The sequence below is a fragment of the Agelaius tricolor genome, unplaced genomic scaffold (assembly GCF_023055355.1).
Source record: "Agelaius tricolor isolate 1412-34295 unplaced genomic scaffold, bAgeTri1.0.p SCAF_10, whole genome shotgun sequence".
Classification (NCBI taxonomy): Eukaryota; Metazoa; Chordata; class Aves; order Passeriformes; family Icteridae; genus Agelaius; species Agelaius tricolor.
This window is the reverse complement of record NW_027269270.1, coordinates 12809201-13070501: the sequence shown is the minus strand read 5'-3', so window position 1 is coordinate 13070501 and position 261301 is coordinate 12809201. Positions and strand designations below refer to the sequence as shown.

At 38.5% G+C, this 261301-nt stretch overlaps 2 protein-coding genes across 9 annotated transcripts; both read right to left on the bottom strand.

Annotated features, from left to right (window-relative positions):
* Positions 1–20047: 20047 nt before the first annotated feature.
* Positions 20048–169508, bottom strand: ZNF385B (zinc finger protein 385B). Of its 7 annotated transcripts, none has more exons than XM_071434817.1 (9): positions 169375–169508; positions 138794–139096; positions 72825–72955; positions 55306–55416; positions 43298–43460; positions 25610–25846; positions 24387–24565; positions 23202–23303; positions 20048–21538 (listed from the first exon to the last, which is right to left on the bottom strand). In XM_071434817.1, the coding sequence occupies exons 2-9, from the start codon at positions 139092–139094 to the stop codon at positions 21320–21322; spliced, it is 1443 nt and encodes a 480-aa protein (XP_071290918.1). In that variant the 5' UTR covers positions 139095–139096; positions 169375–169508; the 3' UTR covers positions 20048–21319. The 7 variants fall into 7 exon arrangements, with proteins under 7 accessions (XP_071290918.1, XP_071290917.1, XP_071290916.1 ...); XM_071434816.1 differs by lacking the exon at positions 169375–169508 and adding an exon at positions 168851–169308; XM_071434815.1 differs by lacking the exon at positions 169375–169508 and adding an exon at positions 168857–169308.
* Positions 169509–184404: 14896 nt separating this feature from the next.
* Positions 184405–216096, bottom strand: CWC22 (CWC22 spliceosome associated protein homolog). Of its 2 annotated transcripts, none has more exons than XM_071434812.1 (20): positions 216009–216096; positions 215486–215597; positions 212753–212820; positions 211987–212109; positions 211621–211878; positions 211009–211137; positions 209669–209837; positions 209236–209289; positions 208203–208338; positions 207915–208121; positions 207732–207794; positions 207322–207417; positions 206035–206116; positions 204813–204873; positions 196996–197073; positions 195717–195869; positions 194784–194911; positions 193705–193806; positions 193406–193602; positions 184405–190861 (listed from the first exon to the last, which is right to left on the bottom strand). In XM_071434812.1, exons 2-20 carry the CDS (start codon positions 215510–215512, stop codon positions 189171–189173), a joined length of 3822 nt encoding a protein of 1273 aa, XP_071290913.1. In that variant the 5' UTR covers positions 215513–215597; positions 216009–216096; the 3' UTR covers positions 184405–189170. The 2 variants fall into 2 exon arrangements, with proteins under 2 accessions (XP_071290913.1, XP_071290914.1); XM_071434813.1 differs by lacking the exon at positions 216009–216096 and adding an exon at positions 215687–215976.
* Between the last annotated feature and the right edge of the window lie 45205 nt (positions 216097–261301).

Genomic DNA, 261301 nt, shown 5'->3' with positions numbered 1-261301 from the left:
ATTTACAAAAGCTGACAAAGTGAGCAAAATCAAAAAGACAAAAATCTTGCAGCTTCTGGCCTACCCTGTTTTAGCATGTGTGTGCTATGAAAAAAGTCCCACCACAGGTGCAGCCTGACAAGACTGCCTGATGTCATATTCAATGCAGTATAAATCTCTAGGAGAAGTAGTCCTCTGGTGATTGATCCATTTGATTATAATGCATTCTTCCCAAGACTTTCTACCATTGGCTGACACAATGCATGAATAGCTGAAAAATTTGGGATAAGAAAAAACTTTTATCTTTTATCAGGCCATCATTACTTTCATAATTGTTCTTATTTTACTGAAAGACTTTTTTTCCCCTAAAAAGAAAGACCACCACAGTAATCAGATATGCCTATTGCACATCTGCAGCAATACTGCTACAGTTACTTAGCAACCAGTGAGGATTAAAAAAAGAAATTATGTAAAGGAAGAGAAAAATTAGAAGCAAATTGAGCTGAATAAAAAGAAGGCAAATACCATATTGACATTCAATGTGCATAGATACATAGGGCTGTCTTTGCTGCATGCACCACCAACTGTTGAACATTGTTAAATCAGCTTTTACTATTTAAAATCAAAGCTCAGTCTAACTTAGATTTGAAGATGAGTTATCTAAAATCTGATGACTATATCCTCTTCTCTGTTTCATATTTGGGCTAGAAAGACACAACAAAATGAAGAATGGTATGTTGGCCAAAAGCTTTTGGAGGTGAGTACCATCCCTGTCACTGAGAAAGCAACCTCAACAGGACTAATTTACAAGGAGTGAAATTCTGCTCCCTCTGTTGGGAAAGAACAACCACAAACATTCATGGGCTTTCTGGAGGATTGGAAACTTGGCTGCTGCAGAAGGAAGCACAGACACCTCTGCTGGCCAATGAGTTTTATGCACACTGTTAAAATCTGCTCATATGGACAGACAGATCATCCCCTTCTCACTTGACTGGATCCCTTTTCTTCTTCACAGCTCCCTTCCAGCTCAGGCAGGATTTAAAGTTTTCTTTGATTTACTTTAAAAGGTGAGGGTTTCATGTACATTCGGGCATGAGCAAACATAATAAAATTTCTATATGTTTGCCAATCTAACATAAATTTTTGGCTTGACTTTTATCATTTAGGAAGGAATTAATCACATTTTGAAAGAAATTGCAGTCTTTACTGAAAGTAATGATGCTATGAATTATCACTCAGATTCTCAGCAGGAGGTAATTATGTTTATGGTAATTTGAAAAATGTAGCACTGCAGTTTTCTTTATAAGTGAGCAGTGTTTCATCAAGAGGCCATATTATATATATATATATATATCACTTTCCACTGCCAGAAAAAGAGTCTTAAGCATGAAATATCAGAAAACAAAATTGGCTTCTGTACTTAATTATTAAGTTATTTCCTATGTTACATTTTAGCAAAAGTGCTGGCATTTACAACTCATTAATAGTTTTCTGTGCAATCAAATGCATCAAAATGAAAAAAATTGTATTTCATTTAATCTTTGCCACAGAAATACTCTTTTTCCAATAAACTCCTCATACTTCCTGGCTTTACTTTCAAATTTGTTTGCATGTAAAACCAGTTCAGGGGAAAACATCCTCTCAAAACTCTCCATTAACTTAATTCTTTTCAAAACTTTGAGACAAAAATCCACAGCGTTTAATGCAGTGCAGGTCTGCCACTATCATATTCTACATTTCCATAAAACAAGTTTTTTCTTGTCAAGTACAGGAGAGAAATTAAGGGGTCTTTCTCAAGTATCAAAGAGAGAGAAAAATAAGGTCAAAAAAGGATTGTGAGCTGGGTTTCTCTTGGTCTTAAATTTCAGTTAGGCATCAAGCATTTTAAAGGGAACATGTGTTCATTTGCACTTGGCAGGATAAGAATGGGCACCTCTCCTAGGCTGCTGGAGCTAACAAGCACCCAGCATGGATTTCTGCCTGCTGCTCTTAGCCCAGCTTGTTGCTGCCAAAAGAAGCCCTCGTTACCTTTGCACTTTACAAGTGGCAGTTTCCTCCCATGTTTGTCCTGGAGAGCATGGAATGCCATAGAAAGTTTCAACGAGGTGGAAACCTGTGGTTTACAGGAAGCAGAGGAGTGGAACAGGACTGCAAAATCTTAGATGGAAATATGAGCATTTTAAGAGGTTCATATGAGGAATATCAATGCATAACCATCTTTTCATTCAGTCTTTGAACACTGCAAGAATTGTCACTGAGGCAGTGTAGGTGTGAAAGGCTGCCTTGAGTATTCTCTACAGCAATGGCAAACATGAGAGTTTTGCTGTCAGACTGAACAGGGCAGGTTGAGTCCTTCACAAGAGGCACCAGCAGCTAACAGATAGACTTTCAGTGATCATGTCAGTGCCACAAACCTCTAGCCACTTGAGAGAGAGAACTTTCTTATGATTGCATCTTTGTTTAAATCATGCATTTGCTACCTTTCCAACATAATCATGTGAAGTTTTTCCTCAGAATTTTTAATTTCCCTTTTGTTACTTGCAGCTGGATTAAGCCTGAAAGACCTGAAATTCAGCTGTATTTAATTCCAAGAAAACAGAAATAGACCTCCATATAAGCAGGTAAATAAAGTATGAGTATCCTAGTGGGAAACTGGTACTTTCCCTGGACTACTGAAACACAGAGAATGGTTTGAGTTCTGGGCTGGTTTTCTGCCAGTTATGTTTAAAACCAGGACTACCTGCTGCTGGTTTTTCTCCTGCTCTTTAAAAAGAGGACATTATCTCTTCTTCACATCTCATGCCTCATTTCAAATCTTTACTTTAGAGAAGGATACAATAGTGTTAAACTTTCCTAGTTTAGGATGATAATCCCAAAAGCTGGATAGGCAAAACCAGGCAGGTCTTTCTGGAAGAAAGGTGAGATTGTGATAGAGTTGTTCTATGGAGTGCCATTTCTATTATTACCTATTATCCCCTATTCTTCTGTCCAGTTCATTTCCCTCCAGAGGCCCCAAAGTATAGTTCCTTATATCCATTTATTTGTCATATGCCTAAACTGTAGGTTTTCTGGGACAAGATCATCCTTTCTGTGTGCAAGCAGTAATAAGGACAGACAAGCCTGATTTCTGAGTCAGACCACTTGAAATAAAAGTACTGGTAAGAAATGCTATGGGGGACATTGAGGAGTAATTCAGTCTATCACAGAAAAGCTGATGCTTCAGCCTCACACAGAAGTTTTGCTTTCCCAACACTGTACATTAAAAGAGAGAAAGCACAATAGGTTGTCTATTTACTATAATTTTCTTATGTTCTTTGTATTTAATGTAAGACAAATTTCTTGTCTATTAAGGTTGGTTCCTGTCAGTAGATTTGAAGTAGTATCTTTTGACCTTGGAGGAGAGGCTGAAATGCTTTGCTACAGGCACACAGAGTCATCTTCCTACCTGAAGGTATTCTACCTGCAATCATTTCCCATTCAGAGGAGAGGTGCAGAGCTAGAGATTAATAACATTAGATCCTGGTGGCCAGATATGACTATTTCTCTTAAAAGTTAAACTGCATGAAAAATATGCACCTGGGGTTTCAAAAAAGTAAAGTGTCAGGCAGAAGATATTTTTCGATCAACTCCTCATGCTCAGCACAACAATTTTCACAGTATGTGAGACAGACACTGCTTTTTGCAAAGAGCTTGTGACTTTTGGAAACCCTTTGGCATACAGCTGGGTAGAAATCACTGCTGAAACCCAAGGTTCACTGAGAAACATGTCAACTGCAGTAGCTACTCTTCCAGTGTCAGGTATTCTAAGCTTTGCTGTTGGTATTTGAAGGATAGTTAGTGAGTCCTGTGTTCAAGACAGCATTTTTGCTCAATGCAAAAACTGTAACAAACTTCTTTTCTTTGAACAACTGACATTTAAAAAGACCTCATGATTTAGTTCAGAGCCATTCCATTTAATGGGCTGATGATTTAAGTCTTCCATAGTGAATGAATCATAAATGCTGAAACCTAGCACAGTTTTGGTTTTACTGTTTAATGGGCATCTGTACTGAGCAATGTATAAATAAAAAATTCCAAGTGACTATGCATCATAAATATTTATTTCCCAAATTATGTTTCCCTATCCATCAGACAGACCTGGGACTGCTAAAAAATGTATTTGTGATAAACCCTTCCAGCAGCTGCAAAATGAGCAATGGAGACATCTTGGGGTCTTTATTAATTTAGAGGTAGCAGGAAAGTGAGACCGAATTTCTCAAAATTGTGCCCCAGCAGCTTTCCTGACACATTTCACAACATGAGCCAGACAACTGTTTTCATCTTTCCTGTAGACAAAATAAAGATGACTTTTCATATCAGTGCAACTTCAGTTTTATATAAATTTTCAGTTAACAAGCTGTCCCTCTAAGTCAAGAGCTGTCCTAGCTGGTCACTGTCTGTAGATATCATTTTGGCACTACAAGGTATCTGGCAGGGAAAGGAGCAGAAAGGCTGTAAGAAGTTGGTGGTCCTGCCAGACTACTAGTCTGGGAAAGCTCTTCACAGTTACTATTAACTCTTAAATTACTGATATTTTCCAGAAAAAACATAGTGAATTCTTGATGGAAGTGCATTTATTTAGTAGGAAGGTCAGAAGCCCCCATTGCTATTTGAGCTGTTGATAGCATATAATCTTTCACACTGGGGGCTTCTGGGAAAAAAACAGCAAATATGCCACTCATCATTCTTAGTTTCTACTTTTTGCTGTAATGTATTTTTAACAGCTCTAATTATTGCTTGGCTCTTGTACTTGAAGTGTTCTCTATGAGTCAGGCTAAAACTTCATACACATTAAATAATAAGAGAGAAGCAGCCAATTAGTAAAAATGCATCCAAGTACTGTGCAATGCAGCCGTGGAGCAGCTGATACAGGATGTTTGATGTAATTACTGGGGCTTAGATGTCAAATGATTGAACAAAGCAGCAAATCAATGAACTGTGTTTATACAGATTATTAAAATTGAGAGTGGTGAGGGATCTCAAGGTATCAGTCAACACATTCCGCTGCAGTGAGTCATTTTTTGGCAAGTTTGCTGAGGGATTCTGACATCTCCTCTGTTGTAGGGTTTAAGAACAAAGCATTGACAATCTATGCCAATGCTTAGTCACCCAAACCATGAGAATTTTTCCTAACATCTTATTTAAATCTTCCTGGAATTTAAGCTCATTGCCTCTTGGGCTAACCTCAGATAGCACAAAGAACAGGTTGTTTAATAATTTTCTGCTGTAGCCTTTCTGCTGGAGCCTTGGCATAGAGCAGATGTTGCATGGGGGCAGATGAGTGCTGCACCCTTCCCTTACCCATGCTGTGCACATCACTGCTCTTGCAGCTCCTGTCCCAGCAGCAGCAGCAGCAGGGTTGAATGGGGGGCTGCAGCACCTCTGGGGGTGTAAAGATGCAGGTCAGCCCTAAGGGCAAACAGATCTCTGCATATCCATCTCTGCTATCTAAGCCAAGACAAGGGCTCTCATTTACCTCTCCTTACTTGTTAGCAAAAATAACTAAAATAAGCTCTTTCTTATAGCTAGAGCTTGGACACAGACTTCACTTGCATATTGTAAAGATATTAATATTTTATTTCTTTGCCTTTTTTTTTTGTTTGACCTATTTAAATAGTATAACTATAAAAAACTCCACATAAGCAGGACTGATATGTTATTCAACCCTGAGAAAATATTAAAATGAGATAAAAAGTCCAAAACCAAGATTTTAAATTTTAGGATATTGTCCCAACAGTAAAGAAATTACTGAGAGTTTGTGGGAGGAAGAAAGCTTTTGGAAGTTCCCTGCTTGCTTTCTTTTCTAGCTTATAGTCCTGATACTGAAATAGTTGCTGACCTTTAACTGTGATATTAGAGAGTTAAAATGAGGACATTCTGATAGGAGAATGAAGCTATGTGTGTCATCATGTACAAATCATTAAGACTGGTGCCCTCAGATAATTGACTAGCCAGGAAATTTTCAGAGAATTAAAAAAAAGAGAAACCCAACCATTTAATTTCACTGCTTCTCTGTGAAGTGTAAGTTACTACATTTTTTAAATGAGTGTTCAATTGACTGAGCAATCCCAACCTGGTAATTTGGTTGTGCCCTTAGCAGTGACTGTGGCAGGCTGAATGCAGCCCCAGCGCTTACACAGAAGGAGAGGAGCAGGAGAAGATGAACAGCAGGGTTGTCACAGCCTCCTGTGCTATGCACACATCTCCCAGTCCACACCATACATCAGCAGACATCACATGGCAACTAGAAGCTAAACTGAAGCTCCTCTGGTGATTTCAGGCCTGTTTCCTTAAAGCCAAGGGAAGAAAGCACATAAATACACAACATGGAAGAGCTAAAAGCCACGTAAAGGAAACCTATCTTTAGGGTAAATGGAATAGTTGTGTCAGACAGGGTAGACATCTGGAGTATTTTGAAGAACTGTGACATCAATGACAGTCTGCTCTCAGTAAATCATCAGCAAGGTGCAGAAGGAGCACGTTTGAGAAATTAAACAAAAGTAAAAGCACTAAATCCTTTCATCAGTGAAAGGGCTTTCTCGAGGCTTGTACCTGCTGTTTCACTTTAATAGCCTCACAGATCCAGCTTGGCAATAAAAGACATAAATGTAACATCCTCAAACAGCCTGCCCACAGCTCATGGAAGGTGCCTGTGGCTTCTTTCCTGGCCACTTTGGCAGGTTCCAGACAATGCTGAGGAAGGCTGCCCTGTGCAGGCCCCTTATTTACCCCATTCTCCCTGCCTGCTACAAGGTGTTTAGAGGCAAACCCAAAATGAAAAGAGATTATTCCACATCAAATTCACATGAAAAATGCTTATCTGGACCACAGGTATTTACTACCCTGATGCTCATGTTCCTGGTTACTTCACATAAACAATGGTGGAAGTCACTTGAATGGTATCCAAGGAGACAACTTCACTGAACTAAACGAATTAATCCTCTCTTGCTGCTGTTTACAGTTCTTTTTAAGCAGGCAGTAATGATCCCACAGAGCTGGTTATGGCTCCTCCTTAAGGACTGCTCTATACAGATATGTCATACATTTATCAGAGCTGGGTTTTCCTCTTAAAGTAATGTTATTAAGCTTCTCCATTTCATTCCTAGCATGTTATTTCCCACTTTTAACTACCAGCCTCTAGTTCACATTAGTTCCCCATGGATTTAATTTCCCTTTAGTTTCAGTAACATGGCTATCACCCATATAGGATTCCATTTCTGGTGTGTTATTCCAATTTTGCCACCAGGTGTCATCAGAAGGCTCACCAGCGCCGTGGCTCGCGCTTCCTCAAGGGTTTGGGAACTCGAGGGTGTGCGTGGGGAGGTGTATGGGGGGTGTCATTAGCTACAGATAAACTAACGCCCTAGAAAGGGGGCCACACTTCTGATTTCCCCATGGCTTTCTTTGTTTAGCTAGACTTTGCATTGCAGCAACAGAATGCAAACCACACGCTCCAGATGTTTGCGCCGTGGTGGGTGACACCAGCCTACCTTTGGTTTCACTAGGAGTTATCCCAAAGTCTGCCTGGATTTACAGTCCTCATTAGCAAGCCTGGAAGAAGTCATTCTTCTTGTGTCTGGCCTAAAAGGCTTTTCAACCAGCCATTGGAACTCCCACGAGATCTACAGCATAAAAAACAAATTGGAAAGGCATCAGACAGGACACACTCATTCATTCCAGGGTTTATAAGTGCTTACTTCCTTCCTCTCTTCCTGGTAGATTGTGAAGTAATTTTTTTTCCCAAGCAAATGTAGCTCTTCATCTTTCTTCTCCATCTCCTCCTCTCCAAATTTTCGTTTATTTTCAACAAAAAATAGTCAACACTGTTTCTACCTGTCACAGTCGAACTGCCCATTTCTGTAGGCCATCACTTGGCCATTTCTACATTAATTTACTCCATAGGGCATTTCCTACTTTTCATCTGAACCAGAAGCTTGGATGAATTATATTCCCCAGGGCTGTTAATTAGACACCTGATACAAAGAATAAGCTTACCCTCACTTCTCCCAGGCAGCCAGGCACTGTGGGATCTTGCTGTCCCCCTTGCTACCTGCACGGGGCCAAGCTAGCCCAGCCAGCAGGGTGCCAAGGTGGCATGGCCACTGCTTTCTTAGATATCATCTACCAGCAATCTACAGAAAGAACATTGCAGTAAGGAAAGACCAGCACCACTAAAGTCTTTAGTACCTTTCAGACAAGCTCCAATGCACAAATAAATTACATATTTCCAAATTTTTGTTACTTTGTTTCAGCTCATACAACATTCTAATTGATTTTTCATTCCTGATAGGTCTAGATTTTGGATTTTTCCCTTTTGAGATGCTTTAGCTGGACTGGATGTTGTCCAACACCTTTTAACTCAGCTGGCTTCTGGGCTGGGCCAGCACACGATCCTGCTTCCCTCTGGGATTTGAGGGGAGCAACCCTATGTCTTCATTTGCAGTTATTCTTATGCAAGGCAAATAGCAATGTCTTCTTCAGTCAATCTCTACGAGGACAGAAAGAGAACTGATTAAACAAGGCAAAGAGGAGTCTCTATCTAGAAACCCTCTACTTCCCACACCTTTGATGCCCAGTATTGGTAGAGAGGAAGGAAGCACACCAGGCATGAAGGAGTCCCAGGTCAGTACTGAAAAGTCTGGGAAACTCTGACCTGTGCCTTTGTCTTGCATGAGATGGCTGCTTACATAAAATTCAATCTTCAGAGAATTCCATAAACTGAATTTACTGCTAAGTATAACCCCTAGATTTCACACAGGATGGGTTATTATTAATATCCCATCTATTTGACCTAGATTTTGTCGACTGTAAAGTGCCACATTTAAATTTAACTTCTGAAGGAAAAATAATTGAATTGAAAAATCAATCACTAGGCAATTTTACATTCAGTTCATTTAAGGTCAAGTTATTGCTGTCTCAGAGAATAAAAGTTTCCTTAATGGATCAAGTTCAGGAGTGATGTGAAATCAGGCATAATTACATACTGGCTAATGAGCCTAAACTGGCACACAGCATACATATTGAGGGGTATAAATCCATTTACACCCTCTTTGACTCACTTATTAGTTGGACAAGAAGACAAGGAGCAGGAATTGCCACCGGGGGTTTTGGATGCTCCAAAATGCCACGGTTGAGGCAGACAAGTGCAGACCTGCTTTCTGCATGAGCAGGCCAGGACTTGGCAGGGGGATCACAGGTGGCTTCCCAAGGGTATTTCTGCTGATAAGCAGGAACTGCTGTGCCAGATGTGATCTGCTGTGGGTGACTGTCCTTTGCAACCCATGTGGTACCATTCCCACCATTCTTCACCTTTCTAGGGCTCTAGGGAAGTCCTAGTCCCAGACCAGGGTGAAATCTAACGTGTTCAACTTGCTTTAGATTTTAGTCTTTGTCAACTCCGAGTTATGTTTGGAATTTCTGTAGAAAATCAATCACAATCCAGTTTGAGAGGTTCTTGGATCTTACATCTAATTTGTTCTCCAGCTCAAGGTGCTTTGGGTTTCCACCTGTTTTTTCACATAATTTCATTCAGCAGAACATTTTCAACAGAATATATTCATCTCCATTGTTCACAGATCTTAGCCCAGTGTAACTTGGTTCCAGATTAAATTAAATAAGTCCAGATTTAAGGCTTTGCATTTGGCTTTTGGGTTTTTTCTTTCCAATTTAGCTTATGGGCTCTAATTAAGTATAAAAGTATCTGCCTATATAAAAGAATCACTAGGGTTTTTGTTATGTCACAATAAATATCAGGTCAGGTTAAGTTTTTAATATGTCTTTTCACAAGTAAGACTTTATCATCTACTATATTTTAAAATATCTCATTAGGTTCTGTGGAAAACAATTTTATTGACTTATAACAGTAAACTCTGAAGTAATTAATTACTTTAGGACAGTAATCAGCAAAGTGCTTTAGAAAAGTATCTTTTTCTTCTAATGACATATTTCTTATTAGTCTGTTTTTAGGGAAGCAATGTTGGGTCTCCTAATTAAATAATTCTTGCACGTGCAGTATATTTAAAACATAGCCTTAGTGGACTCAGTTTTACAGACATGCAGAACTTCTACAACTTAAAGCTGTAGTGCTAAAGGGAAAAAAGTTATACACAAGTGTAAGTGCACTCATCTTAAACTAACATCAGCTGGCCACAAGAACATCCATCTCTCTGCATTACTTCCTTTACTCTGAGATGCAGAATAAATCAAATATCCCTAGTGCAACTCGACAGAGTTACACTTTTATTCCTATTTTTGCATTTCAAGGTAGCAGGGAACTTTAGAAGGAATCACAGATTTTTAGTCTTTATCTGCACATCAAGTCAGAATTTCTAATATACAGATTCTTGATTTTCTTTTCAACAGGCATGTCTATAGGAGGAGCACAGCTGGTGAGACAGCTGCAGTGAGGTTGCAAGGATTCTGCTCAGCAGAGACCTAGAGATTTTAGGGGTGCAATTCTTTCCAATCCCCCTCTTTCCTGTTTCCTTCATTCTTGGGTTAATGAAGGAAAGGAAATTGCTTAGATGAAATTCCTTTATGCAGAAGTTCTATGACATTTTTGTCCACTGTATGTTTCCTTCATCAGGAGATGAAGCAAAGGCCATGTCAGAATATGGGGCTGAGCTGTGTACTTCAGTCTCAAGGCTTCTTGTTGCAGCCAAGACTGGATCTCCAGGAGAAGGCATTGGGCAGATCAATGACAGTATGGGAGGACTCTTTGAAAATATAGTTAACTACAAAATCAGATTCTACCTAATTAAAAAGCTCAAAGAGTTCTTCTAACTTAGCCATATCTTGAGAATATTAAAAATTATTTTCAGTACATAAGAATATACCTAAGAAGGGCGCTCAGTGCAAAGTTTGCATGCAACAGTAAACCATACTTTATCTTCCTTTTGTTTATTTTTTTTAAATCAATCTGAAAATTTCTTAGCAGACTGAATATTTCTATTATAAACTTACATCCAGCTGTTCCAGGTATGACAAGCTCTACTGAGCTTTTCTTTGGTCTGTTGTTGTCCTCCTGGTATGAAGTCTCTGTGGGAACTGCAGAAATGCTTGGCAGCAGCTCTCAATTCCTTACAATGCCTACAGAGAGATTTCTTTGGAGCTTCACCCTCTATACTTTCAATCAGTGCCAAGAAGAAATTCATTTCTCCTGGGAAGTGGTGGTGTTAATTTTTTGGCTTCTTTATTCTCTAAAGGGACTCTAGTCAGTCTTGTTATTCCAAGGTTTAACTCTGAAAATTGAGTTTCAACACAGCAGAAACATTTTGTTTGTTTACTTGTTTCGATGCTGCTAGAAGTAAAAAATCCATCCCAGGAAATAGGGGAAAAATCCCTCCATCAGCAGTATATGCAGACCAAGCATCATGCCTTCTTAACAGCACACAGAAATAAGAAAATTAGTCAAACTGCTCTACTGTTACTATTTGATTTTTTTCTCTTTATAATCCCTGTCCATACTTCATAGAGATCAGCTAGTGTATGGCTCCAGGTTGTGTACCACACCAAGGCAGCCCTGCCTGTGGGCTGACTGCACCACAGCCATGAGCTGCAGGATAAGTGCCAAAGATCAGAGCAGCCAAGTGCTCAAGATTTCCAAAAGCTGTGGCCAGAACACTCAGCTGTTTGAGGAGAATGGCATCACTGTTCATCTTTGCTGTTATAAGACAAAGAAGAGAACTGTGATGTGATCCCAATTTACTTTCTCAGCCATTCCCTTTAATAACAGACAATGGACAAGAGGCTGACTTCCCATCAGCACAGGGCCCTGGCAGTCTGTTTCACAGACTGCTTTGGTTCAGTCCTGCTAGAACTGCCTGTGTCTTCCTTTTTTCCAAAAGTCACTAGCTGGTTTTAAGGTCCTGGTTTTCTTTTAATGAGCAAACAATATAAAAAACTCCCTTTGTCTCTACTGCATGTGAAAGAGACACTCACAGAATCAAAATTTTCTTATTTTAAATCAAACTAGAAAGCAAGTAGCTGATGTGTTGGAACGCATCATTGTGTGAACTGCTTGTTGAAAGCATGCAGCCAAGAGCTGAGAGAAGGTGGGAACAATCACCACTATCAACCTTCCAAATACCAACCAAAAAAAGTTTGATGATTTTTATGTTCTCTATCTGTCATGGTAAGATAATTCCTTTGACAATGTGGTGAAATATATTCCTAGAGTGAAAGAGGACAATGGTAATTTTTTTGTTCCTACCTTCTTAAAATAAACTTTATTTGCTATCTGGAGTCCATTTCCATTGACCTTACTCTCTGGAAACATCCAAGTATATTTTGGAAGAATCAGATAATTTAAGATGTGGTCAAACTAGGAATAAATTTTCCACGTGGCATGTTTTAAGGGATGTCTTGCCATCTCCATACAAAGACCAAGTTCTATTAAGGTTCTGTCTTCAATATCAATGTTCTATGTTACAGAGGTAGAGAGTTGAATGTCTGCTTTAGGATAAACACATGCACGTGAATAGAAAGAAATAACCATCACTATCCCAGTTCCGTCATTGCTTTCTGGTAATTCCTTGACTTGGAAGATTTGCCATCTCTGGAGATGTTGAGAGTAAAAGTGAATGTGCCTTGTGGAAAATGAATAGGGTTTCTGAGCTTGCTGCACATCAGAGCTTTTTCAAGTCACAGGATAAGTTTGACAGTTAAAATTGTAGCCCTAGCAAAAGAAAAAGAGGTAAGAAATGGAGTATTTTAGCATGCAAATATATTTTGTAAGACACAGAAAAAGAAATGCCAGTAGAATGGGTAGGAGTGGTGAAGTTCCTGGTACTGAGGAATGGTCCCCTTCATAAAATCAAGCATCTGTAAAACTGCTCTTTAGTTTAAATCTTCACTTAAAAGTTGCTTTAAGCTACAACTTGTGCATTTCAAATCACAACTAAATTTTTGCTCACTCACAATGTAAACAAAACCTGACAGTTGTGCTTGTAGGTGTGTTCTCTTCCTTAAATGCCTGTGAATAATGCATTCTACCTCTCACACATGACTGCAGTGCATGGAGAGCTTCCTCTTCTCTTGCAGCCTACCTTGCCCACTCTCATCTTGCTGCCTCCTCCCTGAACTGCTGGAGCATCATCCTAGCACAGAGCAAGCAGTTGCAATGCAGATTTAAAGTGTCTCAAATTTCCCTTGAATTCCTTTGAAAAATAGGTAAGAGCAATGGCAGGCGATACATATAAGGAGGTGAGTATTTTCAGAAGGAGGCTAAAACTATTTAATGTTTTTTTTCCCATGACAGAAGACTGCAGAGCAGGCCAGCTCTAATGATTTAGAAAGCACCAGAGCATTCCCAGCATTCAGTCTCAGGGAGGGAACAGCAAGTCATTATTTTAAAATTAACTTTTTCATTTGAAAATGTGGATGCGATTCTTACCACCCTCTACATTTGGACAATTCTGGTGCCTTTGCTACCACTAATCAGGATCTCCCACACTAAACAATTTACAGAAAGCAGTCCCTGAAGCTGATTTATGAGCCAGGTGCCTTGACTGGCACCACAAAGGGCACACATGGTAGAAAGTATCTGTGTTTGCATGGTCTCCTGCCCTCATGTATTTGTCAAAGGTGGGTAGGGGAAAAGGGGGAGAGCAAAACTGAAGTCTATTTAGCAAGGAACTGGAGTCTGGGATTTATGTTTTTTTCCATCACAGGTTAAAAGTATTTGCTAATGAATTTCAGCCTGGTGTCAGACATTGTGTTCCTGTTCCCATCTCCCTTTCCTTGGGGAATGAATAATTCAGCAGCAAACATGCACTGGGGAAATTCAGAGGTAAACCTCATCCTGGATGGGGTTTTCTACATGAACTCTGAGTGCTTCTGCAGTCAGAGGCAGGAAGGCAAGATGCAGGAAAAACCTCTGGAAAGAAGGGAGGCATAAACTTGAGACCCTCTGGAGAATTAACTTTTCCATAGCATGGCTATGCTGCAAACAGTGCTGTTCTCCAGGGTGGCTGGACTGTGTCCCAAACAGGAGCAGATCTTCCATTGGAGTTATACCAGCAAGAAAGAGCAGGGGTGAGCCACTGCATTTGTTCTCACATACAACAAACCCCCACTATTTCCTTTGCCCTGCTGGACAAGGGGTAGACTCACACTATTCAACTGTGAGAGCCCCTGAGCAGCTCTGGGGAAGTCAAGCAATGAAGATCCATTTTTCATTCAGCCTTTGCAGAAAACGTTCAAGAATGTTTTAAAATTCAAATTGCATACGAAAACCTGATTTGGCACAGTTCAACGTGAAAATTAGTTTTGAATCAAGCTACCACCTCCCTTCCTGAGGAGATAATATATCCTGAAAAGCAAGAGTTTGCGGGCATCACTGACCCTCTAAGGAAAGCATCATATCTGCCAGGAAATGTGCTTAGTGTAGTCAAGGTTGACAGTTTAGACAGATAAAATAAGAAGAGTCGCTGTTATGCTGTCCCCTATTCTTAGGCTTTCTTACTTGCTAAAATCTAACATCACAAAATCTCATGACAGTTTTACTCTCCCTGCAGTGGTGGTGGTTCATTTTAGGGGAGGGGTAGGAGGTGGCTTTGGATTTTTGCTGCAATAACTGAGCTTTAGGAAATAAATTGAAGGCAGACTTTTGGTGACTTGATAGTTTAGGGAGTCGAACTTTTAAATTCAAGGGCAGAATGGAAAAATCTTACCAGCACCTACTGGAAAATGAAAACAGAGTTCACTCAAGGGATGGAGAAGGGAGATGACATCTTGACAAGCTATGAGAACTCATACCTAGGAGCCTGATAGAGGGCTGAAAAAACAAAGGCATACTTTGATGTGGTCAAGGAAGAAGCTCGAGAGAGTCAGCTGATATAATCAGAGGGTGAGGCAGGACAATATAGCAATAGGTTCAGACATGGGATGACAAGAGATTGGATGGCAGAAATCAATCCTTGAACAGTGGGAATATGTTCCCCCTCTCACAGCTGGAGGAGAGAAAAGTGTGTTAATGGAGAAGTAATTGGGTGGATGGCTCTGGGGAGAAACCTTAACCAAAAATGACATCTTTTATGAGCAAGATACCTCCTGAAGAAAATAGAAAATCCTGGGGAAACAAAATGGAAATGTGCCTTGCTGGACAAGAGCTGTGTCTGGATCTGGAGCCCTAGAGAGGGTGCTCATTGCCTGAAGTATCCTGAAAGCTGTAGCTCAGATTTAGTACTCTGACAGCACCAACTGGCCACTGAACATATTGGGCATTTAAATCTGCTAAAATTACATATTATATCTAAAGTACAAACTGCAGTTTTTGAAAAAGCCTTTGTGCTGTGGCTGCTTCTAGCCTAACAAAATAGTTCACAGTAGCTAACATCTTCTAACAAATATGTTTTTCAGCACTACTACAGTCAAATACCTTCATGTAAAATGGATGTATTTGTTTTACCAAAACTGACAAGGGCCTGAAACACATCACATTGCAATTACTGCAAGGTCCTTTTCCTGGTCTGAAAAATACAACCTCAGCCCTTCCAAAATCCAGTAACAATATTGCAGTACAAATAATTTCCCCTGGCTGCCACTTTGACTCACCTTTCCAGGTACATCCTCCTTCCAGTTCTCCTTCTTCAGCCTGTTGCAGGCAAGATGTTTGTCTTCATTTTTTCAGGCACAGCAGGTGCCCACCGTGTTGTGAATCATCAGTCAGTATTTACTGCTGTAAAGTTTCCATTAGCTGTTAATTGCTCTGTAATACAATGATTACTTTTGCTTTTTCAGCAGACCTTATCATTTTTTAGAATTATTGATTCATTTAAGATGGCAGGTCTTCTGGAGGTCACCTACTCCAGCCTACAACTCAAGGTCCCAGGATATTGCAATAACCTTCCTGTGCAACCTGCTCCAGGCACTACCCACTATTACTTCAAAACCTTTTTTCATAGGTACAGTCAGAATATTCTTTCCTGAAGCTTCTGGCTGCCTTCTCTCATCCTCTCATGGTGCTTCTCTGAGAAACATCAATCTCTCTTCCCTGCAACTCCAGGTTAGGCACTTGAGGACAGTGGCCAGAATTGCTGCAGCCTTCTCTGGGCTCAACACTCCCACCTCACTTTCTTGAGCAAGATGTGCTAATTTTTGACCACCTTTTGACCTTCTCCCAGACTTGCTCCCATTTCTTGGTCTCTCTCTAGCCAGAAGCCCCAAGCTGGACACGTTCCTCTAAGTGCAGCCTTGCAGAGGGGCTCTGCACACCCCTTAAGCTGCTGCCTGTGGTTCTGGTACCACAGCACTTTACTCAGCCTGGTTCTGCTGCCTCCAGGGTGCACTGCAGACTTGAGCTCCCTCTCCTACCACAGACCTGGGTGTCCCCTGCCTGCCCAGGCCCTTTCCCACAGGGCTCCTGCTGCTGCTGGCCAGTCAGCCATACTGCACAGCAGGCTCCTTCCCCAGCTCCTTTCCCTGACACCCAAGTTCCCATCAAGCCGGGTCTCCAGCTTGCCTAGGTCCCTCTGGAGGGCAGCCTCACTCTCCAGCACACCACTGCAAAAGCAGGTTCCTGCTCTGGCACTCACGTACGTGTCCTTCCCAAGGACTCCCCAACACTGCACAGTTCCCAGGGGCTCTGTCCTGCCCAGGTCACTGCAGAGTGTGTTTGCTGTTCCTGGCCCGAGGGACAGAGCTGAGAGGCTGTCACAGGCTGCCAGCAGCTGTCCAGCACCAGGATCTTGCTGGCCCAGGCTGTTCCACAGCTCATTGTATGCCTTTGTTGCCCACATTTGCCTGCTGGGATTCTGGAGAGCCGTTGCTGGACCCTCACCAAAGCCTCAGAGCACCCAGCTCCCCTTGGCTGCACAGATGGATCCCCCATGGCAGCCAGGCAGCACTCAGCATTTTGGATGTTGTTTTGGTTTTTGTCAACCCACGCTGGCAAATCCCAACCACCTACTTGCTTTCATGTGCCCAGATCCTCACTCTTGACATTTTTGAAGACAGGCATAAAGCTGTCCTTTTCACAGTCCCAGGAGACCTCCCTCAGCTGCAGCCTCTCAAAGGCAGCAGCCTTGGACTGGCCTCCTCCACCCACTTCAGGTGCTCAGCAGGACCTGGCTCTTGGCTTCCAGCACAGCACCCTGTCTATACAAATAAATATGAATATGACACGAAACCAAATATAAACATTTCTAAAACTGTGTTAGTTTAATAATAAAACATTGTAACACAGAAGAATTCTAGACACACACACAAAAAAAAAAAAATTAGTTTTACCTGAAATTCTGGTCATTCCAAGAAATACTTGAGGATGTTTCAGCTGTCACTTGAAACAAGAGCATTAAACAAAAAGTAGTTTAAAAAATATAGAAGCCACAGGAAGAAAATTATTGTGACCACTGTGAGCTTTACTGTATATCTTTTGAACATGTGAGATGTATATCTTTACTGTATATCTTTTGAACACGATGGCTGTGGAGATTTAATGTCCAACCAGGCATGAATAAATAGTGAAGTACCTCACTTATTCAAGGTGACATGTTCAAAAGATATACAGTAAAGCTCACTGGGTTATTGCCAGGTCCATAAAGAGAGTGGAACACTTCCTGCAGAGTTTAAAACCACCATGCTCTTTTTTTCCCCCAGAAAATGTGACAAAATCATTTTCAAAACCTTCTCACCATAAAATTCATAGCTCAAGATCAGATTGCAAGGTAGTAAAACAAAGCAATTTATTTTAAATGAAAAAGTCTCTTTCTTAAAGGACCCGCCTTTTAGTTTATCAGTAGATGGGCCCAGTGTAACATTATCATCAGAGTCCAAGAGGTGATATTGACTGGGCAATGTCCACGCTAGCTCCTGTCTTCTCTTGCTGTCTGACCAGAACTGGAAGGAAAGATTTTATTCTTATTTTGACCTGAAGAAATGAGAGACACACAACTAGTGACCTGCAGTCGCTGTAGAAGATCCTATCACCATTATTTTTCCTTTTTAAAAAAGCAGTCTGTATAAATCTTCAATCTGTACAGACTAGTGGACCACATCTCTGTTTGATAACCCTTTGTGAAAATCTTTTATGATACAGAGACCATGATCCAGTCACACTTACCTTTAGCAGAAAGTTCCTCCTGATGTGTCTGTATCTGGTCTGGATCCTTCTTTTTCTGCTACAGAAAGATGGCAGTGCCAGGTGATAATCCCTGACCCACAGAGTGCCCTTCTAACTTTTGACTTTTCATACAGGAACAGCTTGCAGCTCAGAGTGCAGTCACCAAATCTAGAATAATAGATGTACCAGAGGATATGATCCCATTACTGTAACCTGATTACCTTAGTGGTTTCCACATACGATACCTTACTCAAAAAGCTAACTGCACCGCCAATATTATATTTCCATACTTGTTATCTGTTAAAACAAATGCATGAATTTCATAGCCAGCCAAATGTCATGATGTAACACTTCAGGAGAAGGTATCCTAACATTACAAAAAAGCTGGTGATTGTGTTTGTCTGACTATGATACTTTCTCTTGTAAAACTCATTTTAAAAGGAGAATCCCAGCAGGCATAATGGGAGGATTTACCATTTTTCCTGTAATTATCATATCAAATGCTTGGTCCTGCATGTTATTTATATACAAAACGTTGGTGGCAAGCAGAGTTTTAACACACAAAATATAAGTTAACACAGAGTTTTGATCAAGAATCTTCCTTGGTTCACAATCACATTTTTTAGCTCCTTACATTTCACAGATTAATTCCTTTCATCACTGAATGACATAACACATTCCTTCACCCTTCGTGACCCAAATATTTCTCCATTTTAAGATGCTCTTTGAAATAATCAGCTGTCCAAGAAATCTTCACATGCTTAAGCCAGTCACCTCCTGCTTTGTATTTCATATAGGAACATTTTCAATTGCAGAAACCTGTAATTTCTTTAAATTTCTTATCATCAACAGTAGAATATAAAATGAAAAAAATAGTGGTTTAATACACAGACAACTCTTGTTTCCTGAGGAACCATTTAAAATGCAGAGTTCTGTAAACCTAGCTCATGATGGACAGCAACAGGCTCCTGATAGGATTAACTCCTCTGAAGGGAGCTGAGCAGTTAAATATGACTCCCTACAAAACCAGGAACAGACAGATGCACATGGCAGAGTGTCTACCTGTAACCCTGTGAGTTTCAGAGTCCACAAGATTAAAACAAAGTCAGCTGCTCTCCCAGAGGATGCTAAAAGCTTGGATTCCCTTACCTACCCCTTTGGTAGGTGATTCGCCAGTGAATTATCCTCTCACAACACAGCTGACAGCTCCACAGAACAGGGTAATTGTTTTTTACTCTTGCAGAAATGGTCTTTAATAATGTTGTTACTATGAGGTATATCTTGGTCTGTAAAATCTCCACTACAAAGTTTCGGAAGATTTTTTTTTTCCCTTGGCCTTTATGGATTTGAATGGCCCTATTGGCTATGTATTAACCTTAACAGCCTTACAGTTGAATCTTTTTACTCTTGTACTCTTTACTTTCCACTTTTTATTAACAAAGAGCAGGCTTTTAAAAAATAGATTAAGCTTTTCAGCAGTAAAAAAAGATAAGTTCAAGGATTCCCCACATACCTCCCTTGAAAAGCCTGCTGCTGGGTCAAGCAACTGCATGCTTTGCCCATAATTCAGAGCAAGTCCTGGCTCTCAAGTGACCTGCTTCCAGTCTCAAGTCTGCCCAGGCTGGTTTTAAAGTTAATCCTTAATCTCCATTAGATATGGCACAACCGTGGTGTAGCATTTTGGTGGAACACTAAAACACTCACATAATCGCACACCTGTTTCCGCTGCATCTTCCTCCGAAACTCTGATGTAGTGAATGTTTACAGTCTTGCTGCAAAAAAACTCCAGGAAAGGCTGTTACAGGCTGCAGTGAGGAAAAGACATTAAAACGCAAGGGAAACAAACACAGGTTCTGTAATTATACTTTATTGCAACTCTGATGCTTTATCTGCTCCTGGAAGACTCCTTTAGCTAAATTTGTTTCAGGCGTTATTCTCCTGTTCCAATTAAAACACAATAAGCACGTATAATTTTCTTATTATTTTATTGAAAAGGTACATTTAAAAAAATACACAGACATCTTACTATTGTGGATTGCTGATAAAGATGCTCTAAAACTTAATTCTCTTTTTTTTTTTCCCTTTCTTCCACCTGTAGTCCCCATTATCATATAACAACTCCAGTCTGAGCACTGCATATTGATTCACCTTTATAAAAGGGTTGGGGAGGTAAGAAGATAGGTGGGACATTACTGCAATATATTCAGTAAACAGAGAATATGGTCAATTATAAATATTTCATGTTCTGTACATTATTGCATTAGGGAGCCACAATGTTATGCAGCATCATTACAAAGGAAACTAGTTAGAAATTAAGAAAACCAGATATTTACGTACAAACACATGGATCCATTGTCTTCTTGAACAACACGTGAGCTGTGGCAATGTGCAATTGAAAAGCTTTTTTTCTCTTTAAACATTGCTTAGCAGCACCAGTGAAGGAACAACAAAAATAAGTTAAATGAAAGTAGCAAACAAGCAGTAATCTTAACTCTATGTTATATGGCTTTCTATTCTTGATTTCTCTAAATAAAGTATGACACAAAAGAAATAATTAAAAGCTTCAGCATTGCATTGCTTTCAAACATTTGCACAGAAACTAAAAATATTAAAATCAGACATAGTACATCTGTAGTACTACACAAGATACACCAGTACTGGGGTCTAGGACAGCACACAATCCCTGTCAACAAGAGCACATGAAAATAATGGATGCAATTCTTTCTTGAGATGTTATCTGCAATCAAGCATTTGGTTCATCTGCCTTTTCCTTTTTTCCACATTAGATTATACCCCATTGCTTTTCAGAGAAGTATTTAGATAGGTGTGAGTGAGGAAGACCCTAGTTTTCAAGTCTGTCAGGAAAATATTTTATGTTCCTTGATTCCAAGGTACATCGTACAAATTGAAAAACAAAAAACAAAAACAAAACAAACAAAAAAAAAAAAAGGAAAAGAAAAAATGAATAGATGCGTGAAACTTTAATAGTACAAATTTTATGAGCAATTTAATTTTTAAGCAAATTATGCTATTTTGATTAAAAAAATAGAGACAGAGAGAAGACAGAGTTGTCTAGACTCCAAAACGCAGTGCTGCCAACGATGGATTTTATGATGCAGTTGGATGAGGTGTCATGCTGGATGGCATTGCAAAAGAGAAACATTTGAAAACCTCAACCCCTTTCCTGCTTTCCTTTGCCCTTTGTACTGGCCATAGTTATCTCTGTCTCACATCAGTGAATTAGTACGGTGCAAAGAGAATGGAGGCAGGCGTTGCCCGGATGGGCCCGTGGGCCGGCCGCAGGAGGGCTGGCGGTATTGCTGGTGCCTGGAACAGGGATGCCGAGGGCCGGGGAGGGAGGGACAGAGCTGATGATACAGCTGCAGCTGCAGCAAGAGGAGAGGAGAGGAAAGCAGGTGCCAGAGGCTTAATCATGTCCTTCTGGAATGCAAGTTTTGCCTGGAATAAAACACACACACAAAAGCAGTGTAAATACAGTTCTCCCAACGCCTACTTTTGCACAAGGGAAAAAGTGAACCCTAGCACAGGGAACACTGTGGCTACCCAAAGAAATCTCCTGCCAGCAGCTTAGAAATGTTACTTGCACTGTCCTCTTTGTCCTAGGGCAATTAAAGCAACCAAATCCTATATTTAAATATAAATAAATCTCTTGAGTCTAGAGACCATCTCACTGATGTTTAGAAGGAAGAATAATTTGCAAGTGAGTAACTTTATATAAATTATAACTCTGTGCATGAAATATTAAAAACACCCTTATGATTAAGACTTCAATATAAAAAGTCAAATTTTTCACTTCCAAAAATGAATTGTAGAAAAGTATGTAGTAAGGACAAGATGGGAAGGTGGTATCAGACCAGTCAGCTGTGCACCTTCCAATGCAGACCAGCTCTTTTCAAAGTAGAAATATTATTTAAGATTGATGCCAAAAATAATTTTTTTCTGAAATATATGTATATATATGACTCTACATAGACTCTACAAGCATTGCTGGTGCTTCTGGTGAAACAGCTAATCAGAAATATATACACTTATATCTAGATCTCTCACTAAAAATGGTTTGCACTACAATCATTCAATTGTGGAGGCAAAAATACTTGTGTCCTTCCTCTATAATTGGTGGTTTCTCCTTATGCAATAGATGATAAAATGATGTATTATACAAGTGAAGAATATTAGCATGGCCAGTACCTATCAAGTGGGGAGACTTAGAGGAAGCCTACAGCATTTTCATTTACCTCTAAGCAATTACAAAGACATATCAATATTTTACAGGCTTTCCACATGCTTTCTCTTACCTACACACATTAGCATCTGTTTCTTTTCAACCTGTAAACTGTTTTTTTGTGCCATAGGTGGCAAGCAGTTTTCTCTAATGAACGCTGACTGTGTCATGAGCAAACAAACATACAAACTGTGCTGTGCTAAAGCCAGCCTGAACTCTGGCTGCAGCTGATCAGCAGGACCAGCTTGGGGGATTCCTGGAAATGCAGGTGCATGTGACAGGGATTGACCAGTGGCACAGAGACAGGAGAGGTGTTTGATATCCAGTGACAGACATGGCCTGAACATACAGGCAGTCAATTCTCCTAAACACCTGATGGCTCTTTTGCATCAACTCATACATCCACACAGCATCCTGCTTTGCTGTATGCAGAGAATGAGCACTAGTATTTTTATATCTTAAAAATATCTTTATATCTTAATTTTACGTCCTTTTGCCTGACTGCATCCATCATAACTTAGAGTTATCTCAGGTGTGCAAAAAGACAGAGTATACCCATTGATGCCTTCAAAGAAAAGAGCCCTTGCCCAGCAGAGCCGATACCTTTCCATGGGGAATGGACAATGGGTCCATTCCCCATTCCACTGACTATTCCCTTCTTTCTAGCAGTAAATAACACTTGCAGTGCTGTCTGCATGCCTTGGACTGGGCAGACAGAACACATAACTATCTTCACATCTGATTCCTGTGCAGACTCAGCCTGCAGGGGAAGAGAGGCTGCAGAAGCGTCAGGTCTGTCATGTTCCTGTCTCTGTGCAGTGGGAGTCCCCAAGGTCACAAATTCACACAGACAGTGATGAGAAAAAAAAAAATACTTACTGCTAAAATACTTGGGTTGCGCTGCAGTTTGTTGTAAGGACTATATTTAGGTTTCATAGGCTTTCCTGCAACTCTGTCCTTATGCCTTCGGCTGGAAATGTGCTGAAATAAATATCCTCACATTTAATTAGCTCTTTAAACATTTCTCCGTTTTGAGTTTGAAATTGATTTATCAGCAAGATATGCCTAAGACCCTGCTTGTAAGATAAAGTAGGTTCTTTATAGAGAGCAAGGATGAGTTTTGGTAAATTTGGAGCATATCAAATAGAGAATCATAAACTAATCAAATACAGCATATTCTGTGATTCAAGACAGGGTCTGCAAATTATTGATATTTTGGTTGGTATTTCCTTTTTCCACTTGAGGAGCCTTAAACCAGGCAGAGCTGTAGTCGCTAGGCCATAGGGATATTCAGAAGTAAGAGGTAAATTTCCATCTTGCTGGTACTGTTCAGTTGTGTAAACAATTCAATATTAGCTGAAGGAAGAACCAGTACCTAGGGATATGCTTACACATGCATTTAAAATTATCTTAGAGCTAACTGAAGAACAGGAATGAGAGGGCACATTCACGGAGCACAGCACCATCCAGTCAGAGATTCCCATTTGGGTACCAGAATCACTGCATTTGTATGGGCACAGCTCTGAACCCAGGGCTAATTGGCTCAGAGAACAGCTCCATGAGCACACAACAGCCACACTGTTAATGATAATGTTGTTCTACATAATTCAGACATATCTACATTTTACCCTACTGGTGATTCTCCCAAACCAATAGATTTGAGTCATGTTTTCCTTCTCACATAGCATTAAACATTATTACAGCAGACTGAAAACAACACCAAAAGATGCATTCAGGGAACCTCAACACAGAATTTATTATAGTTAGGAAAACAAGATTCAAATCCCTATCTTAAACCATAGAAAACTTTTAAATAGATCCGCTATACCATTCATTGATACTGACACCTCTGCTTTTACATCTACCAAGCCCATTTTTCCCAGCTAAAACAATAAGGTGAACTTGACCTATGATGAAATATTCAGAAATAGTTGTGGGATGACAGATAAGAAATACTAAGTTCATTCAATATTCACCAACACATCTTCACACAGCCCTACACTGCACCTACAACATTGCAATGTAACTTCAACCAACAAAGAGCTCTAGATACATGGAAGTTACCTGTTTAAGCTGAATTTCTGAATTAACATGGACATCACAGATTTCACAATGGAACGTCTTGTTCTGCAGTCCTGAGCCTTTGCTGCCATTCTGCACCTTCATTCGGGATCCAGGCCTAGGGTAGGACTTGATGGGACCAGCACCATTCCGAGCTTCAACCATGGTCTTGTGCTTGGAGCCTAATGGGCAAGGAGATGCAGGTGAGCTCATGATCAGCAGCACAAAACATTCCCTCAGCCTTGGGACTTTGTAACATTTATCTTCAAGACAGAATGGTTAAAGACACCACAGACTGGGACTAATGATCACTCTTGTTTCAGTCAGTGTAGCTCCTGTGTCCTTGATCTAAAGGCAAGCCAGAAGGCTTTGTGCAAATAAGGGAACAGCAGGCATGCTGGACCACACTGTTTAGGGCAGTGTGTGACTGGATGGCCAAAGTGTTTGCTGCTTATTCTTTTGCCAAATTCCATAGAGCCAGTGAATAGCAGAAAATGGTATTAGCCAACACTGGGACAGGAACCACAGCAATCCCTCAAAACCTGCCTACGAACTGTAATACTTCAATAAATATCCTCTGATTCAGAAGAAACAGCTGCTTTACCCATTTCAAGAATGGATTACAGCTGTAAAACCAGCTTCAATGGCTTGTTAACAAGCTTTATATCACCAGCACACCATACACAGACAGAGCACACTAGGGATTGCTGCTGGTGGCCCAAAAAAAGGCACGTAACTAATCTTCAATAATCAGAAGATTCTATGACATCTAGGAAACCTAATGAGCCCACCCTAAAATTATTTAAAAAAAATCAAATAACAAATAAATTATTGTAAGCTTTACCAGCAAAATAACAGTTACTAATGATAATGAGATAAAATATGAAGAGAGAACACTGCATTTTGTAAACCTTAACTGTTGTAGAAACCACTATGATTTTACTGTGATGCTCAGTGTGAAGGGATCTGATTAGTTAACATGAACTGTAGGGATTTTGTCAACTAAAAATTTAGAGAGTACATGAAGAACAGTTAAAAAAAATTAGAGATTGCTTCAATAGAATATCAAAAACCACACAGGAAACTGCCATTAACAGGACCAGTGTTTTAACTTGCTATTGTGAGTTTTAACTAAAAGACGCTTCAGTGAAGAGTGGCTACCACCTTGAAACATTGAATTTTAAAAATGTTAACACACAGCTGACTTGTACCATATGGATACTCACCTGTATTGTGGGCTTCTAGTTGTGAAAGGGAATTCACAGCCACTTTGCATAATGAACAGTAAAGTAGTTTTTTGGCTTTTTCCTCTTCTGACTCAGTAACTGTGTTAGCAGCTCCGTTGGTGCTCTTGGAAGATGAGGCAGGTGCTGCAGGCGCCACTCCAGGTTTGGGAAGAAAAGGATCCACTTCTGTATTGGACTGCTGACTCACACTGTTGGGTTTTTCATTCCCTTTATCTTCTAAAAGAAACGAAATCCATCTGTTGTAGTTTTATGCCACACATACAAAAAGCATACAGTAATAGTCCTGTGGGTTTAGTAAACATAACACAACAGGGGGCTAATTTATCTCATTTTATAAAAGAGAGCAGCATCCTTGAAATCTTGTTAAAAGTCCTGCCATGAAATGCGTGTAATTTGACAAAAAGGGGTGATTTTCCTGTTTTTAAAGTTACCAGTGAATACCAACGAGTTCACCAAACTCATGCCAGCTGCAGTTGCACTGCAGGCACAGCCAGTTGAAAGGAGCCCAAGCAATACCAAAGAAAGCCAGGCTTAAGGACTGGACAGCACTCAGAAACAAGCAAGGCTTTGCATTGGGGATTAAAAAATATTTCTCAAAAGGTTTACATTTGCCTATGGAAGGGCTCGAGTTTCTCAGAGTCACTGGGAGGACACTGAAAGGCTCCACCACCATCTTGACATCCATCCCTTGTTTCAATTCCAGGAGTTATCACTACACATGAACATGGTTGCTAATAATTTTAGGTTTTTCCATGAATGAATCCTCATATATTTGTGGATCACAGGTGGCTTCCGTGTGCATTCAGTGCATTCCTTTGTCACTTCACAAGCATGAGTCAATCATCTGTGCTCCTATGAGGCAGGTAGGCAGGTATTACTTCATTTTGCAGATGGCGATAAAAAATGAGAGATAAAATATCCCAGCTATGCCTACAGAGAAACTTTGTGCCAGAGCCAGTATTTAAAAGCTCCCTGCTTACATGCTGCCCCTCAAGGGCTCATTGCATTTGAAGCTGTTCAGCTGCAGGCCTTGTGACCACAAGCCATATTAGCTGCCAGCAGTAAAACAAGCTCTGTCCCAAACAAACACTGGGTGGGAGGGGGACAGTGCAGGGGTGCTGGTATGAACAACCCCAACAAAAAAGACATGAGAAATGACTGAATATGTGTCACTTTGAACAACTGGAATCAAATTTTATCATCTAAGCAAGTACAACATCTACATAAGAGCAGCCTCCCCATTTGAAACCCTTGGCTTAATTTGAAATAGAATTGAACCGACTTGAAAAACTAGACTCTATTTGAACATTTATTTTTTAAAATGGACCCTTGAACTTTATGTTTACAGCTACCAGACTCTGTCTTAACATGCCTTTGTGTATCCGGCCAAGACTGCTACCAAGAACTCTGAAAAACAGGATTGTACCCACTCAAGCAAGCACTTGAAAGTGTATATGAGCTATGAATAGCCATCCTGAAACTAACCCCCACAGCTGTTGGCATATTTCCCAGAAGTGCATTGCAATACATCAATTTTAGATTGTTATAAACTAGGAGAAAGAAAATTCTAATAAAAGAACTATTAGTTTTTAAAATAACAATAAAAATACTTTGAAATTACACAATATGAACTATAGTAAACATCAAAAATAGTCAAGTATAAAGACTAATATTATGACCAAATTAATGTTAAAACCAGATTCTGAAGGTATTTTGATTGACAAAGTATGACAAAAGAAACTAATGTTAAATTGTACTTCATAGGCTACACAACTTTAAAGTCTCCATAGTAATAAGTCACATCTGCAAAAATCTGGAATACTTTATATGACTTATGAGTCTTCATAAAATACAGTTTCAATAAATAGCATTTTCTAACATTCTAAATTAAAGAGTTTTCAATATGGAAAATTCTCAGAGGTGCTAACATCTACAAATGAAACACGATGACCAGCTGTCATTTGCAAATTTACATTACTGAAAAATAGAATTGTTGTTGTTTTTGTTCTTTGCAATATTATGCCAAACTGCAAAAGGCATATCCACCAGGATATATGTGAACCAAAATGGAATTAAGGAAGGTTCCAAAGTATTTTGCATTTCAGGCCTTAAAGGAAAAATACACCTACATAACTGCCGGCTGTAGGTTAACATACACCAACTACACTTCTAGTTTGGCTTTGGGGTTTTTTTATGTTGTTCCCCACGTATTTTTTTAAATGTAAGGATAAAAATTTTGTGCTTTTGAAACACCTCCTAGAGATAGAAATCATCACCCCTGTGCAACAAGCACAGTGCTTACCCTCCTGCCCACAGCCCCTGCCTGTACTGATCTCAACACTGACCACAAGAGGGACGAGACTTTATTGGTTTTGCCATCAAGTGTCTGTAGAGTAAGATCCCAAGATGTGAAAGATCCATTTTACATGGGCCACCAATTACCATCACAGAGTGATGGTTTTCCAGCACTGAATTTAACAGATGATTGAAAAAATAACAGATTTCATTTCTCACTTCTCCTCACTTAGCTAGCCAACAGCTGATGTAGTATGTTGATTTTTATAATACTCCCCAGATTTACAGTGTTTTCACTATTCATATTCCAACAATTCTAGAGTATACACACTAACAAGAAAACTTCTACAAAACCAGAGGGAAGTTACCAGCATGCAGCTGGGCTCAATTCTGCCAGTATTGCAGCTTTTGGAAAGAACCTCAGTTCACATAATAATTCCACCATTTGGAAAGCTTCCTGACACAAATAAGCTCTTCATCGATGGGGGTGTATAAGGAGAGACATACTCCCCTCTATGAATTAACGTTTCCTTCCACCATTCTAAATGTTTAATGTAGAACATCTTCAAAGATCATCATTATAAAGGTTATTATACAGTTGAACTCCCACAGAAAGTACAGGGAGCTAAGTGTGCATTTGTCACTGCAGTGGGCCCAGAGCTGCATTTTCCTGGCTTCTAAAATCAGAAAATTGCACTTCTCCAAATGGGCTTTTGATAACAGCTTACTGTTTCAATCCACATAATTCAAAACACCATTACTTACAGTTTTATGTTTGAGACAGAAATGCCAACTATTCAACAGTGCAAAGCACAGGAAATGCAAATTGCATGTCTATACAAAGCACAAAGACGATTACTCTTTTATTTGCACTTATAGCACAGAGCTAACAATATCTGCATGCAGAAATCAAAAAATGGAACTGTTAATGCTGCCTGCGTATCCATACTTCCCAACTATCACCACCTTATAAAACAGATGTGACTTGTGAGATGCAGTTGTAGGATTAGAGTCCTTTTGCTATTTCTGAAGGTATTATTGAGATAGGCTCAGATTTGCTCTAAACTCCACCTGGCTCAAGACCAATAAAGCCAGGCAGAGCCCAAATGTGTGCAGGAGTGAGTCCATCCTGCCTGGACCGTGGGCCCACCAGTTTCTGCTGCACAGCTTAGCAGAGCACAGCTGGAAGCATGAGACCAGGGCAGTGCCTGAAGGCAGTACCTGTGACTCAACCTGCATCAGGCTGAAACACACCAAAACTCAAGTGCAAGAAGTTAATTTAAAAATCTAATTAGTACTATTTACCTATGTTCCTTTTCCATGCAGAAAAGCCATATTTCATGTGTCTTAAATTCCTCTCTTAAATTCCAGAAAAGTAAATTGATGATTCAGGTTCTTACTGAAGCCTGGATTTATTTTGAAATAGAGCCCAGGGAAAATAACTAAAGCAAGCTAATTAAGTATTGCTTTGGGCTCGGTAATATTAATGCTTTTCTTACCCATTACATTGTTTTAATTCTGCTTTGAAGTTGTTTTCACATATTTCTGCTTGTTTGACTCATGCTTGTGTCAGCACCCTGTTAAAATTCAAGACTCATTTATCTGATCAGTATTGCCTCATTTTGAGTACCAAAGTCAGGACACTGTAGGGCAACACTTCACAGGTTCAAACCTACAGGTTCTACTGCTTCACTTCTACAGCTGAAGTGACTCACTGACCTTGGCAGGTCAGGCCACTCTCACTGCAGTTGCTGTGATGTAGAGAATAGGTCCTACCCATTATTGGCTTTGTTTTTTTAGTCAGTGATGCTTTGGTGCACATTAGAAAAAAGTTTCATTTGGGCTTCATAAACAAATCATAAATGCCATTTTCAACAACAACAACAAAAAAGTAATTTAATATTCAGATCCTTAATTCAGAATTTACACTCTTGATAAAACTAAAACAAATGTGAATTTAAAACTTCTGTATAGATTTAGAAATATGATAAGGTTTTACAGTATCAAAATATTCAATACTACTTACACCCCTCAACATGCCTATCTTCCCAGTTTTTATCACTGATGATACATAAAACATCTCTACAATCAAATTCTGTTCCACAACAGATTGTTCAAATAGCAGTTAGAATTAAAATATCCAAGGTACTGATGGTATGTGATACACTTGCTAGAACCCTTCCCAATACATATGCTAAAAACTCTCAGATATGAAATTCTGCTATGATCCCAACAACCCTTACAAAACTGTCACGTTTTCAAACTGTAAAATTTTCTGCTGTATGTAATAAATAAACAAATTTGCTCTTGCTGTAACAGTAAACAGAACAATATTCCAATTACTGAAAATACATATTTTGTGTGTGCCTGCATGTAATAAAAAAGTATAACTTTGCACTTGCCTGCTTCTCCTCTCCACCAGAAACTGGGACTATTGCACACGGCCTGCGCTGACGGCTGGGCACAGAGAGAGGGAAGGATCCTGGAACTAAGAACAGTGCCCAGCACTGGCTGTGATGCAGCTGGCTCTCCACTGGGAAGAGATCACACTGTGCTTACAGCCACCCACTGCCCAGCTTCAGCTTCACACCTTCCCTTTGCCACGTCCCTCACTGCTTCCCCCAGCTCCAGGTACTGAACAGCAGCTGTGCACAAAGTGCTGACAGCAAAAGGGCAGCACAGCCACTGCAAAGTGGCCACTGCTGCTCTACAACCCTGCACTCAAGCTCTTTTGTGAGGTTCACTCATTTGCTATCCTAGGCATAGAAATCTCATTTTATATTTCTTTTACCTGCTTGCACAATACTGCACATTACCAAGTTAGAAGAGATCATAATGGAAAAATTACTTTTGGCAGTAAAATGTTAGTTATTCTCCATTGTAAAGGTAAAAAAATAGTAAAAACATATGTGTCTTTTCTTCTTGAAAAACATGAAGGAAAGAGCCACACAGTATCCAGTGCAATTTCCAGTCTAAACCAGCCACATATATTTTTTCCTGTGTAACTCAGTCACTGCATGGTTATCAGGGCCATACAACCAGTGAGCACAATTGATGCACAGTTAGGGGCAAAGCCTTTGGGTCAATCAGCCTTGTTTATGGTGGAACCTTATGATAATAAGATAAGGCCTTATAAGGTGCCTTATAATGATAAGATAATAATATAATAATAACAACAATACCACATCACTGCTGAAAGAACAACCTTTTAAAAAAGGGACTGCTTGGTGATCCTGTACATTTTCAACTGATTTCTAACTAGGTCACTTCCTATGGAAACTAAAATCCAAAGTGATTTCTGAAAGTAAATGTTAATATTTTATTTTTGGGATAAAGATTGTCTTGTGATGATCTTGAGTCCACATCAGTTGTGCTACAGGGAGCTGCTATTAGTTTGAAGTGTTGATTTTGGAGTCTAAGAGTGAGTCTGAGGAAAAGCAAACATATCTCCCATACTGGTAAAGCTGAACTGAGCAAAACAGATTATCAGGTTCTCCCTGTAATTTCAACAGCTCCATATATACCTGTGAATATTGGGCTGCATTAAACAACTTTTGTAGCATAAAGTGATTACAGAACGGAAAAAGGAACTCCATGAGATTGTCAGAGTATTAAATATTCTTAAATAACAACTGCATAGTAAAGGTAAAATCAGTTGCATTGATTTCACTAGTAGACAGTCCAAGAAAGTTTGCTGAAAAGTTTATCAGTGAAACTCTATTAGCATCCATAAACAAAATGTAAAAATTTGTTGAAAAACAAAATTGTTAGTTTAAATTTGACATGCTAAATGCTTGGCACATGTGAAATAAATCTAAAAAGTGACAAATTTAATTGCATTTTTTCCCACACTTTACAAAATATGCCCATTGACAATGCTAAAGATAGGCGAGTTACTTGAAAAGTTACTTAACAGTTACCAGTTGACCTCTCTGTTCTAAGTTAACTGCACAGAGAAGAAGTTGTTCCCCAGACAAAATGCTCAGTTTAAGGGCAGAGATGACCCCTGCAGACAGGTATGAAACCACAGAGAGACACGACAACCAGTCACTGACACAGGCACCATTGTGGCAGTCAAACTGCTCACAAGCGTTTTCCTGTTTTTCAGTCCATCACAGCAAAAGAGAAATTTTTAAAGGGGAGAATGAAAGAAGTAAGTTTAGCAGCTGATCGCAGGGAACTCTTCACAAATAGGTCCAGGCAAAGCAGGAAACTGTATCAGAAGCTGGTTTCAAATGGTTTTGTGTGGTAGGTGCAAGACAACATTTGAAAGTGCATTGCAAAAGACATACAAAGGTATGGAGAGCTTTGAAAGCGAAGGACATAAATCTGGAGAGAGAAAAATCAATACCTCAGAAATATTGTAATAAAATTTGCAGCATTTAAACCAAAAACCATTTGAGAGATCACAGTCAAAGAGATAACAAGCCCGGCTAAATGTAATTAAGGGAGATGTTAAGAAACTACAACAAAATAAAATCAAGGTGGGGAAAACTGATTTAGTCACACTGTACTTGTAGGACTGCCTAACCAAACATTAGGATCTACCCTGGAACACAGTCCTGGGGATAGAACAAGAACACCCACAAATATTTATATTAGAAACAAGAGCTGCTGTACATCTCCTTGGCCTGAAATAAGATTTGAAGGGAGGAGATCATAAGTGACTGAATTACCAGTATGAAAAGAAGGGCCTCTTTCAGTGTATTAGCAGAAAAGTTATTGAATGGAAAGACAATAGCTCCAATAAGAAAAGCAGGTTTCAAAACACTGCTCTTCACAGAAAGCATTTTCTTCTGGTTCACAGTGCTATAGAGGAATAAAGTACACACACAAAAACACAATTAATTGTTGTTCTTATGGTGAAAAAGATGAACACTTAGAGTAATATATGCTGTAAACACAATAGCAGGATAGCAATTAAGTTACTGGAGGTCACGACCTTTACAGATTTGTAAGTACTCTGTTCCTGCATCTCAGCACCACTCACAAAACCCCCCAACAAAACAAACAACAAAGAGCATTAGATTATTTCTTCACACTCATTAAGATGGAGTTAGCAAACTTGGATAAGGTATTTCAAAATAAGTTTTGTTCCATCTGCGCATTTGCTGAATAATGAGACTCTAATGGCTGTCAGACAAAATACCTACTTTCTCACCAGTTGTGCAGTCTGCTGAGAAATGAGGCTGAAAAACCCGTAGGGCTCTGTTCTAGAAAAATTCCACTGCAAACCTACATGCAAATCAGACAGCACAGTGTATCTATTAACCCTTTGGTTGCTTTTCATTTTTGTAAAATGTGTTTTCTTGTACTTCAGGCAGGTATGAAAAAGTGTTGTATTTTACATAATGAAATAAATCACTCTGACACATGCTGAAGAGAACAAATTTTGTCTCTATACAAAGATGAGAAAAAAATGGAAGTTGTAAATATAAAGCTTTTCCTCTCAAACACAAATGTGCCCTCAAATAAGCTGCAACATATTTTCTCAAGATACTGAAGCTACATCAGGAAATGTCTGGATGGATGTGCAATATTAGGCGAACTTGGTAGCTAGAATGATTATTTGATTAACTGCATCACTACTCTCCAACAGGCTGAACCCAAATATCTTTTTTTACTTCAGAAGTAGCACTTGCATGGCTACGTTACAGCAGTGATGCTGACAATTTTTTAGATACTTTATTTCTGATTTGGCATACCAAAGGATGCTTCTTACAAGGGAACCTGCATTTTCTTCAGGGTATGAAAATATTTGTGCTGATCTGAATAAAGATGTAAAGTTAAAAAAGGTTTGCTCTTGCGATTTTGGCTGGGTTTAATTTTTATGAAAGTGGACTGATGAGAATTAGAAAATATTCAGAAGTACATGTAGCTCTGGAAGTGTAAAATCTTGCCCTGCAAAATCTATTCCTGTACCTATCTGTACACCTTCCTGAACTGTAAGTTCCTGCTGCTTTAATTACTGGGTTGTCAGAGGTGATCCTTCTGTATTGCCTATGATTTTTAATCAATTATTTACACATTTGGAGATTCTTAGGGAATTGGTTTATGTTGGCTGGCTAGTGCCTGTTTTACAAGACAAGATCAAGAAAAATCTGTGTGCACTCACCAGCAGGGAAAGGAAAAAAATGATACATTGGCACATACATATAAAACATAGAATAAAATAACTGAAAAATTGCTATGTATCAACAAAGGACATTTGAAAAGCCTCTTATTTCATGCTTCAACACAATGCAATTTCTCACTGCAAAAGGTACAGGAATAAGAAGGGTTGATTTTGTACTGTTAGTCAAAATGCAGGTCTGTATGTAATACTTCTGGAGAAAACAAACTTTGAACACTCACTTCAGGCCATTTGCATTGTGCCTCTATGTCACCTGCTGATCTTAATGATATTTTACAGAATGCACGTTGTATCAGATTCTCTTCTCTTAATTTGGAAAAAGATTATTCCAATTCCCAGTTTCCTCCTCCTCTAGTTTTTAGACCTGTTACCTCTGGAGAAAATCAACTTGTCTACAAGCACCAATATAGAGCAATTTCCTAGTGTACAATGCCAATATCTATGTATTTCTCAGTGACAAGTTGAGAAAACTATCACTAGAAGTTTGTTCATAAAACTCAGAAATATCAATAGCACTACAGTGCTGGCAACTGAAAACAAGGAGGATCTAAAACACAGATAGCAAGTGTGAATGTTAATTTAAAGAGTATACATAAACTGAGATCATCCAAAAGCTCAATCTTCCTGGGTCTTGTTGCTTTATAGCCAGGCTTTTATTTACTTTTCATCTTTTTTTTTTTTTTTTCATATTTACTTTCATCTTTTCTGAGCTATGCCAGTCTGTTTGGGCTGGAATAGGAAAATTTGTGAGTTGGAAAATTTTAATGCAGCATGAGTAAAGCTTGAAACACAGTATAAGATTTGCTATTACAAAATATATGAGTGAAAGCAAATGTTTTTGCGAGTTTATCTTTTTCTGGCACCAGACATCTATTAGTTTGAAAATATTTTACACTCCCACTCCAAATTCTGCTACATCTATTTCTGACATCCTGGAATGCAAACTTATAGTATTGCACTGTCTATTAAACTTTTTAATAATGCAGGAATGCTTAGAAAAATAAATTTCAAAGATTATATAAAACATAGAATATTTTACTCAGAGATCCTTCACTTCCACTTAGTCTCAGTTCATCATCTCAGCTGTAAAAATAACATTGGCTCCACCTTTTATGAATCTGAAATATATTACTAGAAACATATTTCACTTGCTGCTTGTGCAAAACAAAAATCTTAAAACTCTATGCTCAGATGCTGAAGTGCTTTAGAACTTAATGTGAAATTTATGGGCATCTAAATAAAAGAATCAAGGAGAACTGAAACACTCTGCAAGTACATTCTTGTGGGCCTGTGTCTGAACTGCTCACTCGGTACTTGCCCAGGCAGAACTGCAGTTAAAGCCAGTTATGAAACACTCGTCTTCATTTCAGTTAAATGACATCTGTAATTGTGCATTCTCACCCACTTCTGTAGCAGGTTTGCCTGAGGACTGTGAGCATTCAGTCATGCCCTCAAGATTTGACAAATAAATTGCATTTCAGATATAACTTGTCTAACCACTACTAAAATATTTTCACTCTCCTTGAAAGCAAGTAATAAGGAAATAATGAGTAGCCTAATGTTTGCATAAATAATTTTTCTACAACAAGGAAAGAAGTAGATTTCCCCCTTCACCACTGAAGCAGCATTTTTCCTGACCCATTCTTTTATATTTGGACACTAAATTCATTAAAGGGCTTAGAGAAAAGGAGAAAACTTAAATTTTGCAGCTTCAACACAGCCTTTAACTTCACACAACTGAACACAGAGAAAACTTTATTCAACTACCAATTGTATGAATAATCACCAGAATCCTGTTATTTATTCTCTGGTACCAGTGAAAAATACACATCTGGTATCAGAAGAACTGCCTTATTTCCTTAGGAATATGTTGCTTCAATAAGTACTGGGAAAGTATTAAATACAATTGAAATTATTTCTCCCAGGGTTGTTAAAAAACCCAACAGAACCAGCAGGTGTCTTTTTAGCAAGTTATATTGTTATTTCATACTCACCTTACTATCATTCCCTTATGACCATCATCCTACTAAAAACATCCTCTCAAGATATTCAATAGGAAATTCTATATTTGATCATTAACAGAACAAACAAGAAAAACAGATGCCTGATTTCAGAGTATAAAAGAGGTGCTGAAAGATTCTATTCTTTAAATGACAACATACATCTAGCTAAAAAACAATCCCAGTAGCTGAAGCATCCCTGGCCCTGTTCCCATTGTCCAGCAACACCAGTAGAGCCAATTTTGCTGGGCCAAATGCCTATCTCTACTTCTCAAAGAAAGAAAAGCTTTGTATCATTTTAAGAATGCTGGTAAAAAATGCTTTGAAATTCATGTTTTTAGAACATGTCAAATTACTAGAGGTATTTAGTTTTAATGATACAGGACATGAGTGCTCAGGCACAGAGCAGAACATCCAAAAGAGTCTTATTTCATCTTACAATATATTTTTGATCCAAAGCTTATGCTTATTTTACTGCAGGAAAAGCAAAACCTTATCATTCCTTCCAAGGAAAATCCTGGTTGCATATATTTCTGATTGCTACAATAACTGAAGAGAGAAGAGAATTTTAGCCTTTTCCAGTTTGAGCAAAAATTGCAACAGCTCATCAATGTACATGTGTCAGCTGCAGAGCTTGTTTCTCAGTTAATGGCACCTATAATCAGTTTTCAGTTGAGGTGCAGAATTTGAAATGTGCTAGCATTATAGACAGACCAAAGACTTCCCAGGAGCTTATCAACAGCAGAATACACAGTGTGACTGGTTTTCCATTCAGATTTAGACACACATAGAAAGATGAGGTTTGAATATCCACTTTTGAAAAGTATGAACAGTAAGGCTGGCAGGGAAGAAAGTGTTTAAAGATCCCAACATATTATAATGATTTCCTGTTCACAGACTTTGACTTGCTAATTTTTCTTTTGGCTCACCTTTCATCCTCAGAGCATAAACCAAACCCAAACTGCAACTTCCTGAAAGAGCTGCTGAAACCACCTGCCAGAAAAGGCCCAGAAGCTATTTACTATTAAATGAAATACAGGCATTGCATGTGTCATGGATGTAAGTACACATATGGTACTTGCAACAGTGTAACTGTGATGAATTTATGACGATTTATTAATAATATTTTATATTATCAATTGTAAAAACACTGTGGTCAAGCAGAAAATTCTATACCGTACTATTACCTCTGTTTTGGGGGTAGAGTTCCAACAGATGGCAATATAGAAGGATCTTCATATGGCTGAATCAAAGCACTGAATCAAAAAGGAACAAAGCTTACCTCAGAGGATGTAATGGAAAATGCCCTTGAAATGACTCTCCTTGGTGGTGGAATCAGATTGAATTTACTACTTAGTTGACCGTAAACGAATACCTTTATCTAACAGGAATATGCCTGTGCTTAGCAGGCACTATCTGAATCCACATAAACACAGATGCATGGTTATTTTATGGAGTATAGCTTCAGCAGAACTCTATGTCAGCATAAATGTGAAGAACTGATGAGGCTCATCAGTAGCTTTTGAAGGAGGCCAGACATAAGCACCAGCATCATTCAAGGGCATAAGGCAGAACCTCTAAATACACTCTGGAATACTCCAAGCCACACACACCCTTGTCCTGTTCCTCTCTTAGAGCCTCTCCCTATCCCTGCCCCACCCCCAAAATTCAACTTTGTCACAACCTGTTTTGAGGTCTGGAGGACTTTGGTGCCTTAAATGAAATATAAAAATAATTAGAAGCATTGTGCCTTTGAGGTCCTTATAATGGTATCTGAGTGACAAATAACCTCGAATTTCCCAGGACAGATACATCACAGTTCAGCTAGGGAGGTTTCATGTCTCTGGCTCCTAGCTACTTCTAAGGGATCATCTAAGAAACAGTTTATTTGAGCTATGTAAAACAAGCTATTTCTTTAAAATGTGTGCAAAACAAGGGGATAAATGGAAACAAATGTTAAGGTGAAAAGGGATTTTGCTACGAGATCTGGTATGATTTTTTGCATTAGTCCAAGTAAAGAGTTGCATATGTAAAGGTTTAGAATTTGAGCACTGGCAGAAAGATTTTTAACGTAAGCAATGAGAGCAAGATGAGTAAGGGAGTGTCCTGATGGTGGACTCGTGAGATACAAACTGAGCCCTCCATTGGGACATTTCACCTCATTGGTAGTTGATGAATACACAGCACTGGCAATGGGGACTGGAGAAATCCAACCCATCATAAGCTTCCTGAGTAAATGTGATTCAACGTGTCGCACACTACTTTAGGAATAAAAGCAGTCAGTTTTGTTGTGAAAGCATTACACAGAAAGCCCTCGATGAACTAAAATCCACAGACAAGACCACAAGGTCAACTTTTCTAAGTCTGATATAGCTTGGAGTTGCCAATCCTGTCTAATGGGACAACTAATTACCATATTCCTGCCAGCTGAACAAAATGGGGTTTCACAGAGTATCCAAAGGGTTTATCTCTACCTACTAATTCCCAAGTAAAAGAGTCTTCTGCTCTTCGGCAACAAAGACTGAACCTGAAATACCCATACCTATCATTTCACAAACAGGCACGAGGCCAATAGAGCATACAGTGAATGATCAAAGGCCAAAAATTATTATCTTCTATAATCTGGAATATGATTTTGACTCTTGAGTAGTTTAAAACAGTTGCATTTTCTTTCCAAATTTCATATCAAAGCAAAATGCAAAGAAGTTGATACCACATCATTTTTATGCTTCATTTTGAACTATTTATTTTGATTTAGAAATAGGATCAAAGAATTCCTCTTTGCTTGATAAGTAAACAGTGAAATTTCAATCCAGTAATTATCATATGCATTCCTGAAGGATTCATCACTGTAAGCATCTAGACTGTGCTGACCTGGGGTCACAGACACTATCTTCTATTGCATTCTTAGAGCTATATTTAAACCACACTTCAAATATTCCAAACTATCATGTGTACTGGTTATTACCCTTGCCCTTTCCTAAAGCAAAGTCATACATACATGTATCACTCTGTGTAGCCATCTTGAAAACCCTGGGCTTCCACTGGGAGGGAAGGGAATCTTTGCCACTATGCTGAGTTTGCATGGCCTTGGTAGTGGGAGGGCTACAGAGGTGGCTTCTGTGAGAAGCTGTCAGAAGTTTCCCTTATGTTTGACAAACATTGTCTCATGATCTTTTTGCTATATTTTCTCTCCCCTGCTCAGCTGAAGGTGGGAGTGGTAGGGTGGTTTTGGTGGGCACCTGGCCTTCAGCCAGGATCAACCCACCCCAGCAAGAGCAGACCCCAGTACTATTAACACAGCTGGTCTGTAACCACATCTCCAAGCAGCTATGAAAAAGCTTTCAGGGTCACAGTAGTGATTTTCTAGCATATAAAACTGTTATATAGCCATTACTGGACTTTTCCTGTGTGGTTTGAGATACTGTGTGGGAGACAGTTTATGGATGCATCCCCTATGGCCACCTCCACTCTGCAAATACCAGTCAGGACAAGCAGAGATGGCCCAGCTACAATAGGAGAGCAACAACTGAGTTACACAATCTGTGGTGATTTTTTCCTGTCTGCAGAGTGAATGGGGGAGGGTGGTGGTATTTACAAGTACCAATAAATAAGAGTTTCCTGAACAGCAAGGAGTTGTGACCTTAGACAATGAGATCACATAACAAACAAAGTTAGGGTGCAAACTTGTTGAGTTAAACCCATTGATATCCACTTAAGGTGCAGCCACCTGTACCATTCCTGCACTATGGCTTTATCATTAAATGTTTGCTGATGATCAATTTACAAATGCCATTCCCACGTCCCACTGTACTATTAACAATAGCAGGGAAGAACTCTCTCTCACAATGTCATGCTCAGATCACAGTCACACTTTTCCATTTGGTTGAGGCCACTTTTGCCTACAGGAGCCCACATTCTTCTGGAAATATCCCAAAAAGCCTTAAAGAATATTTTATCCTCTTTAGCTTTACCAGCAGCCACATTTCTCAAGCTGAAAGGAGCAGCTGTAGAGAGGCCACTGCATCATACATTTTGAAAAATAAGGACTGGATGAATTTGTGTTTTGCCTTTCCTAGATTCATCACTAGCTGAGCTAACAGTGAAATTATTATTCCTATTAGTACTATAGTGGTGACATCTTACAAGTAAGTGTTTTGGACTTCATGCTATGTCTGATTCAAAGAACCCATGGCTCTGTAGTAAACTTAACCTGACATTTTAGTTCAATATTTAACAACTGCTCTGTCTGGAGAGCTCCAAATCATTCATCATTATCTCATTCAAAGTGACAGCACATCAGAAGGGGTGCTGCTCATGCCTGTTGTGCCCCTTTATTAGCAGACCTACATAAGAGAATAATTGCAGATTATCATTTTACTGCAATGCTCCCTTACCCTTTCTGCACTAATACCCGTGGAACTACAGTAGATAAAAAAAGATCACAAGAACTTATAACTGTCTTCTCTGTTTAGCTTCTCTTTCTACTCTTCCATACACTAGAAAAGGACACCAGAATTATTTACTACTTGATGAACATTTCTCAGGAACTCTACAAAGTGCAATGGCTAAACAACAGCTTCCCAAGCATTGGAATTTAATTCTCGTCCTTGATAACCTCCAAGTAGTTTATGTACTTCTAAAGCAATTTTTTTCAGATCTACAGCACCCATACACACTTTCAACTGTCCCATACTGAACACTGATTCCCTGGTCATTCAGATCAAGCAAAACATGTAGTAGCATCTTTCAGGATAGAGCATAAATCAGGACTTCTCTTCCACCTAGGTGCCAATTTTCATCAAACTTATAGGATTTATAGGACTTATTTATAGGATTAAAATCTCTACATCTTTTCTTCTGTTAGTTTTTGCACTCTAGGCAATATAGTCAAAATTGTGAAGATGCAGTAAGAAAAAAACAAATATAGGAATAGATGATATGACCATAAGTCTCATTTCCTCTGAAAATCAGGATAAAAAAAGAACACAAATACATGCATGAACTGAAATTCTTAGTATTAGAGATACTAAGGAAAGTTTTGTAAGGAAAATAAAAATATTCCTAGAAAGTTAATATCTAGTACTAGTGGATTTCTCAGAGAATTAAAGCTGCATTAAAAGATTCAGAAAAAATGGCATAAGTAAATTTTTTGCTCCAAAGCAAAAAAACCAACCAAACAAAAAACCCCAAAAAACAAAACAACACAAAACAAACTCCACCAACCCAAAAAAACCCAACCCCCCCGCCAAAATAAAAATGCTCAAATCATTACCCAATGGCAACTTAGCAACTGCTTTAGTTTAGTTCTTTAAGCATTACGTTAATGAGATAAAGACGTGCCAAAAAATAGATGGGCAATAATATCTGTAAGGGAAACTGCAGCTGAACAAAACTATGGTTTCTTCCAAGTCTGATAAAACCCCTATCTTCAAGTTGTTGCCCATCTCTGTGATGAGTTTTCCATACAAATAATGAAAATTTGCTTCAAGTTCAGGTTTTTTCCTCCCAAACATCCCATCCTCAGTCTCCTGTACAGCAGTAAGAGGCTCTGAGGAGCCTACTCTCCACAGAGAATCCCACTGTTCTCCTGATGGGAAGAAAGTGTTCAACTAAATTGCCAGTGGGATTTATTTTTAATCTAGAACCAGTTGCAGTGGTGTAATCCAAAAGACACAGATGGTAATCTGTCTAATTTGTACAGAGTAATTAATAGCATAACAACACGCTGTCAAAACAGGGCAATAAAAAAAATATCAAGAGCAGGTTTCCCTTTTGACTGGTTGTATTATTTTATCAAAAACTGAGTGTAGATTTTAGATACACTGCAGAGGAAAGAAAAGAATAAATTCAATTCAGACCTCATAGTCTGGCAAAGTAAACATGAAACAGCTCCAGAAGGTTTCTGGAAGAAGAAGAAGGAGTTTGAAAAAGATGACAAAACTTTTGCTATCTCGACCTCAACATTTGGCATTGGAAAGGGAGGGCATTATAAAATTATGTTACCTCAGATGAATTAACATGTTAAGTTCTCTAAAGTGTTAATTGATATTTTTCTTTGGCTATAGTCTGAGTTCTCACCATGTGCACCTGGAGCAGTAACCTATCTTAAACAAAGGTATTTTCAATATTTCAGATAGCAAAAAAAATACTAAATATTTTAAATCTCTTTCTGTTCAATAGCCTACCTTATATTTAGATCAATAGGAAATTGCTACTTTTTTATAGTAGCATGTCTTCTTTACCTGAAGATGCTACTTGAACTCAGCTCATCTCTCAAAACTAAAATGTGATTTGCTAGGAAAATCAACCCAAAATTTGGCACCCACTGTCATTGTTAAGAACCCATAGATAGTTTTGAAATGGCTGTAAAAACAGCAGGATGACAAATAGTCACTGGTACTTTTTTTGAGTTGGATTTTTTTTGGTCATTTTTTATGCACATGTCAAAAAACTGTTATTCGCCTCATGGCACCCGAGTCAAGACCAGCTCTGATGAAGAGGATAATAAATGACTCCCTAGGTAAAAGCAAATTTATCAGCAGTAGTCTACAGGACTGACAGTTGGGTTATGCACAGTTGGGGCCTTCTCTTGAGTAACACTGTCAGCAAGTTCATGAAAGTCTCCTGTTTCATTCGGTAATACAACACTGACAGAGCAGAAACTCAAGCAATTCTACTGCTATTAGTGTTGCTGACCCGCCTCAGATTACTCATCTGGAGGGTAAAAAAATAAAAACAAAGAAAAAAAACAAAGAAAAAAAAAAGTGATGTTGAAGCACTAAAGAGCTGTGAGGAAAAAAGAGCTAAAGAGCTATAGGAAATACCCAGGCCACAAGGCTTCACATTTCTGTAGGTGTGTTTTCCTATTAGAGCAAGATTGTCTTATTCAGAAAGGAAAAATTTCTTACGAAGGTTTCTTGTGCTTCAGCTAAATATATAACCTCAGAATTCACACTCCACCCACATCCATCCACTATTGCCATAAGAACATCCATATTTTTTAATAGTAAATTTCATTGGTTTTAAAAAAATACACTGTAGCATTTAGGGACACCGGTTGTTTCACAGACTTGAAATAGCAATTAGAGTATCAAAACAAATCTATTCTGTACAAGCATAGTAAATAGTTTAGAAAAGACAAGTTATGGATCACTATCATGCAACCAAACTCTCTCATACAAACACAAAAAAAAAGGAGAAAGTAAAGGATGTATAGAACAAAAAGTTTCCATTGACCTGATTTGTCAGAGATGCTGGCTGTGACTGGCGTGGTGGAGCAGCCCGTGTTAACCTTTGCGCTGTCCTTGGAAGAACCAGCTTTGGGCTTGTTTTTCGTTGCCTCTAGTGCTTTCACCTTCTTGGCATGTTTACTTCCTTTGTAGTGGGCCTCGGCCTGGCTCTACAAAGGAGAACAAATCAGGCTCACTTTTTTTTGCACTTGTATATAATACAATGGATGAGAAGGCAGAAAAGTGACACTTTCAATAGTAGGCACCATATTATTCCACCTAAAAATTTTTAATAGCTTTATACTAACACTTTTCATGGATGTAAGTTCTTCTATATTAAAATGACAGGATTTTAATGAATATTGGATATTTTCAGTAACTTGGAAAAAGAGGTTTCGAGATTACATAAAGCTCTGTCACTCCTAATATAATTCTTTACTTCTATGGTTCTTAAAGATTTAACGGACTATACAAATGTAAACACATCCAATTCAGAAAGATGCTACTCAATTTTCATGTGGTGTTCCCTAATCTTTATTACTTGCAGTTAGAAAGATGTACTGTGCTGAAACATGATTAAATAATCCATTTTTCCTTCTGTTAGATCTAGTACAGATGTCATAAAATACTTTACCTTCATACTAACAGCAACTGAGACAATTGAAAAAATATTACTTCACTATTAGATAAAAAAATAAGGGTTAAAATGAGGAAACACCATACCTGTAAACTTCAGTAGACCCAAATACAACATAGAAAACTAAATACGTGCCAGTCTTGATTGCTTTATAAATTGCCTTGAATATTTTTTTTAATACTAAGAAAATCAGAACCTGTAGGACTGGGAGAAGAGGAGCTTTTAAAAATTATTATTATTTATTTTGTCTTAATCTGCCCAAACCAAACAGTATAAATATGTACTGAAATGTTTACTTCGCCTTTGCCTTAAAACTATCTTCAGGAACTAGGTCAATGTTTTTGAAGTTGCACAGCTAAAGCTAGACACATAAATATCTGCCCATTTTTTTCAGTGATATTGAGTCCTCTTCATTGTTCCTGATTCTATATAATCGGATGCCTTGACAAATCAGGCCACTTTGTTATAAGCAAAACTAAGGAACTACATACTTAATACAAACTCCAAAGCTTGGAAATTTCAGCTAATGAATTTAAGTGTTTTTCTTGACTTCTTAACAAATTAATTTACCAAATAATGGGCAAGAAAAAAAGTCCTATCCAAACAAGTCTGTTTTCATTACATTGTACTATTCAGCAATAACTTTGCATTATTTATCTTTCCAAACACAGTTTTAAAACATTATTTCAGGCATACCACTAGGTGCCTCTATTGAAGGTTACATATTAACCAAAGAAGTTAATATTGTTGTTTACTTCAAATTAAAACACTCAGAGAAAGCATGCTTCTTCTAAGCACATCTCGGCACCTGGCATATAAAAACAACAGTGCAAGTAAACTTTCACTGTGTTCATGCAAAATCACATTCATTCTCTCTTTTCAATCAATTATCTACTTCTTTATTTAGTTTGCTGTGTTAAATGAAGCGAGCCACAAAACGAGTCACATGCTTTTTATAAAGAGCAACTATAATATCTAGGGTGCTTGAACTCCATAAAGAGTGCTGCCATAATGAGGAAAATTGTTTTAAGACCAGCAGAAATGGGCATTACAATACAGTTACCTTGGGACAGCATGTAATAACAGCTTTATTATGTGGTAGAGTAGAAGTGAAGAGTAGAAACAGCTGGAGTGGGCAAGAGAACAGACAGCACATTGGAGTCCTCACACAAGTAATTGGCACCATTAAACTGATGGAGAGTTGTTGCTAAAATAGAGGAGTGAAGTTCTTACACACCAGAACTTCTTAAGTGATTTTACAGCCCATGAAACAGTGCTTTTCATCTCAGAAGGAGAGTGTATGTTGTTGTGGGTGCATCTTTCCTTTCACAGGAGATTTTAGTAAGCAAGCATTCAAGAAAGGCTGCTAGATTAGTTTTATTTTGAATTCCTCTTTTAAAAACTTTATTATAAAAACAGCAAAGAGTTTACTCACCAATTGCTACTAAAATATTTATTGATTTTAAAACCTTTGAAATATTAACACGCATACAAACACAATTTAAGGATTATAAAGAAACAACTAACCAGCTATACCACTAGTACTATGTGCACTACTTAAAGGGACACTTGTCAACTTCTGGTCGGATCTGTCCAGTTCTGAATGCGGGCAGAGGAGCACAGTCCTGTTTTTGCCCTGCTGTGCCAATGTGCCTTATGAGGCACAGGAGTCCCATCCTGTCTCTCTCCACCTTTACTGGGTTTTATCCATTTCTCTTAAGCTTTGTAGTTGTGACATGATGCACCTGAATGGTGTTTTCCACCAACAGAATTCAATAAACTATTCACACATTGCAGTGTACAAAAAATGGAGCTAAGAATTGGGGTGAATAGATACCCTTTCCTTCCCAATACTTTTAAATTTAATAATAGCAAGTACAAGATTGTCTACTCAAGTATCCTCAAGTTGATGATGTCCCTTTAAATATTTGAACTCTATGCTCCGCGCATATGTGTGCTGTTGATAGGATCATATGCTGCCTGAGGCCAAAGCTATGACATAAGAGACATAAATGCAGTCAAGAGAAAGACTTAGTAAGTCAATTGCTTGATAATAAGCCTTTCTGCTGATATTTGCAATAGTAATGCCTGCAATATCAGTAATAACCTACTACAGTTTTTGATTCCCTTCATTCAATCCTCATATAGTGTACATGAGACCTGTTGAGAACAAACAAGCCCAGGCAGAATTAAAATTAAGATTTCCATAACAACAAGCAAAGCTTCATGGAAACATGGTGAATGGACTAATTTTTAAGCTTTCCAATTATCATAAAATATCAAATTCACAGCTGTATGTTAGAAGGCCAAAAAGTATTGCTGTGACCAATCTAAGCAGTGGTTTGGAAATGCCATCCTGCTTCAACACTGCTCAAACTAGGCCGTTCTCCTTTGGGGGCAGGTGGGATTCTCCAGGCTGGATTTTAAAGTAGTTAGGGGATGCAAAATCTGCCTTTAAAAAATTGTTTCAGTGCCCTCACTTTTTCAGTTAAGTAGATAGTATTTGTTTCTACATTGACTTTGTCAAGTTTCAGTTGAATATCCAGGGGCTGGATATTGTTAAATCTTTGGTTTTTAGACTTTCTCAACTCATCTCTGTTCTGTGAATAGAAACACAGATACTCTTTCCAAGCATGAAGTTAGAGGAGCATTCCTTAAAGTATGGAAGCAATCTTTCCTAACCACATAAGCACTATTTTCTAGTCCTTTCAGATACACTTGAAGTTCAGAGTTTTCTTTTTTGCACTGTGGGATAAATAATTTGATTCAGCTGCCTTTTGGTAACTGAAATGCTGTATTACCGTGTTACGTAAACCTTTGGAGTTTTCTGGAGACACAGAAAGCAAAAGGAAAAAGGGCAGCTGAAGCAATCTGAAATTGGAACTCAAGCTCTGATTATTACTGATACCAATTATTGTGATTATTAATCTCCTGATCATTAATAATTCTAATTTTATAAAATATTTGTAAAAGTAACATATTCAGGGCAAATGTATTTGTTCCAAGTCTCACTTAAAACTTGCTTATGACATAAATACAGCATTTGAGCAGAAGCTATAAGCTTTGTATATCCTTGAAATAAGCCATGATGTATACAATTTGCATTTTTAGTTAAGGCAAGAAGCTGAAAATTTGTTTTCATTTGCTCTGGTAATCCATAGGAAGTTGTGTACACATAGGGTTCAAAATTCATGTGCATAAAAGAAAGATACTTTACCAATTTTAATAAAAACAGCCATTAAAATACAAAGTTAACTTAAGAGTAAATATCTTTGGGATACAACATTTTAAATGGATACTGAAGGTACTTTTTGATCATCATTAAGTACAACTAATTCATGCAAATTGTTTGTCAGCAAAACAATATTTAAGAAAATAAAAAAATATCAGGAAAAACCAAAATGAAAATCTGTTAACTCAAAATATCTTTTTATACTCCTGTATTATAATGATTTTAATTGCAAAATACTTTATTCCAGTGTAAACAGCTGCATTTACTGTAGGGATTAATTCATTCAACAGTAAAATAATTTATCTGTGCCACAATTCAACATTATTTAAATATTTATTTTTCATTTCAAGAATATTATGTTACATCTATTGCTTACATAGCTGGTATTAAACGTCACCATTGAATTATCATTATTAAAATTTTGAAATTAAATGCATAATAGGTTAGAAGGACACTTTTTGAGAAAGTGGAATAAGAAAATATTTCTATGAAAGAACTCTTTAACTCAATGGAAAGTTTAATTTTTAATTGAATCTAAAACTGACTGTGACCTAGTAGCTTGATATATATACATTGTAACATTTTAAAAAAGAGCCTGCCTACTTATTAGACAGCAAGGAAGGTCATCAAGTATTGGCTAGTAAGGTTTAATGAACCAGAAAAGCTTCAAGCTGCCATAAATACGACATTATGAATCAGAATGTAAAAAATACCTTTGTACTGACAGGCCAAATTCCAAAACAGTGTTTATGCATTTGTCTGGCATTATTTTTTGATCAATGGGATGCATATTTTATAACACTAAAAAAAATATGTCTACATATTTTTAAGACCATGGCTTAGTGAATAGCTGCACTTTAAATTGTTGCAAATAATTAAGAATATAATTGACAGACTAATAACCATGTAAGTTTTCCCCATAATTTTTCTAGTTTATACACGTTAAAGTTTATACACCTTAGTTCTATCCACAGTCTTTTAGTACCAATTAAATACCTCTAACCAATCAAACTTTATGAATGTTTTAATTTTTTAAGAAAACCCCTATGTCATAAGGATTAATAACTTGGCTGTAAGAAAGGATAGTTTTTTCTGCTCTTAAAAATGATACAAATGCAATATTTTATTTAAAATTGCTACTTGTAATTACAAATTATTAAATTTGAAATCCAAGCAGGATGTTAAACTGTATGACTACATACAATACAAATACAATAGCCTTATATACTAGACTGCATTTAATAAAAATCAACAATTTAAATTATCTTCAACATGTAAACATGCTTTTGAAATTCAATGTCAATGACATTAGCCTATTTTAGGGCTTAAAACAACTTCAGTAGCTTTACTTGGTAGAAAGCTAAAAATGTTTATAGATCTGCATATATTGAAAAGATCTAGATAACCAGGAAACAGGTAGATCATATGGATTCATTGATAGTTTTTCAAAAAACTCTGAACTACAGGTAGGACTGTAGCACAAAAGCTAACAGAATATTCCCCATCAGAGCAATGACTGACAGTGTATTTGAAATCCACAGGATTCATTTTGACAGCTCTCAAGTGACTGAGTTTCAGAATCTACTTGCAATGTGAATGACTAATTAACTGAATTTATTGCTACACAAAGAAACATGAACCTGATGAAAGGCTTGAGTAAGTCTAAAGGTTCAGTGCATATGTGTGTGAGATCAAGATTTTTTATAGGCTTATTCAAGAGCAGCTGAAATAGCCCTTCATTAGGTCTTCATGGAAATAGGACAATTGTACCATCAACTCTATCTGAATGCTTTAATCTGCTACCACATCGTCCAGTCTGGCTATTAACACACACAACTAAATATATGTAGATCTGCATGGACAGAAAGAAGGAGAAATGCAGAAATAAAGGGAGGCTCTGAAGCATCCATGTGGGAAATGGGGGTTCATGCCTTGAGCAGGCAATATTAGGTGAGTGTTACAACTAAATGGAACTGAAAATGGTGGCTCACAGCTCCTATTTCCTCTCCCTTGCTACTGCACCTTAGAGCAGGAATTCCACCCTGGATGGGAAATGCTCTCAACAGCAATTCTAACTATGATGAGCTGCCCAGTGAAGTGGTGCAGTCACTCTCCCTGAAACTGTGTAAAAACCATCTGGGTGTGGCACTTGGGGACAGGGTTTAGTGATGAACACGGTGGTGGCTGGACTGGATTATCTGAGAGGTCTTTTCCACCCTTGATGATTCTGTCTCAAATCCTGTGTTCATTTGGTGTTGATATAATTGGTAATTTCTAGTGAAAAATATTTTGTTGAAAATACCACAAAAGCCTCTGCCACTAACAGTTCAACCATGGAAAACGAAACAACTGAAAGACTAAACAGATATATAATAATCCTGAAAACTTCCATTCTGTTATGGAGAACTTATAAAGACGAGTTTTTTCCTGCATATCACAAAAAAAATTTTACATAAATTCAAGCTAAAAAAAATAAATATCCTAAATATTGTCATAACTTATATTGAAGAAAATACCTCTCAACACCTGTGCTCCTGCCCACTTTCATACATCAAGTTGATTACAATGGCAGTGGTCCTGGTAGAGAAGGAAACTAACTGTGCAAGACAGGAGCAGAGAGGTATTCATGTTTGTAAAATATTGTTATTTTAATTCACAGCAGATCCTAAACCAGAAAGCTCTCCTAATGGTAAGATGTCTACAAAATATTTGATCACTTAGTTTATCTGTTAGAACCATTCTGTAAGAGTATGCACTTTTATTTGAGTATATAAATTATGAAGAATTTAGACTAGAATCATAACTCCAATAAAAATTACATAATAAATTAGGAAGTAGTGTTGAAAAATATAGCTTTATCTCATTTGTTATTAATAATAGATGTAATTGAAGAAATCAGCAAACCTGGAATGTTCATGCATTTTTTATACCAAAGCTATGCATTATTTTATCAATTCCATCCTTACAGATTTCTAAAACCTAATTTCTCAAAATAGTAAGGTAGATTATTATTGAAAAGAACATAGAAAAACCAAGGACCTGTGAAAATATCAGCCATGTCGTAAAAAAGTCAACTCATATTTAAAATACCTTACCAAACTTAGTTAAAAGCTCCATTAAATAGCTGTTATTTGAACAGAACTTCCATCATGTTATAACCCTGTACCCTATAATCATGCGGTATTTCTGTCATGTTGGAGCTAACAACTTCCATCATTTTGTCAGTTCTGTCTACAAAACAGAAAATTACCTTCACAAGTTCCTGAGATTTATGCTTTTAATTACCTCCTATCTGCTTCACTACCCTCCATGCCCAAAGAATCAATATAGTCTTATAAATAAGAAAAATGTAAAATGTTTGACAGAAAATAATGACAGTTCTGTACATTTTTATGTGATGTTATTGATTATTTTGTTTTTTATCCTTTTGACAGCATGAATGATTTATTTAAATCTGTAACGTCAACTTCTGCTAATACTTGCCTAAACTTAAAAAATTTGCCTTCTGGCTTTTTAGAAAGATGAACTCTATCATCACATCATCTTTATTAGCTTTAAACACATTCAACAATAAGATGACCTTCATTGTCTCTTAATGCCAAATTATTACATCTACTTTTCTGATTTGCCTCAAGGCATTTCCTCCTGATTCTTGAGTCATCTCTTAGTTTTTGAGATGACACCAAAAATCAGGGCTGACTTGCAGTCATTACCCACACAACAACACGCTGTGCAAACTCAAGTTTATTTTCAATCCAATTATACCCTATGAACAAGACAGTGCCCACCAGGCTGTACCACAGCCAAAGATATTTCTATAAGAAACAAAGTGTACAGAGGGAAGCAGACATTTTTGCTTATTTTAGGCATTATCAACAGATGACAAAATCTGTTTACAAAAAGGACACCTCCTAACAAAAATCAGAACAATAAAATGTGGACTGCCCGGCATCATGTGTTTGCAAGTTTGGATATAGAGAAGCCTGGTTGCTGGAAAAAGGGATTAGATTAGAACTGGCATTACTGTATAGTACCTAAAAGCTCCTAAAAGTCTGTGGACTATCACAGAATCCTTTGGGTTGGAAAGGGCCTTTGAGAGCAAGTTCAAATGTGAAGTCAGCACTGCCATGTTCACCACTAAAACATGTCCCTACACATCCTTTAAATACCTCCATGGGATGGTGACTGCACCACTTCCCTGGACAGTCTGTTCCAATGTTTGACAACTTCCTTTTGGTGAAGAAATTTCTCCTAATATCCAATCTAAGCCTTCACTGGACCAACTCGAAGCAGTTTTTTCTCATCCTATCACTTGTTTCCTGGAAAAGAGACTGACTACCTTTCAGGTAAGCATAGAAAGTGATAAGGTAACCCCTGAGCCTCCTTTTCTCCAGGCTAAACAATCCTAACAACCTCAAGACTAAACAATAAAATAAAATAATGAGGGAGAAGAGCAGAGAAACTACTTGAACACAAGGCAATAATTCAGATAAGGAGAAAAGGGCAATTCTGCAGAAACCAAAGAAATATCCTTCCAGCTGCAACTCACTTTTCCCTTATGGCTGCAAGCTACAGTGTCAGATGCCATAATAGAATAGACATCTTGGGGCCAAAGCTCCACAGCTGCTGGAGACTTATTGCCACATACCAGTTGAGGAAAAAGACAAATTTGACCAAAATACAGCTAAAAATATTAAAAAAAGGACAGTCAGAGTATGATGGTGAATGTCTCTAAGTATGAGTCAAATACTATAATTTCTTTTTTTGGAAGAGTACAGACATATCAAGTTAAGACTAGATAAAATTAAGATTTTGTACACAGACGTTTCCTTCATGTTGTACTTTTAAAAATTGAAGACTGGGAGATCCTGAAGAGCTCAGTTGGAAAATACTATTCAAATTATATGGCAGAAGAAAAATCATTCTACAAACTTTATTTTTGAAAAGAAAGAAGCCATCAGTTCAACATGCACAGTCCCACATTCAAGACAATGTATTTTTAAATATTTAAATTTTAAAATTTCCTCTCATCTCTGATCTTTCTTTTCCTGCAGGTAGCTGCAATCCCTGCCTCTGAATCTGACGCCAGAACACTCTCACCAAAGCTAAATGTGCAGACACATAAGCAAAAGAAACCTCAAACCTTTGCAATTCACTGTATTAATTTAGGGGGAGGTTTGACAACTACAAATTGACTAGTCTGATTTTTTTTGATTTTGGTCTATTGATTCAGACCAGTGAGTGTCCACAGCACAAGGAAAAGATTGCAGGCAGGGAAACCAATTTTCTTCTCACAGATGAATAACCACTGTCTGTGTTTCTTGTGCAATTGATAAAACACCACCAGAATGAAGTCAGCATCCTCAAACGCCATGCAAATGAAATTCACTAAGGAGAATTAAAAAAAAAAAATTTAAAAAAACCCAAAATAGACTCTTTATAATTTAGTTCTGCCATTTTAACTTCATTAAATTGCATAATTTAGGTCAGAGAAAGTTCAAAGGAATGGGATGCCTATCAACAACAAGAACTATGTCAGCCTTGTAGAGCCAGAAGAAACTGCAAGTGTGGAGTGACTGCACTACAAATCTCATTCTGCAATGTGCTACACTGAAGTTTTAATGCAGATTAGCAGAGTTTGATGGTACTCAAAAGCATGTCACATGGTGGAACTGATTTCCTGAAAGATTCAGCAGTTCAGACCTATATGACTCCCTTCTTCCCCAGTCAGCAAACAAAGGATGGATTGTAAAGATTATTCCATGCCCTGAGCACAATTTCACATTACTTTTGGTCCAAAGGGACCAAAAGGAAAAACACATGCAAAGTCCAGATTTTTATTTCTGTGCAGGAGTTTCAACAGGCTAAGAAAGAGCTGTGAGCCTGCAGAGCTTGGTTGAAGCCCCACTACCAGTGAAATGATACAATACAGTGAAATTTACCTCAGTAAAACATAACAAGGCCAATTATGGGAGGGGAAGAGGTGTCTATTTGGATAGGTGAGAATAACATCCAAATAAGATAGGATCTCACTCTCAGGAAAAAAAAATGCTCATACAAATAATTCTTTAGATTAAATGACTGAACCTGAAGAAAAATTTAGAATCTTATTTCTCAGGAGAAGCTAAATAATGCAATGAAAGGCTAGAAAGCTTTTGAAATAGAAGTACTACACTATGAAGACTCATTCTCCAAATATTCCTGGATGCTGAGGTTATGAAACAGTTGTGAAATTAGATTTATATTTAAGTATCTTCTGGTATTCATAACACTGTTATAACCTTAGCACTTTCCAAAATCAAATTTCTATGTTGTTTGTGGCCCTGGTAAACTAAACTGCTGTAGAAAGTAAGGTGCTGCATTTCAGCATGTAAAGTACCACAGACACAGTGCTTCATCCTTTCTTACAACCATTCATTTCCAAAGGATGATGATAATTTCTAGGAACTACAACTGAATATATTTATCAAATTTAGGAAGAAAGATCACACCACCCTATTGAATACACCTGGCACAGAAGAAGAAGGGTAGTTTGAAATACTTTTGTGATGCCACTATTTAAAGCAGAATATGAAATGCACTTTTTGTTTCACTTTCTAAGTCTAGACAGGAGAAATTGCTTGGTTGACAGAAGTACAAAATGATGTAACAGATCTTTTTTTGTTCGTTTGTTTCAAGCGCTCAGTTGTGATTCAATTTATCTGCCTGAAGTGCTGTTTGTCCTCCTGAACGTCAGCACAGACAAAGTGAGTGACCCCTCTGGGGACAGGTCCCATCATCAGGGGATCCTGACCTCAGGAGGGGAGGGAAGAGTGAGGGCAGCCTGAGCCATCTCACTGGTGATGCATCCACCTCAGAAGCAAGATCCATGAAGCCAAAGAAAATTTTAAAAAATATTATTGATTCCTTGATTTAATCAGTAAAAGGACATACCTGGAACAAGTACCAGAGCAGAAAAGATTTTTTTCCCCTTAAATATTAACCTTAAAGTAGAAAGACAAGCAAACTAAATATAAAATAATGACTTCTGAGATCAGTTAACTAAGCAGATATGGGCACTTCAAAGGAAGTTTAAAAAGCTTGTCAAATGATGACAGATTTAGAAATCAATCTGAAGCTGAGATAGCACTGCTTCAAAATCCTTACCAGCCTAGACAAGAAAGGCAAACTGGGGAAAATACTTCACAAGACACTTTTCAAAGTGCAATGTTAGAGGCAGAGAAAACCAGGGTAATGGGTATGGGTGCTTTACTGCAAACCTCTAGGAGCACAAAATACTCAAAGGCTTTGGAGGAGGTGCCTGCAAACTGTTTCTGAGACAAAAATTATGAGAGAAAAATATATAATATTAACACATCACTTCAGGATTTATTCTTACCCTTGAGATTAAAAAAAAAATCTGGGAATTTGAGTTTATTTTTATTAATTCAATGACATTAGTAATAGTTTCCAAGAACAAACACATACTCCTTAACTGTCAAAAGTTATAATCTTCTTAGATGTAGTTTCCTTGAATTTCTTTAATTTTCAAGCTACTTAGGAAGAAACATTAAATGGTTATATATTTTAAAAAACACCAGTGTACTCTTTTGTAATGATTTTTTTTTTTAAATTAACCTCCAGGAAACAGTTTCTTTGAATTTCTCATACTCAAAATGACAGATAGAGCGAAGTATTTATATTTATTATAAATGAAAGTTTTTGGAAGAGTGACTTCATTCAGAAATGGAAAGACTATCAGCAAGGACATACAAACAACAAGAAAAAGCTATTTCTTCTGGAAGAAAATCAAATATGACCTGGAGAACTCACCGGGCAGCTTTTCTGCTTCACCTCCTTTTTTTTTAAGAAAAAAATTCCTCAGGCAAACATTTCTTTTTGCAATACCTGTTGAAGGTTTTTGTACCATCAAGTGAGATATCACCTATGGACATGGCATTGCATAACATGCCAGAGCTATCCAAGAAAATTAAGAGTTCATGCTTTATGGACTTCTGCCTCTGAGTGGACAAAAAACCCACCAGGCTGAGCAGAATGCAGGTAGAACTCGAATGAGTTATTTGGGAAAAAGAGATTTAGATTAATTATACCTAATGCACCAAATTAAAAAAAAAAAAAAAAAAGGAGGAAAATTGGCAATACTCACATCAGAGTTAAAACGAAGCTGGCAGACATTACAGGAAATGACTTGCTTCTTCTTTGGGGGAATGGACACTCCAAATGTATGGTTTATGACTGCTTTTTGCACAGGATCCATCTGGAGAACAAACAATAACCAATTTACAACTTTTCTGGGCAATAAACAGTACAGGAGAAAAATTTAAAAAACAAAAAAACACTTTGAGCAGAAAGCTCTTCTCTTTTTTTCAGATAAACAGGAGAAATAAGATTCCAGCCCTCACAATAATAAGATTTAACAAAGGTTAGGGAATTGGTAGCATGCCAAAGCTGATGAGGAAAATGCAGCTTCATTTTTGCTGTCATCCCAGGTTACTAAATAGTTCTTTCCTCAACCCTGCACATCTTCTGGGCTGCAGGGCCTCCCCTACCACACCTGAATTTCAAATAAAAGCCCTCCCCTATCACCCACTGCTCCAACAGACATATTACAGAGGCCACTTCTGCACCCTGACAAGTTACTGTCATTCATTTCTACATGCTTTCCTTTGAGTGATAAATATTAGCACTTATTTGAAAAATATTCTCCCCTGGAGATATCTTTGTGAAAGGAGGTCCTTTGCAGGCTCTGCTACAAATAACACTTGCTGGGAAAAGAGGTTGCAATCCCCAAGCATTTCCATGCAGAACTGATGCGTGACAGAGCCCATGGGAAGGCTGAAGTCTGGAGGAACCTGAAGGGAGTGTTTGTACCAGGAAAGTTAGCACACTTCAGAAAACATTTAAACACTGTAAGAAACATGAGATAAGGGAAAAATCTGAATATATTACTCCCAAATTTGACTGAACCTTTTAAGAACTCAAAACTTATTACATCTTTGCTCAATATCAGGACTGCTGTTGGTCACGAATATTCTCAGGATCACAGAACGCTCTGGGCAATGACACAGGGTGTTCAGAAAACAGAGTTTAGAACTGCTACAGTGTCGAGGTCTCAGTCAAAACATGCCATTCTTCCTAATGTGACATGAATACAGATTACAATTCATTTCCTGATGCAAAACTACTCAAACTAAATTTTCTAATTAAAGAAACGCAGAATATTTGGTCTGGTCTCATAACTGAATTTACTCTCAGCATGATGTTGAACCAGATGACATCTGAGACCCCTTTCAACCGAAATGATCCTGTGAGCATCTGTGTATGTGTGGTCCCTCATCCTTATCTGAGATAAACAATAGATTCTGAAGAGGAGAGGGGAAAAAATGGAAGTTTACAACAACAGATAAGTGCTCATTTCCCCATTTTGTTTCTAAACCAGTTCAGAAGAAAAGAATTTTATTTTTTATAAAGTCAGATTTTTCTGAAGCTTGCTTTGCAACCACAGTGATATTTTTTCCTTTACGGTACTATTGGAAGAAACAACACCTGGCTGTTTAATCCCAGGTGATACACAAGACACACTTGGTATTAAGCCAACTTGCAAAAGGGCAAGAGAACAGCTGAAATAACTGATCCACTGAAGAATTAGAACAGGAAATTACCTGCTTCTAGACTTTCTAAACATGAAGACATTGATTTTCCCTTAGTACAAATTTTAAGCTTCCAGAGAAGCCTGCACTTTGAGAATTTTCTGCACATATATATGCACACACAAAAAAACAAATTCAAGAAAAGCATACTGCATTGTATCTGCCTAAGATATTCCCCAAATATATTACCTAACATTAAATACTTTTTTTTTCCTTTGGACAGTGGCTACATATGTTTCTTGCTGCATTCATTTTAAACCAAATGAATGATTTTGTAAATGGCATTAGTGATAAATTTTCCAGAGAGGTAATTTAATACTTATCTTCTGCCACTAAATACTGTTGTTCATTGCCACAGGGGTACCTGGTGACAATACAAAAGTAAAACCACTTCATCTGGAATGATCTACTAAATTATTTAATGATGCATTGTTGTTACAATGGATTGTGACAAAATCGAAAAAAACCCCTGAAATAAATGCCCTTGTTGCCTGTTTCTTCTATTTCTAGGACATAGTGAGAGTTCAAAGTCTAAAAGCTTAAAACACAACAAAAAAACCCCTTTTTCTGACTTGTACCATTTATGGCATTGCCCTACATAGTATATCAAAATTATACATGCAGATTAAAACTTTTTGAGCATCCACTTTATAATAGATATGACAATCAATATATATTATTACATTTATCACACATGTTAAAATATTGATGTATTATTAGGGAAGACTTGGCTGGATTTTTTCTTAAATGGAAGATTTTTTTTACATTTCAACTTAAATACTAAGTGTTAATCAGTTAATCTAGAAGAAAAGAGTACCTCAACCATTTGGAGTGTCTGAAATCGGTGAGAAGAAATAGCAAAAATACCCACAAGTGTCTGCAGTCCCGTTTCAAACAAGGTACAAAGGGAAGAAGCAGTGATCAATGATTCCTCTGTGCACTCCAAATAACAATCCACAGCGCTAGCGCGAGGCAAGGCACTTCACAACCACACCATGCAGCCTGTGCACAACCTCCCAGCTTCAAACAGAGGCAGCAGCACAAGAACAAAAATCCATGAAAATAATACAGCTCATGCTGCCTCCAGAAAGTACCACTTGTGATCCCCAGGGGAGTGGGTAATGATCCCTCCCAAACCGGAGCCCTGCATGCAAGCTGGTCATGATTAGAATTCAAGAAGTGCAACATTAACAATTAATACACTTTAAATATGTCAGAAACTGGGGTGGATTACAGCACACTGGAAAAATAAAATAGTATCTCTCTGTTAGAAGATTAATGCTGCAGGGTAAACTGATCTTCGATCCCTACACAAAATTATCCTCTTCACTGCAGGGAGGGAGGGAGGGAGTAGAAAAAGAGGGAGAGAATTATTTGTTGAGGTATTTATTAGGAAATGACGCAGCATAGTTTGCCCAGTGGGGAGCACCAGTATTTAAGAACCAGACCTATAAAACAAAATAATAACAGAAGCTAACAGCTACCACAAATGCAAATAAAAATTTGCACTATGCTGTTTATGCTACAGGGGGATTTAACAAAGCAATTAATGGTGCTCTGGTAGACATAACTAGGTTTAACAACCTGTTAGTATTGTTCTCCTGTTTTAATTGCTTTAATAAAAAGTTAAATTTAAAAATGTCATTCCAAGAAAGTTGAAGACACCATCTTTTTTGCAATGAGTCTCGTTAAAACCACTCAAACTATTGAAGCGAGCAAGGATTAAGAGAATTCCGACAGAAATACTCTATACCTACTGAGATTGCAACAAGAACTTTAAAGGCATCTAGAAAATACAAGTGTAGCAACAGGACAGAACAGGGGCAGCACAGACATTGTATTTCCTACTGCTTTTTTCATATTTTCCCATCAAAAAACTTCCCCACTCAGGTGTTTTCTGTGTATTTGATAAATTCCAGTGACTTTGTCTTGCATAGTTACCCCTGAAACTGATGCAAACCAGTTTTCACTCTTTGCATCTACTTCGAATGCCTACAGTCCTTAGTGCCAAGAAATGATTTTTGTTTAAATATACTTTCATAAAATTCAGTTTTATAAGATCTATACCACATCCTGAGTTATCTTTGTGCCACTCAGTCATTCTGTGTACGGAAATCATTCCATTCTTCTCTACATTCTTGTTGCCCATCTCAATTCTACCAAAAAATCAACTAATTCAATTAAATATACTGAGGATATGGACAGGAACCATATAAAAGACCCTGGATAGATCAGTATTGAACTCTGAGCTGATGTTTTCAAGGAACCACTATTATAAACCCGAGCTCTCACTCCCAAGTCTTGATAGCCAATTCCTAGTACACTACTTTGTATGTCAAGTTTTGTGAATTTTTACTTCCATGTCCCTCACTTTAGTAATATCTAGATGTAACTTCACCAACACCACTATTTTCTGGCTTGTTGGTCTCATCAAGGTCTTTCACAAATTTTGTTGTCCTTCTTAGTCCTCACTACTTTGGAGAATTTTGCCAATAGCAAATTTCCTCAGCTCACTTACCTCCCCAGCAACTTTTTGTCATCCAAGAGTCTTCTTATGGCAATTTAGTTTTCTCAAAAAAATCTTTGCCAAGGGGTTTTGTAAAAAACCTTGTCAGTAATTCAGACTATGTAGATTTAAACATCCTTATTCACATGTTTGTTGACCCCTATAAACAGGCTTGTAAAGAAGGATTTATCTTTAGAAAGGAATTATGCTGGCAATTTACTAGCAGTTTACAGGATGAGGTATCCTATGATACTGTTTTTATTGAAGTTTGCCTCAATATTGAGGTATTCATTTACCTGGTAAAAAACCCCATTCTTCACAGAACGGATTTTAAAAACTTGCATCATATTTGCCACTTTTTAGTCCTCAGGTACAAAGCCAGTTTTAGATGAGCTGTTACACCTTATCATCAGCAACTCAAGAATTTCATCCTTGAATTCTCTTACCATTCTTAGTACCAGAAGCTCTCCCTGCTCTGCTGTGTATCATGGTACCACAGATTCTTCTGGTGCCTCCTGGGAAAGGAACCAGACTACAAAGAGACATGAAAGTAGGCACAGGAAGAAGTGGGAAAAAAAAGTGTTGGGAGTAGTTGCTTGGTGAAACCAAAGTTCTGGTGATTTTGAAAGATCTCTTTATATACAGCAGACTGTACAAACACTAGTTTATGAGTCTCAGAAATAAACTGCCATGATCCTGAGGGGAGGCGAGTAACAGGAGCATAACCTTAAACCTGAGTAAGGTTTAAAATTGTGATTGGCAATGAATGTCCTGTTACCTCTTATCATGATGTAACTCTTGTGTCAAATATAGAGTTAACTGTTAGACAAGCTTTTGTAAACATAATATTGACAGGGGGGATAAGAGATGTAACTCATATCACTTAACCAGCAGGTATAATAAGCTTCTGAAAAACACAGAGAGCGGCCTTCAGCTGGTTTACTCTGATAAATAAAAGTTTTAAACCATACGTGGAACAAATGGATAATATAATCCAGTATTTCCCTCCAGAAAAAAAACACTGGCATATACAAATTACCAGTGTAACATCTAAATTAAGTTCTGCAACTCCCTGTGTGTTTGAGCTCCAGTTGTTATGAAAGCCAAGTACACTGCCACTGTGGAGACTGATCATACACAGAACCTTATCATAAATTCTGCCAGATATACACAGCCCCCTACCATAACTGTACATATTACAATGATTGACAGAGTGACAGAAGTGAATACACATACTCAGCAAAGCACATACTTAAAATGCCCAGCATTAAAATCAGAAACATTAACATTGTGATGTAATGCTTGGCATGCTTGGCCAACACAAACCAGCAAAAATCTGTTCTCTCCACATTTGTGCTGCTTTTGTTCCAACAGGGAACATATTTCTCATTTGACTAATTCTAGGCATAATTTAGTGTTCAAGTCACTGCAATTCTGTCACACATTTCATTGTTTATTTTGCATCAGGAACACTCGTGCCAATTTTTCTGATGGAGCTGTACCCAGAAGGAGGTTGTAGCAAGGGAGTGTCACTATCTTTTCCCAGGTAACAAATGACAGGACAAGAGGAAATATCCTCAAGTTGTACAAAGGGAGGCTTAGACTGGATATTAGGAGAAAAGTATTACTGAAAGGGTTATCAAGCATTGCAACATTGCCCAGGGAAATGGTGGAGTCTCTATCCCTGGAGATATTAAGGAGACATGTACATGTGGCACTGAGGGATATGGCTCACTTGTGAATTTGGCAGTGCTGCCTTAATGGCTGAACACAATGATCTTCAGGGTCTTTTCCAACATAAATCACTCTGTGATGTGAACAACTTTCTTTTCTTGCAGGAAAGCCATCAATATTCCCTGTGCATCAGATCTCCTTGAGTAGCACACAGTGTCTCCAGAGATGTATTTCTGTAGTGTGGGCCTGCAGCTCTCTAAACACTACCTCCCTACACCTCTGCCCCTATGCTCTCTATGCTCTTCACAACATTTTGTGCTTCTTAAAAAACAGGCAGATGTAAATAGCCAGTAACCAAACCAGGGGTGACTCAGATTCTCAGCAGCTGATTTGGAGACTTGTGCAAACACTTCATTGAACAAAAAGAACAATTAACTTACAACATTATTGGGGTTTGTTTTTCTTTTTACTGCAGTCCTGTGGTCTAGCTGGGGGTTGCTTGAATCACGTTTTTTTTTTAAGGAGGCTCTCAATGTACTTACACATAGCACATTTGCACAGAGCATGAAATCTGGATCTCAGGGAAATCAAACCCAGCCATACTCAGGTTAGAGAAAGTCCATGATTTTACTTTTTCTTTTTAAACTGCTGAGTAGATGTCTCCCCAAGTGCAGTAAAACAAGCATCCACTAAGATAGACTACAGACCACAGGGACTAGCATCTCCCTTCCCTTACACATGATTCCTAGAATACAACAACAGCATTGTACTCTGAAGCAAACCTCTCTGAATGCGACCTCTCACTGTGTTTATCTGTCCCCTCAACTTGGCAGCAAGCTCCAACCTCCCTGAGGAAAACAGTGGCTGTGATAGCTGGGACATCCACACACTACCACGAGTCAGTGTAATCAGCAGGAAGCATCTTTAAAAAACCCAAAAGTCTTGCTGTAATTCACTTGTTAACATCAGATACTACAGCAATCCACAAAACGTTGCTGAAATAAGAGTACTGAAAATAAAAAAGGAAAGAGACACCTCTGGTGTTTACACTTCTAGTTCAATTCTAGTACGAGACAACTAAAAGGACACACAGAGCTGGAAACAACTTTTATATCTTAAAAGAAGTATTAGAAATACTAATAAATTCAGCTCCCTCATTCTCCTTTTAGATTAAGGCTCAGTTAATTTTGCTTTTGCAAATTCCACATTATTTCTGTTAACAGAGTTGCAGGGCTATATCCCTGGACTTCAGAGACCAGTTTTCCATCTCCACCTCATAAGCAGCTAAATTTCTTTCCCTGCATTTTTATATTCAGTCCTATGGTATAATGCAGAACCTCTGGGTGTGTTATCCTCTTGCATGTTCCCCCTTTAAAGTAAAGTTTGCATGGAAAAATGAAAAAGAGGCTGATTCCCTTTGTGTGCCTGTATTAACAATCACACAGAACACTGAAAGGGACTTCTGAAGTGATTTACAGATTTGGGTTAGCAAGAGGGAACCATTACAGCTGATTTTTTGAAAAATTTATGACATCATTTCATTCACTGAGAAGGTTCAGCCCTTTCTATTACAAAGTCCAATAATTTGTGGTCAATCAGAGCCTAAATTTTAGGAAAAAACCCAATCTCAACAGCTTGATTTAAAAATTTCTAAACAAGTTAATTTACATGACTGTGGAAGCAATACTTGCTTCCATAGTTATTATAAGCCCCTCAATCTAGTTGTGCTTCTCTGTTAAAGGTCACTCAAATACCTTCTGAATAGTGCAGGCACTCATGCACTGCAGTCATGCCAGCTCTTAACCTTCCCTTTGATAAACCAACCTCCTTAAGCTGCTCACAGTAAAAAGCTTGACCATTTGCTAGCCTTTCTCCAACACCTTTGCAGATTTTCAGTACTCCATTGAAGCCCAGTGAAAGTCAGAATCCATGCTCAAATACACTTTCTCTTTAGCCACCTAATTACATCCTTTCTGTTTTAACAAGAAATGCATTCATCATCTTTCCTCAGCATTGACTTGGGAAGCAAAGCCCTAAATCTTTACTGACATGCACATTTATCCTCCTGTGCTCACACATCCTTCTCTCTCTTAGGATGTTTTCTGACCCACTTGTAGAGGGCTAAAACAGCAGCACACTGGGAACCTTATGTTGAAGCTGTGACTGCTTTCAGTAAGGTTTGCACATAGGAATCTGCAAACCATTGTCAGACCAAGATCAGGAGGCTACTGATGAATCCCAGTCTTCTTTCTCCTAACCTAGTTCTGAAATCATGGGTTAGAGCAACATAAGCAAAAGGAAAAATTGAAACAAACCCAAAGATTTTCTAACCTTCTGCTTTTTGGACTCCTCTGTCTTTGTACTACTGTAGCCTAAATCAAGTAACTGATATAAAAAATCAAAATCAAAGATAAATAAACTCTCAACTCTTCCTACCTCTCTCCTTTCCATGTAATGTGATATGATTAAGCCCAGAGGTCAAAAGGTAACTGAGAAAACACTTTTGAACTATTTTTTACTATTATTTTTTTCAGTGCTGTGAATATTTCCTCTGCCCTTCCTTTCCTTCATGCTTGTATATTTATTGCATGTTAAAAAAATTCTGAGTTAGAAAATCATAATAAGGATAGTTTTAGTCTTAAATTTTCAGAATTTTCTCAAAATTAAATAACACTGCTATTGCTGTTTTACTAATCTTTGTGTAAAACATTACGAAAATGTAATATTTGATTCCTATAGAAGTGCTTGACCCAAAGAAAAAAAATTGATGAGCCACCACAAAAAAAATTTCTAAATCTCTGCTTCTTCTCAAGCAAGGATATAAATACAAGGCTTATTCTCAAGCAAGGATATAAATACATTAAAGGATTGAGTTTATTATGAGAACACCAAAAATAGATTTAACCTTTATGGTAAAAATTGTTGAATTTTCTGCTCCAGACAAGACATTTTTATGGGTGAAATAAAGAAACAGAAAGCTGTTGAGAATGTTTTAGGATAAAAGAGATTTCCCCACCAAACAAATGGAGAGTAAGTAAAAAAGGCAAGTATCTGTGGGTCAGTGCTTTTTGTTACATGAGACTGAACTAGCTTTATGTATTGGGCAGCTTCTTTTTTAATCCATCCAGATTACTGCTCCATCATTGTGCAATACTTTCTTTGTATCTGTAAAATGAACTGCTGGGACCATGGCTGACCAAACTTGAGAAAAAGAGTGAAGTCCAAATCCAATAGTTAAGCTCAAGGACTAAGACAGTTTTCTTTCCCTCTGTGGCTATGCTGCTCATAGGTTTAACTGTACATGAGTGATTTCATCTGAGTCTTATATCACTCATTTGTAAAATGGGGATAAAAATATTTGCAACCCTATAAAAAAAGCTGAAATGGCTAAATAACATGTTAAAATCCTCTGATAGGTGTTATATAACTGCTATTTATTATTAAAGCTGCTGTTTTTCAGAGCACTCAGCTGTGTTCAGCTAAACAAAAAAAGTTACTGTCTTGCCTTCAGATCCAGGAAAAAATAAAAATATATTGTAGTTTGAGACTTGCTGAAAAGCAAAACAATAACATACTCTGAGAGGAAAAGTATTCTTGTTATAATACCTGTTACTAACTGGCAGTAAAATAATATAAATAGGCAAATAACATGAAAAAGTACCTGCCAGCAAAATCCTTCCAAAAGATTCAAGCCTAAGAATTGAATCTGTACAAGAATTTTCTGTACTCAAAAAAGGAACTTAGATAGCACATGGGGCAAACAAGATTCCTGATTTTTCCTTTCATCTTTGAGATGGTCCTTAGCTGTGACCCTTTTCTACTTAAAAGTCTACTCTAAGTTTTGATGAGTTTTCCTGCTCCCAGGCTGCTCCAGAACACCAAAACACAAAAAATGAATAATATTGCATTAGGTACACTTGAATTTCCACTACAGTTCTGAACTATGTTGAGAGGTTAAGGACAAAGTCAAAGCTTTTGATTAATTCTGTGAACAGGAGAGAATAAAGACATAAGAAATCTAGTCTTCTGAAATGAATTAATATAATTACATTTCACACACTGAAAAAAAACTAATAAGAGATAATTTTGTATATATAGAGACTTGAATATGAATGTATAAAATGGTTAAATATACATGAGAAGCAAATCAGAACCAAGAATTGCCTAACTCTTTTCACAGCTGTCTTCTGCTTTTCACCATATATATGAAATAAGGCCTTTTTCCCTTAAAAATTAATAATGGAATTTCTGTTTTGGGTTTTTTATCAACAACATACACAACATAAACAAACTTTAAAATGCTTTTGATTAAAAAAGCACTGTATTTAGATATGAATCTTTAAAGGATTCCTCTAATTAAGCCTGCTCCGAAACTTAACGCAGTATCAAAATCTGTTGGTTTGGGTTTTTTCTTGAAGTTTGGTGGGGAGTTTTTTTCTTTAAATTTAAGTAAATGAGAAAAAAAGCAGGTAGAAACCTGTCTTGTCTAACAAATACACAGGCAAGAAATGAGATGCTCTTTCCCTAGTGGAAACCTGGGGAAGAGCAGCTGAAGCTCATGGTGAAAATGGACAGACTGAATATAGAGAAGACTGGTCTGACAGGCACAGCTACTGAAATCAGCCTTATTCTGTTACTTGAAATGAGCTGGTCAGTGCTCCAAGCCTGGGTGTTGCTAGTTTCCAGGCATGCAAAGGAAAGCAAAGTTTCACAGTGCAGCTTTAAACTGCCATTACCTTCAGATTGTCGTGAAATTGACTCTATTTAGATTAAAAGACTACAAGTACACCCACATTCTGAAGGAATGAGTATGACAAGAATTACATTTCAGCTGCATTTTTATAATATATTAACTAATAATTATTGCAGCAATTCTCAGTTTTGCACGGAACAATGTGACAAAGGTCCCAGGTACAGCAGGAAAACTCACCATGTTCAGCCAGGATACTGCAAAAGCAGCCACTTCATCAGACATATGGAGAATTACTTTTCTATAAAGCTGCTCTAGAATTTTGCTTAGAACTTGTAGAACTCAAGTTTGTAATTAGGAACTAGCAAAATCTTTGTAAGCAGAGTGGTAAAACACATATAATAATAATAACAATAATTCTGTGACTGCTGGCTTTGAAGGGAGATGTTTTAATAACAGTCTATTTGCAAAACATCCTTCAGTTACCTAATGCCTAAAATATCTATGATTAACAACACTCTCCCTTTAAAAAACTTTCTTGCATCAGGAACATACAACTAACTTGAGAAGAAAGCAATTCAATGCAGATAAAGGCTTCTGAGCTTCCTGTGTTGACTAGTAAAAGAAATAAATATTGCAGAAATGTAACAAAGTAACTCCAAGCTTTCTGTTAAGAAAGACATAAAACACATAGCCAAGGACCAGATTTTATGGAGAACTCAGCAAATTATAGGATTTGTACACAGAAACTGTACTTCTTTAAAGAATTAGGATGACCTAATTACTTTTACATGCACTAATGGATGCAATGCATCAATTTAGAAACCATTTTTCAAAATCCACCTGGTGGATGCCAGACTCCTGCAAAGGGGTAGGGAAAGGCTGCACCTGGTGACTTCTGTTCTTCACCAGTGCCTGTCAGTGCACTTCCTCCTTGGAGACAGGGTTCCCTATCTGGCTGCTGATCTGGAAACTGAGAGAAGGAAGCTCATCCATCCAATTCCTCTTTGAAAAAATGCAAAAGCAATAGGAAAATCTATAAAATAAATAATTTTTGAAGAGATTCTCCCTTAAAGCCTGACTGTATTCCTTTAATAAACACTTTGCCCCCCCTTGTAATTATATGTATGATATTCTAGAAGAAGAGACAGAAAAGTGCTTATTTAGGCTTACCAATTTTACAGAGCTGCTCTTTGCAAGATTCCTGACAGGAACTAGGGAACCTGTACCTTTCTGTTAAAATACCAGAAACTGAAAAATCTGTCAAATTCAACTGACAACTGATGGTGAAATTCAATTCTGACAACCTCCCTGGTTTTGGCAGCTTTTCCCCCCCATATCTAACTCAGTGTATCTTACCAGGTGTTTTCTTCAAGCTCACAGGTTTTTTAAAGTTTCAAGAAAAGACTCAGGTATTTTGTGGGAAAGATATACCACCTTCAATAAACATTTTTCAGGGCTTTCACAGGCTGAGAAGATTTTTTCCAAAAACTCCTACCACAGCTGAAAGAGTTCTCTGCTGCTTTGCCTCAAAGCTCTAGAAAGACAAAGAGGGATTCCTGGCTTGGTAAAAAATGCCGAAGAACACAAAGAAAAGGGACTACAAAACATTGAGAAAATGATCACATGGAGAGTAAAGGGCCTCTGTAGCTAGGTACTTGGGCAAGAGATAGCAAAAACTAGTCACAGAACAGAGGTCTGTGCTGACAGAATCTGGGCTTGATTATGTGGTCCCTGAACTTCAGCTTTCCTCACCTGTATCTCAGAAAATACCTATTACTTTTTTTATTTCCTTAATAAATGGCAATAGGACAACTCTTCATGTTGTGAATTGGATGATTCTGGCTATGAATTGAAAAATGTAAACTTTTATATCCGTAACAACTAGAAGTGAAATAGGAACATTTTTAAGTTTTCAAAAGAGGAATAGAAGTAAGACCTGAAGTCCTTGTCTGCCTGCATTATTATAAAGGATATAAGAGGTTTGTAAGAAAAACATTGTCGTGTCTTAATTAAAAAAACCCTAACCAACAAAAATCCTCAAGAAAAATATCCAGCTACCCTGCAAAACACTACTCCTAAATCAATTGCTTAAATTTCCTTTCTGTGTGGGTAATGAACGTCAAGTATGGCTCTTAAAAAATTTTACCTCCTCTCTGGAGTCAGATAGAGAGGATCAGAAAAGGTCACTTCCCTTCAGCACTCCAAAAAAATAGAAAAGGGGAATTCAGAGCACAGGGACAGAGTGCTTGGATAAAAAGGATGGTAGATAACGGGTTGGCAACATCCAGTTGGCTGCATTTGTAATCTGCTCCTGCCATATACAATCCTGTGCTGCAAAGCGTACTTTGGCACTGCAGCAGGGTGTTAAGTGGCTGAATTCAGACCCTGCTAAGGAAAGAGAAAGCTCCCAAGCCACAGTGTCCTGCCAGAAAGGCAGAAGAGGCACTTGGCACAGAGGGGCGAGTGAAGCTGGTGATACGGGTGCCCTGTGCTCTTATCTGCTGAACTCAGCTTCTGCCTTGGTGATTACTGTGCCCTTCAAATGAGAAAAGATAGGCAGCAAATAAAAATGTGAGTAATAATTGAAAATGCAGAAGAGGAAAGAGAAAATTAGTTCCTCCCTGTAGTTGTCTTGGGGGTAGGCCAGGGATACTTAGTCCAGGCAGGGCTAATGTTGGAGAAGAGTCAGAAATTTCTGACTGAGTTACTAGTCAGCTCCTCTTCCCTTCCTGTAGCACATTCCAGCTGGCTCACCTTCACTGGCAGATGTAAAATATCTCTGGTCCACTTTGCAAGGGGACTGAGAGAACTCTAATATAAAGAATCAGCATAAAGCTACTTGAAGAGAAATAAGACACTGAAGCAATAACTAGGCCACATTAACCCATGTGTCCTCTAAAACATGAAGGGTATGAACTAGCATTTAGAAACCAATCATGGGCTAGTTAGATGCAAAATGTTTCACTAATGTGAAAGCTACAAGAGATGCTCTAATCTTTGATTACCCCTGAGGCCATAACAAACTCAGAAAGAAGCATATGAATTGCTGATTATTTTCTATGATGATAGAATCTGAGAAGCTGCTGATAATGTATTTGTGCAGATTGACAGGTCCCTGGCTGTACTACTTCAACTAAATGTGAACCATGTAGTACTGCTCTCATTTCAGGACAAGGCAGAATATACTGGAGTTTTGTGATTTCTCTTTTGGGGAGTACACAACCTTTATATCAGGGAGATGGAGACAGTGATCATGAAGTGATCAGTGATCTTGACATTGCAAGATAAATCCTGGCTTTCAGCCACTTGTACCATGATGTGATCACAAAGTATCCTTTCATCATTCAGTACACCTGGATGACAGGAGATAAAGATGGAAGATGGATGACAGGAGATAAAGAATCAGGGGGTTTAGAGAAAGAATGCATGGTAGAAACCAGCAAGTGTAAAATTAAAGATCATCTTATAATAAACACGCAACAGGGAATTAAAATTAACTTTGATTTCCATTGACTATATACTTGACATACATATTTTGAATGTAATCAATATGCAAGTTTTTAACCTCTTAAGGCATCTTTAGAGTCATTTTAGTATGCTGAAAAAGAACTCTGCTTAAACAATACCTTCTGGTCCACATCCATCTCAAACTAGAAGTTTGAGAAGTTTTGGAAGTTCCTATAATGATGGTTCTTAATTTCTTATAAACAAGAACATGTTCAGTAATAATATCTGATAATTTGATTCAAGCTCTGCATTTCAGATGAGGTATTGAAATGGGGTATTCCATTTGGAACCTGATGCCAGGACAAATGTGATGTCACCTTGGGATCCACTGCTGCAGCATTTCTGACAGAGGGTTTGTCCTTCCATGCAGCAACTCAGGCTCAGACTCTGACAGTCTGATCATGCCTCTGCTGTTCTGACAAAACTACTTGCTGCTGATATGAAAAGAGCAGGTAAGACAGCACCTATTCTGCAATCCTCTTTGCTTGGAATCCTTCATCCTGCCCTTACAAGATCCCCTTCTGGCTGATCTGTTGAAACAGAAAAGTTTTATACAGAGGAATAAAGATAGGTATCCAGTGAGTTAGTGCAATCATTCCCCAAATAATTTTTCCTATGTAATAAGTCCTAATGAACAAAGACAAATTTAATTGGGGCATGAATTGGCAATTTCTATATATACATCTGCAGCATATTTAGAACTATTGATTTAAAGAGAAGCAAAGGGGAGACAGCTTAAGCTAAATCACACAGTTCCATCAAGAAAATAAGATATGACTGGAGTAGGCTTTTCTTTTACAAAATCAGGGTCTGCTCACTGCTTCAGCTGAAAGTACCCCTTGTGGAGAGAAGCTAGGGATCAAAACACTTCCATAAACAAAATGGGAACACTAACGTTTTATCTAGAGAATCACAGATGTTTTCAGAACTGAAAACTGTCAAAGTTAACTAAATAAGAAAGGGTTTACCCCAGATTTTAAATATGTTTCCATAAATAAGAGAAGTTCTTTTGGGAAAAAAACTGTAGGGACTGTTTCTTTGAAGATGTTTATAGTTAATACATTTTACCTTGTTTTTCTGCCTTGGTAGTTACTGTATTAAGTTCCCATGCAAAAACTTCCCTTTTTTAAGGCCACTGATTTTAAGTTAGAAACCACCTCCTGGCAAGGTTTAGAAAAGTGTTTCTGTCTCTGACAGCCATTGAAAATGCAGGTGGATCCAAAGAAGTTTTGTCTCAGACCAATTCTTTCTGCCACCTTCAATGAACTAGTGCAAGCACAATTAGCACCCCAGAAGGGTCCCCTCAGCCCCTTGGAAGGCAAAGAGATGAAGGGAAGCACACTGGAGGTTTCCCTGTCTGCTGTCCTTGACAAGTCCTCCTATGAATGAAGCGCATAGATTTCCTAATTGATCCATAAAGGAAATGATGGCTTTTTTGGCTCTTCTAAAATTCACTTCCTGCATAAGATAAAAGATTGTGGCTCTTTGAGTGATGCATATGTTATGGATCAACTGGATTTTGCTTCTTGAACTCAAAATCATCTTCTGGAAAAATTGTTTTAAACACTTTTATATACTATTGCCACCACTTTGGAATGAAAACGGAAAAAAAAAAGACTACATATACAAAAACCTAGAAATCTACATTTGCAAAGGTTGTGCTAAGTTAGAAATAAAGGAAGTACATGACAGCTGGCATTCAATGAGCCTGTCAGTAGATAACCATGAATGATTTAGTTTTCCAATGAGTTTTGAAGGCCATTGTGAAAGACTCTTAAGGGAAATCAGTTCTTGCAAGATAAATGGCAAAGTCTACATTTTAGAAATAGAGAAGTACTGAACCACTGTTACTTAAAATATAGAGTTTAAATATGCAATGTCTGTGGTGTATAGCAGCATAATTTTATATAATTATCAAAACTCCAAGGGAGGAAGTAGACACCAAGTTGGCAATGTTTACCAATCACCCCAGGTCTAATTTCTAATCAAACCTACAGAAGTTTGGAAAGAAATGACAGTTGGGAATGATAAACCTGTCAGGAATTAGGCAAATGAAAGGTAATCCAGATAAATATAAACTAGGCAAAACCAGTGTAAATATAAAAATTAATCTGTCTCTAGAGGCTACTGCAACTCTGATATTCAGTAATACCACCAGAAAGCAAATAATGGTTGTTTAACTCTAAAACTACATCTCTGAAGAAAAGTTTCTCTGAGTCATAATGAACTGTTCTGTGAAAAAGCTCACCTAGAAAACCTGTGCATGTGGAAAGCAAACAAATCAGTAACAAACAAAATTCCTGAGAGTATTAGGAAGTGGCTGGAAAATTAATATCAATTGCATCATGTCTAGATAGGGTAGTGACACACTGCTTCTTTAGTAATATGGTATTGAGTTTTGAGCCTGCTCTTTTAACATACCTAGTTTTTTTCTAATCTTTTAAATCTTTGTGCAAATGCACATCCCCACATCACCCTGATAAAGGCACACTTTTCACATACATGTTCTGCAATGAATTAGCAATGTTTGCTGCTGTTCATATGCTGGGCTGCTGGCACGTGGGAGAAGCTGGTTCACCTGTCACCCCACACCTGCCCCACATCCCCATGGGCTGCAGCACCAGGCCTGGCAGCAGGGTGGATTTGCACAGCACGAGGAGAAATAATGCTGCTGCTATTCCAATTTCAGACAGACAGTTAGTTTGTGGAAGGAAACACTTGGCAGTGGTTCAGCTGGTGACTGTGTGGTGGTGGTGGTGACACTGCTCCCCTTTCTGCCCCCAGCAGCCACGGTGACAAGCGCAGTGTGCAGCAGTGCAGGTGACGGTCACCTACAGACACACCGTACCTGCTGACTGGGCAGGAATGACTCAACAGTTTCCCTCCTCTTGTCATTAGCTTAAACATTTAAGCTAAAATGTGATGGCAAACAAGCATTTTGATAACACTCATTGCCTTTTTATGAGCTGATAAAGAAGTGACAAGTAAAGAAGGAAGTATTTTTTAATTGCTTCTCTGATGAACTTGAAGAACCACAGAAGTATTATTTTGGCAATATTTTTTGTTTGTTTGTTTAAAAAAAAACCAAGATGTTTTACCATAAAGTTAAAATAACAAGTTCACATTTTTCATATTGGCTGGCTGTGCAGTTTTAAACTTTAATGTTGAAATTATGCAGAATTAACAATATCCTCCAGCTGCTTTCCTGGTTGTATTAGACTTAGCTTGATTCACAGCAGTGTAGGATTTAGGTCTTACCTGTCACACCTATCCGTCCATTAGCTTTTATTTTTTCCTTTTTTACAGCATATAGAAATACACATGTCCAGAGAAACGCTCCAAATAATTTTATCATTTCTCAAATGTTTAGCATAGCATAGGGTTGTTTTTTTCCATATGCAAACACCACCTCAAGAGACCAAGTTAAAAATCAATCAGCCCCATTCACAGTGAGAAGGCTGAACACCACTCCAAGCCTTTCATACAGTGGGAAAAGCCACCACTGTGGCACAGAATAAAAGGGCTCCCTAGAACTGTGTAAGCAATGCACTGCTTTAAGGCAGCTTCAGGACTGGATATTAGAACCAGAGTGGAAAGCATACACTGAAACTAAATGTGGAAACACCTTTACTTACTGTGTTAAAATTTGGGAAGAATCCAACAGCAGAACTGCTGTCCACAGGGAAGGACATAAAGGGTTTGATATCCAGGGAAGGCTGCATCATCAAGGTAGGTGTGCGCACAAGGGTGGGAAGTGTAGTAGTGCCTGCCAAGAGCAAACAAAACCAGGAATTCATGGTATTCTCCTTTCTGCAACACACACAGTATAGCTGACACAACTGCCAAGAAAAAAATTACACAGGGGCTGATGAAAAGGCTCTGTAGGAGTTAATATCATTAAAAGGAACCTATTTACACACAGTACAGACGAGGCAGAGCACTTCCCTATGGCCATGGATACTCAGAAGCTGAAGAGAAGACATATGGTATATAAATCACACTGGCAGGTAGAATAAATCCTTTCTGCAGCTACAAAATTCTACTTGTGCCAAAAAGGCCAGGATGGGTGCCCATGAAAATCAGCTGCTTTTGCAATTCATGGTTGCCTACTAGATCAGCCAGCACAGACAATACATATATGCTGAAATCCAGAGGTTTGTTTCCAAATAGTGATCTGCATGTTATTTTTTCCCCTCTTCTGACTAACTATCAGGTGCTACACAAACAACATTTCATTGAACATGTAAAAATTTGCCTTTTTTACAGTGCAAGGCAAATATTAGAAAACAGCCAACAATTAAATAATCAGCTAGCATACAGATGAACACAATTCTTTACAATGCATTGCTAACTATTTCATAAATTGGAGCTCTCCAAACTAAAGTTTTCTAGAAATCTACATGCTGAATTTTTTTTCTGTATACACTTAAGAATCATTGCCCAACAAAATCCCAAAGGAATGGTCAGGCACAGATGTCCAAATATTCATTTTAAACTAGCTATCCACCCTATTCACACAAGAAGTGTGCCTAGCACAGAGCTCCCAGCTATGCCTGTGGGAGTATATTTTTCCCCTGAAACCATACAAAATAGATTTCAAATAAAATTTCCCTCATTGAAATACAAAATGGAAAAAAAAAAAACAAACAAAAAAAAAAAAACAGAACCAAAACCACAAACCAGAAAAACCCTCAGTGTCTCCTTCCTGGATTGAATAAATAATTCAACAGCGACAGGAGCAGGCAGTGGAACATAAGTGTCCCACACCTCTAAAGGAGGGTGAGTCACTCTGTCTCTCCTACCTCTGTCACAATTTCTCCATAATTACCTCCTCCTCCCACTCATCAGTGGCCAGCAGCTGGGAGCATAACAGGCCTCCAAGGAGCTTCCCTTGTCTCAAGCACAGCTTACACAATACCTGAGCTTTTTCTCAGAGAAGGCATCTGAGCTTTTCTAGCCCAGCCACGAAGGGGATGGGCAGGAGGTAAGGGGAGGGGGACTGAGAGTGAGCTAGAAGGAGGGGGTTAGAGAAGTAAACAAGCAATTTTCCTTCTCTCCTCCCATAAAACCAAATCATTTGTGTCCACTTGCAAAATGCCAGGCAATCCGTATGTGCTGCGTGAGCACCAGTCTTCCATTAAGGGATCTCCCTTTCTGCCTGTTAAGGACACACAAAACTGAAGGCAAAGGAGAGATTTTCCTCCTTTTCACTGTCCTCTCTCCACAGTCACAATTTCAAGTCCATCTTATAGTATCCAAGAGGAAAGCTAAGTTCAGAAGCCAGATGGGGCTTCATGGATTTTTTGGATGAACAAACACTTATAATTAGCCCTGAGCTCCATTTCTGTTGATGCTGGAGAGACAGTCATTTTGATCTCAGCTGCAGCATAGTAAACATTATATTATGGTCTAGCACATGAATAGCAGGCTGTAATCTATTCTCTGTTTCTTCTATAGGAAAAGAATCATGATTGCACAAAGATGGGTCAACGACAGCCATGCAAAGAGAATGTTTCATACCCAACAGAGCTGCACTACTTGAAAGGAAAAATATGCTTGAGAAACTGTCCCAGAATATTTTCTCCCTTCTTCTATCCCAATACTTTCATAAATGTCAAGTTTGTTCCTGCATAAGCCCGTGAGACTAATTGACAGTTGTGCCTAATTAACTGTACGTCAAAGCTTATTCAAGTGGAGTCACAAACGTCAAAAAGCTAAAGGCTAACATGCCTATAGTTTCTTATTCATATCCATAATGGAAAAGATGAATCAATAGGAAAGCAGTGTGTCAGAGAATTTATCCAAAGAAACTATCTTCAACTGCAAAAATTATGATTATTTCTACTAGCTGGTTCTGAAACAGTAGATTTACATAATTTGGATTTCAGAGTTGCATTCAGACAGGAACTATGTTGTATTCAATTACCTAAAGGGCCATCATCAATCTAACTTCTGCAAGTTTCTCTTTGAAGTTCATAAGCAATTAAAGATCTGTGAAGTTAAAGAAGACCTATCCTCTTTTTACATAAATGTACTTCAATGAAGCTATGGTTACATATTCTAACCCAATTTTACAGAAAAAAACCCCAACAGAATAGACTTAGATTGTGACTGACATTTGAAATCAAAGTTAATTTTCTGATACTGTCCTTATTCAATGTATAGAAAGCATGTGGCATAAAATCTTTAAGGCATCCTACTGAAAAAAATGCAACCGTCTTTGTACTCCTTGGTTGAGCACAGAATCTTTCATGTGAAAAAGACATCTGAAATCTCTCTCTAGTTTTGCAGTCCATGTTTTTTCTGCTGCCTGAGTAATTTATAACCAGGAGACTAAATTACGTCTGGAGCACACACAGAAAATAAAATATATACACCTACCAGACTAATTAGTGAAGGCATTATTCATAAAAAATGTGTTTGTTTTGTTTGCCAATTTACTACTTCAACAATTGCGAGTCAAATATCAATAACCCTGCTGGACTGAAGTTTGGCTTTTAGACTCACCTCTGAAAGCCTCTGAAGGAATTATCTTGTCAAGGTGGCCTAAATTACAAGTAGAAGCACTTCATGGAAAAATCATCAAATCAAATGCAATGGGCAGTTTTGCCCTGGCATTTCTCCCAATGGTCAAATAGATTCTCACCACCACTCCACCAAATCTTTATCCAGACCTGAACTAAGCAGGAATATTGGCACAAAAAATGTGTTGCTGACAAGCTTCATTATCATTATCTTTCATTAACTTAACAGATGTTTATAATTTCAGTAGCATTTTAATGGTAAAGAGAACTTACCATGTCAAGAACAGATTGTTTTAAACTACCTGTAAATCTTTACAAGAAAGAGCAGTTATATTTATTCCAAAGGCATTTGCTTATTTCAGCTTCATACTTGTTAAACAGTGTTTTATAAATTCAATTTTGACTCCCACAGCAGGAGTTATCTAAGTACTGGGAACGCACGCTGTGGACAGACTTTGCAACAGGCACTGATCCTCACTGGTCCCTTTTACTCTTGTCAAAGAGGAGGAAAAGAGGTTTTCAGATGACCCAAAATGTCTCATTTTTTAAAAAGTTTTTCTTCTTCCTACACACATTTATCTGACCAAACAAGTCCCTGTGTAACAGGTGCTGCTCCTCTTTGGCCATGTACACATGGCTTTGCATACACTGCAATGCAGTGTGTACATGGCCAAAGCTTGCTTCATTAGCCCTGGGGACACTGATGTTTCTACAGAAGTTAGGAAAGGCTGTAATCTTTACCCAAATTTAATCTGCCTCTAACAAGGTGCAATGGATTAAGCAGTGCAAGTGATATTTTTGGGGGGCAATTAGAAGGTCATGTGTCTGTCACTCCTGTGGCAAGACTTGTCCCCAGAGCCAATGAAGCAAGCTTTAGCCTGTTCAAGGGGACAGGCAACACAGGGGCTTGAAGAATCTCTACCAACATCCCCACTTTTCCAGCTTCACAGTAAAAAACCAGAATTCCAGACTAGCAAGACTGCAGTTTTGGCAGAGGGAATCACAGTTAACCTTGGCCACGGTAAACAGTCACTGGTCCTCTTCTTTAAGTAAAAGTGGCACCAAGAAAATCACCAATTCTGTGATTTTCTCACCAAATGCTTTTCTTTGTCACTGAAAAACACAAAAAAGTGTAATGCCTGCTCATTAATTCCTCAGATTTGGGTCATTATTAGACCCCTATACAAAAACCCTCCAATTCAATCACAGAACATGCTCATAATAAAACACATTCATGAATCATTTCAGCTTACTTAAATAAATGAATCATGTTTCAGACTTGAAAGCATTCTCTTCCAACATCTTCATTAAAGGCAGCTATAGAGAAATCTAAAGCCATACTCAAGTCTCTCCTGTTTTCCTTTTACCTAAAGATGGTACTATAATATTTTAATCCTCCTATCAAAGGAAGCAATCCACACTCAGAGCAAGAGAATAGAAGCATAAACACTCTCAGGACTGAATAAAAGTATTTGAGTGACAAATTTCTATGCATTGGGCAATCTACATCCACCTTAACCTCTACATTTAGTATATCAAAATCATATATATCGACAAATAATGATGTCTACTGGGGAGAGGGGGGGTTCAGAGGGACAAGATTGAGGCAAAACAATAGGAAACTGGAATTTCAGTATTTTAGAGACAAATATGTTAGAAAATTAATTTTAAAAAATCTTATTCTTCTTGCAGTTGAAAGTTGAAAAATCTTATTCTTCTTGCAGCCTTTCTAATAGTTTTCAATAACAATTGGAATCCCCAAAGGTTTTTTATGGAAGATACCAGAACAGATGGAGTAGGAAGTGAAGTCCAATCATTAGAAGTGGAACAGATTATCTTGCATTTTCCCTAAATAACTGCATCACAATTCCCTGCCCGTAACACCAGGAAGAGCTCTGTCCTTCCTGTACTTGCAGGACGTGTGACTCACGCTGCTGCACCCTCCCTCATGCAGTTTTCCCTCCTGTGGCTCAGGACCTGCACACCTGCACGGGAAGCAGCAGAGCTTACAGCAGTTTTGCTTCACTGTTTATTTCACACATTTCTTCTCAGCATTTTCATTCCCAAGCCAAAGAACGCCACAAGCACTGCACTGCTATCAAAGCAAGTTTGTTAGCACTGGCTCCTTGTCAAGTCTAAGCAATTAAATAAATTACAAAACATCCTTTACTATATTTAGAAGAAACATGCTGGCTGGAGCACAATTGCAATTTGTTATTATCTGTAGATACTATGGAAATATTTGCCATTAGTTTCTTAAAAGAGATCATTCTCTAGACTTCTAAAGCAACCCAGACTGTTTGTTTGACTGAAAAATAGAGTGCCATGTCAAGGCTTAACATGATCAAGCTCAGAAAGCTGGGTTTTTTCTAATAAACCAGTATCAACTATTAATAAATGCAATGCTCTGGCCTACATTAAGATCAGCTGAATTTTTGCAGTCTAACCCTATTTCTTTTTCTCAGAATCCTCTGGATGGGTCAAGCTTCTCCCCCTGGTCTCCACAGACTGAGTGAGCAGCATTACCCCCTCCTCTGTTCTTATCTGCTTCTAGAAGACATTTCTATGGACTTGTTTTCACTTTGAAGTTTTCCAAGTATAAAAGAAAAAACAGCTGCATCTTTTTCAGCTCTCTGTTCTCCTGCCATCTGGACTAATGGAGATCTTTCTGAAATCGTTAGCATCCTTTTACTTGTTTTGTTTAAACCAGCACCCACCCTTGCCTTTTGTACTGTCCCAGCCCAAATGCAATGAAAGAAGGTGTTTGCTGTGCTGCTGTCACCCTTGATTGAAAACACATCAGGTAACAACTATTGAAGGCACACTATTGTCCAGAGCATGGTGCAACTCCTGTAACAGTCTCCACTGTTTTCCTCAGTGCATGTGCTTTGGTGCTGAGCACCAAGCCTGTGATGGTCCCAGGAATAAGCACTGCACTCTCTTCCCTTCTGGTTCAGGGAACAGAAGTTTTCTTACAAACTGAAGCTTCCCTGATAAAGAACAGGAGCAAAAGAGCCCAACACATATTACCTTGAAAGTTTCATAATTTGGAGAAAAGGCCTTAATTTCAGTTAGTTTTTTAGCATCTGTTATCCCTTCAACTCTCATATAACCCAATTGTTCTCAAAATCCAACTCCTGCCCATGAGCAGAAGCACAGGCTTTCTTTCAGGAGGTACTGTGCCCATGAGCAGGAGCACAGGCTTTCTTTCAGGAGGTACTGAGCTGCTACCCACAAAAACCAAACCTGTCTGTCACCAGGAATGCTGCTGAGGGAATCCTTTGTTGTTTGTTGGACAAACAGTTCTATGTTTGCAGCTGGCTTCTTGCTCCTTATTCCCCTTCAATATGCCAACCCCCCAGCTCAGTAGTGCTGTGCACAAAGGTAAGAGGGGTCTAGATCGATACATCCTCACCGATGTGTCTCATCCCTTAACCACCCACATTAGACAACTTCCAATGCTCTTGAACGTCATCACAGCTCCGAGAATTTCATGCCTCATTTGCTTTTCCTGCTTAATACACAATCTCCTATACAAAATACAGTTATCCAAGTTGCTTCTTGTTTTCTAAGTTTTTCTATTGATATTGCCCTGTAAATATCCTTCATATAAAAGATTGCTGCAAGAACTAATTTACGTTATTCGAAGAGGCATCTTGAAAATATTGGCAACAGAAACCCAGGTCTCCATGAAATGAAATCTATTTTCCTTCCAATTACAATTCTCAAATAACCAGAAATTTCAAAAGAAGTTCACTCCACCCCTTTTCTACCCAAACCATCACAACACCAGTCACAATCTTCCCCTTGCCATCATTTCCATAGCTAGGCATATGCTTTTAAAACCACCATCTTTCTACTTAGAAATAAAAAAAAAAATTATACAGGGAAGAAAGGAAGATTTAGAAACCTTTATGATATTGTCCATATAGTCTACACATGTTCCACATTGAACTGAATTGCTCTGCCACATATAGGCCATGCAGCACACAAGCACCTGTCCAAAGGAGATCAAACACATACAAGTTTTTTCTAGCTGTTGCCCCTAACTAAAGCAACAAGAACATCTTCATCAGATTTCCTGGAGGATTTCAATTCCTCCTAATCAGATGACATACTACATCTACTTGTTTTCAGAGCCCACCCTCTTGAACATCTTCAGCAAGGGGCAAGCCAGAGCTCAAGCTTTACAAGTTACCAGTGCATCCTGTAGCACCACACCTGGAAACAAACAGTGCAGAGAGCTCACTCCACAGATGAGAGCAGGAGCTAGGCTTAGCACTTCTCTCACCTAACAATACAAAGAAAGGCACTTGAACCTGCCTGTGGAAAGAGCACAAGAGTTCTGTAGGTCATTCACCAAAGGAAGGCAAGTACTACAAATTTACCAGTGCCTTACAATATTCAGAAGCTTCATATGCTTTTGCTGTGACCCCACAATCATGAATGATTTTAGCAAGCCAAAAGGTATAATAAAATACAAACCATGTAGTCCTGTAAAGGCTTCCCAGTATTAATCAGTGCCATGGTGCTTACTTAAGTCACTAAGGGTATAATCCACCACCTCTGCAGCACTTCAACATATACATATACACATATAAACAAACAGCTTAAGACTCAGAGGTAAATAATAATTTCATTTCAACATGGTGCTTTTGTGACTTTGGGTGCTGTGAAATAGTGAGCAGCTATCAAGCCTGAACAAACCTGGGCTGTTGTAATTGTGTGTTTAGCTTTGATGATCTGTGAGAAAAGCACACTGTATGCCTGAAATGTGCCCCTTGATTCTTGGGGCTGTCCTGTGCAGGAGCTGGAGCTGGACTTTGAAGATCCCTGTGGGTCTCTTCCTACTCAGAATAATCTGTGATTATGTGAGTATTTGCAACTTGACCCTGGAAGAAGGGCAGCCTGCTTTCGACATGAAAATATAACCTAAAAGACTAATAAACTGAATTTCACTGGCTTTTTCCCTGCTATTCTTAGAATTAAACTTAAAAGGGTTACTAGCTAGCTGTCTGCTACAGAGCTGCATTTAAAATAACTTCTGGAGGAAGAAAGAAACAAAAAAATGAAAAGAAATGGTGTCTGAAATTTTTGAAGAGTTCATAAAAGGGGACCTCGGAGCACAGGGTTACAGCCAGCATGGGGTCACGGCATTCAGAAGATCAAAGTCCACAAATCCTGTCTCTCTTGAATTAAGGTGCACTGCTTTACTTATTCTCAAAGTCAGCATTGATGAATAAGTAAGAACTTGAAAATTTATAAAACTAAAATAGATGCTGTCTACCCTCTATTTATAAAGACAGTAGAAGAAAGACAGTAGATTTCAAATTAACAGATCTGCTAGCCCAGACTGCTGCATTTGTGATGTTATTGAACATTAATGAAACACCAGTACCTGACTAAAAATGTTATTTTGACTTGGGGTGCAGCAGTGCTCCAGCCCTGCCAAGGCTGGGTCATAAAGACTTTTGATGCAAAGAATGTATGACATGAACTTTGGCAACTCCACCCTCAGCTTACCTTCAGAAAGGGAGAAGGAAAAAAAAATGAAAAAGAAGCAGGTAACAGAATGTTTCTGTTAAGTTAAATTGAGATTGGACCAAATAAGAATTTTTTTATTCGACATTTGAACTGAACAGTTGAACATTGATATTTGAACTGAACAGTGCCTCAAATGATATAAGCCTTTCAAAAAATGGCTTCTTTTTTCTTCTAGTTTCCCAGAGACTAATTAATATCACTTTAATATGATTCATTTCACAAACTAAATGTAATTAATCAAACAGTATGCTAAAAATAACGACAAATAAAGAGAAGTTGAAAGCATTTTTTGAAAATGTGCTGTGCAGCCTGCCTCTCCTTTCCATGATGACACCAGGACAGGCTGGGCAGCCTCACTGCTCCTCTTCTCCTCACACTCCCCTTGAGGCAGCACAGGGAATCAGACCAGTTGTAAACAAACACAAACCAACAAAAGAGAAACTTGCCTTCAAGCAGCCCAGTCAGCTGAAGTCATCTTTGGGAAACAGAGAGTACCAAGTTGGTGGCAGCAAAAAAGAAAAATTTTGTGAGCACTGATGTATCTTATTGTCATCCAGACTCATCTGAACTAGCCCTCATCTTCCCTGCAGCATAACAGTCAAATTTCATGCCTGCCACTTTGTGTTTCTGGCTATTTCTCTCAGGATGGTGTCTGTTTAAGCTGCCAACACGGCAGTGTTAACTCAAGTTCACCTTATGAACTCAGCAATCCAGTCCTGCATTCCAGAGTAGGGATTCCTGCTCATGTGTTGCATTGGTTATTACTCAGCTCCTGATTTCCTTTATATACTTTGGCATAATTCATTTTGCCTTTTCTTCAAAAGAAAGATAACCTATTAGTTCTTAAAGTTAGTCTGTTTTTTCTTCTCTTTTAAAATTACTGTGACCCCATCAGCTTTCTCACTGTTCTGGAACCTCTTTTACAAGTACCACAGATCTATATTTTCATCCATGGTGTATTTTCATCTTTGTGGTGTGTCTGTCAGAGCCAGTGCTTTGAAGATTCTGGTTCATTGATACACTCTGACATGTTCTTGCAGGCTTTTTTTGTTTATATTGGCTACTGTCACATGAACATAACTGATCTTTCTGACAAAAAGTAATTACAAACTGGCTCCATGCAACCCAAACTTTTGGTTTTATCTGACTCTCACGATAACAATCCAAATTTTAATTTGGTATTCTGTAAGTATTGTAAGTGCACTTAGAGATTTCTTTATGTTTGATGCTTCTTTCAGTCTCATTTTATTTTCTAATGTTTTTCCTACAGATTCATGTTGTTCTTCACCATTCTTAGCAATTTAAACCCTTTTCCATTTCCTACCCCCACATACAGCTCTCTTGCTTGAGTCTGTAAGAAATTTTTTTTGTTTAGCCAAATTAGTCTTGCCACATTTCCTGACTTGCCTCTGCCACGAGACGGTTTGCAGCTGCATTCTTTTTAGGGTTTCTTTAGAAGAACTTTCAAACCCTTACAGTATGCTTGATAAAAATAAATGTCCTGATAAGGATATCTTACAGAAAAAAACTCAATCCTCTTTTCAGAACTGCTTTCACTACTGGTTGTTTGGTGTGTTATCATGTTGCAACATTTTGCTGCATAATTAAAAAACCAGGCAAAATGGCTATTCTGTCAGTTTTTCTTCTACTAAAAAGCAGCTCCTCCTCAGTTCTAATAAATAATGCTTTTCCCTATCTTAAAAATAACTGTAAGATTTCACTCTAATTTTAAAAGCAATAATCAATACTTCATATACAGTATCCTTAATGTGAGTTTAAAGATGAACCTAAGCATCAGAAAGATTCTAGCTTACCTCCTGGAACAGGTACTGTATTTCCCTTTCACTTCTAAATCCCTGGTTATATACTGCAGTAAATAATGGAGCCTGTAATTCTGAGTAGTGAGGAAGAAACAATGAGCCCTTCATTTTTTTTTTGTCCCTGTTCTGATGCCTGATTTAAGAATGTGCTTAAATTCCCAATCACTGGACTTTAAATTCACATTCAAACATTCTTACTAATTCTCAAGAGTACCACACATCTCTAACCTCACTTCATACTTTGTGACTGGCAAGACTGAAGAGAGGATTTTCTGACTGAAAGGCAGTGCACACTTAACAGAAAGCATATGGTTTGAAATATGACTTTGTATTTCTAAAATGTTCAAAACTTAACAATGAGAGTTGAAACTATATAATTCAAAGAAAGGGTGTTTTGGTTTTGTGACATGGAAAGAAAAGGCAAAAAGCACAAAGGAGGAAAAATACTGCTGTTGCAAAGGTGTGGCTTCCACCCCCAGTGATGTTTCTAGTAGCTATAATACCACTCCCAGCAAAAGGGAAAGCAAAAACACTGAAATGCTACCCAGATTCTTGGAGAAAGAATTATTCATGTAAGATTTTGAAGTCACAGTTGAAGGCAGTTGATGAGTATATGGTTAGACACAAAGAAATATTTTAAATACTTGATAATATAACTTTGTTTTTCCCTTTTAATTGGCCATATTTACAAAATCAAGAGAAGCAAGCTTGCTATTATAAATTTGAGATCTGGGGCGATGACGCGTGATGTAAAAAACTCTAGCAAATCATTCAAACATGGATCTATTACCCTGGTGAAAATCTGTCATCATTCCTTTTAAGTCCAGAGAATCACCAGGATTAGCAGCAGTACAAGTGTGAAATTTGGCTGAATAAATTCAGCTGGAGGAGCTCTGTGCAGAAGCAGCCACTGCCAGGTCAGACACTATAGTGAACCTTCCCCAGCGCAAAGCAATGGCAAGACAAGGTACCAAAGTATTTGTCACCAGTTTCATGTCCTCAGTTTGATCTACAGCCACAGAAACTGCTACATGCTCTTTGCTGACTCATAGTTCTCAAACTGCTGCACCAAAGAGCCCACTGAGGACATGAAACATGCCAACACTGACTGCAAAGAGGTGAATAAGTGACATTCCACAGGTCAGCACTTGTAGGAGGAACCCAGCGAGGGAGTTGTGCAGAGTGACTTGGAGCGCAGGGAGGGCATCACAGCCCACCCACTCCTCTACCTATTACCGCTTCTAATGGACTCTCCCTCCATCTCTGTGCAGATATCTGAATTATATCACCTCACATAAATATCTGCTGCACTAGCATGCTAAATCTGCAAGGGAAGGATCAAACACTGGCTCCTTAGTTAAGGTCAAGGCTGGTATGTTTTTGTGGATGCACCAGACATAGTTTCATAGTTCATCATGCATTCCAGAATGGGTTTAAAATATGCCACGTATCTCCCCAGCAGATACAGCCTTTCAGAGTGAAACCATACCCCAGAACACCCTCAGTGCCATATAACCCAAGGATTCCAACCCAAGTCGGAATGCTTGGGTTATATGGCACTGAGAGTAGTGCCACATACAGCTGAAGTAGTGTAGGGTAGTGCCTACTTGATCACCTGCTTAAGGAACTCCAGCTCCACATTCAGGAGGTGGAGTTCCTTAAGCAGGTGATCAAGTAGGCAGCTCTGAACTTGCATTCTGCAGCTGCAGGTCAATCACCTGAAGAGGATCCCATTTTTTTTTTTACACGGTGACCTCCAGGAGAAGCAGAAGTGATCTCCCTCCACCTCCACTGGTGGTACCTACACCTTTGTAATTTCTGTGTCACTATTTGATTTGGGTCTGGGAGAAATTTCTCCATTACTACAGTATATTCTGTCAGCAGAAGGAAGATCAAATAACTGAATTTTGGATTAACTTGCTTTTATGCATTTTGACCAGGAAAATGCATGATGACCTTAGTTGGTTTCAAAGAAAAGATTCTTAGGCATTTGAAAAAGTATAGTCAGATTGGAGGAAACAGAAGAATAAGTCCATTTGCCAATAAGAAAGGGCTTAGATTTATGAGGAAAAGGAAAATTATTCTAAATCTACCTCAAAGATCTAATATGTATCAAGTTTTGGTGGTTTGGGGTTTTGTTTTCTTTGGTTTTTTTGGGTTTTTTTTAAGGTCCATTTTACCATCTTAGCAAAGACAGTTTTTAATCTTACAGTTTTCTGCCAACATGGAGTTTCAGGCTTGTTCAACACCTTTTCAGACATGAAATTCAAACGTCTTCTATTAAACACTTTTCAAAGTTGCACAAAAAAAAAATCATGCAAAGTGAAATTTAATCCTCAGGTTTTCTGTTATAAAAGAGCAGAAATCTGTGTCCCATATCTTAACTGCTTTATGGAGCACACTTGAATTATGGAATACACAGAAATTGATTACTGTGACTAATGCCTCAATTGGAATTTAAAAAAAGAAAGAAAAGAAAGGAAAAAAAAAATCAGTTTTTCCTTAGACAACACTGAAGTCAGAATACAAAACAGCCATAAACATTTTCTTTTTTCCCCCTCAAAATCATTGTTTGCAACAAAGGATTTCAGAAGAGCAATCATTTAACATGAAAAAAGAAGAATAAATACGCCTCCAAAACAAATTGAGAAACAGTCATCCTGTGACATGAGTTCTCACCTGCATCAAATTATTTAATTTTTGTGAATTAAATAATCACAAGTTTATTTGATCCATTGTGAAAGATAGGAAAAATTAACTTAAAATGGGAATAAAGAGAAATCATAAGAACAACGGGATTCCAGTGTGGCAAGCATCAGAAAACTGCAGCTGACTTTGAGATTTCAAACTTTGGTGCCTATAAAAACAGAGGTTTTAACATGATGAGCATTGCCCAGTATTTCTATTTCTGTACACACATGCTCAAATATAACAGCAGAGAAAATCTGTAAATCAATTCAAAACCACCCAGTCTTCATATGTTGGGCTAGGTATGGATTGATAAATCACTCTATCAGACAGTGGTACAGAGTTAAAAAATACTTAGACAAAAAACTACAGAAAATAAAAATATCTGGACATTTTTTCTGAAAAATTTTTAGTGCTCTTGGTCATGCCATGAAAAATATAAGAAGAAAGGTATAAATAGTAAAAATTCTTGATGTACTTCCAAATAATATTTGAGTTGAAAGAGCAAGGGATTGACCTGCCAGAGTAGCAATTAAGGTGAAGAAGGAAAAAGCCTAATAAAAGCCTAATAACCTGGTCACAGCATGAAGGACAAAGCTCAGACTATCCATGTGTCCTTTACATGAAGGAAGGACTCATAAATCCATCTCTGATAAAGCTTATTGTGATGAGCAGCAGGTACCTTTTAACTGGGAGAGGATTTACAAATTGAAAAGAGTGAGGTAAAGCAAGCTCTGGGAAGTCTAGAAAACATAAAAAGTTCAAAATGGACACCCTTGGAAAAATACATGACAGATATAGAGGCTAGAGGAGGTACAGGTATTTAAAAGACTTCTGAGGTGAATAATTCTGAAAGGTTTTGGAGAATAGAGAGAACTGAAATAAAGAGATGTGAGAAAAACAGGTCTGAACATCATGGAAAGCTTATTGACACCAAGATTATTCTGAGAGATATTTAATGTTCACAGTGGCAGCCTTTTTTAGCGGAACCAAACTGGGGAAATAATCTCCTAAGAGATTTTGAGATTCTCAACAGCACATGCATTTGTATCAAGACTGAATAAAACAGTGCTGTATGTACAAGAGAAGCAATTCTACTCTGGCAAGGAGAGGATTAGATGACCAGCAACGAGTACCATGATTGCACTTGTTAAAAACAATTTGCAATAAGGTATTCATAGTCATTCATTTTATGAAGTACAAGCATGGCCTTGCTTCATTTAAAGAACGGCATATCTTTTATGCTTTATCATGAGTTTTGATCAAGAGATCAATAAAACAACATTTCACAGAAGCAAATGAAACCACAAGCATATGTTACCAGCTAACACCAATGAAACCCCAATGCAATGCATTTTATTGGGTCCATTTTACAGCAAAAAAGTGAGTCCTTCCTCCACAGAGTTGTCAAAGGCTTAACATTATAATATAGAAATAGACAGAAACAGCTCTATATTTCTCTGTATCTCTATACAGAGTATAATGCTCTAGCTTAAGAAACAAGAACACTTATTTCTGTTTCAAATTTGCATTTTTATTTTCTGATGGTACTTGCAGTCTTTTCCACTTGAAGTACAGAAGACAATATAAACACTAACAGTGTTTATTTTAATTCTGGTATTATGTACCTATTCCTGTGGTGAAGTAAAGCAGAAAAACTTTTAACAGTTCTGTTAAGAAATCTGGGTGTTGACAATTGAACAATTTAGTAGTTCTCAACACAGGAGTAGTTGCAAATTCTGGGAAAAGAAGGTTGCTAAGATTCCCTCTCACTCTGCAAGTGGAATTTTCCACTTCATATAAATACTATTTTTGTCAAAAAAATTTGTACAGAGTCATGCTACCACTGCACATGAAATGGAAAGTTCCACAGCTGTAATGGAACTGGGATCTTTTGTTCATGGAACACTTTTATTTTCATATTAAGGACAAGTGTGCGTCATTGTCAAAAGCAGCATTGGTTATCTTCACAGTAGATACAAGATTTACAAATTTTATTCCTAAATATCAGTTGTATCTCATTTTAAATGCTAATCTTTCATAATGCTTTCCTAGCAAAGTTCATGATAAAACACCGTGAGCACAGCTGCTAGTTGCCATGTCCCTAACATCTACTGTAACAATCAGCTTGCATACAAAGCACTGGGAGCTGAATCAGCAAAAAGCAAAAGGAGCTTCCATTTCGGGACATTAGATTTTGTGCAAGTGGCAACAAAGGAAAGTATCTATCCAAGAACTTATATTTACTCTTTCTAGAGTGATAGCAAGTTTCAGCCATTATTCCTACATGTATCAAAGCATTTTGATCAAAATCTGATCATTGAATCACAGAATCTCAAGTCCTCCAACCCACCTACACGAAATAAAACAAGAATTCTACCTTAAATCTACAATGTCAGTCAAACACCGCATTATTTGAAAATCACTTTACCATAAATAGCACTGAAAATAGTGGGAACAGAGAACAGGTAAGTGACAATCTGGCAGAGAAGAGGGAAAAAAAAAGACCAGCTCCATGGAATTTTGTGTATTCTCCATACACATGTGTATCTCAAAAAATAATAATATCTTTTTACAGATCTATTGACGAGAAGCTACAAAAATCCCTAATATATGTCAGAGTGAAAGGAATGGTGGGAAAGATTATGTGATATTTGCAGAATAAATAGAAAATAATGACAAGTGTCAAGATCTTGCTCATAGTCTGGAACTTTAAGTACTTCAAAAAAATTTAAAGGAAAATAATTATAAAGATGATAGTGGTTAATGATGCAGAATAATTGATGTAATTATAACAACTGCTTAGGCATTTCAAGGATCATCCTTCAATAGCAAGAAAGAACTGTTCTGTCTAATAAAGGTAAAAAAAATATAGACATATCAACCACTTTCCCCTAAAGGTCTGGAATGCCACTGCTCCATGCTTTGCTTATGCTAGGACAATGCTGTAAGATCTCAGCTTAAGTTTTGTCACAGAACACATTGACATTTGAAAGGTTGAAAGGTTGATGATGTAGGTTACAATTCCAGTTTCATTAAGAGTGTTAAGAAGGTCTAAGTAACTGCGAACTTCAAAAACTCTGTTATTTGATTTGAACTCAATGTGTGCTTTGGGTTTGAGACCCAAAAGACTGCTCAGAAAATTTCATATCTGAGACAAATGAAAACAAATAAGGAAATCAAACTTCAAGCAAGAGTTGGATGTGTTTCTTAGTACAAGTAGGCTAAATTATTAGAATACAACAAATAAACTACACTAAGGTTATCTTCATTTAAGAAGGGCACAAGCAGGTGTAACTGGAGCCATAGGTAAGCAAGGACCACATGAGTATCTGTCCAGTTTTCTGAAGTCTAAGAGAGACATCAGGTGGTATCCTGTGCTGTTGCCAGAGAATGAAGCTGTTCTGTTTTCCTGCATGAAAATGGGGTTTGTTTGATGCTGCCAAGGAAGCTCTGGAGAGCAGCTGGTTTCACTTTCCATCCTCCATCTTTCTCATGGAGGAGAAAACCCTTCTTTGATAACAGACAACAACTGATAACAGTTCAAGCAATGGGGAACCCCACATTCAGTAAATGCACTGAGACTTTCACAAAATACAGAGCACTAACACAATACTTTAACTGGAGAAAGTGGCACTCCAATTTAGCTAATTCAAGACTGCCAAAGGTGTCTTGGTACACACTGCACGGACAACATGCATACGTACGTATAAAGAGGCAGAATTCCCACAGTACATCCAGTACCACCAGTTCACATAGATTTGTCAAATATCAGACAAAAATTACTCAAAATAATAGAGTTTTATTTTCATTAACTTAACACATCTGTCACTACTTTGTCTTAAGAATGGATTTCCTTATTTAGCATGTCTCTACATAAAAACTACTATAATTCATATTCTCCCTGCTTTAACATCAATCATCCTTTTAAAATTTTTTCTCTCATAGTTGGTTTCCAGCACTAGTCTCAGCAGTGTTCAGTCTGACTTTCTCCCGGCTTTTTCCCCCTGAATTTTTTTCAATTTTACATGTCAGTAAAAGTTCCAAATCCAACACCATGAGATTAAGATAAAAAACTGATGATAATCTCACCTCAATCCCTTTTTATTTTAATAATTTTAAGGAAAGCATTGCCTTTTCTTTTTTAGCATACTTCGTTTTTCAGCTCAACACTGAAGTTAGATGAGAACTTCAACTTTTATTGCCTTTAGGACCTGACTCTACTTTTCTAAAGCAGCTCTTGTTCTCTGTTCCATCAAGAAACTGAGAAGAAAGCTTGAGCTGCTCTCCAGGTGGCATATATTATACATACAAGGAGCTCTTCACTTTCCATGCAATTCATTACATCAGAGAAGGTAAACTACAGTTTTGAATTTTAAAGTAGGATCTCATGTATAGTTTATAAAAAAGGCCAATTGCATCAACCTTACTTTTTCTGGTCTATTTTCTGCTTCAAAGTGCCCCATGCTGCTATACTTCAGCCATCGGTGCAGTATCAATTACTGGCTGTAAGTGACCCTGCACTGGCATCCATTTTGTTGCTATCAACAATCCCTTGAACATTGCAGATTTTTGGCTGGCAACATCACCTACTGCTTTGTTATTACTGCTTAAAGTTGCCATAGAGACAAAAGAACAGCTGAATAGCAATCTTAATTCTCAAGAAATGGTTATTCTTTGGTAATAGGATGCTACTTGCCAGTACAGAGTCTCAGATTCCGATGGAATTTACTTTCAACAATGAGTTTGGAGTCAGAGCCTTGCTAAAAAAAAAAAAAAAGGCAAAGACAAAAGATCCTTGTGTTTCCCCCTGCTCACTGTAGTTCTGCTGCTACTGAAGAGGCAAAGGAGACTGTCTGCCTGCTGTGGCACAAGATAAACACAGCAGATGATGACTCCAGCCCCATACCCTGAAGGATAAAACAGCCACTGCACAAAGACCCTTACCTTATTCTCTCTTCTTACATATATATTTTCTCTTCTTATGTCTCAAAATAGTAGGCAATAAAGAAGCTTCATGCTTCATCTTCCTCACCAGGTAAAGTGCTTCACCACCTCATGCAAAGTGCTGCTTCATCAACAGAAACACAACACAAGCTAGGAAAAAATTAAGGATTCCCTCCTTGAATTTTTTCCTCTAGCCACACAGATCTGCTTTCTCTCTAGTATGACCCTTCCTGCACAGAGTATGTGCAGAAGCTCAGACTAGCAGCTGAATCCCTCTGCTCAGTGCTCCATTAACTCATATTACAGTATAACTTGCAACTGATGGGAATTGAGGGCACTCAGCCTGGGATACTTGGCATCTTTCAGATTCCAGTCCTAGGTTTTGAAATCCTTCCATGTCCCCACAGCTCCTGAGTGGACAGAATGCATGGGATCAAAGCATTACCTTTTCTATCTTAAATCCTGTTGTTGAGAACTCAGAGAATTTCTAAAGATAATTATAAATACCAGATTATCTCTGGTTTGGTACAAACAAAACACAATAAATCAGAACCTTGTCCTGCAAAGCATCCCACAGACAGAGCAAGCAGCTGTCAGGAACAGCTGAAAGAATATTTTCCTGTTCAAGAGCCTTCACCTCACCCTCAACTTGACACTGCTGCCCCACTCCCAACACCTTAGTGGTAGCATGAACACAAAACCTCTTCCATGGGATTGCTGCCTGATCTTCCCTCAGCAGCAGGAGCAGCTTTGGATCCTCCATTTCCTGCCCCATGAGCAGACCCTGACTTATCTGTTCCTGTAGGGTGAATGATAATAGTCAGGAGGAATATTCTAGCAAGACAAGTAGTAGGGGATAACACAGAAGAGAAGGAGGAAAACTGAGATACAAGTGATTCTTCCTTCTCCTCATCAGGCCTCCCTCCTGAAAGATTCCTGCACACCCTTTCCCAGTCACTGAATTTTCTCACCCCCCTGCCTCTGCTCCTCACAGCCTTGACATCCCACTTGAGGCTCCTTTCACCTCTACCATGGCCTCTTGTGAACCCTCAGCTTTCAACAACCTGGCCTCTGTGCCAAAATACATTTTGTTGACACTTCTGAAAGAACACTTCACACTGACAATCATGAGCTTTTGCTCACAGTGGACAAAATCTGCTTTTACTAAGAAGCCTTGAATTGACTTTGGAGCTCACACAGGAGCAAAAATATTAAATGTTAATATATGAAAGGGCAGGCAGGCTGTAACAGTGGAGGTCTGTTCCTCCAGCTTGGGAGTTTCCAGCTGAGTAAGAACATTCTAATGATAAACTGAAATTAAACACACAGATTCTAGTTTTAAAAATTCTGATCTACAGAAAAGGTGCTTAACATGGAAAAAAAAATCCTTTAAAATTACTACTTTTTGTTCTTTTGAGCAAGTAATTTTCTATCAGTTGAGGGAGAAGAAGATACAATTCAGCATCTCAGACATCACTTATCTAGGGGCTGAGGGACAAGATGTAAACAATCACAACAACAAACAGAAGGAGTAGGAATATAAAAGCAACTTCATCAAAAAGAGGGCCAGACCATATTTTAAATGAGCTCCTTGCCCACTCAGGAGTTAGCTCAATCCAACCTCAGCTTTGCCTCAGCAGGTCCTGCTCTAGGCTTGCTCAATCACACAGATTGCACATCTTAGGCAAATCACCTGGGCAGATGCCCAGCAAGAGAAGAGCTCATTTCAAAAAGAGAAAGTGCTCTCCTCTGATGGAGGAGAGAGGCAGCAGCCCCTGTCACAGGGATGCCCAACAACAGCACACAATGCCCCCACTGAGAGCATCCCTCAGGGGCAGCACCCCACCCACACAGCAGCCACTGCTGGATTCTGAGTCTGAGGCACCTCCCAGCCCCAGCTACAGACAGGGAAATGCAGCCTGGCACATCACTGCTGACCCATTGCCAAGCCCAGCTCTACACCTCTCTGAAAAGGACAGCTGAAGGGAAAACACAGATACTACTAATAATAATAATAATTACAGAATTAGCCAGGTTGGAAAAGACCTTTGATATAATTAAGTCCAACCTATGACCAAACACCACCTTGTCAAGTAAACCATGGCACTAAGTGCCACAGGCCATCTTTTTATAAACACCTCCAGGAAAGGTGAGTCTAGCACCTCCCATGATGATGAAAATAATAATAATAAACCACAATGACATTTTTGATCCTTGTGCCGCCACAGTCAAGGCTGAATGGAAGGGAAAGAAGCCCACACACCATAAAATGAGGTAAAACTCAAAGAGAAAAGGAAACAAGTTGAGTGGAAGCCTCAGACTCTGTCCCAATGGTATTTTTATCAAACATGTTTGGAATTGCTCTCACCTTGGGAGCAAAAAAGTCTTTGCTGAAACACAATTTAAAGAAATGTGCAATGGGACAGAAAATAAAAGGTTTCAGTTTAAAGCAATATATGGAAAGACTATTTTATAGGGGAAAGACTTTTAGAAAAGAATATTCAATGAAAAAAAATTCAGATGGAACTCAAAAAGAAACAAAGCAAGACACTGATAATATCAAAGACAAGTTGTATTTGAAGATTAACTTACATTCATAACATATGAGGCATAATGAAATGGTGTGTATTTAAAACTTAGTAGCTATTCAGACAAAATTCTTGTGAGGTACACTGCACTAACATCTATGTGAAGCACAGCCTAATTTATTTAAGGAAACTTGAGAAAAAAACAGACATGTAACCTCTTCAGACAAAGTATGAATCTTTTCTTCACATGACTGAAATTATTATAAACTTTTGACTTGCAGTGCTAACAGTTTGCCGAGTATTTCAGCTCCTATATTTCTATTTTTACATACCATAAATAAAGAACAGTATCTGGATAAGCCAGGGGTGAAGGAGTAGGGCTCTCAGACTACATAAGAGCAGAGACAGAACTGCATTTAAGACAAACAGTAAACAGAGGTCAAATACATAAAGTTTTTAAAGCTTACCAAATCACAAAATCAAAGAATGATGCAGAAACTGGCAAATACAGCTACAGATTATCCAACAACTACTAGCAATAACCACTAAAAGCAGAGATTTTACCACTGTCTTGCTGTATCAGCTAAGAAGTTCCTTGCTGCACTAGTCAGTGAGAAGGTGCCTCCCTTGGTGTGAAGGCACAGATGTGGGAAGCCTTTCCCTCAGGAAGTTTGGCCGAGAGAAGCTGCAGTGCTGCCCTGGCCAGAGCATGGGAGAGCTGCCACAGCCACCATGCAATGGCCTTGCAATAGCTCAAATTAAGAAACCTTGCTGCCCTTCCACCAAGTCCAGCTTTCATCTTTTTGATCCTTTTGGTGTGAACAAACATTCCAGATGCAATTTAATTGGAGCTTGCATGTTTTCTCAGAGGTCAATGGCAGATACATCATTATTTATGTTCATATTTCCTTAGGGAATAAATCCTTGGGGTATCAAAGTTTTAAAATTCTGATGAAAGGCCTTCAAATTCCCCCTGAATTTGTATTCATAATTGACAGTATTACATAACTTTTAAGTACTGAATGACTCACAATTGGATACAAAATACTGACTTCGTAGAAACCTTGTTATGCTTCTTAATATTTCTTATAGTTTCTTTGCTCTGAGGGTCTAGGACTTGAATCCCTGACGTTTGGATTTACAAGAAGCAATTCCTCTCTTTCAAGTAGAAGCACTTCCTTTGTTTAATTTTAAAAAGCAAAGACAGTGCAGAGATCCCAATTTTTGTTACACTTGCATAACTACCTCTCAAAGTAGTTCTCAGGCAGCTGTAACAGAAGGATTTCCCAAATCTTACAACTCCAGCTAGGAGCAAATAAATCCATAGGTTTGCAGACTCAGAATGTTAAATGTATCTGGATGAATCTTTCCTATTTAGACTAAGTAATAGAAAGTTTGAATGTGTGTTCTGTGGTTAGTTTTTCTGTAATCAACTAATCCTCCCCAGTTCACAAAATCTGCTCATTGCTGTTAACTCAAAATGCTCCTCAGATCCAGGTAATGTATCTTTGGAACATTAAGACTATCACTAGCTCTTAAGTATCACACCACAGCATAGTAAGTCTTTACATTTAATTTGATTGGAATCCTGTAGAAAGAAAGTTATTTACTTGTTTTTGTTTGCTTGTTTGTTCCATTATTATTAAGCTGTAATAGGATCCCATCCCGTTCATTATTTGATACTATTTCTTAATGGCCAAACTTAAAAGGGACTCAAAGTAAAATGATAGTGCTCCTAATATCCCATGGGCAGACTGCTAAAACAGGAAAGTGATACCATTTACAGCTGCTGGAACTAAGCATTTGTCTTAAAGGCCTCTCATGTAATGAAACGTGTTTCAAAGCACCACATATGCACACAGAATGCCACTAAAAGCAGCTCCAAGGCTGCTGCATGCAAAGGAACAGCAACACCCAAATAGAAAATTCCAAGTGTCACCTTTATGATCCTGGTGACCAGAACATGACCAGTCACTAACTTCACACTGTGGGGAAAGCACTGTTCAAAAAGTATCTGTGAGTTGACTCGAAAGAAACAATTTTTAAATAAATATTTTAATGAGGTTTTAAAGACTGTTCAGTTCAACCAGGCAACACCATTCCTACCTCCAATACCACGATTAATTTAAAAGGAAATTACTATCTGAACCCCTCACTGGACCACAAATGTTTGAGGCATAAATACTGTAAGCAAAGACTGTCCCTTAGTTTGATACACTGTGGTTATAATTAGGAATGAAGAGATGGAAGAAATGAATGGTATTTCAAAAGCTTAATATTGAGAAAACCAATATCTAGCAATCTATTCAATAAAGCAAAAGGAAAGTGACCCATGGGAAAGGCAGGAAAATCAAATAGCTTAGGACTTTTAAAGGAAGATCAGAGAGTAATGAAATTACTGAGTGAACCTATTTTCATGTGTTTCAATATCAGTTTCACTTGTATTTCAATTGTATTTTTAATATTAAAACTTATAAAATGTATTTTAAATGTGATAATTACCATAATTTTAAAATTTAAAGAACACAGAACCACAGAGTAATTATGTAGTCTCTAACACTGCTGTCTTGAAGTATATCCCTTACTATTGAGTATGCTCAGTGAAAAACTGATTAATTTTGTTCTACAGCTAGAATTCTACTTAATCAGAAATGTACATCACTCCCCATGGACTCCTTTGCACTCAAGATGCAAAACTAAAATGGAAATACCCCCCTTCCCTTTTATGAATTTACTTATCTTCCATTTAAACTGGACAAAGACCAGATTTTGTGGATTGCTGATCCTATTTCTGTTCTCACACATGCTCTTGTCCATTAGATTAACTCCACTAGCCTTAGAGAAATCATATGAGTAGAGAACAAACATTGAGCAAGCCAGGCATGGCACTTAGAGCAGAAGCACAAGCCCTGGGAGAGTGTGACCTGCAGCACATGAAGCAACTGATGGGCAGTGGAGATGGTGATCAGCCTTTTGCTTTAAAGCATCTCAGAAATGAAACATATCCCTTCAGAGTCCAGCTCCTCATCCCACTGCAGCAGGCAGCAAAGCTTCCAACAAAAGCAGCATTACAAGATAAAAATTTCAGGGTAAAGGACAACAGTCAGAGGGAACCTTCTAAAACCTGCTCATTCAGCTCTATAGCTCAGCAGATGCCACAAGCTATCAAAAGAATGTGAAAGAGAGATGGACACCCTACTCCCTCACCTCTTGGTGTTCCCTACACCTTTTACTGGCTGAACAGCTACTCTTTCATTGCCATCAAAATCACACAAGCATATAAATACTTTTGCAGTTAAACCATAGGACTGAGTCTATCCTTATTCCTCAATCTTTTCAAAAGCTTTAAACAAATTCAAAAGCTTTGAATTACTCTCTTTTCATGTGCTTTCTTGTTCTGCTGTGCTACTACCTGTCATTTCAGAAAGTTGGTGCTAAGTCTTCAAAGACCATTCCAGAACTACTTTTCTGACCTGTTATTGACACTTCTACTTCTTTCAGCTGTGCCACCACAACATGGTGACAGACTTTAGTATATGGTATCTCAAGTCACTAAAAAGCAGTTGGTAATACCAAAAAATTTGTTCATTTTTGCACTGGAAATAAAACCCATGAATCAGCCTAATAGCAGGCCTGGAAGTATTGCCAAACTCTATTAAGAATTGGCTACCTTTTCAGAATTCTTCTAATTTGGTATGTACCCTGAAGTAAACCTAAAACCTCCTGAAGAAAAAAAAAACAAACAAAAAATAAAAACAACCAAAAAAACCTCAACAACAACAACCTAAAAAGCCAAGGAATTTAGACAAAAGTATGTATGTATTTCCACATTCCTTTTAAAAATTAATCACTGGATGTTTATAAATATATAGAACTTTTAAAAGGAGAAGGTGATCTGTGCCTGATTTATGTGACAGCCACTTGCTGTAACAACTGCATTCTGCCCTTAAGTTTCATGAAGGCCTCCAATACATGACAGCAAGAACTACTTTCCCAATAAACCTCTAGGGCTGTATTCCTAGGTGATCTTAGGCAACAGAAAAGTAATTTATTTTCCAGAGTCTGCAATAGTTATAATCCTATTTTTAAATGTATATATTATACACAAGGATATAGTCTAATTCAGTTTATTTACAACAATAACAAAGAATAATACAAATTGAACACAACTATAGAATTATATGACAAGTTTAGCAATTTTGGGGGCAGTGCTTTTTGGTTTTTGGGGGGTTTTACTACTATCAGCCTTTTCTCAATCAATCAAATAGGCTATTCTACAGGCTTGGAACACCATTCCAAGCTGTTAAGCAGTGTGGTGAAAGTATGAATGAGTGCTTCATTGAACAAGAAATACAAGTAACCAGGAGCAAGGTATAGGAAGACAAAATTGGGCATTCTTTTGCATTGGACAGATGCCTTAACATTTAATAGTGCATGCATTGCTGTACAGTGACAAAGGGGAAGAGTTCCAAAAGCAATTTTCTTACATCCATTCTGAAAGCTCTGTCTTTCTTCAGGTTCCCCATAAGAATCTACAAAGAACAATCTGATTCTGTACTTATCAACTTCATTTTAGCACAAATCACAGCATCATCAAGGGCATACATTTTAGTTACTGTGCCAATAGTTGCTAAAAGCAGAGGAAAAAAAAAATAAAAATCACTTCAGAAGTAGTAGCTTAGCTACACATGAAACTCTCTTTTTTTATACAATTACCACACAATCACAGCCATACAAGGAAGGTGCTAAAAAAGAAAGCAATGCAAATGAAGTTCTGCATGGACATGAAGATCCAGCATGGCCAGCAGGTGGGTTTTGAAAATAAGACACAGGAAGTACTCTGTGTTAATCATGGTGAGATGCCTCATCACTTGTGGATAACTGCACTTACCACTGTCACACCAGTCTCTACCTCTTCAAGTGAAGAATCTGCTTTAACAGGGAACACCGGACATGGGTTGGGATTTATGCCTCAGGGGTGTATATAAAAGTTCTTTGGGGTACACTGCACTTTGAAATATGGAAGACTGAGGTACATTTCTCTTTGCTAATAACTGTTAATGAAATTACCTAATAAAACAGATTTCAACAACAAAGACTACAAAATCAAATTTGGTTTCACAGTATAGGCTGAACTTCACTACCTGGTTGCCTGGTATTACTACAACAGGCAACACATTTAACTAGGAGGTTTGCACATTACTTTTTATTGCAAGACTGCATTTCTCAGTAACTTCTGTCAATCTATTAGCTGAAGTTTTCCTTGCCTAGTTTAAATTTGTTAATTGCTTTAAACTTCAAGTTATTTCGGAGCACAGCTATTATGAGTAACTTGAGTAAGCTTGAACAAATTAAAACTGATAGATATTACCTGATTAAGATTATCTGAAGCTGGCCACTGCAATGGATTCTTAAAATTTTGAGGGAATTTCTCATATATTCAATGACTTTTGGTACATGAAAGAATTTGCTAAGCCTGTCCACCTAATCACTGGTTTATTGATGTACCTTCTGAAGTGTTGAAAATCATCTTTCCCTCACCTTTGCCTCAGAGAGATTTCAGCAACCTCCCAGAAACTCTGAGCAGCCTCAGAGGAGGCTGCAGGTGCAGGTGACTTCTAAAAGTCACAGGTGACTTCTAAAGCTGATGCCATAGCCAGCATCTTCACATACCTGGTCCCTACAACCACTGCAGCAGAGGAAAACATCAGCAGGTAAGAGAGTAAAATATCCACTCTCAAACTCAAAAAATTTAGCTCAGCCCCAATATCCCAGTTTCCTCCTCTCGTTCCAATGGACAGGTTTTTTCCAGGAGATTGAGGACAGACAGGTTTTTCTGTAAAGCATTCTCTGCAGGTAGCACATGTGACTAGCAATTGTTCCTACCCAGTGAACTTAGGGAAAAACAACACTTTTCTGAGATCTCACAGGAAGGATAATGGAAACAAGAGACATATTTAGCTTCCTCTTAGAGGTTCCTGGATTCAGCAACTTTTTGCTTGAACTGAAAATTGCCAACTTTTATTTTGAGATAGTAACATTAGGCTTGTAGATCATAGAATAACAAGAAATAAAAGTATACTGTCCTTTCTTGTCCCCTCTTGGTTTGCACTGAAGTCAGTGCATTCTTGCACTTTTACCTTCCCTCCCACAGTGAGGACAAAAATCTCCCCAAAGGCACAGAGGACAAACAAATAAACATGACTGCAAAGAATTAGAGAAACATCTAAGTTAATCATACATAGAGAAACTCCTTTTTTTTTTTTTCAGCACAGCAAGCTGTATCAGGATCAGACTTTTCTTTAACTAATCATCACTCTCACTAAAACACCACCGAAGGACCTGATCAGAATCCCAGAAATTAAAGCAGGAGAAAACTGTTCCAAATATAACATACTGAAAAACAATCACTGTTTTAATTGCACAACTCCAAACCATGGCCAACAAGGTTCTGCAGAATTCAAGCCAAACCCATCCCCAAGCAAACAGGTCTAGCTAAAAGCGAGTTGTTGTTCAGATAGATCCCACCTTCTCTTACCAGTTAAACCAACATTTGTAGGAGAGAGTGCTGCTTGTCTCCGTGTTCTTTACTCTATTGATTGTTGTGTAAATATTAGGCTTCCTGCTTGTGGAGAAACTACTGCAAAGTTTCTTTCATTTCTGTTTGCACATTTCAAACTTGTGCATGTTTTAGAACAAGGAAGTTTATGTAATGTTCCTGAGAAAGTGCAGTACATCATGGCTCATTTTAATTCAGGTATGAATACATGACACAGATGAATTCACAAAACACTCCTTTCATCTGAAATTTAAGTAGTAACCCTTTTTCTCCTGAAGGTTTAAGCAGCTTTAAGTGATGAAGTGATTAGATTTTTCTGTTTCTTTACAGCAGTGCTGGATTGAAACAGCTTTGGATGAATCTTTCCTGAATTTATTCAAATATGAATACACCATCAACCATAAGAATATTTGAATAAGTCATCCAAAAGATGTCAATGTTCTCTACAGCCATAGAATATCATTTTCAACTTTGCTCAAAGCATTTCAGTATTACAGCACATGAAAGTATCTTCTCCCCAAAGGCCAAATTTTCAAGATTTGTACTGAACAAGATTTGTACTGAACGAAGTTTGTACTGAACAAACCCAAATATTCTTCTGCAAAATCAAGAAATCTGTATATGCATGTGGGATATTCATCTATCTAAACACAAACCTTTGACACAAATTTTATTTGCACACTGTTCACTACCAGTGCTGCGTTCCTGAATGTCTTGCTTACCTATCCATGTGTTTTCATCTTTGCTTTTTAAATTACTGTCTTTAGAAGATGTCATTGGGAAAGTGACAGCACACACTTCTGTATGTATGGATTATCCTTCTTTACTCCCACAAGACACCTCCCACGCGTTCAGAGTCCTGTTCAAACCCTCCCTTTCCATGACCCTTCCTGACCCCTACTGCTGTCTCTTGTCCCTCTGACTCAGTTCTGGTCCCTGCTTCCTTGACAGCAGGGTCAAAATAGTCACTGGTACCAGTATGGGTCAGACATTTGCCCCCAGTTGCCAGCACTTGTACTGCTCAGCTCTTGCCAAAATGTGTATCTTATTTGGTGCACAAACTGCCAAGTTTTATTTGGTTTCCCTTCTCAGCAGATTGTCTCTCTCAGTGTAACAGAGCTGCGTGTTCTGTGTAAAGCAGTTTTGATGGGTTAAAACTGGAATTTTTTTGGTTAGTTGAGTGGGGTTTGTTATTCATTGGGGTTTTCTTTTTGTTTTGTGTGGTTTTTTGCTTTTTTTCCCACTTTCTGATTAGACAGAATTTTCTGCTTTACTTTAATCCCAGTCCAACTGTCCCCAAAGGCTTGACACCATTTTTTGGACTCTCACTTTTCTCTCTCAGCTGGAAAAACATTTTTTGGCTTGCCACCTACTAGCCAAAGCTGCAGGCAGATGATGCCTGGCCAGCATGGACTGTCCACTGCCTATGTCTTGTCTCCCAGGAGACAGGAACAACCCAAGATTTTTGGGCTGTCTGCACTGCCCTGCAGAGTGGCCCTTTCTGATAAGCCATGCTGGGAAGCCAAAGATAACTGTAAATCTAGACATTACCATGATAATGGTAGCACAGGGAAACTGTGTCTGGTGATGTTTAACAAAGCATCTTGAGGCTGAATGGAAGATGTGGATTGCTCCAGTTTCAGACAGAATTAACACATTTCCAAATAGAGGTTACTGAAATCAAGTAAATGAACAACAGCAACAACCAAACCACCAGATTTCTCTCAGGCTTCTCTGTTAAACCTGCTGCAACATGTATTTCTGTACAATGCAGCAAATTACTGTTGTGACTGTATCTGAATGTACAAAATGACAGAGAAGCAAGGTCTAGAAAAACCAGAAAGCAATTCCCTACAAGAATCTAGCACCCAAGGTATAAAATTATGATCATCAAACAAAACATAGAAACAATGTCACAGACACATATATGAAGAGAAAAAGGACAAGGGATAAAAGCTTATGAAGTAGCTATATTAACAGTCCTGAAGCACATACAAACATACAACCTAATTTGCTGAAATCTCATCAACTCAATCAAATTAAGCTAAATTCCGCACTAATCTTAGATTCTGCCTCACAAAAACACCTCTCCATGCCTTTTTCTTGTTTTTAGAAAATTAAATAAGCTGACAGTAGCAAAAAGTTATGGTCAATAGTCACTCATCAGTTTAGGTAAAAAGAAGAGAAATATTACATAGTAGTTTTAAAAGCAATGGAATCCTATGAGATGTAATTCTACCACTTTGTAATTTGCTCCCTACCAAGGATGATCATGCTTACACAGAACAAAAAGTAATTTAAACATTCAAATCACAGAAAACGAACATTCTATTACTATTTATTTCAACAGCTGAAAAACCTATCAATGACATTTCTTCAGTCAAGGTTGCCTTGTATGAAAAAAAAAAAAATTAAAAGTTTTCTCTACAAGCTAATCATCTAACGATAAGGACTTGGAGGATAGAAGAGAGCATTTATGTTTTTGACCTAACAAGGCATTCTAAGAGGAACTTTTTGAATGCATCACACACATTTTAACACTGCAGTTAAGCAATGCTGTAAAATCTGCAACACATTAACAAATCAGAAACGTAATAAATTCAAGTTCTTCTTTAAAATACACATGAAGGCATTCCTTATTTCAAATGATGCTAATATTTGTGCTTATTAAAACTATTATATAAATAATATTAGTCAACAGATTTTAGCAGCATAATGATAAAAGAGAATTAAAGATATGCAATAATTAGGCATTAATTTTTTTACAGTGAACCATCAGTAGGTTCACAAATAAGAAACATTTATTTTCATATTTAAGAAATACATTCTTCCAATTGACTGATTAACAAAAAATTTCACTTAGAGCCTTCCTTCAAAAAATGTCATGATTATCATCTAAGAGGGCAAAAACGTCCAAATGCTGATTTTAGCATTTGTATTTCTTTGACGCAGTTTACCCAAAGATAAAAAGTATCTAAAAAAATAGACCACAGTCACCCACAGTGCTAAGATTTCCAAATTTGACTACTCTGTTCCTAAACTGCAGCAAATGAGTACAGCTTTCACTAATGGATTGCTATTAAAAATAAATCAGCCAAACATTTCTGCTTCCATACAGCTGGAGCAAGCATACAGCACTCTATTATGCAGCTGCTTGAAAGACAGATTTCAGCCTCCACAAGGAATTACTTACCCAGAAGCATGTTTCTCTTCTACACTTAGTTCAGCAGAATAGAAAGTTGTGCACAATAGATCTAGCAAAAGAAACGTCCTCACAAGCTCCTTTTTGAGTTGGTGCAAGCCTTGAGTAGGGTTTGAACTTGTGCTGCTGAGAAATATGGCTTGCTCCACAAAGCTGCTGGGGCACTTTGCTTCACTCCCATTGGTGAATGATACCTCTCCAGGCTATGCACAAGTGATGCAGACAGGCAGCAGCTGGTGCCACCTTAATTCAAGGCAACAAAACCATAAAAAAAGAGAAAGCAGTGACTTCTGTAAAATTTTTAAAGTTAACATATTTCAGTATATCTGTCCTGCCCTTGGTTTTAAACTAGTTGCCCATCTTTCAGCAAGAGAAAAACTCCTTACAGAACTAATACAGCGTGTCAAGGAAAATCTGCAGGGTAGGTAAGTTTTGCAAAAGTAAATGTTCCATCTTTTCATAATGTTTAATTTCATAACAGCTGAATTTGTCTGCTCTGATACAAAAGACTTCTTTTAAAGAAATACAAACAGGGAGCTGGTTTGGGATTTTTTATTTAGCTCAAGAGTCACTCACAAGACTAAATGGGACATTCAATAAAAACATTCAGAATGCTGCTGCTACCGTGGCAAGTACCTACTGCCCAGTAAAACTGACCCCAGACTATTTGCCCAAAATTAAAATTAACTTTTCCATGAAGAGAAAAAATATCTCTCTTCATATTAGAGAGGGAAAAAGCATACAATTTCAAATGTGGGACCCAAATCACAAACTTCAAACAAAGCGGAACCTCTCTCATCTGCAGCCCCTCACCCCCCTTTGGGATGTGCTGTCAGTACACCTCAGCTGGAGTCTGCACAGAACCTCTGACTCCCTCAAAAGAATTTTTCCAAGCACATCCTTGTAGGAATACTTGATAGAAAGAGTACTATTAAAAATAATTTTAAAATAATAAAAAAAAAGAGAAGACACCCAACATCATTAGGAACAGATTTTTACCTGATGCAGTTTGCAGGTATGTCAAATAATTCCTCACAAAGAACTAAAGATTACAGAAGAGATCTTGTATGCAATCCTTCCACTTCAATGCTTTGTGTTAAATATATAAAGATTTACTTAATCTTCTCATTTGTCTTTTACTAAAGTGAAGGAATGAGAAGAGAGGTAAAAGATGACTTTAAAAAGTAAACTTCTTGGAAGAAATTTCCATGCCTCTAGAAATATGGGACAGAATTTCTGTGACAAGATTAAATTTGTACCCAGTCCTGAACAAAGTATATTTTTCCCCTGACAACACTCTTCTCTAGTATGCAACTGTTGGTTACTCAAAGCAGCAACCTATGAAAATTCAGCTTAATCTTATTCTATTCTATAACCTCCTACTTCTCCCTTCTACTGAAGTGGGATTACTTTGATAATTACCTGATAATATGAGTTGGCAGTAATTACATAATTTTGTTGCATGTCCTGAAATATTTGGTACTCTAGTTAAAAGAAACTCCTTAAAAAAAAATAATAAAAGGGTTGTGGCCATTGCAAGTAGTGGAAAAAACGAATCAGCTCTGACATAAAAAGGCAAATAATAATCAAACCAAATGAAAAATAAACTTCTGATTTTTAAGCAAATCTTGGAAGATGTGACTCATTCTCATTGCACACTTGGAATTGATAACACCAAACTTCTGTGAAATTTTATGTGGGTTTTATATTGACTCTGAATTTCATAAGATGACCAGTATTCTCAGTAAATATTCTATTCTCTCATGCTGATAATATTAATAATTGCATTTTCTGTGATGACTCAAGGATTTTCTTTTGCAATTTCACTGTTAACTGCAGAAGAGTCTTTCACATTCCATAAGCACATGGCAGGTTTATGTATTGTACCAATACAAACAGCAGGGATTGTAACTCCCCCAAAGAGGAGGCATAGCTCCCTCACTCCCTCCACTTGCTCAAAGAGATGCAGGATCTGGTTTTTTTGGCAGTGTTTGACAGTTCCTTGCTAAAACCATGAAAATGTGCCAGTTTTACCCATTTATCTAGTTTAACATGGCATAGCTCCTTTCTATTTCCCCCCTAACAGCATAGAACACCCTGTCTTACAGAAGGTCAGACCTTGGTTTCAGAGGAAGGTCTTAGGACACACAAATCTCAGATTCAATGTGTCAGCCTGCCCCCTAGCTCACATCTAAAACGGGATCTCCAACCACAAACCATCCCAGTTTTAACTACAGTTCTCTCTTCCCCACCCTTTAAACAATGCTAACTCCCATCTACTCGACTGACAGCCACTGTTGCAAGATTTTGGAGATGCCCTGACTCTTTTTGTCTGAGAAGGTCTCTCCAGAGATCCAACACAGCACAGAAGCCCCCCCACACTACAAGCATGATGGACTCTGGGTATTGAGGGCATTCAAAGCGCTTGTGCGGCACAACAGAGGTGCTGTGGGTGAGCAGGAAAGCAGGACAAGAGCAATTCCTTTTGGAACAGCAGTCTGAGGCAGTCATGCAGCTACTGCATTATAGATGCAGAAGTCACAAGGGTGAGGATAGGTGGCTGGAAGAGAAAAAGGAGAAAGTGGAATACAGAAGAGAAGGGTGTTGGGGGGGGAAGGTCTAAAGACAGCATAATATGTGCAAGAAGAATGCAATGAAAGGATATTATTATACCAGAAGGAGAGATTAAAAGAAAGCAAAAACATTAAGATGAAGGCAAAACAGGCAAAAAACAATAATAAATTTTAAAAAAGCGCATTTTTGTTTCCAAAAAGCTATGATGTGCTGACCTTCCAGAACACAGTGGTACAATGTTCACTGCGAGTGTCACACCCACACCACACATCTAAGCAAGGGGAAGAGAGACCGACCACAAAAGTAAGTGCATTAGAACCACAGAGCTACAAGAAAGAAAAGGCCTCTTGAAGAGGTTATCTGAGGGCAAATGCACTCAGGTGTCATTCACAAGCAGCTCCTATAGTCAAAGAAAGAAAAGCTGACACTGAACAGCTCAACTGCCAAGATGCTCGGGTGGTGGCATTTTTTTTTAAAAACCCAAGTTCATGCTTGAAATTCTTCCCTTCTGTATTTTCTCTCTTTTTTGTGGAGGCAGGAGAAGTGACATTTTGAGCACTTTCAATAGGTTACTTATTATCTCAGCTAAAAAGCTTTACTAACAAACAGAAGTGACCCAGAATCCAAAACATCTACCCAAAACATGTTTTTTGCACTTAGATTCTATGTCTGCCCCCCTTCTACATTGCTTTGATACAGGCAACTCTCCCTAGCAGACTGAAATACAACATGCTTGTATTTTGGCTGATTAGAAACTTGGAGAATTGTACTGTAAGGATGTGGCTCAAGAGAAATGGACAGTCTATGTAGATGTGCTATATTTTCAGATTAAGCACTGAGAAAAATAATTTTCAGATTAAGCACTGAGAAAAGTCATCTTTCCAAGAAGTCCAAAATGCAGCAGTTTGGACTCCTGTACAGCTTAGTGTCAAACAGCAATAGCATCCTACTGTCAAATTCATAAAAGGCTTCTCTGCATAGCCATGCTTGGATCCTTTAGGTTTTGTCCTTCACTTTTCATGCACCAGCAACTCTTAAAGTTTGCTGCTCTTGTTATCAAGATTCTCTCTTCAGTGCATTGTAGACTAGTCATATATAGAATTGTTACAGGAAATGTTCACTAAAGGGCAGCCAAGAAAAATATGGGCAATATTGGGTAATAATATAAAAGCTAAGAAAAGGCAAAACTCAGTTGCTAAGGTTTGACCTTATTGTACTACCCATCATGATTCTTAATTCTCTCCTTTGTTCACCTAATATTCTCTCACACATTTTCAGCAAAAGAATGCTACCATTATGATTGCAGATAGAAGGAATTTCACTAATATTTCAATTCATTTATAGTATGTGGAGTATCACACTAATGAACAAGAAGCACTCTCCAGAGACATTGACTTAAACCAATGACTAGTATGTAAAAGAAAGGACCTTTATTAGACAAAAAACAAGTACCCTCCCCATTTATTGGAATAAAGGATCAGTAATACAAAATTTATTAAGCATGGGTGATGCCAAATCACCCATAATTAGCTTCTAAAATTCAAAGCAGGGCTCAAAGCAGAGGTGAAGTAACTTTGTCAGGAGAATACTGATGCCCTGGCAAACACCCTGGGAAATCTGCTGGCCATGCTTGAGTAGTATTTTAATACACTGCACTTAATACAATCCCAGTTTGAAGGAGGAAAATACAAGTGAGAAGTGAGGTAGAACAACCTAATCCTACTGTACAGGCACACAGAATAGGCAAAAGACATGGTCAAGCACATGTCCAGTGGGTAACAGTTAAATCTCTTTCACAGTAGATAAATTTCACAAGACATGATGAACTATCGGGGCTTTCAAGAAACATCTCAGAACAGAAATGTATTCAACCAAAGGCGTTCAATTATTCTCCTCTAAGTCTTTTCCCCTCATCAAGTTGATGACAATGGATTGTGGTACAAACAGACACAGATTCAAAGCAGAGGCAAGCAACTGTATTCTCCTGAACTCCTAAATCTTAACCTCCACCAAGACATCTGCACATCCAGTCATATATGTACTACAGCTTTTCCTTTTCCTGTCACCCAGTGCTCACTAAGTGTGGCTCCAGGACAATTCAGAAAAAGCAGTATTTAACTCTGCCCCAGATTATGCATTAGGCAGATGCCTCATGGCTAGCATATTCTTGAAATGCATATGTGACAGGACTATTAAAACCTACCAGCTCATACTGGTATCTTGTACTTCTACTTACATGGAGCAAATTCTGTTTGAATATCTGGTTTACACAGATGCATCAAACTTACACACATATTCATGAGTGCAAATAATAAAACACTATTCCTGTTCTAGTTTATGGTATTCAGAAAAAGAAAATTACCTACAGCGTATCCTCAAAGATCACATTTTAACTTCAACAGCTCCTCCCAGGACACTGGTGAGATGAAAAATATATTCCCCATTTTATGAAGCATAGAAGTATTTCCATACATAGCAACCAGATGTCATGTTGTCTAATACATGCACCTTTGTCATGATGGGGAATGGTGCAGCCATAAGAACTTAATGTCAGTTTAATTCTCCTCCTGAGCAGGAATCTTCACAGAGAAATTCTTAAATCTTTCTCCAGCCTGAAAGACTGCAACAGGTTCTGCAGGTATGCAGCCTTCAAAGCTCTAACAAATATCCATGGCCTGACACTCCAGTTATAAATGCACAGTAAAATCTATTTTTGTTCAAGCTGTTAATCACCACTGCTCTACCTCACTTGCTACTTTGATCTAAGAATTTGTCATTAAAATGTCTAGATGACAGCAAATGTTTTAGGAGTCATCCCAGTAAGTAGTTACTTCACTGCAGTTGGAAAAGAGAATGATGAACTTATTTTCTGCTTTGGATCTTGTATTCCAAAGCACTGGAGAAGAAGATATTTGCCATGCAGTGTATGAGACACCTTTAACCCTTCCTCTTTAACATGGGCACACAGATTCTGAAAGACTCAGCTTTCAGGTCTCAAACTCCACATTGCATTCCTGTACAACCTTCATACAAATCTAGAATTTAAAAAAACTATATATTTGGAAGTGGCAACCTTTTAACAGTCATATATATCTCTTCTCCAGCATTTGCTTCCCAAGTTCATATTTATGCAAGTATTTATGCTTGTCATAATGACTGAGAGTTCCTAAATAATGTGAATATAGGGAATCACAGAGGATGAGCAGCTTCAAGCTAGTCTAAATAATATAAAAAGATCCTTGATTATTTTTAATATGTGTATTACAATAACGGTGAGAGGTGTTAAAATGACACCAAGCTACACAGTACCATCAGCACTCCATACACAAGTTCAGAACGAATTCTTGACCTAAATTATAGTTCAAGTAAGCAATAACAAAAAGAGATACATGTGACAAATACATCAACTTTTATGCAGAGTGAATGAAAGTATCTGTAACTTTCCCAAAGTCATAAAGAAAGTATGTGATACGTATTGCTCTTATTAGAAGAGATTATGACAAATCTCTTCTAATAAGCATGTTCTATTCTGATAATGTTACTTAGTTCAGTCATCTTTACTGGGGCTGAAAAGCAGTTATTCTATCCCAACAGATAGACCCCAGTGACATTATTCCTGACATACATATTTTTCTTTCAGAAAGTGATGACACACCATTAAAAAAAAAACTCCAAACAAACAAAACCCTCAAAGACTCACCAGACCAATGCCATTTGCAAAGCACTTTGTCACTGAGGAAGAGGCAACACTCATGCTCCAGAAATTCCCAAACTGTGATGCAAAGAATTGCACATGGTCAGGTTGGGGAAGCTTTTGTTCTTAAGAAAAGCATAAGCACTTTCAGAAAAAGAGGAAAAGGGAGCAGGATGAACAGATTCAGGTTGCTGAAAGAACTTTCTACAACTTGGGCATGGAAGCATATTGTGGAGTATGTTTATACCAGTAAGAACAACTGTCTGGTTTCCACAGAAATTATTTGACTTCACTATGGTGAATACCTTGAAAGACTGTCTAACTTGAAATCCACTTCTTTGGCACTGGAAATATGAAAACCCAATAAAGGCCTTGGGAGAGGTGCTATAAAACTTTCCACATGGATAACTTTTTTAGTCAGCATCCTCTGTTATGGGATAACAGGCAAGTCATCAAATAGAAGCAGAGTGGGTCACAGCCACAAAAATGTTGCATTAACAACAAAAAATGAGGAAGACATTAGCACCAACATGAAAAGGCAAATTCAACACATCCTTCTGAGACATTATTTAGCTTTAAAATACATTCAAATCCTGTGAATGACTGAGAGCCTCAGCAATTATTAAAAAAAACCACCACAAAACAAACAAACAAACCCTTTACCCCCCCCAACAAATCAAACTTTTTTGCAAGGACTAATATCCAAACAGTTTGAACATAGGTAAAAAGCATCAAGACAGTTTTAATAAGAGAGTGAAGGAATAAGAAATAAAAGAAATAAGCAATGCATTCAGGTATATTATAAGGTGAGCTAGCAGTTCAAACTGACTCCAAATTACCATCTGAGATTTTTGTTATGAAAGCATCCTGATGCAAGAAGAAACAGGAAAAAAAACCTAAACCACATTAAAAAACACCAATCATGACTCATAGTCTCACTAATTAAGGGATCTTATTGGAAGGCTTACCCAAAACATCAATATCTCTTTCTGTTCAGATTTTAATTTACCACCTCCTTCCTGAATGGAAAGTCTTGTTTAATGGCAGGTCACAACAGGAAGTTCTAGAGGTGAAATCACTTCTGATAAATCCAGGGGTAGAAGCCTGTACAGCCTTGTTCTAAGCCAGGTGTTTCAGCTGGGTGCAGGTATGGCATAGTATAACTCTGCACATTTGTGTTCAGCCAGAACCATAAAACAGGCTGAGGAAAGTCTCCTCCTTCAGGGGCTGAGTTGCTTAACAGGCAAATGCAAGAAACTTAATTTCTACCCATACTCTGTAAATGTGAAGTGAGATGTCTGTTCTGTATATTGGCTCCAATCTTCTCCCACACAGCCTCTTCAAGCTGGGGAGGAATTGAACATTTCACAAACTCCCTACCCTTCAATCCCTCCTCTGTTTGTCACTTTCTCTCAGTTTTCCTTTTCTTGGTCTTGCCATCTATCCCTTCTCTATTTATATTCACACTCCACTTCATAACTATGATCATACTGGCTTCCCTTCCTTTGTTTTCTCTTCTTGCATACCAAAACCTTTTCCTTTCTGGTGATGCTTGATTTAGCAGCCAGTTTTTTTTGGTTTTGTGGGGTTTTTTTGTTTTGCTTTGGTCTTTTTTGCCCTCCCCCCAGCATTGCACAATACCTCATCCTGGAGTCTGGGTTTCAGTATATCTATATCTGCAAAATATCAGATCAATGGCAGCCACTTCAAAGCCAGCTGGAAAGAAAATACACTCTTGCATCAGCATAACTGCATTTCAGACCATGGGAAGCAAGAAAGCTGACAGCATGGAACCACCCAGCACAAAACCCATGCCAGGGCTATTTTGGACATGGAAGATGCACGTGAGATGCTGACCAAGGGTTCTGCACTGCACTGTGTTTTTGTGGTCAGGCAGCTGGATTGGTGTAGTAGGACACAGTTTGCTATAGTAAATTTTTTCTGAAGCAGATGGATGTTGTTACTCAACAAAGAGACCAGCCTCTCAGAGCATGGTGACAAGTAGTAGCTCATTTTTATTTCAGCCTTAGGTGTGAAAGTCATTTAAACTGCTTAACTGACACAAAGACGTGGGGTTAATTTTTCTTGGCTGCCAGCCTTCTTTTTTCACAAAGTCATCAAATTGTGTACATGGGCTTTGCAGAGATGGCATGTGTTCAGACACATCAGAATTAGAAGTGGATTTATACCTGTTAAAATCCATCCTCAAAGGTTTGCAGGTTCACAGATGCACACAGTCATTCAAATATTTCTGAGACTCCATAAGTATATATAACTACTATAAACACAAGCATATGCTCCCAAAGCTGTGCATGAACGAGTGCAAGATATATGAAAACTTGGCTGAAAATTCCCAGGCATTGGATAGAAGAAAAACAACACACCCCAACTCCAGGAACAGCACTGCAGCAGTGGCTGTGCTGTCAAACCTCCACCTATACCATTTCAATGGAAAATTCCATCAGTTTGCTCTGCAGCTTCCAAAGCCAGCAGTTCTAAATACATCACAGGAATTGTGCAGGTTATGTTACTACAGTTCAAAAACCACAGCAACACTCTACAGCAACTATTTTATCCTGAAACATTAACTCTGAATCCTGTTATATTTTATAAGCATTCTGTATATATCCCATATATATTCCGTTATATTTGCATTGAATATGTGACATCCTCCCTTTCTCAATCTGGATAAAACACTAATCTTGAAATTTTAACCTCAAAGTTTCTTCCTTGATACCTCAGCTGCCTTTCATCACATGCATTTGGGTATGTATTTCCTTCAGGGCATCTGAGACATACCCATTTTATCCCTTTAGGACAACATGCTCACATAGGACACCCTTTCTGTATGGGGGTACTCAGTCAGCTAATCCAAGTTCTCTGGAGATATTTAAAGCACTGATAGCATCAAGTGAGGTCATTTCAGGCACCTGTTATGAATTTTGAAGCAACCTCATTTAATTAATCATAGACTGGAGTAATTTCGATTTGCTCAGATTGGCATGTATTTTCGCTGATTTTCTTGAAACGAGTCTGTTTGGAATTCAACAGATTCATAGCACTGCAGTCTGCCACCCTTTTGGCAAAGTACCAACATACTGCAATGCATGACAGGATGCAGATTTATTCCCATAAAAACATAACTGAGCTTCTAATCGTCATACAGAAAACAGATAAGAATCACATTATTTTTAATACAACAGGCATGCATATGCATTTTTAATTTCAAAAATACTATTCAAATTAGGTTATTTCAACATTATTATTAGCTAAATAAAAATATCAAAGTGTAGAGCCATTTAACTAAGCCTTCCCTAATATGATGATTATTCCTGAGGGCTATTTCACTATTATCTGCCATTCAACCCAGTTTCCCAAAGCACTGATCCTCTGAAACTGCAGAGAAGCCAAAAGAAACTGCAGATACTGTGTCCTTGGAAAACTAGGCCAGCTGTCTTTCTGCAATTCTTCAGCTTCACCTCAGTTTAAGTCTGAGGTGCCCTTAAAAGAAATCACAACCCCAACTCCCTTTAAATGAATGGTACAGAAGCACAGTTGCAATCGCCCCTGCTTATACAGTACTGATTTAGGCTGCTCTGACAGGCTGGGTTCCCCCAAAAAATACAGGAAAAACCTACCCCAGTGAATGGGGCTTACATGTACCCAACTTGTAAGTGACACTACAAGACAGCTTTGGTTGAGCCAGCCAGTTCACTGGGGAAGCTTTGTGCACTGGCACACCATGCAACATGAAGAACAAGCATCCAGGACCAGAGGAATGAGATGGACTCTGCAGGACAGCCAGTATCTCCCTCACCACAGAACACTTTGGTACCTAACAGCACTTAAATTTAATGGAAAATTGAGACAATTTACTTTATCTTTTAAACATATAAGGATTATCTCCTAGAAAAAGTCTTCTGGATAAATGAACACATCATGTCTCTACCAATGTATGAAATTATTACCATTAATAATTCCCTCACTTTGAGTACATATGTCTGGCCTGCTGGGCTCAGCAAAAAAAAGTGGTGGACATCAATCAATATTTGCCAGTTTAAAAAAATCATAATAGTTGTGTTCTTAAATAGAACGTTGAAAGTTTAGAAAGGCTGTTTTAATTGAACTGAGCAGGGGGCCACTTTCTGTAAATGAGTCAGTTTATGAAGTCTGCTCATTTTGACAGCTGTAGAATCATACTAAACACCTGGGAAAGATATCATAATGACTACCAATACACTAAAAATTCCAGTAAGATCTTCTCTATGTCTCCTTCAGAAACAAATTATAAATTATAAATTAATATGAATAAATATATAAATGGATTATGTAAATAAAGTATTGTCTGGACAGATTAACTGTGTAGCTTGGGTTTGCTATCTGCTCTACAATATTGCTGGTTTAAACAATCACCTTAATAAGTGCCTTCACTTAGTGAAGGGGCAGTACAAGAAACAACCTCACCTGCTTTTAACGTATCTACAATTATTTAATTGGGATATAATTCTACTATTTCTGTATCTTGCACACATTTTTAGGTTTTCATGCCCATTGGTCTACTGAGCATGTCAGGTATTTCCTTTAATTTCATTGATTTCGGGGGAAAATTTACTGGTTAACCAGATTTGGTAAAAGATGAACAAAAATGGTTCCTCTTAGAAAAACAATCTTAGGTTTCCTCTTCTGAATTCCATATTTTTTAGATATAGATTAAGATCTTTAAGAATTTTCTTTAAAATATTTTCTCCTGAGATGGAAACTTGAGAAAGAGTAAAACTGACTGAATTTCTACAAAAAACACCACACGATGTAAGTGGTTTAATTTGGCATCTCAAATCATTAAATATATGTTGTACATGAGGAAATAACTACTTTAGAAAGGAGCATAGGTTTCACACAAAAGGTAACTCAGAGAAAGGAAAAGCCTGCATAATCAACTCAATGTCAAATCCTACAAGCCAAGAGCTTACATCCTTCAACACCAGTCTGAAGAACACCGACCACCAAAGCATATTCTGTCCTTAGTGGGTTAACCTGCACAGGACAGCCATTCTCAAATAAACCACAAGGAAGATGTGAGTACCTCCTGAACCTAGAAAGGGTCCCCTACAGAACATTTCTGTAATATTTGGAAATAAATTGAACCTTCAGCCAAGCAATTCTTTCCTATAATTGTAAACAAACACCTAAGATTGGCAGCAACAGAGCTGTGAAATATCAGTAGTTCCGCATTAAGAAATCAGCAAAAAGGTAACTCAGTATTTCTGTTTTGGATCTCTCTGGTCAGGCACACAAGCACTCTTCTGTCTACCCCTCCCAAACAGTTCCCGTTAATTTGTTTGGTCAGCATTGCTGGCTCCTGACGAGAAAAACCAACTAATGAGACAAGTGTTCCTTACCAGAGCCAGGTTTGGATCAAGACTGAAACTTCAGAAGCAGCCAAGAGCCAGAGCAGTCACAATCCTTCACAGAAACTTCTATTTTCATATATGAAACACAGTGACAAAGACTAGCACAGAAATACACCTTGCAACCTCACATCCACTTGCTCTGTTACATGTTAACATAAAGCAACAGAACATCATTTCCACTCTGTCACATGATAAGATAAAAAGACAGATCATAATAAATTCTCAGCCAAGTGGTCTACACCTGCTTTGAACCATTTTCTGTGCAGTGGAGAGTTAGCAGCACTGGCACTTAAATTAGAAAGAAAAAGGCATTATAAAAATCTTGTGCTAGGTGATACTGGCCCAGGAAATGAGAGACCAGCTCATTAATACAAAAATCTATCTTAAAAGATGGATATAGCCTTCCTGCTCAGACACCTTCAAATAATACATCAAGTGGATGTTGCTAAGACTATTTCAAAGATTTCTTTTCAGTAACATATAGAGGTCAAGGGTTTACTTGTTAAATTTACTTGTTAAATATTGTTAAAACAGAGCTTTAATACTGGTCACGCTAGATAGAATTTTTATAGAGAAGCCTCTACATATTATCATTAATTTTACTTGACCTGAAATGAAAAAAAAACTGTAAAAATGCAAGCCCTATTTCCCCTTTATACCTTCTCTAAATTTGTTATTTTTATTTTTGTTCCTTGCCTGGGCAGAGGTCATACTTAAACACCTTTAACCACCTTGCTGAAGAAAATACTAATGTGGAAGTTACAAAGAGCAGATTTATTTACATAATTTAAATCTATATCAAATGAAGTGAATTCTCCCACCTTATTTTACTTTTTATAAATATTTTATAGAATTATATATTATTATGTAATTTCTTACAGTTTTTCCCTCAACTTTTTAGTAAGAACAAAACGCTTAATGCTTTAACAAAATTTCCCCTTATCTTGATTGACTTGAGGATCTTTCAATTAGGAGAGAAGAGGAAAAAACCAGGTACATGCTAATTAAAGCTCTGGTCCTCTTTGTTAGCTAGAAGTTTGGGAATCAGAGCTTAATAAAGTAGCTGCAGAATAAAAATCCTGCGCATCTGACATCAAAACTTTCAAATGGCTAAGGGTAAAATATTTAAGAAAGTTTTCCCATAATAATCACTGGCAAAAATCTTAATTATGCTGAAACTGTGAGATCTACTTTGTCTCATTTTTTCTATCATGAATCTTCATTCTGAAACAGATACAGTTGTTTGAAAAATTCCAATTACATTATCCCTTAGTGCCTCTTGATCTTATGGAGACTGCTCTCATAGTTAACATTTACAAGAGAGCAACAGCCACTTCATCTATAAAACATCCAAGTTTTAACAACATTATGTATGAAGGTGAAGTTCACTATGCCACATGGGAGCTGAAAATCAGGATGTATCTTAGCAGTAGCTACATGAAATTCTGCATGCTTGCTTTTATGTCTGGATTTACAGAGGCTGTGACAATTTTTAAATCAGTTAATGATCTGGTACAAAAGATCATTCCCTGAGATGATTCTGCAGCCCTACTGCCCCAAAAGAATGGCTTCCTCTCCAGGTACAAGTATCTACAGAGAGGCAAAATGTATTCTGCCTTACAAACCACACAGGAGTACCACAGTGAGAAACAGCCTGGTTTTTACATCAGTAAGAGCAGACTCATTTTTTCCCCATCCTTGTCAAACTCCAGCTTCTTTAAAAATGTCTATCAGCCAAGTGTGATGATGCCTATTGTAATTCCAGATGACTTCCAAGTCATGAGATGAACTACATTTTAGTCTTGTCTAGATTATACAGTTACAATATTTACATTGATTTGACACCCATGCAAATTAGAATACATATTGAAGTTTAAGAGAGTGTACAAAATCACGAGAGTTTCTTTTTCAACTCTATACTACTTCCCTTTCTCCTTGAGTGGAGACAAACAGAACTGCCCCACAAACTCATCAATTGAGTTTAGAAACCATTAACTCAACCTACAAGGTCATCAAGATAAGAACAAAATCAATAGGATTGTCCTTCAGAGCTCTTTTCAGATATGGCTAATAGGTCTCTACAGCGCAGCCGTACACACTGGCTCATTTTTAGCCAAATATTTGCCCTGGTTGCAGTGCAACTTCTGGTTTGCTTTACAAGCTGACAGTGTTCTGGTTTTGCTTCTTGCATCTGGTGGGGCTGCACTGCTGTAAGGCTGTTCTTAGTGTTCCTAACACCCCCATTAAGCCTGGGTAATGCACAGCTTGCTGAGGAGAATGGGAAAATAATGCTCAAATAATGGAAGCATCTGGGTATTATAATTATGACCAACCATCTAAGCCAGAATTAAAATCTACATTAGGGTTGATGTTAACTCATTAAACAGAAGTGCAGGAATTAACTCTCTTGGCCTGCAGCCAATGATGACCCCTCTATTGCACAGCCTGAAGGAAGGCCTGCACTCTGAACACACCAACACTTGCTGCATGGATGAGTCGTGGGAGAGCTCTCACCACCTGACAATGACAAGCCCTGGCATAGCTCACATTCAGATGTTGAACTTGTAAGGCTCTTTGCAAAGCAGTCCCTCCACCCCTTTGTCAATCCTTCTGCCACTAAAAGCGAGCATCAACTGATTTTCTCACAAGCAGATCACACCTTATGCCACCCCTGGCATGGGAAATCTTTGTCTGATGGCCACCTTATCACAAACCTTTCAATGCTGAAAATACAAACGAGCCCTGCAAACAGGAGCAGCTTCCCTTCAATAAAGTCAGTCGTGGTACTGCCTGTAAAGGGACTAAGTACCAGCAATGACAGCAGTGTGCCTGCTCATCATGTGAACACCCTGAAACAGCCACTGCTGAGCTAAGCTTAATGACACACCAGAGAAAACATTTGAGAAGGAGACAGCAGCACCTGCCATGGATGCAAATTGCACTACCTAGCTTCTATTTTCAGCAATTCGGTGCTTAACTGCTATATTTGGAAAAGACAGAAGAAAAAACCAAACCAGTTTGTGTTCGGGAACCCTGTAGAATATTAAAATAACTATTCAAACCAAATGATTCTGACAAAAAATTCAGCTCACAGGAGTGGATATACAGGTTTTCCTTTGGCAGCAGGGGAAAACCAGAGTTATCATCTAGGCACAGGTCATTTTGCCTTCACAGAGAAGCTTTGCAATCTGCTGCACTTGAATAAATGCAGAACAGCCTTTATCTAGCACACTAAACAAGGAAGGCTGTCACTGCTTCACAAATGCAGCTAAGGACCATCCTAGTCATCCTTTATCATAAAGAGGCATGACAAAAATGGTCAGCAATACCCAGTCCCCCAGCTGAAGCCATCCTTGTCCACAAGGAGTGCTATCTGGAGGGAGTTTTTCTGATAGCATGTGAGTCTGAAACTCCTCCAAGATGCTGACAAATAGCCAAGTCATTCTCAGCTGACAAAAGTGGAAATAATTTTATGGCTTGCCAAGGGCCAGAAAGGTCACCATTAATGAGGCTGGAAACCAAACATCCAAAGCACCACCACAATGCAACAAGCATGAGACACAGACACGTTCAAATTTGTTACACCTAAAGCCCCCTACCACACTAAAATACATCCTATACTTTGATTTGATGTTTTTACTTCCTCAAACCTTCCTTGCAATTCCCTCCTGTACACAGGAGAGAAGAACTGCAAGTAAGAAATTCTCAAAATATCTCTAAGCAATTCTCTGTCATTTGCTATGACAGTGATAAGGAGAATATAATGTCACAGATAGAATATATTATATGCACTTGTTTAGCTTACATATGAACGACTGAAAAGTAGTTATCAAATAATTTTTCTTGGTTGGAAGAGAAATAAAATTATGTTTTATTTATGGCTACAACATACAATTGGTAAGCAAACCTGTTTATTTTGAGGTTACCCTAGAAAAAGCATCATTATTTACAGGAATCAAAAGTTTGGGTCTTTGACTTTCAAAACACTTCCAGATGTTCTTTCAAAAAGTGATTTTTTTTAGTAGTTTATGCTAATGTTACAAAAATTGTCATATTTTAAAAAGCTGAAAGTAAAATGCCACATTATTTTATGAAAGACAACCAGGTATTGCATATTTCTCTCAGTGACTTCAACTAGCCTGTCTCTTCCACTCCTACTAGACTGTTATCCTGAATTTTGCATATTCCAAGACAAAATTCCAAACTTCCTCTGCTTGGACATAACAGGACACAAACTGATATAAGAACCAAATAATTTATGCCATTTTTTATGAATATACACAACCCCAATTGTAATTTCCTGAAATAATTTATAATACACTAGGATGGCTGGTGTATCGCTTCTCTGTCCACCTTAGTTTTGTACTCTCAAATTATTTTTAGTTATTTTTTAATGCTACATGTCCATATACTATATCAACGCACATATATACCTATAAAAATGATAAAATTAAAGAAAGCTGATATAACCTATTAAGAAAAAAGACTAATAAAAAATAATTTCTGACAAAAAAACCAAATCATGCTTTGAACAACATTTTTAATGTAGGAAATAACAGATAAGGAACTTCTTTACTCTTAAAAGCCCAGTTATGAAGAAACAGGCTTTGAATCAGTTCCATATGCCCAAAAAATGCATGCAGGACTTGATTTTTTTTAATGTTTATTTTCTGTAATGATGTATTCCACTTATTTTGAATACCTCCTTGGGATATGTTCTTGTAGCCACTTATTTTGTTGAGTTATGTTCATGTACTTTAAATGTTTTTACTCTCAGACATTGCTTAGGATTTACTTCCCTTTTCTGTTTTTTTCATTATTGAAGTATTTTAAAGCATTTTAGAAGTTTCCTGAGATACAATCTTTACCTCCTCCTATAAAAACAGCAGTGCATTTTCTTATCCTTGTCTTTTCTATACTACCTTAATCTCTTAACATTTGGAACAACTGCGTTCTTCCTAGAACTGCCTAGATTTTATTTGCTTTTGGTTTATGAAATTTATTAGGTGTGAAATATTTTATTGCCTTATTTACTGGCTTCAATGTCCTATTCTGGGAAAGCAGGCAGATCAGCTACAGGCACCCCTAAAGACAACAATATTAATGACTCCAGCTGATGTTCCTACTTGTCCAGCCAATGGAAATGTGAGCAGGGTTCCTGCAAGCAGCATGCTTCCTGAAGCACTGCCCCAGCACTCTCCAAGTTCACTGCCTGGAGTGAGGCCAGGCATACACCCTGGCCTGCTGCACAGAACTGCAGACGACACATTCTGATCATCACTTACCAAAGGAAAGAAAAGTAATTTATATTTTTCATAAGCAGGACTACTCCACATAAAATCTAAATTTCCCTCACCTAGAAATATTGAATTGGTCATTCAATTATCAAATAAAGAAAAGGGAATTTAGGCAATGCAATATCTATGACCAGGAAATTCAAGTTCGCCCTGGAACACAGAAAAATATGTTCAAGACCTGAAGAACAGTATTGTGCTACTATCTCCTGCCAATTTGTGTGCCATCCCAGTGCCACAGAGCCCTATTAGCAGTCACTCCAACATCCTTGACAGTCTACCACAGGTACTTGCATTTCATTATCTATGGTATATTGACCAAATAAATATGTAACACCATCCTAGCACATTCAGAGCAAAACGCAGTCTAACAGCATTAGAGAGATGAAATGAAGGAGCAGGCAGTGTATAAGGACACTGATTATGATCATTACAAATCTGTGTTAAAAACTCCAGATTTAAGTAAATTATATTTTTTCTTGAAGTATAATGGAAATTTAAGATTTAGTAAGCATAGTTTGGACTCTCTGCATTTGACGTTGAGGACCTGGAAACCTTGGTGTTTGCAACATGCACCACAACTTGAGATGGGAAGAGGTCAGAGAGCTCCTGTCTCCTCCTTCATAGCCTGTTAGACTGCACACTCATTTTCTGAGGGTGGTTCCTTGACTCATTCTTCATTTTCAAAAGCAAATGCCCTCATGGCTGAGCTGTACTTGCAAGGCATGGAAAATAAACAGCAACTTGTGTAAGGAAAACCACCGAATTTTATAGCTGTCTTGTTACACATATCAGCTACATCATAGCTAGCCCAATTAAAAAAAAGACAACCCTGCCTAAGCTAAAGACTGTCCTACAGTAAAAATAAATTTAATATTAATATTTAATGCAGCAGAACAGATTAATGTTCAGGAAGTTCCTCCTTTTGTTTTGTTCATATATTAAACATTTTTCTACTGTGATAGAATCAAGTGTTGCCAAAAAAGCACTCACTTTCATGAGAAACATCAAGAAAATAATTTAAGTTTAGGAGAGCAATTTTTCATAGACCTCTCTATTCTTCCAGTTTGCACTACTGGCCTAATGCCTTATGTTTCAAAGGATGATTTAAAAATTTTGGGAATAAATCTTTTCCATAATTCTGTACAAGTCTAGCACAATAGAACTCTAGCTCTTAAGACATAGATATGCAATTCAAATAATCATTCATTTCATTATGGTAACACAAAAGACAACAAGCACAAAGCAAAATGCATCTAATTTGTAAAGATGAACATGACTAATCCTATGCCAAGACAAGACTAAAGTTTTTTGTTTTTTTTAAAACAACAACTACAAAAAACTACTACATAATCTAAAATCTGGTTTAAATTTTCTTTTTGCTACAATGCTCTATTGAACAATTAAGTGGTTGGTTTTTGGGTTTTTTTACATCATGAAATCAAGACTTGAGTGTACTTATGAATTTCAGATTCCCTTACTGGACATTAGTTTCAGGCAGGTATTTTTAATTATAATTCAGCATATCAATTCTTTTTTTTTTCCAAGGCATGTTATTAAACCTTTATTCTCCACATCCCCTCCAATTCTTATTACCATTTTCATACCCTATGGTGAGGCTGACAAAAAGCAGTGTAGATTTGACAACCATAAGCACAGGAATCTAGCAAGACATTACTATGCAAATGTGTCTGGGACAAGATAACACTAATAAATATTTGCTGATGGGCCTTTTGCTCCAGTAGGTGGCACATTCATAATGAAAATTTAACAGTAGTTTAAGCCAAAGATCAGAAGCCTCAGACGTACATGCCACTGAGAGATGATGAAAGAGGAAAAACACATGCTGTCATTTTAGAGAAACCAATCCAAGCTCACAAAATTTGTGAAAAGTTGGAAGGAAAATATTTTCATCTTTCTATAAATGCTTTAATAAAAAAAAAAAAAACCCAAATTTTTTTCTCAGCGGTTACTATCAACCTCAATTAAAAAGGCTCATAAAAATAGTTGTTTACCAAAGAAAAAAAAAATAAAAATCAAACTTTCAAAGTTAAGACTTCAGTTAATTTTGCAGCTAAAGGAATGTAAGCTGCAGGAAAGTACACCACATTTGTACTTCACTGTAGAGAAAAATCAATTACAAACTCTGATAACTAAAAGAAAAATTTAAGAGAAGGGGACAAAATACTACCACACAACTATGTAAAATTTGAACTAAAAAAGTGTAAGATGATGTTTCAGGGAAAAAAAAAAAGTAATTACCCTGAGGTTACTCCTTGACTTCAGAAGGGAAAAGTAGAGGGAAGCGTACACAGTAGGAGAAAAAGCAGGCAATTCAGGAGTGACCAACTTTGTCAGACACTCAGTGATGTGCAAAAGAGAATTCTACTTCTGTGTTAGTTTGAGCATTTTCACTTTAGATACTGCTACAAAATAATGTTCTTCTTTAATTCAAACCATGTTATTTTTGGATTTATTCATGGGCAGCTCTCTCAAAATCTTGAATACAGGTACACATACCCTGACCCAGAAGTGATAAAGGTCAAGTTTCAAGCCAACTGCAGAAATAAATTCCAAGCAATACTTAAATTCATAGAGCCTTTTCATTCTGACTTCTGTGAGAGAAAGTTTAGTATGAAGAAAAAAACCCCATATTCTGGCGGCATACTCTCTGGAATCAGAAATACTGAATACCAGCTTGCAAAGTATTAGAAAGATTAGTATTAGTATTATAGTCACAGGCTTAGGAGCAAGCCTGTTAACAGTACATCTTCTCAAGACAGTTGTGTGCAACCCAACTGTAAGCATTTAACATCAAGTAAAAGGGTAAAACAGGCAGGAACCAGTTGTCCAAATAAATTAGTATGCTTATGCTATGTTCCCACTCTTGCCACAAAGTACAGAAAGAAGTATTTGTGGATAGATGCATGTAGCTGCTGGGGACATGCTCCAAAGGAGGGAAAGACATTCCAAGGATAATAATCTGAACATAACTCTGCATGATACTGTCCCTAAACAATACAATGAAGTGAGAAAAAGACCATGGCTAAGCATGAATGTCAGTACTAATGTATGCAAAAAACATAAAAACTCAACAAAATTATTTACATGGTAAGATTACAGATATTCTTGTCCCAAAACCTAGGTAAAACTGTGAGGAAAGATCTGTTAGGTAAATCATGTACACAGTGCCTTTACAAGCTGATTAGGTTCTCTATTCTCCACCTTCTGTCTTCACTGAAGGTATGCTTTAGATCAATGAAAGCTTTTGAAACTGCCACCAAGAAAATTAGGCAACATGATAAGCACACATCACATACAGCAAATCAGATAAAGCTATGCCAGTACAAACCCTGCATCAATACTAAGCTAAAATAGTATGCATTTTTTTCTTTTTGAATTGATAAAATAACTTTGAGTGACAAACTTCACCACACATCCCAGATGGTACCAAGCAGTGGACAGAGTTGCTACATAGATGCCTTTCAGTATTTAAAATACAGTATTAGGAACAGAGTCCAACCTCTTAAAAGGAGCAAAACAAGCACTCCATACCATATGCAAGGAATTTGAACTGGGAAATTAGTCTCCTTTCACTCTCTTTTCATAGAGAAAAGCTTGATCCTGCCAGTCAAAAATAACTAGAGGAGAGGAAAAGACAACAGAAATCCAGAGAATCTGGAGAACTATCAGTATCATGCTTCTAACTTGATGCAAAAACAGAGAGCTTTATGAACTCACTCCTGCTTGAAAGAGTATTTGTTCCAGTTACAAGTATGTCATGCAGACTTTAAACACCAGGACCCAACAGTCCATGACTGTGGAGGCAAAGCTGTCGTTCTGATTCATTGGCGAGTCACTGAGGCCACAGATGTAAAATCATGTTATTAAAAACAGTAATATTAACCTTTTCAAATGTTACACAATCCCTGCTTGTAATTGCATCCTTAATACAAACAGTGTCGGATTTGAAATCAAGATTCCTTGCCATTTCATTAGGAGAATGTACCCAATCATGGAGGTTCTTGAATAGTAGAGAGGAAAAGGGACCTCCTAGCACATAATCAGAAAATTTCAATTGGCAGTAAGATGCAGTTCTTAACTGCAAGGGCAAAGGTTTATTTAGACAATTCAACAGCTTAACAAGTAAATTCATCACATCCTGAAGTCCTTAAATTGAACTTGAATGCGTCTCTAAATATTCTGTTCTAGTTCAATTGCAGATTTATTGGACTTAACAGCAAACACTTGCATATTTGGGAAAGCAATCTCTTTCCTAAAGGAATTAATGCTAGAGACTATTTTGTCCAGTATTGTAGAATAGATAAGTCTTGGTGATTCCTTCAGTCCTCAGAGTCTGTGAGCCCCAGTGGATGCACTGATTGTGACTTTGCCTATACCAGAGCTGTCATACTAGACCATACATGGCTTACAAATGCATTGACTTCCAAATTTCTTGGAAACAAGTTAACTTTGATTCGTGTAACAATAATAACTTTCTCATTATTTTCAGTTAATTGGTAGATGTCCCTTCAGACTTCGCAGCTTCGCTTGCTTTGTGCTAGCAGCTGATTACTCCACACCACAGCAGTACCATCATGTTCCACTAGCATTCAGCAACAACATCAAAGGGAAAAGGAGAAAGGGGAAAAAAGAGTTTCTAAGTGATTTTGGTTCCTCAAAGCCTCTGTCTGTCTGCACTGTTATTGGCTGTTCTACCAACTATGCAATTCCTGAAACCTTGACTTTGCATAACAATTTCTCCTGACCCAAGAACTCGATTAAAAGTAGGCAGTAAACAACATGTTCGTGCAATAGATGGCCTAGAAAATAATATACTGAGTAAAGGGTTTTCAATTTCTGGCCAGGTAGCACAACAGCACAGCAGTTTCTTGCTGTTTAACATTACTCAGCTGCCTACTAAAAGCTGCTATTTTGACATATTTTAGGATATGTAATTTCTAGCTGCATGTACTTGACCACTCAAGACAGAATAAAAATTGCCATTTTTCATCCAGGCTCCCATGTATTTCCAAACTCCTAGTGTTGTCCCAGCAGTTTGCTTTTGCCACAGAGGGGTCAGGGTTGAATGGGCACAGCAGGTGCTCCTTGAGAGGGGCTGGAGCAGCTCCCCTGTGCCCGGCTGCTGGTTCTGGGAATGATCACCCCGGGCATGGGATGGATGAAACTCACAGACTGCTAATGTGCAACCAGCAGAAACAACACAGCCCTGCTCTCCACTCTGCAGATATTCAATTAATGAACGACAATTCCTGAGATTAGGATTCTTATCTTGGTTTTTTAAAGCAGTCAAAACAGCTTTGATGCATTGCATCAACCTTGCGCAGGGATGACTTGAAGCAGTCAGGGTATCAACACCAAGCTTCCAAATGAGAAAAGCAGTATAAAGTAGAAATACTTTAAAAATACAGATAGCTTTATCTGCCCAATTCATCCACTGATTTCAAGTCTGGATAATCATAACAAGTATTTTTGAAGCAAAACTGTAAAAATCCATAAAACAACTGAATTTAGTCTAAGGCAAAGTATTGTGCCTGGCGTTCCATCACCTACCAAGAATTTAAGCAAAAAAATAAACAAATTAAGCATAGATACCATGCAATAACTAATAATCAGCGTAGAAGTATAATATACACTTAACTGAACAATATCAACTCAAATATTTTTTCTGCAAAGGTAGTCTGAAAATCTCTGAAACAAAGTTGCCTTGTTTGTTTTGAGGAAGATTGAAAGAAAAGACAATTTTCCCCTGAAGGAGAAATACTTATTAGGTAGGGTGAATTATTAAAATGAGTAAATGTTTGCAACTGTTAAAATAAAAGGACAACAATATTCTTATTTGTTTCTGCTAGATTTATCCTTGTTTCTGTCAATAGCTACCAAGAACAAATCTGGAACATTACCAGTTTCCATTTTTTATAACCATGTTTAAAATACCCAAAACCTGAGGCTGTTTTCATAAAGATTAACTCCCCAGTCAATATATTCCTGGTGTTTCAGCTTTGGCTTTTCTCAAAGTCTCATCCTTAACTCAGCAGCCAAAGTGACTGAGAAGCTTAAATCTTATTTTCAGAAGTAACCTGGGTACACAGGAGCTAAGTGCTGTTTGTGTTTCATTAAAAAGAGGTTACTACAATGATTACTTAATAGATCAATTTTTACTATTCAGAACCTTACTAGAGATGCATCAGGCTCGAATGGTACCGCTAACAAACCTGGCCACAATACATGAATTGCAATTCCTAACAATAATCTTCTGTCCTTTCCAACTAGTCTGTTTTTCCTTGATGAAGTGATTTCTGTGACTCTTTATCCAGATGTGCCACTCTAAAGCCTCTGAATCTTCCTCACCTCTTTATTTTCTCCATGCTCCACCTAAGTTTGATCACACGACAAAAAAAGCACCCCAATTTCTGATGATATTTAAATGCCCAGTCACAAAAACATTTCAGGATGTCATCATTGCAAACACTCAAGGCTGAGCCAGCGGAAATGCACATGTGTGAAGATTTTGAATCCAGCTTGAGCAGAAAAACAGACAATTTTAAGAACTTCCTACATGGATTTCTTACCTCCCCTTCACCTCTCCACCCCTACTATGAAATATCCTGAGGAAAACTGAGACCCCCAGGTGGAAGTTCCAAATCCAGGCACTGTGTTTCAACTTCTGCCATCACAGAATGCTTGAAGCAAGCAAAAGGGAAACTCACACACTGGAGACCTTATTGTGGTATATTCAATTTTGGATTTCTTTTTTCTTGGTTTTGTTAGCTGTTCATATTGGTACTGTTTATATTTTTCCAGCTCAGTAAAAACATAAACAGTACCAATGTGAACAGCTAGCAAAACCAAGCAAAAAAATCCAAAACAGAACACACTACAGTAACCTCAGAAGTCCCTTGACTTGGAAACATCCTTTCATCACCTGAAAACAGGTGATCTGAACACAGACCTCCTACACCATCCAGAGCAACCCATACACTAACAAGTGGTATTACCAAATGCATCATAACACAAAATATTGCCCAAAGTCTGACAGTTTCACAAGTTGCTTAAAGGGAAGATTTTGTCCATTGAGTTTTCAGTCATATCCCTTCCCTCAAGTAGCTCCTGTAGCACACTATATGAATTTTACAGCCTCAAGCCTTAAGGAAGCTGTATTCCTCTATTCACAGAGTATTAAAAAGACTTCCTCATCTCCTCTCATGATCTGCACTGCTCAGTCAGAGACACAAACACTTCAGTGTAGGTCTCAAACCTACCCAAGGCTAAGGAATATTGCCTTTCATCTGCCCTGACTGCTGGTATCAATACAAAAGCACTCTCCTTACACCTCTGGAGATCAAAACACACCCAGCTTTCCTCACTTCCAACTGAAAAATAATTTTAAAAAAATCCTTACAGGAACAAAAAAGCATATGTGAAAGAGGGAAGTTACTCAGTTTATTTTCCCTTCAGAGTCATGTTATGAGCACTGCTCAAAATCCAACAGAACAGAAAGCAGATTAAAAAAAAAGAGAATTTCTTGGCTGAACATTCTGGGTGAGACCTCCAGAACATCTCTGGCTCTTTAACCTACAGACAGAAAAAAAACATATAAACTTGAGCTTCAGTAGTAAAGCTTCCACAGGGCTGCTACAGTGAACTACAGTTCTCAGTGCACTCAGCTCCTCTGGCAAGATTCATCAGTGACCTCCACTAAAAAAAGCAAATTTCAAATTTTCCACTGAGAGCTTAGCTAGACTTGGATCCCTGAGTCAAGTGACTAACATGGATTTGCTCACAACATACCACTTCCCCAATAATTCCTTTTCCTTTTAACTTTGTGTCCTCTTCTTCAGAATCTCCTTGTAAAGTAATCTTGGCACTAGAGAAGCTGCTGCCTCCTGAAAACTCCCAAAAAGCAGAGGATCACCATACTTTAACACTAATGTCTTCCAAAGGAGAAGAAATTAAAATTACAATGCCATGTGATAGCTGACAATCGGATACAGAAATAGCTGGAGAATGGATACAGAAGAAATAAACCTCCACACCAGAAGTGAAGTAGTTTTGTCCAGCACGACAAACACACCAATTCTGCCTCTCACTTGAACTACCAATATGAAATGGCAGAAGAGGAAACATGCAGCAATAAAGACACTTGGAGAAGATGCAAGATCTTTAAGGTTAAAAGGACCTTGCAAAAACCATCTTCAAACAAAGAATCAACCAGATTGAAATTTGGCAAGCTTATATTCATAATAATACAAAGAATTACCAAAAAATAAAAGGACAAAGAAAGGCATTCTAGCTCAAGCACTTAGAGAAATAAAACAATTTTTATATGCCACAGTAGCAACATGTCACACACATTGTTTCCAAATGTTCATAATATTTTCTGCCGGGTAGCCTTTAAACACACACTGAAGAGTAGCAAGCAAATTTACTCAGAGGTCCTAAAATGACAACAATATATATTTAGGCTGCCAGTATGCATCTCTTGCATGACTACAGAAGCACCCAAACATGGTTTTGAAAAGGCACCTTGGCTGCAGTGGGACTGCTGTGCTTTCCAAGTGCCTGTGACAAAGGGCAGTCATCTCCATGGCTTCTACTGCTTCTCCTCCACAATGATGGAGTAAGAAAAAATGGGTGCACCAGCTTACATTTACTTCTTAACTTCTGGGAATGATGACCTCCAGCTTTTTCTTATCCCAGGAAGGCATAACAGTAGGTGGAACAGGATCTCTCCTCAGCACTTGGAAGAAACACTACCAGCTCTAGAGCCAACAACATCTTGCACAAAAAAAAAAGCAACATCAAAATTTGCTCCTTGCAGACAAAACTGAGTAAAGAAGCAAATATTGTTCCATTAAAAAATGCTTATTTCAGGATCAAGTCAGAATTGTGAAGACCTAGGTTTAAAACAATGCAATTTTAAATTGCCTATATACAAGAGAGAATAATGTAGGCTAGAGAGAGTAACCCAAGTGAAGTGCACAATGTTAACCACCCTAACCTTTCATCAAACATAGCTTCTAGTGAGGAAGAGTCACAAATCTGGCATAGTTAGAAAAACAACAAAAACCTGCCAAGAACAAGACCCAGGTTAAAAATAAGTTGGTTCATCAACTTATGAATTATATGTATTAAAAAAGGTTTTACAAAGGTTTTAATAGCAACTCATTTTGACTTCTATAGATTCCTAAAGAAAGGGAAAAGCTCCTAAGGTATTCTAAAGCTGCTATCTAAAAATCATCCTGGAAGTTTAGGGTGTTTCATATACATTTTTCAAGTGCATTTTGACCTTAATCATTAAATAAGCACATGGAGAAAATTAGCATTGAGACAGCAATTTTACATGTCACGGGGAAAAAAAGTGCAAACAAAAAACTTATGGAGTATAAAAAGGTGACAATTAATTCAATAATTTCATGTCATGAATGAAAAATGTTTTCTGAAATACTACAACAAAATATTTCCAAAATACTATCAGCAATGTCAAGAGTTGGGCCATTTGGAGAACTTTCTTTTATTTTTGCTTCTCCCTAGGATCCCCACCACAAACTGCATTTTTGTTGGGGGGTGTTGTTTTGGATTTTGTTTGTTTGTCTTTATCTCCAAAGAACACCTTAGCAGAAGCTATCAGTTTTGACAGAACACCAAAATTCTGGCACTGAACCATAAATTGACCATTACCATAAAAAGAACTGCTAAATGAGAAACTATGTGCTCAGTATAAAACTAATTTCATGCTTTCAAAAGCACACAGTGGCTTCTAGCAAGATAGTGGCCCTGGGACTTGCAAAGACAGATTGGCTAATACAAATGGTGTGTGTGCTCCTGATGCAGTCTGCTTAGCCAAGCTTTACATGTACTGGCAGTAAATGGAAATTCTCGAATCTTCTGTCAAACAAATACACACTTATCTATAACTTTGGAGCTGAAAGCTATAAAACAGCTGCCTCATAAATATATTTAGCAGGAAAAAGCATGAGCTGTCCTAGTTCCTCAGAAGAAAAAAAAAAACCACAGCAGTCTTTACATAGTAAGCACAGACATTTCTATAGACACAAATATCATCATATGAGGTCTCACCTCACCAACTCAATATTCACATAATAGCAGTGCTTAATAAGTAACTCAGCTGAACTAATTTCCTTTTTGTTCTGCTATGGGTGAAATTCTCAATAATACCCCTTTTTTTTAAACACACAAGTACAAAGTCTGTTTAGTTTATGATAATGCTTTCAAGCTTAAAGATTTGCTACTAGAACTTCAGAGGCTACCTTTAGCACACTATCTGTTCCCTTAAATAAAACTTGGTGCACTAAATCTCAAATTTAACTGGTTAGGGAGAGCAACAGTAATTTTATACCCTTCTCAAAGGAAGCTGTCAGTGCAAATGAATTACTAGAAGCTGTTCTGGGCATGACAGATCATAACTTTTAATATTAACAATGATAGACATACCTAATATGTCAAATCCAGCATACAATTTATTTCATTCTTTACTTTTTTAGTTTTTCTGGAGAATCCGACAGCTCTTGTGTTTCACACACCGTTGTAACCATACTTTGAGATTTAACAAGCCAGAAAGCAAGCTCTGGTAAGAGATATTTATTCACACTGCTAATAAGCTTCTTTCTACAACAATAACACAGCATCACTGACATTCAAAAAACATTTAAAATGCATAGGAAGTCACCTACTGGAAAGATGCCCTCTGCAAACAGCAAGCAAGGAAAGGGAGCTTGCCACATATTTAGTTACTTTTAATACTGAAATAAGAAGAGAAGAAAAAGATGCATTACATGCCTTGCCTTTTTTATTATCCTTTCCACTGGAATAACTAAAACAGAAATGCACTGCACACAGAAATAATGCCAAACATGTAAGCATCCACTCAATGTCGTAGCACAAAGCAATTCACTGAAGTTTAATAATAAAAAACAGACTCACCTCTACTGGGAAGCCCACTCCACATTATGGCAATACTATTTAAGCAGGTTAAACAGCAACCAAGTTACATAAACAAAACTTCCAGTATGCGACCAATATGATCTACGGTGCTACAGAGTGTTGGCTCCAGCCCTGCTCATCTGTGTGACAGTTCACTGCTATAGCAGAGCAGCCTCCAACCTTCCCAGATGCCGGCTTATTGCACTGCTCATTGAAAATCCTTCACACGCTGGCAACATTTTAGGGAAGGACAAGCACACTCTGAGTCATTTGTAAAGAAAGCAAAGCAATTTCAGTTCTGTATCTTCATGCCTACCGAAACACAGAGCCCTGTCAAACTAGAAGTCTGCCTGAATTTATGCTGAGAATCAGGCAACCCAAGCCTTCATTATCAATGCATGGAATCAGCTACAGAGATCAAATTCAAGCAAACCATAAAAAGATAAAAGGATATGATTATGAAAGGCTCTACAGCTTCAGCTCCAAACCACACAGAACGAGGAATCATCTATCTAGACTGTGTAAATGTTAAAAATAGCTCTGTCTTTTCTACAACAAACACGAGACAGAGGAGAATGAGCAGCAGCCTGTATTGTGATGAGGTTCATTACCGGGGGGGGGGGTGGGGGGGGAGGAAATCCAGCAATAAAAATTTATGATTCCTTAAAGCTTTTCTAAATAAGATTAATTCAAAATTATGCAAATGAAGTAAGTATTTTTTAACCATGTACCAAATGAAGTCTATTAAATATTAAAAACAAGGATATCCATTAAAAAGTATAATAAATATTTGGGTGAAAACATTTAGAATGCAGACCCAACAAAGACCTGCACAGTCTAGCAGATTAAATATTTTTACCAAAATAAAAATATCATTTAAAGCATGAAATTGCATGGCCAATGCCTTCATTCTTTCAAAACAACATTAATTTTAAATTACTTACTATGAAAAACCTTCATGGCTTATTAAATTCATGCTATTCCTACTCCCACATGGACTTCTCACAATGTACATCTTTTTTATCTTTTCAGGTACTTCATAGGTTGTCTTTCCCCAGAAAGGTAAGAGAGCATGTGTTGCTGTGCATACTCCAAACCCAGAGATACACAGCATAAGACAGATGTAACCACAACTAGACTTTGAAGCAACTGAAGGAAACAGGAGTTTTTTATTATATTACCTGTACAGGTATCCAAATATACTGCTGGGTCATGAGACAACTACCAGAGAAATCTTGACAGGATCGGATCCCAGATGAGAAAAGTTACAGAGAAGATATCAGTTTTCTTTTTACAACGTAAAAATAATTAACAAACCTGACTTCATTATTTTGTTTCTTCCAATAGTTTTAATACAGAAATCATGGCTAGAAATGCACACAAATAAAAGTGTCTGAACTTATAGATCCCTTTTCATCTCAGCTGCCTACACCTCTAAACTGTGGATCACATCCTTCAGTGAGACAGTGAAGAAATTCTGGCAACATCAACTCAGCTGATTTAAGACACTCCCCAGGCCATGCCTGAAGTGGTTAAATGACGAGGGATTCACTCCCAACTGAAGCAGAAGTTGTGTCACTCCTGCAGCCATTCTCAGCTTGAAACCATGGCTGGTGAGCAGTTGTATTTTTGGTCCTAAACTCTAAAATGTCTGATTTACTGATGTCTTAAATGCTTCTTTTTACCCCAGCATAACTGCCCTTGAAGAGAGGTTAAACTGTCCAGGAAGGCATTTTGCTACAAGAATATCTCTATGCAAAGTAGTGGCAAAGGGTCCCGAATGTACTGTCCAATTTTATTTTGAAATCCTTCCACATTCCACCCAAAGGACCACTGCCTATAAACCATTTTTTTCCATAATAGGTACACACTTTATTTTTTTGCTTAATGTCATTCAGGTGTTCCCCACCTCCAAGAGAATGGAGTCCAGAAATGAAAAATTGGTCTGATAACTCTTACATACTTCAAAAGACTTATAGTTTTCAATTTGCCATTAGGGAATTAGGAAAATTTTTGAATGTTTTTTTTTTTTCTGATTAACTTATCAATTACTTGAAAAAAATCAGCTCCAATAAAATAATGATTTCCCCATGTTTTTCCTGAAGACTACCAGTGAGCGCACGTATAAGCTACTTAATATTTTTTATCAATTTTACCAGTACTTCCATAGTGCAGTTACTCAAAGAACTATACTATGAATAGAGTGTGTAGTCATGGAATTTTTTTATTATTTTAATGTCACTTTAATGTCAGTTCTGGGCCTTGATATTAAGTCTCACCATCAGCATTTTGTGAGGAATACCAAGTGCCCAAAAAGAAGAATACAATATATCTGCCTAATTTCAAAGCAGCTAATTATGATCCTGATGGGTTCCTTCAAATTCAGCATATTCTATGTTTCTATGATGACTTCCGTGAAAGAAAAAACAGCAATTGCTTTTACTAAAAACATTTCATTCTGTAAGAAAAATGTTATGTACCATTACCTATCTCTTAAGTAAATGGTGGAAGAGACTCAAGTGATGCAGAGAATGTGGTACCATCTACCAAATGTCATCTTGCTCAAGAGACCACTGAATAAGAAAAAAGCCAACATTCCCTGTAGAAAGAAGTGAAATAATAAGAGTTTCTCAACAGCTCACTAAGCCGCATTTCATTACAGGCATGCAACCCTTTCTGTTATTATTTCTATTATATTGGACACAGCTTTGCTTTTTAGTGAGAGTATAATTTTTTACAAATAGCAAAACGGATTTTACCAATAGTAGGACAGCAAAGCATGGAGCAACCTCCCTCTCACAAGAGGGCAGAGAGGGGAAGCCCTGAGGAGTTGCTCCACTTTGTGGCCCCACAGAAGCAGCTTTCTTGAAACTGCTTTCCAAAAGTTCAGGCTGTAGGCAGCTGACATGAAGGCAGAACAAGTGCTCATCTTCTACTAGTGTAAAAAAGGTTTTGGCCCAACACAAAAAAAAGAGTAAGCTCACAGTGCTCTCTACAGACTTGTGTACTAATTCTATAGCGCTATACATGCATGTATTTAATAGGACTCAGGTCACAAACGTTTTAAAGATACTTTTAATTGCTGCTTTACATTCCTCTGAGTACTTGCTAGAATAATTCATAAAGATCTTCTGCAATAAAAATCGGATTATCCTTGTCTTTATTTAGATTAATGAAAGACAAACATTGAGAAGGAATTGAGGACCTAGATCAAGAGGCTTAAAGTAAGCAAAAGTTCTGTACTCCATTATGTTGGCACAAAGCAGTCTCAGATGGCAACTAAGGTACCTGTCAGAAACCCAGTCTTGGCCCATATAAAGATTAAAACCTGCATACAAAAACCTGCACTAAGGTTTCGTTTCTTCTGACAAAAACCGAGGAAAAACTCCACTGAAATGAGAGCAGTGCACTGCAGATTCATTCTGTTGCAACCAACCATCATGGGTCTGATCTAAGGCTATCTGGAATGTATAATTTCAGTATAATTTCTCAAAGTCTAGTGATAGTATGTTAAATTTTTTTGGCTGAAGATACTATCCACACTTTCTATCTCTATTTTTTCTTGAAAACTAATGTGCAAGTTAGCTATACAGTCCATGGATCCTATCAAGAATAATATCTGAGCTCTTGAATCATAAGCCTCCCTGCCTCCATTAACTTGATAGGTTGACTAGATTTAAACAGTTATATGGTACTGCACAAAGAGACAAAGAAGCTCTAATCTCTGTTATCAAAAGTGGCAGAAGCCCTGCCTTGTCCAAACTCCCTTGTTCTTCTCCCATGCCTAAAACTGCTGTTTTACCTTCTCCCTTCCACTACTAGGCCCTTTTTGTGACCTGATTTAAGTCACAAACACAACAGAAGTCTAGTAATTTATGTATTTATTTTGCTATATTAACAAATCCCTGTCTGTCAGTGCTGTGAACCAGACCACAAAACTGTGTGTTTGTAACACCTCAGGAAATCAGCCTGTGATTATTTCCTCAGTATTGCAGTGTTGACACAACAACTTGTAGCACTGTTCCTTACAAAGAGTCATGGTATAGGGTCCTAGAGCATTTCCAAAACCGTCACGCAAGGTCAGAGATTTCAAGAACAAGAAGGCAGAGCTGCTGCCAGGATACTGTGCATCCTGACATCCCAATCACACCTCCAGCCAGACCTGCAGAAAGATCACATGGGCATCAACCAGTGTCCTGAAGCACATGTGCTCTTTAAAACAGCCTAGGACCCATGGAAAAGGGATTTTCCTTCGCCCACTTTTAAATCTGGGCACCTTCTGTAACAAACATGAAACTTCCCTACACGTTTCCAGAGATCTGTAAAATCTGGACTTTGACAGGCATTTCTAGTACACTTCCTAAAAACTACACCAACTGTTCCCACGTTACCATGGGGGAAAGAAGAGAGAGCCAGGAGACACCACCCCATGGAGGAAGCAATGAGAATTCGTGGCGCAAAACCGGTGTCACCTCCGAGGAGGAAGCGGGAGGAACGCAAGGCAGCCGTGCCCGGCATGCCCGGCCGGCGCTAGGAGCAGCCCGCAGTTATCCCCGCAGTTATCCCCGCAGTTATCCCCGCAGTTATCCCCGCAGTTATCCCCGCAGCAGTGCGCCGGGATGCCGAACGCGCGGCTCGGCATGGCCCGGGCTGCAGCGCCATCGCGTGGGTACCGAGCATCCCGGCGCATCCCGCCTCCGCAGCAATTCCCTCCTCGTTAGATCGCTGGAGGCACGGAGGAGGCGAGCAGATTTCAACCAGCCCTGAGCCAAGTTCGTGCCCTACGCCCAGGACTGGCCGCGGCCCCGTGAGCAGCGGGTGCTCAGCCCCTGCTCTCAGCGGGGGCAGGTGAATTCCGGGTACCCGGGACAGCTGGGATCGGCTGCAGGCTCCGGCACGGCCAGCTCACTGAAAAGCTTTAAACTGGCTCGCTCCAAAATACCTCTCCCCAAGGCTGCAGGAAATCACCCTTTATTTTCCTTCTTCTTCATAGGAAATACATGAAATCATTTCCAACTTAAGCTGTGAAGGCAAACAGGCACTTTCTGACTTTGATGAGAGTGCATTTATGTCCTGCTGACAGCAGCCAGTCTGTACAAGCCTGTCTGTACGTCCGTGTGCCTGGCACAAGGGTCGGGATGGCCCTGGGAGTGGCTGCACTAAGAGCCATGGTGGGCATGGCCGGTAATAAACAAGCAAGAACATAGCCAAGAGGGAAGGCTCACCGTGTGCAACGTATTTCCCAAGCAGAATGCTCTTTTCTTCCAGTTTTCAACAGCAATGTAAATAAAATGAGAAGTTCAGTGAGTGGATCAAATCACCAAAATGACCTAGTGTAACCCACTGATTTCTTGATTGTGGCAATATGAAGAAAAGCAGCTCTTAAATCTTTATTTTCTATTAAATTTCACCTGCTAGGAAGTAATTTAAATTGCAGGTAGAGGTACAATAGCAAAAGAACTTGGCAAGGCAAGATTAACTAGAAATAGAGGAAACTTTTTAGAAAAATTTGTTGCTAAATATATATTTAAATCCTATGACAATTGCACCCTTACTCTAAATACAAAGAAGTAACTTTAAACTCATCTCTAAAATTATATTTAGATTTTAAATATATAAAAGCCCTGCATATATACAATTAAAGGTATCCTTTCCAGGACCTGGAATCCCAGGTATCAAATCTTAATAAACATTCCAATAGTAGTACAAGGACCATTACCAGCAAGTTAAGAGCAACAACTGGAGCTTATAGTTGTGAAGCACAGTAGAAGTCAAAAATTAAAAGGACATTTGCTAACAACTGAGGGCCACCTGTCACAGAGAGGACCACAAAACAGAATGACTATGAAAACATGCCTCATCTCCATTTATAACAAAGTCTACCAAGTGTCATGAAGAGCTGGAGTCAGTGATCCATCAGTTCTGTCACACAGAATCACGACAGTTCTGGCAGGTCTGTAATCCTGGTTTTCTGAAGGGTCCAGGAAACTTTTCAGTCATGTATATTTTACAGTCACCTCATTTTCCAGGGGGAATATTATTGATTTCACATTTATCTATTGAACACAGAGGAAAAACTCCAACCTGACACTGGATGGAACTTTTGCAGGAAGTTTCCTAAGGTGTGCTGAACTGTTCACTAGGTGCTTTGTTAGAAGGGTGCAGCCATAACAGTGAAGTATGAGAGAGGCTATTTGCTTTCTTTGCATCTGGAATAATATCTATTCACTGGTGAGGTGAGATTAATATAATTGCTCTCTTACCATCTGCACAATTAGTTCTGTTTACAATGTTAGCTGAAGAAATGGGAAAGGAAGACCTCCATTACAAGAGGTAATAACACTCCAGAGGACATGGATTAAAACTGAGCCTGGATAATGTCCATTTAAAAGAAAATTAATTTCTACTTATTTTTGGAAAATGTTCTTTGAGAACTACATCTCAGTAAATCTTGTTCTCTCGCTAGTTCTTAAACAGTATAGTAAATTGTTTATGTAATCACAGTAATAATAAATTGTCTGTTAGAAGGCTTTTCTTTCTTTTCAGTGCTATGAACACAATATCCCTCAGCTATGAAAAAAAGGAATGCTTATTTCAACATGCACCAGATAGACCAGCATAACCAGCACACAACTGAGAGTCTAATATACAGAGAGTGGTCAACAAAGTACAAAGAAACACACATCTTAAGTCTCAAGCTATGCAGTAACCCCAAAGCATGTGCTCCAGCAAACATACTTGTATTCTGAGCATCAGAGCATTCTTTGAGTAATGGTGCCAGAGCATCAGCTGTGATCACCAGCAATGACAGCAAAGGCATCAGATGAAGGGGTTAAGATAACAAAAAGCAAGAAAAATAGAAAATGTTTTTATATGTCTGCATTGTAGGTCCACACACAGAGGAATCATAAATCAATCATAACATCTCACAGATATCCAGTTATTTTAAGAATGCTCACAATTAATTAATCTAGAAGTTATTCAATAAGAATTTCATCTTTTGAATCACACAACTTACACAACTGATACTCTCACACTGCTTAGTTCTAAGTCAAACAAAACAGTATCACAGACTTCAAAACAAGTAAAATTCAGTTAACAAGAAACAAAATCAGAAGAAAAAGCTAAACCTTTCAATGCAGCTTGACTGTTTCTATACAAAACAAAAGAAACCAAAGCCAGTATCTTAACGTGGCAAATAAAAACAAATACTACAATTAAGAAAACTTCTTGTATGAAGATTCAAGATCTGTTGGATTTTTCTCAAGTTGCTATGAACAGAGTCAAACATTAAAATAAAAAAACAACATCCCTCCCCCCAAATGAACAGAAAGGCATATTATGTGTTTTGTATCTTCACATTATGCATGCTAGATGCATTTTGCCCAAGACTTTTGTTTTTCCTAGTAAGTAAAAAGTCTCGCTTTGAAATACTTCTTACTTAGAGGTCTTTTCCAACCTAAACTGATTCTATGGATAAGAGTGGTTAAAATCCCGAGGGCTGAAAGCAGAAAGAATGAAAGGGCCAGGCCTGTCAATTCCAGCTCTCCTCCTCCATCATTCCATTACTAGATTTCATTTTAAAGTTTCTCCTGTGCATGTAGCATCCCTCCAGAACTTTCTTTTGGGAACAAAAGCAGATGACAAAATGTGCAAGTGTTTGGATACACAAGAGTTACTTTCAAATAGACCAGGAAAAGAAATACACCAGTAATTCTAAACATGGACAAATATTATTAACTACTAGTACTAATCTATATTAAGTTTAATGGTTATATTGGGTAGAGAAGGTAGAGCTTAAAAGCTTCCTCAGAATTCTTGACCAAAACACAACATCTCAAACTAATTATGTACCTGTGCTTGTACTTGCAAACAAAGTGCCAGGAGCTGTACTTGTAGGGAGTTTTCCATTATTTAGCTGCTTCACTCTTTTCAAGTGAGATTTCCCATTGTAATGAACTTGAGCTTGGGCTGCAGAATTCAGCTGTATATTGCACACTTCACAGAAGGAAAACAGTATCTTCTTTTTTTCTTTGCTTAATTGGTAATCCTGTCTGTCATTCCTCAGTCCTTTTTCCTCAAAGGTGCGTAGAGCAGCTGGTTGATTCATAATCCCATCTTCAATGATGTGGTCAGGACTTAATGGACGCTTCATACCTACAAGGAAAAGAGACAAACTGTTACTAGAGAGCAACAAATCCTTACTGTTAAAACTGCATTTTCTTTTTTAAAATGCTGCAATACACGACCCAGCAACCAGTTCTAACAAATAAGGTTCCAAACTGCAGAGGCATTGCTTAATATAGAAATAAAAGCATTTGTGACACACCACAGAGCTCAGAAATAATAAGTTGGCAATGTATCACAGTCTGTGCACAGCAACTTGCAACAACTCATTATTTTGTTAAGCAAGCTCTCTATTTTAAAGCAGATTTATTATCGCATCTGTAGCAGAGGTTAAGATTATTTTCAAATGCATTTCCTTTGCCTTACTAAACACTGGTGCCAGAGCTTTTTACTTTCCAATGACTATAGCAGTGCCCACTGCTTCAAATACAATTATTCAACAAAAAGGATGCCAGCAAGAAATCTTATGGAAACACTGGAAGACAGCAGACTATTCAAATGAGACTAATGAAGCCTTTCCACTTTCACATACATCCAAATCTTCAGCTTCATACAAAGACCATATGTTATCAATATTTGTCCATCCATACCTTCACAACTCAAACTATTGTACAGCAGAAAGTCAGCTAAACATTAGTCTTGTGCAAACTACACAAAATCATGGTAAATGCGAGTTCCTGAACAACAAGCCAAGAGCCTGAAATATTAACTTGCCCTAGAGAATTAAAAACCTCATCATCAAGCTGCACAAAGTACAATTTTATATATATAGGCAGAAAGTCCATATTTCATTTAAGGTATGGTGCTAAACTGGCAGAGAAGAAATAGAGGGTCTAAGATAACTCATATAAAAATAATTCTGTTTTCTTAGCTACACAAATTGATGTTTATTCTTATCCCCCACCACCCAAATACTCTGGATGGCCAAAGGCTGGCTCAGAGAGCAGTGCACAAAAGCAGCTCTTTGCAGGCAGGAGTGCACCTGTGCTCAGGTTTCAAAAGCACAAGACCTCAAACACAAGGTCCCTTTTCCAGCCTGGGAACCAGAGCAGCACAGAACTTCGTGTACACCTACCACCCTGTTAGGCAGGAGCACTGAAATACAGAAACTTTTAAACCAAAAGTGGCAGTAATCCTCCCTAGAAGAGTACAGCATTCACAAGTAACACTAGAGTATCTCTCTCATAATCCAGTTAAGTTTGCTACCAAGAGAAAGTCTGTTCTGTTCTCTGGCACAGGGGTGTACTCAGAAAAATCTTCATAATTATTTAGTCATTTATATGGTAGGATAGAGTATTTCCTCACATTCCTAGCCCATGCTTAACATTTTAGTATTGGTACAGATTGCTTCAAGTACACTTCACTGATCAAGTATGGTAAATAGACTTCATATCTTTCTTATAGATAACATTGTTTGTTTGATAACAGAACTGTTAACGACACATTAAGGTATAAATCACATCAAATAAGAATAAAACTAATTATTAAAAATAATCATAGTGCATAGGTACCTAATTAATTTAAAAACAAAATACTGGTGGTCCTGAAAACCTAGGCTACAGACTATCACACTAAATCATTTAAGTGTAAGTATCATATTTCAAGGCAAGCAACCAAGATCCTTGACTCAGCTGAGCTAAGATAACATTTTCATCTGAAAATTTAATCTCCTTAGAGCTTCAGTATTTGGGTTTTTTTCAATGTATTTTAAACCGTCAATAACCTCCCCTAGTCCCTTTGTTTTCTGTAATTTTTTATTTCAACGTCACTGTTGTGACTTTTGTTCTCTGAAGTAAAATGTTACGAAACAAAAATTCTTTTACAAGTTGTACATACAAACCATTATAGAATAATAAAATATGTTGCAGTTTAAAAATCCTGGCCTGTCAGAAATCTTGTACATTTGGTTGCAGACAGAAAATAATCAAAAATAGCATTCAGCAATTATTTCAATCATCTGTAAGATCTTAATGAAGCTCAGTTGGTTTGGATACCACTAAAATTGGCAGAGGCAAACATCTCTGCATTAGGAAGCTGCATGGAGCAGAAGGAAGACTGATGAGCTGCCTGTAAGAGGACCAAAGCCTTCCCAAGGAGGGCTGTTTTGGAAAGCACTGGGCTGGTGCTGCATTAGCGCTGCGGCACAAGACACCTGCACTCCTGGACTGCAGGTTTCTGCTGCCTTTCCTCCAAAGGAACAAAACCTTGGTGAAGTCTGAGACTGCTCAATTATGGGCCAAAGCGGGGTACATGGGGAAAATCAGAACATTTGCCTCAAAAGTGCAGTCCTGACATCACCAGAAGTATTTATAAACATGGATGCACCCAGAAAGAACAATTGAGCACAGCAAGGAGTCACACACTGCACCTGCACCCTTAGGCATCCCAGCTGCCAGTATAGAAAGAAAATTAACCTTCAAACAAATAAAAACAAATCACTGCCAAGGTACACTCTAGTTTTAACAAAAAAATAACTATAACTTCAGTTTTACTACAAAGTTGTATACACCAGACAAATGAGTCCTTGAAGCAATCTCTTGCTACTAATTTAAGAATTAAAAACCACAAGCTGAAATTTTGAAACAACCTTCGCTGCCTTAAGCTCTGCATCTAAATTAAAAGGTGGCCTGATTATAAGCAGCCATGACCTCCCAACAACTGATGGGAGCAGCAGATGGAAATCCCTTCTGAGAAAATGCCTACATTGAGCATAGGAGGGCTTCCAGCAGCATACTCTCACCAGTCCAACTCTGGACAGAACCCCTATGTGCAGCCAGAGACAAGACCATGCCAAGCCTCAGAAATCTGCTTGCTCCTTACAGAAATCCCAGCCCTCATCCTGCTGGGATTTGGAGATCTGATCATTTGGTAGAACAAATCACTGCATTTGAAAAGCTTTGTTTAGTCTCTTCTAGAGTTTATAAAAAGAAAATATTGGTGGCAAACATATGCTGAGATTTTAAAGTATGGATGTTTTTCTCATCTCTCCATAAAACAGCAATACAGATTTTACCATAAATGAGCACATCTTGTGGTTGTATGTGTTTGTTCAAAAACTAAAAAAGTTATTACGCACAAGGAAATTTTCCACTGTTTTCAAAATTTTGTATCCTTCCTTTCTTCTTTAAAGTTCAGGTTGGAAAATCACACCTTTGAAACGTCCTGGTTCTAGAACACCCAGCACAAGTACAATTCTGCATTGAGTCAGTGTTAAGAACCTCACCATGAATGAGGTTTGTCTTGCACAAGCTAACCTTTCCTTAGAAGGCTATCTGAATGCTTTAAACTTTTATGAAAGAAACATGTACATACACATTAATTTGTAATAGGAAAAAACACAAACAAGAAAAAAAAAACACAAACCAACCACTTTGTTCTTCGTCTCTAAACTTTCTAGTCACTCAAATTTATGCAAGCACACATCTGACAAGTGTTTTTCTCTTTCAAAAAGAGCTTCTTCCTACAGATAGATTGTGAAGTGTTCTGGGTGGTACTTGCTCTCACCCACCAGGAGTCAGATATGAAACAGAGCCATTTCATTCCTCAGGTTCACACATAGCTCAATAACATTATCATGTAACAGAAGCAGCTACTTGAGACTACAGTCAGTGAGCTGAGAATAAAGAGGAGTTACATAATCATTACATTCTCTGAAACCAAAAAGTAATTTAGAGTAATTGTTATAGGTAGGATTGTAAAGTATTTAGAAGTTGAAGAGTATGAGTAAGAACATGAATATGAGTTCATTAAAAGGCAGAAGGGTTGGGAATTATCATATGGAGAAAATACATTAGATCAATCCTGCAAGCTCCCTGTTCTGTATAACCTTAACACAGCACAGTGTAAGCCAAGTCTTAGCAGCAGCTGATACATAACAATATCCGCAAATTAAAATGATCAATACAAAAAGGACATGATTCTGTGAATCACACTGGACATACACATTGCAAAGGTTGTCACTGTATTTACTCAATGGGGATTAGACTCAATTAAAAATTGAAAGGTGAGAATGGGAAAACAAGAAAAACAAGGCAGGAAACACAGAAGAGCATCCATATATCCAGCTTGATCCAGAGAAATGTTAAGTCTGTGAAGGGATTGTATGCCCCATCTGTCTTGCTCTTGCAAAAACAAGTTATGAATCAAACCAGATATACTTTACATTGCTTCCTCTTATGATTTTGGTCAGAAGAAAAATTAGTTTAAGACCTTTTCAGGTATTTGACATAAACTGTTACCAGACTAAATAGGATTGTCCCTCCACCACATTTCCTCCCCAGTACACAGAACTGATCTATCTCAATAGATTCTGCAAACAATACTGGAGCAAGAATAAGTTAGTGATTTATGACACCACATTAAAATTCTGAAGTGTAATGAGATATCCTGTTAGGATTTCTGAAAACACATCTCCCTCAGCCTCTTGCAGCTGGCAAAGAAATCTAAGTGTGGATATCCTTTGTACTTGAAGCTCAAGGCAATTAGCCTTTCAATTTGGCTGGCTAATTTACTTTTAAACAGAGTTGTGCTTTCAGAGGAGCTACAAAGAAGTATTTTATATAGTACAGTGCTGTAGGTGAGAATGTGCAAATCTTTACTCAAAGGAAACAAGCTTTGGTTATCCTAATGAATTAGTGATGGTTACATGATGCATTCTTTTCCTGAGTGCTGGTCTAAACTTTTGCAATGCCCATTCCTAATTAGTTCATACTTCAAAGAACCACTGTGCTGGAAATGTAATTAGACTGCCTTTCCTCTGTGGATCTGTGCCAGGTAAGCAAAAAAGAAAACGTATTTTAACAACTTATATATGGGCAAAGAGAATTTTCTCCCTTAGCTTTTGGAAATAATCAAATGAGTTGCTGAAGACATGGGAACAAAAACCAAAATTAACCGGCTTTCTGTATTGTTACATTTCCAAAAGGTTCATTCAGACAGCTGGGAGAAGCAGGGAGAGAGAGACACACAGGACCCAGCCTTGTTTTTTAGTCCTCTTGAGCATCTCCAATGGAGAAAAACTATCTATGCACTGAACTAGGGAAGCCTGCACACATACCTTAAGAGCTGTGGTCTCACACTGAGCTATGATCCCCTACTTCCTCATCTCTCCATAAAACATTTACACACATCTCCCAAAAGAAAAAATCCAACCCCAAAAAATACACAAACCAGCTTTGAATACCTCCAGAGCGTTATTTAAAAATTCACTAGAGCTGTTTTTTACAAGTCTCATGACCTTAATTGTATTTTTAGAGAGTATTTCCCAAACACAGATAAACTATCAAGAGGCATATGGTTTGCACCATCTGGGCAACAAGTTCTTTTGGGATACTGTGGTGAACAGCATATGCATAGCGCCTTGTGCACAGTATCCTACAGAGTTAAAAAAAGCACTAGAGACTCTTCTGAAGCCAGCCTTGAAAAATCCCCCATATGTTTAAGGGACCTGTTTGGTTTCTGAAGATGTGTTCCTCTTTCTTTCAATACAAACCCAAACAGAGAACTGCCATGTTTAATCCTCATCTTGTTCTGAAATTCCTCAAGGAGGCATCATATTCTGCAACATGTCCACCTGTCAAACTATTTATTACCCACCCATCCATACCTGATCAACTCTTGGCTATGTATTTTGTCTCTGCTTTCAAAATACATGACATGTTTTTATTCAAAGTTACAGTAAAAATTGGATGGTTAAAAAAAGTAAACACATTTTTATTTCTTAAGACAGATAAAGAATAATCAATTTGTCACAGTACACAGACCAAACTGGGCTAAGGAATTTTTTAGCTTTAATTTTGATGCTATTTATCAATAAAAAGAGGAATAGAAACTCAGCTTGCTTTCACTGTGCATGATAACTTTTGAATGGTAACAAATGGCTGACAGCCTCTTCACTAACACATTTTAGAGCATTTAACATTTGAAGGAGATTCTCTTCAAACTATAAAAACAGATGGTAGTTTCACAACACAAACATTAGCTGTTCAGCACAAGGTAATTCAGAAAACTGGAAGCATTCAAGTAGCTAGCGCTTTGCTTTGTTTTACTGCCTTGAAATTTTCTGTGTTAAGGAAACCTGAAATTTGACCTGCTGCACTAGACTGTGAGCTCAGCTAAACTGGAGTAAATGAAATGACTCTCAGCTGAGGTTATCAGTGACTGCTGTTGCTTGTGCCAATATCTGCAGTTAGCTTTAATTGTAAGGTTGATCCTTTCCTCTGTAGCACCCATACTTACAGATTGCTGGCACTCTTAGCGTTAACACAAATCTATTTACACATCAGTTTATTTGCCAAAGAGGTGTATCCTCACCCGACATAACACGTCAGGCTTCTGCCAAGCGGGCTAACCAAGTTTGGAGTCCAGACAGCTATCCTGGATTATGCTTCAAGACAAACAGATAGTTCTACAGAATTACCATAATACGATTTTGCTTGATGAACCATTTGACAAGTTGGTGCCTTCTACTCAGCAGTCTGTCATTAAACCACTGCTTACCTTCAGTTAACTTGCACTCTAAGCAATCTTAGCTAATTACAGAAGAATATTTAGATGCCCAAAGTGTCCAACTTTTGTTTAGATGTCATTTTAGACATTGTCCTCCCCTACCACATGCAGAAACCTCAGAGAGAGTAGACCTTCCAGGAAAATGGAAAATGGCTACTCAGCTCCCTTAGCTTTCTCTATAACACATGTTTTTAACAAACCCTTAGAATGATCCCACTATCCACAGTGGTGGATCCCCAGTATGAGGTCTGCAACAATTCTATCAGGTGGCCCATAGTCCAGTCTGTCTTTTAGTGTCCTCATTAAAAAAAAAAAAATCCATTTCATATCAGACATCACTGATTGTCTGTATCTGATCCTATTTACACCCTATTTCATCCAGGAACTCTAGTTTCATATTAAATCCCAAGTATACCATAGTTGAAAAGCAACACCCAGGAAGAAGAAAAAAACCAAACCACAAAAATAGAGAGACTTATATTAGCTCTTTCTTGGATATGGGCAGGATTAAAATGCTAAACATGCCCAAATGCCAAACAGGGAAGAAAAAGAACAAAGAAAACAAAAAAATCAAAATAATTTTTGAAAATACAATACTTTAATAGGCTGAACATGAAAATTACAAGTTATTTTAACAAATCCTCAATTTTAAAAAGCTAATTTTTTCCAAGTAGAAATTAGCAAAGGAGTTTTCTTATGCATATTTTCAATTTTGCCCATTTTCATAATCTGCCTTTTGGAGACCAGGGAACTGTCTTATCAATTGCAAAATAAATAAATAAATGGAATGATAGTGCCTCTAAAAATTTTCTACAAAGTTGCTAGGTTAGGATTTTTACTTGTAACTTTCAAAGTATTGGATCCAAATCTATTTAAATCAAAGGACTCCTTGTATTTATCCCTAGAAAAACATTGACTAACAGAACATTAATTAATGTATCTCCATCAGATTTTACAACTTGGAAGAGATGAACACAAACTTATAAAGGGAAAAATTCCGAAGAGGATATAGTTTCAACCTGTGTTCAACAATAAAAGGACCACAGAAAATAAGGTTTTTTTAAAACAACACGTTATTTTTATACATTTAAGAAGCTTAAGAGAACATAAAGCCAACTGCAAAACACATGGGTTTTAACTATTTGGACAATTGATTCAAGATGTAAGGTACTTCTAGTGAAGCAACTATTTTATTTATAAAAACAGTTGTCCATGGCATAAACTTGCAAAAATAAAGATGAAAACCTGCTGACATAATCTGAGGTTCCTACAGGGTATTTGTATCTGGCTGTTACTTTATCTTACTTGAGCATAATAACATTTGAAGAGTAAATCAATCTTTGGTCTCAAGAAGTAAAAATAATTTCCTACCTTCTTAAAAATATCAAGAATTCATCTCAGCATAAAAGGAAGCCACAACAGAAAGTCGGGCCTAGTAGATGGCTGTCTTGTTCTTAAGTCTGACAATGCTAGGAGCTGAATAGAAGTTGTACTGGAAATCATGCATTCAGGATAAAGCCAGGTAATGCTGTGAAAGCACTCTTGGACCCAAGAGCTTTGATGATTGTGTGAAAATAATAGCTGGGCATGAAAAAAGAACACACCACATTCAGGAAAAAAATGTGAGATTGAGATCTATCAGCTTGATTGGAAGCACTAAGAATACAAAGAACAGAAAACTGCAAGCATGATCAGTGGCGGTGGATGTCAATCCTAAAGTGCTCCTAAAAAGATGGTCCCAGATCAGTCATCATGCATAAGATCCTGCCATTGTCTATGTAAACAGCTGATTCTCTTTTGGAACTGAAAAAATATCAAAACCAATGTTGCTTTATTGTATAAAGGGACATCACATCTACTTTATCTTATTAATTACTTAAGTTTTATGATCAAGTTATAAGAACATTACCCAGCTGGTAGTGACAGACCATAAGAATATTGGATCACCTAGTCTGAAGCCACCTGCAGGCAGGCCAGGTTAAAGTTAGCACTGACCTGAACCTAACCTTTTGCTTCCCTTTTCCCTGTTTAAAGGAACAAAAACTGAGTGTGTTTTGTGCTAACACTGAACTTGGAGAGATGTCTGGTGAAGTTGAAGATACAGGCACTCCCTAATTCCTCCTTCTTATGCACAGACCTCTCAAACTCAAGCTGCCAGTCACCCCAGGCTTCAAGTGACTGTTGCTTGCAAAATGCATTCTGAATACCTTATTCCACACTAAAAAACACAGCTCCATTCATAAAAAAGAAGAGCCAGCCTTTTACTCGTTTTGCTGATCCAGAAACAGGACATGCGTGTGCTTCCATGCTGTAAATAATCCACTCTGCTCTCCCCTCAAGTAAGAGCCATGAGAAAGAGTGCATTTGCTCATACAAATTTAGCAGACACTCCTCATTTCTGTGCTTTCCAGCCAGTGAAACCATATCATTAAAACAAACTCTGGTTTTATAAACTTTTGGACTCTAACTTTTACATTTTAATCTGAAGGTAGTACCTAAATTAAGAGTTCATGTGGCAGATTGTTTGGGTTTCTTCCTTTTTATTATTCATTTATATAAAATCAGTATACTGTTGCATATCATACTTAATAGCCAAAAATACATGAAGACACTCAGGCAATATATTGCTCTACCATAAAACCTCACACCAAAGATCCAATGGCAATTCCAGAACCAGTGAACTGCATAAACTTGTCACAAATATGTCATGGTTGAGATGGCCATGGCACACAGAGCATCACCATACAATTTCAGAAGGTTTTAAGCACTCCCCCAAACAGAGTAACACCATACCACATCAGAAGGCTTCAAGTATCTGCCCGTACAGAGGACCATCATGCCACTTCAGAAGGCTTCAAGCATCTGTTCTTTCTTACTCTTTAGCCCAACCTTTTATACCCTCATGTTCATGCATTGCACCTGTGTGCCCTCTGTTCCCTTTGGTGGTTGGTCAGTGCCCCTGGGCACTCCATGGCTCATTGCTTTCAGTGCTGCTCACCTGTCCTGCACAGGTGTAACTCATTGGGGATGAGACTAAGCCACAGCCCCACTCCCAATTACCACAAACTGTGTAGCTGCATAAACTTTTTAAGCCCTGCACTCTTGTATATATTCTACACCAAGTATTCAGGGGGCACTGAAAAAAGTAAGAGTCGAATCAGCTATTTGAATCACCCAAGTAGATGTCACTTCCTTAAACCATTGTTTCAAAGAGCTCTGCAGACCCCAACAAAAGAAGGGCATGGACCTGCTGGAGAAAGTCCACAGGAAGGTCACAAAGATGATTAGAAGACTGAAGACTTTACTGCCTAAAATATTCTACATAAATTACAAGCAGCCCCTCCAAAATACCAGCTCTAAATAACATTTCTCAAAGCACTTCTGTTCAGGAAAGGAGCTTAGTGCATAGAGCCAGGAACAGAGAAGATGAGGCAAGTGGCCTGTGGATATCCTCATGGTTCAGATGTCTGTGTGTGCATCTTGCTCAGGGGAAAAGGTAAAATGGGAGTAGAGTGTGGAGAGTGAGACAGAGGTACAGTGGAACTGATAAAGGAGTCTGATATCTCAGGCCTAATCAAGCAGAAGCCATCAATACACAGATAACTGCTCCTTGGTGTAGAAGTGACCAAAAGATAGGTTGTGAAATTTTGTAATGATTACCAGGTAACTGATGTCATGAAGAATGTGTAACCAATGAGAAATTGTTATCAAAAATATAATCCTATATAAACTCTTCATATTCTCGATAAAATTGGCTTCTGATCCAGCTCAGTCGTCCCCATCTCTCATTGCCCATAGTAGAGGAGGGCCAGAAGATGTGCATTTCCATTCCTGCATCTGGGACAACACTATGGGGTGTTTTTTGCAAGCAATTTCACACCTTTTTTTCCAAACTGTCCCCTCCATTTCCCCACCAACTCAGAGTACACTATCAAAGCAAGGGCACATTTCATACCATGCATTTGTGCTCACTATCAGCACTGGTTATGATGCAGGCATCTAAATAATACTGCTGACACAGTACCAAAGAGTATACAGTTTTTAGCCCAAAAGCAGTGACAAAGACTAACTAAAGGTCTGTCAAGATAAGAGCCATTCAAGTTTGCCATCAAAATGAACAAATTATGGAAGATTGAACTTACACCCACCCATATGCAGGGACGAACCCAAGGCACGCAATTCATCTTTTGCTGGTGACTGCACAAAGTGTGCTTCTCACCGAGGTGACTGCATACCAACTGCCACGCTAACAAGCAGTGTCTTCCTTCAGACATTTACAAACATCAGAATGCTTATTCATGACAGTCCCACATATCATCTGCCGTCCCAGATGGTGACTGGTGGGATGCTGATTTTGTCCTAAGGCAGTCACCACCCACCAAGATAGTATATGCAGGGTGAAATAAAAAGCATGTGCCATCTGCCGTCAAGTTCAGGAGATTTGTTGAGACCTACTAGATTAGTTGAAGTTTATTTTAGATCAGACAAACCAGGAGGTTATAGCTTTCTAACTGCCCAATAAAATAAGGGTAAGTTGCACTGTGGAAGACAGACAGTACATTAAGAACAAGTTACAATGTTCTGCTGGTGCTACCTACTGACCTGGGAGCAGCTGAGGATTCTCACTGTGATCAGTGGCAAAAGGCACATATGGCCCACAAGTTCAGAGGGAACCTGAGACCAAGAAGCAATTCTGCAGAACTCACAGTTCTCCTTGGCCTGAAAAAAAAATTTAGCAATTTTCTTTTTTGCCATCAGGATGTTTTTTCTGCCTCCCTTTCTTGTGATCATTTTCAAACTTATACTGTTATCATTCTGATTGCTGGTCCTCCATCAGTTCTCACCCAGTTCCAATTTTTTCCTACCCTCTCTGTAGTCTTATCCTCCTCTCCATGCACTGACATATTATATATACATAGAAGAAAGAAAAGACAATTAAAAAGCAGAACCAGTATGATATCTTCTGCCTGCTTCACAGCCAGCATTAACTTACTTCATGTGTCATATCCATTTATAGATGGTTAATAGAAAATACAGCCATTTCCCCAATACCAATTATTAGGAACTCAAAATAGATAAAATAATTCTATGCATTCTTTTTAAGTTATCTAATTGAATTTCTTTTTGTACATTGATAAATATCTAAAGCAAGCAGAGAAAACAGAAAAATACATCCACAGAAGCACTTTTCCAATTTTTTTAAATCAGCAGGCACATGAAAACCTTTCCCAGGCAGGGAATTAACCCATGCACAAATACAAAGGTTCCATCACTGTCTGCTTGGATGAAAAAAAAAAAAATTGTTTAAGCTGAACCCTTAAGAAGTAAAATTTCAAAATATGGACAAACTGCCTTTGAATCATTAACATCAGAAGAACAGGACACAAAGGAGAGAGATCATGAAGGTCTGTGCTGCTCAGTAATGAGGGAGAGGGGTTGCAAATGTCTCTGCAGGGGCCTCACACTGTCAAGGTCCCCAGCACTACATCCCCCACGGCTGCACCTGCAGAGATCCTCCAGGAGGCCCAGAGCAAATGCTCCAGGAAGTTTCCTCCAGCCCAGCACAAGTGCATCACCTCCCCCAGCATTCAGACCATGAAGGGCAGAGGAACATCAGAATACATCAGCCAACTGCAAATGACAGCTTAGCTCCTGAGAAAAAGCAGGCACTATCTAAGAAAGAAAAAAAAAAAACCAAAAAAAAACCAAAAAAAAAAAACAAAAAAAAAAAAAAAACAAACAAAAAAAAAAAAAAAAAACAAAAAAAAAAAACAAAAACAAAAAAAACCAAAACAACAACATCTGGAAAACTACAGGACATGCAGCCAGAGGCAATGAGGGGCAACAAGGTAGTTTTTCCAAGCTCCTTAAGCATGTTGGCTTACCCTTCTTCAAATGAGTGCTTGTAGAATTGTCGCCTCTTTGAAATTACCCCAGACTGCTTCCTCTACTGCAGAGTTAACTAATCCACACATCCTAGTGCAGCTCTCTGTAGAACACATGACTTTATTAAATGGCCAGGTCATCATAAATGCATTTAAAACTCAATACCAGTTATTTAAGACAAAAAGATCTGTCATAAAATTATACAAGTCACAGTCAGTCTTGTGCTGCCATCCTGCATAGAGTACAAGGCTGGCATCTGCTCAGGGATACAAACATCATTCCACCTGTCAATTTACAACTATCTATTTGAAGTCTTCACGAAAATTCATGCATACTGCTCCCCTAAAAAGTTTAAAAAGTCATTTTACAAAGGGATAAACTTCTGATGATGGCAGTCACACAGAAAATTGGCCATTAATCTCCTCTGAATAAATATAACCCCCAGGAAGATGAAAGTATGAGCAGAATATACATTTTTTACACTAGAAAATGCTGAGGTGCACAACCAGAAGCTTTTACTTAAGCATTTTCAGCTCAAGTTATCTTTCAGAAGCCCATTTTATTCTCAGGAGAAATTTCTCTCCAGTCATTCACTTTTCAAAGCCCTCTGCAACTTTAAGATTGCAGTAAAGCTGACTTTTATGCCTTATTTCAGTAGCTCTCTCCCTTGTCCAAGCTGTCACATTCCCTAGAGACATTTAGTCGTTTTAAATTTCCTCAACATTTTATGAATAGAAAAATTTTTAAAAACCCATTATTTTTTCAATGTGCAGACATTTGACTTTGTAACACAAAACATCCTCATGATAAAAAATTCTGTTATTAAATCCTCCAATTAATTAAGATCTTTCTCTCTCACACTGCTTTACTGAGTTGATCTGTGCCCAAGTTGCCCTTTTCTCAATAGCTGATAACTGAACAGAATTTCTGTTAAAGACAGTTTTAAACACACATACTGCCTTAAAAGACCCAGCAGGTTGAGTATGCATCTGTGTTGACATCATAAGCATGAAGTTTTGGAACATGAAACATTTGGAAAGGGTCACTTAATAAAATCCAAGTTATCAATCTGATGCCACCTCTGCTTATGACATTCCACTCACAAATTCAGGGCAGCTAGCTCTCAGAATTATATCTTGCAGTATTAGGCATTTTTCTTAAACCTGGGTCATGCAGTCATAAAAATCCCCAGGAACTCTAGCTTTTTAAATATCCTTCTAATCCTGGCAGAGCTGACTGAAAACATGAACCCTAAAGGCTCAAAAACTAGGAGGGAATTAAAGAGAAACCAATTTCAATTTTCTTCTAGATCTGAGATGATTTTTGAATGTCCAGAGCTGACAATGTTTAGGCAGGAGCATTTATCTTCTCTCAGCCATGCACTTGATCAGGGTCTGGACTGCTGCTATGCTTTATCACCAGAGGAAATATAAAACTTAAAAAAAACAAAACCAAACCTAAATTCTAGTTCTCATTTACTTCCTCCAGGACAAACCCTGAACAATCAGGCATGTATTTGGTTATACAGTCCAGGCACTAATTTTAGGTCAACCCTGGCTGATTGGTCAAATGACTTTAAACTGAAAGAGGGTAGTTTAGGTTATAACTAATCTAAACCACTTCACTATGAGAGTGGTGAGGCCCTGGCACAGGTTGCCCAGAGGATCTGTGGATGCCCTGTCCCTAGAAGTGTTCAAGGCCAGGTTGGAAGGGGCTCTGAGCATCTTGATCTGAGGGAAGGTGTCCCTCTGTCCACAGCAGGGAGTTGAAACTAAATGACCTTTAAGGTCCCTTCCAAACTATTCTATGATAATAGAATTCAAATATTCTATGATAATAGAATTCCTTTATTTTCCAGGACTAAGCAAGTCTCTCCATAACAAAACTGGATCTCCTTTTCCCTGGCCAGAACTCTCCTCTGCACCCATGTCAGTCTGAAATCATCACAAGCATTAATTAAATCAGTTTCCTGAACTTCAGAGGGACACTCATCAGTTTTGCAACTGCAGCATTAATGCTCCCTTATCCCTGAAAAGCAGGAAGGTTAGGAATCACTAGTTCATTTTACAAAATACTTCTAAACAATTTACAAATCAAATTTTTATTTAATTATGCTTCATTAGGTATGGCAATTAAGTGAGAGTCCACAGCTATTGTAATTAATTCAGCTTATGCAAAATGGCCAATTCAATCATTAGGCCAAATTGTCAGTTAAATGCCACATTATTATTAAGTATTTATCAGTTCCTAGCTAACAAATGAATGAAGAAAGCCCAGTTCAGCTGTCAGCAGAAACAGACTCATCTGCCCTAGCAGTAGATTTCCTCTAGAAGAGCAACTAGAGTTCAGAGATATCCCAAAATATCCTTACAAAGGAATGGATATTAAGGACTTAGCTTCTTTACCAGGCAGTTATCCTACCTGCATTTTGAATTATACTGTGAATCCAAAGGAAGAGTTCAATACCTACTCACACCATTTATAGCATTAGGCTATAATGTCTACATCAAAAGGACAAAACATGGCTTGGGTACTAATGACTCCATTTTTGCTCTCTAAACAACCTGTAGGGACAGTATACACAGGCTGATCTAATGCCTGCTCCTAGCACATCTAGATTATCTTTATTAAATAAATCCTGAATAACAATAGAGGAATGGTTTTATCACACATTTTTAAAATACAAAGACAGACAAGAGGAAACAATATAATTCTGAAGAACTTTAACAATTTTTTTCTGTTTCTGACTATTTAGGCCATAAACAATATTAAGTACCACTTCATCTGTTGTCTTGTTGTCCTTGTAAAAGCAAATAGACACATGGACCAGGAAAACTACAAAGTTAAATTACTTTCTTTTTGAAGACATTAATCTGATTCCTTTAATGAACATTTCAGGACAAACAAAAATTTGAGGGGAAAACTTGAAAGAATATGAAACTTTCCCACCAAAGTTCTTATTGGAACAACAATCCAAAAAAGGCAGTATTGCCCCAACAATGAAGTCATTAATAAATACAGTCTACCTACATTTTTCATTTCACATCCTAAACAATGTTACATTGTGGTCCTAAACAGCTGCCACTTCTCACTCTTAGGATATCATAATGTCATTTTTGTGCACTTTCCATTTTTAAATTACATATAGACACCCTGAAATAAATAAAACTCCACAAATTCACATAATTTATTATCAGTGATAAGCATTAGGCATTAACATCAGTAAGCATTCTGGAAATAAGTTCATATGGAATACCAGTTTGCCTTTTTAATACTTTAATAGATTTCATACTATGTTCATAAAAGACATGAGAAAAAAGGACATCAGCTGAATTTCCTAAACCAAGTCACGCTAACAATTTACCCTAGCATATTGCAGAACACTGAAATAAAAAACCTGCAATTTCTCCAATGCAAAATGCAAAAAAAATCATAATGAACTCACTGAAAGTACAAGAGAAATCTAATCTAAGAAAGCTGTGTGGAATAGCTATATTTTATACAGGAAAAATAAGTAATTTTTGAAAATAGTTGTTGTGGAAGAGAAATAGGAACAAATAAATCAGTGTCCTAAAACTCTGTCAGTGAGTGAACTCATTTGGGACCTACAGCTGTTGCGCTTTAGAGATTTGGATTAAAATCCATCATTATCTTTCAGTTAATACTCTTTCATCGACCAATCAGCAGTCATATGGTGTTTACCAACCCTGGTCACTTAACCCACTTGAATGGCCTTTGTGCTATAATTTGTACTTCAATACAATCAGATTACTTCTAATCTAAATGATTTGTGTCCTTTATGGGACAGATAAACACTAATCCTAAGGTTCCTAAAACAGAGCAAGCCTAAACAGGGCCAGTATGGCATCCATTATTTGCCATTTTAATACAATATTTCATTCAAGTTGGGAAACACTTGATTTGATCATACTGACCCTGCCTTTTAGATTCTCATTTCAAATTTCTTATACAAAGAACAAAGATAGATTTATTAGCAAACACCACCACTCAGCAAAACCAGCAGCAAAACAATCAATATACCAATATATAGACACAGCTTTTTGATCACATTATTTCACAGAAAAGGTAATTATTTTTTAAAAGAGAAACACTTTAAAACTCATTTTTTCAGTAAGGAGTTACATGTTCATTAGTGGCTCACAGTCCCTGGGTATCAATTTTAAAAGTCTGCTTCCTCAGAATGGTTTTCCAAGTATTCAGTAGGTAAAGTGTCCTTAATCATTCCTGTTCTTTGGTTAATCATGAGTGACACTTGGAAGCAGCTGTGCTCCAGGGCAAGTCTAGCATCTAATTACATTTAGCAGTAATATGCTTAGGCTCTGAACTCACAAATGCTTCTGCACAGGTGTATCAGTGACCATGTCCCTAGAAAAGGAGGGACCCACACATGCAACTATAGATGCATGATTAGAGCCAGGTACATCAATCTAGCTGTACCTCAAAAAATGCCAGAGTTGGGAATAAAAGCAGTTGAATAGTTCAGTAATAGCCTCATGGTGACAGCAAGTATGCAAACGGCTTTGTACATAAAGGTATTATAATCACATATTTACCAACATATATATTTCTCACTGACAAAAATGCTAACTCCATACAAAACATACCACTAGGTGAAATAGAACTGATCATATTCAAAGTTAAGCCAGGAAAACTCAGAATTGGATAAAACATTGCCAAAGAAAAATTAAGGTGCTGGATGATCTTAATAGCATCTGTAGCTATTAACTTACACAAATATAAATGAGTTTACTTAAAATACCTCAACACGGGTGCTTGTATTTCATATTAAGTCAAACTCTTTCTAGTTTAGGTCATTGACAAAGCAAAAGTTCACTTTCTCATGGTGCCCTGATTCACAGGCAGTGCTGCTGTCAGTAAGTGACCTCAGCCTACCTTGCAGTGATGAGTGAGCTCAAAAACAAACACATACAGAGAATCAGGAACCACCGCCACAATTCTGGTTTAAAACAGAGTTACACGCTGACACAAAAACGTTTAAAAAACCTCCAGGGTTATTCAGCGAATGCCAGGTATACTCCTTAATCTACTCTGAAAATAGCCCTTGTGATGTTCCTCATACTTTGAGCAAGATCCCCATTACACATTCCAAACCGCCTCCTTGAAAGGTCCAGCAGAAACCACAGCTTGTTTGAGACTTCCCAGAAGTTGCAACAATTTCAGAAGTGCTGGGAAAGCTTCTATAATTCACTTCTGAAATTATAACCTAACAAACGACCAAAACCAGATCTAGCTTTCCAAGAGCAGAAATCTTTGTTTTTCACTAATTTCTCAAACTCTACCAGAACCTCATAAAGTTGCATATTTCCTTGAATACTGTATTTGTGTTTAACTGCAAACATGAAGTAAGCACAAACTGCAATTGCAAAACAACAAAGCACACTTTCTCTTTTTCTGACATTGAAATGGACTGTATGAGAGTCCAAAAGCCAGATGCAATAATGACTGCACAGCCCACATGCACAATTACAGCCACTGCAAATGCTTAGAGGAGACTGGAAAGAGGGGGAGAATTGTTATTTTTTCCCTAGATACCTAAAAATTCCTGGACCAGCTGTCCCAAAGAGTGCTGGTTCCAAAAGAGACTGTGAAGTCCAGAAACACTGAAAGCAATTTTATGAATGTGAGAAAGTAACCAGATATTTGAAGGAAATACTTGTAAATTCTACAAATCCTTATTTAATCAATAAACACCTGGCAACAGCAAAACATTTCTCTGTGAGAACCGCAGGATTTATGTCAGAAGCCATATCTCCCACCATGGGAGGAGGTAATTGTCTTTCTTTTACAAACTCAGTAGTTCATGTATAAACTGAAAAGGTAACATGCAGTCCCAGCAGATTAATAGCAGCAAGTCCAAACTTCACAAGATGGGAAAAAGAATAAGAAGAAAAGAAAGAGAGAAAGAGGAAGGGAACGAGGAATGGGAGAGGTACTTAGCAAACTCTAAGGGCAAAGTCCAGCCCTCAGATGCAAGCCAGGAAAGGTTCCAGCATTTCTGGGCCCATAGAGATAGGACCACAAGATAAATAAGGAATGGTCACCTCCTGAAATATGTAGGAAATGCATACAGATCACAAGAGATTCAGAAATAAATATCTGTTTGCATCAGACACAGGTGCCAGTAATGTTGCTGTACTCTTGGCAGGTGGTGATAATTCTTTAACACCATGCAGCTTCATTCTGCTCCTGTATTTCAGAGGGTTCCCCATAGTAATTACTAAAAGGTGCTGCCCCAGTAGAAACCAAATTGTTTCTGGATATCCAAAGAAGGCTGAAGACAGTTCATTTCTCTGATATCCCTGATTCTTTCCCCCCTTCCATTGCAGAAGCCATGCTTGGACCACTTGAACTATTAAGAATCTAGAATTAACTTATTTGATTATACAGTACTGGAATTAAGAAAATCAGAACCCCTATATCAAAGATGCTGTAAAGACAAATATGTGAAACTAACAAAAGCACATCTAGAGAAACTTACAGTGTAAGAGTAATACAGAAAAAATCACCTCTTTCTTCTAACAACTTATTTGTATAGTCAGAGTTGCCATGTGGAAAACACCTCCCCAGAATTCCTTAGCTAAAAAAAACCCAGTTGGCCACTAAGGGTTTTACAGTCCATTCCTGAAATTATATCACACTGAAACACTATTTCTCTAGGATCAAGAAAAAGTAAGATTCCAGATATGTCAAACAGCTGCACTAAACTCAGTTTGAGCAAGAAAGATTACATCTGCATTTCTTACTTTACCTGCTATTTTTATGCTTTATGGAAGAGCCACATTCCCTCCTCACTCTAATGAATTGTGTATGTGACAGGGAAGCAAACAACTGTAAGTCACAGCAACGTGGCTTGTTACATCCCTGCCTAACAAATGAGGAGATGCTTACAGCTTCTTCCTCTGCAGCACAACCATTCCCCTACCTCCAGGAAACCATTAAGCAGCTAGAGGTGTGAACCCACTGCAGCTTTCTGCTTCATTAAGTTATATATCCTTTTTACATTGGAGTCATGAAGCTATAAATCATGTGAGACAGAATGAGAGCTAATTAAAGTGTCAGCTAAGCATAAAATTCTGCATTGTTGCATATCAGACAACTCCAAAATTGGCCATACTTTGTATAATATATTGTAAAATATTAAAAGATGTTTCCAGCAGATAGGTACTTTCTCTAAGAACTGAACACTACTACCTGAAAAAATATCAATAATCCGTTTCCTAGCAGGGAAGCCCCATGAAACCCTGACTCACCTTTTTTTTCCTTTTTAATAACAGATCATTCTGCCTTGTACTGCAGTGCAGTCTTGTATACAGTCTTTAAACTTACTTAACTCCTTTTCTAATTAGTATCAACTTCTGATATGCTTCTGAAGACAGAAATTCACAAGCCTGGAAATCTCTACATACACTAGTTAAAATGCATCTAAATCTAGCCCTTAAACTTCAGTGCAAATACTTCAGGCTGTTTACAGAATTCCTTTACTAATAAGGCAATACTCATTTGAGAAAAAAAGTTAAAAATCCATTTCCTGATACCAGATTTCTCAGTCATTGCAATCATGTCAGAAAAGCTCTTGCTTGGAGGGATAGAGGTAAATCTGATGCAGAGATGTTAAGTGAAATATATACCTCACAACCCAAGAGGGCTTTTAAGTATGCATAATATTACTCTGACACCTAGAGCATCCATTGGTAGGTGAGAAACTTGTTACACCAAGCCCATATGAAAACAGAGCTCAAGAATGATCCTGTAATTCCAAGTGCTTTTTCTTTAAAAGATTTTTAATTGAACAGATATATGCAGATCTATGTTCAACTCCTATTCCTTCTTCTCCTTCTTTTCAGAGATCTAATAATTGCAGTAAAGCAATTCATCAAATGCAAGAGAACGTATCTCAGCGTAATCATTGCCAATATACATTTCTTTAAAAATATACATATTCATCAGTCTCAATGTGGAACTGCAAGGCATAGTCAAGTGCTTATACAGTAATCTTACCCTTCATTTTCCCAACCGTGGTTTCCCTCTAAATACCCCAAAAAAAGGAAGAACAAATGTTTTTGCACTCTAAATTATACCCAAGTTTGACAAGTGAGCTTTATTTTTAAAGAGCATTCTTCTTTTTTTTCTATTAAACAAAAAAGAAAAAGAGGATGTGTGAATTTAGTAAACCAAAATTTTATTTCAGGCTTCACTGACTAGAAAAGGGGCCCAAAATAATTTTTATTAAAAATGGAGTGCCATCCATAAGGTGATTTTTATTTTACTGGTATATTCTAAGAAACTCTGAGTTGCTGGCCACCCTTGAAATCTGTTGCATTAGGTTGCAATCAGGGAGGGAGGCATGGGTCAAACACACAGGACACATACTAAGTTCAACAAGCCAACACAGGGGTCTAGAAATTAGAAGAGCCAAGAAATGTAGCTGCTGAAGGAAAGACCAGAGACTAAGGTCTTTCATTCCAGCTGCCTGAGGGGACAGCAGAGACACAGGTACAGAGGATGCTCAGAAGTGACAGGGTCCAGGCAGGGCTGCTTGCAGTTAGCCCACAAAAGCCACAGCTCACACTTCTGCAACCTGAAAGATCCAAAGCAATCTCAAGATTTAAAATTCACTAATAATTCTGAAAAGCATTTGGCAGCACTTTTGAAAAGTGAATTAAGTTCTGCCTATGGCTTTACGAAAATCCATGAAATACAAATCCTTGTAACAAGCATTTTAGAGATATTCTGACAATTAAAAAGCAGCAGAGCTGGGTTTTACAAACTAGCCCATTTGGAAATTCAAGCTGAAATTATCCTTTTAAACAACAAAGTATTTCTGTGGCCCAGAGCCGCTACTTCAACTTTATAAGAAATTTAAAAATAAATCAGCTGTTTTCAACAAGTCATTGACATGAAAGGAATTTGAGGGTTCTCACAAGATGGAAGAAGCCATACAATAGTAGCAACAATAAATGACAGGAGCAGATTCAAGGACATATATGTATAGTAAAAAGATACATAATCAGAAACATCCAAAGCTTTGATTCAGTGTCACACAAAATGTGATCTCCAGCTCTGTAAAAACATAAGCCACTCCATCACACTGATATTACAAAGGCATTTATGTGGAAGAAGCACACAAAGCAAACTTGCCAAGCCCCCATGCTCAGCATGAAACATGATGTTGGCTCCTAACCGCCCGTGACGATTCCCATGGTTATCAGAAGCACCTGGCGAACAGCCCTGTGATAACTGTGAGAGGCAGGAAGCAGCCGAGGTGCTGCACACAGAGATTGCAAACCCCACAGCCCCTGTCAGCCACAGGCTCCCTGCAGCCCGTCTGCCGCCTGGGTCTGGGGTTTAACGCCAGTGCCTGCTTCCTTCATCGGCAAACACTCGCCAAGTCAGGTCAGTGTAAATCTTCCCCTCTGAACAAGAAGGAAGTTCTCCTATCCTTGCTCAAGATCTAAATGTTCAACTAAAAATAAAGAAAAAAAAGTTAGATCCTTTCTTGAAAAGCTTGATCAGTATTCTAATTTCCAGTTAAAGAAAAAAAGGTGAAAAGCTTCTGAGAACTGAATAACACGTAAAAGAGGTGCATAGGGTTCCTTCAATAGCATGGTTTTTCCAGATCTTTTATACTGCAACAACATGCCACCACCAAGTTATATGCAGAAATATTGGCTAATACAAATTCACTGAAAGTGGTAAAAACAAGAATTACACCACACCTGTTTTGTCAGCTCCCCTCTGCCCCAACCTATTTAAGTTACATAATAGATTGTAATTATGATGAGGACAATTGAGACTCAACAAATCTACCAAGTTAGCATAGCTGACAATATAACCAAATTATGAAGCTGACAACATAATCAGATGTTAACATTACTTCTGTCAAAATTTGTTGTTACTGATCATCAATGCAAATTCCTCTTATGCTGAAATTTGTAAATTTCCACTGTCTCATTTCTTAAGCTGTTTTTGTAACGTTCATGAGATCGTGAGACTAACACACGTGCTGAGGAAAGACAGCAGAGGTTGCTTAAAATGTTTTCTCAAACCTGTTTGAAAGAGGAAGAAAATGTCAGTGTAGGGGGCTCTCTCCTACCCTTCCAGGAATGTCACTTGCTCAAGAGCATCTGTCACCTGCCTGCAGTAGAGAAGGGGTCCCTGGCTACAGTAGACTTAGCCTTATTCAAACCTTGTTCAGTAAAAGTCATAGAAACAGAGAATCATAAAGGTTGGAAAAGACCTTCAGGGTCATTGAGTCCAATCTTTGACCAAACATCCCTGTGCACATTAAACGATAGCACTGAACACCATGGCCATCTGTTTCTTGAACACTTCCAAGGATGGTGACTGCCACCTCCCTGGGCAGCCCATTCCAGTGCTTAACTACCCTTTCAGTGAAGAAATTCTCCCTGATGTCCAACCTGGACCTCTCCAGGTGCAGCTTGAGGCCATTTCCCCCCATCCTGTGTCTCCTGTTACCTGGGAGAAGAGTCTGACTCCCACCTGGCTCCTCCCAACAGGGAGTTGTGAAGAGTGACAAGGTCACCCCTGAGCCTCCTCTCCTCCGAGCTTAATGACCCCAGCTCTCTCTCAGCCAATCCCCATAGGATTTATTCTCTAAAGCTTCAGCAGTTTTTTTAAGAAGAATGACTTCCATCTTTATTTTATATACTTCCAGACAATAGATATTAATTGTTAGCAATTAATACTGTATAGACTAAGACTATAGTGCTAAGTATCCCTACCCATATGTGCTTAGTGCTTTCACATTACTTATGGGACTAGGAGTATCATTAGTCTATTTGAGGTGTCAAACCTGACAATAAGATTCTGCTGTTTCTGATGTTGCCTGTCTAAAAGAAAGTGAAGTTCTTCAGGGTTGAGTCTGACAATACCTGAGCAAGTACCAGTGAAACACAAAGCACGTCAAGCCTAACGCTACTCCGCATAGCACAAAATTAATTTATTTCTTCAATCATTTCAGAAGCTCCAGGAGCCAGGCTCTAGTTTTAACAATTTGAAAAGCACTCACTGATGAAAAAATTCAAGATTTACTGTGATTCCTTAAGGCAGAATAGCTTCTTTTTAAAAGAAACCCAAACTAATAGGCTCTTTAAGTTACAAGATCATATTTTCCCTCCCCTTACAGACTGAAGATTAGTCAAGACAATCAAAGTAATGAGAACAGATACCTCATTTAAAAAAAAAAAAAAAAAAAAAGTAATCTGCTGCAGAAATTGTAAAAAAAGCAGGAGACTGGAAGAGAAAAAGATTCTGTCACTGTTAAGGCATTTCCATGCTGCAGTGCAGAATCTATCTGCAGCCTGAGCTCCACCACAGAGCTGCTAGAAATACTTGGCAAGTTGCTTAAATCATTCACTACTTGCACTTGACTGCCCGGGAGCCTGAGTGGAGAATTCAGGCTGGAGTTTACACAGTTGCTGTATTAGAGCTCAGACTCTAAAGGAGCATTGCTGATGCTCCTGCTGCTGCTCAGGACAGCAGTTCTGCTGTGAGCACACCCTACATCGTTCTGAGGGCTGGCACACTGACCCCAGGACACAGCCCAGACATTAACATTGCTGAGGATCCCTCTCTGTGCTGAAGTTTCCCCTTATTTCGGGAGAATAAGGGGAGCTCTTTTATTTCTATCATGGAAATGTTGCAAAGATCTTGAAAATTTCTTCTACTATTGTTGAAGCACATATTACCCATGCTGTGCACAAAGCGTGATAGGAAAAAAACAAAAGTTACTCTTGATTATGCTCACTAACAGACCCAACTAAGGTTGTATTGCATTTCCCAGTTTTCACATTCTTAACCTTGCAAGTCTTCAACTCTCATAATGCTGTTTGAGGTTTAAAATATTGGTATTCTTATTCTCTGATTAACAAGGGATCAAGATAAGCATCAAGCATGGTACTGACTATGCAGAGATCCCACAATCCACCAAATAAGAATCTGTCTGGCATAGACTGCACCTGCATTGCAGACAACAGACTGCAGAAACAGACAAAGGCTAAATCTTTTCCATCATTTTTGATGCAGATTCATAAGAGGTTTTTTTAATTGTAGCATATTAAATAATCTCATTTTAACAGAAAGACAAAGTGGACCAAGACATGCACAGGCATTTGCAATTTCAAGTCAAAGATTCAGCATCCAGTTATTAGCAGGTGGCCAAAGGAAGAAAGATTATGCAATTACTTTTTTGGTCACATGCAGTCATGCAAACAAGGAGACTAGGTACTCCTCTGCTAGCTTTTATTAGCATTTTCATTATAAAATCCCATTAGGAGGTTCCTGCATCATCTTTGAAAATCTTGGTACACAGGACAGAGTAAGAACTTTGAGGGTGTTTACTTATTATCCCACCCAAATTAATCTTCTCTGGAATACACCTTGATAATGAGTCATAATGCTCAAATTTTTTTCCTTCCTTAGGAAAACAAGCTACCCTTTAATTAAAATGATGACAGACACAATTGGACACTGTAAAGTGTAAACTACTTGACGTAAAAATCACATTAAACTTTTTTCCTCCTTTCCATTTTGAAGCAGAACATACTAATGTTGCCTGCCACATCACTGATTCTTAACCTAATTAATCTTTGAAATTGAATCAAAATATTGATACCTGATAGTCTACTATATCTAAATGGGATATACTGAGAAGTGTCAAATTAAAATACAATAGCAGGTGTTGTTAAACAAACTCTGCTCCTGTATGTTTAGCTTCCTGGTACCTGCACAAGTACATATAGAAAGAACAACCATCATAACCAGTTATGTTATAAACTCACTTGATCTTACAAGTCCAGTAACACTGAGAAGTGTTAAAGATTCATTGGAGCACATCCTCTGCTAGGAAGCAGCAATACACCAGTCCCCAGTAAATAACTCAATTAGGAACTATTCAGTATGAGACCACACTGGCTGTAGAATGGCAGCAGGTTGACTGCCATGATGTTACAACAGCCTCATAAACCATAAATACACAATGGCTCAGAAAAATAAACAACAAAACAAAGAAAACTTTGTTTTTGAAGTCATAATATGATTCAAGCTTCATTTCAAGTTCATTTTACTTTGCTGTCCTGACCCGAATGCTGCCATTTCTGCTGCTGTTATTCAGTGCCTGTAGTAAGTAGTTACACAGTCTTCCTTTGCACACAAGACTTACCTGAGTCTTAGGGATCACTTTCCCTGCCACACAGGTGCAAGTAGCGGATACTATAACAGAGCAGACTGGCTTTGAGCCTTGCTTGCAGGAGGAGCCTGAGAGACTCTCTCAGTGTGAATCAGTGTGCTCTAGGAGACAAGATTAACCCACCTCACATGCAAAATGACTGACTGAGCTGCAGGTGTGCCCCATACTTTGAGCACTGGCATGTCTGCACCTAACAGTTTGCCAGCAGAAAGCAGAGAGCAATGACAAACTGCCAGGTCTATTTCAGAATCACAGCATCTCACCAATACCACAACACATCATCCTGTCACACAGAAATTTACCTGGTGTAGAAAACTGTGAACCAAGGTGCATAACTATGCAGGGCCTGCATTCTTCCACAAAGAAAGTGCATTTCACCTGTTTGTAAACTGAAACCTATTTAATGCCATTTCTGTGTTCAACACAATCTCAGGACGTTTTAAAACTTGTGAAACATTTATGTTTTGGTTGCATATGGCTATGTAATTGAAAAACATGTAGGTATGTAAAGTGAGGTAAAAAGGACTTCAACTGTCTAAAGCTGCTGCTTGTACTCATGTCTAGCTACTGCTCCCTCTTAAATACCTTATTATAAATGTTTAATAACCAAAAAAAGTTGTTGGCAATAAAAAAAGTTTTATTGAGTAATTTCTGAGGAGTGAAGTTTTAACAGTGTTTTCCTAACAGGTTAACTTGCTCATATTCAAACAGTCATCAATAATGTAAACAGCACAGCTGTAACATGCCCCATTGTGTATTGGCATCACCTGTCATTACAAGAGCTGTCTGGTAGTTCAGCAGCAGCAAATTGTTAAGGTACCAATATCGATAAGCAACAGACTGGGGCTGCACTGATATAGTTAGATTGGTTTACAAGGCTTCTATTTTTACAAGCCTTGGAAGCTCAGGTTGTCTAATGAATTTTTAACATGTCAATTAATATGTTTATAGAAAGCAATGTCAGCTTTAGCTAATACATCAGAAGAATCACAGTTGCACGTAAAATGTAGAATGTGTTAAAGCTCTAAGCTTCACATTTGAGAAATTGAAAAGAATTATTGCACATGATCTGAGGACAGCAAGCACTCAGAAAGGAAAAATAAAAAATGTGTAGGTTAATGGGCATGATTAATCACTCTGGGAAATATTAGCATAATTTCATGGAACGCAATGTATTGCAGGGCATCAGAAAAAAAAGATTTTATTTGTGGTAAACAGAGTAAGACCCTCATTCCCTAGCACCAAAGATACCTCATAGCAGAACAAATTACCAAGTATTTTGTTATTTTTACCAATATACTACCAATAATATAAATTAAGCAATGCTCACTTGATAACATTCAGTGCCCTCACTGAAAGTGACTGTGTTAGAATACCAGCTGCTCTTTGGCAGCACTTTCTCCAACAATATACAATGACGTCAAATGACTGCACAGTGCAGAGACAATTTTTGCCATAATTACCCTGCTTGCTTTGTGCATTACATAAAGTCAGAAAACATGTTAATTTTGTGAAAAAAAAATTTGAAAAATCCTTAGGACACAAGTTTTCAAAAAGTTTTAGATGTTTTGGTTTTAAAACATTGGCCTTTGTTAAATAATGAAAACCATAAACTTCCTATTGTAAGATCATGCATGCTCTGTGAAACTGCAGTAAAAAGACAAATTTTACATTTGAAAAGAACCTGTACCTTTTTCACATGTAGAGAAAATAACAACAGGAAATAGCCCTTCAATCAGCATTTGAGCTGCATCTGTAGTTAGGCAAGCAGAGTGTGTGGTGAAAATCTAGTAACCTATGCAGCCAGAGGGATGTGACAGTCACATAGGAGAGTGAAGTTCCTGTAATTCTTTCAACTCTGTACATTCATCAGCCTGAGAATAAAATATCCAAGTGCATTCTATGGATCTAGGGAAATTGCTCCTTTGTTAACTGAGGTATTATGACATTTAACGTCTGCCTCTACCTTCCCTGCATCAGAGGTAATTGAGGATCACATAAGATACAATATTCACAATTGTATCTTGATGGGTGACATATATTAAGTACTACAATTTTCTGAATGCAATGCAAAAGTTACAGAACCAAAATATTTATCTGCTGCAAGTTGTCATTCAAGGAATTCCAAAGGGCTTAAGGCATACTGCAAAGAGCAGAATTTCAGAAAGCAAGCTATTCAGACTGCAAAGCCATCTTTTCTTCCCATTAACTACAGATGACCTGAGCTTTGCAGGGTATTTCAGCACACTAGAGAGCACCTTGCACTCCAGTTCTGTACTCTGTTACATCCCAACACAGCCTGAGGAATGCTTTGAGATTTGAGACGACCACAACTGAACCATATGCTCATTTTGAAAATAACAGGAATGCCCCTGAATCTCATAAATTCTCAAACTCAGAGAGCAAATATTCTCAAACCACAATCCCTTGTGATAACCTGAAGAGAAAAATTTGCAAGAGCTGTAAAACATCTGTTATGTTTTATGCAGTAATCCTCATTGCTGTTCAAAATCTTAGGACTTCCAGAGCTAATTAACTAACAAGCCTATTCTCCCCCAAAAGATTATCTTCCACAAGGCCTTTTGCTGCTTTTACACATACTTATCCCCGAGCAACTGCACTCAAGGAAGAAGATAGCCTCTCTAGTAAAACTTAGTGAGGAAATCCAAAAGATAAAAAAAAAAAAAAAAAAATGCAAACAGCGAAGAACAATCAGTTAAGAGAAATAGGTGCTGGTGTGAGTATACTGATCCCTTGTAAGAGTGTGTGCAGTGCAGAGGGAGCACAGGAGGGATGGACAGCTCCCATTAGTACAGGAAGAGACAAGTCAGCTCAGTATCATAACACCTACTGGTTTTTGTTAATATTTTTAGGTTTAATCAAGCATCCACTATATAATTCACTGGGAAAAAAAATAAAAAGTAAGACCTTGATAAATGAGTGAAAATGCCTTGTAAACAGGACAGTTTCCTTCCTAAACAAAACAAATTGAAAGCCAAACAACTGGGAAAAAAAAAAAAAAACAAAACAAAGAAATTATTATTAATGTGACCAGTGTCATCACTACTAGTTTATCTTCCACCTTCAGATTTCACACAAGCATATCAATTCCCCATCCACTGGAAAAGGTCTGAGGTACAGAAAACCCATTTGGCAAGACCAAACACCAGAAAAATTTTGCAGCTATAGAGGAATACCCTAAAAACAAAGCAGAAGAAAAACACCGTCCCTCCCCTTAACCAGTCTACTAAGCTGGTGAACCGAAAGGAGTTCAAGATTGAGTAGGAGTAGCAAGATTGCTTCTTTGGAGAAGGAGAAGCAGCATAACCCACTCACAGCAATCTAGTGTGAGCTCTGGACTACACAAAGAGACACCTTTTCCTTGTTTTCAGAGCTGCACTAACCGGGCAGAGGGTGGCTGCATCCACTGGAGAGCACAATGCTGCCACGAGAGGCAGAAACTTCCAAGAAGCTGCTAAATCCAGGAGCCTGGGCATCTCACCATTGCCTCTCGTTCTGGACCTGCAGCAGCGGTGCTTCATCCACGCCTGCTGCAATCACACAGGTGCATCCCAGTGACTTCAAGGTTTTACACTGGGTTTCATGTTACATTTTGTTCCAATAAGAAAACAGAGGTTCTTGATAGCAAGAGGGCTTCTTTGGCATCTCGTTTTTATATTTTGTCCAAGGCAGCAATAAAGCAGCAGCAGAGAGTAAGGAAATAAAATTATCATCTCCCTCCTCCCATAACTAGTAGTTAGCTGCACTTAAATTGGGATTTGAAGACTTATTGAAACTTCTGAGGGCTCACAGTGCCACCCTTCTCTAACTTTTCCATTTATAGATTTCCCACTCAAGTTTAACAATACAGATCTAATACCAAGCTCATTACCTTTGAAACCCATGAAAAGAGTTCCCAAGTTTGATCAGGGGTCAAAAACAAGAGAAAACAAACCTAAGCCTTCACACATGCATGAATATTCTGACAACTCCCCTGAAACAAGGGCATTTCTTGCCTGTAGCTGCAGAAAATACAATCTTGTACCTAACGCTCCTCTGCATATTTTGAAACAGTGTCACCGGGACATGACCATTTTAAGCACACCATCACCGTCCACGGGCTTGCGACGCAAAGCACTTACACTCACCACGCGTAATTAGCTCATCAAGGATGACTCCTTCATGTTGGTTAATTCCTCCTTTGCTGAAGAAATTTTACTTTGCCGAAGTCGTCGGGATTTAAAAAACAAGAAAGCCGAGCAGTGCTCAGGCAACTACTTCTTTTTAAAAAGTCACTCCGTGTGCCAGGAAAGCATCGCTCGGTCCAGCCCCGGAGCAGGAGCCCCGCACCTTTCCCACGTAACAAAAATCGTTACGCAAATCCCAGGCGCTGCCGAAGCCCCTGACCTATTTAGAGACGCGCTTTATCCTCTCCGCAAACAAGCGATGCTGCGGAGACGCCGCTAAGCCCCCGGCAGCGCGCACCCCGCCCGGGCAAGAGGCACCCCGGGACCCCGCTACCTGCGGCTCCGGCCGCCAAACTTCGCCCCGCGGCGGCCGCGGACCGGGCGGGCTGCCCCGGGGCTCCGGCTGCGCATCCCCGGCTCGCCCCGCGCCGTGACACTGAGCGAGGTCCCCGCCGGGACCCCCGCGCCGCCCCGCTCACCTCGGCAGCCGCCCGCAGGGAAGGAGGGAGCGGCGCGGCACCGGCGGGCGCCGCAGCCCCGCTCCTGCCGGACCGCGGCGAGCGCGGCGCAACTCCGCCGGAGCCCCGCGGTTCTGCCGAGGCGTCCGTTCTTCTGTATATCTGTCTGTTTATCTGTCCGTCTGTGTGTCCGTCCGTCCGTGCCCGGTCCCCGCCCCGCCCGCGGGCTCAGGTGGGGCGGGGGCCGGGGTCGGCACGCGGGCGGAGCCTGCGCGCTCGCGCCGGGGGCGGGGCGGCTCCGCACCTGTGGCGGCGGCCGGGCCCGTGAGGGGAGCGGAGAGGAGAGGAAAGGAGCGGCGGCCGGGCCCGGGATGGGAGCGGAGCGGAGAGGAGAGGAAAGGAAAGGAGCGGCGGCCGGGCCCGGGATGGGAGCGGAGCCCCGGCGGCTCCGGCTGGAGCGAGCGGGGCTGGAGGCGTTCTCCGGCAGCCCAGCCGGTCTGCGAGCCCAGCGCCGGCCGGGCGCGGTCACCCCCGTGTGCCCGGAGACAGCACAGCCGCGTCCCGGCGGCGACAGCAGAGAAACAATCCCCGAACACCCAAGCTGGAACAGCTCCTGCTTTCCTTAGTCCTTCAGTTTCTGGTCGTCAGGGGTTGCTCTTCGTTCCCAAATTCACACAAACCTGTAGCCAGCCTCCCAGCCCTCCGGCTTTGCCCGCCTGCCTGTCAGGGCTTCAAATCAACAGCCACTACTCCTCAGCTCTGTTCTGTAAAGTGTAAAACTGTGTCCTTAATACAAACATTACACTTGAAAATATCAGGTTTTGCAAGTACTTAAGAGAAAAATAATAATGATAATGGTGGGAACATCAAAATCAATGCAAGCTTCAGTATAAGAAAATTCGCAGCATTTTAATAATTTGAGTTAGCTTTTATAGTTTGAGCACTGCTCCTGGAGAACGTGGTTCAAATAGAGGGAATCCTACAGTATTTAGTTTGTTATTCTTCTGCAGGAAGGAAAACAAGAACATTTAACACTGGAGAAAAACTTGCTGAACTTTAATTTCAGCTTTTGGAGAAGAGCAGTGATACTTAATACTATTAAGAATTGCATCAGACCTTGTTTACAGTTTTATATTCAGTAAGTTCTTTTAGAACTTAGGACAGGAAATTCTGAGAGTTTGAATTAATCATCCCATAAAAATATGAATATAGCCCTTCTTCTGGTGTTTTACCTACCACAAACTTCTTGCTCAGTAGAAATCTGAACTTTAAAGCAGACCTAAGTGTTTTTGAAAGAGTTACTGGTCTCCTACAGAGAGAAAGAGCAGCTGAAAATAGGACACTTTTTTTCCCCCCCAGAAGTCCTGATTTTGTCTGAATCTGTAGCAGCAGAATAGATGGCACAGTAGGAAAAATCCACTACTGAAACTGAGAATGTTGGACCAGTGGTAGAGGAATTTTGAATGTACACATCTACTTCAGCAGCAAACAACAACAACAAAATTACCCAGAGAGGGTTTGGGGTCAGTCAGATTATAAATGGATGAAATTGATTATCTTGAAAAGGTACATACATGTATGATTGTGCACTAGTAATATCCAAAATTTTTATATTTTATTATCTTTTGCCTATTTTTAACCCTTTTCAAGACAAACTTGCACTAAACTAGCACCACGGTCTCCAAAACACATTCAGAAATCTCAAAATAATTCTGACTGGAAAAAAACTCAGCGACTTTCTCATCATAGCTAACCTTCAAGTTGTATTCTAAAGAACTAAGAATATTGCATCCGGGCAGTATTATTTTATTTATGTAAGCAGCTGTTGTAGTTGCCACAGAGATGTTATTCAATCTTTAACAGAAAGGTGGTCTGCAAATGACCATTCACTGTATTTGCTGTTAATATGAAAATATATAAGAACCCCTGTGAATACTGTAACATTCTTCAGAACAAGTACATTTCTGTTCAGTGGCTCACGATTAAAAAAATAAAATATTTCAGTGAATTCTAACCATCAGCTTCCTACAGAGAGATGTAATGGGGGGGGGGTGACAATTGTATATGGTTTCAAACACTTGATGCAAAAGTATGTCTTGGGTCTGTTCTCATCAGAAACAGCAAAATTCAACCCACAATTGTATACATCTTTATGATGCATTTTGCAGCTGTCTTCCACAGTGCAACTCACCATTCTTGACTTGGGCTCCCTATCAAATCCTGCAGTCCATAAGATTGTATAAGAGTGAAGGGTGGAAAATTTTAAATGCCTAAAGTGGTCTGTATTATCAACATGTCACATTTCATCTCTATAAATGCTGAAAGCACATTAGAAGTTATAAAATTATAGAATAGTTGTAGAATATCAAAACAACTTCAAAAGTGATGTGAGCAACAGACCATTTAGCCTGGGAGATCTTATAAGGAGATAACAGGTCTGTAAATTCAGAGGGACCTATTGGAAAGGAGAGGCTGCTACTGGAAATCTGCATAAAAACATATAAAACCAGACTGAGGTTGGATCTTACCCTAAGTAAGAATATGCAGACTAAAAAGACATGCTGAGTATGAATTAGAATTGCATTTTATCACTTTTTTCCCAGAACTTTATATTTGGCTCTACCAAACCAAACTTGGATGACTTTTCTAAAATATCTGTCACTGAACCTAGGTTTAATGTGACACAAGTTTGTTTGTAGATGCATGCAACCCAACAACAATTCAGGATGCCCCAAGAGCTAGGATGTTGTCACCTTATTGTAAATCTTCCATACCTTCTGGGTGATTTCTCATGGGCATCTCCTCACAGCACAGCCAACAAACTCCAGCTCTCTCCTCACCCAACTAACCCACTCTTTTGTAGCACTTTTCTTACTGGACACAGCTGTATCCTATTAAGGGCAGGCCTGTTCCTAATCTTTGGTGATTAGTACAGCTGCAACTCCTCAGGTGTGAGACTACCTTCTGCACTATCTTTATTTTCTTACATTCTATCCCTCCACACTGGGAAATAGTTTCTACAAAAGGCAACAGTAATATTACATCTGGGTGATATTAAATATCATTTTATGAGGAGAGGTCACCACTGGCAGGCCTTAAGCAATGCTCACATTCATGACTCACCCTCTAAGAGACAGTGCCAGAAATCTTCTCTGTCCTCAGGAAACTCATGTGTTCTCCACATTAAGCTATTTTTTATATATATGAAAGGCCTACTACTTATTTTGAGGAAGACTTCCTTCTTGTTTGACTGGTGTACCTTTTTTGAGAATTAAGGCTCAGTAATGTTTTACTGTCATCCATTTCAAAAATATCTGCCTCCAAGCACCACAGGTGCTTGAGGTATGACTACAGAGTTCTTGTTTGTTTTTTTTGTTGTCTATGCAAAATATGAAAATAGTATCCTAATGCTCCAAATGTTGATTTACCTTTTTGGTGATCCCATATGGCAAATAATGCAAGAAATAACAACAAAAACAAATACTTTCAAGGTGTGTTACACAAGTATCCCTCTGTGGAAATAAACCAAGCATTTCCAGGACTTCTTTTCATCTGGTTTCTCCAGTAGTAAACTATTAAATGTTAGCTTTGCTGAGCAGTGTTTCAGTAAAAGACACTTCAGAAACTGGGAGACCAGATCTAGGCACAGAAACTACTGTAGGTACAGTAATTTCAGTATTTCCCCTCCATTAAGTACCAATGCTTTCAATGCTTTTAATAACGAGAGATGTTTCTAAGTGATTATCTGGACACATCTTCTTTCCCAGAGTAGTTACCCCAGATTCTCTAAAGTCAGATTGGCTTTAAGCAAATATGGGCAGCCTTCTGTGTTTGCTTGGCACTCTACCCATTCTAAGACAGTAATAGCCTTGTCACCATGTACATGAAAAGAAGGAATCAGAGAGGTGTTTAGTTTTGTGTTGTTTTTTCTTTTTTTTTTTTCCTGAAGAGATCCATTCATTTCCATAGTCTTCAAAATTAAGGCCTAATTTTGAAGCAGAATTTAAATAAAACACAGCTAAAAATCTTACTTTTATGCATGGAAAAAGTATGGTGAAGAAATGGTGACTGAATTAAGACCTTCAGTGCCTGAATCCATGTCCCAGTCCCTTACCAAATGAAGATTTTGGTATTTGCTCATAAACTCTCTTCAAAAGACCTAGTTTGAGTTTTTCCCACTGGTATGCAATTCCTTGTTTGTCACCTGTTCATTTGGGAATTTTGGTTTGTTTTTTTACAATAAAGAGTTGTTTCTGGATCGAGTATTTTTTTTATGACTTTAGAAACTTTATGGATTCCCTTACTGAATTTGAAATTCACATCTGTATGCATGTCTTGAGTTTTGGTTCCTCTAAGGAAATCTGACATTTTATAACCAGATAACTTATATGCCTGTACATTTTCCAGCTTCCCTGCTACTGCCTCTGGGGAAACAATCCTAGATTTAGCAGATCTCCATCTGCCTCCCCTGTATAAAAAGACAAAGCAACTACTTATCCAACCTGCTACTTGCTAACCACTCTATTTTTTAAGGAGGACAGTGATCTGGGTTTTTATTCTTTTTTTACCTTGCATCTATATTTGATGGAGTTACTTGAGATGCTTTTTGAAATTTGCTATTAACTTCTATTGCTCTTTATTTTTGTCCACACATTTCAAATTTCCTGGGGTTTTTAAAGTGTGTTTGAGCATCTCACTTGACTTCTTAATGGCTCAAATTTATCCCTTTTTTTAAACTTGTGTCTGCTAGCTATATTTAGAATGCTCAGTACCAGATGGGAAGGGTTGCCTATAAATTATCTGCATTATTCCAAATTATTTGATAAGTTTGTTCATAAAGTATACATATATAAATATCTGCCAATCATTCGATCTTACATAACTATGCTATTTGTACTTTGTGACAGAGCAGTTCATTCCTGTGATAGTATTTCTATTTCCTGATTGCGTGTTGAGAAAAATTACTTGGACTTAGATTGTAAGCTGTTTGGCACAAGGAATTTTCTTTATTATCTACATCATATTCAGAGAACCACATCTCTAAGTTGTGATTAGAGTTGTATGTGCACTGTTATCATAATCAACAAATAGATGAACCAGAAACATATATGAATACTTCTTCACAAATGTATTGTCATTTCTATGCTCACAGTTATTTTCAAAGATATTTGTGAACATATGTTTGTTTCATACTAAGAAAAAAACATATTGAAAGTTGCAGTCAGCAATAAATATTTCTGTTTTATGAAATTACATTTGTCTGTACTTCATTTCTTTCCCAGCTATGTTAAATGTTTTTATTTTTTGTAGGATATTCTTGCTTTGAGAAACTGAAGCAGAAAAAAAGTGATCTAAAGAAAAACATACGACATCTTTCCAAGCACTAGAAAAGCTGCTAAACCCTTCCTTTCAGTCACAATCTGTTCCAAGACTGAGAGCTCACTGGTACATCAGTGCTATCCTGCCCCCTGAGAATATCAGCTTCACAGATAACATGGAGGACTACTTCTCTGTATAACCAATTTACTGTGAATGCTGGAAACACTGGAGATTTCTTAATTTAGAGGATAAATAATTCAAACAACAGGGGAAATCTTTGCAAAACAGTGTATGATTTTTAAAATTCTAATTCTTTCCAAGGAACAAGATAGTTCTTAAACAGGAAAGAGCAACCATGTAAAGCAAGTACGTCAGTAACACAGGACTTAAGTTGAAAACTGGCAGAGGGAACATCTGAAAACCTCCTGGTAAAGTACCCATGTAGGCTAGCCAGATGGCATGCTATTTGTTTTCACTACTTCATTTAACATAGAAACAAACTGTTCTTCAGCTGAAAAACAAAACCAATTAGAATATTTCCTTTCCTCACTGCTCCTAAACATGAGTCCATTAAAAATCACCAGGGGTTTCCAGATAAGAACTATGCAGTATCTCTTTAAAGTACAGGTGAAAGATCAGTCACCTCCTGAGTTCCCATCTGTTTTATAAAATGATACTGCATGGCAGTATTATATATATATATAAAATATCCTGCACAGCATAGGAGATGAGGAATTGTGAGAAGGGTAGTATAAGACATTTGAGCTAATGCATTTGTTATTTTGGTGTCGCTGAATAAAAAGCAAGGATACTTACATATTGAAAAATTTTATATTTATATAAAAATGGTGCAACAAACTACAATTCCAAGAAATTCAGATTTGAAAAGATAATTTTTTTGGCTAAGGGCAGCCTCTTCTCCCTCAGATTTGCCACTTCAAGGACAGACAAGAAGCCAAGCATATGCAGCATAATTTTGGCAGTTTTCCCCTGATGGAAAACTATGAAATACAAAATCCAGTATAAGTGCTAGTGGTTTAGATCACATGGAAACTAGTCATCTTCTATCTTGGGCTGTGGATTGAAAAAGGTACCAAGGATAACTATAATCTTTTATTCTTTTTATAGACAAAGCTTACCTTGTAAAAGTTAGTGTGGAGTCAAATAAAAAGGGTGGTGGTGGAAGGCACTTTACAACTTCAAGACCTTCTCTGAACAACGAGAATCAAACAAAGCATTACAAAAATGCATTGTGTCCTTGATTGCAAGCACTTGAATTAATGCTATTCAGTATGAAATCTCAATGCCTCATCCAGAATTATAAAATAAATAATAGCCCTTGTAATTGGTCCCCAAGGGGAATTACCCTTGTGACAGCAAGAAGAGGATTTGGCTCCAACTGCAGCTCTGTCTTAAACAAGACTAGGGCGAGTTTGGCAAGCCAGGTGACACGAGCTATCTGTTCCACTGAGCTGGTACAGCATGCCATGAAACCAGCCTGGAAGCAGACACTTCTGTTAGATCCTTTATGCTGGTATTGCAGCATATTTCACTGTAGGAGGGCAGCACAAGAGCATTTATTGGAAAGGATAAATGTATACATGTCAGCTCTACACTAAACTTGTACTAGCAATACCTGTGTGATTGGACAATGTGGGCCAGTTATGGAAATTTATAAGTGACAACAGTTTTATTTGTTTGATGTTTTTCCCTCCACCAGCAGAGAGACAGCATTCCCTCTCATATGGAAACATTTCCTTTTCCATACTAAAACTTTTTCCCCCTTTTCTGTCAAAAGATAATTCAGAAAAATACAGGACAAAATGCAAATCAACTGAAATAGTGACAAAACTTGAATGGAGATCAGTTGTAAGACTATTTAAAGGACAAGTTGCAGCTGTGCTTAATTTCAGCAGAAATGTGAGAAATTGCATCAATAGGGTGGATGCCTCTTGACACACTGGATGAGTCACAGAAATCAGTCTGCAGGCACAGTAATTGGACACCTTCTAGAGCAGGCTTGTGCCACTGGAACAGCACAGGAGGAGAAACAAACAGAACACAAGATTTAGATCATTCTGGTTTCTTACTTTCAGTGGAGTTTTATGCCTGCATACACATATACATTTGAGCTGCAGGAAGTTACTTCTGCTTAACTAGTAGGAGGGAGGGATATATCATGTGGATATACCATTTTTTAAATACACAGGGATTTCATGCATAGTGTTGAAATTGAGTAAAATTGGTAAAAGAGTAATATTGTGATTACTAAATTGTAGTTGGCAGGTAACACCATAAAGTAACTTTGGGAAACTCAAGTTCACCAACTTGACTGCTTTTTTTTTAAACTTGACTCATTTTAAAGATTAATTTTAATATGCAGCACAGTCATTTATATATTTTATATATTTTAAATACCCAGCACAATGTATAATTAAATAGCTGCTTATTAAATATACAACTCCTCAGCCTTAAAAAAATTACAGCCCTACAATAACTGTATTTGCCACTGAAACACACAACAATTTAAAAATATTTATTCTTTCCTTAGATTGTTTGGATGGTTAGTCTACATTAAGATTTGGGGACAGGAATAATATAAATTATATAAAAACTTAATTTCTACTTCTGATTTTCTTAGGGTTTATAACTCAACTGAAAAAAGTTGGGTTTTTTCCCTAGTACATTTTCATTCATTAGTTTACTCTCCATTCTCTCAAAAAAAGACAGCAATAGATAGAGCTTAATTATATACTAAATAGATCAAAAGCTGCCTCCATATGATTGCACAGTCCTAGAAAAAGAACAGTCACTAAAATAGTATCCTGAAAGCAAAATTGCATCTGGTGTAACCACAGAGAAGCAAATCAAACCTCATGTGCAATGTAAAAAGTGCACTACTACCATGAGATCTGCCTTCTCACTCTGAGGAGGTTTAGCACGTACTGAAAAAGAGTAGCTTCAGCAATGGCAAAAGAAAGAGCAGAACAGGAAGATCTCAGAAGAGAATTGCTTAGGCTACAGTTGCAAAAAACCATCTGCACCTAGCCTTATACTGGTGGGTTTGTTAGCACACCAAGCTCCTCAGAGAGCAGAGGGAAGGTGGCTCTGCGAAACCTTTCCAAAGGCTGTGGGAGATGGGACTGAGCCACCCTTGAGGGCAGAATCTCTGCAGGGCAGGCAGGCCTGAGGCACTGCTTTATAACAGTGCCAGGCTCTGTGCTCCTCAGAACTAGTGAAAAATACATTGGGAGGCCTCTGCTGGCTGCAGAATGAGTTTGTCTCCTGGGTGTTGTACGAATGGCAGGCTGAAAGGAAACACAGCAGCAGTCCCATGGATAACAATAAGGCAGAGGGATCTCTGGGGCCTGTTCAAGGTATAGTATAGGTTTGGGGGGATATGCAGATTTTGGTAGTAAATTTGCTGCCTGTGCCAAAAGGGAGACGGAAGTTCCCCTTGAGCTCCTACCATGCCCATTTGATGGAAGCTCCAAGGGGAACACTAATGAATACTCTGCACTCCACACAGATAAGAGAATGCTTCAGTGTGCAGATGCACATTTATCTACACAACAACAAATCCACTTTATATATTAGGGAGGTTTTATCAAATTTGGTCTGCTCTGTAATTATGTTGAGAAATGAATTGGGTTGAATTTAAATGAGTTAAGGTAATGAGCTATTAACCTAGAGGATCTTTATCAAATGATTCGTGTGCATTCAATCTTTCCCTCTTCCCTCCAACTCAATTGTAAAGGTGAAATGAAAGACTAAGTTGATCAGGACATCAGCAGCAGTCACAGCTACAGCAGCATTCAGCAGAAATGAAAAACAACGTTCCTTATACTAAACTATGCAGGTATATTAAAGCAGTAGGATTTTTTTTTATTATTATTTTTTTCTTTTTACATTTGCACATTGTACATGTACATGCATGGGCAAATAGGAAAGAATGGAAAGAATCAAGACAATGGGTAGTCTCACTTTTTTATAACAAGAAATCCCTGCTGGAAAGAACCACAGAAACAAATGAATTAATTCTGGGTTCAGAATGAGAGGAAGACTAAGTGATGCACTGCCCAGATCTCCACCTACACGAAGTCCCTATCTCTCACAATTTTTAGCTCATTAGGGGCAAATTTTCTTTCTTCTTTTTTTCTTCTTTTTCCAAGAAAACACACAGGAAATCACCTGTTTTGAAAATATGTGGGAATCTGGCAACTGCATGGCAGAGACAGGTTGCTGTGTCTCCACAAAGGAAATGATGCATGACAAGATTGTCTCCTCCGCCAGCCATCATCCTACAAAACCATACACGCTCCACCAATTCCCTCTGGAGCTTAAAACCCTCAAGACAGCAACCATAGTGGGGAGATGGGCTCTCCCTAAGAACTTGCATTCATTCTTTCTTTGCAGTAGAATGAGGGACTCTAAACGAGCAAGAAAAAAAATTTCACGAGAACTCTGCAGCTTTGTCACTCACTGCTTTCAATTCTGAGCAGAGAAGGGATCAAAGGCTCTGCAGAACAGATCGGGGAGACAAAGCCAACCCTGGCTGTCCAGCTCTAAGCTCCTCTTATTGACTGTGCTCAAAAAGCGTGCATGTAACCCAAAGAGAGCACGTTTCATGCAGCCTTGTCTCAGCAAGGAAACCAACCAGGAGAGTGTTCCCTGTGCCTGTACGGAGCCTGTGCCAGCCTCCCGGGGGTGCGTGCTCTCCGCAGGGCTGCCCCAGGTAGGAGCTGGGCAGGATGCTCGGCTCCAGCTCCGGCTGTTTCTGGCCCTTCTTCCCAGCAGCAGCTTCCCCCGGCTGCAGCTCGGTCCCCCGGCCCTGCCATGGCTCGCATCGGCCGGAGGGCGCACGGAGGGGCTGCTCCAGCGCTCACGGCAGGAGGCAGGGCAGGCCAAGGAGCCCTGCCGTGCTCTCCAGCCTTTGTGCGTGTGACATCCTCCCCGTGTCTTGGCACCCGGGTAACACATGGACTGATAAATCCACCGGGAGTGATGCTGTCTTCACACTTCCTCCTGCTTTTGTCACCTGCCACAGCAAGTCGGGGACACAGCAGCCCTGTAACGTCTATCCATGATTGAACTAAGCAGTTCAAGAGATTACGATCGTTTTTAATAAGTAAAATGTTTTCTTTCACTGGGTTTTTTTGGTCCTTGGCATGAAACAAATTAAACTCAAGCTGTTCCTCAAGTAATTTCAAATGAAGCTGCTCAACCACCTGGACTCGCAACATTTTTCACACTCATTCTCTTTATCTTACTCATTTCCTCTCCATTTAAATACATTTTAAAATGTATTTGAACTAAAGTCCTTGAATTATCCTTTTGGAAAGATTTTCATCTTTTCTTTGGCAATTTAATCCTTTAATTCAAGTAGTCAGTTGTATATCAAAAGTCTTTAGGGAAATGATTGACCTAATTTTTAGATATGTGATAGATATTCAGTCAAAAGTAAAAGTATTAACTTAAATGCAATTAAAATTATAGGAATCTACTTGGAATAATCTGATTTGTCTGGACTTTCAAAAAGCCTGTAATAAGTCCTGCATAAGAAGCTATTAAAAAAGCAGCCAGTTGTGAGGTAAGAGATCAGTGATTTGGGACGTGGTGCTAGACAGCTTACACAGACGTGGTCAATATTCTGTGTGGCAAAAGGTTAGCACTGAAACAGTCCCAAACCCATGCTCTAGCACTGTATAGTGCAGCAAGCTGCCACTCAGCTTACTTGAAACAAAAGTGAACAGAAAAGGAAAGAACTTGAATTAATTGAAAGCACAAAACATTGACAGCTAAAAGTCTCTGTTGAAAAGAACAGAGTAATGGACACTAGAAGAAATCTTGTGAATTATTCATACAAGTTTGGTGTACAACTTGTAGAAGAAAGATCAGAGCATCACTGTGGACAGCTCAGTGGCTGTCAAGAAGCAAGCGTTATTTGGAACAGGCTGTTCCAAAGCATAAGGAAAAGCAAAAAAACAACCCAACAAACACAAAACAGAAAATACAATGACATTTTGAAAATTAGTGGTATGGTCCCATCAACAGGAATGCTGTGTTTGATGGCCCCAGAGAACAGTTTAGAATCACAGGGAAAAGTGTGAGAGAGAAAGGAGAGGCAATAAATATGATTATAGGCTGTGAAGGCTTTTCTTCTGAAGTGAAATGCTAAAGAAGTGTTTACAGAAGAAATGAATAGAAAAGCCCTTAGCCCTGAACACAGGCAATAATGAATATTATATGGAAGAGAAAATGAGCACTTCTATCTTTTAACAGGAAAAAACATTCAATGAAAATGAAAACAATACATTTAAAACATATTACAGCCTTTTTTCTTTCTGACAATTTCACAAGAATAGTTTACAAGGTTTGTGGAATCTTCTTCTGAAATGCTGATTGATAAGAAACTAAGTATTTCACATGCAATTCAGAACAATCAGGGGGAGCAGAAAGCTTATTAAGAAAATAAGAGGGGCCCTCCAGAGATGAGTTTCTCTATTCCCCCTTTAAATTATGATTATGAAAGGAGACTATAATGGTCTTCCATGAAAAAGAGACTGGACTTCTTAGGAACAGAGAATAAAATAAGACTAAGTGCAAGCCAACAGTAGGGTTAAAGTGCAAATTAAAGCTCTCACTCAAAACGAAGTTTCACAGACTGATGACAACTGCCATGCAACTAACCTTGAAGCTCACTCTCCCTTGACTAATGCATGATATACAGATCATAAAAACAATGACTCTTCATGCTGTATTTTCTTTATAAACCACAGTGAAACTGCAATTAAGGAAATGAAGCCTTCCTATAAATACTGTGAAACAAAGAAAGCCTTTGATTCTATGTGCAACCAAAATGAGGCAGACCTCGAGTTTTGGGTAGAAATCCTGTGCACTAAATCCAGCTTTGCTCTTTAGCACAGTGGTAATCAGAGGCACACAGACCACAGGATGCTCCACCCATCTTCCTGGCATCCCGAGGCAGAGCCTCATCTCGACATGCACAGTGCTCTAGTGAAGCTTCAGTTTCACTGACTCCTGGAAAGTAGAACTGCAGGTGTATAAAACCTCAGAATGTGACACCAAAATACAACACTAGCAATACCAGTTTTTTCAATCCCACCTTTTGAAGTGCCTGTCACGAGGTACTATCAAAATCTAGATATTTTTCCTCTTTGGTGGCACTATATTACACCATGTATCAGCAGAGAACCTCAGTTAATTTACCACACACCATTTTTTCTCCCAGTCAGATTTCACATCATCAAGACTATGAATATTTTACACTGTTAACAGGGTATAGAGGAAAAATAGTGTTTGCGAGCTATTCAGATAGCATGGTGATAAAGCTCATTACAGAGTAAAAATAGCTGAAATTTATTCCAATGAACTATATTAATTCACAAATACAACTAATTTTAAACCCTTGCATAACAAGAGAATGAAAATAGAAGACTGCTTGCAAGTGTGTGTCCTTATACATATGAGGAGAACTGAAATATACTTCTCCAGCACATCTGCACCCCTGTAAATAGAGAGCTAAAAATGAAGTGGGAGGGAAGAATTTCTTTGCAAAATAAAACAAACAAACCAACCCCGCATGCATGGGGATGGACTTAGCCTGAGGTTCCTTCCTCAAAGGACATGTCCTTCCCTGGCATGGCTGTAGCAAGGGGCCCATACTCACAGTTTCTCCTCACAGCCATAATCAGCAAATGCACACAATCCGCAGAAAATGATGGGCTGCAGAGCACTTGTGGATGACATCTCAAAGAATTCCTGGTTCAAACAAGTACAGAGATCAAAACAGCCTGATGCACTGTCTCTCTTTTACAAAGAAGGCTAACTAGGTTTTTTTTCTGTGCAGACAAGAGAGGACAGGAAGGAATAGAGTTGCAAAGGGGTTTTATTTTTCCCAAATCTGTATTTTCAGTTTCTCATTTCAATCACTGATTGAGTAAGTCACTTGGCTTCAATTTTTTCTTAAGCACTTTCATGTCCCATTTCTGGTGACTCATAATGAAGTGTATGGCAGAGCTGACCTTGTGAATCTAATCAAAGAACCAGAGCCTATGGAACAGAAATCCAACTTCAGGGCCTGAACAAAGGAAACATATTCATTAAAAGAGTGCCTTCCATTCCAGGTAGTCATCACTTAAGTCTTCCTTCCTCATGGGAAGCCACAAAGGCTGTCTGCACCCCCAGCAGTCTGGGGGTATTAGATTAATATGATCTAATACACCAACTTTTCAATTGCCTATTTCAACCCAAAAATTAACAGAACTTTCTATCCACCAGAAATCTCCCCTGAGACCTGTGAACTCAGCTTAACAAACAGACAGGACCACGAGAAGGCCACCTGAACCCTATCAGTTACTTAGCCCCCTTCTCAAGATGTACATACACACACCAGAATTGGGATATGAAATGCCATTTTTAAAAGGGAACGGAAAGATGTGACCATCTTTTCTTTAAGGAGGAACGCCTGGGGGATGGGAAGGGGAGGACAGTTTAAAAGAGATGTGTTGTCATGCATTTCTGTGAAGAAGGGTGTTTAAAGCTCCTAGCAGTCAGGAGTGGTGGTGTGAGAGGGAGGAGGGCATTCTCACTAGGACTGAAACAGCAGAGCACAAGATTGCTGTCAGCTACCTAACTGCCAGTGGAATCTTTCATCCTTCAACACTGCTGGACTGCACTATTTTTTCCAGTTTCTTCTAATTTATCAAACGAAAAACTGGGACATATCACGATTTCCCATAAAGACATTCACTTATAACTGAAAACCAGGAAGAGGATGAAGGAGGAAAGTATTTGCAAAAGAACTTTGGTGTAATGAAGTTATTCCCTCTGGGCTCTCTCTATAGCCAACCAAGAGAGGCTCTTTCAGTTCATTGTATGCGGAGGGGTTCTCTGTTTATGACCCCCTAAAGCAGCCATGGCAGATGAGGCACAGGGTTCAAGCAGCCATTGTGGATCCTCAGTGTGCAGGAACAGCTGCCCAGACCTCCTGCTTATCTTACTTGAGATGTTAGTACAGCAACAATCAGCAAAATGCCCAGCAGCAGGGTAACACAGCAGCTCTGCACTTTGCAGTGCTGGGAAAGGCAGGGCACAGTAGGATGCACCTCTCTTGTAAGAGCCCTGCCAAGGTGGAAGTGATGGATAAACTGGCTGAGCGGTGCACAGCTCTCTCCATAAACTGCTGCAGGAGTGTTTATGGTCAAAAGACTAAAATACCAACTCTTGGCATTCCCTATAGGCACACAGAGGACTATGGGATTCAATTCTCTGCTGGATGTTGATCCCTCTTTACTTTTTCTGCTCTTACTTAATACCACTGTGGCTCCTCTGAAGGCACATTGGAAGACACAAAACCTCTTTATCCAAATGCAGAAACCTGTAAAACTCTATAGATGCTTCTTCCTAACAAGGGCAGGGCAAAAAGAAGGCAATCAGAAAGGAATGTTAACAAAGGGATGACTGATTAACCTCTTAAAATTTGCAATTGTTCTGTAACTCATTATTCTGGGGTAAGGAGAAGGCAAGCAGCAGCTTGGTCTTTACTGTAGGTGTGACACACACTGTTCCTTCAGCCAAACTGTCCTTTAAAGATTATTTTTTGATGCATTATGCAAGTCATATATAGTAAATTTTTAATGTATTTGTGACATTATACTTTTCTAAATGGCTAACACTGCATGTGATAATAAAGTCCAAAAGGGACAGGGAAAAAATGAAAAAAGGTTTAAGTAAAGCAGGAGAAAATGAAGAAAATCCTAATGAGAGTACTGAGCAAAACAAATACAGGCAATACAGTAGCAGCATGACTAAGTGACTACATCAAACATCTTACTCCTCTCCCTTTAAAATCAATTACTATTTATCCAATTACCTTAAGTATTATTCCAGGGCAAAAAAAAAGGTGCTGAAAAGTTTCAGTCTTTATAGGACAGCATATTCATAGGCTCTTGAAAATACAAGGAATCTTCAAGTTATACCAAATTTTAGGTAAGGTGGTAACAAAGGAATTCTTACATAGCTTTTCATGATAGAAAAAACCCAGAATGTGAAATTTCACAAGAGATTTGTGAAAAGAGCATAAAGTGCCTCAAAAGCAATAGGTAAGGCAATTGGCAAAGGGATCGCCAATTTTCAAGAGAGAGTGATTTGGTTAAGAACAATTTGGTCAAGATTTTCCTTACGTAATTAAGGAGCAATAGCAGTCACCAAGTGAAAACCAATCAGCATTGCACCCAGACACCTGTGCCAGCAGCCCTGGCAAGAACAGCTCTGACTTCACTTCTTACCTGTCATGGGCACCCTGACACTGGAAACAAATTTTCTCATGGAGCTTTACATCCTCTTACACATCCTTGCTCTTTCCTTCACCATCGTAAGGAAAGTTGCACCTTATTTTCTCCCTCAGGAAAGATTTTGGTGCCACCTTTATTTCACAAAATAATGGGAAAAAATACTAAAAACAGACATAGCTTGAACAGTCAAAAGGTGGCAGTTAATTTTCTTAATGGACTTGTCTGTTTGATGGCCTAACAAACCATTTATGGGCCAACAATACCAAGGCTTTAAGCTGCATCCTCTTCCCCCCCTTTTTTTTTTGAAGTTTAAGGAAAATGCTGGATGACATTCATGAGTAGACAAGAAAAGAAAATCCCTAACTAGTCTCAGCCAAATTATAGACTTGAGGAAAACCTAAAAAAGAGCAGAACATCTCTGAACTGACCTAAAGATTTTCCAGTTTATAAAGTTCTATTTTGCTCCTGCCTCTTTTAACCTATAATTCATTTTTTGTCTAGTTTTAATAAAAATACCCCCTTATAGTCTGCATTTTGATTTCACAGTTTCTTAAAAACATATTTTGACAAATTTAAAACACCTTTAAAAATATATTTAATCTTACTGAAAATAAATTGAAGGACAGGTCTCCCTACTCTCTGCATGTTATTAGAGTAACTGGAGTAAATTCTCTGCTCACATAATAATAGACTCCTGCTCTTTTAGATTGTCTGAGATAATTAGCCTTATGCTTTCCTCAGCAGTGAAAGACAATTCAAAGTAGTTTAAGAATGATGAATGAGGATAAGCTACTGGTTTATATTCATAAAACTGTACCAATGTAATAGCAGGCAGGCATTTAAATTGCTACTGGAGATTAAAACACCCATCCTAGCTCACGTATTTTTTGGGAGTCTGATATATACTAAGCTATTTTAGAGTACACCCTGCATTTGAGTTATGCTACTAGAGCCTCAAGTAAATTAGAGAACACCATGCTCCTAGGTTAAAATACTGTACTAGCAACATCTAGTTAGTACCACCAGTATAATTCAAAAACTGAACTCGGATTTCAGTGTGTAAGTGATCTGTCTATAAAATTCATTTAACATAACACAAGCAGAAAAACATTATTGTAGTCATGCCTCCATTCCTATGCAGACCTGGAGATGAACTATCTATCTGCTATCTGAACAGTGCAATGGTGCTTAAACGGCAACTAAAAAAGTGCTTTAGAAAGCATCATCTGTTGAAGGTAATTTAGATATATTTTAAATAAAGTTTTTTTTCCAAAATTTATCTACTTTCATACTGTGAGGTTGTATTTTGATGATTTATGTAACAATGTGGCATGAACAGTGGAAGTCTTTCTTCTCCCCCAAAAAAACATACTTTAGATTTGAGCATATGAACAGCCACACTTGGAGACCTTGCTCTAAATATAGTTAGAGAGCAGAATTACAGTTCTTACCAATACCACAAATGCTTCAGTCAAGATTTATTCCTCCACCAACAGGAATTTGCTGGGTGCGTCAGCAGCTCATCTCTTTAACACCTCACACCACCACTGTGAGGAAATTCAGGAACTCGGCCAGGCACTCCTAGAAAAGGGATGCAGCCTCTCTTGCTGTATCTATGGACGTGGATGTTACAACCACATTTGAAAGCTAAAATTTAAGCATGCGATATCAGAACAGGTCATCAAAAATGCCTTCTCACAAATCTCTGATGCACAGTCAAGTCTGCAAGGTTCCTCTTCCACTCACCCCAAGCCAAGGCCAAAGTGTTTCAACCTTGGTTTTAAGTACCAAGAATTAAGAACTGAGCAAAACAGTGAAGAAAATCACAGGACCTCCACTTCTTGAAGTTTTTCAGTCAAAACTGCTGTTCCAATCACAACCTAGAGCTCCAGTATTAATTACAGGCAAGAGGCACAAGTCACTCCTTTACAGTGCAGGGTCTACAGTCAGCGGTTACTGCTGAGGAAAGCACGACCAGACCACCCAGTGTCACTTAGCTCTTCAGCAACTGAGAACTGACCACCCCAGAAACTCCTGTGGCACTGTGCATCTCCTGAAATACCCTCATTTTGAATACTACAGAATATTTTTACTTCTTTCCCTTGTAAAATATACACTAAAATAAAGGGCAGGAGGACAAGCCTATAGAGCAGACTGGCATAAGGTGAGCCTGCAGGTGAATTTTAACTTCTAGAAAAGAAAAATGGCAAATAAACAGGTTTAGGTCTATAAAATTACACACAAGTTAGCAAGGAAAACACATCACAAGAGTAGCATTTTCAAGTGATCAGGCAGAGGCTATAAAAGAATCATGCTTTTACAGATGCTCTATAGTAAAATGCTGGACTGCTGGCACAGGATGCTGCAGAATACATGTTACATGTTTTCACATGTGTTGTTTCAATTTATTTCTGTTTATTAAAGGTGTCATTATCAAACTTTTTAACTAGATTAGAATATGTCAAACGTTATGGGTTAATAAAATATAGGCTATTAAACCCATAACATATTAAGGGAAGTATTACTGTAGATATATTAAGTAACTTGTGCAATTAAACCATTACGGAGTATAGATTCTTTTCAATAATGTGCATACAGAGCTATTAAAGATATTCTTTTAAATTAAGTTTTTGTGGATTTAATACACTGCCAAAATGCACACATCATGTTGAAAATGAGATGTGCATTGGGCAAAAAGCCAACAGTTTAAACATGTAACACATGATGCCACCAAAGTATTTTTAGCTGTGTGCCTTAACAAGATAGAAATCTTTTTTTTTTCTGCAATACAGATTTATTTTCTATGAAAATGTTTTTGACTGAAAACATTTTTTACATGTAAGGTTGCAGAAATAAATTCTGTCAAATACAGAAAAAAATTACACATTTTTCTTAGAAAAATGCTGTGACAAGATTTAGGCAAAACTGACCTATTTCCTTAGGAATGGTTCTATTTTCTGTTATAAAACAGCTCAAATGTATTTCTTATGCTTTATACAGGAAATATGATTTACATATAAAATGTGAAAGTTCTCTTTTGTCCAGCAATTGTGTTCATTTCACAAATAAAAAAGTCATACAGCAACAATAACTACATAATTGCAACTACCACCTCTTTCCTATTGACCATGCCCCCACACAATTTCCTATTTCAATCCTGAAGATTGAAAAAATCTGCAAATTTTTCTGTAACTTACTATTGAGAATTAGTCTTAATCAGATGATTTTGATTCATTTCTCATGAAATCAAGACAGATTGTACCCCATGACCCCAGACAAAACATTTTTATATCATAAAGTGGTGCAGTAACCGAGGGTTGTTTTTTCTTAACTCTGCTTCCAAAAAACTTGAGCACTTCAAAACACCTAAAAAGATTAGAAACATCTCCTGTTTTGCTTTCTAGTTTTTTATATACTGGAAAAGAGGTTCCTTAAATGTTCCAGCTGTAGGTATAGAGTTGAAGACTAAGACTTGGAAATCAAAGTCACAACTGAAAAAATAAAAACCAAACCAACCCTTTTTCCAAAATGATCCCAAGTGAAACTAGCTCAGGATGTCAAAATATTAAAAAACATTGTGAAAAGTCACAGAACAAGCTGACACACTTTCACATGTGACATTTAAAACAGCAACATTGTGTTTTCAAATTTTAAGTCTTGAAGAAAAAAAATCAACTGAGTATTTCCTGAAGATTTTGGCCAAAAGGCTCTCATGCTTGCAAGGTTGAAAGAACATGCAGATATAGAATGTCTGTTTGAAAATTTTATCACTTTCTCACGTAACATTCACATTGTAGTCTGAAATTCTTACATTATCACCCCAGCCTCAGCATCTGGATTTCAATTAACAAGTGAAGTTAAAAACCAACAGGTTTTTAGATTGTGAAGTTACAATTAGAAATATTTGAAACTAAGTGACAAAATACCCAATTTGCTGGTATCTTACTGTTTTATTCACAAAATAAAAGAGCTTTGTCTTTCCAAATAAAGAACGTAACAGAAAGATTCAATGATACATTTATAAAAAAGTGTTACTGAAAATTTGAAAAAAGTCTGGTAAAATTTACAAATGCAAACTATCACTTTGTACAAAATCTTCTTTTCAAAGAAACTTCAGGAATAGATTTTAAAATAGAGTTCTACCAGCTTGGAAATGCACCTTGATCGCCGTGGGGGCCGGGTTCATTTCCGCCGGTGCGGGGAGCCTTCCCTGCGGCGAGGGGAGCGGTGAGGGGGGCTCTCCCTGTGGCGAGGGGAGCGGTGAGGGGGGCTCTCCCTGCGGCGAGGGGAGCGGTGAGGGGGGCTCTCCCTGTGGTGAGGGGAGCTGTCCCTCTCCCTGCGGCGAGGGGAGCAGTGAGGGGAGCTGTCCCTTTCCCTGCGGCGAGGGGAGCGGTGTGGGGGGCTGTCCCTGCGGCGAGGGGAGCGGTGAGGGGGGCTCTCCCTGCGGTGAGGGGAGCGGTGTGGGGGGCTGTCCCTGCGGTGAGGGGAGCTGTCCCTCTCCCTGCGGCGAGGGGAGTGGTGTGGGGGGCTCTCCCTGCGGCGAGGGGAGCTGTCCCTCTCTCTGCGGTGAGGGGAGCGCTGAGGGGGGCTCTCCCTGCGGTGAGGGGAGCGCTGAGGGGGGCTGTCCCTGTGGCGAGGGGAGCCCTCCCTGCGGTGAGGGGAGCTGTCCCTCTCCCTGCGGTGCGGGGGGCTCTCTCTGTGGTGTGGGGAGCCCTCCCTGCGGTGAGGGGAGCGCTGCGGAGAGCTCTCCCTGCAGTGTGGGGGGCTCTCCCTGCGGTGAGGGGAGCCCTCCCTCTCCCTGCGGTGAGGGGAGCCTTCCCTGTGGTGAGGGGAGCTCTCCTTGCGGTGAGGGGAGCGGTGCGGGGGGCTCTCCCTGCAGTGAGGGGAGCTCTCCCTCTCCCTGCGGTGAGGAGAGCCCTCCCTCTCCCTCTCCCTGCGGTGAGGGGAGCCCTCCCTCTCCCTGCGGTGAGGGGAGCTCTCCCTCTCCCTGCGGTGAGGGGAGCCCTCCCTCTCCCTCTCCCTGCGGTGAGGGGAGCCCTCCCTCTCCCTCTCCCTGCGGTGAGGGGAGCCCTCCCTCTCCCTCTCCCTCTCCCTGCGGTGAGGGGAGCCCTCCCTCTCCCTCTCCCTGCGGTGAGGGGAGCCCTCCCTCTCCCTCTCTCTGCGGTGAGGGGAGCCCTCCCTCTCCCTCTCCCTGCGGTGAGGGGAGCCCTCCCTCTCCCTGCGGTGAGGGGAGCTCTCCCTCTCTCTGCGGTGAGGGGAGCCCTCCCTCTCCCTCTCCCTGCGGTGAGGGGAGCGGTGAGGAGGGCTCTCCCCGCGCCTGTCGTGGTTCCTGCGGGACTCCCTGTGCTGCTCGGGGTACCGGCTGTGCCTGTCCCGCTGCCTCTCCGAACCGTTCCTGGGGCGCTCCTCCTGCTCCTGCTCTTGCGGGCTGCAGCGGCTGCGCTCCCTCTCGCGGGACTTGGATCTCTCTCTTTTCCCACTACTACGATGTCCATCGTCTTTATTCCTATGTCTGTAATTTTCATCATCGGACAGAGAAGCTCTTCTTTCTCCTTTCTTCAGTTTGGAATTACTGTGTTTATTTTCTGGATCCTTACTTCTTTCATGATTCCTATCCTTTCCGCTGTGGTAACCATCTCTGCCGTTGGATTCATTTCTGTGGTGGTACTTTGAAACATCATCTCTCCTACGTGATTCTCTTAAATGTCGGTGATTTCTTTCTGATTTGCTCTCAGTATCACTTCTTTCCTCTTGCTGCCTCCTTCCAATTTTCTTTTCAAGCGATTCCCTTCTCCGTTCTTGTTTTTTCCTGGAAACTTTATCAGATTCTCTATTTTTCTTTTGCGTTCTCCTCCTTTTGGCTTTAGAAACATCTGAAATTATAACAAATGGAACTAAGGTTGCATTTTAGTTTAGTATATTAAATTTATTAAACTAGAGAAAGAGTTCTAGAGAGTGTTTTTTGCCAGAAAACATTTCTGCACATATATCTGGACAAAGGGTCCAAAATAATCAGCTCCTGATTTTTATCCCTTTGCTATCTGCACTTGATGCCTGTCTTTTTAAAACCTCTACCTGTCATCACCCTTTTGCCAACTTGTACCCAAGGACCAGGCATAGGTTGTAAAGTCATACACCAAAGCACTCTCACAAATAATCTTTTTTTCTAGGAAGATGAAAAACAGCAGATGAGGTAAAATCTCCAATGCTATCCCATGAGGAAAAAGAGGTAGGATGGAATGGCTTGAGATAATGGTATTGCAGCACTGTAACAATGGCCTTCAGGCTAATTTTTTAGGGGAAACAGTGACAGCTTTGCCAACAAGACTAAAACTAACTCTTCTATTTCTAAATACACAGTAGTCTCATCTCAGTGGAACAGGTCTTACCTTCCTGTTTGCTCTTTATCAGGGATCTTTAGATCCCACTTGATGTATTTGGCACTAACAGCCATTTACAATAACCATCCATTCACCGTAGTGCATGAACTATAGAATCACATCAGCTGCTTCTCATCACCTTTTGAAAATATCACAGCCATGAACTGATTTATTAGTACATGCGTTATCTGAATTGTCTAGGCTCGTGTCTGAACTAAGGCTTGCTGACATTCTGTTAAAATGCACTGATGGATCAATTCAGACACATTTTAATCCATTATGTTTTTTAAGCAGTGTTTTCCATACTATTTTACATCCACCCGCATGCAGGAAAAGACCTGAGAAAGCAAACAGAAAAGAACCAGCTGCTTTGATGGCAGATGTATTTTATCCTCTGCTGGACCTGTTTTAGAACTACCTCCCCAGGGCAGTGCTGAGCTGAGCAAGCTGATGAAGTTCCAAGTACTAACAGGCAGTATGACAGTAATCTCTAACTTAGCTCAATTTCTGATCAGCAGGTTTTCTATCTTTCTTTCATACACTGCACCAACACTGAAATACTGCCACACACTCCTCTGAAAATGCCTCTTCACTTGTCCAAGTAATTTTATAGATTTAAAAAGCTGCAAACACAGGAAGATTTTAGAGTTACAACCAGCAATGGAACCTCAACTCAGTTAACCAATAAAGCTTACTGTTATCTCCAATTAGTGTTTTGACCACTGTATTAAGGTACACAAGAAACTGAAAACTGAAAGCAGGCTGCAAAGGTATCAAGATGTGAATTTTAATGAACGTGTTCCTCAATGGAGAAAAGGCAAGTAGCAAGAGAAGGTCCTAAACTTTGAAAAAACCCTGTCTGTACTCGCAGACTGCAGACTCGGTTTGTCACTAAGGATTGACCCCTCTGGTTCCTATCAAGCAGCTCAGCAGGGCTGCAGCTGTCCCTGCAGGACCATCTGGCTCTGTGCTGAACCAGTGCCTCCTGTGACCCTGTTTGGCCGTGCCCTGCTCTCGTGCTGTCGTCACTGATGCTGTTAGCCATGACACACAGCTCCACCTTGGACAGGAGACTGTGGTGGAGAACAGAACTGCATTTCCAAAGCAGGAGCAGTTCACACTGCTTTTATTTTATTCACCATTTTTATTTCAAAGGCATGTAATAAATCAAATTAACTTTGAATCAGCAAACTTCTGTGTTACAGGAAGTCATGCTGTGCTATCATCTGCTCCTGCTATATATACTGGGGGAGACTGCACACACTAACTCATAATAGCAACTACTTTAAAGATTAAGCAATGTTTATGACAGTTCATGTCTAATGGAAGTTTCTACATCAGCACAACAGTGTAAGACACTAAATGCTAATTATAATGCATAAAAATACAGAAGAAATTATAAGAAAAAGCTAATTCTTCCTTGGAAATTCCTCTACAGACAAGAACTTTCACTATATAGCCACACAATGTTTTTCTGAAGCAGAGGAATTAGAAATAGGGACTCAGATGGAGAACAATATTTAAACACATTGCTAAATTGAAGAAATGATTTCTAGAAGGAAGAAGGAAGCACATATTTCCAGGGAAAGACACAAGGAGTATCAAGCTCACTCAATTAAGCCAAGAAAAAAAGACATGAGTAGACATGAGTCTCTACAGTTCACCAGTAAACACAGACAAAATAATTGGGAATGACTCTAATCCCTCAATCTTCCAATAAACTGAAGTCATAGTAGAGTGCAACAGATATCAATTGTGTAAAAAAAGTCATCTACAAACCAACATTTCTCAGATATTTAAGTCTTTAAAAATGGAACTCAGTTTTTCTGAGTACAAATTTGAAAATAAATGTCCTTGAGAAATATTTAATATTTTAAAACTTAAAGTTAAAAAAATTGATTAGTTTTTAAAACAGAGAAATGACCACTGTCTATAGCGAGATTTTCCTCAAAAGAAGTATACACAGAAAGAGTAATAAGCATATCTGAGAGAGAAATAAAAGAAAAGCAAACAGTTGTACTGCTGGTGTTTAAATACCTGAGTCACTGCTGCTGTCACTGCTAGATGAGGAGTCACTGCTGCTCGATGAGTCTGAGCTACTACTGCTGCTGTCAGAATCAGAATCTGAGGAAGAGTCTGTGTCTGAAGATGAGGAGGAATCTGATGACTCAACATTTTGCTTCTGTGTCATGATCAACTTTGGTGCATTTTTAAGATGTTCCCGTAATTCATCCCTAATTAGCAAAAAAAAAAATTGTTCTTCAATTTTATTTTTTTATTCATGGGGAGAGGGAAGATGAAGAAAGTAAATATCAAATGAGAAAAGTTTTTCTCACGTTAGTCCTCCCAGGCCAATGGAAGTGAAGAAATTGATGGCAAAGCGAGTGTTCCTTGGGTTATCCCGAGGCAATAATCCCTCAAAGAAAGGCTGCAGTGTCCTGATGAAAACAAACATCTATATTAAACACCATGCCAGCTCAGCACTCCCACTGACATAAAGAAACTGAGTAAGAAACCGTTATGAATCTCCACAAGAAAGGAAAAGTTTTCTCTTCATGCATTTTTCAACACCTTCATTGTTTGTACCTATGATGCATCTAATAAAATGCTATTTCAAAACTTGCTCTTTTATGACAACATAACCTTCACATACAGGAGAGTTGCATACATACTGACAGATAATGACAACAGAAACCTCAACTTTGTGAAGCCCTGAAGTGACTTGTGGAACAACAGCAGCCTGGGAGAGCAAAGGATAACAGGTGCTGACCAAGAAGATCAAAGATTAGGGATCCATGCTGAAATCCCCTCATATAAGGCCTTAGGGACAGTTTCAAATTTAAGTTTACATGAACTAAAGCATCGACCGAATTCTTCATCATACACAGAAGAAATGCCAACTTAGAGGAAATAGCTCAAGCAACTGCAAGTAACATTGTGAGAATGTAACGCATTAAATCTCACACAGATTTAAAGGAGTGTTATGTATACTACATTTAAGGATTAGTAAGTAATCCTAGAGAAACTGTTACTAATAGTTGTGTGTTTTTGCCTAAGTTTTGTCAGAAAGAGAAGGCCCAGTAACAGTTATTATGCAGCTATACAGCTGACAACATATAAAAATAAACTCACACTTGGAAATTGTTACGGTAGCTGAGTGTCACTGGGGGTGGAGGGGGAACAGATACATCTTGCAAAGAGTCATGCACGTTCTTGAACCCAAAATGACAGCAATGCACTCAGCTTCAAAAGTGACTCCTTGCAATGACTAAATCTACACATGAACTTATTCTTGAAGTGCAGCAGCTACAGAAGGGCAGTCTCACTTGAACCTGAACACAGAGTTCTTAGCTGAACATTTTCAGATAAAGAACCTAATTAAATTTACAGTTTTGAAAATGAAATTTCAACTTACACATCTTTTAATCTCGCATTTAAATTTGGAAGTCCCATATATTCACTGAGTTCCTGAAAGAATATTTTGACAAAAATTCTACTGGAGGATGTGGTAGTTTCTTCACTCAGTATTATACATTCAAGGACCTGAAAATATTCAGAGAAGCGTTAACCCTTATGTTTAAGCTTACATTCTTTTCTTATCTTAGAAACTTTTGTCCTCCTGAAATAACTAATAAAAACTAATTTTTTCCCCATGGTTCATAAATTCTAGTCAAGACTGTCTTTCTCAAAAATTCTTTTCTACCACATGGGAGCAGCTGCTGATCATATTTATGTTAGTAATTCTTTACGTATTTTTTTATTTAGGAAAAATCTACAAGACAAATTCAGATGCGTGAACTTCTGGCAGGTTAAGAGATTTGGGACTTAAATACAGAAGAGGCAAAATATTTGGACTGACTTATGTGTGCTTGAAGAATGACAGGTAGACTAGGCTATGAAACAAAAACAAAACAATATGACAAGTTACCTTTCTATTCAATAACATATCTCAGAATGTGAGACTGCATTTATTTATTAGGTATTTAAACCACAAAATGACACTATTTTTAATGGTCTTATAATTCAATAGAACTTCTAATTTATCAAAATTTAGAAGCTCAAAACTCTTTCCCAAAAGAAGTACTTTTTAATCAACTAATTTCACCTGAACTCCCTAAAATACTAGCTTAAATCAACAACTAAAAAATGGGGAGAGAGGATGATAGGGGAGAGGGAGAAAAAGGAGATGGCACAAACCAGAATTCTTCAACAGTGTCTAAGAACTTACTTAAGTTAATCCAGTTTGCCACAAGTCATTACAAACTGTAAAATAAAACTAAAATTCATGTACTATAAGTTACTGTGGAGTACTGGAGCTCAAGGACAATGGCTTTTTGTTTTAACTTACACTCCAGGGAATTGAATCGGTGTACAGGAGATGAGCAAACATCTTGGCCACATTCCTCAGTTTGTTGGTTTCCAGCCGATGAATGGTATCGTACTGCTCCTTGAAAATGGCTTCAAAGGACTCCATGTATTCTTTCTTGAGCATGCAGAAACGCTGAGACAACATGGTACCACTTAAACAACCACTTAAAAACCACTAAACATGCAAATAACCTACAACTAAGTGACCTAATGGTGTCAATATTTACTGCAAGACACCTTTTTTAAATAACCCTTGGAGGAAGAGCAAATACTCACATGGATCTATTTTATAGCTTTGAGCAGTTTGTCAGGACAAGAAACTCATTTGCATTGCAAAGCAGTAATTATCAATTCTGAACTACAGCAAATTATCCAGCATTTTGCTTGACTTCTGTACATCAAGTATTTTCACCTGATACAACCCCATGATTTTCAGGACATCACAAAATGACTATTTCAATTTAGAGAGGCAGCAGGAAGCAGAAGTAAGACATTTTGGACATAAACATTTCAGAGAATATAGAAATCAACATATACATTCATCTGAACATGAAGATTCATATGGTTACTGCTTTGTAACTAACTGTCAGCAAAAGGATTTCCTGGAATAATAGATGAAAAATACAAATGAGAAGAAACGTTCACTTTCAGCACAGCTTGCTCCCTTGAGAAGACAAGAATTCCATCTAAACTCTTCAGACATGTCAATATTATCAATAGAGAAGCCTTAAGTAAGAAATAAGTGCAGCTAAATTAGCAGTTAGTTACACAAAAACAGAGAGCTAGCTTATTGAAGAGCAAACAAAACACCCCCAAGCCCAGGACAGTAAGTATTCAATCTTGTGCTCTAAATTAAACCTACTAAGCAGCTTTGAACAAGGTGGCAAATGACAAGTCTCCAAGATTATTCTTCAGCATTGTAAAAAGGCTGTCTTCTGGTAACTCATAATACTATTATGTCTTTTTACCATTTCTTTGCCACTGATTTATTGTTCTACCATAATGAGAAAAAAGGGAGGCAAAATAAACAATAATATAAAGGGAAAGTGAATTCTCTCATTCTGCATTTACTGTGCTTTTTACAATCAAAGTGCTAATTCAATCCACTAAAACAATCAACTAACATAAGCATTTTCAGAATGATAAAATGACTATTAGTTTTATTTATCCATTAAAACTTAAGTTTTTTGACACACAAAAACCAGAGTAAAACAATGAAATTTTCTATCATAAGGTATAAAATCTGAAACAGAACTCACCCCTGCCAGTAACCCAAAGAATTTTTCATATGTTCTTTGCTGAGCACAGCAGTCAAGTATCATATTGCAGAGTTCTTTCTGGGTTATGAAAAAAATGAATATTTCTTCAGGTAAATTCACTGTAGCAGCAAAAAACCCCATCAGTACATACCAAGCAAATGAAGGAAGCTTTACATGGATGTGAGCTTTGAAATGAGTATTTACATTAAACTTCATGGGCAACACCAGTAGTTTTCTGAATTTCTCCTGGACATGAATATGAACTTTTGCCCTTCAAATTTCCTCTTCTGCCTAAACTAAGATTTATGTGTTAACAGAATATAGGTCTAACAAAAAAAAAATCAGAATTCATTTACAAAGAGACTTTAGCACAATGAGAAAAGGAGTTACAAGAAAAAAAGTTAAGGTTTTGAGGGTCTTTTTCATGGTTTTGTTTTTGTTTGTCAGTTGCTTCTTTTTGTGATATTCTTTTTAGGGTTTCTTTTTGTTTGTTTGAAATAGTACCAGTCCCTGCATTTACAGAAAATAAAAATTCTTTACAACTTCCAAGTGTTAAAATGGCTTACAGACAAACCATTTGGAAACACATTGTGCATTTCTTAGCAGTTATTTCCAAAATCAGAAATATTCCAAACTTATTCCCCTGACCTTCTGCCTGAGATACAGCTTGCAACACAGCTGTGAATTGGTTTAGGGTACATTTGGCAACATTAAGGCAAGTGAGCAAATGTTTTTATACAAATTAAAAGCCATGAAGTTACACAATCCTTAAAATAGCCCTGCAGCTTTTGCCCATTCACTTTTTTTATTACTGTTTTCTCCTAAGACCAATTCCACAGTGCAATCCAATTTATGACACTCCCAAATAGGTTTCTGGCTGTCAGTCATGTATCTTTCATTACTAGTTTAACTTCTCTTTAAACTAATAGTAACATTCCTATAAAACCTACTGCATGATTTCATACTAGATTTCAAGTTCTCCCACTTGTGTCATTCTTCCAAGCAAGTATTCAGAAGAAACATTTCTGCCCATCATAAAAGCTCAAAACAAATAAAAAGCCAACCAAGCTGAACAAGAAAAGAAACCACTCCTCCAAATAACAAGGCAGTAATGTATCAAATAAACTTACAGATGTGTTTAAAGGCATTCCTTTTAACACTGTCACACAGTGTTAATGTGATGTATTAAAATGCATATTAACTTTTTATATTATCCCATTATACAGTAATGGTGCAGGTAATCAGTTTTTAACAATAAAAAGGGTAAAGTGCTGATGCCACTGTTAATAATGTCAGGAAGACTTGAAAAACAAATTACTTTTCTTCCTCATCTTAAATGCAATTATAGCCTTGGTATTCCCTGTGGTTTACAGTAATTAAATATTTTAACATTTTAATTAAATATTACAATGATTTCTAGGAGGGTATCTTGAATAACCACATGCACGAAAATAGGTTTGCCCATAAAGTCATTCTTGCTGGTGTTATCTAAATAATTTGAGGTTAGGTCTAGAGTAACTGTCTTCCAGATTTAAAATTAACAAACTTTACAATTATTTAATTACTTTTTGAGAGATGCAACAAGCTCAAATGGCAAATCTAGCTTAATTTAAAGCTTCTAAAGTTAGTGAACTAATATCTGGACTCCCAATGATGTTTACGGCATGAAGAACCTGTTATTTAGCCCATCACTTGTTTTGAAGACCACAAAAAATTTGTTGCCCACTTTTACAGGCAATTTCTAAATTGTGTTAACTGTTTTCATACAATGCTCAATAAGTAACTACTCAGCTTAATTAAGAAAGCATATATAGCTACCCAATCATGAAGTAAAACACTTCAAAATATCTGACATCTCATACAGATGGTGAATCATCTTTTGTGAAGATCTTGAATTTATTATTGTATAGAGAACAACAGCACTTCCCAAAACTAAGACAGAAGACAAGGAGAAAGGTCCTACTAAATGCAGTGCGTTTCTTGCAGTTCTGCCTAAGCAGTCTCTATCTGCTCTTACCCAAACAGAACAGCAGTCCAGATGAACCATGACTCAACCTAACATGCCAAGTATCACCATACATTAAAAGATGCTAAAGGAAAAGACAGAAAAATCAGACTGGTTTTGTTTTTTTCTCCCAGTTTTACAATTTTAAAACGCAAGCACACCCTGCCCAATCTATCTTCTCTCAGCTTCACACAAAGGCTGTGTTCATGGCAGGCAGAAGAGCTAAAGTAACTTAGCCCCTTCTGATCACAGGTTCCTTTTCACAGCTAGTACTTCCCCCCTGCCCCTTCTCACCATTTTTTGCAATTTCTCTAAGATTTGCATTCAGCCAAGATTGCAGTTTCAGAGCTGCCTCCCAGGCTGCCCCCATGTGGGGGTCACTTCTGCCCTTCCTGGAAGTGATGCCATTTCCACCTCCCTTCCCCTGCCAGCCCCACAGCTCTGTTCCATCCACTGCATACACAAGCTGAAGCCATCATGAGACATCCCTACCCTGTAAGCTATTCTTAAAATATAACATTCTCAATGTCAAAACTTAATTTCTAGAAGTTTCTTCACGGAACTAAAGGAATTGGTTTGCCAGGAGCAAACCTGGTACAGGCCTCAGGTTCATTTAAATCAATGTGAAATTGGAATTATGTGAAACGAGTGCCTTGCATTTCATGTATTTTCACTGCTTTTACAGATGCCACACTTTTTTCTCTTTTAATTCACTGATGCCTATTTTACTCCCACTGACTACCTTAAAGCTTTCCTTACTGCTGCATATTTTAATGGGTGCAACCATCACACAGCCTACTTTTCCCAGCATCTCTGCTTTCTCTTCTGAATTTGTCAAGTTACCACTTAGAGCCAAAGCTGACAAAGCCATGGAAGGTGTTTCCGCAGCAGGCAGCCTCTTGTCAAGCTATGTGCAGTGCTTTTAGCAGCTACTACAAAGTCTCCAGGTCTATCCTGTGCTCAGCTAATGGCCTTCCTCAACTTTTTTTTGTCCCTTTTTTTGCTCAATTTCTTTTCTGTTTAGAGCAACACATGCTTAAAGCTGAATATGGTTATCACAAATCTTGCGTAAATCAGACTTAATATTTTACACTGGAATCATTAGCTGGATATAAGGATAGATATATTTTAAATCATACTGCTACTAGTCTGCAATACACAAACACACACAAAAATGAAATAATACATTGAAGTCCCACAGTATCTCTTTCCTTCTACCTGAAGGCTGCACATGCAAAACTTCACTTTAGGTGATTTCACTGAGCAATTCCACCTCCTTAGGTTAAATGCATATACACATCTGTGGAAGATCAAAATCCAGGCAGAATTCTGGCTAATGCCTGCCTATCACTTACACAACAGCCTAATTCTGTATGGATTCTGTACCTTCACTTTGTAGACATCAACAAATACCACAACATGGTATATGCAGGTGATGTACTTTTTTTTTTTAACTTGACAAATCATGGAAATTTAGAAGGATTCTGCACGTCAGGCCCACAAAAAACCTCCTGCTTCAAAAGACAGGAAAGCTACTTAAGGATGATTATCTTTTACAGCCAGTAGCAAGGCTGTGAACTAATGATGGTGCAGTTGCTAAACCTACCAGCTGCAATGCCCTCCAATTAAAGAAATTAATGTATCTAAGAAATCATCAATTTGACCAAAGCATAATTATCAGCCTTAGACCATCCTGCTCTCCATCAGCTTCCTGAACTATATTTTCACTGAAAGTGAAAATAGTCAGGCCAACATAAGTTGTTGTGTTATCTTCAAGACTTAAGGCATAAATAACATGAGACACTGACACTCCCACACCACCAACTAGGACTGCTTTGAGCAAGTGACAGCACCCCGTAAAAATGGAGATGTGTCAGATGCATGCATAATTCCTTCAAGAAGGCTGTGCCTGCAAGAATTTTTCTCATTTCAAGTAAAAAAAAATAAAATCTGGTGACGCATTACCTTTATCTGGAATATGCACAGTGTTACAAGAGGCTCTAATTTAATTTAGCAACATTTCTGTATACAAGCTTAATTCTTATCACAAACCAAGAAAGAAGAAAAGCCTAAAAGCCAATCCATTTTAGGCACATTTTCAAAGAGAAAGGACAATGTATGGTCGGTTTAATTTTTTTAGTGGTCTGCATTTAGGCCAGGCTTGTCTCCTTGCTTTTCCCCATAGTTCAGAAGCCAGAAGAACTGGTAATACCATACTCCTCTAACTACAGTTTTAATTTATTTAAATTTTCTTCTTTGGTAATACATGGGATTAACACAGCTTTAACAGAGATAATAACAGTATTTTTTAAAAAAGTAAAACAGTGAGCTCTGCCAAGACTGAACATATGCTAAAGAAGCAATTGCAACGCTTGTTTAGAACAGCTTTGCACAGACTGAAGTACAGACAGCAAAGCTATTTCACTTTTGATCTGCAGGCTTCAGCTGGGTCTAAATAACATGAATAAAAGCAAACCCACTCCTAGTAAATTTACTTAGAAGTGAAATAACACTTTAAATGTTTTCCCTCAAAAAAAAAAAATCCACAGGACTGCTGACATCCCTCCTCAGCAGCTGGTCCTAAACTGCAATGCCAAAAAGCAGTATTATGTTGTTCCAGTCCACAGATTATCCATCTGAACCTTAATCCTCTTTCTGTGAGTCAGAGCTGTGTGATAGATCCATTACTGGTATTAAACAGACAAACAACTTGTGTTGCACAGCAGTTAGTGTGACACGATGATCTGATAATTCAACCACTGGTAAAAACTGCTAATGTATTTCTGAACTCAACCCTGATAAATCCTCCCAAAAGTTTCGACACATGAAGATTTCTGGAAGAGTTACCCAGAATGATGGTCATTAAGACTGTTGTTTGCATCTGTCTTTAGGTTTCAGATATTCTGATTAGTTTTCTGATTGTATGTAATTGACAACTTACTACTCAAAGCTTGTGGAAAACAGTCTTTATGACAAAATTCAATACGTATTGCTTTAAGTAAAGTCTTTCAGAAGAAAAGCAGAACATTACTGTAAAATCACACTTGATTTAAATAAAAATTTTGCAATGAAAATCTTAAGTTGCCCCTGATTTTTAAGGAATACTGCAGCTAAATGCTCTAGTTTCTGCTTCGCTTGAAGACTGCCATTCATAGTAGGAGTTGGAACAGAGAATTAGCATAAACAAAGTTTGCAGGTTCACCCAAGAGTTCAGCAAACATTTCAGGAATTTCTCAAGACTGTTCAACGCTTTGAATCAGAAAGTGCGAAGAAGATGCAACATCCTGCAGTACAGATTGCTGGAGCTTTCAGTAAAACAGACAGGAAAAGGAAAAAGAAAAGGAAAAGGAGGAAGGAAGGGAGTGCTTTATGGCAAAAATAATAGCAGTGGAGAATTATAAAGGTTGAAAATAGCTCTAAGATCAAGTCCAACCATAAACCCAATGCCACTGCATTCACCACTACACCATTCCCACACGTCTTTTGAACACCTCCAGGGATGCTGATTCCACCACTTCTTTGGGCAACCTGTTTCAACAACTGATCACCCTTTCAGTCAATAAAGTGTTTCTAGTATTTAATTTAAACCTCACCTGGTGCAATGTGAGGCCATTTCCTCTGGTGCTGTCCCTTGTTATCTGCGAGAAAAGACCAACCCCCACTGGCTACATTCTCCTTTTGGATACTTGCAGAGTGATAAGGTCCCCTTTGAGCCACCTCTTCTCCAGACTGAACAAGCCTAGCTCCCTCAGCCCCACACAGCACTCCAGGTGTGGCCTCAGTCCCCAGCACAGTGGGACAGTCATTGCCCTGTCCTGCTGGCCATGCTATTCCTGATCCAGGCCAGGATGCCATTGGCCTTCTTGGTCACCTGGGCACTGCTGGATCATGTTCATCTGCTGCCAACCAGCACCTCCAGGTCCCTTCCTGCTGCTGGGCAGTTTTCCAGCCACTCTGCCCCAGCCTGTAGCTCTGCCTGGGGCTGTTGTGACTCAAGGGTAGGACTCAGCACCTTCCCTCTGGTGAACATCACACCACTGACCTCAGCCCAGTGACCCAGCCTGTCCAGATCCCTCTGCCTTCCTGCTCTCCTGCAGATCAACACTCCTGCCCAACTTGGTGTCATCTGCAAACTCAATAATAGCTTTTTTTTTAATGAAGGCAGAGGGAATTAATTCAATAAAGGCTTCAGTCTGAAGACACTAGCTTAAATGAATAAAAGGTGATTTTTCTAGCTTAAAATCTGGCAGCTAATTTAAACAAATTTCCTGCTGAATGTATTCAGGTTTTTTTATCCACATGTACAGACTCAAGTCTTAGAAACCCCTGAATAATTTTACTGCCTACATCTGCTTATTCTTTCTGCTCTCATAATGGTCAGGAAGCGTCTTTCTTTTTTTAAAGATTTTTGTCCCCATAAAGGAGCTTAATTCTATACAATGAGCAAGTCAAAGTCCTCGTATCTTTGATTAAACAAGGTGAAGAGTAGTTAGGACTCTTAAGGAAAAAAAGAAATCAGTACAAAGTAGAAGCCTCATGTGGTAAGAGGAGGCCATTTTACAATAGTTTTCAATCTTGAATTGCAGTAATTCCTACAACTAGTGCTGAATCGTAGGTTGATACTAACTGTTGGGTTTTTCTTTTTCCTTCCCTTATTTCTTCTGAGCAGCTTTTGCCCACAGAAGTTAGGAGCTGACAGAGACTGCCATGGTATTAAACCCTAAGAGTTAAGTAGTTCTCACTACAAGCAAGTAGTGTTATGCATTATAACTCTGTTGTATGGTCTAGTACATATATTCTAATTGCTTGCTTTTTTCTTTATAGCTGAATTGATTTGCTGGGCAACAGGATTTTTTTTCTCTTTAGAGTTTTTCAGGTTATGTATACTTCACTGAGAATTATAATCTTATGCATGCTTAATATTGCATTTCATGCACAGAATTAGAGAACCAGATTTAAAAAATCACAATCTCAGTTCTTAGTTTATTTCCATGTAAATTCTCAAAAAACACCCAAGTGTAGCCCAGATCTCCCCTTACTAGTTAGTATTATACCAGAGTTACTTATTACACACACTGTTTCAAATAAAACTGATAATTAAAGACACAAGAAGTTAAAAAGCCCACCCAAGTGCAACTCCTGTGATGACAGCTTACAGGTGTCTGAAAAGCTGCTTGGAAACTTAGATGTGTATTTACATTCTACCAATATTGAACAGAAGTACTGGATCAAGAACAGTTCCATTACTTGAAAACACAGCAATTGCATGGACCTTACAGAGTCTGAGGACAAAACAGCTTTAGTCTTGTGATCTCCAAAATTACAGCCAAGCAATCACTCAAAACTGCTTCAATTCAATATGCTTACTGTGAAAGCACCAAAACAACATACTCATAGCATTGTGCTAAATTTCAAGCCCCACTGATAAAGTCTACAGCTGTCTGCAAATATTATCTTCAACTCAGAGTCCTTTCAGAGACAGAACCCTGTCATGGTGCTGTATTTCTGTCATAGGACAGAACTTTCACCAGTCCAAACAACAGGTCTTTTAAAAAGGCTACGAGCAAACATTTGTGTTGCTTGACAGAAAGGAGCACATGCATAAGACAAATTGCTTACAAAATGTGTGTCAGTCTATTTGCTCTAAAGGTTGTGAAATAAATTTTGAGGAACAACAATTGTAAGGAATGACTCTCATTTATCTGCCTGCTACACAAACTAGGTCATGGAAGGTGAGCAAGGTTGTTAGATACTACCACAGTACTGTATCTTTATAATGTTAGTAACAAGAAGAGTAAGAGTAAAGGCTTACAGTCTGACTTTCTGGGAAATCCATCTTCAGCAGTTTGTGAGCACATTCTTCAAAGTCTAAGCTGAATAGAAAAAACACTTATTATCTGTGCAATATATGCTATGCTAAGATCATTCCAAAACTATATTAAGAATCATCATTGGTGCTAAAACCTCAACTGTTTTGAAGTAAATTATGTCAGCTATTTGATTTGCTAGGACTTTATTGCTGTTGTGGTTTTTTAAATAAAAATTTTGTATTTCATGAGTTTCTATCTGAAAACTAATCCAAAGTGATTACATCTGCAGGCAATCTGAAAACAAGATGATCCAAGTCATTATTGCTATCACATCATCTTACAAAACTTAACAAAACAGAAAAGTGGGAGCTTCTTTTGCACATTTTGAAACACACTGAAATGCAAGCACTTCAGACCAGCTCTGAAAGCAATATATACCACAGTCTTCTCTGTGCACTTCTGTTCTGAAAGCCTTTAGCTGCCACTGGGTACATCCTCCCCCCACATATCAGATGAACAAGTTCGAGCATGGCAAGAAAGTATTGAACGGTAACTTTGAGAAATGTGAAAATGTGAGAGCCTTTGATACCCTCAGTATGGTATTAATTAATTCATATGTCTAATGATCAACACCACAACTACATCATTGCACTTGTCATGCAGCATCAGACCTGCAGAGCGTTATGGGCTGCAAGGGATGAATCCTTCCTCTCAGCCTGGTGACACAGAAGCTACACCCAGCAGGTTTGGAGTATTTGTGCCACAAATTGCAAGCAGAGTTCACTCTCAAGATGACCACAATCAGACTATACTTCAGGGCTGGTACCTGTATACTTATTTTTGAAACAATGCAGACAGCAAAAGAACTCCATCTCAGAAGTGGAGGCAAACTACAGAATTTCTAAGTGTGTCAAATTTTTTTCATAAGTTCTCAAGATGCTGTTAAATTTAAAGATCACTGGCTTCTGTTCACTCAGAAAGTTCTCATTACAGCAATAGTCCCAGTCCACTACACAAACATTTTGAAAACAAACAAGATTCATCTTAGAATGAGAATTTGGAAAACAGAAGTTTGCTTTACACAGTCAGGTCAGGCTCCCTGAAGACCACTTCCCTATTTTATTTTTCTTTTAAATTGCACATTAAGACAGAATTTTAAAAGAAAGATTTACAGTTCACTGACTTGAAAAGAACTACACTCCTAGGTGTATAACTTATATTTACCTTGACTGAATAGCCAGATAAATTGTACGACGGAAGGAGACCAGGTTAATTTCCGTTTTGTCATGGACAGTAACTTTCTGACCTGGAAGAGAAAAACATGGCTTTGTAAAGAGCAAACCATTAAGGAAGACACAGGTAGTAATTTTTTAGGACAGCTCTATTTACCATTTACTGAGTCTGTAGTACATTATTTTTCTAGAAGTACTTAGGACTGTTTGCAGGTTTATGTATTTTTTTGTTTATTTTTATAGATATCGAAAAAAATCAGTATTTGCTTCATCTGTAACAAAGTAAATATTTAGGGACAGTTTTAAAAGGGTAGTTTTTTTAAAGACATTTCACATTTCTTAATCACTTCAATCTCTAAGTTCAACATGTCTTGTCAACATTATTAGCAATCCATTTGCTGCATAACTTAAGCATACAAAGCTTTGTGCAGCATTTCTGATTTTACCAAGTAATTCCCAGTTCCTGTTAACTGTAGGATCTACATTACAGCATTCTGCAAAGTCCTGGAGCAAGTGTAGAAAAATCCATTCTGAACCAAACCACTATGAGAACACTTCAATTTGTAAAATACTCACTATTCCCTCAGTTTTTTAAAGTCTGGTAAAAGCATAAAAAAATCAGAAATTATGGGAATGTTCAAACTTTTCATGAGACTGGGGGCTCTGCTATTCTGTGAAACACTCCACCAAACCAGTAAGGAAATCCATTCCTGGTATTGTACAGGAACAATATTTGATGGCTTGTCCATTACTCATGCAGTCTGCACAAAAATTTCAGTTATGCTTATCCATCAATGTTTTTTCCTGGGAATTGAATACATTCTCTGAAAATGAGTAAGTTTTGTCTCCACTAAAGTAATATATGTGGAGGATGTAGATACAGTTGTAAGAAAATCCATCCTAATTTTGAAAGTTACTTAAAAATATGATAGAGCATGGAAAAGTTTAAGCAAGAGTTTTCATTTTGCTCTTTGTCATGTCTTTCGTTTGCTGGGCTTTTCTCCAAGGATATTGTCAAGAAAATCATCAGTATCTCAAACTGATACTGTCATGAATAATGTGGCAAAGTTGCCTTTCCTTGTCTGCATGTGCTGAATGCTTCGTTTCAGACTTTTTCACTGTTTGCTAGTAAACACTTAGATCTGAAAATAACTGAAGAGGAAAACACTGCTTAACATTTCAGCATCTCAGTTTTGCAAAACATCTAAAAAGCTGTGTTTTTCTTTCCTGTTTATCTACATTCATTCAATTGCTTGCAAGGTGCCAGTCATACACTTACCATCCTCATCCTCCTCTTCATCGTCGTCTTCATCTTCTTCACTACTTCCAGCTTCTTGATTTCCTTCAGATTCAGTGTCACCTTCATCAAGAATTTCTGAAAGAGCAGCATCCCAGATTAATGAAACACAGACCACAGTACCTTCATTACAAAAACCCCCTCGATCCCACCCCTGTAGAGTGAAAGGATGTCTCAGGTACAGAATGTGGAAGAGGCCAAAAATCAGATAAATAACTGAATGGAAACACAGAGAAATAGCACTGAATAGCATGAACACAAAAGAAAGGTCTGTGAACTGAATGAGTTTTATAAAACAGAAATATCACCCACTGTTAAATAAATGTTGGCAGCAACAGCTGAATAAGCAAATGCCATAGGTAATGGTTGTGCATACACACAAATATCCCTACCTTTCTTCAGCATTTTGTATTTCTCTTCATTTTCCATAAAGTTCGGATCCATCTTGAAAACATCTTTAGAATAAAAGAGAATCTTTATTTAAAACACAAATTGAAGAAAGCTACTAATATTTAATCTTGAATTTATTTTCTTGGGGAATGCAGTTAAGGAATTATCTTTCGTTTCTAACTTACTAAGAACATCCTCTGGGTTGTAGTCATCTTCCAATGGCAACATATGAGTAAACTGATCCTCCTCTTCCACTAGATCTAATCCCTCTGGAATGATTGGATGATCCTTGAAGCCATCCTTGCGTACAGCAAACATGACTTCTATCATGTACTGAACGCGCATATCGATTTTGGATTCGTGCAGGATGTGTCGAAGGCGATCAAAGATTGCTTTGGAGAAGAGAGAAATGTAAACATGAAAGGTACTTACTAATACCAATGCCAAGATAGGTTTTGGATAACGGTACTTACCATTAATACCTCTAGGAGAAACTTCTGTTAATTTGAGCCCGCTCTCTTTAATAAATCCAATTGCTACTTCAATACTGTCATCAGTAGGCCTTTCAAGTAGCAAAGTGAGCATTTCCAAACATAAAACCTCATGAGCCTGTGGAAGAAGTATCAGCAAAGAATTAGAATGCAAAATATTACACTATCACCACAGTCATTTACTGGACAGACCTGTCCAGCCTTTGAGGATGCCACAACACAGCAGTTTATTCACACACAAGGCAGCAGTAGCACGGCAAAGCTGATTTAGAGGAAGTCAAAATTTCAAATCCAATTTTACCATCAGTATTTACACCAATTTTCTAGTGAATGTGACTGTTCTATTGAAGTGAGCAAGCTAGCAAAGAAAAATATTTTGCCATTAAAAAATTAACAGAATGCATTTCCAAGAAGCAAACAAACCAGCACTTGCATTACAGAACCCAGTTCTAAGTGCATTGTATCTATAATTAAATAAGATCTTCCAGGACCAGGCATATAAGCAAATCGCCCATCTCAGATTAATTTCCTCTTTAGCAAAATGCTGAACATTCCCCCACATTCCTGAGACACTGCTTCCTGACATTATTTAAATCAGAGCATCCTGATTTCTGACACATTAACAAGTGGAATAGAGCTGGATTTAGATTTGATTTAGATGCAACTGAGTCTACTTCTGCTAACACACATGTTGCAAGAAAATTCTGTTTAAGATCTGTGGGACAGAGCCCCACATGATCCTTGCTTTGCATAGAGACATGCCTGAGTACTAGCCCAAACACACACATGAAATCTTGGGAAGCTCTGGAGCAGAAGTGCAATGATAAGTGGTGATAACTGCATAAGCAATTACCAGTATCTTTTATAAAGAGATTTTAACAACTTAAAGCAGGCACCACACTCAGGCTTTCAGCAACTTTCAGAAGAGACAGAGAACCTTCATTTAGGGTACTGCTGTCTTAAACTAAAAATTAGCCATATAGGGTTTGGATTGAGTAAAAACAAAGAAACATACCACATTCTGATTCATCAAATGTGCAACAAATTTTGAAGATGTTAGACAGAGTTGCTGAAAAAGAAATAAACCAGGAAATTTTAACATATAGAAAAAGAAATTCCTAACCAAGACACACTACAGATTAATGCATCTCACAAACAAATTAGAGTCATGAAACTATTTGAGGATACTAGTAGCTGTTCTCAATTAGGACTGTACACTTAAAAATAAAAAATCAGAAGTAAACACCCCTGCCCAAATCAAAAAACCCCAAACTATCACAGTATCAATCCAGAACAGGTTGATAAACTTTCATGATACTCTACTGCTACTAAATATCCCATTGACTGATCTTGATCCATGTCTTGGCTGTGCTCCTTTGAACACACTTGACACAGTTACAGTGCAGAATTCCACATTTCAGCACCTTGCTCCTTCACATTTTACATACCTTGTCATTTCTGCGATACCCTTTACGAAAATTCAGTATCAGCCTCTTAAGGATCAATTCACCAATATTTGGAAACTTGGAATTGATGATTGCCACAAGAGCTGCATAAACGTGAGTAAAAATCGGAGAGGCACTCTGAGCTTGCAAAATGGATCTAGACAGCAATCCCCTGGAAAAAAAAAGCAAGTTTTAAAGACCTTCCTGGTAATAAAGCATGTAATGTTTTTATTCAGTACTTACCACATGAAATAGTGTGCAGTTGGAGTAGCTGGAAGAAACCAGATGATGTTTTTCAAACCATGGTTTTCACGCCACAATTGGAATTTTGCAAAATGTGTTGCACAAATCTTTCTGAAAACTTCTTAAACTGTTACCTAATCTTTCACTAAATATTGTTCATATTACAGATAGATTTAAAAATGATAAGCATGCAGAAAGCCATCTTGTATCCTGCAATTATCCTTTTTTTAATCTGAACCTTGACTGATTATAAAATACTACTTAGAACCTAAATGAATGGAAACAAAGGATTCATGAGACAATAGTTCTTTTATTCAAATGGTCTCTTTTACATTTATTATCAAGAAAGTCTGAGAAGCATCTGTGACTTACTTCCCCTCCTCTCAATTTTGCTTTCTGTAATGCTTAGGAGCACACAGAATTTGACTTTTGCTGTATTACTCAACTACATGTGAGTGAGGATAAAAACAAAACAAACCTCCAAATACGGAATCTTAAAAGTACACACTGATTTCCAAATCTACCTTCCCTGTGGTCTACTGAAATCCTAAAAGAAACTCCTACAGAGTAAAATACAAAGTGTATAGAGACCTTATTCCTACTTACTTTGGCAATGACAAGTGGAATAGAACTCATTTCATACTTGTGCACAAAAGTTATTTTTGGATCTACTAAGCTACAACAGCATAATGGTCTTTTCTTTACAATGCATCAATAAACAACACCAACAGGTAACTGCAGTAAAACTTTTTTTTGTTAAATAGTGGCTAAAATATTATTTGTCCCCAAAAAAATAAAATATGAAGCATTACAAACAAAATCGACAGTGACAACTGTAAATTACAGGTCATTCAAGTAAAATGCATTGGGAAAACCTTAAGAAAAGGAAATATACACCATCTGTTGCACTCTTCTATTCCACTAAGCATACAATCTTTTTCCCAAGTAAGGGAATATTCTGAATAGGACAATATGGCCTAAGGTTAACACTAAGATCTGACTAACCCATACACTACTGATAGCACACACAACAGTGTCCACATGAAGAGTGTACATGCTCCAGAAAAGCAAAAGAATTATTTTTAAATACCAAGGCTTACCTTCCCCGAACAATATTCTCCTGAAGGAGCTCGTGAATGATGTTTTCTATATTAGAAACGTTCACTTTGTTGACAAGACCATTGATTGACTTCTTCAAGGCTTCCCAACTCATCCTCTGGTATGCCAAGCTATTACATATTACAGAGTACCACAAATTATTAATGTATGAATTTGAAGATATATATATATATATATATATATATATAGAGCATACATTCACATTTTTATTTAATCATTAAAATAAATTAAAAATATTCACTGCATAAATGTGAAGAGTTGTTTACAATTCCACATTCAAGCACTAGAAAATCATTGAACCAACATGATAAACCTAAGTGTAATTCTCTGAAGATATGGTATAACCCAGTATGTTGCTTTGTAAGATGTTCCAAAAAAATCTTAGCTACATTTAGTATCCTGCTTTACTTCACAATTTCCACTTTGCAGCAGAAGCAGGTACAGTTTAATCTGATTCTCTTATCTCTCTTCTGATAAAAATACCTTCAAAACAATGATCAGAACCCTTAAGGGATCCCATCTTTCCCAACATTCTCTAAACGCCTTAACTGCCTTGCTTGCAGCAAAAACCTACTATGTAACTTTGAACTCACCTATTTTTATCAGTGATTTGCTCTTGCATCATCCTGAGCTTGGCAGGTGGAATATATGCACCCCCTGTGCGAGTGAGGATTGGATCCACTTCTTCTTTCTTCTTCTTTGAGGTGGTCTCATCATGAGCAAGTGAGCTCTGGCCTGTTGACCTCTCCGGACTCCTGCGGTCGGGTGACGAGTACCGTCTCTGCTTCCTTCGATCATATTCTCTGTCCTCCCATCTCTCATAGTGTCTGTCTCTCCCCCTTTCCATCCTTCTAAAGGAAAAAGAATAAACACCCACTAAACACCCGAGTGTACGTGAAAAGCTTTCACATTTTATTCTTTAAAAGTATTTCATTACTGATTAAGAAAGGGCTCCAGACCTTCCATCTGAAGTTCTGTCATCATAGTATTCCCGTCTTGAATATTCCTCATCATATCTGCTGTCATCAGAGTATCTCCTCTTCCTGGGGGATCGAGACCGAGACCTATCACGCTCCATATCCCTACTCACAACAACCCAAGACACAAAAACTTTTAGTAAGAGGCTGAGAAGGGCAATGGTATTAATATATACTTGCAATATAATGTAACAATGCAGAAGTGTTCCAATTCTGCAATGTGACTTTTAAAATACGTGTCACTCCAATAAAAGGGTCTACTTTAACAATAATTTGTCATCAGGAAAAAATTATCAAAAATCAAAGAAGCACTGTAAAAGAAAGCTCCTAGAATCTGAAATTAAATGTTTAACAGTAATAACATCAATGGTAAATTCAGTAGCTTGCATTCCTCGAACACCTGTACTCATTTTTGTTTCTACTTTTGCCTGTACAGCATGAAGCAATCTTGCCCAAAAACGATAACTGTGGTATCAGCAACATGTGACTTCAAGCAAAAAGCCAGCATGTAATTTCCACTTTCAAGTCTCATGATAATTTAACTAAATGCTAAGATGTAGTAACAAATCCATTTAATTACTGTTATATTAACACTCAAGTATTTTACTAAACCTACACTTGCTTTTTACCACTTAGTTATGGTAATATATAAAAAGAAACATAATCTGATGATTTTTTTTTAACTTCTCTAACTCACTATGTGAGGTATATATACAGAATTGAAGGATACAAAAATCAGTCATTTTACCTGTCCTCTGGAGACAAACTCTCATGTCGGGAACTGTGGTTTTCCCTCCTGTCATGACTGGAACCATGCTTTAAGGAAAGAGAAAATAAAAAAAAAAAATCAAGCCCCAACATGACTGTGAGCATCTATCTTCAGATCAAAGCATACCATGCCTCAGTTCCCACTCCTTTACAAGAAAAGCTGATGGCAGTCAGGTATGACAAGGAAAGGCTCCTGGTTCTCTAGGAACAAGCATTTGAACAGCTGGACACCCAGCTACAGGATGCTGCAGATGCCAAATGCTTCCATGGGTTCAAGGCACTGAACAAACACTGAAGAAAAATCCACAAGGGTTACCAAAAACTTGATCTGGCTCAGGAAGCTGCAAATTGGTAGAGTGGGAGTGTACATGGGCAAGTACTTTTATAGTTGCCCAATTCCGAAACTCTTTAAGGCATCTGCTGTTAATTACTGCTGTAGACTACAGTAGATGGACCACTGGTCTGCCTTTCCTACTTCCTTCTTTCAGATGCCATTTTAATTTGTTGTATCACATGCAATATACCACTAACAGAATTCCACCGTTTCTAGTTTAAAGAGTGTCTTTCCTCTCTCCTAAAAATTCCCTTTATTGAGCAATTTTTCCTTACATCCCCCTTTTTACTAATCACAATTTATTTCCTCAAGAGTCGTTCCTAGTTTCATACATTACAAACACCTGAGTTGCACTGATTTACTTGGCAGATTTGCAGGACTGTGTAAGTGATAAACACTTAAACAGCTCACACCAAATTCCTGGGCTGAACCATGACGTGTAAGTATGGAGTCATACAAAAATCAGAATGTGACAGCATCTACAATCAACAGAAAGATATTTATTAATGTGTTTCTAAGCAATTTTGTTTAGAGTCAAGCAGCAGCATTCATAACCTGAGTACTTTCATTACAAGGGTCATCTCTTCCTTTAAAATATTATTTTTGGTTTTTCAGAACCCCATTCTCATGATGTCACAGAGTGAATATCTGTGAAATAGGGAACACCTCACTTGATGCAGAAACTCAACAAAAGCATTTCCTTATGCACCTTGAGGGAACTCCCTGCAGCAACACTCAGTTTGTTCATTGAACAGCACCCTCTCCTACAACTGGCACACCAGTTCTTGCCCCACCAAAGAGCCAGTTAAAACTCTGGGTGACCAGAATATAATGACACCTCTTCCATATAAAGCAGGGCAGCTGTTATCTTTAAAAACTTAACTGGGGGGGGGATGTGTATATATGCAAACCAATAATTATATTTTTGAGGCCAATATAACATATGCTAGAATGTTGCCTTTCCTAGGGTGCACTTCAAATTGCTAAAATTACACTCAGCATTCCGTTGCCTGCATCAAGATGATGACATGAAAGAAGGGCATTGCATTGTCACTGGCAGCATCCCTATAAAATTTATGTCCACCTGGTTAATTTTAGAGCCACATTACCTTGGACAGCAGAGACAGTACAAGAAATTCACACACTCACCAAGGTTTGCTACCCCTTTCAATGACCATTACACCACAGAGCAGATCACTGAATTCATTCAAGGGTAAGAAAAGTCCTTTTATTTTTTACCCCAGCACAGTAATATAATACCAGTCTGTATCCTAAGCTTCCAAGAAAGTGCTAATAAAAATCTTTGAATAACACAGAATAGTTCCTGTATTTAAAACCTATCTAGCAGTGGGAAGAAGGCACTGGGTTTTTTTAGGATGATCCATTCTCATGGGTTATCATCTGTCTCTGCCCAAGCAGAATCAAAAATACAAGTGTTCACAGAAATAGAATAAGGTTATGGCTGTTTCTGTGTTTGGCATTTATCACATCTATGTGGAAAAGCAGCTATGCTTGTTGAAGAAATTGTCACCTTCAGCTCCCTGTGACCAGATTTTCTGCCACAAGTTACTCCTCCTTCCTTGTCCATTTTCATCAAAATGAATAATTGAAAATGTCTAAACAGTGTGCTTTTGCTCACTAGCTTATTTTAACAGATGAGGGAGCACCACCAGATTGGGAAAACAGAAGGTATTAAACTACCCCTCAAACATCCCTGCTAAAAGCCACTCAAGTCAGAAAAGTTGGGGCAAAAAGAGTGAAGAAGCCCATGAAGGTTCCAACTCTGGACAAACAGGCAGAGTCATACCACAGATTTCAGGTACTGCATTGTAACAATATTGCTCTGCTAACATGTCCCAAACCTGGCCTTACAAATGCTGTGTACCTCTACAAGCACAGCATTTCTGAATTTTTTCTTCTTGCATTCCCAAAAAATTACTCTCATCCACTCAGGAATGGGACATATAGCTATTGAAAGGAAAAGTTTTAACATTCATAGTATGACATACAGTTGTCAAATTAACTGCCACTTATTGTCTCTACATCTTTTAAGATTGTTGTTAAATTTTTCAAAATCTTTCTCTATTCACATGCTTACATTTACTGTTGAGCCATCAGCATTCAGTCAGTTTTGACCAATTATTGTAACATTTTACAGTAATACTATTCAGGCTTTGATTGCAAGGACAGCAGCAGCTAGAAATAGGTGAAATTTACTGACTCCTAGTAGTATTTATCTTGCAAACAGCTGCTGTGTTACAGATATTATTACTCCCTTTCCATTCAGGAAGTTTTATTTAATATAATATTAACTACAAACCTAATTACCAGCGACATGGGAGCGACCAAATCCTACATTTTAGGTCTAAGAACACTTACATTTACTTGTGTCACCCTGCTCTTCATCTTGACTTCCTGCTTTTTACAAAGTTCTCAACGTGCAGCAACGAGGCAATCCAAGCTGGAGTTCAGCATATGAAAACCATTTCACCTGTAACACACAGAACGCAATCAAGAACTTTCGACTGCACACGGTGCCGGAACACGCACCTTCATTATGTCCTTTAAGGCTGTGCTTACACAAGTCCTTTAACCAAAAGGATCCCCCGGGTCTGTTCCGATTCCCTGCGGTCACACAGCGGCCGCAAAGCAGCAGCCGGGAGCTCACCGCCACAGCCGGCCCGAGCGAGCAGCCAGGCCGCGGCCGGGGCTGCCGGGGCCCTGCCCACCGACCCCGCCGCACGGCTCCCGGCCCGAGCCCGCCCGGCCCGCGGCCTCCCGCTCGCGGCGGGGGAGGCCGTGAACACCCGACCAGGGGGCTCCCCCGGACCCCAAGGGGATGGCGGGAAGGGACGCCCCGTTGAGCCCCGGCCCCGGCCCCGGCCCCAGCCCCAGCCCGCACCTCCCGCCGCTGCCGCCGCCGCGCACGGCCCCGAACGCGTCACTTCCGGCGGCGCGGGGTGAGCGCGCGGCCGGCCCCGCCCTTCGGCCGCCATGTTGGGGCGGGGCCGCGCTCTCCCCGCCTCAGTTTAAAGTGAGCGCGTTCGGCGGGGGTGTTATAAAAGTGATAAAAACTGCTCGGTCTGGGCTCCTCTGCGGAGCATCCCTGGGGAAAACCGCCTCGCTGGTACCCAGCGTGCGTTTCCGTCAGAATCACGTGTAGCAGCAGGGAGCAGTCAGCCGGCCTCCCTGAGGGGTGGAGATCTACCCTTCGGCACGGCTGGAAAATGGGATTAAATATTACTGCTCCTTGGACAGCAGCCGAGCGCACACTTCTGTCCCTTACACCGAGGGTTACACAGAGCTGGAGATGTGTGCAGGAGACACGGCAGGCACGGAACTGTGCTGAGCAGAGCCTGGGTGCTACAGGGGTCTCTGACATCTGAAGTAATTCAGCACCATGGATCCAGGCTAACAGAGCGTCTGGCTCATTATAGGCACAAACGTGTTTGGATTTTGGAAAGTAATTAAATGCATAGGAAGGGATGAAAAAAAAAAAAAAGGAAAATGCTACATAAGGTCTTAAAATGCTTCTGGTTAATTTTCAGTTCTTGTGGGATAAATGAGATGACAGCAGATCGGGTCAGCTAGCACTAACCCAGCAGAGGCGGTTCCAGCAGTGCCCTGTGTGATGGAGCTGTGCCCGCCGTGTCCTTGCGCACCTCTTGTGCCCCCACACCTACTGCTGGATCTGCTATTTCTTGAGGGGATGAAGATGCCAATGAAATTTTTTCAGAGCTGGAAAATGCTACACCTCTTTCTTTTTGGAGGTTGTTAAATCAACTTATTTATTCTGTACTGAGCATTAGAGTACTTATGTTTTGTGTGTCACATCATGTAACACACTTGTAGCACTATTTTCATTGCAACAACTAGTACAGGCTCAAATGCTCACTGTCCAAAAAAAAAAAAAATTAAAATCACGGCATAGTGAGGAGAGGACATTGACCAGATCTGTCCAATCATCAATGTAGTGCAGCAGTTGAAGACTTAATCCCCAAGATTTAAATTGACTGTCTCGCTCTTCTGTCACTATGATGTCAGAAGAGTAAGAGAAAAGGAGCATCAGGCCATGACGGAGATTGTGCTATGCAGCACTTTAACTCAGAATGACTTTGGTTTAAACTAGTGTACCAGTTCGTGCTCCCCAGCACCTGAACCATTCACAAAGGGAAAAAACCTGCTCTCAAACTTTTCCAAAGGCCAGCAATGCCATTGTAACCTTGTATATTGTCACAGATACATATATTCTGTGCTCAGGAGAGAATAGTTATTTTTATTTAAAAATTCATAAAAGTCAACTTTCTCATTTATGTTGCAATACTAAGCAGAATAGTTAAGGAAGAAAAACACACCTTGCTCAAAACCAACATGGAGACGTTAAGAAAAAATAATCAGAAAAAGTGAATTGACTAATTTTTTTTTCTGCTTATACTTTTTAGCTGCAGCATTTGATTTCTTTGGCTTAATCATTTGCAAATGTGGCTCTTACACAGGAGACTGGAAACAGCATGTATTTGGACAGTTGTACACTTTCTGACAATATGAATTGTTAAATGCTTTCACAAGATATTCCCTGAACCCACTGTCTGCCAGTGAAAGCTCCATGATTTCCCATTCTGCTGTGAAAGTAATCTTTTTCCTGCCTCACGCTGTGTAAACAGGTGTCACGAAATAAAAAGGCATATGGCATCAGTGTGGCAGCAGCATCTCCTGAGAGGGACATCCTGTGGCTGATGGCACATGTACCATCCCTCAGCCTGCCCTCCAAATGCCCGGGGAGAGAGAGACATGGACAGCTGAGCTTTACCTCAGAGGAAGCCTGAGGACAGGGATGGGAAATACAGAGGTCTTTTTTGAGGTGCCTCCACTAGGAGACTACTGATAACCTCTGAGAAACATGCTTGTGATTTAAGAGTGGCTGAATATGTGGGTGACTTAGATTCTTGACTTTTCTTCTTGGATATGAAAAGCAGAGAGGGGACTAGGGCAATGGGATTTGCTGAACAAGGGAAAGGGCATTTAATGCTGAATAGAAGAAGTGAAGTGAGGTTTCCCTTTTCTCCTTTCCTAAGTTAATGCTTTTACTGTTAGATTATGCAGTGAAGCTCCCTTCTGCTCATTTCTTCCCTGCTCTGCTCAAATTAGAGTCCCTTTTCTGCAGTGGGCCACACTTAGATTTTATTCCTCATCAGGTTGAAGGGAGAATGCTTCAATTTTACAGTGGGTCTAGTCTTGTGTTTTGGCAAAATGCTTTAAGAGATGCAAATTTTATTTCTGTGAGAGTGAAAAGACAAAGCCCATGCTTCCTAAGTGCTTTAAGGGGGTAGAATGCAGTGCAGGTGGAGAACCCAGATCAGCCCTTTGGAATCTGCTGCACTCAAGATCCCAAATTCACAGAGTCTGAAGCAGAGCCATGACTGTGCATTCTTACTTCTAGAGAGTAAGAGGGATGCAGGCACATTCTCTTGCTTGGTGTGTCTTCCACAACTTCTTGCTTAGCATGTGGGACTCCTTACTTGCCTGGAAGGCACTCAGGTGAAGCATCCAGCTGAAGCAATCCTGATCAGCCTGCAGGAGCCATGCAGCTACTCAGTGCGTGTAAGAGATGGTGAGGATCTCTCATCTCTACCTCTGTCTGAAATAAATTACAGTTCAAATGGAGCACGATTATGGAGTCTGGAAAAAAAATCCAAAGACAAATCCACACAAGAATTAACTCATGTTGAGTGGCTTTATGCGTATTTAGAACAGCAATAATCAACAAAGAATTCTTCTCCTTAAGTAAGCATGATGATCAGGCCTTGAAATACAATAACACCCAATTCATACAAAACTGAACCAACATGTAAAATTTGCCTTCAGATAAGGCAAATTTTAAATATAAATTTTTACACACTGAAAATGCTGAAAGAACTGACAAATCAATTGAGACTAATAGTAATTAAACCAAACATAATTGTAATCTTTGAAACCTGCTCAAAGGGAGAAAGGGTAATGCATCCAACAAATTCACATTCATCAGCTTAATGTTTTGCATGAATAGTCCATTAGTAAGCCACAGGAAACATAGTTTTAGTCGTGTTGTTTTCCCATGGCAGTTTTTGTCATTGTGCTTGAAATGGTGTGAGTTAAAAATCATCCACATGGCACTCCCTGGGCTGGTGCCTCTCCTGGCAGAAGCAGCTGTGGCTCCATCAACTCCATGGCTTCCACAATAAAGGGTTGCATATAGAAGCTCACTGAAAGTACCTCATACTTCTGGAAAAACAGTGATAGCTCCTCCAATAGCTTATTCTGGGAACTGAGTCTTTGCAGTTAGTATTGCTTTATTAATTAATCTCAGAACGAAGGATTGGAGATTGCTTTCCTGCCTGCTTTATTAGGAGTGAAGAATGTATTCACTGCTAATTCCCATCCAAGTTAATCAGTGTGACCTTTAGCATGCTGTGGAATTATATTCTTGTGCAAGGCTCAAAATTTGTTTCCACATAGCTGTTGCAATGTGCTGGCTGTGGGATATTATTCTGCACATCAGCTGAGAAGTCTCATCCTCTGTGGTTTAAGGTCACCTAAGTGAGGTGAGCCAGCAAAGGAGGCTGGAGACAGCACAGCTGAACTTGTTCAGGAGCAGAGTGGGTCAGGGACATGCAATCCCTACTCTACTGCTACCTTTTGTGTGCAAGGATATATCTCTGAGGCAGAGTGTTAAGAAGCAATATATGGGAGAGAGAGAGAGAAAGAAGAAAGCTCTTACATCACATAAACACCATTATTTCAGAGGGATCTAATGTCTGTGCTCTGCAGTCTCCTCACCATTACATTTTAATAACTGCTGGAAGATCATGGGTTTACAATAGTAAGAAATATCTCTTTTTGATACCTCGAATGCGTGACACTCATCACATTCCATCACAAAATTTGTTTTTCCCAAGGAAACCCCAGCAGACTCCTGCAGTGTGTTTTGAAACCTCATCAAAGTGAAGCTATCCCTCTGAGCTCAGTGGCAGGGATGATCATATGTGCAACTTCCACACAATTCTCTCTGTGTGAGAATGCATCACATATGTTTGCTATTATTTTTAATGACAATCTTTCAGCTGCTTCTCATAGTAGTAAAAAAATCCACCCAGCTACTGTTTAAAGCACTTCCTAGTCTGTATGCTAAAATCTCCCTTCTTTCAGTTTTGTGGCAATGCTCTTCTCCAACCAGCTTCTGGGACTGAAAACAATTCTTGTCCATTCAGGCATCTTCTAACCTTAAATTAATACACAGAGTAAGCAATTATTCAGAAAAGGAAAGTATAGTGAATGCAGATTGACAAAAAAAAGTATTTTTTTTTACAATGAGTTTTTGCTTGTTAATGTTATTAATATATGTTTGTTTGAAGCCTTTCCTACTTAGTAGTATGGACTGGAGCCAGACAGTGCTGCAGGTACAGGTCATTCTGGGCTGTGAACTGGTGTTTTCAGGTCCTTAGTTTCACTTTTTCCTTATACACTGCAGAAGAATGTTGGTTCTTTTCCACAGTTCCAAGACTTCATCAAACCACAGTGTCACTCTACAGAGAGCATCCTGAAGTTAGAATATCTGCCTAAAATTCCAGGGCCATACCATGAATTGAGCTGCGTCATCATTTGGTGGCTTTAGCTTATTTAGCAACTAAAATCCTTTTTTAGCAAATAAACCCCTTTCAATTTTGTTTTTGCTCCTTTGTGCTGTTTTTCTTTTTATCCTCTGTGAAGTATTTTTATATCTCCTGACCTTTAAAGAAAAAATCTCTCTGCTGTTCTGCAGAGCTAGGACAGTAACCCTGTGGTGGGGTCATGATGCTGAGTGCTTGAAGGTGTGTTTGTGCCCAGAAACCAGAGGACAGGCTAATGAATGCACTTTTCCTTTGCCTTCCTGCACTGACCTGGTGATTGTATCTCAATAATGCATGATACAGTAGGTAAAAGGAAAAAAAAAGTCCTGTTCCTTCTGTCATCTTCCTCCTGAGAATGATACGTCATAATGCATGGAAAGGACAAACCAGCATGAACATTAATTATTTTGGATTTGTTTGGTGATGTCATGACAAAATATCTAGATGTTGGCAGGACATTAAGTTCCCTTTGCAGTTCTTGGATGTTGCAGCATATCCAGCTATGTGAATTAATTAAAACAGATTTTAAAATACAGAAAATTGGTGGAAAACAGTTTTTTCAGTATTGAAACAGAATAACAACACTGACAAGACCTCCTGGGGTATTTCACAGGGAGGTTTACTATAAACAGAACAGTAATATATTTGAAACAATAAACCCAAGAGAGTATAGTAACAAGATAGGTAATTTGTTATAGTTATAAATTGAAGCATATTTGTAGTAAAAACCCCATTCCTCTGTAACAGCCAACTAGTGTTGCAGTAACTGTTAGGTATTGTACAAAACCTGATGCCACTATTATTTCCTTGGAAGTGATACATTTTATTCTATTTAAGAGAAGCTCTTCACAATATGAGATAAACTTGTGTTCAAGGTGAAAGTGATCCTAGGATCTTACCTGATTTGTGCATGTAGCTGGTCTAAATCCTGGCAGAGCCTGCACTCTGTCTCCTGTCTCTCATTTTAATCTTTTCATTCCTATTTTATATCATAGAAATTATTCTTTAGCCTATTCAGAATGTCTCTTTTTTTTTCCTGGATCGATGAGTTTTCTAATGGTGTGAAAAGGAAGAGTTAACAGGTCAATCGAGAAAAGAAAATACTTCAGTCAGTAAGATAGGTGCACTAAATAGATAAAAGAAATTCCTTTGGAGTGATGGTGACACCATGTATGTAATTCAATGTGATTTTAAACAAAATACAGACTTTCTATGTATGTATATACTACAAATAAAAAAATAATTTAAAAAATTCACAGCAATTGCCAAAATTACTTGTTCAAACTAACAAAAATAGGTGCCAAAGTGTTGATGCTCCTTTGATGGTTTTAACAGCTGTGTGGTTCTGCACACTGTATAATCAATGGTAAGAGCTCCTGACCTTTTTCTCACTTTGTCTAAGAAAGACCTGTATTTTTTTCCCCTTTAAACTGCTGTGGTATATTGTCTAAAATTTTACTGTGTTATCCCAAAAAAGTCACAGTAACAAGCCCCTTTAGGAATGTGTTCATCATGTCACACAATGCATCAGTTAATTATCTCATCTTAGCACTGCAGCAGACCTTCAAATTAATAGCTGTTTCAAACTATAGGCAAACAGTAGGTGCCTGACTTAATTAACTCTGCTTGTGATGTGATTTCTATCTTGGTGTTGCATGTGCTAAAAACAGGCACTGTTTTTCCTATGGCATATGGCTGTATTTCTCCAAAGGGCTGGGACACGGTAACTTGAGGAGCAAGAGTATTGTTATTTGATGATTTAGTTATCATTATGGTCTGCAGATCAGAAGACCTGCAAACACCAAGGCACAGCTAATGGAGTAAAGCTAAATTGATTGCACTATTATTTTGATGAACTCCTGTAAGTAATATATAAATAAATAAAGAAACAAACTATTCATAGAAATACTAGAACAGATTTGCTGTATAGTCTAAATAGAAACAGACTGTATGATGGATGATCTGAAGACCCACTGCACTCAACACAGAGATTTCTTTTTTTTTTATTTTAAGGGTAAATTCTAATCCCAAGCACTGTTTCCTCCCTGCACCACCAAGGCCATGCATGGTTCCTCTCAGCTACCCAGGGTAGGAAATTCAGCCATCCCATTACTGGAATGTTTATCTGTCTTTGTTGGCCTAATTGGGTGAAGTATTCCCTTCACAAAACTTCTGGGGACACCATGAGTGCAGCTGAGCACTGTCAAAAAATGGTCTTCTCAGGAATCCTTCTGGACAGAGAGATTTTATCTTCACTGGGGGGATCACATGAAGCAATGACAGTGTTCCCTTGTGAAGGTACAAAGTGATCTTGAAGAGTGCCAATAAAAACCCTGTCAGGATAGAGGTGGCACCCTCCATCTGTCACCTCTGTGTCCTGCTGCACAGGAGGTATCTCAGCATAGCAACATAGACTTGGATTTTTTACAATTTTTTTTTTAAATTGAGGGTTTTTTTAAATATGTAATTGTGACGGTTCCATTCTTTTTCATCATGGTAAAAGGACTTCTACATTTTAAGACATAAAACGCAGCATGAAAACTGCACACAAACTAGTATTTTTCTTTAACTCTGCTACACAATGTGTGGTAAAATCCACATCAGAAACACAATATATTATATTATAAATAATAACTGTCAAACAGTTAGCCAATAGTTAATGCTTAGAACTACTCCATGTTTGAATCTGTGATGAATATGAATTATTTTTGTTCATTTTTAATGGGCTTTCTCCCCAGATGTTATATTTGAAGAGAAGCAGTATACTCCTCTTATGCTTGCTAACTGTACCTTTTTATTTTGAGTTGAGTCCTTACGGTTTTTGCAAAGTACCAAATGTTCCTATTTCCTGTGAGAAGGGTTTCCAAATGAGCCTTTGGCAATATTTCTGAACAAAGTGGGACCACTGTAGGAATAAACTGGCTTTGCCTCTCAAATCTCCATGGGGCTTATGAGGCAAAATGACTTTAGCAGGGAAAGTAGGTTAAAGCAAGGACAGGCAGCCTCCTCAATCGACTGAGCTGAAAAGAAGCATAAATACCCACCTGATCAAGTATATTTAGGACTCAGTAGTCCTAAAAAAGAGCACAGGTCAAGAAGCACCAAGTGACACAAACTTACAAAAGATGTTCCCTAACGGTTACTTGGATGATTTAGCTTTAAACTGGGTTTACTCTATACAAGAAAATTAAGAAATCTCCTTTGATATAATCTTAATCTTTGAAAGTAATCTGGTTTTTTGGATATGAATGCTTTCTTTGTGTGTGTGTGTGTTCCTGCCAGTATATTTTAGTAAGGATTAGTGGGTTTGGGATTTTGTTGTGGTTTTTTTTCAAGCATTGGACTATAGGTAAGTTACTTGTATGAGAATTATTACGAAAGATAGTGTTTTGTTAATTATTTTTAGAATTTCTTCCTATAGACAAAGATTCTCTAGGAATTAAAATGTTTTCTTATTTTTTTCCCTACCTAATCCAATAGCTTTTGTTGTTTTCCACCATGTGAGTTCTTATCAATAATACGGACTTTTCCCCCACCTCCTACCTATAGTTTTAATGAACTGTTACTTCTGGAAATCCTTTTGTAAGTTCCCTAATATACCGTTACACTGTTTCTTAGCTGCAGTTATGAATTGCCTTGATTTATTTTGATACTGTGATTAATTTTGGCACTGAGGAGTTTTTCATACTACCAAAATTTACCAACAGTAGTTCTGTCACTTATGTGCTATTCTCAATAGTATCACTGTGTATCATTGTGGGAAATTCAATTCTGAGAACAGAAGCATCTTAATCTTCTCAGCTTTTTTCCCTTCTTTTTGTAACGAAACAGTGCCCCCAAGAGCTTTTTTTTTTTTTCCAGGAAGGGACAATTTAAGAAAATTAAGTCAACCATTCATCAGTATATTAGTCTCTGAACATAAAAATTCTGCCCAGCATTGCAACCAGAGTTGTTGGTTTGAAGAATGGTCAAAAGAGTGTTTTGGTTTTCTTGTTTTATGCCCAATAATGGAAAGTTAACCAAATGACTGAATTCCTGTAATGGTTCCAGTTTGGAGAGCTGTGCTATCTTTGCTGGCACTCTGAAGAAAGGGAGGAGGCTGCAGAGATCACTTCTCAGCAAAGGCCTTTATGGCAGGGCTGCTTTTGTCCTTTGCCAGTTGCCATCAGGACAGCTGGCAGTGGTCTGGGAGGCAGCAGGAAGCACTGTTTGTTTGTTTGTTTGTTTGTTTGTTTGTGTGTGGATAAACAGAGAAGAAAGATGGCATGACGTGAACAAGAACAAAGAGAGAATAAACAAGGAACAGCTTTAGTTACAGCAGTCATAAAAATACAAACACCAAGCCTACAAACACCTATCTATTAAGTATTTTGTATAAATACATGAAATATATGCAAAAATAATCACAAATATCCTCTAAAGCTCAGAGAGGCAGGTTTTTATGATAACCTGAAGTTATACATTTTTTTAAACATTTTTTTATGTGTCAAGAGTCATCACTACTTTTTCTGAAAAATCCTGAAAAACACCTACTACAAACAGAATTTTGGGTAGTTTGTTGTCTTTCTCTCCATCTCATTGCATGGGTTTGCCAGCAGTTGAAACTCATAAATGAAATAAAAGCTCCACATATGAGCAAATATTTGCTTTAAATAACTTTCAGTAACCTGTCACAGGAACACCTCAGGACTTCATCTGCATCAGAAGTTTAAATAGTAGACATGATCTCCCCAAAAAAGCCTGCTAATATCTCTCTTTAGCAGAGTGATCTCATTTTCTCTGCTGTATCTCTACAGACCCTTTTCAGTCAGGTCCTAGGCCCCTGAGAGATTTAGGGGTGGAAGTCAGCACTTAGAACTCTCCAATATGCAGAACTTTTCAGACTGGTAAATAAGTGTGAGAGCCTCGTGTTGTGATGAGATCTGTGCCAGAGCAGGAATGCAGTAACAAGACAATGCTCAGATCGAGCGGGCAGCTGATCAGGTCAGATGTGGCTGTTTCTGAGCTGCACAGATTTGCCTGAATGAAGATAAGTATGAGAAAAAGGAAGTACTATAAAACACACACAGAAGAAATAAATCATAGCATTCCTAGGTACTCCCAAGTTCCAAAGAATAAAAATGTTCTCTTGGTTGTGGGAGAGCAGCAGAATGAAGTTTAACACTGTGACACGAGGCTTTGTTCTCTCCACAGGAGATGTCCAGACCCTGCAGCTTCCCACAGCTTCATTACATATTCACTAAATATTTTTACATGGAAATTATAAAGTCCTTTTAGGTCACAGACTGTGTCCATGCTTTAGCTCACTGAGTTTAGAAACATAATTATTCCTCCTTATATTAGAATTACAACTAATTAGGAACTAATTATTAATAATAAAAGAAATGTGCTATAATTTATATATATATAATATTATATACACTATATAATATATATATTATATATTATATACCATATTATCTATCTATCTATCTATCTATCTATCTATCTATCTATCTATATATAACAATTTATATATAATTTCCATTTTTACATGGAAATTATAAACTCCTTTTAGGTCACAGACCGTGTCCATGCTTTAGCGCACTGAGTTTAGAAACATAATTATTCCTCCTTATATTAGAATTACAATTAATTAGGAACTAATTATTAATAATAAAAGAAATGTGCTGTAATTTATCTGTCAAATGCAATGTACTAATATCTAAAAGGCTATACTGGCCTCTCAAATAAATGTAGATAAAGATCTACTCTCTTAATAATCATTTTATGGATCTTCATAGCTTTGACACAATGTGTCTAGTTTTTCCAGTCTGTTAGCATCACAGCATGCATTTTAGGGGTGGGAGAATAAACTGTCCTCTGGGAAAATTAAATAAATAGTTTTTAGGTGCCTTGTGATAGTAGCAGACACTTTGGGGTAAGTCCCTTGTGTTTTGTGATTAATATCAACACAGGGAAGTTGTGGTACAGCTAATCAGCATGGCCTTTCACCAGGCATTCAGGGCATTATTTGCAATGCAGAGGGTTTTTTCTGTTCTGGTTAATAATCTGATAAATTTCTGAGCTTCAGGAAATATTTCACTATATAACATTCATAAATATAAAAATAACTTGAGGCATTTATTTTCTAACATTCAAAATTCAATGTTTGCCTTAAATCTGGAAGTTTGCTTTTTTAGCTTTGAGCCAAACAAATATGAACATTCAATAGGTGTATGAGTGAGTAGGACATTTCTCTGTACAGAAAATAATTCTTGAAATTTCTTGCTTTCACTAGTTTTAGTCAACCTTTCCCAACCTGAGTTGGCAATACCAAAGCATGATCCCACACACAGCAAGTCACTGCTGGCTCACCAATGATCTGCAAACATGTATGCAATGTTACTCTTGCTTGAAACTCCAGGATTCCAGCTTTGCCATTTGTTAATTACCTGGGTTTGGGCAGGGGGCAGAGGTCTCCTTTTTTTAGGAATATTTATAACTAATTTCCCTATAAATGGAAGTAATTCCTACTTAGAGGAATTAGAGGTAATTTCAATTGCAAAAACAGGCACTATTTTTTCCCTTTCTTGATTTAATTTCTATGTGACAGCAAACTCACCAAAGACAAAATGCTGTGGAAGAGAAGGTGATAATGGATGGTTTTATAAGTGGGGTGGAGTGAATTTTACAAAAGTGGGAGCAAGGTGACCTCTGCTCAGAAGCCTCCCTGCTCATTAGCAGGTGGATGTGGCTTAAAGATTCACTGTGGTGCAAAGAAAGAATCAAATTAGGTGTTGTGTGAAGCTGTCATTACTGTGTGTTTCTCTGTGCAGTTCCAGCTTAAAGCATGTTGTTCCTTTCATAGCAGCCCCTCAGATTACTGTATCTCATCCCTTCCACATCAAAGTGCTGTCAGCACTTTCATAGTATAAAAAGAACGCAGAGATAATTTTACAATACATTCTCTTCAAACAGATTTGACTCGTGCAGTTGCAACATTTCTTTTTATTCTGGGATTTGCAAAGGAAGATGCACTAAAATGAGTAGCATCTAAAAGCTGAACAAAAACATGGGAACTAAATACCTGTTTAAAATTGGACCAAAGCACCTCTGCAGGGATGGTGAGGATTTTAGGAAGTCAATTCTTCTCAAGTGCCATCTGAATTATACTTCAGTCAGCTTGTAAGAACCTCTGGGAAGGTGGAAAATGTCCATTCTTGAAAAGCATGAATCATGTCTTTTTATTTACTAGCTAAAAAAACTTGGTACCTTAAAAAGTCTTCAGTAAAATATACAGGAATGTCAGATCCCACTCTCAACCTCAAAGGCTCAGTCTCAGCTAGTAGCCAGCAGCTGGGCTCACCATCTTGACCTTACTGCTCTATGAGAAAGTAAAATAATAAAATAATGAATACAAGAAGAAAGTGAGTGAAGGCAGCAGAAAGACAGAACTTCATAGAACTGGCTTCAGCTTTGTGGGTCTCTCATTCCACTCTGCCGAGAAATTTTTTTCTTTTTAGTGATTATACAGCTATGCATATATAAGTGCAAATGTTTCCCATTATACTTCCTTGCCATTTTTGTCATTTGCCAGTATCTCTAGAAGAGGTTGTCACAGAAGCGAGTAATGGTAGGATAGAAACAGAAATGAGAGAAGCATTGGCCAATGTGTCCTTGGCTCTTCATGAATGCAAAGGGACAAATACTTTGTAATAATGTCCCATCTTACAGTGAGGTCACAAGCTGATCTTGGTTACTTCAGTGTAAATCGGGAGAAATTCTCCTGAGCTCCATAGACTTACTGAGGCCTGCAATGGATTATGGCTGTGGTGTGAGAGGGATGGAGCCCCGCTCCTCGGCGCGGTTCTGGCACTGAGCTGCAGATGGGAGCGCGGGAGGGAGGGGGAGCAGTGCCCGGCGCGGGAGGCCGGCACCGCCCGTGCGGGACGGGCGCGCAACAAAGGCGGGGCGGGCCCGGCGGGGCGACACGGCCGGGGACACGCTCCCGCAAGGGGCAATTGTTCTACAGCCGTGCAAGAATAGAAACAAAATGCAGCTTAAATCCTCCTCCCCCAAGCCAGCCCCCGCGATTATGCTTCCAATGACCGCAGCGGTAGCTGTGGTGCCCGTGTTTCCATTTCGGTCCCTGGCATCTGCGGGCACTGGCACTGAAGCAGGGCCCAGTGGGGTGCCTGGGAGGCAGCGCTGTGCCGGGTTAGTGATGGGCTACATCACTTTGGACAATATGATGCTTCCTGACACCCTCCCTGTGAGAGCCACCCTGTAGGAACAAGCTACAAACACACAGACACACCACAATGCCCCTTTCCTTCCTGCATCTTACCTCCTACACCAACAACCAAGCAATTAAGAACATGGACCAATATCCTGTATCAGTTTAAAAATTACACTTCCCACCTGATGTGTGCCATTACATTTTTTTTTTTCACAAAGAATTTAACCCAAAGTGGCACATATATCATAACTGAATATCATAACTGAATCTCAGTTGTTCTCACAGAGGAACCCCAGTAGTACAGTGGGATGTTCTGGGGGTAGGGATCTGCACTCCTGAAACACCTTCCCGAGGCAGCCTGTTCTCCAGCTTCATCAGCATTAATAAAAGGCAGAGAGGACTACAAAAAATTAAGAATTTTGTTTCTTTTGCCATGTCAGTATGTTCCCATATAGTGACTAGAGGTCTATATAAGAAAAAAAATATCACTGCAACAGACTTATTTAATCCCATGCCATATTTACCTACTAGTGATTTTTTTCTCTCTGGTAGCACATGTAAATAAACGTGAAGAAAATAAATACTGAATAGGCAGCTAATTCTGGAAGCCAAGGATGACATCAAATTTAACAAGGACATTAATTCTCCATTTCCTTTTGTTCAGTTTTATTACAATTATTTAGTGCTGTTTACCTTTATCCATTTGTTATGCTCAAATTGACAAGTCTGGGAAAAATAGTAAATAAATACATAAAAACCTTGATAAATCCCTTGATCTGTGACAAGCAGAGAATAAAGCCTTATTTGAAAGGGATAAATAGTAAGGAATTGCTTGATTTTTTGTAAGTTTGCTTTTTAAAAAATATTCAGGAATACAAAATATTAATTCAATTTTGCAGTACATTTGAACTAGCTGAGCTTAGTCTTTGAAAATGGGAGAATTCCATCACAGACAGCAGATTTGGCACATTATTTTGAAAAATGGCTCTAAAAGGGAAACTCTTGCTCCCCACTTTACTCCCTACCGCAAAGTCCATATGACTTTACAAACTGTTGTTGTATTTATATATAAATACTCTGCTACTAAACCTGAGGGTGCTAATTTTCTTCATCCACAGTGCTTTTAGACCTAGAACATGTATCTCTGCTTTGAGCACTACCTGTGTAAAAATATCCATTGTAAATGCAGAAGCGAAAACTTCCAGCTCTTTTATTATCTCTTCATTAAGCTCCTGTAGGAAAAAGATTTAATATGGAAAAAAGATACCAAATTAAAGCCAGTGTTTTAGGCAAATCTTATTGTGAAGAGTTATGTATCTTTACTGAACACAGACCTCAGAGCTGACAATAATGAAATTGGAATGATTGCCTCTGATCCATCCTAAAGACTATGAAACATCCAAGGGGTCCCTGGGCAAAGGCTGAGGAGGGCAGGGATTTGCCACTCTCCTTGGCTAAAGCCCCAGACATAAGATGATGATAGAGCCTCTCAGAGCTGAAGGTGACTGAGGCCTGTAGGTCTAAATAAAGCAATCTTCTTCACATCAGTTTTATAGAAGGAAATTACATGAATTAGTTAAAGAAGCCCTCTGAGGGCACTGAAGAGAGACTGATTTTTTAGTGTGTTATATTTCTGGTTATGGGGTGCACATGGCTGGGTCATGGCCGTGCCTGCAGTAGATGTTGTCATGCTGGGGGCCATATGCTTTTATGTTTCTCAGGCATAAATAAAGTCATAAAGACTCTGCTTCCCCCAGCCTCCCCCACAGGTCAGCCAAATTATGGGGTGTTCTGCTCTGGTGTGCTCTCACAGGCAATACTTTGAACATCTAAATTCATCTCCTTCACACAGAGAACCCATGTTCTACTGACAAGTTTGAAGGCAGACTCTGCACAGCAGCTTTGACACGCAGATATCCCGGCTGAGCCTGGTGAGGTGGCAGGGCTGGGTAGGAGGCAGACAAGTGGAACTCCAGTTTTATATGTGGGCACACATGAAGGAGTTTTGAGGTATTGTGTTCTAGCTAATTTCTGTCTGCAGAGCTTTAATCCCTCAATCACCTTCCAGATCTATAGTATTTATTTTCTTTTGCTAGTCACAAATCTGAGATGTCCTGATAAATGTCAGCCAGAAAAATAGTTCCATTTATTGATACAATTCAATACACAGAGTGCATTGACCATGCACAGAATTAAGTGATAGGCTGATTTTTATTTGTCTGAGGGGGATTGTAGTGGTCAGAAGTAAGGACAGAATTTTGGACCTTATCCCTCCTGGGCTGCTGAGCCTCCTCAGATTCTGTAGACTTTAGTGAGGAACAAGGGACAGAAGTTCCTTATGGAATGGTGTCTTTGGGAATTGTTGACTTGTGACAGCCAGCAAAACTAAGCTGGCAGTGGGGACAGCTTCTGTGCTCACTGTACATCTGATATTACTGAAATGACTTTACTCAGAGTATTACACTGTGGTGGTATGTTGCAATAGAAGGTCATTGCTGTCAAATTCTGTACCTCTACTTATTGAAATGAAAACCATAATAGAGTATATATGTAAAAATTCCTTTCCTCTGTTACCATGGTGATTTCTTTTAAAAAATACTATAATAAAAAAAATTAAGTAATGATTACTTCATGCAAAAATAAACAAACCCCATGACCAGGTTCCCTTGAAAGGTTGAGCAATTCTGACTAGAACAGGAACTATCTGCTAAGAACAGTGAATTGTTATGGTGAAGCTGGAGAGTGCCTGTTCTATAGAAATGAAACTATAATAACTGAAACTAATGAATTAAGAAAAACCCAACACTGGTAAGTTTTCTTTACTTAAATTAGTTGCCACAAGAAATCACTGAAAAAAGAGGCATTTATAATTTTTTTTTAATTGGACTATTCTCATGGTGTTAAAAGTGTGCATATATGAAAGAACTGAATTGTAGAACCTTTAATGGTGACCTTCTTTTGATAACTTAGCTTTGGCATAGCCTCTGCTTTTAAATGAGAGCACTCAGTTTGTAGTGCTGGCTTAAACTCACTGTATGGCTACTGAGCTTCAGCAGGTTTAGCACTTCTCTACTCCAGACACAGCATTTGTATGTTTTTTCCTCCCCAAAGAAGTAAATTATTCATACAGCATCAACCTTTTTTAACCTAGCTTCTGACAGGCTGGGATTTTTCCAATCTCAGTTGAAACTGTCTAAATAATTGATCAAGTATTCTTTCAGTGTACAATGAATTCTGAAACCTAAGAAATGTTAAATGAGATTCTCTGCCCTTACAGTATGAGTGGGTTACTGAGGTTAAGCTAGTATTTTCTTTGAACTTTTCTCAGTCCCTGTTTTCCCCCATTGCACACTCTCCTTTTTCTTTCCTACTGTCTATTAATTTTCATGACATTTTCTATTTATCAGACTTTTCCTTTGTGTTTCTGTTTCTCTTGCCACCTCTTCCCTTGCTGATGCTTTTCCATACCTCTTCTTCATTACAGTAAGACAGCTCTCCTTTAAGATGGTCCCCCAGAGAGAGGAACCATCAATTTCTAGTCCCAAGAAATTATGGGTCTTTCAGTCCAGCCTCAAATTTAACTGCACCTTCTCCCATCCCCATTAAGAAAAAGGTGACAAATCACAGAATCACAGTCATAGAATGGTTTGGTTTGGAAGGGACCTTTACAGGTCCTGCAGTCCAACCTCTGAGGGCAAGGGCATCTCCAAGTTAGATGAGGTTGCTTAGAGCCCTGTTCAACCTGGCCTTGAATGTTTCCAGGGATGGGGTATCTGCTCCCTCTCTGGACAGCCTGTTCCAGTGTTCTGTCACCCTCATAAAAAATTTTCTTCCTTATGTCCTGTCCAAATCTTACTTCTTTCAGTCTAAAATCATTACCCCTTGTCTACTGCTGCAGGCCCTGCTACTAAAAAGTCCATCCCCAGTCTTAAAAATCTTGAGGTCTTTGGTAAAGAAGAAAGATGCGTGCACAGAACTTGGATCTGCAGACAACATGGAAACATTAGTATCTCACATCCACAAGCTCCAATCCTTTTGCATCTGGTCAAAACTTCCTCTAAGATTGCCTTTTTTATAGCACTTTGATAATTATGTCTCAAAGAACCAGTTAAGTTTGTAAAAACACAAAAAACTCCTCCATCAAGACTTCAATCCATTCCAAATTTTCCAGCAGGTATTTTAATCCTTTTAGTCAGTGGTCCAGGTGGCTTACGTTTTTTTTTTCCAGCATGAAAAAAATTAGAAAGTAGCACCCCATAGAGATTTTTATTTCGATTCAGCAATTCAGTACTGTATCCTTATGAATTAATGATATCATGGACTGTGCTTCAAGATGTCTGAAGAACCATTGCAGCTGAAAACAGCAGAAATCTGGACTGGCTGCTGAATTTTTGTAATTCTGCTATGTTGTAACTGTTCAAACTGAATGTTATTCCTTTAAGGAAGCTATTTATTTTTAAGGTTTAAAGCAAAGCTGACTTTGGAGAAGCTGACCTGCCTGAGTCCCTGTGTCAGAGAAGAAAGAGTGTCCATGCATGATTTTGTAGGAGATGCTCACCAAATTATTTTTCTAAAGGTTTCCTCATGCAAAACTATGTTCTTTCTGTAAATATTAAAAATAGATTTGTTACATCCTAACTTGTGAGTTATTATTTGATTTTAATTTGAGGAGCAACAGTCCTTCCACTTTATAGCTATCATAATATTAATAAAATACTTTAAACTGTATATGTAAAGATTTGTTATGAGATATGTAAGCTTGCCTGTATCTGACATACTGATACTGATTTATGATAAAAATTTTTCAGAAGTCTACAAGAATTTAATTTTTCTCCAATACTCTAGTTTGCCTTTTATTTTTTATAACAATGTAAAATTTAATCATGAAGAAAGCTTTGTCACTTCATAGCTCTCTCTGCTGTATTATTTTCCTTTTTTACAAACCAGTCTACTTGGAGCTGAAGAAATAGGGAAGGGATGTTCCATAATCCAAATTTCCCACTAGATGACGCTCTTAGTACAAAAACACAAACTTCAGCATGTTCATAAATTTATGTGTGAACTGCTGAAACACATTACGTCTTCATTAATTTACAGCTCTTATGTGCTTATAAAGATTGATGATGTGGAGGCACAGTGGCCTGTGAGAAATGGGAAAAACAGTGGTTCTTCTGTTCAAAAGTATGGCAATAGATTTTTCCCCTGGTATGTCTATGGCCATAGCACATCATTTAGCTTCAGTGTTAATTGTTTTGGTCACTTGTGCTACAACACACTTGCTAACAGCATTTTTTTTCTTACTTGCTCGAAGCTTACTCTAATGTGGTTAAATGCCAAAATTTACTATACTTCACTCCCATAAGGTGCAGTAATTTTGATACCTAGGTATTAAAATATACCATGTATTACATCGATACATTATGCAGAAGCATGCACACTCACACATATTTACCAACTAGAATAAACAGATAAAAGCTATTAAATAACTCTGTATCCACCTGACACCTCCCTCACAGACATCTTTACATAAAATAACGTACCATAAAGGAATCACTGTCATGTCAATGCCTTCCTTGTAAAGTGTCTTCCATCTGCACAGATTCTTTATAAAAGATGTAAAAGTTATGAAACTATATTGGAGAACTTGAGCTGCTGGAGTGCAAATTATGTATAATTCAACTTCAATGCTGTAATTGTTTATGTTTTGTATCATCTATTCTAAAAAAAAGACATTTCAATCTTTCTGATTTAAAATGATGGAAATGCTTATCATCAAAACACAATATGCAACAGAAAAAAAGAAAAACAACCTAGCAAAATTTCAACCAGAAAGGTTGCTATTCTAAGAAAATAATGCTGGCATTAAAAAAGTTTCATCTATTCTAACACTACAGTCACCTCTGAGTGCCTCATCAGCAACAGAGTGTGTTGTTCAAGCTTTGTGGACAAACTCTGGGGTTCGAGAGAAGTGGGCACACAGCACAATTACACTGACAATTTGTTTGAAGGTGCCTTGTTTTTGCATCAGTGGCAAGCCTGACTGATAACAATTCCTCCAGGTTTGGAATGTGCACAAAGAGAGAAGATGGGTGTTTGCAGCAGAACATTGATGTGCAAGAGTATTAATGGTTACTTTTATGTTCATATGTAATGTTAAAGACCTTCATGTGTACATTTCCCTCAGTGTTGGTATTTTAGGTACCATGGCAATGACAGCTTTAATGGGAGCAGACTTGGCCACCCTGCTGTGAGAGACTAGTGAATCACACGATTTTAATCTTTCATGTATTGACTTTCTAATTCAGTTACGGACATAAAAGATACTGAAGCTCTGTTTAATAAACAATTTAACAAGATTCTAAACTTCATTAATAAATTAAAGAATATATTTACTCATATGGAAGCCTGACCTGAATGTCTTGATTTCTTCTTTGCATCTGTATTTACATGTTAAAAATCCCTTAATCTTCTGGCTTGAGATAACTTTTATTAGGATTGTCACTAATAACACATTATGAGGATCTACATGGAGAAGTTTTTTCTGTGTTTTCCAACCAATGACATGGTAACTATTTTCTATATAAATTTTTATGAAAATTTAAGCTTTAATGAAAAAAAAAAACTTTGTTGTTTGATGAACCAATACTTAGGGTACTTAAAAAATGAGGTACCAATAGTGACCTATTTCCTGAAAAGTACCAGGAAGATTAAAAAAAAAAAAGCTTGAACCTTTGAGCAAATGTTATGTGCTGTTTACACCCTGACTCTGCCCAAGTAATAGAGACTTGTGTCAACACATGACTCCACTGGCTTCAGGCCACAAGGAAAGGGCTCTTACAAATCAAAGAGCAATGTTTCTCATTGCAAGAAAAAGAATAGAATAAATCATGACTTGTGCTTCCCCATTACTGCAAATAATGAGATTTTTTAGTTATAACACTTGATTTACATTTTTTTATAGTTCTAGGGCATTTTGATCTCATATTTTCAAGATTTCTGGAACAATTGTGCTAGATACTTATTTTTTAAATCAAAAAATTAGTCCACAATTCTAGTTGTCTCAGCTACACTGGCAGACCTCTTCTGTGTGCTCAGCTATGTCAGCAGAAAAATGCCGCCTTCGCTTATGTCAGTCAGGAATGTGGTGCAGCTCCAACAGCCAAAAATTCCCTCTGTCAGCGTGTCTTGGGTGTGCTCTGGGGCTCTGGCAGCCCCTCTGGCTGCTCTGGCACCGCTGCAGAGGCCATCAAGGCCAGCCCTGGAGCCACATGCACGTGGGGACCTGCCCTGCCAGAGCCCCAGGTAACCTTTGAACCCCAGTGACAAACAGTGATCAGCAGCTCCATGTGCAGGTTTAAACCTGGACTCCCACCCCAAGGATAAAATCTGCATTTTGTCCTGAGGTTTGTTACAGCTTCCCTGCAATGTCACCATGCACAAGGGACACAGTGGCACTGCAGAGCCTGCCTGGTGCCAGCCATGCCAAAGCCCAGCTGTTTTCACAGTGTGAATGTGTGGATTTACACCTGTGTGTCTTACAGCTTTCAGTGCTTCTCAGACTTCCCAGCCCTAGCAAAAGTTTTATCTCTACTTCTATTTCAGTCTTGTCCAGCATGGGAACAATACCTTTTGTTTCCAACCTGTATCTATCAGGCACCGTGTGTGCAGGTCTCAGAGACTGTCTCTGTTTGAGTGATGAGAAAGTGGAGCCAAATTACAGCAAAGAGGATGAAAATTAGAGCAAAAGAAAGAAATTAGGAGGAGTATGGCTCAGTGGATGCCAAAATCAACATCTCCTGGTCTTTTAGAATATACTTTGAGAATTTTGAGGAAAGTCCATTTCCAACTCTGGTTGAGGCAAAAGCCTGAGATGAAGCCTATTCCTCATTGTGTCTCCATTGTTTGAATGGAAAGCACTCTCAGAGTGATGGAGGACTTTTCCCCCCACACACAAGAAGAGGACATTGACAAGTGTCACCTGTGACACGGAGTCAAGTCCACACAGAGGGGGCTCCCAGGCTCTCTGGGTGGGAGAGAGGGCAAAGAAGGTTCAGCAAAGAGCACAGTGTCTTTGGGTTTGTCAGTAGCTCTGGGGTCTGAGTGCTGCAGAGAACAGAGAGGAGAGAAAGGAGAGCAAATAGGGCATTATCCCAACTGTAAAAAGATTTACTGAGAGCACCTTCTGAACTAAGGTGAGCAATAATTGTCTACATGTCTCCACAGGGCTGTATGTTGTATTTTTAATGATTGAAATAAAATATTTGATGTTGAATTGAGCAGACAAATTATTTTAAACTGACATACAACTAGTATAAAGAATATCTTCTGTGCAAAAAATGAATGAAAGTATGAAAAACTGAGATTCTAACTAATTTTTTTTTTTAGTTCATTTGAATGAGTCCCCCCATCCTTCTACAGGAGAAGGCAGAGAAAGGGAGAAGTGTTTGAAAGTCAAAATACTACTTTGCACATCTCTAATGTTTTCCATTCTAGGATCTCTAGTGCTTTACAAGCTTAATGTGATTAACTTTATGCTCAGTAAGCAGTTCTTCCCATAAAAAGAGGTAGGTCTTTACAGGATTAGGGCCTCAATTTGTCCTTAAAGCAGTGAGCAGTGAATATCACTGCTTTAACAGACAGCGCTGTATAAATAACAGACACTGTGATTTGCCTAAAGATCTGTCAAAATGAAAACTGTATGGGATTAACCTGAAACAAAACTAAAGAGAGCTCCAATTTGCAGCAAGCTGCAAGGAAAAGGAAATAAAGAAGAAACAAAAAAAACCCCAAACACAATGAAACACTTCCTTTGATTAAAATATGAAACATTTCTTTCTTGAAGCTCTTAAAATGCCATTCTTTAGAATAAAATGAGAATTATTTAAAATTACCAGTCAGAAATGAAATAGCAACTCTCAGTATGTCAAACTGAAACGTACTTTTCTTTGCACACAGCATGACAATTGTCACATGATGTCCTTTGGTGGGGAATGCTTTTTGGTGTCTCTGCCAGGGCAGCTCAGGTGGAGCCTTTGGCACGTGGCTGTTGGGGGAGCTCCCTTTCTTTGGGGGGTTCAGGGGCAGCTGTACCTGTTCTGCTGAGTGTCCCAGGGGTGCCAGTTCCAGAGATGGCCTCTTTAGGGCACAGCCAGTTGCAGGGATGGCCTCTTTAGGGCACAGCCAGTCCCAGGGATGGCCTCTTTAGGGCACAGCCAGTTCCAGGGATGGCCTCTTTAGGGCACAGCCAGTTCCAGGGATGGCCTCTTTAGGGCACAGCCAGTTCCAGGGATGGCCTCTTTAGGGCACAGCCTGTCCCAGGGATGGCCTCTTGAGGGCACAGCCTGTCCCAGGGATGGCCTCTTGAGGGCACAGCCTGTCCCAGGGATGGCCTCTTTAGGGCACAGCCAGTTCCAGGGATGGCCTCTTTAGGGCACAGCCTGTCCCAGGGATGGCCTCTTTAGGGCACAGCCAGTCCCAGGGATGGCCTCTTTAGGGCACAGCCAGTTGCAGGGATGGCCTCTTTAGGGCACAGCCAGTCCCAGGGATGGCCTCTTTAGGGCACAGCCAGTTGCAGGGATGGCCTCTTTAGGGCACAGCCAGTCCCAGGGATGGCCTCTTTAGGGCACAGCCAGTCCCAGGGATGGCCTCTTTAGGGCACAGCCAGTCCCAGGGATGCCCCGCTCAGGGCACAGCCAGTTCCAGGGATGGCCTCTTTAGGGCACAGCCAGTTCCAGGGATGGCCTCTTTAGGGCACAGCCAGTCCCAGGGATGGCCTCTTTAGGGCACAGCCAGTTCCAGGGATGGCCTCTTTAGGGCACAGCCAGTTCCAGGGATGGCCTCTTGAGGGCACAGCCTGTCCCAGGGATGGCCTCTTTAGGGCACAGCCAGTCCCAGGGATGGCCTCTTGAGGGCACAGCCTGTCCCAGGGATGGCCTCTTTAGGGCACAGCCTGTCCCAGGGATGCCCCGCTCAGGGCACAGCCTGTCCCAGGGATGCCCCGCTCAGGGCACAGCCTGTCCCAGGCATGTTCTGCTCAGGGCACAGCCAGTCTGAGGCACACACCAATTTTGCAGCACTGAAGCCCCCAGATGGGCAGCCACAGAGGCCTGAAAGGGTCTGATTCCTTCATGACACAGGCCCATCTTCCCCTTGTGCGGCTTACCCATCCCATCTCCCTCAGGCATCCCTTTGCCAGTTCTGTCTCCTCTCACATCTCTTGGGACACACTTTGTGCAAGCAGGTTGCACAGAAAATAAGTCAATTTTTCCCCCCGATTGTTTCTTCTCCTTGTGTTAGTTGGGGAAAGATCTAATACTCTGAGAAACTTGTTTAATCATTTTCTAATCAAAGCCACTTAGAGGATGAGCAATGGCAGAACCCCCTGCACAGGAAAAGAGATGAGGAGTCACACAGCAAGACTGCAGGTCTCAGGGACTTCAAGTGGGTTTTGATAACCATGAACAGAAACCAGGGTTTAGGGCTGAGAAAATCTGAAAAGTTTCCTCAAGTTCACTGCTAGCTCAAGGGAAGGACAAATGACAAAAATATTTCTTCACTAATATCATACAAAAAAATAAAGTAAAATAATTTAAAAACTATTTAAAATTTAATGTGAAATAATGTATCCAAGCAAATGTTAAGACTTAGACTTCATATAATTTACTGCTAAACAAAAATTCTGTTCAATTAATAAGGACCCAAGTCATAAATGAGTTGAAGAATGTTGCTTTTCAAATTATATGCAGTATCACCAAAACATTATTTTATTTTTACTTTATCTCAATCACTTTATTAACAACATACATAATGTGCTACTAATACCTTCTATATTTATCTTTGTAACAGCACAGATGATAGGTTCTGTTTACTTTTGTAGGTGTAAGTATTTTCAGGACTGCAGAAAAGCTTTTGGCCAAATGACTTTGTGCTGCAGTTCTGCAGGAGCAGAGAGAACATGTGCTTCTTTTCCAAATCAGTCACACACAGTAATGAGATCAATTTCGAGTTGAAAAGAACAGCCTATTTTGTTCTTACAAAATCCATGAATAGACACAGCAAGTGAGGATGAACTCAACTAATTTCAGAAAACTGAAAGTCCCCAGCACAGGTTTTTGAGAACATTTGCAAACAGATGCCTCTGGGAATTTTCAAGCCTACCTACAGGTCACCTTGTATCCAGCAATACCTTTGGAAACAGGAACTTGATTGCCAGTGCAGTTTTGAAAATCTCATTAGACCTCTACTGCAGATTTGGAGTCCTAATATGTCACTTAGAGTAACAAGAAACAAGTTTCCCATTCACTAAGTTAGTCAATGTAAATGTAATGCTAATATATATTTTAATAAATGATGCTATTGATGCTTAAGGAAAAAAAGGGGTTACTGACAGCACATTTTCCAAATCTCAGTTTGTACATTTTGTGTGTTGTAATTATACATTTAGCTTGATACAAAATAAAAAGCAGCTTGTCTACTAAAATTGAAGACATAGTGAACTATTCTAATTTAAGGTTTCTACAACAGAATTTGAATAAATCTATGTTTAATTTTCTGCTTAAGAAAACATGTATGAACAGTATGTAGTAAGAAATCTCCACCTGGAGTAAAGGCTATTTGCAGTTGCAATTTTGAAGATTATGCACTTCATTAAGGGCAAACATTTTTCTAATAACAAGGGAAAGTGCGAATGCAAACCAAGATTAAAGGCAGTTATTCAAATCAAGATTCCATGATTCAGATCTGTAATTTATATCACTGTGATTTACATGTCAATCCATTGTGCTTACAGTATTTTCCTCTAATGTAATTAAGCTCTTGAATTGGAGACCATATAGTTGTACTGAGCTGCAAAGACATCTTTCTAATCTCTGTGATTCCATTTTACCCATCTGTTAAGGGAGAATAAAAACTTTTGTCTTTTATGGGTGAAGGTACCATGCAAATGCAAATGATATTATACAAAATGGTAATTGAAATGGTAAAGGAGCAAGGGGTTTTAATAAAATGACAATTCAAGACACATGTAAGTGTCCCTGTGTGAATGTTGATTGAAATGAGGAAAGTTAAGAGTGAATTTTAAGTGCCCATAGAAAAATGCATTGAATGTTAAGAGTAAATTAAGAAGTGCACAGGCCAAGGGACAGAGCTGTCTCAGAAACGGATAAAGAAAGAACTGAAATATTCCTTTGAGGATTTGGGACAAAGGATCACTCAGTCCTTGATAACAGTGCAAAGCAGGTTGGGGAATAGGCTGTGGGGAACACAGGCATAGTGACACTTCAAAAGACAGAGGAACTTGAAAAAGTTGAAAATGCAGTTAGCGACAGATTTGGATCTGAAGAGAGAAAAAAGCAATAGTGAACACAGCTGGATATGATCTTTGATGTTGAATTACACAAGGTTTAAGAAGAATTAGGGCCTTTAGAAGATACTGTCATTGGAAATTCTAAGAGGTAACTCCAGGGCAGAGCAAAGGCCAAGTTCTCCTCTCTGCTCCACAGGCACAGCTGCTGCTGCAGGCTGCCCTGGCAGAGGCCTGGCCAGGTGAGCCTGGCAAACAGCACAGTGCAGATGCTCACGGTCCCCAGGGGCACCGGCTCCCAGGGGTCGAGGGAACGGGACCATAAAGGTGAGGGAGCCAGCAGAGGCCTCTCAGGTACAGGAGCCAGCTCAGAGACCCTCCTGCCGAGCCCTGTGCACAGCCTGGGCCAGGCAGAGCCTTTTGGACCATAAAGGTGAGGGAGCCAGCAGAGGCCTCTCAGGTACAGGAGCCAGCTCAGAGACCCTCCTGCCGAGCCCTGTGCACAGCCTGGGCCAGGCAGAGCCTTTTGGAGCCAGGGGTAGGGGTGAGTGGTGAGGGAAGGTGCGCAGGGACTGACACACAGAGGGGTAGGGCAGCTGCCTGCCCTCTGCACAGGCTGTGGAAACAATCCTCTCCTGTTGGCAGGGCACTAGAGTTGTGGCAGTAGGCATTCAAATGTAACTAAAAAATGGCAAAAAGCGTTTTTTAGTTACACTTGAATGCGTACTGCATTCAAATAGTTACAGCATTGATACGATGTTAGCAGCAGAAGAGGAACTGTGACAAAATGACTGCAGAAAAGAGGGATGTCACCTGGCTCTTCTCATAAAAACAGAGGCATCCACACTAGCAGTGTAAGACTTACCAGTGCATAAAAGATACTGCTGAAAATGTTAAATGTGATTTTTACCTTTTAAGAAAACCTATTTATTTTCAAAATGTACATAGGAGCATGTAGGTGGGCCAACAGAACACAGTGGGGAGAACCTGACTTGCTAATGGAAACTCTCTCAAAAACGGCAGAAGAGAAATAATTGCAAAATAATTGCAAGCATTATCTGGCTAATGTGAGAGCTGAGGAGGAAGGCAGGAGAATCTCACCTTCTTCTGGAAGGAGTTCTTAGGGCAAAGCTATTTACTCCTGCAGGGTACAGAAAAGTTGCTAATAGTGAAGAGAATGGTGTTTCTGTGAAATGACAGATCTTTGTAGTGAGTGGGAATTTAATGCCAAGCTGCCATATATTGCTGCTGGCATGTAAAATCTCCCAGTTTGTTTGCTCCAGAATTTGCACCCCAAAGGGGAACAACAACAGAGAAGAGAAGAGAAGGAACCATCCCTATAAGTCCCATCCCTCTGAGTCTCTCTTCAAGGACTGCCTCAGACAGTCAAATCAACAATAATGAAGAGTTTCATGTCAAAGGACATTTTCTCTGACGGCCCAATCAATCATTTCCTCCTCTCCTCCACACGTTCCTCTCCCTGCCTTTGAATTTGCACAATTGCCACTACTAATGGAGTCTCACTAATGGTGAGGACAGCAGCTGAGAAAACACCAGTACTGAGGTTTCTACAGTGCCTAGTTTAAGAAAGGTCATCTCCTTTGAATTGAAAAACAAATAAATAAATACAAAGCAGACATTTTAATGGATTCCAGCTGAGGAAACTATAGGACACTGAGATATACTCTGCCTAAGATAAGCCTGTGTTCTCACTTTTCATCATTTTACTCTCTGCTCAACTGGTTGGCAGTTATGATGCCAACAGTTTAATCCCAATTTCCAAATCAGTGTCAACAACTATTTCTTTCTCTGGAAATGATACAGAAAGACCATGAATGACACAGAATGTGATGCCAAACAAGCCCTTTCCTTTTGGCACACCAGGAGAAGAAAAAAAACAAATGCAAGAAAATATATCCACAGCCATTTCTTCTTCTTGGAAAGAGCAAACCAAACATGAGATAACCAACAAAAAAGAAATATTTTCCCATCTAGCATGGGCAGTTAAGACCTTCAGAAGATGTGACCAAATTATATTTGATTCCTTTACTTAAGTTACAGATACTTCTGCTTCTAAAATTTAAACTGGCGAACTGAAAAATCCTACTGGATCAATAATTCTGTGCCTTTTCTAAATAAAAAAAAAGATCATTACAGGACAGACAAGGGGCACTGACTTTAATCTAGAGAACAACGGATGAAATGTAGACTCACTTGCTATATGTCCTTTGGGCATGAGGTTTTGGTTGTGTGGGCTGTACTGTGACCTTGACAAGACCCCAAGGGAGTGAACAAGGTAGCTCACTCTATGCTGCTGCTTAGAATGGAGCTTGAGAAGTAAAACTTCACTTTGTCACCAGCCACTTCTTGCAGGCACTGCACTTTGTACCAAGATGCCCCAGTGGAATGGATCCCTTTCAGCTTGGTTTTTTTACCCTCTATTGCTGAATGATAGAGTAGAAAGCATTCTTAATTTCAGTATTAGTCTTGGGGAGCTAAAAGTAAATGCTTATCAATGAAAGCTTGATTCAAAATGTTTCTGAAAAGAAACGCTCTCCAGTATTTACCTAGAAAGCCTTAACATGAAACCTGGGTGAGCACCCTCTTCCCAAATAGTCTGTGCTACCCTGTCCTGAAGCCTGGTACCAGCAAGTGCTCCATAGCCAAAGCTCCTGCTGGAAAGGGGGTTCTATGTTTAAAACGTCCTCAACATCTCACAGGATGTGGTCTTCATGCTCCAGTTCACAAGCACATGTGCTTAACTTAAGCATGTGAGTAGTCCTATTAATGCTGAAGTGCTTAAAGTTAACCATGTATGTAATTGCTTGCAGGGCTGTTTCCTTAATTAGCTACACTCGTCCTTTAATCCTCCCTGTCTTTTAACCTCTGCACTGTTACATGCCTCAATTTCTTTAATCAGATAATGAACATTAGGGAAGTTGTTATTTACTGCTTCTGCTTCAGGATGTGAACTAAGGAAAAGATGGACCCTTGGATCTTTTGTAGAGACTTATTACTAAACATGGTAAAAATAAAATATAATGTCATATAAAAGATGTTTACAACTTTTAAAAAACATCTTAATTTTCATTTTGTTAAGAGGTTTTTTTTACACTTCCTGGACTCATGTATTGATTTCTTGATAAGACTTTTCTGAAGTTTAAAAATTGCACATTCAGTGTCTGATAAACTTCCAGGTTTAACTGAAGTTCTATTACACTTCCAAATCAAAACTGAAATGATGCAATGTAAAGGTGACAGAATGGCCACATTAAATTAAACTTGTTGCCAAAAAAACCCCCACCAAACCAACAGTAACCACCCTGCCAACAAATAAGTACTAGAAACACAAAATAGAGCAGGAAAAGAAACCTGACAAAAAAACCTCTGGCAAAAGCAGTTTTGAAGAGAACATTTTCCAATTACTGTTTTTCATTAAAAGTGTCTGCCAGTTGCACTTCAATATGCTGGATGCACTGCCTGCTTTCTGCCAATCTCTCCTTATCAATTTTGAGGATGCCAGGAGGGCAGGAAAGTACATTTGCAGTTGTCAGGTTTCACTTCCTTTTCTACTCCCTTCACCTATTTATTTTTTTCCACTAATCTTTACATTTTCTCTTTTTCTTAGTTCAGCACATTAGCATTCCTCCAAATTTTTAATTATTCTCCCTGGTAATTCCCTGGAGCCCACTGCTTGAACTTTCTCTGCTTGCTTTGCCTCTAAGTAAAGACCACCTACACTATACTTTCCCAGAGTCTAACCCCCTGTAGTTTCCTTTACTTCATCTGTATGCTGTGAGCTGTCCTCTTTGGAGAGTTGCCTTGGAGTTTGGCAGCACTGGGAGTCTATTCTTTCTCAGATGATTTCCCTGTCAGGTTCACTGCTACTGAAAACATACACTTTGAATCCAGCCATGAAAATCGCTTTGTGATAATCTTCACCCAACACTGCATTATATGCTACTACATTTGCTACTGGGCTGGGAATTCTTCTCTGTTTGTAAATCTGCTTTTTGGACCATGTTATTTTGAACACTTCATTTCATGCCTAGACTGGGAAAGCAAATAAAGTATCACAGCAAAGCATTAGATGCTTACCTAAAAAGGAGAATGCAAGCCTATCCAATTTTCCTATACTATTGCTCACTTAATATAGCAAATAAGCCTGAGGTCCAATACGTACACTGAACTGTATCACTTTCTTCCTCAAGCCAGTTTGCCACTGAGCCAGATGTACTCTACCCATCTTCTCATTCCTATGATCAATCTTCTCTCTGCTGATCAGAATTTAATCCCATTAAATCACTAGGCTTGCAGTAAGTGCGTATCGCGCACACGCACGCTTGCCACAGCAGATTACTGTAACCGCTTTTATTTTTGGAACATGCACTCGAGGCTGCCCCGGGCTAATCCGTACAGCAATCCTGCTGCATGGCTGCAGCAAGCTGCGAGTGGCACAGCCCTCCCTCCCTTGCAGGGATTGCCTGCAGCTCATAGATTCCCCCGGGGTGTGAGCCAGGACTGCTGATTTTGGGGATGGGTGGCTGGGAGCAGAGACGTTATGGGCCTGTGTTGGACCTTGTACACCTGCTCATGGCTGGGCTGGCACCTGTGAGAAGTTAACACCTAAGGTCCATGGAGGCTTCTACACCTCCTGGTGCAGTCCAGTTTTCCCAGTTTTTCCATTTTTTTATTATTTGCCCTAAACCAGTAATAGATCGATAAAGGTCTTGACTAGGGAAGAAAGGTTCCAAGAAATTTAGTAATTTGTAGCTGCCAATGTTTCAACAAGTTTGGGTCACTAGAGGGTGCAGATCAGCCTCTTCAGTCCCGGTCTGACATTTGTGTTGTGACACGTAGACCCAGACAGCCTCCTGATTTACTGTATTTACTGTAAGTGCTTCAGAGAGGAGGTGTGAATTACTCATTTTCAGTCTGTTTGCATAATGTCCGGTTTTCCTTTTCCAAGCACACACTACCAGGGTGCTACATTATATAGAGTGAAGCATTTCATGCCTGTTCCTGCCAGATACTTGTCAATATAAATATTAACCAGAGTAGCAACATGAAAGTTTGAGTATGGCTTATTTAGCCTTTTGATAGTCTGAAAGCAGCACACTCAAATTACATCACTTATTAAAAAAAAAAAAAAAAGAAAGAAAAGAACACAGCCCAAGGAGATTTTTAGCCTGCAATTGATCTCTTCTCAGATAAGATGTACAGAGTTTCCAAAAGATTGATATTACTTTCTGGGTGAGGCTTGCCAAATGATTGCCCCATTTTACTTCATCTAATAACAGTGTTTTATAATTTAATGGTCTCTAAACTTCTTAGGATTAAAGTGACAAAGAGAAAACAGATTACATTTGAATTGAAGTGTTAGTAACTTTCACATTTAGGTACATAAATACCTGTGACCTAAAAGGTATTTTCTAAGCTCTAAGTACAAGATAGTTAGTATTTTTTCAGTTTATGAAAAACATGACCGTTATGTCAGAATCTGAAGTTTGTTTTATAGAGCAATAGTCTTAGGTCACATTTTCATCTAGCTATTGTAATGAACAACTTGGATTTACAAATATTCTTGTCAGGGAATTAGTGGTTTGGAAAATAATGAGGCTGAGAAAACCTTCCTTGTTCTCTGTGCAGGCTAGACTCTTAATGAGAAATAATGGTGATGAACTATAAAGCAGAATGGTCCAGCAATGCCCTCCTGAAAGATAATCATCTAATCATCCCAGAAGCTGCACAGCCAGCATCCTGAAACCCTTTGCTGAATAAAAGCATCTATCCAGAGCTTAATTTAAAAAAAGTTATGCATTTAGGACTACTTAAGAAAGCCAAGATCATTCAATCAAGACTGCAAGACTGCACCTCTGAGGTCACATGGTCTTACTGAAGATCTAAGCTATTGCAACAAAGAAGCAGAGAGAGCATTTGTAAACTTTGGCAGAAGGAAGCAGATATGATTTTTGTATGTTATATATAGCTGGATTCATGTCCTGGATCACAAGCAGATCAATAATACTAATTAAATGGAAATCTTTGACTGCCCACAGTCACCATTTTGTTATTTTACTTGCTAAAGAGAAATTACAAAAATTACAAAAATTTCACCTGCTATCTGACTGCATGTTAAAGAAATTCTAGTTCCAAGTTTGCTCACCTGTTGGATGACCTCAAATAATGTCAGCATAAAAATAAGTCCAGCACTGGAGAAAAGGCCTTTGAGGAGTGGGGGGCACAAAGAGGAGGCTGGCTCAGTGTAGACCCAGGTCCTCAGCAGGTGGGAGAGGTTCCTGGTCCCAGGCAGGGCTGGCACATGGCTGAGTGCTTGGCAGAGACAGGACCCGCATGGGAGCTCAGCCTTTGGCCCACTCAGGGCAGTGAAAAGGGAATTATCCCTGATGAATCAGAGCTTGGCTCTGCATGACCATGCAAGGTGTTCCTGCAAAAGTGACTGGAATAAGGGCTCTGTGAGGTGGCTCTGAAAGGAGCCTGATGAATACCAAAGGGCCTTGCAGGTACAACATGTGCTAGTTAGAGGCTTAATAAATTAACGAGAAAAACATTATTAATTTTCTCAGACAATTCTCATCTCAAAAAACAAGGAGACCCCCTCCAGCTCTAGAGTTGCAGACCAAGTTGTGACTGGCATAATTTCTCTGCTGAGAGTTGGAAGAATGTAAAACCCACTGACTGCAAAAGTGTGACGGTCTAGCAGGGAGATGCCACTGCAAGAGTAGCCTGCAAGTAGTTATGTTCCAAGGCCTGATGCCATACTTACATGAGGATGCTGTGCAGACAAATTCATGCTGGAAATGCAGAGTGCACTTAAATCCCCATGTGGACATCTCATAGTCAGTATTTGAAAGTGGAGCACAATATGAGGCTGGAATAAATAAGACTCTATTTTTCCTCAGCTTGGATTTCTGCACAGAGCAATTGTTCTAGAATTGATTCTATTCTGAGCCAAACACAGCTTAGGATAGAGGCAGCTTAATCAAATCTTAGTTAGTTCTAGTTCAGTAGTCCATGCCCAGAAAAAAACAAACAACCAAACCACAGCGCAATAAAAAACCCTCTAATGTCAAGTACAAAGATACTATTATTAGATGAAAAGATGAGAATCAAAATTCCTAGTCCAAGGTGGATAGTAAAGTTACAGTCATTCACTCATTGATCAGGGCCATAGCCTGCACTATAATGTTATTTTTTAATCTATCCATATACTATATACTATCTGAAAAGAAAATATAATACTTTTCTTTCAAAGCTACCTTTAAAGGCAAAGACAGTCAATTTCCATAAGGAAGAATTTTTTTCAGTATTTTGTCCCTGGTCTCTGCTATGGTGCAGAAGATCATTGCATTTTTCTCTTTTTTTTTTTTTTTTAAATTTTCTTTGATTTCATTTTATTCTTGCATTTTCTTGCCCTTTTCTGAACATAAATCTCTAGATCAGTGAAGAGATCCTTGACCCTCCACCAATTATTAGCATTTTGGGACAGGTTCAAGTGAGTGACCTATGGATTAAAAACACTATAGCTTGCTTCCAGCCAGCCAGGAGAGTTTGTCCTACAGTTAAGTGCCATTTAACAAAGAATTCCTGTTTGCAAACTTTGCAATCGTCTACGTTTAGTGTTTAAAGAGGAATTAATCCTAAAATAATTAATGCCTGTTCATATTTTTATAATGCAGGTGTAGACTGCTGTTCACTTTAGGTATAAATATAACAAAATTCATTCTTTTTTATGGGGTTCAATCCCTGGTAGTTCATACAACAATGGAAAACTATCTTCCAAACAGCACTGGACTTTTTAATAATTCAAGATATTAAATAAATAAAATGAAGTATGTACCCACTGCCCTACTTCCCTAAACTCCTTCATCCCCCTCATACACATTTCATGATAAAAGCCATAGGTTAAGAGACATGGATTAGTTTTCACCTCAGAAAGGGAAGCTTCAACTTTGCTTTTCTAACTTACTGTTTCCCTAGAAGACAAGACAATTCCAGCTGCCATCACTATGTGTTTTACAGCGGCTTAAGTTAGCCATGTTGTACGCATAATGTCCATGTATTTTTACTATTTGTGCTTTTAAATAATTATAACAAAAATTAAATCCCTTCAAATGGAATGAAGTTCAGCATGGTATTTTTTCAAGTGCAATTTCTTCTTTTTATTAAATAAAAACCTGTACTTCCTGTATTTCTATAGTTTTATTTTCTTTAAATTTTTGATAACAATTTTTCAATTTCTGTATGGATTTCAGACCTGGGTGTTGAGCACAGCAAAGTTAGAAATTTGATTGTTACATCTATGATGCTCATGTACATCTATGGTGTCCATCACAAAAGTGTTGTGTTTGCTCCCAGTATACCTACATAGCATAGTTTGAAATATAAAACAAATTTCTGCTGGTTTAGAGGCAAGAAACTGACCCTGGGGATCAAACCCACACTGTCAAGAGCTGCTTAAGGATCTTTATACCATCAAGCTGATTGCCATGTTGTGTGGCCACTCTGAGCATCTGACCTAACAGAGTTGTTCAGTGCCATAGAGAGTGTTTAATGCAGAAACGATCATGAATATGAACCTTGCATGCTCTAGGCTCTAAGCATGAAAACATCTTGCCATTTCAATTTCTAATATCTATTTTGAATGTTGTTTTTCAATCAGCATATATTTGAATAATCAAACATATTTATTTTTATCAAGAAGGAGTCAGAAATGTGAGAATTCACTGTTCTGTAGTTTTCCCCCCAAGCAATCTGTGGAAAGGCAATAGCTGTATTTCACAGATAACACATCCATTAGCAGCTCACTCTGCTGCTTCTGACCAGTGGGATTATGTCACACATGGTTTTGATATCTGAATCGAAAGCAGCAGGTATCTCCTTTAATTAATTTTTCACTTATTATTTCAGACATGTTAGATCTGGTTAGGTAATACATTTTGCAACAACAATTTTGATAATGGAAGAATAGTTATTAAACCCCCCCAGACAAACAAACAAACAACAGTGTAGACAGAAGTCAGATGTGGGTGAATGGGGTAGGGGGAAGGTTGCAGAAATTCAGGTGCAAACTCCCTTGCATACAGCCCCTGCCTGCCTGAAGGCTGGGACAGTGCACCCAGTCACAGGGGAAGCATTGCTCAGCTACCACACTGTGATGGGCATCATTGCAGCAGCATAAATGGGTGCAAAATTCTAACATGGCCTTGCCAACCCATGATACCCCAGGGTTTGAGGTTCTGAGTAAAAATACGAGTGATGATTTCTGTGGCAGACCACCCCTGTTAGTGATTGTTTTAGCCTGTTCCATAAGATCACGTGGGGTTTTTTCAGCTGGTGTTGATGATTAACAACTCTTTTGGAGGGATGACAAAATGAAACACCCACAAAGAAGAGCAACCAGCACTGTGAGAAACAGAAGCTCATGTCTCTGGGACTGTTGTGCTTTGGAGACCATAGGTCAGAGAAGAAAGGATTCCTCACTGCCTTGTCTGTCCCTCTAGATATCATGAACAACTTCTAGTCTTACCTTGAATAACTTCTAGCTGCTCTTTTTGATAACTAGTTCACAGCATCATGGGTAAGAGTCATAGATGAGAGCAAACTGCTGTACTTTTAGCACTGATACCAATTTATATAGCTCCCAGAGCAATGGATGAATAAATTTCACTTCTTTGTTGACTAATTTCTGACAAGCCATTTTTAGTTTTCAGACGTTGTTGTCTTTGAAAGGTTTTGTTCCATCCAGCTGTTTATATAAGGCACACAATGGGATTCTTAGTTCCTGCTTGAAGACTTAAAGAAAACTTCTTCTGGATGTTTTCAGCAATCTTGTACCTCTCTTCCTGGAGCTACTCAACATCAAAGTTAATGAAAACAAAAAATGAAGAGAAGAAAAGAAAAGAACAGGCCAGGGAAGGGAAAAACAAAGGTATTTCAGAAAGGGACTATGTAGCGTAACAAGGTAATACAGCATTACAGCTAATATCTCTGGGGTGTTCCTTTGAGCAGCATTCTGGATGAACTGTTCAAGGACTACTTAATCTAAGACATGCCTGCAGTCTTTGAAGTAGGGATTAAACCTCCATGTGCCTTTGGAGCCCCCAGCATAAACCCATCACCCAGTAGGAAGGGGAATTATGCAGCCTCTTGTGTAAGTTACACTCTCATATGCATCCTCACCCTCTCAATCAACAATTTTGCCTTCTAGGCTGCTTTAGAGCTCACACAAAATTCCTTGGTGATGCAGAGATGAAGCCCACAGAACTTGCTGCTCAAGGCTTGCTAGCAGCATGCCCATGTCTCTGTGGATGAGCACCATGCAGCACCACTGGCACTTAGAGTCTAAAGACTCGTCACTGACGAGTTTTGTCAATTGGTGTGTGCAGCCACAGCCTGTGAATGAATCATGATGCAGTATCACACTGCCATGTGGCTTCACTGGCCTGCTGTGTCAGGCAAAACATTGGATTGGGTATCACAAAATGAATTAAATCCCAGTGAAAAAAGGCCTTGGCATATTTAAAGGGGAGAATGGTTTTACTCCTGCTGGAGAAGGAGACTAAAAAAAAAAAAAAAAAGAGAAAAAGGAAAAAAAAAAGAAAAAAGATTGATTGCTCAAGTATGCACATATAATAAAGCTATCATTTACAGGAATGAAGCAAAAATAAACTCACTTGCTGCTAGTGACATAGTCTAATAACCTGCATTGCTTGATGTAGGACCTGCCCAGGTCTTGCTGACTCTGTATGGCTCAGTTCCCAGTGTCCTACTGAGCATGTGAGGAAAAGAGCCAGGTTTTGTACAAACACAAATGTTTCCTTGAGTAGAGCCCAGGACCAATACAGTCTAACCATCGTCTTGGGAAAGGAAGTTTTGTTGCCAAGTAAAAATTTAATCTGGAAGCTTAGAGTCAGTAAGAAATAGAGTTGTTTCCTCAGACAGCCCTTCTCTGCCATGAAAATCAAATCCATGGTAAGAGAAGCAGATTGAAAAAAATTGTTCTATGATGATATCTAAATACCTCCTACAAAATGATTTATGATTTTAGTCTAGTCCTGAAGGGAATTTGCAGAATTGCAGGACCACTGGCACTGATGTGGGGATTGCAGACAGCACAAATTAGGCTCTAAATAATGGATCAAAAAGAGGAGCCTCAAAAGCTACTTTTTATTGCACTTTGGGGAATAGCACAGACTATTATAAAATACTCCAGGTTGTGAAGCTCCAATAGAATTGTGTAGTTTAAAGGAAAGAAACCTCAGGGAAGGTGGGGAAAGCTCAATGGCAGTGAGCTGGTAGAGCAAAACCTCTGTTCAGCAGAAGACACAGAGCAGGGATGTTGGGGGGCTCTGCAAACAGACACATCCCAGCCCTACACAGTGCTCAGCCCCTTGTCCCTTAACTGTGTACAGCCCAATGTAAACTTGCATTACTGGGGATTCAGCTGCTTCCTCTTAATCCTACATTCCTAAAATAAAGCACAGGTGTCTATACAGCCTGGTGAAGAAAAGCAATCATAGGATGATGATATTCAGGTATGTCCAGCAGGCTACTGGTACTTTGTTTTATCTGAGCATGTTCATACCAGGAACCATTTCTGCTCCTTGTGTCAAAAGGGGCAGGCGCCACCAGCATAAAACAGCCTTTGTTAATCCAGATCTTATAAAATGCAAGACAGACCTCTCCTCAATTAAAGCTCTATAGCATGGTTATTTATGGCTCCTTGGGGTTTTTTCCAAGTAATTTTTTGTTGGGAAATAACCCAAGAAAAATACAAAATCAATTATGATCAGATAAATATTAAATAAAAGTCATACATAAATAAATACCAGATAAAATAAGAATTGAAATACAGCAGAGAACAGTAATGTATTTCATCTGAAACTTCAAGAGGCCAATAGCAGTGAGTGCTTAGCTATCCCCATGCAAACCAAGAGCTTGCTTGCCAGACTTAATCTCTGGTGACCAGCTCTTTGCAGCTACATGCAAGATTCAGTAAGAAAACAGATGGTACACTGGAGCTTTGCTTCGTGAAGAATAATAGATGAGTAGATAGAGCCTCTCAATCTCAGAGTGGCACACGGTGATCAGAATCCTAATCACAACCATGCTGTGATAAAAGGCTCTGGATGAAGAATGAATTAAGGTGGTTTGTCTGTTTTATCAATAAAAGTAATAGGGAGATATATTTCTTACAATTCTTTAAGCAGAAGATGACTTACAGGAGTGATACATACTGCTTATAAAGCAGTGTGAAGTGGGATAAATCACCCTGTCCATTTACTGCTTGTGCATTTGTTGCCTCTGTATTATCAGAAAGATTATTCCCTGCCTTCGGTAAAAATGGATAAGAATATATGAAAATATGCAGACCAAAATTCTCCTCCTGGCATCTCTTGTCCCCTTACTGTGAAGGCTGGAACAGGTTAGAAAACAAATCAAGTGCTTTACGTTGCACTCTTTTGTTATTATGATACATTATAGACTAATGCAGGATTCTGTCATGTAGAAGTATTTGAGCAAGATTTCCATATTTGAAAAACAATTTCATGTCAAGAAGGTAATAACAAGTGAAATAACATCAATAGAACTTGAATATTAGGACAGCCAAAAAGTAATGATATTGCAGCCTAAGGCATTAGAAGGAAACAGCTTAAATTATTCAGCAAGTAAACTGATGTCATGTGGTCAATGCACTGCATATTTCACATATCCCAATTAGAATTAATGTAATAATAAAGATTGATCATTAAGTAATAAACAGTGGCCAAACAAATTACTGTAAACATAAGTCAAATCTGCTAGGACAGCATATCTTTCTCTCCTTCCAGTTTGCAGAACAGCCCTTGACACAAAGCAGAACTTAACAAGCAATTTTTCATAAGTGTTTTCTGATTTCTTTGTCCATCTTGGTGACTTCTCCCAAAGAAGTCACAGAAAAATTTGTGAGCATTGTTTTCTCAGCATACTTTACTGTCCAAGATGCAATAATAATAGAAAAAAAATTATTTGGGTTTAGGTATATGAGGCTGCACCACAGTTGCCTATGTTGGTTATAATGAAATGTGATAAATTAGGGAGGTCACATATTTTTGTTTGTTTTGCAGCACCAAATTCATGGGTAAAACCAAACTTGTTTATGAACTTCTAGTTTTTTTTGACTGAAAATAAATAATGATTTATGCTACAGAGATTTTAATCCTGAATTGAGGCCCCTCACAAATTTAACCAGATTTAAACATGATTTAAACAAACTGCAAGGCTTCACAGCTTTCATGCCATGCCCTTCCTGCCTTGTCTTTCAGATGATGTCAACTGGTACAAGGCTGAGCCCCAACACAGGCAGTGGCAGAGAATCTGTCCTAACATGTTCCTTTGAAGTCATTGTACATAGAGCCTTTTCCTCCTCAGCACAAATTTGTCTTTCCCACAGACACAAAACTGAAGCTGAATATTGGATTCCACAGGTTACCACTGAAAGGATTTATTAGCTAAATCAAAACCCTTCACCCCATAGCTTTCAGTCTGTGGGATGGGATTCAGTCTGGTTTTATATGCAAACACTGACAGAAAACTTACAAACCAACTCTGTAAGCCACTTCAAGACCTTCATATTTGTTTTGATCCCTTCTGGTGTAATTCCCATTAAACAGAACTTCTGGCATAGTGCTGTCATTGACCTGTCCTCACATGTTGTTCTTTCATTGCTTCATTTGGTGCAAACCTTCAGAATGCATGAAGTTAGAAGCCCATTGTTTTAAGGGGGTTTATCTCTAAGAAATAGCCAAGGAAATGAAAATACGAGAATTTCCACCTTATGGTAGACAGCACTGTTGTGATGATGCCATCTTGCTTTGTGTGGAGCTTATCTGGAAAAAAAATGTTCTTTTTTTTTCCCCTTAATCTTTGGCTTTGGATCATACAAATGATTTAAAGTATTCAAGACCTATTACAAAATTAATGATGGAATGCATAATTGACTACAGGGTAAATAGACCTGTTCAGGACTTAAAGTAGCGTAAAGATTTCATTCTGGACTTCGGGATGTTAAAGGTGAAAAGCTGGAGGTCTTTTTTACATATTTATCTTACTAAAGATGTCTGTCCACATTGTAAGTTGCTTTTAAGAAACACTTAATGAGACTGGAATCCCTTTGGCCTTTTCAACAAAAGCTTTCCTGTGAGTTTACAGCCAACCCGTACTCTCAGAAGTCACGGGTAAGGATGGTGAGCTTGAAAGGCACTACCAGATGCTCCTAAATGCACAAACAGGAAATATGAGAGCCCTGCCTGATACCCTGGATACTTTACATTTCCTGACCACTTTGTAGAGACTTAACTGCCATACTGTGCTTTGGAGACACTTGCTCAAACACACGCTGCTCTCACCAAACCTCTCCTGCCTGTCTCTTGGCATACTGTGCAGCTCTACTCTCTATCAGATTTATATGCAATATACTCCTAGATCTTGAGATAAACTAACAGGCATCTGAAAGAGACCCCAAATGAAATATTCATGAACTGTCATAACATTCATTACCATTTTATGATTCTCTTTACTTGGTTGAACAACAACGCTTTCTAGCACCCTATTAAATCAGCTAGCAAACTTTATAAATCACCAGCTAAACTACATGAATCTGTCACTTCTTAATGTACTGTCTGGGCTCCAAAAATACTTGAGTACATGGCAAAGTCATACTACTTATAGGACTCTTTGCTGTCATTCTTCAGTATGGATTTTTCTGGGCAAACTCTTACTGTGTTAAGAATTCACCATCTTTTTATGATTGAGTTTGAGTTTACAAGAGAAATATGCCAAACAGCTAAAATCTAACAGATATTTAATTTTGAAATTATGGAAAGATATTTAGCTTGTTTAGGAAAAAAAACCCAAACAAATTTGTATGAACTCACCAGTTACAATGAAAACTTTTTGCTGAGTTACAGTGAAGAGAATGGGGTTGTGCAGATCCAGCTAAAGCTCTGCAAGGCTCCTAACACTGGACTGAAAGCTAACTCAGGCTGCTGGAAAATGATGCTAAATCCTAGTGAAGGAAAGTGGAAGTGACTGGAATTGCTGAGGACACAGATGACCTAAAGAAGAATCAGATCTGTCCATTTCCATTAACATTGTCACCTCTCATTTGAGGGCCTTCTGGGCAGAGATCTGCTTGGCTGCCTGTACTGCATTTTTCCCACCTATCCCTACTGGATTACAATAGCTCTCAAACCAGCTTTTATCAATGACTAGCTGCCCAGCATCGACACAGTCATTTCAACTGTTGGATTTACTGGAGTCCACACCTCACCCCTCTTCATCTGCCTGGTTTCTTCTTGGTTATGTTGGGTTTGCTAAGCATGTTTCTCTCTGTGCTGCTTGCTAAAATCCAGAATCCATACAGTACTTTGTCATGACAAATTTTAAACAATTCTCTGATGGCTGAGTTTGGTCACATCAGCCTAGTTGATAAGCCTAGCTGAGAGAAAACCCTGCAAGTTATTGAATTAAACCCCCCCTGCATCAAAACCAAAATCAAGCCATCAACTATTTCCTGAATTTATTGGCTATGATGACACCTGACACCTGCAATATTTCCAGCAGTATCTGTTCTGTTGGTAGCATTTTACAAGGTCAAAGTTGCAATAAGTTTTGTGTGCTGAAACTGAAATTTTCTTTATCTGAGCATTTCACCCTTTTCTGCCATGCACTGGGTCTTATTGATTCACGTGACTTTTACCCCTGAAGCTATGGAAGCCTAAGCACAATTTGAAGCTCATTCTTTTCCTGTAAAGAGCTGATAGATAACCTAGATATTATTTACACACAAGGTTAGCCTTCTGATGCCAGTCATCTATTTCTGTGCTTGAAGTGAAGCACTGGCTTAAGTGCTTTGTCAGGTTAGAGGAACAGAGCAGGTCCAGAGCCCCTGACATCAGCAGGAGCCACTTACAGACACAAAATAACCTTTGGACTCGGCCGAGGGTATTTGTAACCATTACAAGAACATTTGACATGTCTATATATGTATCCATTAAAAAAAATTATGGAAAAGGCTGAAAATTTCAGAGTAGACTCCAAAATTTTGGTAGATTTATTTGACTTTATAGAAGCCTTTAATTGTTAGTGGAGAAACACTGTGGTAAGTGATATGAAATATGGTTTTGAATTTCAATGTCACAACAGAAAAAGCACCACAAAGAAAATTGTTTTGTATTTGTTGGCATGCTAACTTTAATGAAATTAAATATTTTTTTTCTTTTTACTTCTTTCTTGCCAGTAACATGTATCAGATCAGAGATTTGGTTAGGGTTGGTTCTGAACAATGTGAAAGAAACTCCAGACTTCATTTAATAAAAAGCAGCCAGTCTGGCACCCTAGTTTTGGCTTCATGGAGTTAAATGGGAACATTCTCCTTATCTTAAATAGGGGCATATTTTATTTTTGGTGATTATGTGCTACCACATAGAATTCTAATATAATTTTTAATTTTTACAAACACTTCTCTGTAGAGCACATTTCCAAAAGATGAATGTGCAAGGATGAAAGAGCTTTCCCTGCCTTCTTTTGAAGAAGCCTGTAGTTTATATTGAAGGTGCAGTAAAAAACAAGAAACCTCAATCTACTGCAGTTGAAGTGTAGATGTTTGACTCTTTAACTTGGGAGGAACATTTGCTTTGAAGATACCTCTCCAACTGTAATTTATTGTACCTAATTGTAACAGAATTGGGTGCTGAAGTTAGCAGAGCAATATGGCACAGAAAATATACTAAAAAAGCATCCCCTAATGGAAATAATTGCAAGTTTTTCTGGAATGTTTTTCCAAAGAAGAACTGCTTTTGACTAATCAATCATTTCTACAGAGGATAAGCTTTTTCCTCAAAAGATTTCAGATTATGGATTCATTATTTTTAAGAAGTTTATCTAATAAAGCAAACAAACAAACAACTCCCCCCCCCCGTTCTTATATGAAACCTCACTTTTCTGCTTTACATCTATTGTATTGCACTGACTTAAAACTTTGCAGTGCTTTACATGAGTGGTATCCTCTGAGGTGTTTGACAGAAGACAGCAATTTTGTTTCCCTTCCTGTGTAAGGAACATAAAACACAACATGAAAATCAGTAACTGAATTTGATTGTTTTAAATAAACGTGAAGAGCGTGGCTTTTCAGTTCAAGATATTTTGTGTGACCATTCTAACTTATTATTGAAGTTCTGGATATGACAGCTTTTTTGACTGTCAGACCTTTAAACTAAGATATTCCATTACAGGTCAAAAGTGGGTTTGGTGTTAATTGTCACATCCCACAAGCTCCAGTTGAAATTCAGGGCAATGACATAAAAATTCTGTGGTGCACAATACAATATCTCATTAATAGTACAAAAATTAATTTGGTTTCCAAATAACTGCCATTTTGCTTTAGGCATTTAATTGCTTCATAACAATTTAATTTTGGTTTCTGAAGCAATTTGCTAAGTAATTGCCTTTTCAGTTCTGGGTTGCAAAAAAAACCCAAATGCAAAGAACAACAATTTAAAAGATTGGCTTAGAGATTTCCATCAGACATGCCAGCAGCTTTGAAACTACTTTTGTTAAACATGTAACATCTCAGTGACAATATCACACCAATTTGAATTGCTGAAATGAAATATTTATATTCTAGATAGAGAAGGTGAGATTCTGTTGCTCAGCTGTGTTTGTCTAGTGACATTTGAGATATCCTAGGGTGGCAGTGACCTCTCTGCAGGGCTGGCATTGAGATACAGTACATGGAAGACATCCACGTTGCTCTGAGGCAGCAGGCAAAGTCTGGACAGGACATCCCACTCATGAAATAGCATTTGATGTCTTTTTTTTGGGTTTCTGAATTGTTTCTATAAAATATGTAACATTATATCCTTAATCCCACCAGACACTGGGTACCTGGATGAACTTTAGAAAGTGGAATTAGAATAAAATTAGAAGAATTTAGAAGAATTAGAAGAAAAGGAGCTATGAAATCCATGTTTTGCTTCTCATAGACATATCTGGACAGAGACAGGTTACTGATGGACCTTGACCAGATACCTAATAAGATAATGTCATGCTTGCAAACTAGTGATTAAAAACAGAGTGCCTTGCTTGGGGGAAAATCACTGGGGAAAAAGCACATGAAAGCCACAGGATTGCATACCATGTCTGAAGTAACTATATTCCTTAATCCTGCAAAGTCCTAATGAAAAGAATAGGCTTAAGTCTTACCCCTCATCATAGGAGCCAGAGGACACAGGATTTATTAGCCTAGGGACAGCAACATTTTAATGCCATTATCTGAACTGAAGCAGGTTTTTAACTCTAATGTCTGAGATTAGATGTGTCACCACCTGTACCATTCCCAAGCAGGATATTGCTAGTAAATTTGAAAGAGGTAGCTCAGATATTTTTAGTGTTGAGTTTTTAGATTAATAAGATAATTCCTATTTTGAATACTGTTGGTGTCCCTCCTGTTCTTGTTTGCAAAAATTTTTAATAAGCAATTAAAAAGAAAAAAAGAAAAGAGAGAAAAAAATCCACACCACACTAAAATATTGGCTTGTCGAGCACAAAAATATCTGGCACCTGACTGATACACTAGAATTTGTAAAGCTTCAGTTCCCTGTGAATATAATGTGTATTTGATATCCAGCAGAGGAAGGAAGGGTACAACATTCATAGACATCTTTAGTTATTCATAAACTAGTGAATGAACACGAGCCCACTGAAGAGGTGAGGTCTTTTGGTTTGTGTTTTGGGGTTTTTTCCCCCCATAAAAATGCATTCCAGAATACATGTTGTGTTTTATGCTTTTGCCTCTCAGTTGTTGAATGCTGTTCCATGACTTTGATTAAAAAAATAAGAGACAGAGCCCAACCACCTGTATTTAAAGAGTAGAATTAGATATGTTCTCAAAACGACACATTCACTGCTTCCAGCCTATACAAACACAAGTTTGTTCAGTCAGCTTCTGGCTATGATCCAGTCAAATAGTTAGATGTTTGAATGAAGTCAGAGAAATATTTTTACAGTGTGAAGAATTTTGATTCTTGGCTACAACACTTACCTTAAATTGCTTAGTCATGTGAGAGTATAATTTCACTAGCTAGCAGATATCCCATTGAAATTTCACTTGCAACATGCTATAGCTCACTGGCTGTGACCTTAGGTAAGGTCACATACACAGCTGTTTAAATAAAAATATACACCATGATAACTCACAGTGTGCTCCAGTCATGCAGAAATGTGAGTGAACAGCTTATTGATTTTAGTGTCTGACATGAACTGCTCATAATTAGGAAATCAATAACCTGAGTTCTTGCTCTCTCCTCCACCACCCACCTTTTCCCCAAATTCCAAAAATATCTCCACGTTCACACAGTGCTGATATTGGATTCCCATCCCAATTCCTCAAGCACTTCTATAAAAGTTAAATGATTCCTCACATTTTACTTTGGTCCAAAGGTCTGGATGAGGAAGAAATTCACTTAATAGTACAAAACAATGTTCAAAAGAGACCTTAACACATGGCAAGGATATAGCAGATTTTTTCTGATAATAAGATCATAGCTACATTAGAAGAAAAACCTCAGCTGACAACACTGGTCAAAACATTGATGCTTCATCCATTGTCCCAGCTGACAAAATAGCTGCAGAGTGTGATCTTCTCCCATCATCACCCCATGGCAGGGTGGCCTTAGCCCTTTGCAAGACGCTTTTGACTTTAGCACTGCTGTACCCAGGTGACATTTCCCAGTCACCTCCCCGCTATGTACTACTGGTCTTTCAGCAGATTTACAGAATGCTACAGGGCTTGAAAACATTTGAGGTTATTGCTCTAGAGCAGAACAGGGCATGCAGACAAACTAATGGAAGAGATCAAATATTGAAATAACACATATAGAAGACCTCAGGCATCTTACATGGCATCCCAGAAAAGAGTCAATTATGGGGAACAGGAAGAATCTAATAATAACCAAAGTAGGCCA

Coding starts and splice junctions, on each gene's coding strand:
- CWC22 (XM_071434812.1), bottom strand. CDS start 215,512: ATGAAGAGCAGGGTGACACAAGTAAAT. Junction 208,122..208,202: donor TTCTCCTAGAGGTATTAATG/GTAAGTACCGTT, acceptor TCTTCTCCAAAG/CAATCTTTGATCGCCTTCGA. Junction 206,117..207,321: donor TGAAGAGGAGGATGAGGATG/GTAAGTGTATGA, acceptor TTTCTCTTCCAG/GTCAGAAAGTTACTGTCCAT.
- ZNF385B (XM_071434817.1), bottom strand. CDS start 139,094: ATGAAGCGTCCATTAAGTCCTGACCACATCATTGAAGATGGGATTATG. Junction 72,956..138,793: donor GTTTGCAAGTACAAGCACAG/GTACATAATTAG, acceptor TGCTCTTGGCAG/GCACTACTACACTTCCCACC. Junction 21,539..23,201: donor GCAACCCAAGTATTTTAGCA/GTAAGTATTTTT, acceptor GTTTTATTCCAG/GCAAAACTTGCATTCCAGAA.